The 255,048-nt window shown below is 41.4% G+C and overlaps 3 protein-coding genes across 13 annotated transcripts; 1 reads left to right on the top strand and 2 right to left on the bottom strand.

Moving 5' to 3' along the window:
- Nucleotides 1-3,264: 3,264 nt before the first annotated feature.
- On the bottom strand, nt 3,265-59,532 carry CPSF3 (cleavage and polyadenylation specific factor 3). 2 transcript variants are annotated; one of them, XM_039531026.1, is made up of 19 exons: nt 59,368-59,532; nt 50,502-50,565; nt 48,974-49,071; nt 45,341-45,469; nt 37,123-37,300; nt 35,228-35,317; nt 33,050-33,200; nt 25,144-25,319; nt 23,583-23,741; nt 22,676-22,822; nt 21,412-21,564; nt 19,064-19,172; nt 17,592-17,690; nt 15,471-15,565; nt 14,572-14,659; nt 7,650-7,719; nt 7,263-7,305; nt 6,002-6,098; nt 3,265-3,700 (listed from the first exon to the last, which is right to left on the bottom strand). In XM_039531026.1, exons 1-19 carry the CDS (start codon nt 59,436-59,438, stop codon nt 3,693-3,695), a joined length of 2,025 nt encoding a protein of 674 aa, XP_039386960.1. In that variant the 5' UTR covers nt 59,439-59,532; the 3' UTR covers nt 3,265-3,692. The 2 variants fall into 2 exon arrangements, with proteins under 2 accessions (XP_039386960.1, XP_039386959.1); XM_039531025.1 differs by lacking the exon at nt 7,263-7,305 and having other exon boundaries at nt 59,368-59,531.
- Nucleotides 59,533-59,552: 20 nt separating this feature from the next.
- Nucleotides 59,553-72,749, top strand: ITGB1BP1 (integrin subunit beta 1 binding protein 1). 2 transcript variants are annotated; one of them, XM_039531027.1, is made up of 8 exons: nt 59,553-59,696; nt 60,090-60,188; nt 63,602-63,703; nt 65,864-65,942; nt 67,710-67,846; nt 68,923-69,015; nt 70,917-71,066; nt 72,267-72,749. In XM_039531027.1, exons 3-8 carry the CDS (start codon nt 63,632-63,634, stop codon nt 72,336-72,338), a joined length of 603 nt encoding a protein of 200 aa, XP_039386961.1. In that variant the 5' UTR covers nt 59,553-59,696; nt 60,090-60,188; nt 63,602-63,631; the 3' UTR covers nt 72,339-72,749. The 2 variants fall into 2 exon arrangements, with proteins under 2 accessions (XP_039386961.1, XP_039386962.1); XM_039531028.1 differs by having other exon boundaries at nt 59,575-59,722.
- Nucleotides 72,750-77,933: 5,184 nt separating this feature from the next.
- On the bottom strand, nt 77,934-253,269 carry ASAP2 (ArfGAP with SH3 domain, ankyrin repeat and PH domain 2). Of its 9 annotated transcripts, none has more exons than XM_039531998.1 (28): nt 252,940-253,268; nt 222,288-222,360; nt 214,173-214,318; nt 192,903-192,977; nt 190,453-190,502; nt 176,004-176,133; nt 169,869-169,954; nt 168,245-168,320; nt 167,647-167,733; nt 158,032-158,135; nt 157,851-157,920; nt 143,551-143,638; nt 139,592-139,640; nt 139,314-139,480; nt 136,558-136,691; nt 135,794-135,888; nt 124,556-124,745; nt 122,417-122,502; nt 122,099-122,214; nt 119,018-119,085; nt 118,370-118,483; nt 104,763-105,018; nt 101,258-101,419; nt 99,712-99,880; nt 98,899-98,966; nt 97,246-97,352; nt 83,745-83,867; nt 77,934-80,568 (listed from the first exon to the last, which is right to left on the bottom strand). In XM_039531998.1, exons 1-28 carry the CDS (start codon nt 253,063-253,065, stop codon nt 80,494-80,496), a joined length of 3,090 nt encoding a protein of 1,029 aa, XP_039387932.1. In that variant the 5' UTR covers nt 253,066-253,268; the 3' UTR covers nt 77,934-80,493. The 9 variants fall into 9 exon arrangements, with proteins under 9 accessions (XP_039387932.1, XP_039387936.1, XP_039387938.1 ...); XM_039532002.1 differs by having other exon boundaries at nt 253,118-253,267; XM_039532004.1 differs by lacking the exon at nt 252,940-253,268 and adding an exon at nt 249,804-249,827.
- Nucleotides 253,270-255,048: the final 1,779 nt, after the last annotated feature.

Below are 255,048 nucleotides of genomic sequence, written 5' to 3'. Positions count from 1 at the left end.
TTGTCCTTGTTGAACCTCATCAGGTTTCTTTTGGCCCAGGTCATCAGGTCTAGTCCCCTCCAACTGACACCGTACCATGTAAACCTCGACCAGGGTGACCAGATGTCCCTGACAGGTGTTTGTCTAAAAATCCTCCAATAAGGGATATGCCACAACCTCCCTTGGAAACCTATTGCAGAGATTAACTACCCTTACAGTTAGAAAGCTTTTCCTAATAGCCAACCTAAATCTCTGTTCCTGTAGGTTAAGCCCATGATTTCTTGTCCTACCTTCAGTAAGCTTGGAGAACAATTGATCACTACCCTCTTTATAACAGTATTTAACATACTTGAAGAGACAGTGATCCACTTGAGACCTCACCAGTGCTAAGTAGTACAGGACAGTTACCTGCAGAGTCTTACATACGACAATCCTGTTAATTAACTCACCGCACATGGTATTGGCCTTTTTTGCACCTTCATCACATTGTTGACATGTTCAATTTGTGATCCACTATAACACCCACATCCTTTTCAACAATACTGCTGCCTAGTCAGACAGTCTCCATTTTTTAGTGTGCATTTGATTTTTTCTTCCTAAATGTAGTACTTTGCAGTTGTCTTTCTGAATTTCATCTTGTTGAATTCAGAGCAGTTCTCTAATTTGTCAAAGTCTTTTTAATTCTAATCCTGTCCTGGAACATGCTTTCAACCCTTCCCAGTTTGGTGTCCTCTGCCACTTTTATAAGTATATTCTCCACCCTATTATCCAAGTCATTAGTGAAAATATTGAACAGTACTTTGCGCATTCAGCCCAATTCTGATAGCAAAAATACACACATTGATACATTATTTTGAACAGCAGTGTACATTGAGGCCATGCAGCCACCCTGTGCCTCCTTATGCTTCTGTGCAAAGGCATAATGGAGGGCTCAGCCATAACCCTCCTTCAGTTCCTTCTTATTAGTGCCCATGACAGCAAGAATGAATCTGGTACATGTCAAACCAGCTATCTGTCTCTTGGCTGCAAACTCAACTTTTATAAATAGTTTAAGATATACTTCTTTGCCTTTACCCTTCTGTCTTTGATTAATTCTGTAATTTGGCTGTTTAGGAAAAAAACAGGAGTGAGGCACCAGCCACCATAGCAGACTAAATCTAAGGGTTTAAGCCCTGCACAAGCTGCGATCTGATAGCCATAGCAGATACCTTTTCCTGCTGGGGGAGAGCCACATCCCTGATGAGTGCTTGTGCAAATCCTTTTTGTTGAGGGCTCACAAATGTAGGGATGCACAGTTGAAACAACATATATTCACCTATACAGACAAGGTTCTTGATATTCAGATTCTAAGGCCTGCAGGAACTGTTGTGACATCTACTTCGATCTCCTGTATTATACAGATTATAGAAAGACCCCAGAATTTGCCAGATTCAAACAGTGACTCAAACTCAGGCAAAGTATCACTTAATCTTTCCGTGCCTACCACTAAAAATAACCTGTTTAATGCAATGAGTTGGTAGGAAGTTGCTTAGTTATATCCCCAGACTATTTTGGATCTCAGCTGTTTATTTTTATTAAAAGTCCTTTGCTATGGGAGAGGAAATAAAGTATCTCTTCTCGGAAAATCCTAAGAGAGTCTTAGAAATGACCACAATTTGCAGGAAATGTTACTACTTGAAGATTGAGACATGTTTTTCCAATGTGGCAGAAGCAGCTGTGCTAAGCACCAGGAAGCATTCCATGAACCAGTTTGAAAACCAATATGTACTGAACTACTTAAACAAATGATTAAATACAAAAGGACAATTTCAGATACTTTAGACCATTTTTAATTTCTTTTGTTCATGAAAACTGCATTCTACCCAGAGATGATTCTCCTCTTTTCCACTGAATAAACTGTGATTTCCTCTTGAAGTTTTTATGAAACAAACCGGCATGACTCAAACTCTTGTATTTGCTGCTTAAGATAGAAGTGTTATTCATGCAGTCAACACAGCTCTTGGGAATAATTAACTTTTTGCTCACTTTGCAGTAGCCAAACAATATTACCACTGTAACAAAGGCTATATTAAAAAAATTCTCCATGACTTTAATACTACAGTGATGGGCACTACAGAAAAATTATAGATAGTAAAAAAGAGTGTAAAAATAGATTAGAGGATATTTCCCACAAGATTATAAACATTTTAACGCAAAACAGATGTTGCATCTGTAACCTTTGACAGCATCATTTTAAAAACAAGAACATTTCACAGGTTTTCTTTTAAAAAAAAAAAGCTAACTGCATTTATCAGTATTTCTTTATGAATAATTTTTATCCTTATATAATTAGTTGGTGACAACCAATCATTTTGAGAGAGACGCTAACACACAAATGTTCTTTGCTGATATTACTACTGAGAATTATCTGATGCCACTTTAACCAACTCTGAAAAAAAAAAAAAGTTTCTTGTGAATGATGCAAAGATACCTTTATATTCTTCTGTTAGGAACCCCACACTTTCCCTGAACATTTTTCAGTGTGATTTAAAAATACAGACTTAAAAATCACATTTCTATAGGAATTTTGTTCCCCTACTTTAGGCCTCCAGTCCCACAATTCACTGTGCAGAGATAGAACTCTACATCTACAGTTATACTGACTTGAACGAGGCTCTGTGCTGGCACACTGGTGTGCCCACATGCAGCGAACTAGGCCAATATTAACACCTGAGACTACTGTAATGGATAGTGATAGGCTAAAATGATCTCTCTCATAGTTAGTTTGTATATTTGACAGCCTCTTCCTTATAGTCAGTTTCATTGTTTCCACCATGTAGTCTTCTAGGCTCTAATTCTGCTAAGCACTTAAGCATGGACTTAACCCACAAATCTATCAGACTCAAGTACATACTGTACTTAAGTGCTTTACTGAATTGAGGCCTAAAGGCCTGACTTGTAGAAGTTCCAGGTAACCACACAGCTCCAGCTGAAATCGACAGGGGCTGTGGATGCTCAACACTTCTGAAAATCAAGCCCTTAGTTATCCTTGGTTTGTGTGGAATCTATTGTGATTTCTCATATTAGTTCAGAAAACATTTACTATTCAGATCTTCACCTTACTTTCTCATTTTAAGAGTAAGTGATAACAGTACAGATGACTGCAAGAGGTGTGTTTATCAGTCACTATACTATTACCATAAAAAACAGCAAGAAAAAATAAAAAGACAACTCTGTATAAAATCTTAATATAGCGGAGCAGAAAACCCAACTCCTCCTCCAACAAGTCGGCACACCTTGAAAATATAAGATTCCTCCCATTTATTTTTTATCATCATTTTAGGTTGTCTATTACATCATATCAGGGTAAGAAATTTCTCCTCTTATGTGCATATGTCCCATTAATGGGTTCATATGTACATATATTCACTCATTATGTACATTACACAAAATGGAGTTGCTATAACAGATTGCCCATCTGTTATTTGTAATGACAACTAAGCAGTTTTGTGGTCAGGAAATAAGTACATATGGCTTGCTAAAGGCAAGTTTTATTTATTTTTTTATGAAAATGGTGAAAATGAATCAAGTATTAAAAAGATTGTTCTTGTGTTTCCTATATATATACTGGTCAGTCAGGTCAATGGACTGGGCTGAGGGCATCATAGAGTCTCTGTGCAGCCAACTCCACCATTTCCCGAAGGGATTCATCATCTTCATTTCCTGGCTCACATTCAGCTGTCTGAAAGAAGAGATGTGTGTAATCAAGGAGTCAGAATCAAACAGCCCTGTAAATTTACCTTTTTTTAAAAAAATTGTAAGTAAAGCCAATTAGGAGAAGAAATAGTAGATAACAGTCTAAGCAGCAATAAAAAATTTCCAACAGTGGCGAAGCAAATTGTAAGGAAAATTATCAAGAGATTTCAGCTGCATTGCAGTCTTTTAAGCAGCTTGGCTACACATAAGATAGTTCAGCAAAAGATTTACATCAGTCTTGCTGAGAAACAACAAAACTAGATAAAAGTTTGTGCTTGATTAGTCATTAATTTTGGAATTACTGAATAGTAAGTCTAGCTTTGTGAACTAGATTTGGTTCAAAATCAAGTCTGAGTCCATCAAGTGGCACCCCAAATGTAATCTGTGACCTCATCTGCACTGTACTAAGTTATTTTAGGTAGAAGCTTAGAACCAATATTGAGTGCCAATCAACAGCTCTGCTGTAAATAATTCAATTTTAACTCACTCATAGTCACCTGGGCATTCAGAAAATAAAGTTTATTTCAAAATAAAATCCACTGCCTCTTTTACTCATTAAAGCAATTCATTTTTTTATTGAGAGGCAAAACATCTATGTATACTTGAAACTTGCCAATTCATCCAGCTAGAGAAGCCCATTGACAGCAGTAGCTCTTTGACTCATGTAACTAACAAACAAATGGCAGCAAACAAGGATTTATATTTTTGGTGGGTCTTGTGGCTCTTTTAGTCTGAAAGACCCTATTTACTCCCTTCTACTCTTAACTTGTCTCCTTTCTGCACAGGCACCCCTGCCAGGAGATCAAACAAAAGCTCCACCTTAAAAGCAGATGAAAATGATGCTTGGATGATCACTCTTCTGCAGCAAAGTATAACCTTAAGCCAAAACCCATCTCCTGAGCAACATTCCTGTGCTCCACTAAGCCAAGATGCAAAAACCAAATGCTATGATCCATTGTGCACAAATCTGAACCCAACCCTACATAACATTTAGTGTTTTGTTTTTTTAAATCCCTGCTTTTTAAAATAGAAGCTTTTGGCAATTATCCATTTCTTTATGGTTTCTTAGTGCCTTAGTGTTGATTAAGGTGAATCACTCAGGCACTTTTAGTTCAAGAAGAAAGGAGAGACTATGTAGAGTATATAACTATACTGGCAAATCCTCCTAGTGTAGCTGTAACTTATACTAGCAAAAGAGTGCTTTGGCTGGCGTAGCTTATACTGGTTCAGTGCATGAAATAAGATATAATGTCAAAAGGACTTTTATGCCAACATAACGGTGTCGACACTAGGGCTTTTGCCAATATAGAAATGTTTGGGGTGGGGGGAGGGGAAGCGGGGGAATCACATCTCTCACCAACATTATTATATTGACAAAAGTTTCTAGAGTACACCTGGCCTGATACAATGCCACTGAAGTCAGTGGTGTGTACACCAGTATAAATTATATAAAATACAATATTTAAATATATTTTGATTAAGCAGTAAAAGTTTCTCTCTAGGCTTCTGGTACTTTTGTCTCTTCCCTCTTCCACATGGTCTAAACAATCTGGGGCAGGAACCATCTTTTTGTTCTGTGTTTGTACATCACCTAGTACAATGGGGTCCTAATCCACGTTGGGGGACCACTAGATTACAATACTGGAGCATATTAACCATTTATTTCACCACCACATTGTTCTAAACATCAGGTGTACATCATCTTCCTAAAACCAAGTTTCAATACATTTCAGCTTTACTCCTTAATCTAACTGATAAATAGACAAGATATTTCACTCTCTCTGTGGGCATCGCAGATTTTGGATTTAGTTACTCAAGGATCAAGATGGACAAATCTGATTTGCTTGGCACATTTTCTACTGGATGATTGTTTGCCTTTATTCAGACTGGAGACTATATTTTAAGAGTCTAAAAGTTCTAAATCAGTAAGTTGTATCAGTTATTCTATCTCTACCATCCCTACTCTGTTTTTATACATTTTTATTTAATTTCAATTTTACTTATAGCAAGTACGGTTGCTACAAAGAAAAAAATATTGAAAGTTTCTTTCTCAAAAGCAGAAGAATCAGATGTTAGTTTTTTCCCTGAAAGATTTCTGAATAGGATTAATCTGTTGTGATGCTGCATATCAAAACATGTCCCATAGCAAGTGGTAGACAATATTCATGGGAACATTACCATTACACATCAGACTTTAGAGCTCCATGAGATAGATATTTTGTCTTTTTTTGCCTATTCGCTCCTATAGCACAATTCAAATAATATCAATGAATTTAACTGTACATACCCGTGTGTCCAAGGAAATATTTGCAGTCTTTCCATCCACTGTGACACTTAGAACAGAGCCATCTTTTGCAGTAACACAGTCCTCTCCAAACATGTCCCTAAAATAAAGGCCTATAATTGTAAAAACATAGCTAAATAGCAAACTAGTTTTTCTTTTTCTTTTAATTATCTTTGGATTCCAGGCAGATTCTGTTAGCATAGTATCTGGTTTCAGTCACTGACTGGGTTACTTAACTTTAAAATTATAGATGACAAATACTGACCTCAATTATTAAAGTGGATATTTCAACAACTTTAAGGATTTTACTGAAAAAAATCTGTTAGTAAGTAAGGGCCAAAAGTCCCACTGACTTCAGCAAGTGCAGCTTCCCCTTCTCCCCTCCCCCAGCTTCTATGGAACAGGGAACAAATGTCAAGGCAAGTCTACCTAAAATATAGATATTACAGGATTTCAGAATATAGTATGTTAGTAAGAAGTGACTGTGATGGATATTGCAATTCCATGCAATATCTTTGGGGACCATATTGCATCACTGTGGGCCAAGTATTGTATGCAACTCCAGTGGGGGGGGGGGTCATCACAGCTCCTTCAGGAACCAAAACCAGTGGGGGGGGGGAGGGTTAAGGTGAATTACTCAAGTTGTAAATACCCCCCAAATGGTCCCACCCCCCTGGAGAGTCTTGCATATACTGGTTCACAATAGGTTTCCCAGAGACCAACAGGCAAAGAAAGAGCTTTTCACAGAAAAAGGCTGCATTTAAACTGACCAAGGCCTTCTTGCAGATCCAGCAAACAGACAGGACCTTCTGTCCAAAGAGGCCCCAACACTTGCAAAAGGGTTGGAAAGACTGATGGGTGACTTCTGGTAAGTTTTTAGCATGTGTATAGGAACTTTTATTGTTTTGATAGGTTTTCTCTAATGTTTGTAGCTTAAGAATAAACATGCTAACTCAGAAAGAGCCATGTGTTAATTTGTAACTGTTGGCAATACACTGTTCATAGCCCTCAGAAAGCCCAGGAACTGGCCTTTAGGCAGACTGGCTTGCTGGGGATCTCAATGTCAAGCAGTGCACTGTGGAGCCTTAAACCCCAGTCAGAAGGGAGTAGGACAAGTGTCCCCCTGCCCAGAGACCAGCAACAGCAGGAGACGTGAAATCTGTCTGGGCAGTCCTGAAATGAACCACCGAACGGGGAATATAGGTGCAGCTACCCTGAAACTGTGACAGTGATGGCTTGATTTTCAGGGGTTCTGAGTACCTACAGCTCTCACTGAAGTCAATGGGAAGTACAGATCCTCAGCATCTCTAAAACAAATAAATATCATGGTTCAAAAAATTTAAATGATAAGAAAAAAAAACCCTGAAACAGTCTGTCAGGATATTGCAGGATTTATTACCCTTTATCCTTTGGTTTACTCAATTATTGAGATTCACAGAAATGAAACTGATATAAATCTCTGCAGCCTTTTTGAATTACAGTACATGCAAACAACGAAATGGACAAAATGTAGGAGAGAACTGTGTTTCTTTATAAGCCATATATTTGGTGGCCATATATATTATGCTAAAATCACCACATTTGTAAGGCAAACAAATAATATTTCTAACTGACCATTTTCAGTTATTATTAATATGACAAGCCAACTTACTGAAGCATGATCTCCATCCTTTTGCTAAATGCATCCATATCTACTTTTTTGGCAATCTTATGCACTGCAGCTGAAAAAAATTAAGAAGTCAGCATTAGGTTTTCATTGACATTTGCTTGTGTTGTATTTTCCTCTTGCAAATGTCTGCCATTACAATATAGTTAATTTACAAGTCATAGTTCCTAAAAGTCTGCATAGTTTTCTTTATGGAAATTTATAATTGAAAACAAAAATGTTTCATGAAATACTAAGAAAAAAGTTGCATTTTAAAGGAACAGCTTAAAGATCATATTTGAAACAAGTTCCTTTACTTCTGTTACTAAATCCATCAGGCTATTCAAACAGTAAGGGTATGTCTACAGTACGAAATTAGGTCGAATTTATAGAAGTCGGTTTTTTAGAAATCGATTTTATACAGTTGATTGTGCGTGTCCCCACACAAAATGCTCTAAGTGCATTAAGTCGGTGCACTGAGTTCACAGTACCGAGGCTAGCATCGACTTCCGGAGTGTTGAACTGTGGGTAGCTGTGAGTAGCTATCCCACAGTTCCCGCAGTCTCCACTGCCCATTGGAATTCTGGGTTGAGATTCCAATGTCTGATGGGGAAAAAACAGTGTCGTGGGTGGTTCTGGGTACATGTCGTCAGGCCGCCCTCTCCCTCCCTCTGTGAAACCAACGGCAGACAATGGTTTCGTGCATTTTTTCCTGCATTACCTGAGCAGACGCCATACCATGGCAAGCATGGAGCCCGCTCAGCTCACCGTCAATCTCCTGGGTGCTTGCAGACGTGGGACTGCATTGCTACACAGCAGCAGCTCATTGCCTTTTGGCAGCAGACGGTGCATTACGATTGGTAGCCATCGTCGTCATACTCCTGGGTGTTCTTTTAGCTGATCTTGGTGAAGTCAGTCAGGGGCGCCTGGGCAGACATGGGAGTGACTCAGCCAGGTCATTCCCATTTTCTGCTGAGCACCCAGGAGATAACGATGGCTAGCAGTCATACTGTGCCGTTTTTTTGCGAGCAGCCAGGAGATGATGATGGGTAGCAATCGTAATGCAGCATCTTCTGCCAAGCACCCAGGAGATGACGATGGCTAGCAGTCATACTGCACTGTCTGCTGCCAGCCTAAGATGTAAAAGATAGATGGAGTTGATCAAAACAAGAAATTGACCCAATTTGTTTTGTGAAATTAACGGCCTGCTAACCCAGGGTTTTGAGTTCAATCCTGGAGAGACCATTCTGTGTGACAGTTGTTTGTGTTTCTCCTTGATGCAAAGCCACCCCTTTTGTTGATTTTAATTCCCTGTAAGCCATGTCGTCATTCGCCCCTCCCTCCATCAGAGCAACGGCAGACAATTGTTTCGCGCCTTTTTTCAGCACAGAACCAGAAGCTGCAAAAGCAAAACCAGGCGAGGAAGCAACAGCAGCGCGGTGACAAGAGTGATGAGGACATAGACATGGACATAGACATAGACATCTCACAAAGTACAGGCCAGGCAATGTGCCCCGAGAATGTGCACATCATGCTGATGAGCTCTGCATGGTCACCTGTGCTGATCCGCTCGCCACACTGGCCCAACAGGAAATGAAATTCAAAAGTTCACGGGCCTTTTCCTGTCTACCTGGCCAGTGCATCTGAGTTGAGAGCGCTGTCCAGAGCGGTCACAATGGAGCACTCTGGCATAGCTCCCGGAGGCTAATACCGTAGAATTGCATCCACACTACCCCAATTTCGACCCATCAAGGCTGCTTTCAGTGCTACTCCCCTCGTCGGAGGTGGAGTAAAGAAATCGATTTAAAGAGCCCTTTAAGTGGAAAAAAAGGGCTTCTTTGTGTGGATGGGTCTAGGCTTAAATTGAGGTAACGCTGCTAAATTCGACCTAAAATCGTAGTGTAGACCAGGCCTGAGAGTTTTACAAGTCTAATTTTTACTTATTTCTATTTACTTTTCACTATTTATACTGTTTGTTTACTTTTTACATTTCATTCAGTTGGGTAATGGCAACAGTTTCATTTCTGTTTATAATCTGCTTTGCTTTCTGGTTTCATAAATTAGGACAATACTTCACTCTTTTAAATGGCAAAAATGTCTTTAATGCAGTTAAGATTGCCCTTCCAGTATCTTACTAACTGCAACAAAATTCAAACTTGTGAAAACCAGGAAATACAGAGTTAACCACTGGGAATTATCTGCATGTAATCCAGCTGCATTCACTGTGTTAGGTGTAGTTACATTGAATGATAGAGGAATTAGTTGGAACAGCTTGAAAAGAGTTGTGATTGTGGTCTGAAGCAATCTGTGGGACTGTGCCCCACTGGGAGTGTATATGAGCCCCTCTCTCTCCTTGACCCATGTGTGTGTGTGTGTGTGTGTGTGTGTGTGTGTGTATGTGTGTGATCAAAGGAAAGAAGTGAGCGTATGCCTTGACAGATCCAGTATGTATATTTCAACAGTGTTGTGTAGGCTGTGCCATGGGGATTGTCAGCAGTTAAGTGGAAGATGAGTGTGGTCTGTGAGTTTAATGAAGAGTAAATGAACGTGTAGCATTAGATGACATTGGTGCATAAGGTGATAGGTTTGTAAAAGGAGCTGGAGGGGTTGTAAAAGTTAGCAGATGGGGTTTCCTTTCTGGGGCACAGGAAGCTCCTGTGCAGTACAGTGCAAATGCAGAGTGCAAGTATGTTTTAAGGTTGTAATGGGGCATTGCTCAATGAGGGCAATGTTAAGAGTGTGGGCTTTTAGTTTAAGTCTGTATTTCCTAGTTTTCACAAGTCTGGGTTTTGCTGAACTTGATGTTCTGGAAGACCGCGAGCTACCACGGGGCAACCTTTACTGTGTGCCGATGAAGTTTTTGCCATTAATTAATTTTGCTAGTAACTTCCCTTTTTAAAAAAAAAACCAGAAAGAGGAATGTTGTTGGCCGGACTTAGTGGTGATTTAGGCAGTTGTAATTATCACGTAGATTTGCAATTCAGAGGTTACGGTGGTCAGGAAATAATACCACCACCTAACTTTTATACAGCGCTTTTCATCGGTAGATTTTCAGAAGAGAAACATTATGATCTGCATTGCACGGATGGAGAAAGTGAGGCAAAGAGCAGTAAAGTGTCTTGGCCAAAGTAATCCCACAGGCCAATGGCAGAGCCAAGAACAGAGTCTAGGTTTTTTGAGTCCCAGTCCACTGTTGTCTCCACCAGGGTGCATGGTTGCTTTGTGATTCCTACATGTTCCTCCCCCTCCCCACTTTGTTGTAGCGGAATGGGGATAATGGTTGTTGAAACATTGGGAGTGTGTAGTTGCTAGCGGGGCTGGTGAGAGAAATCTCAGACATGGTTTATGTCCCAAGTACTTGGCAGCTTTATTACATGGCGATTCTAGGAACTTTAAGCATGTGAGGAAGGGTTGTATGTGTGTGTGTTTTCACCCATAATCCCCCGCAACATGTAGCAAGTTCCCTGCCTCCACCATTTCCAGTTCACCCTCACTGACGTCTAGAAGTAGATCGGCAAGAAGGTGAGCAATGCCAGTCATAGTGTGGGGAGCATCAACCCCATGCTGGAGAGTAGCGCCAAGGAGACCGGGAGGAGGGTCTGGTCGACCAACAATGAGATTGGGACACCAAGGGGTGAGAGTGGGACCTGCCTTGGGATCCTCCATGCAGTGGTGACCATTGTTTCTTCTCCAGCAACTGGCGGTGCTCCCCCACCCGCTGAGGGGCCTTAACGGTGGGCTTGGCCTCTTGGGGAGCCGAAGACAACATAGGGGCAGGTGGAGACATGTGCTCTCTCTGCGTCTGGGCTTGGGATGACGATGGTGCAGGCAGGGTTGCGAGTCCCATACTGCTCCCAGGAGTCAGTGGCAGACCTTTAAAGGGGCTAAGAGCCCCAGCCATGGAGGCATGCTCACATGGCTCCAGAGAAGGCTGGCGGGCAGGCCCAGGTCCCTTGCTGGATGAACTCTGGGCCTTCTTGTTCGGTGCTGGAGAGTGCTTCTTAGCCCTCATTTTCGGTTCAGGTGACGGTGAACGGTGTCGGGAAGAGGCCAGTGCCGACAGCGCACTGCGCACGGAGGCAGAGGCACTCAATGCAGCCTGCCTAGAAGGCTTGGAAGCCAGGTGGAGGGCGGACTCCATCAGGAGAGCCATGAGGCGAATCTCTCTCTCCTTTTGGGTGCAAGACCGAAAGTTCCTGCAGATCCGGCAACGCTCCTTAATGTGTGACTCCCCCAAGCACTTAAGGCAGCTGTTATGGGAGTCACTCACAGGCATAGCCTGCTGCCGTCGCAGCAGGGCTTAAACCCAGGAGCCCGGGGCATGCCCCGCTCTGGGGCAAAGTCCCCACTGGGACCCTGACTATTAACTAACACTTAAGAACTCCTTAATAACTTCTTAATACTATCAACAATGTACAAGAGGCCCGAAGGCACGAAGTCCAAGGGAAGAAAACTGCTAGCTCTTGTCAAGCAAGCAAGGCGCTCCGACTGACACCACCGGTGGTAAGAAGGAACTGAGAGGACATGGGCCAGCAGTGCCTGATATACCATGGCATGAGCGTGGCACTCAAGAGGGTGCCACAGCTGGCCTCACAGGTACCGCTAAGGCAAAAAATCTCTGATGGCGACGCATGTGGGCGCACGCACACCTAGAATGGAATCAACATGAACAAGCACTCAAAGAAAAACCTGGCCTTGCACATCCAAAAGTTTTGCAGTCACTGCTCATCATTCCAAGCCTCCATTAGGAGGCGATCCCACCAGTCAGTGCTTGTTTCTTGGGCCCAGAAGTGGCACTCCACCATCTGCAGCTGCTCTACAAATGCCATCAACAACCTGGAATTGGTTCTTTGCTATGTCCCACAGCAATCTGTCTTCCAGGAAATCATCATGCTCCCGGCTGATTCAGTTCTTCTTATGGCTCTGCAAATAGCAGAGGATCATGGATCCTGTGCTTGCAATGCTCAGGACAATAGAGCAGAGCTATGCAGCTTCCATGCTTCTGCCAGAGTAGGCAGACAGCGAGGACTGCACGGGTTTGTGAGATTTTTAAACAAGGCGTGAAAATTATGGGATATATAGATGAAATTATGGGATGGAGACACTTGCACTCTGGGAAGTTATCCCCTTGCTCCTAGTCACCCCTGTGTGACTTGTTTTTGCCCCACCATGCATTGCCAAAACTTCCCAAAAAACAGTGCACTGGATGGTGGTGGGTTGCACACTGGGATACCTACCCATGGTGCACCACACTGCGCATTGGCACAAGAACTCCTGGTGAGTACACACAGCACCAACACAAGGAGCTAAGTATGCACTTGCACAAGCAATATACTAACCACGGCAGCTTTCTGCAGACATAACTTGTGTCGACCAAAGTGTGTAGTGTAGATATAGCTTAGAAGTGCTTGTGAATGCCTAACTGGAGAACCAAACTGACTAATGAGATTGTGATTTGATTTCCTCTAAGGGGCTAGTAGGTGGCATGCCCGCTGTTGGGGTAACTCTCTTAAGTGTCTGAGACCCCAGTGTGATGATTGCAACCCTACCTGTGCAAAAAAAAATATTGATAAAACATGTAATCTTTAAGAAAAGCTGTTTCTTTTCCAAAGGAGGCAGTGTGCTGTTTCTAGGGAACTCCCTGGTCAAATAGCCAGAAATTTGGGTAAGTATAACCGAACCCCACACCTCTATGAGGCACACCAAATGTCAAGGCAATCCAAGTAATCATACAGATGTTAGAGCACTTAGAATCAAACTTCAAACGAAAGCTTGTTTTAACCTTAACTATAGCAGTGCTGGCACACCACTATAATAGGCTGCAAGTACAGCAGGGAATGCTTAAGGTAAAACAGAATAGCATCTATTATTTTAAAAAACAAAACAAAACCTACACATAGGTTGTAAATATTATGTTTTGTAAATTTCCTCCTTCCCCAAGAACCAAAATTTTGGTCCAAATTACGTGACCATGTCCAAAATTGGGGACCAGATCCTGCTCTCAGATACACACACAGCTCTCATCAATTTTCATAGATAAGCAAGAGCATATGAAGGCAGAATTTGGTTTGGCCCTTAATGTGAAGAAGAATGCATGTGTTCCAAGCATAAAGGTACGTATTGGCAAAGAGTATATGGTACAGACCACAGAGGATATGAGAACTTTTAGACTATTTTTTCCGAAGTTCATTACTGTTATTTATCCAACTTTAAATTTCTACTACCATCATGAGGCACAGTCCCCATAAATGTTCATCCTCTTGGAGTGTCACACTGTTCTTCATACTTTCTACTAACTGAAAACAACTTCACCAGTACATTTCAATCCATCATGCAGCTCCGTTCCAGTTCATTAAGACAATAAAATACAGGTTCATATATGAACTAGTCATAAGACACCACCATTAGTCCCAGCAAAGTTGCTTTGTTATTTGAGCAAATCAGCAACCTCACAACCAGCATCTGATACAATAATTCTGTTATGACCTAGTAATGCTATTTGGTTACTGATGTCAATGGGTATATATCTAAAACTAGGCAAAATACAAACACTACTAAACAGGACTTTCAAATGAGAGGCTAAAATAAATATTTAGATGTGGTACCATGAATCACTTACAGTGTTAAATTTGGCTCTCTTTTAACTTTGTACATGTAAACCACTTCATCTGTTCTATAATAATATGGCTGTAATTTTTCCATGTATAAATGCACAAGTTGCCATTTACATATAAAAGAATCCAATTAACCAACAATACAAATCAAATCAGTTTTGTTTTTAAACAGCAAGTCTGTTTGCTCATTAATAAGCGTTTTGCTTCATAATGAAAATAAATGTATCATAATGTAAAAAGTCTGCTAAGATTCTCAACAGCAGAGATGCTAAGGAGTATGCTACAATTAAATACACACAAATTAAATGTAATACCTTTCTGTATTTTGGGATTTGACTGAACTTCCAGGATCACTGTTGTTACAGTGTCTGCATACATATCATTTGCAGGATTTGCCACCCACTGAAAAATAATAATAATTAATAATAATACTCTGGCAATAACATAATCTGGACAGAATGAATAATACAAAATACAAATGTCATAACAGCCATGAAATTCTCTTGACTCTATATTCTGATTTGTGCTGAAGAGGCTAACTTCCCTAGCCTTGGATACATTTTGCACTATATTAATTTTAAAATAAATGTAACTTTGTGAATTGAAAATGGAGTCACCTAGAAGTTCTCCATTCCCCACCATGACACATTCTCAAATTCCAGAGGCTCCTTCTCCTTTGTTTTCACTCTCTTTGGACACACTAGAGGGACTACTATCAAATGATCTGAGACGCTTCTTCAGGAAATGAACAGAGTCTTGGCATTATATTCAACTACTATTTGCCAGGGAGAATATGGCACTGGGTCTGAAATTTGGACCAGTATAGAATTGCTCTATTCTTTTTAAAGCATTTCTACAGTGCTAGTTAATGACTAGCACTGATAGGCAAGTGCCTCCTCAGAAAAGTGTTAGTAAAGTTTCTCCCTAATACTAGTGGCAAGAACGGTGATGCTTACACATCAAACCTCCTGGGGTATCTAACTGCAGTGAAGAAGTGAAATAAACATTTTAAAAGGTTAAATAAAATGACACATATCAGAGTAAGATGACCAATGAAGGAAACTTTACCAGTGACCTTATATCTTTAACTTGATACCCAGCACAAATAACTTAATGATCCCTCATTTAACTCAGCACCAAAGCCACTGTCGGTGATATTGATTTCTACAAAACAGGGAATGGAATATTTTTTTCTCCCCCTTTTCACACTTACCTCAAGTACCACCATGCCAGGTTCCTGGATCACAGTAATATTTTTGAAAACCTTCAAGGCTGGCTTTTGCTGGATTTCGATTTCCTCTACATCACCTACAATGTGGCAAAAATTGCTTAATGAGAGTAAATTACATAGCAAAAAAAAGTTGTTATAAAACAGAGTACCTATATTTGCACAGGAAAATACATCTGTGTGGGCTATATATATGCAATCCATTTCTTCCCCCTCAAATACATACTCCTCCATGCATTCCATGACACTGTTTGGCTTTTTAGTGTGTAATACTGGCCATATTAGCTGTTCTAGTTGATATGGTTTAACAGTACAGTGCATTAACTAAAGCACACCAGTAGAAAAAAGCAGTATTCTTTAACCTGTTCTTTCCCTATTCTAGCCCGAGGCCCTTCTCCCTTGTTGTTAATATTAATTGTGTTAAGTATCTGGTCACAATTAACCTTGTTAGTGAAGACTGCTAGAAAGATGCTAGATCTCACAAATACTAAGTTTTATAACCTGTCTAGAAAACAACACATTGTAAAAATATTTTCTTGTGTAAAAAGTAATGTATGGAATTGTAAAGTAACCAAGCAAATAGTAAAGTGGCCTGGAGAGCCTCAGAATTAAATTAATGTAAATCATGCAGTCAGATACAACAAATGAAGGTTGAGATTGTCAAAGTCGTCTAGGGGATTTAGATACATCTTCCATTATTTTAATTTAAATATTTACAATTAAATAAACAACCTAAGTCTTCTAAAAAGAAATTAGACTTTAAGGTTGACTGATTCTTTTCTCAAGAGGAAACTAAGTAAATGGTGAGGTATATGACTATCATTTTTAGCCCATCCCAGTGGATGTACAATACACTTACTAAGATACCAAGGAAGAAAAAAAATTGATTTTCTTTGCCCTTGTTTTATACCCATTTCTCATTCTGGAGTAAGTGTCTCAGCAAACAGCATCCAAAAGGCAGGACTTAAAATTTGCTCACTGTTTCACTGACAATTTGGGAAGGTGTGCTTCCTGTTTTGGTTAATCACTTCTTTCCCAAATACTTTTGAACCCCAGGATCAAATTCCTTAAGCTTTTATACATATGTTGTCTACAAAGTTAAAGAAAAAAAGCACTAGAAATACAGACAAACAAATCCATATAGTTGGATGGTGGGCCAGTGCTTGTTGCACCTCTGAAGCCAGGAGAGGGAGAGTTGTAGCAATTGGGAGGCAGGGGAAACTGACCACCAGTTTCAGGCAGGCTTGTACTTGGCATGGCTCAGATGTGCCTCTGCTGCCATTACCTGTGTTACTGTGGTTACATTACTATTTATACTCATGCTAGCTCATGGCACACTAGTAGGGGAATCACACTACTGGCTTGCAGTGTAGACACAGCCTTGGAGACGACTTCTAGCAGCGAGAGAAGGATGCTTCAGTCAGCATGTCTAAGCTATTGCCTCTGCTAAAACTACTAACGGGATGATAATTGTGGTGGCACTTATTGTGAGAAAGACATTTAACTACTAGAAACCAACTGAAGACCAGAATAATTTTAACACAGGTAACTGAATACCAGTTGGATATTTTTCAGTTACTGACAAATGAATTGGATTTTGACCAACAACCTGCAGGTGAAAGTTGTTGAAGTTTAAATCTGGCTAGGGATTTTAGGAATCCCATATTTTCCCCATGCTCATTGTTTTACATTATACACCTCTACCTCAATATAACGCTGTCCTGGGGAGCCAAAAAATCTTACCGTGTTATAGGTGAAACCGCGTTATATTGAACTTGCTTTGATCTGCTGGAGTGCGCAGCTCCGCTCCCCCCGGAGCGCTGCTTTACCGCGTTATATCCGAATTTCTGTTATATCAGAGTAGCGGTGCATACACAGGAGAATCCCACAAAGATCCCCCACTTGTGCCCCTATGGTGGCTCTGGCAAGGCCAGTGAGAATCTAACGAAGCTTGTGAAAATTTGCAACAAATTATTAATAGCCTAGTTAGTAAGAGGACAGCAGAATTTACCACTCAGATTTCCCCAAGAAATAGAATTAAAACAAAACAAAAACCTTTAAAGAAATGACAATAGATGTTGAACATCTCTTTTCAAATACACACACCTGTCAGTTTCTGTAGCTGGTAATAAAGCAGATTGAAAGGACCAGAATATGGAATGGCTTGTGTCTGTGTTACAGTGCTCATAGCCAAATCAGTGTAATCTGAAGGAATTAAAAAAAGAAAAGGAAGTTAGTCCTTTAAAAGATATTTTCTAAAAAATAGATTTTTCAGTGCTGAGAAATGGTGGTTATTGTTGATTCCAAAAGTTTACATACAGTTGGTAGAAAACAGAAAAACAAAACAAACAACCCAGTTGTAGTTTACAAGAAGAAGATCGGGTCTGTAATTAAGGCATGGGCAAGGCCCTGTATTTTATGTGGCACATTAGATGTAAATTATGCAGCAGGGATGCACTGTCTCCCACAAGTCCCCTTGTCCTCACTGTCCTATTCGATCAACTTATTGTTCCTTGTATTATTTATTTTGAGAATACATTTAATTCAAATCATGCTTTCTGCACATTTTAAGTTTTCAATTTGCTGCACATTTTTGTACTGAAAACGAATAAATGCATTTTAGAAGCTGTCATGGGAAAGCTTGCTTCGACAACTGGCCAGGGCCCACCTCCACCATCTATGGTATTTTTGGCACCCACACAGGATTGGGAGGTGGTTTTGTTTTTTGGTACCAGGAAGGGAATGCATTTTTTTCTCTCCTCGTTTTTGGGCAAGGACAGAGGAAGGGTTTGAATTCCTTGTTTCTCACTCCAGCAACCAACGATAGCAACTAATTGCCCTACTGCCCCGCCTTAATATCTGCCCCAAATCCAACAATGACAAGTAAGCACAGTAGTTTGATGTTTCTGCTAATGCGATCAGCTTTGAAATTGTTGAAGGTGACAGACTTCACCCACTGAAATGAACGGAGCAGTTAACTTCGTAGGTCTCAACCTCATTTCAGACTTTCTGCAAATTCAGGTTTGAGAAGTTGTTCTGAAAGCTGTAATTGTTTGTTGTTGATTCTATTTATGCACCATTCCTTGCATCATACCAAACCCAAACTTCACAATGTTGTCCAGTTATACACAATGAAAACTCAGATGTGTGGCAGGGCAAGTGGTGCATAGGTTAAGGCCATACAAAAAAAAATAAAAATGCTGGTCTTCAATACATAGATTCAGTCCAAGGCTTAAGGTTACCATCTGCCATTGCAGGAGGGAAAGGAAAATAGTGGCAGAAAGCTTGCAAATGCCAGGGTTCTTTACCCATAAACCCTCTCTATCCGTTTGAATGGTCTCTGACAGGTATTTCATATTACAAACATTCCTGTACTGCTGTAAATAACCCATATCAAGCAACTTTCCCCCACACTTAGCCTAAATAAAAGTTTAAAAATTGATGCCAGCCAATTACTGATCACACAGAAATTGTAGAAACATAATGAATCAAATATAAGGTCCTATACATCTTTTGCCTTTAAAACAGGAAACTCAGCTTAGTTACTGAACACATGACGGTATGTCATCTTCACTTACTGGAGAGGTCACATGGAGAAAGGATGTGATAGTTAAAGTTTCTTTTAACCAGGATCCCTGAAACTCGCTGTCCTTGCTCTGGCTTTTTATCTGCTAAAAACCCCATCACCTGTCAAAAAGAGAAAAATCAAAATTGTTACTGAGAAAACTGAAGCTGTGGTGGATGGAGGTTAACTCTACAGATGAAATGCAGGCTCCTTTTTAAGCAACTGAAGATGATATCACCACTGGAAGCTCACAACATGGCCAAGGATATATAGAGAGTAATCTTTGATAGCAAGCACATTTCAAAGGCACAACACAACAGAGAGATTTGGATAATAGAATGACATTCAAATCTTGTGACATATTTCATTTACAACAGCTGTCATATAGAACATACACGCATGGTCTACTTAACACACAAGTGATGAGAAGTATATATATGGTCAACTGATTCCCATAAAGAATCAGAGCTGCAGACTTTCTAGTTTCTCAGCCAAAGCAAGTGACATCATAAGTACTATCAGCGCATTTTTCATCTCCTTTGTTTATGGTGTTTGGTGTCACTAGCTGGCAGAACAACAAGGAAGCCTGTGGATCAGATTTCTCCGGCTCTTACTATGGTATTTTTATTACAATTCAACACCAATTACATCTTAAACAGCAGCCATATATGCTTTTCCACTTCTGAAATCTTACAAACAAGCTTCTGACTTTTGGCATAACCCTTGCAGGTAACTATTATGTCCTCCAAGAACAGCACAATGTGTATTATGATGCAAGTTTTAGGACTGTACCTGCTAGAAAGGGATGCTGGGAATTCATAGATACAGAAGTCCAGAGATTACCTTCACTATTATAGATTCTCTGTACAAACTAATGTACATTATATGTCATTTACCTTTATTTTCTTTCTATATTTTCCTAATTTAGATTGTAAGCTCTTCAACGACAAAAACCTTACCTTTCAAAAAAACATCTCTAAAGTGCTGTTTGAGTGCAGGGGTTTGTATAAATATCTACTACCAAAAAAATAATAATATACCTAGAATCATACAGATAATCTTTAAGTAGACATATTCAATGAGGATTATTTCCAGAAGAGCATGCATACAAATAATGTATGTGTGCATATTGACTATACTCTATATACTCCACCCACCTCTGAGTCTAGAAATACTTGGTCAACCAGGCTGGAAGAGGTCAACTGATCCTGCCCCATGGGAGTCTATGTGATTTTTGCCATTGATTTTGTTGGGAGTAGGATCAGATGCTTAATGAATACCATTTACTCATTTTTCAAAAACTCCTTCTTTAAATCTTTATGTAACATTTAAAAAAAAATGAAAGGCTGTATTCAGCAGAGAGAAAGTTGGTTATATAACAATTTTGGACAAACTATCAAAACAGTGTCCACAATAGATTTTTTTGGGGGGATAAATGAAAAATGCTATTGATGAATACATTTTTCTATCTGTACCACTGTAAGGTCACTTGTGCACAGTTGCTCTCAGCTAGTCCAATATTCAGAGCTTTTATTGCAAGATTTAACACTGCATCAAATAAAGTTGTCATTTGTCATAACTCCCTTCATTCTGCAAGAGAGTCTAGAACACTGGAGATTCATTAACTGTCAAGAATACCTACTATATCCAAATTTAAATCTTTGTTTTTCAAGAAAGATCTTTAGGTAAAATATATTATCTTTGGATTCTCTTTGTAGTTTCACTATCATGTTCCAAAAAGCAGAAAAAGTAACCAGTGCATATAGTATCTTCTGCTGGATAATCCCATTTTTAACCTGTGTCATCCCATCCCTAAAGTATCTAGAGATGGGAGACACTCAAGAGCGTTAATTTTAAGAGAGTGTCTGAATGGAGTCAGCAAGTGTTATTTAATCCAGCCAAAATATATAGTGGTTTATTTTTTATCTCTCTCTTTTTCTGTAATTTTTATATTACACACACACAGTCTTTTTGAGGTGCGTGGGATTTTACCAATGGTTTCCTAAATTGCAAATGAAATTTGTTACATCATTCATTCCATAAATGTCAGTGACCTGACACTACAGAAATTAGTGTACTATTCTTTGTTAAGAGATTATCTAGGGCTGCTGTCCTGGAACACGTTCCATATGGAATGAGATCAAGAGACTGAAAGCATTGACAGACTTGTCTGTATCAGCACAGACCTTGGCAGACTGAAAAAAAATAGTGTTTACACTATGTCCCTCTCATAGTATACTGAAGTCGTCCAGAAACACAATCTGAAATTGATTAAAAGCAGGCATATTCTTGAAGGAAAAACATAACCCTCATCAAAGAGGAAAATGCTGTGCTATGGTTAAGAAAACATCAATCATATACCTTGGCAAGTTTTTCTCCTCTGAAGTTTAATGTCACAGCCTCAGTATTCCTAGGATTGTGAACTTCTATGTGAACTTCATCGTTATCCTCATATTCTCGTATCAATGCTGCTTTCAATCTGGCCATTTCGTTCTGCTCACCATGCACTAAAATCTACAAGAGACAGTTTCACAATTAACAAGGGGTATGCTCTCAAAACAGGTGCACTTTATTAAATAAATTATCCAAGAAAGTTGCTGCTTTCCTGTGCATCATGTTTAAAAAATATATACAATTGTCTTGGGCAACCAATATTGGTAATGTCAACTGTACTACACTGTGGTCAGTTCCACATTTGCCTTTGTATTCTATCCAGTACAGTTTGCATTATAAAGGTGCTTAGATACCACGATGAGTCCAGGTACAAAAATCTACACAGATTTTACTTATTTTACTACATGGACTAGCTGCTAGTATTTTGTTATGAAAAAGGAATGTATATAGTTCTTCTGTTTAACTAGAAAAGTCACAGTTAGCCATGTTTATATACATTTGCATGCAACGCACATGTATGCATATATATTCATGAATTGTTCATGAATTTAAACTTAAAGCTTCATTAACATTAATAAGCTTAAAAATATCTCTGAAATGTTCAGCTTTCTTTTCCTCTGCTTCTCCCTTTCTTGAAAGGAGCTGCTGGCACAGATATTCCTTTTCTCTCGATTTGAGGTTCCAAATTCCACTCCTCATTTTCACAGCACCCTATAACTCTGTCCCTGCTCTCATCTCCTCCTGCTCCCAGTGCTTTGCTCAAGCTTCTCTGACTGTTCCTCTTGTCTTCATTGGCATCTCTACACCTCCTTTCGCATCGCTCTGGTCACTTGGAACAAACTCCATCGCAAATAATTTTTACTAAATAACCTCCTGCTTATTCTTCCAAAATACCTGGAAACCCACCTATTCCATGATTCACTTTGGCAACAGTGACCAGATGCCACTTTGTATTTGTTCTGTAGTGTATCTTATAAGTAGCCACATACATAGAACTTAACTGCCGCAACATGGTATAGAGTAACCTCATCTCAGGGAAGTCACCACAACACATCCACAGCAGTGCTGCAAATGAACCAGGTATTTAAATTTTGCTGGTGTAGCATGGTGAGAAGTATTTTGCCTACCTTTGAAGCAGCAAGGACTGGGCACTGCCAGAGGCACTATACTAGATTTGATGAACCAATGACACAAACTATATTCCTAAGAAATAATGAACATGCACACTAACCACATGCGGAGGTTTCAGTGCCCTGATAAACTCGCTGGTTTGTTGGTAATCCGTGTGAGCAGAGAAAGAAATGTAGTCTACAGACATCTTCAGTGGGAGCTTCTGCCCTGACATAGTTGTGATCTCTTCAGGTTCAGACATTATGTGCTGTCACAAAAGAAAAGTACTCCTTTCAATAAACAAGGTATTTGAAAAATCTTCTACAGAATATCCAGTTTTTCACTTTCAGAACCAGAAAAATAACTATCTGCAGTTGGTTTAAGTGGTAAATATTTGAACAAATATACATTATAAAACATATATACATTATACACACCAGTCATTAAAAAATTAAACACATACTTGCATCCTGTCCTTGCACAGAACATTTAGGACTTAACTTGGCCCTCATACATATGACCATAACTCTCACTGAAATCAATACAAGGTATGTGTATCTATCTCTGATTGCAGAATTGGATTCTGAGGTCCTTTCCTGATTGCAACTTCAAAGCAAGTGAAAGTGCTAGGTATCCCAATCTGATCTCTGATGTAAATGGGAGTTCAGTCATTGACTCCAGTGGGATCAGGATAAGGGCAAAAAATTGAAAGACCACGTGGGAGGAGTGAAGGGGAGAAGTATGTTAATCACACTTTCTTGGGACAAGCTACCTGCTAATTTTTTAATAGTATATGGAAAGATTTTTTCATTTAAGAATAGACTGTTACTGAAAATTATCATCTGCAATTTTACTGGACATTTCATTTGTTTTTGCAGGGTACAATTGGCTTTGGTTGTATTCAGTCATCCATACATGACAACAATCTTATTGTTTAACAAGTTCAAATAAATAATCCAACCAGGGATCGCTCCTTTTAATGTAACATATAAACTAACTACCATGGCAGTCAAATGGTAATAACTCACCTTGGCAAGTGTTCCTTCAACACAGTACCCTGCTATTATTACTCCATTTCTCTTATCAGTACACCAGCTCTCAAACAATTCTCTGGATAAGCCACTCTGCATCATACCTGGGGAAGCCATAACAACACTGGGGCCAATGTCATCAAAGTGATCCATACTCTACAGAACAAAAAGCAAGAACATCAGTTCGTATAGTTGGTTAAAATAAATAGAGCCTGACTGCATCCCCTGATCCACATGCAAAAAGGGACCTATGTGGAAAGATCACACTTCATCCTCATGGAAGTCACCTCTTTGGCAGAGTTCCTCCCACCTTTTCCCACAAAGGACATTTTGTGGATCTCTTCAAGAAGAAAGAGTAAGGGAATGCTTCCCACCCCACCAAACTTAAGCATATCAGGTAGACAGATGAGATAGCCTCAGTACAACTACTGATATTACTGTATGAAATAACTAATTTATATATTTGAATATTTTAAATTACAGAAGTATGGTTAGCACTGCCTTATTTATTTATTTCAGATACACTCCAAAGAAAGCCTTATATTAGGCAAGAGTATGATTTTATATTTGTTCCAGAAATTAAACTTAAATCCTCCATAAACTTTCAGTTAAAGTACCTGTTCTAAGGTCAGACAAGTATAGCAATGGCCCCACCACCCAAAGAGTACTCCTGGGGGAATTCTGCGCCACTGTGCAGAATTCATGTCCGCTGCAAATTTCTTTGCTTCCCCGCAGAAAAATGACTTTCTGATGTGGAAGCAAACGGAAGTCATAAGAGTGGTCATGCAACCCTCCCCAGCAGTATGTTTCAGGTGCCCAGGGCAGCCATCAGAGAGGTAAATCACTGTGGGGCAAGGGGCAGGACTGGGAAAGACCTGGCTGGTGGCTCCTACCCTGTGCCAGGCTAAGCTGTTAGTCCTGGCTGGGGAGGACGGGACTTCCTCTTCCTCTGCACGGCATCCGGCATCAGACCCACCCCCAGATTTCTCCCCTGGCTGTAGGACAATCTGCAAACTCCCCACCACCACCACCCCCCCTGTGCTTCCCACATCCTTCGCTCCACAGCTGCCGGGGGAGGGATCCCTGTACAGGGAGCTAACTCCCCCATCTGCCCAACCCTGGTGCAGCCACAATTTGCAGAATTTTAAAATATTGTGAGCAGAACTTTTTTTTTTTTTTTTTTTTTGGTGCAGAATGCCCTCAGGAGTTAAATAGGAGCGATCACAGTGAAGTATAATGTTAGTCAGTGGGCATGCACTCAAGAGGTTAGCCAGAAAACCCTATAGGGAAGCCATACTTAGGATTTCTGTGGAAATTAAACAGCATAGGTTGGATGTGCATAACCCATCCAGCATTACAGAATGGAGTTTAAAATAACAAAGATATCATTAATAGGAGAAAGAAGATTTATACTGAAAGATTCAGTTATACAATTCTAAATCAATCAATGGCTTAAATTCCTAGGAAAGTACACCTACACACTAGTTAAACCTCATGTAAATGCAAAGTATTTGATACATCTTACTTCTGACATGAAACACCCTTTATTTACACTCACCTTCAGATTACTAATGTGTTTGAAAACAAATGGATTGTTGATGTTGATTTGCTTGCGGATCTTGTCATTCATAGCATTTACATATGTCTGATACACTGCCATGCATTTCTTTGCCAAAGAGGAGGCATAGTATATTGGGATGTCATGGAGTTCAGGGTGATTCTGCCAGTATTCATCTAGAGGAACATTTTACAAGGCATATATATATTAGCAGCTTCCAAACATGAATTTTTCAGAATCAACATTATTTTATGAAGCCAGGTTTTCAAATATTTCCAGTGCTGTTAGAGACAGGAAATCAAAGTAATAAGAAATGTCAACATGCCTCTTTTAACCTTGGCTATTTGGGGAAGGGGAGAGAACAAACCTGAAAAAGAGTAAAGGTAAAACAAATCACTAGACAAAAAAGTCAAATCTCAGTTTTTCTCAGTAGAAGACCAGTCAGACTCCATATAACCACCAATTTTCAACCACCGCCTATAAATATGTATGATGTTACAGAGCATTCAATTCACTTTTATAACAACACTGTTTAAAGAGAAATGAGTTTGAGTGCATTACTGCTAATCAACAGGCTGGCATATCTATGTCAAATGTTAATTATAAAAAAATTATAACTAGCAACAAAATCTGTAGAGTCTTGTTAGTGAGACTTCACGATATCACCATTAAAAGTTCTTCAAGCCAAATTCACAGATGCACAGAGTTTACAGCCAGAAGGGACATTAGATCATCTATCCTAACCTCCTGTATACCACAGGCCATTAAAATTTCACCCACTTTCCCTGAGCCCCAATTCTGCCCTAAGTTTCACCCGTGCAACTCTAACCCACGAGCCTAAGAGGGAGATATCTCTTAAAGAGATATATGGGGTGGGGGTGTGGAGTGGATAGGAGTGAGTTGTGTCTGGGTCACTGTTGCTAGCAGAGTTGCACTCCACATCCAGATGTTTCTGGAATTGGGTGTGGTAGTTTTTGGGTTTGCTCCAATACGTTCCTTGTTGCTGTGGTCAGCCTTGATGAGGGTAAGCCGGGGCTGCTGCTTTGCAAAAGGCCATGTGAACCATGTGGGTTGAGAAGCTAAGCCCAGGGGCAGAAAGCAGGCTGTTTTCCCTAATTCTGAAGCATTTTGCAGCAGGTTAGTGAGTGATATTGTTAACCCTCCAACAGGGAACCATGGGCAGGGTTAATTATAGAAAGGGAAAATTGGGAGGAAAAATTAATTTAATTTAATTGTATACTTTGAATGTTGTTTGATTTTAACCAAACTGTTTTAGTTAAATTGTCTCAACTAGTATGATTGACCACCTTTTCTTTAAATGTGGAGAAAGTATCATTTATATTTTACTATTCTTAGTTTTGTATTTTCTTGTAACTGTTTTTTTTTTTTTTTAAATCTATGTACTTAACTGAGTGATTGATTAATCAGTTAGCTGACTGGCTAACAGTGATTTCAGAAGAGGAAGAGTCTGCCTGGATTCCAACTGAAATTCCTACAAGCAAGTGGAGGGAAGATGTTGCTTTTGCCTCAGCAGACTATAGATTGGTGATCAAAGCCTCTGAGACTCAAGTGAACTCAACCTAAGCTTTTGGGAACTCTGAGTTCCTTCTCACTGTGTTTCTGTGGGGACTGACCTGTTTAGATTTAATTTGTTTTCTTTATTTATGTTTATGTAAAACTGTGAAGATAATATATGTGAATTATAAAATAGCCATGTCATGCTGTAAACATAAAGTTATTTATTACTATTAATTATGTTTCTTTATCATAACATTTATAAAGTTGGTACCTAATTAAGTTAATCCCTTTTGTTCTTTTTTGGGACTTGAATGTGGGGAGGTTGACCCTGTGCATCCTTGCTGAAAATCCTTAGAGACTGAATTCTGGGTCTCCAGCTGCATTTCTATGGGAGTTGAGTTTTTTTAGGCACTGAAGAAGGACAATGAAGCGAGCTCTACCCACCCAAAGGTTACACAACTATTGCCTTCCAATAGGTTTGAACAGGCATAAATATTGGAACTTATTGAACAGTTCTATTCAAGATGTATAATAGATTGCAGCTCACTCTCTCTTAGCTGTTTCTTTTGGAAGACTAACAGAAGTAGTAAAAACCCAACCTACCAAAAAACAAAAAGACCCCCCCTCAAAAAAAACCCCAATAAAACCTCCACTCATTTGGTTACTTGATAGCAGCAGCCATGACTCCCCCCACCCAAAAAACGTACATGAAGCTGGTCTGTTGAGTAACGGGTATCACTTGGAGTGGAACCCTACTTTAAAAGTTAGGATTCCAAGAAAAGCATTGATTGTAATGTAGAACAGTGGTTCTCAACCAGGGGTCCGGGGCCCAGGTTTCAGGGGGGTCCCCAAGTAGGGCCAGGATTAGACTCGCTGGACCCCAGGGCAAAAGCCAAAGCCCCACCACACAGGGCTGAAGTCCAGGGCCCTGATCCTCGCCGCCCGAGGCTGAAGCCAAACTTAGCTTTGCAGGGGCCCCAGACAATTGCCCTGCTTGCTACCCCTTAATGCCAGCTATGGCTTTTATATGGAGAAAACCAGCTGCTGTGGCACAGGTGGGCCATGGAGTTTTTATTGCATGTTGGGGGGTCTCAGAAAGAAAAAGGTTGAGAACCCCTGTTGTAGAACATAACAGGCTATTCACAAAGAAAAATTTGGCCCAGGCACTTTCAACAGGTGGCATATTCCCTCATCCCCCTCACTCAACAACGAGCTAAGAAACTTTTTAGAGCACTGAGAAGTGTTCTTGGTGCTTTTACTATGCAGTTTGTACTGAGACACCTATTTAGGTTAAGGCCTTTTGTTTGTGTGTGTGTGTGTGTGTTTGACTGAAACAGTTATACTGGTACAACCTTTAGTGTAGATGCAGTTACACTGGTATAAATCTGCTTTAAACCAGTACAGCTTATGCAGGAATAGCTATACTAGCATAAAGGACCTTTATATTCATATAATTGCACCCATGCTGGGGGACAGGGTGTGCTGGGGGGAGTTGTGAAACTTTTCTTTGTAGACAAGGCCTCACAGAAGAAGTCCGACAAACTCCCTGCCATGAAACACTCACAATTTAAAATGTTAGGTTCAAAACAGCAAATAAAGATAACCCCCCCCCCCCCAAAAAAAAAAGGGTGGGAAGGAAGGGGTTTGGTTGGACAAGAGTTACAATATGATCTCACAGTTGCAGCATATGCCTATCCTGATAGTGGTGGGTTTTTTGTTTGTTTGTTGGTTTGTTTTTAAAGTATAGTAATTCACTTCTTGTAAGACGTTTATGAGCATAAGAAGAACTGAGGGCCTAAATTAGATCAGGAAAACAAATGGAGAGGCCTAGAGATGTAGGCCTAGAGATATCTGTGCAATTGCATTTTCTACACAGTTAGGCACCCCTTTGTGTGTCTAATTTTAGTTGATGTATTTTCTTTTTCCCCCCTCTTTTTTAAGAGGCACACTAATGTCACAGGAAATAGAGAACAAAGAACTACAAATTAATGATTATATTAGATTTTTAAAATTTATATTTTAAATATCCTTTGTTACAACTCCCCCCCAAACACGACCAACTGTAACAAAATATATAAATAATGGAATTGTAGAATATAGAAAAATATAACTCATACCTAATGTACACCCATAGGCCTGAACTTCCAGTCTACACTTACGCAGATCAATAACTTCTTCTGAGAATAAGCACCAGATTTAAATGCTGAGCTGAGTTAAAATGGGCAGCAGGTTTAAAATAAATAAAAGAAAGTTCTTCTTCATACTGTGCACAGTCAACGTGTGCAACTCCTTGCCTGAGGAGGTTGTGAAGGCTAGGACTATAACAGGGTTTAAAAGAGAACTAGATAAATTCATGGAGGTTCAGTCCATTAATGGCTATTAGCCAGGACGGGTAAGGAATGGTGTCCCTAGCCTGTTTGTCAGAGAGTGGAGATGGATGGCAGGAGAGAGATCACTTGATCATTACCTGTTAGGTTCACTCCCTCTGGGGCACCTGGCATTGGCCACTGTCAGCAGACAGGATACTGGGCTGGATGGACCTTTGGTCTGACCCAGTATGGCCGTTCTTATGTTCTGACTCCAAGAGACACCATCACGTATGTCAACAGGATTATCCACTTGTCTTAGGGTATGTGCAATGTGTCTCAGGTGGCACGTGACCAGGATTCATCACTGAATTTGGTCCAGTGGATGGGACATTAGCTTCCCCGGCTTGGGCCAGGTACTGATGGGAAATGCGATGTGAACATTGATCCATGCCCCCTGATCATCCACTGTGTGATCTCATACTCCTATTTTATAGCTTCTCCCAACGTGAGCTCTGACTGGCTCAGTTTGCAAATTATGAATATGTATGACTCCACCCTCCATGGAAACTTACTCTCCTACTCATGCAAAATCACTGATCTGCCCAGTAACTACCAGCCCTTACTTCTGGATGGTTCTTGGCACTTTAAGTAAATGGCCTTGCTGTCTCCTTGCATGTGTACACAGGCAGAGATAGAAACAGAAATCAATTAACATCTGAACTGCCTCCCCCTGACTCTCTGAACAACTAAAATACTGCAGTGCAAAAGGCATGTGGGTATCCTGAGCAGAAGTCCAGGATTCTTGTTAGTTCTTTTGTTTTTCTGGACATGGGTGGGGGAATTATGTAACAAGGGAGAAGGAGCAGAAAGTGCAACCAGAAAGGAGCAACACTGGTTTCAAAGCAGGTTTCTGAGAAGAAGGGACAGCATTCTTCAGACTGTAGCCTCTAGTGTTTCAACATCTGAGTACCGGAGGAAAAAAACAAAACTGCCATGGCTGCAGGCTATAGAAGAAATTCCTGTACCTCAAGGTAAAAAACATGCCAAATGGAAATAGTGCAACAAGGAGACGCAAGGCCTGGCTGTCAGAATGAAACATTATCAAAAATGCTCCTCAGAAGGCCATGACTTTGAAAATGATATAGACATGTCTGAACAATTTGGATCAACTGGTTATTAAACTTATTTCTGCACCATTCTTATGGACTGTTTATCATGTTTTACTATGCTAGCAACTGATAACAGATTATGGTCATACATTTGTGTTTTGGTTGAGTAACTGATGAATTTCAAAATATTTGTGTTCAAAATATTAATTGGTACTGTATCTTATTTTGTTGTGGGTGCATTTATCAGTCACATTTTTACAGTTACTGCCAGATTTCTGAAATGATTTTTTATTGCTTAATATAATCAAATATCCTAGGTGAAAATTTCTTGATTAAAAGTGAAGTTTCATTATGCATTTAATAAATGTTAACATTTTAAAAGTATTTTTCAAGCTGTTTGGTATATTGCTAGATATAAGCATTTAAACAGCTTTAGATAATTCTTATGATTTATTAATTATATTCCCTATAAAAGGTTTAGAATAAATCAGACCATTTAAACAGTGTGCAAACAGCTGGAGTAGGAAGACTCTCACTTAATCTCATTTGCTTTAAAGCACTACACTGAGTAATGCTCAGCGAGAGACTTTTTTTTACCATTTTGTTTCAGGCTCCAGCTTAGACATAGGGGTTATGAACATCCATCATCTGCAATGTCTACAACTTTGAATACTTCAGACAGTATTACCTGTATCAAAAGAAAGACTTTCCTCATCATCCAGTAAAACCATGGATGAGTTTGTAATTAGGAACAGCAGATTCCAGCAAGACTCCATCGATGAAAATACCGCTCAGTTAATTTACTCAACAAATTCAACCTTTCATCTTGTTCAGAGCAAATATTTCATTTGCATGATTCAATCATTATGACCAGGCTACACTTCATCCGGCAGAGCAGACATCGCTGGAAGGTTGCTGGATACAGTGTGTGAGTGGGAACTTGAACAATGTGCAAAAAACATTGGTGGGAAATTCATTATTTTTAGTCTTGATGGGTAGAACAATGTATACAATGATCCAGTAGCATGTGCTTGTGTGACAACAGAAGGTGGAGAGGCACAAAAGAAGTCTGTCTTGCAGGAACAACTGATACAAACGGAAATGCCCATACAGCAGAACACATACAAAGAAGCAGCAGTAAAAGCTATATCAAAATTCAAGTGTCAGATATGTAGCTTTACCACTGCAAGTGCAGCAAAGATGAGAAGAAACCTAGAAGATAATGAAGGGAACCTGAAATTTATAACATACGGGTCAGTGTTCATTTGATGCATCTTTTAGCCAAAGACTTAAGTACAACTCCAGGAATAAAGGAGAATGCTATTGAAACTGCAAAATACTTCTGTAACAACCGCTTTGCTTCAGCTTCACTGAATAGAAAAGGAGGATCCAAATTTAATCGTCCCCCAAGATGTATGATGGAATTCAGCGGTTGACTGTTTTGAGCAATTTATTATGAACTGGCCTATTCTGATGATAATTTGTGAAGAAAATTGTGACAGAATCGATGGAACAGCCAAGTAGTCACCATTGGACTAAAGAGAAATGTAGCAGATATGCTGAATATATTGAAGCCTATTTCCATAGCCTTGGACAAATTGCAGAACGATTGCTATAATACTGCGATGCTGCTGAAATTTGGAAAGAACTTCAAGAGACACTGCAGAAAGAAATACCAACCACAAAGTTAAATTGCAGGCAGTAAAGAAGCAGATGGATCAAGCATTTACTCCTCATTTTCTTGCCAATATTCTCAAACCCAACGTACCAGGTAGAAGATGCTGCTGCTATAACACGGGCATCTAATAATCACCCATCAATCATGCCACCCACAATAAATTTCAGAAATGGAGGTGAATCATTCAAGCATAACATGTTTGCTGATGATGTTTGTAAGAAAGTAACAGAACTGAATTGGTGGAACTCTCTAGCTAAGCTCCTGGAACCAGAATTTGTTGAAGTGCTAAACCAGTATCTGACAACAGTAATCACTTCTGTAGGCACAGAAAGAACATTTTCTTAATCTGAATTAATTCATTCAAAGTTGAGAAACTGATTGGGAGTTAAATAAAAGCAGGAAAGTTGTCTCCCTCTTCTAGTCTATGAATAAAAACAAGAAGGGACGGGATCCGATCTAAAAGCCTAAGTAACTTAAGTGACTTGTCTCATTTTTAAGGGACATAGATGAGTAGGAAGTTAAGCGCCAGTCATTTGCATTTAGGCATATTTGAAAAATTTCCCAGGCTGTTCTGAAATAATCAGTTTAGTTCATTGGCTACAGAATCCCTCTCTTTCTTTAATAAGTCATTAGTTGTAAATGTGAAATATGTCTTGATATGAGAAATTCATGTATCCAATACATCATAGGTTGTTTTGTTTAATACAAATACATTTTATATGCTCTTGTGTGTTTAATTAAATTCTAATTACAATCCTAATGCAGTTTGACACAGATCATGAGCAAAAGGCTAGTTATCTAGTAAATGAGCAATACATCATTCACAATTTTCTAACATACTAAAAATATACAATTAATAAGAATCAGAAAATATTAAACTATATATTTGCTAAAGTAATGATATAGTATGCAATTATTTGTAGTAAAACGATGTCCCAAATCTTGTGTAAATCTTGTGATTTAGTTGTAAATCAGCATGCTTTAATGGTTATATCAACGAATGAGAAAGCACCTTTCTTTAGGCACTAACTGAAGTACAAATGGAAAAGTTGATTAAAATCAGTTATTTAAATCCAGGCTTTCCACTTGGTGATTAAAGTCACTGATTTAAGTCATCTTGATTTAAATCAAGTAACCCTGGGATTTTCAAGTGATTAGCTCACTGCAAAGGTGTTGAAAAATTTGTTTAAATAAATACATACATACAAACTGATTGTATATAAAAGGACAGCCATTACAAAATTTCCACTGTATTTTCCTCCTTCAGTGTTAAATGATGTGAAGATACATACCTAAGATCAAAAGCAGCTCCTGAGCTCGACCCAAGGCAAAGACGGGAATAAGACCTCTACCTCCTCTGTTTACAATATCATGAACAGTGTTACAGAATCTTGCTTCTCGCTCTTCCCTTTTTTCATGAATATGGGTACCATAGGTGGATTCCTATGTAGTAAAGTACATACAGAGCTATTATTAAAACAATGGTGAAGCGCGGCCACTGGGAGCTGCGGAGCACTGTGCCTGCAGATGGTCAACGTCTCATGGCCTGCATTCAGATTACCCTGATGGGCCGCATGTGGGCCGCAGGCTGCCCACCACTGTATTATACTCTTCTCTGAAGTCAACAAGAAAATGCTGACCAGAATATTGAGGTTATCTTATTGAAACAGAACTTCTATTTACAGTTAAATCTTCCATCCTACTGTAAATGCATCACATACATGACCCTCACTTGACTTTGCTCAAGACATGAATTGTAGGGAGAACAAATGCACTGAATTAAAAATAAACCAACTAGAAAACTGCTGTGAAAACAGAGGCTGTTTGTAAGGACAGACTCTGGCAGCAGAGAGAAGACTAGCATTTTGATACTTTTCTCAGGGTTGTTTTTTAAATGCTGCTTTTCCTAAACCAGAAATGCTCACCCAAATGTGTAAAACAAATACACAGGCATTGTCGAATCTCAGAGACAAAACTACAACAGCAGAAGAACCTGACTTGGTAGCCAGAGCTGGACTTTGGTGCACTGAGGTGACCCATTCTCCCTTTCTTTAAAGCCTTGTCTGCATTGGGGATTTGCCTTGATTTCAGCCATTTGTGGCCAGCCACCAATGCAGCTTCACCAGTGCAAATCCCTAGTGTAGACAGGCAAGCTGCTCTTTACCCTGCCTGAAACTAAGATAAGCTCCACCAGCACAAACTAGGGGTTGTAAGAATACAGCTACACCAGTGGCTGAAATCAGGGCAAATCCACAGTCTAGACAAGGTCTCAATCTGGAGCCTTAAGGAATTTCTTCAGCAGAAAGGCAGCTCATAACACTCTAACAAAGTCATGGTCCATTTTGATCAATTTCATAGCCAGAGGGTTGTAAAATTGGTCAATTTTACGTTTACAGTTGTTTACATCTGAAATTTCAGTGTTATAATTGTGGGGTTCCCAACCCAAAAGGTACCTGGAAGTGGGTGTGAACTCCTCCCCTCTCTTTCCCCGCCCCAGAGCTGCCATACAAGTGAAGGACAAGTCCTGTCCCGCCTCCAGCCCAGCAGGTACTCACAGCCAGAAGCCCTCTGGCTGGGGCGCTTCCAGGAGCAGGGAGAGATCGTACCCACCTCCACAAGTTTCCTCCAGCTGCAGGAACCTCCAGATCTGGGCAAGGAGCTTCCTGCAGCAGGGGGAGGCACTTGGAGGTGGGTCTGATCTCCCTCTCCCTCTCAGCTGCCATGCAAGAAAAAGATAAGTCCTGTCCTCAGCCCTGCAAGACTCACAGCTAGGAGCCCTCTGGTTGGGGCGCTCCCAGCAGCAAGGGGGAGATCAGATTTTATAGGGAAGGGCTTATTTCACAGTCCTTGACACATTTTTCACAGCTGTGAAATTGGTAGGGCCCTAACTATAAACTGTCGACAGAATCTAAATGTAATCCCAAAGGAAAAGTACCGGATTCCACTCTTTTCTTTGAATCAATACTGAACCAATGCAACATTATGCTGGTAGGAGACACTATGATGCTGGAGATGCTCTCTTGCAGAAATATAAAAACAAGGTCTTGACTATGTGTATTCATTAAAGGTCTCTCAACACGTCTTGCAAGAGAAGGAGTATTAATCTGTGTTCTGCCCAAATTCCCTGCTGTTGTGGTTGGAATGACTTCCTTCTTGTGCTACTCCTGTTCTAGCAGGTTTCTGGGCACGCCTCTGGGACAAAGTTGGGGCTTATACAGGTTAGAAAAGTGACACAGAGCTTTGGACAGTGCTTTGAGACTGGCCTGGAACACACTATACAGAAGTTATTATATGCTAAATACTATATTGATTTCCCCTGCAGCCTGGTTGTAAGGGACACACAATGCACATTGCTAAAGTTATGTCACCATCAAGCTTCTACCTTTATTTTGACACTCACTTCAGATCTTAGTAATTCCTTCTAGACACTCTCAACTACTAATTTAAATAAATCACAGTGTGAAACTTACAATGATAAGAATATCAGGTTTAATATTAGGAATCTCAGCTGCCATCAAGTGTCTGTCTTCCTGTCTTGAGAAATCACCTGTATATAAAAGCTGTGACAGAGAAAGAAAAATAATAGCCCTGTAATTAGACAGAATGACTAAGTCAGCAAAAATATATTAACAATGTGTTTTGTAGAGGAAAAGTTTAATATTTTAGTAAAGCTAATTTCATGGATTTATAATAAAAGGTTCAAATGTTTTGAATGTATTGAAGACTGCTTTGATAAATACATTGTGCTTATATGTTTTATTATGAACACAATAAACAAATCCTAATTGCAATGACTGAAAGATTTCAAGCAGTATATATAAGCAGCTATAAACATAAGTATCAACATTTTTGTAGTTCTTCCTTTCTGTTACAAAAATGACATTTTTAGAGTTTTGCACCAGTACATAAGCCATTAAGAACTTAAAAAACTCAAGAGCTTCCATTTGAGAATATCAGCATAATGAACAACCCTCAAAAGGAACTATTTTAATTAGCTTATGTTGTACTAAAGACTGGTATTTCCACATTATTACTTTAAACTGAGAAAACTGCACACTTATTTTTAAAGGAAAACCCATAATTTATAATGCTTTCTGTAAGGTCTTTATCCAGCTCTCCAATACATTGGTCCCTCTCAGATCAATTCCTAACTGCATAGTGAAGGGCAAATTGAGCCCCAAACAGAGTGAATTACAGGATTTTCACTTCATAACTTCAACATGCTGTATCCTACACTCACTCATTTGAAGAGAATTTAAATACAAATCATGCTAAAAAGCTTGAATAAGAACACAGATGACCAGCAGATCATGGAAAAGATAAATGGTCTGTGTAGCTTGCTATCCTGTAGCCTATACCACATGCTTCAAGAGAAAGCACAGAACATAATGCATATAAAAAATAATAATTTGAGCAATACACACAACAGAGAAGAAGAAAGAAAGTTTCTTTCTTCAAGACCAGAGAAGACTCTTCTCTTCTCTCATCATATTTATTTTTAGTAGTCTCTTCATATATATTCTATACTTTCTTTCTCCTGAATCTTGCTAGCTATTTTTTCACTTTTTCATAATGTAAACTGTATCTTAATAGGGAAATTACCTTGTGGATCACCATTTTCCCATTTGCAACTACACAAAACATTTCCTCTCCCATTTGTGATCACTTCTTAGTGTGCCTGTGGATATTTTAGAAATTGCTTATAGGGAGGAAGATTAGTTTTCCTGTCCAGATACTGAACTGGGACTCACAAATCTGTGTTTGACATGTGATTTGGCCACAGACTTGTTGTATAACCTTGGACAAATTATTTAATTTTTCTGTGCTTCAGCTCCCTCTACATAAAAAATGGGAAAAAGAATATTTCCCTACCTCACAAGGTTGTTGTGCAGATTAATTAATTAATGTGAGGCACTATAGTACTATGGTGATGGAGGCTAGTTAAGTGCCTAGATAGACAGACAGATATGGGAAAGTAAAGTATTTCTGGATTAAGCTGCCTTTTAATGCAATTTAACTACTGGATGCCAGGACAGCTAGCAACAGGTGACCAGACAGCTCTCAGCAGACCAGTGTGGTAATCTCTGTGCTAAGTCATTCCAAGCTTAGACCACATACTTAAAACTCACCTCTTCCACGAAGGCCACATATACTATCTCACTTAAATAAAACTGCTGTCACTCACCAGCTATAACTGATTAAAAATAATGCTTCAAGACAAAGCCTCGTTCTGGGTCTTCCAGTGTGCTTGGTTTGGAGTTTCTTGCCTATTTTCATATTTTGAGCTCGGAACTCATTACCAATGCTTAAAAACTAATAAGAAGTTTTTTTGACAAGGGGTTACTGCTCTATACTAAAAAAATACCTTCACACCAGCTATTTCAATCATAAACATGGCTGCTCCCAGGACATGGCCCGCATGGTAACACCAGAACTTGATTCCTGCCACCTCTTTTACTTCATGAAAGTTGATGGTTTCAATTTTGTCCATGCTTTCTTCCAGATCTGTCTCCGTGTACAGCATGTCATCTGCTGAAATATTGCTGTATAAAAATAAAATGGCCAAGTATCAGCTAGTTTCACAGGTTTACTTTACAGAATAATTACAGATGTGCTCCTTTGATAGATTTTTTGTAAAAGCAGCAAAGAGTCTTGTGGCACCTTATAGACTAACAGACATTTGGGAGCGTGAGCTTTCGTGGGTGAATACCCACTTCGTCGGGTATTCACCCACGATGCATGCATCCGACGAAGTGGGTATTCACCCACGAAAGCTCATGCTCCCAAACGTCTGTTAGTCTATAAGGTGCCACAAGACTCTCTGCTGCTTTTACAGATCCAGACTAACGCGGCTACCCCTCTGATATTTGATAGATTTTGTAACTCAAGATCCCCATTCAAAATTGCAGATTCCTTCCAAATTAAATATTGAACCAGCTAGAGCCATGGTTTCTAACACTATTTCCCTAACCAGTATGAACAGGTAATATATTCAGAAAGGCCACATTAGACTACCTTTTTCATGCAAGGCAGTGTCTTGTACTACCAGCACAATGGGTTCCCAATGGGCACTACTTTAATACAAATAATAAAAATATAACTTATAGCTTGCTTTAGTAACCAGATCAAAACACAGTTCTCACACACACAAAAACAGCCTGTCTATGACTGTTAGCAAAAACTACACGTAATGATAGCTATATCTATCTTACATCTGATCCCAGTGTGGGGAGGGGTACCACGTACTGCTTACCTAAATCTATGTGGAGGATAGTTAGCATACATTAATTATGGTGCATTTCCCAGATTCAGATTCTGTCATTCATGTAAATACCATAGTACAATATTAGTCTTATGATTCATAATACATTGTATGCAGCGTAGTTGTAGCCCTGTCAGTCCCAGGATATTAGAGACCGGGTGGATGAGGAAATATCTTTTATTGGACCAACCTCTGTTGGAGAGAAAGACAAGAGCTCTTCTAAAGGGCTGGGAAAGGTTCTCCAAGCTTCACAGCTAAATGCAAGATGGAACAGATTGTTTAGCCTATGTGGTTAGTGTTTTAGACTCTCTTCCTACTACAGTTAGCTCACATTCCAAGGCACCATTCTAAGGCTGTGTCTACGCTACTGCAGTAAGTCTACCTACGCTACGCAATTCCAGCACGTGAATAACGTAGCTGGAGTCTACATAACTTAGGTCGAGTTACCATGGGGTCTACACCGTGGGGGCTCCCGTCGACTCACCTTACTCTTTTTGTCAGGGGTAGAGTACAGGGGTCGACTGGAGAGCGATCTGCAGTCGATTTGGCGGGGCTTTATTAGACATGCTAAATCGATCGCTGGTGGATTGATCTCAGAGTTCGATCCCTGCTGTAGTGTAGACCTGCCCTAAGACAGAGTGGCTCATTAGCAATTCTGCAGTCATAAAATAAAGAGGAGGGGGCTAGTGGGTTACAGGTTGTTGCAATAAACCATAAATCCAGTGTCTCTATTCAGTCCACGATTTTTAGTGTCTAGCAGAGTTATGAATTTAAGCTCGCAGCCTAGTCTTCTGAAAGTGTTGTGCAGGTTTCCTTTGAGGATTAGGAGTGATAGAGACACTATATCTGACCTCTCACCAAGAGAAGATATAAGATATTACCTCATCCACCTTCTCTCTCATAATACACTGGTCCATTAAGCTTTTTTTCCCTAACTGACCTTTTGTGTTTTAAAATTAAAGTATCTGGTGAAATTGTAAAATGTACAATTAATATTTGTTGAACTCCCAAATTATGCTCAGGGCTGTTAACATCATAAAAAAAAGATGGTTCCTCTCCCAAGATACACAAGAATAATGAAGAAAGGAGGAACAAATATATGCACGTAACCAAGCAGCCTAGTGTCTCCCACAATCCTGGACATCAGGGCTGCTCTCCTCTGTCTGCAACTTCATGGAGGCAGATCAGCATTTTGGCACCACACACTGGCCACATCCTCTTTGCTCCCACTTGCCACCAGTTTCTCTGCCTCTATGGCAGCAGACAGTGGTGGTCGCTATTGCTCCCGCTCTTTTTCAGTTTGAGCTGTTTCGGCCCAGTTTTTGAGCAGTGGAGAGCAACGTGCTCCCTCTCCGACATTCGTCCTCCTCCCTCAGGGATTTAATTCTCTCTGAGCCTCTGCTGTAGCATCACCTTGCCCAACTCCTCTGCCCCTTGAAGGCATGGTAGAGCAGCCAAGAAAACATAAGATTAGATCCAAGCAGTGTTCTATTTGTGAATCTCCTAGTTTGGGCAGATAGTGAGTTGTGCACAGCTTGCATCCAGCCAACCGGTCCTGGGGCTGCAAGTCAAACAGGCAGGTGGAGTCCCCTACCCACCTAGGAAGTCACAACTCCAATGGGGAAAGAATGGACCAGGAACCCCAGTGTAGAGCAGGGAGAGGCTTCAAAAAGCGATGAGGACCCCAACAACTTGACTCAGGGCATCGAGGCAGGTGAGTGGTCCGGCTCTGAATGTGAACAGGATGGGTGGAAAATGCAGCGAAGTTTTTTCTCCCCTGAGAAATTTCAAGCTATGTGCAACAAGGTTGTTTCCATGATTCAAATCCAACCTCAGCAGGCTCTTGAGAGTGAGCCTCAAAGTAAATAGGTCCCCTCAAAATCTACCCCTGAGGTGGTGATACCCCTTCACTCCTAAGGAAGTGATTAGGGATGAGTGGAACAAGTCTTATAAGGGCAAGTGCATTAACAAGAGCAACTTCAGGCTCCATAACATTCAAGAACCAAAAGGGATCTATTGCTGATACCGAAGGCTGACCCGCCACAGAGTCCCTCGCCAGGGATATGTTTTTTCTCTTAGAGGGGGAGTTCTATACTAAGGACGCCACAGACAGAAAGATCGAGGCTACTCTCAAAATGATTTTGAAGACTCCTCCACCACCATCCGAGTGTCTCTGGCAGTTCCCTGCTTTGCAGGAGCATCTTTCCTAGCTGGAAGATCTCCAAACCCTTTGGTTCAATTTTAAAGAAAGTCTCCCTAGCAACAGCTTTTGTAGCTGATGCCTCAATAGATGCAATGGGGTTCTCAGCCTGAGCCATGGCTTTCAGTGTAACTAGATGCCACCTAGGGCTCTGTCCCTGGAAGGTGCACACTCACTCTAGGTAGGTTCTATGCTTGGCGAAGTTGACAGGCTCCCTCATTTTTGGAGAAAGGCTGGAGAAGGAGGTGGCTGACAGTGCAGCAAAATCTCACCCTACCCCACTAAGTGCTCTAAGGAGAGAGTACATTAATCAGCTTTCAGACACATGCACTCCTTTTGCTCTTTGTAACAGTGAAGGGACAACCACATCGGTACCAGCAAAGAGACAACAGATTCTCCAAAGGAAAGAACAGTAGAATCGAGATCCATTGGCCCCCCACCCATCCAAGCCACTTTATGACCAAGATTGTGTAGGCCTCCGTCCAGAACTGAAGCTAGGGGACAAAATTTCACATTTCCTAGAGGAATGGCTCATCGACCACAGAAAGATGAGTCAGGAAGATAGTGAGCCAGGGGTATTCCCTCAAGCTGTGGGCTCCGGTCCAATGATTCTTCATCCAATCACCCAATTCCAACAATGCAGGAAAACACAATCTGATCAAGAATGAAATGTCTCATCTTCTGGCTATGGCAGTGTTAGAATAAATGTTCTTCAGGTTCTACTTGGGACACAGAGGCCCAATGGTGTCAACATACAAAGGGTTCTTTATAAGCAACTCTCATCTCAGACCAGACAAACTCACTACACCTAATAAAATGAGCATATGGTATTTATCTATGAAAAGTAGCATGTAAGATCTCTCCTGAAAGCTTGTAATTTATCAGTACTCATAATCATTGCAAGATTTGTGCAAGTGTAATATTTAAGGAAAATTATACCTTACAGTCTTGGAACAAAAGTTAGTCACCAGGAATCATATATCTCGGTGCTGGCCAATTCAAGTATGAGGGAGTTTTCACCTCTCCCTGATCAGCCAGTGATGAAATACAAGGTTTAATTGTCTACCCTTAGAATAGTCAATGGAAAACTATCAAAGACAACTTCAAACAATCAAAGCCATTTGGAAGTAAAAAGGAACATTATAAACAGTCAGGGGTTCTCCCTGTCTTTGAATAAAGACTGTATATTCAGTAAATCAGGCCTCCTCCTGGTGCATGGCTTCCTCATCAATGCCGAGAAAAGTTCCCTGGTTCCGTCCACCAGAATAAACCACCTAGTGGCAGAAATAGCCACCATGATAGCAAGGATCTACCCATTATTAGAAGGGTTTCAGAAAATCCAGGAATTATCATCTTGCTCCAGAGCCACAGGAGATCGATCACAGAATTATACTGCCAACTGCTAGGATTCCAGATCTTGTGCATAGGGATCACTTCCTGGGCACAGTCACAGACCAGACATCTTTTCAAGCCTTTATATTAAGGGTCTGGGACAAAGGAAAGTTCAAGTACAGGTACCGACACAGGTGTTCAATTCCTTACACTGGTGGTCAGTCCATAATAAGAAGTCCATCCGCTGTCCAGAACCTTAAGTTCTCACAACAGATGCCAGCCTGGAGGGCTTGGGAACTCACCTAGAGACCCAACATCCCAGGGCCTTGGAAATCAGGAGGAAAAGCCTCACAGGTTAAACTTTCTAGAACTGAGAGTGATCAAGCTAGCTCTGCGAAGGTTCCAGCTCACCCTAAGGAGGACCCAGGTACTGGTTCAGTCAGATACCATGACTACAGACACATATCTAAAGGGGGAACCAGAATCCTTTCTAAGGTATATTCCTCCTTCCACACTTTAAGAGATCATACTTCCTTAGTTTTGTCCAAAACCACAACACCCAACTGAAAAGGCCTGGCACTCCTTATATGTTATAAGACCATTGAAAAAATCTCTCAAGAGTACAGAATTTACAAGAAGATCAGGCTCCCTTTTCACGTCCTTCCACCCAAAGTGCTAGGAACTCAGAGCTTCCAAATCCTCCATCATTAGGTTGATTAGACTATGTATTGTGGAAGCCTACATCCAGGTTCCCATCCTGGAACAGATCAAGGACCAGGCTACAAACCCCTTAGTGGCGTCTTAGGCAGAAGAAACTGTTACTTACAGTAACTGTAGTTATTTGAGATGTCATGCAGATGTGTATTTCACTTCACTGTGCACGCTCCCAGGGTACTGGAGCCAGAGAGTTTTACCTAGCAGTACCCGAAGCGGTGGCGTTCGTGCCTCGTGGCCATAGCCTGTCCCCTGGCTATATGAGGCAGTGCCTGTCCTGACCTTCCCCCCCGCCCGTCCCCCGAGTTCCTTTGCACTGAATATCCAGAGACTAGACTCCAATGCAGAAGGGATAGAGGGTGGTTGTGACGGGTTGGGTCACAGAGACGCTCTTGGGACTGCCACCTGATGTACTGAGACTACCTCTGAACCCCTTTTCCCTGGCAGCTTGGGACTTCCAAACCCTGCCTTGTTGAGCCAGACATGCCAGTCTGCTCCAACACAGACCCAGGGTCTGAACCATGTCCCCCCATAACTGCAGACTTAACTGAAAATGGCTTAGAAAGTGCTCCTGTCTCTAGCACCCAGATACCCAGTTCCCAATGGGATCCAAATCCCAAATAAATTCATTTTACTCTGTATAAAGCCTATGCAGGGTAAACTCACAAATTTTCCACCCTCTATAACACTGATAGAGAGATATGCACAGTTGTTTGCTCTCCCAGGAACTACTTACTTACTCTGGGTTAATTTATAAGCAAAAAGTGATTTTATTAAATATAAAAAGTAGGATTTAAGTGGTTCCAAGTAATAACAGACCGAACAAAGTTACCAAGCAAAATAAAACAAAACATGCAAGTCTAAGCCTAATACAATTGCAAACTGAATACTGATAAAATCTCACCCTCAGAGATGTTCCAATAAGCTTCTTTCACAGACTGGACTCCATCCTAGTCTGGGCCCAATCCTTTCCCCTGGTACAGTTCTTGTTAGCTCAGTGGTAGCTAGGGAATTTCTCATGACTGCCACCCCCTTTGTTCTGTTCCACCCCCTTTTACAGCTTTGGCACAAGGTGGGAATCTTTTGTCTCTCTGGGTCCCTACCCCTTCTTCTAAATGGAAAAGCGCCAGGTTTAAGATGGATTCCAGTACCAGGTGACATGGTCACACGTCCTGTGAGACCTCAAGCCTTCATTCTTCCCAGCCTGACTGACAGGAAGCCTTGCAAGTAAATGGAGCCATCTAGTCAATGTCTTGGTTAACGGGAGCCATCAAGATTCCAAAACACCATTAATGGCCCATACTTTGGATAATTACAATAAGACCTCAGAGTTAAATTTCATATTTCTAGTTTCAGATACAAGAATGATACATTTATACAAATAGGATGACCACACTCAGTAGATTATAAGCTTTGTAATGATACTTTACAAGAGACCTTTTGCATGAAGCATATTCCAGTTACATTATATTCACACTCATTAGCACATTTTCATAAAATCATATGGAGAGCAACGTCACAGTGGTTTTGTGGAATACATATCTGCATCACATCTCGAAGAACTACAGTTATAGTAAGTAAGAGTTTCTTCTTCGTTGAGTAGATACAGGCATGTATTCCACTCAGGTGACTCACAAGCTGTACCCACAGGAGGAGGAGCTCAGAGTCTATTAGATAAGGATTGCAGGACCACTTCCCCAAAGTTTGTATCTCTTTCACATAATTCCTGCCACCAAGACATAAATCCAAAATTTTTAAAGCTGCTATATTACCTCCTTCAGGCAAGAAGCTGCTTAAGGCTTTCTGCAAACAAATACTTTGCTTCCACAGACTGCCCTACTACATCCACTTAACATGCTTATGTATGCAAAGCACCCTAAAATTTTGCATACTGGTCAGGGACACAATCTCATCTCTATTAATGTTTACTTTTGACTTTATATAATAACTATTACAGTAATGCAAAGGGACAATTACTGTTTGAACTTTCAGGGAATGGATGCCTTTGGAAGAGAGCAAAAATAAACTATAGACCAGGATTTCTCAAACAGGGGTCACCGCTTCTGTAGGGAAAGCCCCTGACGGGCCAGGCCGGTGTGTTTACCTGCCCCTTCTGCAGGTCTGGCCGATCGCGGCTCCCACTGGCCGCGGTTCGCTGTTCCGGGCCAATGGAAGTTCCTGGAAGTGGCGGCCAGTATGTCCCTCAGCCCGCACCGCTTCCAGCATCTCCCATTGGCCCGGAGCAGCGATCTGCAGCCAGTGGGAGCCGCGATTGGCCGGACCTGCGGACGAGGCAAGTAAACACACCGGCCCGGCCCGCCAGGGGCTTTCCCTACAGAAGCGGCGACCCCTATTTGAGAAACCCTGATATAGACTTACCTACTAATAAACTCACCCAACACACAGTTCAGGCAATATATGTTTGTGGAATGGGAGTTAGACCAAAAGGAACTATCCTATATACTTGAACACAATACCAATATATTTGAACAATTATACATTTGAAATGTATAATTTAATATCATAAATATAATGCCACGTTCACTGTTAAACTATGAAAGCAGTCAAAAGGTTCAAATTTGGACCAAAAAAGTCGAGGTTTTATATAAACCATCTCATAAGACCAAAGGAAATGTTTCCATAAACTTGTGTTTCCACTGGAATTTTACACAATTTGATTTTTGTGGGTTTTTTTTAAAAATAAACAAATAAACAAAATTCCCCTTTCATGTTTGCAGCCCAAACAGTCAAACCCAGAAATTAACTTCCATTATCAGAGCTTCAGGAAATGCAAAAAATAAACATGACAAATAATTAAAAGTAAATTAAATGTATTTCCCTCATTTTTAATGCTCTAAATTAAATGTTATTAGTAACCTAAGTAAGTGAACTTTTAAAGAAATTTACATATGATTATTAAACTGACAGTGGTCTTTTAAAAATATAAGATATAACAAACTGCATTCAAAGCCCCCCCCCAAGTCATTGCATCATTTCCCACACACTTCCCCCACTGGACAGACAGGAGCAATAATTCAGGAGGGAGTTATAAAAACAACCAGTGTGTCCACTTACCTAACCTTGACATAATCTGAAAGAAGCCACCTGTAAATAGCTTTTGTAGCATGAGTCATAAATGTTCTTCCTTTGAAGCTGGTCTTCTGCAGAAACCATGGTAAAGCGCCACAGTGATCCAAATGGAAACTTAAAACAGACAAATGAATACAGTTAATAATCAGTATCACATAATACAAATCACAGAGCCATAGAAATGTAGGTTTGGGAGGGACCTTGGGAGGTCATGAAGTCCAGCCCCCTACACTGAGGCAGGACCAAGTAAAGCTAGACCATCCCTGAGAGGTGTTTGTCTAACCTGTTCTTAAAAGCCTCCAATAATGGGGATTCCACAACCATCCTTGGAAGCCTATTCCAGAACTTAACTACTCATACAGTTATAATTTTTTCCCTACTATCTAACCTAACTCTCCCTTGATGCAGATTAAAGTGGTTACTTTTTGTCCTACCTTCATAGGTATGGAGAACAATTGATCACACTTCTTTTTATAACAGCACTTAATATATTTGAAGACTATTATCAGATTCTCCCCTCCCCCAGTCTTCTTCTCTCAAGACTAAAGATGTCCGTTTTTTTAAATCTTTCCTCGTAGCTCAGGTTTGCTAAATCTTTTATCATTTTTGTTGCTCTCCTCTGGACTCTTTCCAGTTTGTCCACATCTTTCCGAAAGTATGATGCCCAGAATTGGACACAGTGCTCCCAGTTGAGGCCTCACAAGTGCCGAGTACAGTGGGACAATTATCTTCCATCTCTAACACGCAACACTCCTTTTAAATATACCCTCCGAATAATAATAGTCTTTTTCACAATTGCATCACTCCTGTTAAATTTCTGATCCCCTGTAATTCCTGAGATCCTTTTCAGCAGTACTACTCCCTAGCCAGTTATTCCCAATTTGGGGTTTTGCATTTGATTTTTTTCTCCTAAGTGTAGTACTCTGCACTTGTCTTTACTGAATTTCATCTTGTTGATTTCAGACCAATCCTCCATTTTGTCAAGGTCGTTTTCAATACTAATCCTGCCCTCTAGAGTGCTTGCGACCCCTCACAGCTTGGTGTCATCTGAAAATTTTATAAGCATACTCTCCATTGTCCAAGTCGTGAAATATTGACTAGTACTGGATTCAGGACTGACCCCCCATTAGATGCAACATCTCAGTTTGACAGCGAACCATTGATACCTACTCTGAGTAGGATTTCAACCATCTTTTTTAAATGCTAAACCATTCACTGATTTACTATATTAATGCAATGTTACATAAATCAGGAAACACGGGAATTAGGGTTTCATCAGCAACGTTAACTGGGTTGCATTATGCATTCTGTATATTCTAAGATATTAAGATTGATACATTAAAATGCAATAGAGAAAAGTTAACTTTTGCATTTTAACATCCTCATTTCTTGATAAATTTTACCTATAGAACCTTACAATTAGTTTTTTTGCATTTAAAGAAAAAGGACTGATAATGGGAGGGAAGAGAATGAACATCACACACAGAGAAAGGATGACAGAATAAAGCTAACAGCAGTGGCCCCAAAGTTGGCACATGGGCCACCACAGATTAGAAGTGAACCACTAAAATGTGTTTTTAGTAGTATACACCGCTATCCTACTATAACGCGACCCGATATAACACGGGTTCGCATATAGTCTGGTAGCAGCGGGGCTCCAGCGGCACTTTAAAGGGTCCAGGGCTCCGTCTGCTGCGGGGAGCCCAGGGCCCTTTAAATCACTGCTGGAGCCCTGCCGCCACTACCCCAGGGGTGCGGCAGCGGGGCTCGCTGGCGATTTAAAGGGCCTGAGGCTCCCCACGGCCGGAGCCCTGGGCTCTTTAAACCACCGCTGCAGCCCTGCCACCGCGACCCCGATATAACGGTGTTTCACTTATAATGTGGTAGGGATTTTTGGCTCCCCACAACCACGTTATATCTGGGTAGCGGTGTACTAGATAACAATTTGGTCACTCCTACTAATGATACTAATTTTAAAACAGTGGTTTTGCGATAAAGGTGCAACAAGTGCATTTTAATATATATATTTATAATTGGAGATATACCAATCTCCTAGAACTGGAAGGAACCTCAAAAGGTCATTGAGTCCAGCTCCCTGCCTTCACTAGCAGGACCAAGTACTGATTTTTGCCCCAGATCCCTAAGTGGCCCCCTGGAGGATTGAACTCATAACCCTGGGTTTAGCAGGCCAATGCTCAAACCACTGAGCCATCCCTCCCCACAGTTGCTGTACATAAAGTATCTGAGTGAATGCCTCTGTAACCCCTGTATCAGCATTTCTCAAACTCTGATCTGCGGGGCACTGGTGGTCCATGGAGAGCTAACTGGTCACACAGGCCTGACTATCCTTGTTTCCAGGTGATAAGTCATATTATCAGCCCAATCTAACACCCTTTTAAGTCAATGAGTGTCTTCTCAACTCCTGATCCAACTCCCATTAAAGACAGCTAAAAATACAGTAAATACTTTCTAATATTTCTTTTACACATAAACAATTGCTGAAGTTGACACAGTGATGTTAAGTGATCACGAAAGGGAGGGGAGGGTGGCCACGAGGTTACAATGGGCATGGAGGAGGGCCATGACATTAAGAAGTAGTTTTGTAGCCTACAGGTATTTGCTAGGTGAGCCATAGATATAAGTTAAGGCAATAAACCAATAAGCTTGCAAGCCTCACGGCCTGTAAAATAATAATTTAGATAAATTAATTAAGGCATAAGGCCCAAAAAGCCTTAGCATAAGTAGCTAACCAAGAGTAACCCTAGATCATAAAATATCATAAGATGGAATGCTGTAATGACTAAACTGCTGATAGGTAATCACAGGATGCTAGTTTATACCACCCTGGAATATTTTTAGTTAGGACATCAGTAGATGTCTGACCACAAGAATGCCATGGTAAGTAATTGACATATATGCTAATAAGCTTGATGTAAAAGGATTAATAATCTATAGAGAAGGGCACCCTAATATTAGTAGGGAGAGGAACTACAAATAAGGAAAAGAGACTGAAACCCCTAATGAACATGCATTAAGCATAGTGGTCTCAATATAACACATCATAAAAGCTGTATCCCGGCCTGTGTACCTGGGGAGATGCCAGAATGACAACCACTGATGATGGTGAGGGGAAAGATGAGGATGATAACTAACACTTTACGTTGTTTTGCAAGAGATGGTGTAAGCCTATGGATGCTCAGCTCATTTTGTATTATCTCTACCTGCTTTGCTGGGTTGGAGTGTTTGTGAAGTTACTAATTGTATTAATAAAACTATTATAAATATAGTGCGATTTCCTAAGTGTGAGTGTTGTAACTGTGCACGTCAAGGCTCCCAACTGAATACTAATTCTGATAATACTGGGTCTGATATTAGGACAAGCACCAGCCAAATTTCAGACTGCTAATTGGGGAAACTAAATCAATAATATAATCAATATGCAATCAACAGATTAGGCAACAGTTCACACTACACAAATATTGGGAACTACTGTCCTTTCATCACACCAATAGCGTCTGGATGACATCTGCCCCCAATCTTTCGCAAAAGTTGGAAGTTAACAAGGCTTAGAGCAAGAACTCAAAGCAAGCATTAATTCTTGTTCTAAATACAACTTACTGACTGATTAAGAGGAGATCAATCTCAGCAGGATCTATCAAGTCAATGTAAGGTAGGGCATCCATTCCTTCTAGGCCAGGGTGGATTCCACAATCAAGCTGAAAAGTGATGACAAACAATTAAAACTCCTACTAAAAACCTATAAAAATGAATAAGCACACACAAATTTATGGCAGTTACAAGTGAATGTCATGCGGGAAAAATTCATTTTGCTTATTCACAGTTTTTGACACATTGTGATATATTAGACTCCAAGCTAGACCTTAGGGCAGGGGTGGGCAAACTTTTTGGCCTGAGGGTCTGGGTACGGTAATTGTATGGCAGGCCATGAATGCTCACGAAATTGGGGGTTGGGGTGCGGGAGGGGGTGAGGGCTCTGGGGTGGGGCCAGAAATGAGGAGTTCAGGGTGTGGAAGGGGGCTCCAGACTAGGGCAGGGGGTTGGGTGTGGGGAGGGAGGGGGTGAGGGCTCCAACTGGGGGTGTGGGCTCTGTGGTGGGGCTGGGGCTGTAGGGAGGTGTTCTGGGATGGTACCGAGGGGCTCAGGGAGCAGGAAGGGGATCAGTGCTAGGGCAGGGGGTTGGGGTGCAGGCTCTGGGCAGTGCTTACCTCAAGCAGCTCCCGGAAGAAGTGGCATGTCCCCCCTCCGGCTCCTACGTGGAGGCGTAGCCAGGCAGTTCTGTGTGCTGCCCCGTCCTCAGGCGCTGCCCCTGTAGCTCCCACTGGCCAAAGTTCCTGGCCAATGGGAGCTGCGGGGGTGGGCGCTTGGGACAGGGGAAGCATGCAGAGTCCCCTGGCTGCCCCTATGTGTAGGTGCCGGAGCAGGGACATTCTGCTGCTTCTGGGAGCAGCGTAGAGCCATGGCACGCACAGAGCGGGGCAAGCCCCAGACCCTGCTCCCTGGCAGGAGCTCGAGGGCTGGATTAAAATGTCTGAAGGGCCGGATGTGGCCCAAGGGCCGTAGTTTGCCCACCCCTGCTCTAGGGTAACTGTGTAGGTGACTTATCTTCAGTGGAAAACTGAATGCCTTTTGAGAGACTATTTTTCAGACCTGAGCCTTTGCATGTGCTATTCTGTACCTACACGACCCTCTAGCCACACTTTTCCAATAGTAACAGTTGACAGCATAGGTGAACAGCCTTTCACGTGTAGATTCCATCACCTGAGCACACAGGCATTAATGCTGGAAAAGTAAACAGAGCATCTGTGCATACACACACAACTGTGTGAACAAAGTAAAGGTTAGGCTCAGACACCACTGAAAACTAGATCGTGAGCATATCACCTACACTTATACATAAATAGATATCCAAATTTTCTCTCAGGATTTATACACATATTTTATTACTAAATTAAAATCTCATATAATACATCACATCCTCTAGGTAACGTTGCTCTTGGGAACCAGAGACTTTGCCTGTTTAGGGAAAGGCTGACATCCATACCAGACTTTTGTGAGGAACTTGGATTTAACAAACAATAGCTTTTTACAACAGACCCTCATAATTCAAGTATTTACAAATAATTACCATTATTTTTCTTCCTTTAAACTCCAGAATAATGCATGATCTTCCTACTTCTTGCCCAGCACCTCTGTGAAAGGAAATCCATGACAAAGTTAGCAAAAACAAAAAACCACCCACCGTATCTAAACACAGTTAACTACATCTCTGTTTTAAGTGCATTTAGATGCCTATGTGCAGAACTCATCATTCTAACAATCCGACTGTTTAACAATCCGACTGTTGAATGGCAGGCCACTCGCTATTTAAACTAACTGAACAGTGAAATTTCATTCAATGAAACTGAGATCCTGTCCATGACTAAAGCACAGAAAACCTAAATTTGGGAAAGGACTGGTATCTTTTCTCTAGGATGGCAAATGAATGCTTGTTGCAGACATGGGCTAAAGCAATCTAAATGCTTACAGCAAACTTACCCCTGAAATACTTTGATAACTTGAGGGTGCTTCCCATTTATAACAACTGTATCCTAGGTTGAATGAATTTAAGGTATCAGAGACTATTAGCCCAGCACAGAATTATTTCAGAGTTAACAGGAAATGCCCTCAGGTTATTATACTGATTTCTTTTATTAGACACAAAATTGTCAGCGAAAGGAGAAAAAACACAAAAAGCAAAACCAATTGTTAAACTACTGAAAGGTACACTGTTTTTAAATAATTAAGCTCTTTTTGCCTTTCCTTTCACCATCTCTTTTCCCCACTGCCATTCAGTTTCTTCCCTACAGATAAGTAAGGTGCTTGTCCTCAGTAATTGCAATAGGTTTTTATGTTAGGGAAGGAAAGATGGGATTCCCCAAATATAAAAAAGCCAATGAACACTCATATACATGGCCATTATTCTAGAAACAGGTGTCTCAGGGATCTGTACAAAAGAAAGGGGGTAAAAATCAGAAGGAAGGAGGAAAATGAATCAAGGGATTTAAACTATGTTTTAAAGCCACTTTCCCTTTCAGTGGAATGTCAGCCCTCATCTCCTTGCTTTTGGTGTGCTGTTCTTCCCCACACACACCCTTTAGATTCACATGTACAAGGAGATTTTCTGTTTCTGTCAGAAAAGTGAAGAACAGAGGTGGTATATTTGTTGATGACAAGCAACTTGAAAATTCTGAATAGGAAGCCAACCCAAAGACAGGGATTACAATAGCCCAAGTAGACTCACATGTTTTGCATACTCACAGCAAGGAAAATAAGAAAGAACTTGTGCAATTATGCAAATACCAGTACTCTGATTGGCTAATGGTTGTCAGTCAAAGATTTTCATACTGCATTGTACAAATCTCACACCCAAAACAAAATCTTGGCCTTAATATAGAGGTATCTGGCTAAAAATTAGTGGTCTGTGATATCCAGGCCATACTAAATGATCTCCTCTGGCCTTAAACTCTATGAAAACATAGTACAGGGAACTGCATAATTTGGGGGGAATTAAACATTAAGTATCCACAGCTATGAAGCCTCCCTGCATTCTGATGGGCTGAGACATTCCATTTCAGTACTGTATAATGTAACCTGTACTAATATATCAGCCCTTGACACAGGCTTACTCTAGTAAAGAGCAATTTAAAATTTTGAAATGCTTGATATTGTGGTAATAGGTGCCTTTGAAAATTCCAAGATAAAGGGCTCTCTGTGTTAGTAATACTTCCCCTTTTCCCACATAGCTACGATTTTACTTCCCTAAGGATGTGCAATGCTTTCAACTGTGAGAAAAAAGGACTGGGCTGAGAACATTTGTTTTGAAAGCTAACTCATTTCCAAAATATTTTTTTTCACCACACTGGCAAATACACACCCTTTAATCATTCATATACTTTGTTCTGATAAACGAGTACAGATAGTTTGGGTCATTTAGCAGTGGCATAACTTATCTACTCTCAAGTTCATCTTTGCAATTTGGTGGCATAGGTCAAGCCTCCAGAGCATACAAATTGATAGATGCCAAGTAAGAAGAGAGAAACTGATAAAGAAAGATCAAGCTTCTCAGAGGGTGATGCAACAAAGAGCGCAGCTCCTTATGCGCCACTAAATTCAGCACAATCATGCGAAAACAGTACTGTTGAGTCTGAACTTTTGATGAACTTAAACTTAACCCAGATTTGATGTCTCTGTCTGAAACTTTTAATCAAAGCTCTGACCTGCGAACTACTCATGACACCCCCCCTCCCCTTAAGTAGCCATCTCCCCTTTTGTCTTTTTAAATTTACATTTTAACCTGTTTTATCCTGTAGAATCTTGATTGATTATGCATGACCATTATGATCTGTTAATCACTTTGTTTACTTCTGTGTATAAATATTGATGCTCAACCCTAATAAACTTGCCACACTTACTCCGAAGCCTTTAAGCTAAGGCTAGTGTGAGCCCGTTGATCAACGAAGTGTTGTCTGGTCTCTGACAGATTGTGAGCCCCATACCAACTCCGCACGAACTCGGGTGCTGGAGAGGTGAGTAAGGACTTGCTTTTTACCTAACAGTACCATGTAGGAGTGGGGAACCTACCCTCTGCTCCTTCCCTACTGTTACTTCAGCCCAAACTCCCTTGCTACGAAAGGCCATTGAAGTTATGGTATTTTGCAGCTTTCAGCACTCAGTGCTGAGAGGCAGTTTTGAATTATCAAAGTTTTGAATTATTTATCTAACATTTTTTCTGTTTCTTCGTTTATTACTAAAGAAACTAAAATATCAGTATTAATGTCATCATTACAAATGGGGAGCCCAAACAAGTATACACTTGTTTCCTGATGTATCTAAAGTCATCCAGTTACACTCCTGTAGAAATCACTTCTCCAAAGGCAAGATTCAAAAAGGGATCTATATGGATAACAGGAGTACTCTATTTTGGAAGGGAGATCAAACCTCAGACTTCAGGGTTTAAGCCTCTTTCTAAGTGATCAGGGAAAGACCTAACATGTGGAGCAGATTATCCCAGATCTCTCTGCTGTACAGTTCTTACGCCTTCCTCTGACTGGCCTGCTGCTGGCCACTGTCAGAGACAGGACACTGGACTCAGTGAACCTTGGGTCTGTTCCACTGCAGTAATTCTTACGATTCTATGAGAAAGGTGTCACTGCTTTTCTTTTTTCCAGATTAGGGTAGGTTAACGTATTTGTACAATGCATTTTGTACAGAATATTTCTTGCATGACTGAGGGAGATTTGCTTTTAACTGCTCAATAGCCTCACCAGCTGCTTCAGATCCTTTGGTAGTTTCAGGAATTATAATTCTAAGTCAAAATATTTTTTTTTGTTAAATAAACTCATTACCCCTAGAACTCTATTCCCACATGACTTGTTTTGGATTCTTCTAAAGAAACTACCTTTTCTTTTCTAGCCTCACATGCCTTAGTATAACGTTTGCTGAAAGTCCGAGTTTTACTTCTTTCTTTTACCAATAATTAGCAGCTACCTGTATCTTCTGTCCTCTGAAATAAACAAAGTACCTTTCAGTGAGTGCGACTGAACAAAAGAGAGAGGGAAAGTGAAGTCATGTGATGTCTCTTAGCACCTGAGGGTTGTAATGGGAGCTCAGTGTGAATCCCTGACTCTTTGTTGAAACTCCAAGGGTGCCAACTGTGATAGTGTTTTGTGTGATGTGGATACCTATTCACGGGCAACTAGACTGAAACCACCAAACCTATTTCACACAGGCCAAGAAACAACCATCAGATGGTAACAGCTTCTGTTAAAGTTAAAAAGTTTGTAAATGTGTCCTGTTTAAATTTGTTTGCAGTCCTTTCAACTAGTTCACTTCCATTTAGGTCTTGTCTACACCAGTGGCTTGCAACCTTTCTAGGCTACTGTATCCCATTCAGAAGTCTGATTTGTTTTGCATACCGCCACGTTTCACCGCACTTAAAAACCACTTGCTTACAAAATCAGACATAAAAATACAAAAGTGTCACAGCACAGTACTACTGAAAAATTGCTTACATTCCCATTTTTTCCATATAGTTATAAAATAAATCAATTGGAATATAAATATTGTACTTACATTTCAGTGTATAATATATAGAGCAGTATAAACATTGCCTATCTGTATGAAATATTAGTTTGGACTGACTTCGATACTGCTTTTTATGTAGCCTGTTGTAAAACTAGGCAAATATCCAGATGAGTTGATGTATCAATTGGAAGACCTCTGACCCCGGGGTTGACAACCACTGGTCTACATTACAGAGTTTTGTCAATGCAAGTTACGCGGACGTACCACCACTGCTGTAATTAAACCACTGTTGCATGTCCACACTATGTTCATTGTGTGGTGGAGTGCATCCACAATAGCAGCTCTTGCATCGACAGAAAACAGAGCACTGTAGGTAGCTATCCCACTGTGCAACTGGCCGCAGGGTGCTTTGGGACGGGTTTGCAATGTCTCATGGGGGCAGGTGCAGTGTCACATTATAAGGGGTTTCTCAATCCAATAGTTCCATGGGTATTCTACTAGATTACCAGCTGCTTTTCAACTGCCCTGGTAACCTGCAACCCAGCCATCTGTCAGAAAGCACAGTTCCTTCACCGCTGTTCAGTATTGTGCTGTGCTCTATGAACACAAGGCTATAAGAGCAGCCCAACCGGGGGGGGGGGAGGAGCTATTTGGCTAAGGGATGCTTTGAAGGAGCATATTAACACTAAACTACAGTAATGTGTGTTGCTGTAGTGTGTTGAGCCTGGCATTGTTTGTTTGCACTATCTATGAACCTTGCAATGATTGCTGTGTGTGCCCGAAAAGTAACACATTTTAAATCACTTTTTAAAGTAGCACTTGGTAATATGACCAAAATGACATTGCTGAACACTAACACAAGACCACAGCAGTGGGGGGGGGGGGGGAAGGGGAAGGGGGTGAGTGTGTGAGAGAGCGAGTGTGTGTGTGTGTGTGTGTGTGTTAGGGGAGTGTGTATGTGTGAGAGAGACAGACTCTGTGCTGGGGGAGAGTGAGCGTGTCTGCACGCTGTCGCTAAGGCTATGTCTACATTAAGCACCTTTTAGTGACACAGCTCTGCTGCTACAGTCGTTCCACTAAAAGGCGCACAGCGCAGCTGTTGTTTGTTGGCAGGAGATTGCTCTCCCACCGACAAAAAACTTCCACCCACAATGAGCGGCGGTAGCTTTGTTGGCAGTCGAGCTCTCCTGCGACAAAGTGCTGTTCACACCGGTGCTTTTCATTGGCAAAACTTTTGTCGTTCAGGGGTGTGGCTTTTTTACACTTCTGAACAACAAAAGTTTTGTTGTTCAGGTTCCAGTGACAAAGCCCAAGTTCAGACAGCAGCCAGAAGCAACCAGTCTTGAGGCAGAAGCTGGTGCACAGACAGCTGGTGTCCCCGTCTCCCCACCCCATAGAAGACCAGTACACAGGTGGGGGGAGGTGGACACCCCGACATCAGCCCGCACCTCCCTCCCTGACTCTGCACAGCACAGCAGTCTTTCCCCCGCTGCCCCCTGCAGCAGCCCTCGCTGCCTGCCACTGTGGTTCTAGTCCCAGGGAAAGCAGGATACTGCATTAATGTTTTGAGTCCATGACTCTCTCAGAGTTCTCCCACAGCTTCCTCTCCCCACAGACCAAGCAGATCCACCCCCACCCCTGTAGTCCAGGCAGGAGTGTGTTTGCTGCCGGAAGCCAGGATCCTCAGCTGGACAGTAGCTATGTGAGCTCTCCATGCTGAGGAATTTCAAAACTTCCTAGGACTTTGAAAGGAATGGGGTGCATGCATGTGCAGCTGGATGCAGGGCAGCGGAGTTCAAAACGGTGAGCAGAGTGGTCACGGTGAGCATTGTGGGATACCTCCTGGAGGCCAGCTACAGCAACATAACAAATGCAGTGTCTACACTGATGCTCTGTTGCACTAACTTTGCTGCAAAAAGCACTGCGCCTCTCGTCGAGGTGGTTTTATTTTGTTGACAAAGCAGGAGAGTTTTGTCAGCAGGAGCAGCATTACAGTGTATAGACCTCCGCTGTTTTGTCGACCAAAGCTGCCTTTTGCCAACAAAACTTTGTAGTGTAAACAAGATCTTGGAGTGTATATATACATAGTTGGTGTTGAACTGCCGATCTACAAATGTTCTGGCACTGCTCACAGCAAAATGTAGAAAGCAAGCAAGCACCCAGGGGTGGGGAATCCCAGTGTTGGGAGGGAGGGAAGGAAAAGAAAGAAAGCAAGAAAGAAAGCTGTGCTTTATGAAAGTTTAAAAAAAAACAACCCACAAAGGGCTATTTCAAAACTAATCCATACTTGAATCTTATTACAAATCCATTGCACAGACCCATTAAACTTAAGTGGACAAGAATCTCACCAAGCTGATATTGAAGCCTTTTCCTTTAGTTATATCATTTCTTTTTTTATTCTCATATTTAATTTTATAACATATTGAAAACATTTTATGGAGCATCATAAAAAATATTATACTGACTAAATTATATGCAGGGGATGGCTTCTAAGTCTAAGCAACCAGTGCAAAACACTTAGGACTCCTTGCCACCAGTTTAAAATCCTGACACAAGTCTTTTATCTGAAACAGAAAGGATGCAATGCTAGGAAGACAATGGCACCTGGAGGTGCAGGAGTCTCCAAGGGAGCACTCAGGATCAGCCCCAAAGTGAATCCCACACAAGTTCATAGACTCAGACCATAAGGGACCATCATGATCAGAAGTTAGTGTGTGGGCTTTTTACAGGAGACCTTAAAAACAGTGGTGCTGTCTACACTACATGGACTTTAAAAAGAGTCATGGATTCTTTAAATGTGTGTCTGATACAACAGTCTTACTTACCTCAATCTCTCTTTTCCCCACCCTGCAACTGCTGGATGGCATGCTGTTTGCTTAGCTGCTGCCCTCACACACCAGTAATGGTTAAGACTATGTTTTAGTCATGGGTATTTTTAGTAAAAGTCATGGATAGATCACATGACCTGTCCATAATTTTTACTATATACCCCTGACTAGAACTTGGGGGGTGGGGGGGTGGCTTGGACAGGAGGCCTTGGGAGTGCCACAGATGCTGGAGGAGCCACAGGTACTGGGGGCATGGCCTGCAGGTGCTCGGGGAACAGGACACAATGTGGGGGGGCGTGGGTGCTAGGGAGGGGGGCACAGCTAGGGAAGCACCGCGGGTGCTCAAGGTGGGGGACTCGCAGCCCAGGGGGTGCTGGGGCAGGCTCTCTACCCAGCTCCTAGCTCCACATGCTGCCTCCACTCTACCCCAAGCTCCAGTTCTGCCACTCATTGGCTGGGAACTGTGGCCAATGGGAGCTGCGGGGGTGGTGCCTGCAGGCGAAGGCAGCACATGGTGCTAGGAGCTGGGGGGAGGGAGGTTCCTATCCCCCTTCCAGGAGCTCCCCCCAGGTAAGAACCACCCCACACCCCAATCCCCAGCCCTGAGACACGCCCCCATCCAAACTCCTGCTGTGGGGAGGACAAGGGGACCCAAGACTGCCCCAGCAGCAGTCAGTGTGACATGCCCAGGGGCTGCCCGAGCTGCTGCACACATCTGCAGAATCTGTGACTTCCGTGACAAACATGAGGCCTTAGTGATGGTTACATTTCAGTGGATCTGTGGAGTGAAATACCTGGGAGTCTAAGTTATGAAGGAGACACTGACACTAACAGACCAGGTGTCAGCTCATGCCAGAGCCCCAAGCCAATTCACTTGTGTATTAATATAGATCAGAGCGATTTTGTTAAAGAATGTACCTGTTGTTTAAACTTCATGAAAGCTAATGGAATGTTATTTGCATTGTTTTCACTTAGCTATATCCTGTTATAATGTAGTAGCAATCATTTACACTGCGTATACTTCTGTAACTAAATAACCCACCAAACAAGAAAGAAGCCTTGTGGAATGCAAATGAAGAATTTTATCAGAAAAGTGTTAATTTCAAAGCAAGTGGCCATTGTGTGTGATGACTGGAGGTCAAAGACTCAAAATGCATTCCTTACTTTTTGTCATCAAAGGAAAAGCTCCTGGGGGTAGTGACCCTGTCAGCTTGTTTTCTGTGAGAAGAAGCTTTAAGTATGTATTCAAGGAAAGATCTCATTTCTCTGGACTGTTTGGACTCTTACAGGGAAGCATACCAGATGCAAAGCAGAGATCCCCAGAGACAATATGGGAACCCCTGAAAAGACTTTGTAAACTGGCAGTTTACTGCATCACTGCCACCATTTGGAATTACAAACTGTGACTCATCTGTTAATATATTTTACCTATTTTAACCTCTCAATAACTCTCATTTCCTTTTCTTATCTAATAAACCTTTAGTTAGTTTACTATAAAATGGGCTACCAAACTAGTCCTTTGTGTAAGGTCTAGGAAATTAACTGAGCTGGAGTAAATGACTGGTGTCTTGGGACTGGAAGTAACCTAAACGTGATGTGATGTTTGGTGTAAGTAACCATTTTATCACTAAGTCCCATTTGTCTGGGTAGCAAGATAGACTGGAGAGTTTAAGAGGAATGTCTGTGATGCTATAGTAAGACTGGTAGAGTGATCCAGGAGTTCACATTTGTCACTGGCTTGGTGAAAACTAATTACAGAACATACGGGGGCGGGGGGGGGGGTCTACCGTCTGCCCCATTTTCTGGGGGTCACTCCAGACAGAGCAGACACATTAACACGACATTAATGCTGTGCCACAAACTTAAGGTTTGCGACACCATGTTAGTGCAGGTGATGTTTGAAGAGACTCCAGTGCCCCAGCCTCCCGCTGTCCCCCAAGCGCCCCAGCTCCCTCCTGTCGCTGCCCCAGCCCCCACCCGCGCCCCAGCTCCCTCCTGCAGCTCCCCCTCCCCGCCAGCGCCCCAGCCCCCTGCTACTCCCCTCCGCTGCCCCCCGTCCCTCAGCAGCGCCCTGCTGCTCCGCCGCCCGCTGTCACTCACAGGGGCCGGATGAGCAGCTGGTCGCTCTCCTCGGCCGGGATCATGGCCTCGGCTTTTCTCTTCGCCGACATCCCGGAAAGGGAGGAGCGAGCGCAGAGAGGCCGAACAACCGGCGCCCCGGCGGATCCCTCGCCAGCACCCGGCCTCGACTTCCGGTCCGTCCGCAAACACCTTCCGCCCCCGGCTTCCGGGGAGCCGGGCCGCCTACCCTCCCCGTCACGGCGCCTGCGCGCGGGCGGGGGCTGCAGAGGCGCGTTCCCGGGGCAGCGAGTGTGGAGGAGCCGTGCTGGGTCCCGGGCGGAAGGCGAGTCCCGAGCCCAGCCCCTGCGGTGAGGCGCGCGTGCCCTGCCTGCCGGTGCGGCCCCATCCTCGTTCCGGGGGCGCCGGGTCCCGAGGCGGGATGGGGATATGGGGACTTCAGTGTTGGGAGGTGCCTGGGCTGGAGGGGTCCATGGCGGGGTGGGGCTGGGGGGATCCCTGTGCTGGGACGTGCCTGGGGTGGAGGGGTCCCTGTGTTGGGGCGTGTCTGGGGTGGAGGGGTCCATGGCAGGACGGGGGCGGGGTTGGGCCAGTGTTGGGGCGTGTCTGGGGTGGAGGGGTCCATGGCAGGACGGGGGATCCCAGTGTTGGGGCGTGTCTGGGGTGGAGGGGTCTGTGGCAGGATGGGGGTGTGGGGACCCCAGCCCTGGAGTGTGAGTTCTCCATCTTTCTTGTTTCTTAAGGACCCAATCTGGAGTCAGATACCTTGACGGTGAGCACCATGTAAATACCTAGACAGATAGAAGTGACCGAAGCCCCTGATAGGCTCTCAGGTGCACCAGGTAAGTGCTGTTTGTGCTGTTGATAAGCAGGGCCTGAGGTTTTGTCTCTTTGGGCCAAATTCCAGCCACTCATATCCAGATTTGGCAAAATTTGGTATGTTTGTTTATAATTTCGATGGGTAGTGTTGATGTTTATTGTAAGCATTTTAAAGATTTTTTTATCAATTAAAATTTTGCACAAATTTGTGTTTTAAGGTGTCCCCCATTTTTATTTAAATTTTCAAATTTGGGGGGAAAATATGGGGGGGGTGTCAGACTATGGAGTTGTCAGTCAGTAATTAATGACAGTAGACATTGAGATTCAGAAAGTTAAAGCTTTACAACCATTGATATAAATTGTCAGCATCACATGTCAAAATATACAACCTAAATATCCTTAAATCAAACTCTAATAAGTTATCAAGTAGCATTTGTTTTACTTTGTAAATTTCAGTTATTGATGGAAATAGTTTTTGTCCATTTGTGTGTGTGGGCATGGTGAAACTGACATTTATCAACATTTACCAATAAAAATCTAGTCTTTCTATGCCTACTCATATCCTTCACTGTGGCTATTAAAATATTATCAAATTGGGTTGGATGTGCCAAGAACTGAAATGGTGCATGAGGTGCAGAGCTTTCTCTTTTCTGAACACTATGGTTGTTCACTAAGTAAGGCCCCTTAAACTTATTCTTGTTTTCACTATAAATATATCTATTATCAAAGATCAGAGATTCAGTGACAGTGAATAAGAATATTGGAAACAAGTGGCTACATGTAAAAGAAAATCATAGTTAAGTTTAGTCTCCAGAAAACCTAACAAGTTAACCTCCTGTCTAAGGAAATTTATCTCACACAAAGTTCTTTCCACTGTTTTCAATCAAGCCTCATTGAGACCCCTCTTTCATGAAGTAAAATTCACTGTCCATTTACTTCCTAAGTGAAGGATGACAGGGTGTCTTCTTTGTCCCCCAAATATATTAGAGCAAACCTTCAATATGCACCTCAAGATAGGGTTCTTACCTCCTCTTTGCTTCTACCTGATACTTCAACGATAGAAAAGTTTTTACAGTCCTCATTAGCATTCAGTTCAAACTGGTGAGAAGAGATCTATTGTCAGTTATACAATAGTAAATTTATATATAAGCAGCCAGCTAGATAAACATTTTTTATCTAAGGCCAGATTTACACTAAAAAGTTAACCTTGCTCAGGGGTGTGAAAAATGCACATCTTTTAGCGATGTAGTTAAGCCAACCTAACACCTGGTGTAGACAGCGCTAGATTTACGGAAAAATTCGTCTCTTGATTTAGCTACTACCTCTGGTCTGTAGCGAGTGGCTACACTGAGGCCTGGTCTACACTGAAAAATTACATTGGCATAATGATGGCTCTCAGGAGTGTGAAAAATCCACACCCCTGAGTGGCATAGTTAAACTGTCATTAAGTCCCCATGGAGACAGCACTAGGTCAATGGAAGAGTTCATCCATCAATCTAGGTACAGCCTCTTGGGGAGGGGGACCACCTACACCTGTGGGAGAATCCCTTCAGTCACTGAAGTGCTAAGCAGCGCAGATGTAGCCTTTTAACTGTAGGCAGGCCATGAAGTGCTACAAGATGTGCATTTATAGCAGGGGTGGCCAAACTTACCCTCCAAATCGCAGATGACAATCTTCAGAAGTTCGAGACTTGGGGCTTCAGCCCCGTGGGAGGCATCTGCTGGGGCTGAGGGTTTCAGCCCCACTCCTGCTGAAGCCCCAAGATCCTCCTCCCTGCTGGGCTGAATCCCTACCGCCCCACCTCTCCGCAAGGCAGAGGTTCCCATCTCTCCACCTTCAATCTGGTAGGTGGAGAACAGGGGGCGGGGGGTCTCCATGAGCCACACTTTAACTGTAAAAGACCTGCATGTCGCTGGCAAGCCACAGTTTGGCCACCCCTGCACTATAGGGCTTGGGGGTAGATGTAGCCTGACAGAAAACCCATTTTTCACCGTTGCTGGTGGTCAGTCCCTAGCTATCTTGTAATTTTCAGTGTGTATACAGAACTCCTTATGTAGCATCCACACATGATTTTTACAATATAGATGACTGTTGTGACACCACCTTGTATGTGAGACTTCATGTGATGCTCCTTGGTGAACTAGAATATGTAAGCCAGACCCAGGAGTTCCTTGTAACCCCTCTGCATCCCTTCTTTGTCCTTTGCCAGTTGCCACTAAGAGCTTCCCGGGTCACAGACAATCATTCTAAACTTACAGTTCGAGCCTAGTGATTCAGTTAGTTACAATCACTAAAGGGCATGGACCTGTCATTTTTACTTGTGGTAAAGTGCCCTGTGCCCTTCACATGCTATATAAATGACGACACTCATGTGCTCACATTAGTAGGACTGCATCCAAGTTTTCACCTTTTTTAATTTTGTTGCTCACAAACAAAGTGCGGTACAGGCTCAAGATCAAATATACTGGGCTGTTTGTTTAGAGGACCATTGGGAAATCAAATGGGGTTGCCTAAGCTTACTTAATGAAACTTGCACCTAAACTTTATCTTCCCTGATGCTGATTTTATTGGCAAACTGATTTTGATCTCTCTCTCTCCTCTACTCTTGATGACTTTGGAGATGTCTAGTCCTCCTCATCTGCCTGTTATTGCTTGCAAGTTCCCTTAACTTACTACAGTAAAGCCTAATTATATAGCATGTGAAGTAGGCCATGTTTCTGGTTCACGTAATGTGATGCTCCTTCTTTGGGGCCTATAATAGGTTCAGAGAGTGCTTTTCCCTAATTCTGTCCAAAGAAACAAGGTTTAACAACCCTTTACAGTACAGTTAACTTTCCCTGCCTCCCAGATGAAGAGATGTAGTTGGTGTTAGGTCAAAGATGGACAACAGTTCTGCTTCATAAGTTCTCAGTCAGCCTCATGTCTCTTTATAAAGTAAGTCCTTTGGTTCTCAAGCCTCAGGAGAAGCTTAAGAGGTTGAATATGAGACTCTAATAATGAAGACTGCCTCTGATTTTATGCTGCTGTACGGCTTCGGGCAAATCACTTAACCTCTCTTCCTGAATTTCCATATCTATAAGAATAGAAAGGATTTTAACTATGCTACTTTACATGTTCTGTTAATTAGTTACCTCACAAGGCTGTTGTAAGAATCAATTTTCTAATGTGTGTAAAGTAGGAAAGTTAAAATCCTTCCTTTTCTTATAGATAGGGAAATTCAGGAAGAGAGGTTAAGTGATTTGCCCGAAGCCATACACAAGTGGCACAGTCATAAGAAATAGATTCATGCTCCCAGTCCCATCCTCAGAATCATTAGTCTAGTGGTCCCCCACCATTCTCCACTTTGCACACAAAGCCCACCATGTTTTCTGGCAGGGACTCCTCCTCTTAATGGTGTAATGTGACAGGTTTTATTTTTAATTCTCCTTCCTTTAGCATTTTCTTTGATCCAATTATGGTGAAAAAATGTTCAGAAAAGGGAAAAAACGACACAGCAGCAGCAGCTCCCAAAGCAGTGAAATCAGTACTAAAAGCAAGGTAAGCTGAATTGGGAGTATAGTATGTTTGTGGGACAGTTTCATTTGCTATGAACTAAGTTTGCAGAGAGCTTGGGAACTGGCACTCCTAGCGCTTCCAGTCTCCTTGACAGGTAGCCAGGTGTACAGGATTGTTTCTGATGGGATGGAGTCAAAAATCAAACCATCTCCGTGAAATGTTTTAATTTAAATAAATTGGCAAATTGACAAAAATGTTACATTTCTCTGACCAGCTCTAATCAGAAACCCTTACTGGAATTAAAGTGTTATCAGGTACAGGTTAAGGTATGTTATTCCTAAAGAACTCACCCTCTTCCCCCCCCCCTTTTTTTTCTGACTTTCAAGAGGGACGTTTATACTCCCTAACTGAAATTAATTCCTCCTATTCTTTAAAAGGAGAGAGACGCCAATGTAGAAGCATTACTGTTTCAGAACTAGAATGCAGCTGCATAAAGACAAATCAGTGTTTTAATTAGAGATGACAGGTCAGTCAGCTGACTGATACAGTATTTATACATGTTGAACTTATGTTGCCCTTTTAATAATAATTGTAAATTTGGGCAATAGATTAAATTATCAAAGTCTTAGGGAGATTTTCATTCTAAAGAAGAAAAGTCTTTTCGATTGTCAGAGTCCATCTGAATTTCTTTTATGGAATATTTGATCTTTTTTGACCAATAAATTAACATTCCAAGTCAAATGATGAATTAAGGGGATTTTAGGTTGTAAATCCCTCAGAGTTTGGACTGGGTCTTTATTTGTCATGTACAGCATCAAGCACACTGATGCTTAATAAGTAGCAAATGTTGATAGCTGACTGCCTTGCTGTGGCTGGTTTATTAGAGTCTTTATATGATCATGTTTGCAGAAATAAACATCTTGTTTGCTTTTTTTTTGTCTGTGAAATCACACAATATCAGAATTAGTTTTCGGTTGTAAGTAGCATGCTGTCCTTCCATCATACAAGCGTAAATCCCATTGATGTTGAGTTAGGAGTCTAGTTAGAGACTACTTTGACCATGAGAACACGAGAAAGGAGTTGAACATTACAAAAAGCAGTAAGGATATTTTTTTTGTACAAGTATTAGTTACTTAGGTTCAGAGGAGAGCCATGAGAATGACTAAGGATTGGAAAACATGTCATAGTGAAAGACTCAAGGAGCTCAGTCTGTTTATCTTAAAGAGAGAAAGTTAAGGGCTGATCTGATCACTGTTTGTACATTTTGTTTTTGTGAACAAAAATTTGATAATTGGGTCTTCAATCTAGTTGACCAAGATATAACAAGTTCCAGTGGCTGGAAGTTGAAGCTAGACAAAGCCAGACTGGGAAAAATGTACAAATTCTTAATAGTGAGGGTAATTAGCTATTGGAATAAATTTACCAGGATTGTAGATTTTCAAACACTGGAAGTTTTAAAATCAAGATTGGATATTTTTGTAAAGGAAACACTCTAGTTCAAACAGGAATTATTTGAGAGAATTTCCATAGTCTGTGTTACACAGGTGGTCATTTTAGATGATCGCAGTGGTTCCTTCTTGAAAGAGTCATAAATTATAAGGCCAGAACCTCTAAGCTAGCCGTTAAAAGTGAGAATGAGCTTGATTCTTTAGAACAAGCTAGCCAAATAAAAAAAAACTTCTCTTTATTTTATACAATATTTCTTTCCTATCTTAAAGCATAAGTCCTCCGATAGCTGGTGAATGATGACTTAAATCTTGTAGGGTTTCTGACGTGGTTGGCATTTTTTAATGTAAATCTCATTGCAAAAAGGTCATGTTAGTGAGAAACATGCACTTGTCAGTTTCCTAAAGGTTAAGCTATTCAGTGGACGTAACTTTTTAAAGTTCATTTTCTCTGCTTTCTTCCATCTCTCCTCTCCCTGTTTCAAAAACGTTTGAAAGCTTTTGAGAGACCCTTGTACAGTTTACATTGGTGTAAATAAGTCAGACTGATACTCTTTCAAGTTTTATTATACTAATCCTTTCGAGAAGTATGACTTTTTTGATCATGTTTCACTTGATCTAATTTCTTTTAAATAGCGCCAGACCATAGAAGTTAGAAGATTATAATGTAGTATGTAGGGGCAGAAAATCTGAAGATAAATTAACATTTTCAGTAATTAACTGGCATTTTTATATATTTTTTTTCCCCTATAACTAGTCTGTTGACTCCAGTCTTGGTGGACTTTCCAGATCTAGTACTGTGGCTAGTCTAGATACAGACTCCACTAAAAGTTCAGGTATGTAACCAGTGCTGAGACAGACTTGCTTGAAGATGGATTAATTTTATAAAATGTGGGATTGCGTGTAAGAGTTGGGAGAAAGGAAGAGGTGAGAAAATGTAAGTTCACACTGTGTGAATGATGCTTTACACACATACATATAGTCAGTTGAGGGCAAACCTATTAGATGGCCCACTTACTAGCACATGAGCTGCTGCAGTCTAGAGTAGAAAGTGATCTTTGGGACTAGAAATGCCAAGAAGGTATACAGAAGTTCAGAGGGAGGTGTAGCAGGACTGTGGAAGGCAAAGGAGGGGAAGGAAACAGGTGCAACGGTAGGGATCGGTTTGAAACAACAGGGTATTGTAGCAGAGCCTCGTGGTTCCTGCCTCTGTTCTGGTCCACAAACTATTCAGAGACCCTTGTGCTGGTCCAACACCTTGTGCAGTTTACAAATGGAGTCTCACCAGCTTCCTAACATATACAGCTCCTATAACAAGCAGAGGAAAGCAATCTCTCTCTCCCCTTACTGCCTGCTTCCCCCTTTCCATTTCCGTCCTGTGTAGGGTGACCAGATGTCCCGATTTTATAGGGACAGTCCTGATATTTGGGGCTTTGTCTTGTAAAGGTGCCTATTATCTCCCACTCCGTCCCGATTATTCACGCGTGCGGTCTGGTCACCCTAGTCCTGTGTCTATTTGTGGGCTCTGGCTAATGGCTTAATTATCCTTTCTGCCCTGCCCCCCAACACAAATTAGACACAGCTCTGTTCAGTCAACTCCATTTGGCCTCGCTTGATTGGAGCTGCTGTGACCAAAGTGCTGACTCAGCCTTTCTGGCCTAGCACTTGGTCACAGGGGTGTATGCTACATGGATGCGTTGTTGAGAGGAAAGAAGTTTCAGGCTTAGATCCTATGAGATCTAAGAGCATTTTCATAGACTTCCTGGGCTTTGAATAAAGCCCTCAGCCCAGAGAACTGGCTTCTCATTGTGATTCAGTGATTATGCATATCATGAAGAAAGTGGAAATACTTAGTGCTATAATGTGATGCTATAATACCAAAAAGAACATTCACCTCTCTGAAGGCAAAATAGTAATTCTGTGTCCAATGTGTTCCCCAGAGTCTGCATCTACATATGCCACAGTAAAAAGCTGGCTGTGTCCACACTGCAGTGTGTGACTATATCTATCTGTCAGTGAAAGGCTCTGGCAGAGAGAAGGCAGCAGGGAAAGGGTTCTGCAACTCCCTGCTGCCAGAGACTTTCACTGTAATTGGTTTCACTTTATAGTTCTTGTGTGTTCCAGCTAAATGCTCCACTCTCGGGTCTCAACATGGCTGGGGGATGTATAAATCCAAACAAAAATTCTTGTTTTGTAAGCTATGGTTAGCTCTTGTACATTTAAAAAAAAATCTTGGGTTTAAGTTGCCCAACTTTTCTGTTAGAGTAGACCATACTTTACAATAGACTGATGTCATCATATTTCTCTGTACCAAAGACCGTTCTGTGGTAGCACACTAAAAAGAATCATCCCATCAAAAGTTAAGGAAAGATGAGGTTAGTATACTATGAACTAAACAACACAAGAGTGTTAGGTGTCTTTGCTACCCTTCTTGTTTCATAATTGTTTCAGTGGGGAGATCCAGTGTTTGAGCCAAGAGAGCAAAAGATTAGTCAAAATTCATAGATTAAAAAAGACCAAAGAGACTTTCCAGCGCCAAAGGAACAATAGACGTTACTGCTTAAGTAGAACAGTTATTTGACTTTACAGTTCTTTTGTTATAGGACAAAGCAACAGTAATTCAGATACCTGTGCAGAATTTAGAGTTAAATATGTTGGTGCCATTGAAAAATTGAAACTTGATGAGAGCAAGAGTCTGGAGGGACCATTGGACTTGATAAATTACATAGATGTGGCACAGGTAAGTCTTTATAATGAGAGACAAAATATATACAAATACATCAAAACATTTTAAACCAATGTTTCTTCCTACTGTGTATTTATCATATGATCAGATAGATGTCTTATTTCTGAAGTGCCTTAAACTGTACAAATACTTTACTGTATTAAAACATGTATCCTTCGTGCTGAGAGCTCAACTGCCGCAAAGCTACCTCCTGGTTAGTAGTTGAAGGGTATACTTCAGAAAAACAAATTGCTACTGCAGGAAGCAGTGTTGTTGACGCAGAAGCCCGAGGCATGATTGAACAAATATCGTCAGGGGTTTGCTGGTGGCAGAAAGCTTCAGTTCCAGAGAGTCTGTCTAGCCCTTGTGGCAGTATCCATGAAAGAAGACTAATTATGCCAACATTTCTCAACAAACAGGAAATTTTCAGTTGAGGAATAAAAGTGAGATCCTGACCACTCATGGCCATTTATAATTCCATTGTGTTAAGCTAGAATCTAGCTCACCTCAGAGCTGTGCTGATCTTTGTAGTGTCAAAAGGAATAAAAACAAAAAAGCTTTTATTAAAAAATGGCGAGGGTTCCTTTGCAAGCTCAATACTTGAATTCCTAAATGCCAGTTTGTATTATAGAAATTAGATATTGCAAGTATAGCATACCTGCTGGTAGCACTCATAGCCATATACAAAAGTGTTCCTAACGTTGCACAAGCATTGCCAATAGCAGCATCAGTGCACCAAGATGTAGCAACTATCAACATTCCTCTGCCTGCACTCTTTGTCCCTGAAACAGTACACTGCTAGTGTAGCTGGGCCATAGAACACACACAAAGGAAGAGACTGTAAGAAACCTCATTCTCCATAAAAAGTTCCCTTCCCAATCCTGAATAACGAAAAGAAACGCAGTGTTCCCCATCGTATCAAGGAGTGTTTAAAGAAGAAAACTGCTTTGTGAGGAACAGCCCCATTAATGGTAATATTCCAGTAGTTTGAGATAAAATTAGAACAGAGAAAATGCAGGTTTTGTAATGAATATCTTCATTATTTATGCTCTTCTCTGTACACTTAACACTTTTTTTGTTTCCCTCTTAAGCAAGACGGAAAGTTACCTTTTGTTCCAGCTGAAGAAGAGTTCATTATGGGAGTTTCTAAGTACGGTATTAAAGTCTCAACATCTGATCAGTATGTAAGTGTGTCTCTTCTTAAAGGGCTTTATGTGGTGGAAGTTGGATGGTGGGCAACTCTGGAATAGGCATTTATCAGTGCCCTGATGAGTTTGCAGTTAAAGGACACTGGATGACCCAGTAATTATTTTCCATTTCAAAACTTCTGATATTCTGATCTGAGTAAGACTCCAGTTTTTGTTTTTAACCTGAAACAGAGGGACAGGAGGTTCTTGCCTTTCTAGCAAAACTGCCTCAGATCTTCTCTTCAGAATGTAGTCTGTACTCTCCTCCTCGTGCATGGGTGACTTGGGGTTCTTGGCCCTCTAGCCAAAGCAAGAGTCTTCTCCTTCAGGGGCAAGTGAGAATCCCAAACAAAAAAAACAAAAGTCTTTCACCCTCCCTGGGTTTAGTAATTTTTATCCTGCTGGTGGTTCTCTTGCCACCCTCTGGTAAAAGTCTCTAACCAAGGCTGATCCAGCAGATTCAATATTTTCTGGATTATAAATTTGATTCCTTCCCCCTCCCGCCTTTCCCCCCCACTAGGGTCTGTCTTAGTCTTCACTGGATAAGGTGGGTATGGAAGGGGGGGATGGTCTTCCACCCTCATAAATCCCATCTTTCGGCCCTAAACAAGAGCACATGTCCACTCCAGGCTTCAAGCTAACACTGACTCTTCATTATCCTGGTGTTCCTTATGCTTGCTCTCTCCCCTCCTCTTGTTCTAGCCTTAGTCCCATCTGTACGAGGTCAGCTCTGTGAGTCCTTCTGCTCCATTCTAGTCTCTCTTGAAGCAGTTCCTCAGAAATGCCACAGCTAACCCCCTCCTTTTTATGACATCCATCTATCTAGTTTTGGGTCTTCCAACCCTTCTCTTAAACTCTGAATGGGAGGGTAACACCCTGTTTCCTATATATTCTTCCCATCTTCATTTCACATGCCCAAGCCATGTAAACCTGGATTCCCTCAGATTTTCTGTCATTGGTACCATCTTTATACTTCCCCTAATTTGTTCTGTCCAAACATGATCCACCCTGGCAACTCCAAGCCTTCATCTTCATATTTACATTTCCATTGTATATAAGATCTGCTCCTGTTTCTTCCTCAGTGCCCAGCATTCAGAGCCATACAAAAGCACAGGCCTAATTACCATCTTGTAGCTTTTACTTTTCAATTTGATAGGCATTCTCCTGTTGCAGATCACTCTGCTCACTTCTCTCTGTTTAGTCCATGCCTTTCCTGCTCTGTTTATAAGTTCATTGCTGAGTTCATCAATATCCTGTAGTATAAAACCTAGGTACTCTATACCTTTTGTAGTTCTGACCCCCTAGACATGTCTCTTGTCTTCCTCCAAGATATCTTCAAATCTGCAGACTGTAGGCTGTTTTATTTCTGCGGCTTTTATGCCATTTGTTTCAAGTATGCATCTAAAAACTATTCTAGTTTAATAGTCTGAGTCTAAAGCTTCATCATCATTTATAGCAACCAAAAATGTTCTTAGATATGTAAGAATGGGATAGATGGGGACATTTTCCCTGTCCTGAACAGCTTCCACTCTAACTAAAACAACAAACAGCAGAGGGATACAAGATATTTCTTCCCCTGCCCCCCGTCAAATTTGTGCATTGTATCTTGGTCCAGTGCTAAACTGCTACTACTTTGGTTATTTGTTGTTTTTAATCTTTACCTATTGCCCTCTTTGAAGATTCAAAATGCTATGGGGGTAATCTAAGGAAATGTTACCAGGGACAATGGGAGGGTTTGTCTTCTGTAAAGAAGTGCACAGAGTGAGAGAGTGAGCATTCCGTTCTAAAGACTACTAAGGATTTTGTGAGAGGCAACTTGCGTAGTAGTGAAAGTATGCAGAAAATTTCAGTGTCTGTGCACCATTTTAGAATAACTTTAATTTGCCATATGGTTGTAGGACGTTTTACATAGACATGCTCTGTATTTAATTGTGCGGATGGTCTGCTACGATGATGGTCTGGGAGCAGGAAAGAGTTTATTGGCTTTGAAGACGACAGATGCAAGTTATGAAGAATACAGTCTCTGGGTGTATCAGTGTAATAGTCTGGTAAGAATTCATGTTTATGGTTCTTAATTTAGGTACCAATATATTCTGGTGTCTAACTTCATTACTTTCAAGCTTCATGCTTAGAACATGGTATTTTTAACAGCACAGAAACCCAGTGGTAACATTCTGCACTGTTGTATGGGACAGCCCACCTGTAGCACCTCTTGCATAATCACAGCCTTCTCGCAGCTGAAGGGTTAACTGGTTTCACAGAGAATAAATGGCTCCACATTTAAGGGGGGGAAATCATAAGATGTACTGGATTAACTTTGTTTGAGAATCACTACCTTTACTGCTCTAAAATTACAAAGGTATCATATGACCAGCCTTTTCCTTAGTTCTTTAGGTAGTATCCCTTGGAATATGCTATTCTCCCATCCTGATGGCTAATAGTTGTACTTCCTAAAAAATAAGTAAAAAAGGATGTACCGGCAACAAAGGGAGTTGTGCCCAGTTGTCTTCAACTGGTAAAACGTTGACTATAACATGAGAAACTTCTAGGCAAAAACCTATTTAAATCAGGGAAGCAATTATATTGTAGCAGATGATGCCCAATCTGCTGTGCTACTACGCCTGACCACCGGTAAAGATAGTGGTTAGAGAGCGCTCCACTTTGTACATGCAAATACAACAGCCTCTTTCCCTCTTCATGTTTGCTCTGTTCCTCCAGCAGGGCTATCGTATCAGTGGCACTATGCATTCAGTGCAGTGCATTCATTACCATTGGAGGAGCTGATCGCCTCCTGTGGTATATTAAGGAAAGCAGCAGATGAGAGAGTGCCAGAGCATCATGGTAGCATATGCTTTCTAGTCTCCATGCTACCAACTCTTCAGATGGTTTGGCAAAGGCATAAGGAAGCAAGTGGAGTAACTTTAGGATGCTGGTTACACCCTGTAAACATGGATAATACAAGACTAAAAATTGTCTTTTTTTCACACCTAAGTTAATTTAAAACAGATGTCTGCAGGCATAATTGCAAACAATAGAATTTAACACACAGCTCTCCTGTTTCAGTCTATATAAGCGCTGAAAAAATTATGTAGATCATGTTCTGCTTGAAGTTTAACAGATGATGTATTTCAGCAAAAACTCCCATGTAATAGCCAGAGCACTTAAGTAAATGCTAGTGAAAATATAACTGTCAATACATTATGCTTTTGAGCACGATTAACTGATTTTTATGGTGTTACACAACGCAGGAACAAGCACAAGCTATTTGCAAAGTGTTATCAACAGCCTTTGACTCAGTTTTAACATCAGAGAAGTCTTGAATTTCTGCAGCTGTGTGTCATGGTACAGTATAAGAACCCTTCATGCTGGAAGGAAGTACTGCTCCCCTTTGTGACTATAGGCACTGAGCAAGCATTTCAGAATGGAATGGGGTGAGCCTTTAACTGCGTGAAGAAGGATCATTAACACTGTGCAAAAGGAGAACAATAGAACTTTGTAAATAGGACAGAAGTTATTTTGATATTTACCCTGGTAACAATTGGAAACCCACAGCCCAACCAAGACTTGCCTGAAGAAGTCATTGCAGAGTATCGCTGATTTTACATTTCAATTCATATAAAACCATGAACAGTTAATTTTATACTGCACATGAAGTTTGTACCAAATAGTGTTTTGTACATGAATGTAAATATTGCAGGACTGCAAAATAAAAGTTGGACACTTTCCTCAAATACTGTTTATGAAACTGTCAAAGTATTGAGGGCATCTTTGTTTACATAGCATAGGTGAGAACACACAACAGCAGTAGTCAAATGGGAATGTGCAAATGCTTATGATACTTGACTTATCTGCATATAGACTCATAGACTTTAAGGTCAGAAGGAACCATTATGATCATCTAGTCTGACCTCCTGCACAATGCATGCCACAGAATCTCACCCACCCACTCCTGTAACAAACCCCTAACCTATGAGTTATTGAAGTCCTCAAATTGTGGGTTGAAGACCTCCAGCAAGTGACCCATGCCCTGCTGCAGAGGAAGGCGAAAAACCTCCAGGGCCTCTGCCAATCTGCCCTGGAGGAAAATTCCTTCCCGACCCCAAATATGGCGATCAGTTAAACCCTGAGCATGTAGGCAAGACTCACCAGCCAGCACCCAGCAAAGAATTCTCTTTAGTAACTCAGATCCCATCCCATCACAGACCACTGGGCATACTTACCTGCTGATAATCAAAGATCAGTTGCCAAATTAATTGCCAAAATTAGGCTATCCCATCATACCATCCCCTCCATAAACTTATCAAGCTTAGTCTTAAAAACAGATATGTCTTTTGCCCCCACTACTCCCCTTGGAAAGCTGTTCCTATATCAGAGGTTGTATGTTGCTGTGGATTACACTGGGGACTTATTTCACGTTACAGTAAGTCTGCATGCCATCTTGATTTGTCATGTGGGGCTGTGTCAAAAGCATTACTTTCTCATAAGCAAATTAGAGAAATATAGTCTAGATGAAATTCCTGTAAAGTTGGTGCAAAACCATATTCAGAGTAGTTGTCTGTCAAACTGGGAGGCTGTGACGCAAAAGATTGAGATGCTCTAATCTGTTTTTAAGCACAGCACTGAAAACATTGCTTTGCCACCATTAACTGAAAATAAGGGAAAAACTGAAATCAAATTAACAGATTGGTAAAGAAAAATAAATAGGGTGGCAACAGTAGTTCTTAACATTAAGATGCATAAGTTAACAGTTGCATACATATTGAATAGATGAGCTAATTGTTTATAGTATAAAAGTTTGGTAATTTGGTGTGTGTAGAATGTTAGCACACAGCCAAGGAGAGGGAATTGGCCGTTTAAGCAGTTTGGTCTACCACTAGTATGTTGGTAGGCAGATGTGGACTGAGGTTAAGAAAAGGTCACTCCAATACTGCACGTAGGGGTCAGTCAGGCATGCTCAATCCAAAACTTGTGTGGGTCACCAGACCATAATACTAAAACTAGTTGTGTAACAGCTTTGATAGACTAATCACAACTGCTAAATCTGTCAAAGTATGAACCAAAGAGGGTTTAAAGGTGATTGGCAAATAGAGTATGCTAATAACAGGATTGGGAAACAAGCAATCTGAAAGGGTCTAATGCAGAGGTGGGTGAACTATGGTCTGAGGGCCACATCTGGCTGACCAGATGTTTTAATCCAGCCCTTGAGTTCCTGCCAGGAAGTGGGGCCTGGGGCTTGCCCCACTCTGGCACTCCAGCTGAGGAGTGGGGTCAGGGTCTTGTTCCACTCGGCACAGCTCCTGGAAGCAGCAGTACATCCCCCCCCTCTGGCTCCTATGTGTAGGGGCAGCCAGGGGACTCTGCGTGCTGTCCCCGGAGTTCCCATTGGCCAGGAACCACAGCCAATGGAGGCTTCAGGGGTGGTGCCTGCAGACAGGGCAGCATGCAGAGCCGCCTGGCGACACCTCCATGTAGGAGCCGGAGCGGGGACATGCTGCTGTTTCTGGGAGCCACTATCAACCTCTCATCCCTAGTCCCACCCCAGAGCCCACATCCCCAGCCGGAGGCCTCCTGCACCCCAACCCCCAACTGAATGAGCTTTTATGGCCCACCATACAATTTCCAGACCCAGATGTGGCCCTCAGGCCAAAAGGTTTCCTCACCCCTGGTCTAGTGGCTGGTAAAAATGAATAAAAGGCAGACAGTCAGCAGGCGAGAGTCAGTTGGTCGGTCTGTTGAGAATACTAGGAGCAGGAGAAGGAAGCAGAAGTAGCAGTAGCAGCAGCCGGGACGCTGGGACAGAGCAGAAAAGGATCCTGACAGAGCAGAGGAAGAGAAGACTACGGAGAGTAAGCATGCTACCTATAGTGTAAGATATAGAATAGAAATAGAATTAATGAGTCTGTCCATTATAATAAAGGTCTGTGTCATGAATGTTACATTGTTCTGTATGTATAAGGTTTAAGATTGCAGTCAGTAACTGCAAGCAACTTAAATCACTGCATGCAGAATGCAGCCGCTTAGTATTGCTCTCACTATATGTTTATGGTTTGGGTACTTTTAACCTGTGCTTAAGGGATTTAAGTTTGTTTTGATTTTTGTTTAGATCAATCTTCCCTGATTATTTAGTGTAACTAATTGTAAGAAAATACCTTGTTTTGAAAGCATATTGCCTGGGTGTCTGTCCAAGGGTAAAACAGATCTAGTCTTCTGGGGAATTTCCTGAAGAGCATAGGGAGATCCTTGGTAAACCCTGGCAATTCTACTAGGGCAGGCCCCTTCCTTTCACTTTGCAGGAACAGATTAATAGGTTAACGTGGGGAACCCAGAAGCCAGCAATAGGAGAGCTATTCTGGGATCCCAGAGTCTGTTCTTGGGGTAACAGGTGAACATAGTGGGGGATCTGTTCTGGGTCTCGTATTTTTCAACATTTCCATTAATGACTTTGATAAAGGAGTGGAGAGTGCTCAGAAAATTTGCAGATGACACACAAGCAAGGCAAGGTTGTAAGCACTTTGGAGGACAGGATTAGAATTCAAAATGACCTGGAGAACTGGCCTAACAAACATCAAAAAGATGAAATTCAATAAAAACCAGTGCAAAGTACTTCATTAGGAAGGACAAAATCAAATGCACACCTAGAAATCAGGGAATAATTGGGTAGGTAATAGTACCGCTGAAGAGGATTTGGAGGTTATAAAGAATCACTAATTGAATGAGCAAATAATGTGATGCATTGTCATAGGGTTCACTCACCGCTGGTGGTGCTTCCTCCTGGCCATCCTGGGGATTAGCTCCAGCCAGGCATTGCGCCCTCCTCTGGTGGTGTCTCTCCTATTCCTCTCTTACTCCAAGACCTTTAGCCTCTTCTTTGTGACTTGGCCTTCTGGCCAGGGCACTACATGGTTCCCCTTTCCAGGGAGGAGTGTAAAAAAGTCTTTCCTGGAGAAAATCATCCCAGGCACTCTCCTCAGTGGCTGGTAGCAGAACCTGGGCCTGTACTCAAGGCTCCACTCAGGAGTCCTGCAGTTAGCAGCCAAGGCCTGCACTGCTATTTCTTGCTGCAATTCCTCTGAGCCTTCTCCTAACTTCCCTCATCTGGGTTTACCAGTCTCCCAACTACCTCCTCCTACAGAGCAACTGTGGGCTATCCTCAGTAGGCCCAACACACGTCCCTCCTCCCAAGGAGTGACTGCAGCCTGCCTTCTTGCAGCCCCCATCTGTGCTCAACTCCTGGGCTTTATACATGCCCCCCACCCTGTTCCTGCCCAGCTGGGCCTCATTTAATAAACCCCTGCACCCTAGCTTTTCCTCCAGGTGCAGCCTGGGGAGTTAATTGGCCCACCTCACCAACTTAACTGCTTCCAATCCTGTATGGGGTGAGCACCCTATTACAGGCATATTAATAGGAATGTAGTATGTAAGGCTACGATTTAATCACGGGTATTTATAATAAAAATTTAGTAAAAGTCATGGACAGCTCATGGGCAAGAAACAAAAAATTCATGGCCCCATGACCTGTCCATGACAGATTAAATTTTGTATTTATGGTATGATGGCAAGTGGGTGCTGCCAGGGGAGTCCTGGGGGCCCAGTGGCTGGGGAGAAGCTCTGGGGGATCTGCTGCTGGGGGGAGCAGGTGTGAAGCCCTGGGGTGCCAGCAGCTGCTCTGGCCACCCTGGGACCACTGCTAGGAGACTGAGCTGCAGCAGCTCCCACCACCCCTGGGGACAGCTGTTCATGCGGTCCCCGGGGCCAGCTGCATTGGCCACTGCCTGGGCAATCCCTGGGGCCAGCTACCCATAGCCACCAGAGCCAGGGCTACTCCAGAAGTGGCTGGTGCAAGTGACTGCAGAGCTGCTCCCGTAGCTGATGTGGCTGTCCCCAGGGCTGCCTGAGCAGCTAGCCCCGGGGTCAGCCACACGGGCTGCTGCAGAAGTCACGGAGCCCATGTCATACGTAAGAGAAAGGAGATAATTGTCGTGCTGGCCTCAGCTAAAGGACTGTCCAGTTCTGGGTGCCACATGAACAATCTGGAGAGGGTCTAGGTCAGTGGTTTTCAACCATTTTTCATTTGCAGACCTCAAAAATATTTCAAATGGAGATGCAGACCCCTTTGGAAATTGAACCTGTAGTCTGCAGACCCCTACCATTGAAGTCTTAGATTGACTGAACAGATAGATGTTGCACATGCTCAGCCCTGCATTTGACTCAGTGAGAGAAAGGGCGCTAAACTGTGGGTTTCTATGGTAACAACAACACTGTCAGGTTTTGACCAATAGGTGGAGGTATTCACATACTTTAGTTCATCAGAAAAATGGAATGCCTTTTTTGGGATCTGAAACTTTATTTTCAGTCACCTCTCATTGACCGCTTAGAGTCTACAGACCCCCAGGGGTCCATATACCAGTGGTTTTCAACCTGTGGCCTAGAGAGCTTCAAAAAATAAGTCAAGTTTTCTAAACAGTCTATGTGGAAAGATTTAAAAAATTGAGCATGTTTATCCTGAGAAACTAAGAGTGAGGAGGGGCTTGTTAAGTCTTCATATATGCTCAGGGCTGTTATAAAGAGGATAGCGATCAATTAGTCTTTAGGTCCACTGAATCTTAATCTGCAGCATGGGTAGTTAAGCACTGGACTAGGCTTTCAAGGGAGGTTGTGGAATCCACCTCATAGGAAGTTTTTAAGAACACGTTGGACAGACAGCAGCAGGGATGGTCTAGGTTTACTTGGTCCTGCTCAGCTCAGAGATCTGGACCTGATGACTTCTGATGGTCCCTTCCAGCCCTAAATATCTGATTATAAGTGCAAGTACAAACAAACCTCAAATCAGCAAACAATTCTGGAGCGGCTATCATTTTACATTTTTGAAACAAACATTGCTTAAATTCACAAAATCAAATAAGGGAAATTGTCAGTTGATTTTAAAAGTAGTTTTATTTTTCCAGTCATTTGACTGGTTAATGAGAGTCAATTTATTAATCATGCTCTAATTATAAATCACTGCATCCAGGACATCGAAAATAAGAGTTGATTTAGGTTATACAATATATACAGTTGCTCTGCAACCAACAAAATCAAACAACTGAATTGAATATTATACATCTCAAATACCATTCTAAGCTGCATTTTAAACATCAACTGCTCCTTTTAAAAACAATTAACAGCAACCTACTAATCTGCCTAGTAACAGATTTTTGAATCATGATCTCTTGAAGTCAGCTTTGATGAAAAAGGGCATGAAACATGCCAAAATCTTGGAGCTAAAATTAAGTAACTTTTTAATTATAAATATATATCTACAGTCTGTTCAGAATCTCTTCTGCAATTTTCTTCTCCCAAAAGGAGCAAACATTGAGAGAGCAAACTGTTGAAACAAATTTTAGTCACAATTTCTTCATTGGACGGTAAGATCTTCGTTACCAGCACCACAGTGCCATTAAATTATATTCTGAAATATTACTTGTTTCCCCTCAAATGTACCAATTAACATGATTAAGTTTTGAAAGTTTGCACACTTTCTAGTGTAGCTGAAGTTAAATTTGCATCAATGTTTATATAGGATGTAATTGATGCCAGATAATCAAGACTGACTGCAGGCTGTTATAGATGCTACAAGATTTTGTGTTTAAAAATACTGTACATAGAAGTGAACTGTGCAAAATAATATGCCCATTTCCTTTCTAGACTCTACCCAAGGAATAGAAACATACAAAATAGTGTCTCAAAAAAACAAACTGAACCTATCAGTAAGTGAATAAAACTGTAGTGCTAAACTATTACTAATATCACATATTTTACTGGGAACTTTGAAAATGCAGACTAATTAGCTTCAAAACTTGCAACAAAGTATCCTGAAACATTCCAGTTTGTTCCATTTATAATGCAGCAACAGCTTCTCGAAGAAATGACAGGTTGTCTATCAATTGTACCATTTTAAGAAAGGTGATGTAAAGGTGAGATCAACAGCTTTACTGTTCCAGCATTAATGCCACATAATTTTTCTCAATATAAACATTGCATTGGCCTTTTTCATTCCTGTTACAACACTGAGGCCAACAGACACCATTTGTCAGGAATTCAAAGTTCTCTTGATAAATCTAGAGATACACTAGTCACAAAACGTGATCAAAGCCAATGTGACCTAGACATTGATTTCTAATCCTATGCTATCAGTTTTTTCCTGTAGCATAAACAAAAGAACCAGTACGATATCACAATATATAAACATCAAGATGACATTGGATCTCTATTGATGTTTTGCTTTATTCCATCAATCAACTGGGAATTATCAATGTCTTTTGTTCACAAAATAGTAAACAAGTTTAACAGTGTAGCTACCATAGATGTGGGTATATTATATAAATACAGAGTGAGTTAGCAAACTAGTATTTAATTATTTGCAAGGTAGTGGCACACTTTAAAAAAAATTGTATGGAATAGGACATAACTGATGCATACTTGTGAGTTTTCAGATATTTATCCTTATCCAGTCATTTAAATGTTCCACTAAAGATATTCTTTGTGTATGAAGAGGTCACTGTGATCAAGAAAATTCACGAATACAAAAAGTCTAAACACCATACGGAAACAGTTTTAAGAAAGGCTCTGCAATCCATCATCCTTACAGAGTTTTAAGTAAATTTCAGGAAGTGCAGTTTTCATATCCTTGAGTTAATTTAGTAACTCAGTAATATTGCTAGGAGGTTTAATTAATTAGCAGTAGTCACATTAAATATGACTGAAAATGGATGTAACATACAGAAATGACATTTCAAAACAGGTTACATATACATGCAGCATAAGAGAAACAGTCTCAAACTCAGAAAATTAGCTAACAGAGTTCAGACAGCTTTAAGCAAATATCTACATTAAATCTGAAAGAAATAAGTCTCCTTTAGTGGTGAACTGAAAAGCGTTTTAGCTTTACCTGTCAAGGCACCCAAGTTCAGAGGTCAAGATTTCTTCTGCTGCAAGTGTTGAGGTCCTTGATTAGCACATAAAGTGCTGAATACTTGCAATTCAGAAGTACACAGCTCGTAGGGTTGGGCTCTAAAACTTAAAACAGAAGGAGCTAGCAGAATTCACTGCCTTTTTCTAAGTGTTAGGGATTTCCTTGACTCTGGGGACACAGAATCCTGAACTATGCCAGGTTGAAAGAAGGGAACTGAATCTTCAACTAATTTATTGTAAGTTATTTAATGGGCACATTCACATAGTTTGACTCCTGAACAGGTTTTTTTTAATGCTTTTCATTTCACCTTGAAAAAGATAATATAATTGGAATGATATTTTTTAAACTAATTGTTGATGAAGAGTTACACAGAAAAAAATCTGTTTAAATTCCAAAGCGAGAACTGTGGTAATAATAGGCCAGCTAAAGTACATAGGACTCAGGAAATGTTCTGGCTGGAACAAAGCAAAACAGATTTCTACAACAGCTGGAAATTAGAAATTTCTCTGCTTGTCAGTAGCAATTTAGTCGACAATAAAGTGCACAAATGATACTGGGAAAGCTCCTTTACGATTCGGTTCCCCATCGATGTGGCCAATCTAGAAAAGACATGCAATATGTTTTCTCAAGTTAATAAAAATAACTTCTCAAAAGAGCATTACAGTATTCACATCAAAGTTACTCACTAGCAATAGTCATGTTCCTCTCTTCCCCAGTTTAAGCACTTACACTAGAAGGAAGAACCTATTTTCTAGTGGTAGATGAATGCTGATGACTGCTGTGCTCCGGAGGATCCTATGTCTATAGGTCAGGACAAGCCACTATATCCCTCAGTTCTTGCATTTTATTTTGAATAAAGGAAAGAAAAGAAATAGCACAAAAGGGTTTGCTGCCCTGAGGCAGAGGAAATTTTTAATGGTAATATTTCAGGCAAGTGTGTAAAGTTCCCAAATCTGGATGGTGTCACCACTGTACTAGGCAGTATACAAACATACAATTAGAGGTGGGTGAATAATGGAATATTTTTTTAATTGCTTGCAATTCTGAAAAATCAAAAATAATTTTAGGTTGAACTGAAAATGAAATTTTTCAGCAAATCAAAAAGTAAGAAAACTTTCTAGCTGAGTCCAAACAAAATGTTTAGTTTCAACCTGACTAATTATTTCATTTTGATTTCAGGCATTTTTACAAGAGCAAAGGACTAGATTCACAAGACACTGAGTGGAGGAGAACACACTCTCCATCAGGGGTCAGCAACCTTTGGCATCCGGCCCGTCAGGGTAAAGCCGCTGGCGGGCCAAGCCGGTTTGTTTATCTGGAGCGTCCGCAGACACAGAGCCCTGCAGCTCCCAATGGCCATGGTTCGCCGTTCCTGGCCAATGGGAGCTGCGGGAAGCAGCACAGACCGAGGGACGTGCTAGTCAGTGCTTCCCGCAGCTCCTATTGGCTGGGAACAGCAAACCACAGCTAGTGAGAGTGGCAGGGCTCCGTGCCTGCGGATGCGCCAGATAAACAAACTGGCCTGGCCCACCAGTGGCTTTACCCTGACGGGCCAGATGCCAAAGGTTACCGACCCCTGCTCTCCATTATAACCCTGAGCCTAGCGGTTAGCGTACCCACCCAGAATGTGGGAGACCCAGGTTCAATTACCCCTCTGCATGATGTGGGGCAGTTATTTGAACAGGGGTCTCCCAAATTACTGGAGACCCTATCCCTAGCCACAGGGATAGTCTATAGGATATTCTGGGATGAGTGTTTTTCAATCTGTCCTGTTGAAACTATTCCACTGTGTATAAATAAATAGCAACTGGAGCAAGGACTTCAATGAAGGTTTCCCACCAACTAGGTGAGTGCCTTAATCACCAGACTAGAGAGTCATTCTCACTCTCCTATGCACATGAAGTGCCTCACTGGGAGAACCTGATGAGAAATAAACAGGTGAAGAATCAAAAAGAAATAGCCTGTTCTTAGAAATCAGCACCTTTCTACTGAATGTGGTGCCACCATGCTGCAGGGAACATGCGAGGCCTGGGCTCTCCATATAGTCAGTAGAATAGCTCTTCCCCAGACAATCAGAAAGGTGTAAGGAAGGCTTGAGCTTTCATACAAACTGCATTTGGTCTTACATGAGGTTTTTGGAGCGTTCAAAGCATTACTATCAGTTTTGCTATGGTGATTTTGACATCTAACAATATAAAAAGAAGTAAGGTGAATGATTTCACCGGTAACTGTCCTATTTAAACAGAAAACCTGATTTAGCTCAGCAGATTCTGGAAAAATACATGGCTAAGATATATTTCCTATCAGCTAGAAAACTAACCACTAGTTTTGAGAGGAAATCTAAAAATTGATGGAGTTACTTTAACTGCAGCTCTCAGTGGTGGAAGCGAACAGCGGAAGTTCTCCTAACCTTACTGATGTTAGTCACTCAGAGCAATAAAAGCAATCCGGAGTGAGCTCTTGAGGTGTGTCTACACTGCAATTAAACACCCACAGCTGGCCTGCCTCAGCTGACTCGGGCTCAGGCTCACATTAAAAGGCTGTTTAATTTCGGTACAGGCTTTTGGGGAAAGGGTTGCAGATGGCTCCAGCCTGAACCCAAATGACTACACTGCAATTAAACAGTCCCTTAACCTGAGCCCTGCAAGCCCAAGTCACCTGACAAAGGCCAGCCATGGTTCTTTAATTGCAGTGTAGACATACCCTTGGGATCCAAAGCACAATGTGTAGCAGAGTGCCACTTGCTCTCTCCTTCACATCTTTCAGAAAATAATGAATTAGCAGATTTCCAAATAGCTCCAACACTCCCTAGGATTACCCAAATCCTGAACAGCAGCTCCCCCTCATATCACACATTCTCCAGCTGACGCAGAGTCATCCAGAGTTTTTGGTCTGTGAGGGAGGCTAAAAACTAAATTGGGGTGGCATTTACCCTAGATTTATTTATTTAAAGACACAGGATCCTCCAGGATAAAAAGGGGATAGTGGAGAACAGTGAGATATTCAGAAAAGTCCGTTAGATAATATAGGTAAAGAAAACCCATATTTGAATGCCTTTTAGGGGACAGAGGGAGTCTTCCAGGTTACATTCATTTTAAAAAGGACAGGTGGGTAGGTTATATAATCTTTCATATGCATGTGTGTAAAGTACAGATTTTATAAATATGAAAGATGTTACATCAACTGATGGTACTTTCCAGAGACAACCTTTCATGGCACCTTATAAAATACTCCATAACACTGTCCTCTTAGGTCAAAGCGACAGGGAGGATCAAGAAATCCCTGTAGGATCAAATTGGCCATGCACCATGTTGGCTAAAGCATAGGCAATGCATGTCTGAAAAATGCAAATAGATCTCTATGAAAGAAGACACCCTATTCCATTCTTTAAAAATGCAGAGAACTTTTTAGGAGCTATTGTCTGAGCCCTAGACCTTTTGCTCTCAATCAAATCAGTAGATCTGGAGGCAGAGGGAGGGGATGACAGAATAAGCAGTGGGGGGGGGAGGGGGAGGGAGGGAGAAGAGCAGTGTAATTCATCCAAGCGAGGAGTCTGTAAAACCAGATCTCAAAAGATGGGCAACAAGCAGCTGGCCAGCCAAAAGATGGAGAACTATACGCCAACTTCTCTAGGGGATTAGTCAGTTAGTCTGGGTAGAGCTGCGGGCATTTCAATTCCTATCAACTCTATGGTATACTTGCATTTTGTGTCACCAATGTACTCTGAAAGTGTGCGCATACTTTGAATAAAAGATGTGCAAGTGAAAATACTCACCCACCACTCCTGATCTTCCTCCCCATCTACTACAATGATATCTCCCTCTGAAAAGGTTAGTTCATCTGGATTATCTGCTACACAGTTGTAAATGGCTTTTACTCTCTTCGGTTTAGTTTTTGACTGCAATACAAAAATATGTATGTACAAGTAATGAAACATGACAAAAGATAAGCAATGCATTTGTAGCCATGTTGGTCCCAGCCAGGATATTAGAGAGACAAAGTGGGTGAGGTAGTATATTTTATTGGACCAGCTTCTGTTGGTGACATATACAGCTTTCAAGTCACACAGAGCTCTTCTTCAGGTCTAGGGTCAGGTCTCCCAAATCTGAAGAAGAGCTCTGTGTGGCTCAAAAGCTTGTCTCTCTCACCAACAGAAGCTGGTTCAATAGAAGATATTACCTCACCAACCGTGTCTCTCTAAAAGATAAGCAACACAGACTGGGAACTGAATTTTTCTCTCTGAGTGAGTTAAGTTACCTTTAATTGTTACCCTTTGCAAGCAGCAGCTCAGATAGCTCTTTGAATTATATATACTCTTTCCTAGGCCTGGGTTAATGCTCCACAATGCAGTTCAGAGCCATTATGCAATCTCACCAGCAGGTGGCAAAGTCCTACACATTAGTGATACTTAGCAGTAGAGCTTAATTAATTCTTTATATCTTCAAAGTATTGTATAAACATGAAAACTAACCCTCCAAACCCCCAAGAGGCAAGGACTTGTGTATTCTGCAGATGAGGTGTTACCAGGGTCCTAGTGGGGAGCCAGCTGTGGTCACTCAATTAGGGTGAACTGCAAAGAATGGGGCAGCCAAACTCCAAAAAGCTGGTGGATATTCCAATATTTAGATTTACCAAGCCAGCATAAAACAGCTTCTTTATTACCTTACTGGTTACTCAGAAGTTCAAACAACATGGTTCCCTTAAAGTGTCCCAGCACACATGGCTGATCACGGACAATTGCTTGGAGATTGGGGTAGCTCCCTTCATAGGCAAGTCACAGACACAGGAACATTTCCTTCACTGTCACAATTCTCCACCCTGGAAACAAGTAAGTTGTAGGGATACTCATTTTCCATTAACCTTGCCTTCCCAAACTGCTGATTAGACAAAGCCATCAGCTCAGAAGGTAACCTATGTTCATCTAAACTTCCTTTGCCTTTCCTTCCTTTAACAGATAAACTGCTGTTTTCCACAAACAGTGTCTTATTACACTGAGCTACTTTAAGCACATCACTTTTACCTGTGTCAGGCTTACTTTCCCAAGCTTTACTAACCAACAATTTATCACTCACCGAGAATGTAACCATTCTTTCCTCAGTTAGGGCATTAAGCTGATAACCAACTTTAATTTGCTCTAGAGAAACATCTTCCTGAGCCTTATCTAATGCCAGATTCACTTCTGAGATACCAGACACTCTGAATTTTTTTCCACATATGCACTTCTTTGCACAAACAGCCATTTTCCTCAAACATTTGGAGCAACCCTCTATAGGCAAATCCTTGCCCCTAGCGTAGACAGTTTCAGGATTATTTCTTCCCTGTGACTGGTTTATGTCAACCTGACTGAACAAAGCTTTAATATCATCCCCAATCAAAAGATCCTTAGGCAATAACTTCCTTACACCAGCTGTAACTTCATCTTTAACACCATTCCATTCAAGATGGATTCTGGTTAAAGGCACACTTACAGTAAACTCAAGGATTACAATATTCACACTCTTATTTGGTTAATAATCTTCCTCTTTGACAAGATCTGCTTTAACAAGAGTGATGTTAGAAGCTGTAATTTGCCCTAAACAGCTTTTACCATTGACTTTTATATTCTCTGCACAAGTTATGGGGTTACCTTCACCTGAGCTCACAGTAAAAGCATTTACATAAAAGGTGTCAGTGTTGGGGTAAATTTGGTTACACACAGACAATTGCTTAGAGTCAAACAACATATCGACATTGTTACAAACGGGATAGATTCTATTCCCATCTTTGCTGTTGAGAGGAGCTGGCTTTTCAGGATGATAGTTACTGTTGTTCCTTTATTCTTCTGAGTTGGAGCTTAAGTCTGTCCACTTTTGCCTTAGCTTCTAGTTCCTGAAATCGAATACACTGTTCTACAGCCAAAATGCTTCTGAAATAAATGTTGTCAAACTTTACTAATTCTGGGTCACTGAGAACGAAAATGATGCTTAAAATTGTTGATTGGCTCTAGTTTTCAAGATATGCTATTGGGTCAGTATATATGACCCTTGACTTGGGAATAGCGGAGGATAAGTGAGTTATAAAGGGAAGGGATTTCAATTTAAACCAGAAATGACTAAAATACATCTTTGACTGGATCTATGAATAAATCTATGACTGGGTTTGGACAGTACTAGTTTTTTAGGCAAAACAATGAATGATGCAATCTGAAGCTGGTATTGCGTCATACATGATATGAATTGCATCATGTTATTCCTAGAAGTCATGGATGATGCAATCATAACGAAGCTTACATCACTCTGCTGAACAAATTGCCCTATATCAGCTCTAGAAATCATACAGTGTTGTGCTCTCTTATTTGTCAGTGTTTGATTTTGCAAAGGGACACATTTCTGTTTAGCCAAAGTAAGCAGAGATGCCTCGTACTTGTGTGAACAGTGCAGATAACTTCTGCTATGTTTGTGGTGAAGTGACTTTTGCATCACAAAAGCGCAGTATAACCACTGTGGTTAAGAAAGCCTATCACCTTTATTTTGGCTGCAAAATTGGAGATCAGGACAAGAGGTGGGCCCCACACATATGCTGCAACACTTGTGCAACAAATCTTTGCCAGTGGTTGAACAGGAAAGGGAAATCTATGCCTTTTGCAGTGCCAATGATTTGGAGAGAGCCAACAGATCATACCAGCAATTGTTACTTCTGCATGGTGCCTCCAGTTTGGAAAGGTGTGTCAAAGAAGAAAAAGTGGACTGTGCATTATCCAAACATTCCATCAGCTATACGCCCAGTACCCCATGGAGAAGGACTGCCGGTTCCTGATGCACCAGAATCATTCTCACTTGAGTCAGACGAGGAAGAGGAAGAGGATGAAACTTCTGGTCCTGAACCATCAATGTCACAGGACCCACATTTTCTCCTATCCTCCTCCTCTGAACCACACCTCATAACACAAGGTGAACTGAATGACCTTGGCAGGGATTTGGAACTACCCAAGAGTAAGGCAGAGCTGTTGGGCTCCAGACTACAGCAGTGGAATCTCCTGGCAGGTGAAGTTAGGGTTTCCATGTTCTGTGACCGTCAAAAGGATCTTGTGTCATTCTTCTTCATGGAAGGTGATCTTGTAGCCTGCAACAACATCGATGGTGTGATGGCAGCCCTCAACATCGTTCACGATCCAGATGAGTGGAGACTGTTGATTGATTCATCGAAGACGAGTCTTAAAGCTGTTTTACTGCATAATGGCAATGTTTTGCCATCAATTCCAGTTGGTCATGCAGTCCATATGAAGGAAACCTATGACAACATGAAACAACTTTTGAGGTGCATAAACTATGACCAACATCAGTGGCAGCTTTGTGGCGATTTGAAGGTTGTTGCTCTCTTGCTTGGTCTGCAGACTGGATACACAAAGTACTGCTGTTTTCTCTGCGAATGGGATAGTCGTGCAAGAGATTCCCACTACATCAAGAAAGATTGGCCACTCCGACAGTCATTGGAGCCTGGGAGGAAAAGTGTTCAGCATCCACCACTTGTTGAATCAAGGAAGATTTTGTTACCACCCTTACACATCAAGCTGGGTCTGATGAAGAACTTTGTCAAGGCCATTGACAAAACACAAGCAGCTTTCAAGTACCTCTGTGGAAAATTTCCAAGGTTAAGTGAAGCTAAGATAAAGGAAGGTGTCTTTGTTGGTCCTCAGATTCATGAACTTCTTCAAGATGATGCATTTGACCATGCACTGCGTGGCAAGGAAAAGACGGCATGGAAAGCCTTCCAGTTAGTGGCAATAAATTTTCTCAGAAACAACAAGGCAGACAACTACAGGTTGTTGGTGGAAAACCTCCTCAAGGCATACAAAAGCCTTGGTTGCAACATGTCACTAAAGATACATTTTTTGCACTCTCATCTAGATTTTTTTCCACCGAACTGCGGAGCAGTGAGCGATGAGCACGGCGAGTGATTTCACCAGGACATTGCAACAATGGAGAAACGCTATCAGGGCAAATGGAGCCCATCAATGCTTGCAGACTATTGCTGGACAGTGACAAGAGATGCTCCATTTAATGAATACAAGAGACAAGCCAAGAAGCGCCGAGTAGAAACTGAATAGGACTAAACTATGTACATAATAGTTTTTTGCCTTTTGTTTCATAATAAATTTTATTTATATAACCCTTTTGCTGATTTTTAAAGTGTTACATAAACAGGACAGGTGAAATATTATCCACCATGTAAAGCAACCATAAACACATGAAAAGACCTAGGTTTACAATTTATGATTAAAACTCTACTATCTACACAATATACATAGACATCAAATGTAAAAACTTAAATATCTTAGAAACAGTAGCCAATCAGTTGTTTTAATTGTCACATTTGAATTCAGCACATCAAAATACATAATAAATAGCACATTTTATCTCTGAAGCAGACGACTTCTCAAAAATTGTAGACCAGAGATACATGCCAGTTTTTGTTCATGTTCAAAACACAGGCGTTCTCTTTCAGCAGCTTCTCCTTTCACATCAGCTATTTTTTACCTTTGTTCAAGTTCTAGCTGCTGGTTTCTCACTGCAAGAATTTTCGCAAGGTCCGCTTCCTTATCACTGGCAATTAACAGATTTTTCAGTTCCTGCTCTGGGGCCTTTTGCTTAAAATACAACCCTCTCTGTAAGCACAATTCTTCCAGGCTTTTTCTGTTCAGGATCTTGATCATGGGTCACTCACTGTAACTGATTTTTAACCCTTAAACTCTCCAATATCAAAATTAAATAGTGACAAGCATGTGGTTCTGATCCAAAAACCCAATCAGAGAATCATAGATTTTAAGGTCAGAAGGGACCATTATGATCATGTAGTCTGACCTCCTGCACAATGCAGGCCACAGAATCTCACCCACCCACTCCTGTATCAAACCTGTGTCTGAGCCACTGAAGTCCTCAAATCATGGTTTAAAGACTTCAAGGTGCAGAGAGCCTTCCAGCAAGTGACCCATGCCCAAGGCTGCAGAGGAAGGCAAAAAACCCCCAGGGCCTCTGCCAATCTGCCCTGGAGGAAAATTCCTTCCCGACCCCAAATATGGCGATCAGCTAAACCCTGAGCATGTGGGCAAGACTCACCAGCCAGACACCCAGGAAAGAATTCTCTGTAGTAACTCAGATCCCAACCCATCTAACATCCCATCACAGACCACTGGGCATACTTACCGCTAGCAAAGATGAATTAATTGCCAAAATTAGGCTATCCCATTATACCATCCCCTCCATAAACTTACCAAGGTTAGTCTTGAAGCCAGATATGTCATTTGCCCCCACTACTCCCCTTGGAAGGCTGTTCCAGAACTTCATTCCTCTGATGGTTAGAAACCTTCATCTAATTTCAAGTCTAAACTTCCTGATAGCCAGTTTATATCCATTTGTTCTTGTGTACACATTGGTACTGAGTTTAAATAATTCCTCTCCCTCCCTGGTATTTATTCCTCTGATATATTTATAGAGAGCAATCATATCTCCCCTCAGCCTTCTTTTGGTTAGGCTAAACAAGCCAAGCTCTTTTGAGTCTCCTTTCATATGACAGGTTTTCCATTCCTTGGATCATCCTAGTAGCCCTTCTCTGAACCAGTTCGAGTTTGAATTCATCCTCCTTAAACATGGGAGACCAGAACTGCACACAGTATTCCAGATGAGGTCTCACCAGTGCCTTGTATAACGGTACTAACACCTCCTTATCTCTACTGGAAATACCTTGCCTGATGCATCCCAAGACCGCATTAGCGGCTCATAGCCATCCTGTGATAAACCAATACTCCGAGGTCCTTCTCCTCCTCTGTTACTTCCAACTGATGCCTCCCCAGCTTATAACAATAGTTCTTGTTATTAATCCCTAAATGCATGACCTTTCACTTTTCACTATTAAATTTCATCCTATTAAATAAAAAATAAAAATAAATATATGGAGATATACCTATCTCATAGAACTGGAAGGGTCCCTGAAAGGTCATCAAGTCCAGCCCCCTGCCTTCACTAGCAGGATCAAGTACTGATTTTGCCCCAGATCTTAAGTGGCCCCCTCAAAGACTGAACTCACAACCCTGGGTTTAGCAGGCCAATGCTCAAACCACTGAGCTATCCCTCCCCCCTTATTACTATTACTCCAGTTTACAAGGTCATCCAGATTTTCCTGTATGATATCCCAGTCCTTCTCTGTATTGGCAATACCTCAGCTTTGTGTCATCCGCAAACTTTATTAGCACATTCCCACTTTTTGTGCCAAGGTCAGTAATAAAAAGATTAAATAAGATTGGTCCCAAAATCGATCCCTGAGGAACTCCACTAGAAACCTCCCTCCAGCCTGACAATTCACCTTTCAGTACAACCCACTGTAGTCTCCCCTTTAACTAGTTCCTTAGCCACCTTTCAATTTTCATATTGATCTCCATCTTTTCCAATTTAGCTAATAATTCCCCGCGTGGAACTGTATCAAATGCCTTACTGAAATCGAGGTAAATTAGATCCACTGCATTTCCTTTGTCTAAAAAATCTGTTACCTTCTCAAAAGAAGGAGATCAGGTTGATTTGGCACAATCTACCTTTTGTAAAACCATGTTGTATTTTGTCCCAATACCATTGACCTCAATGTCCTTGACTACTTTTTCCTTCAACATTTTTTCCAAGACCTTGCATATTACAGATGTCAAACTGACAGGCCTGTAGTTGCCCAGATCACATTTTTCCCCTTTCTTAAAGATAGGAACTATGTTAGCAATTCTCCAGTCATACGGTACAACCCTTGAGTTTACAGATTCATTAAAAATTCTTGCCCATATATTCTTGGATGAAGATTATCTGGGCCCCCTGATTTCGTCCCATTAAGTTGTTCGAGTTTGGCTTCTACCTCGGATGTGGTAATATCTACCTCCATATCCTCATTCCCATTTGTCATCCTACCATTATCCCTAAGCTCCTCATTAGCCTCATTAAAGACTGAGGCAAAGTATTTGTTTAGATATTGGGCCATGCCGAGAGTATCCTTAACCTCCACTCCATCCTCAGTGTTTAGCAGTCCCTCTTCTTCTTTCTTTGTTTTCTTCTTATTTATATGGCTATAGAACCTTTTACTATTGGTTTTAATTCCCTTTGCAATGTCCAACTCTACATGGCTTTTGGCCTTTCTAACTTTATCACTACATGTTCTGACCTCAGTAAAGGTAGCTTTCCTTGCTGATCACTCCCATCTTCCATTCCTTGTAGGCTTTCTGCTTTTTCTTAATCACCTCTCTGAGATGCTTGCTCATCCAGGTTGGTCTACAATTCCTGCCTATGAATTTTTTCCCCTTTCTTGGGATGCAGGCTTCTGATAGTTTCTGCAACTTTGACTTGAAGTAATTCCAGGCTTCCTCCACTCTAGATCCCCAAGTTCTTCAGTCCATTTCCTAACTACATTTCCTTAATTCTTTAAAGTTAGCCCTTTTGAAATAAAAAACCCTAGTCCCAGATCTATTTTTGTTTATCCTTCCATTTAGAGTAAACTGAATTAGCTCATGATCGCTCAAACCAAGGTTGTCCCCTACAACCATTTCTTCTATGAGGTCCTCACTACTCACCAAAACCAAATCTAAAATGGCATCCCCTCTTGTTGGTTCAGCAACTACGTGGTGAAGGAATCCATCAGCTATCACATCCAGGAAAATCTGAGCCCTATTATTATTACTAGCACTTGTCCTCCAGTCTCTATCTGAGAAGTTAAAGTCTCCCATGATCACACAATTCCAATTAGTATTTACTTCATTAAAAACATTAAAAAGGTCTCTATCCATATCCAAATCCAATCCGGGTGGTCTATAGCACACCCCAAGCACTAGCGCAGGACCCACCAAGGTAGAAGAGGGACTTTGTCACACCAGATAATATATTCAGGGTGTACTAGCATAACTGGGACCCCAGTTTTGTGACTCAAGCTTCCCCTGATGAAGCTTAAGCAGATCTGAGATGACAGAATCAGGACCCAAGGATCTTTTATACAATTTCATGTCCTCTTTGGCAAGTTGGGATTTCCTCACGGAACAAAAGGTAATTAGGATGACTCTGAAGGAGCTCCATCAACAGTACTTAGCTATACAAATTAACATAAGGCCATTTGCTTGTTCCTTCACCATTCACATGGAATAAGATGAATTTCACATTTCAAAGAGAGATGAATACCAAGATATCCTGTGTTTACAATTCATTTAAATGCTACGCTGTTCTTTTGATCTCTGAATGATTAGAATACAGTATAGACAGGGACTGTTGATTACATTGTCGACCCTACTCATACATATGTAAATACACAAAAACACAAACATTATCTGCCCACATGTCTTTTGAGGGTTATTTATTTTGCAGGATGTTAAACCCTTTCTAACAATGCATCACATGGGGCAATCACCCCCTGCCTAACACTTTACAGTGACTCTGGCAGTGCCAGAAAGAAAAGGCTGGGCACAGCCTGACTTCACTTTCTTGCTTGTCCCACTAGATCAGGTCTCACTCTTTCTGGATCATGACCCACAAAATGTCTGAAAAGTCCCCCTGCATACCACCATAACCACAGAGAGAGACAAGGTGGGTCCGACTTCTGCTGGTGGAAAGAACAAGCTTTTGAACTTCACAGAGCTTTTATTCTGATCTGGGGAAGGTGACCAGAGTGTCTGAACTAAATATAAGTTGGGACAGATTGTTAATCGTAAGGGGTTGGCACAGGATACCACTTAAAATGAAGTGGTCAACAACAACACTGTAAACAACCATAATCACAATGCTCCGAGGACTGTGGGATATGGCTCATGGGATGGTTTATCAGGGGTTGGGAGCTGGGAAGGGAACACCAGTGCTGCTTTGCAGTGGAGTTTTTCTGTGGAAATTGCTTCTCCCCACCACCAAAGCACCACTTTCCTGGCTTGGAACTGAGCTCCTAGCCGGTGGTGGAGAGCTCTAGGATTGAGTGCTTAGTTGGAGGGGAAGAAGCAGGAAGATAGTAATATAAGGAGGAGAGGGAGGGAGGAGGCTGCAGTCCCCCAGACCCCCGCAAGCTCTCCTTACATTCCAGTGACATAAGTATTTTGCTGAACTCCCAGCTGACAGGGTGCAACCCAATGGGTCCCCGCTTGTGATCCACTTCATACTCCTGGAGGGATTCTGCACCAAAAAAATAAAAATTCTGCAAATTTTATTTGTCAAAATAACACAACAAACACACCAGTTTCAATTGTTTGGGTAAGTTATTTAAACTATAATACAGAAAAAAAGTCAAAATAACTATTCAGCATTTTCTAAAAACACATGGAAGTTAAGTTACAAATAGTTGGTAATTAATACTCTGCATTCCAGTAATAAGCCTGGATTTTCATGTAAATTACATTACAGAACACCAAACAGCAAAAAAAAAAAAAAAAAGGAAATGTAGGGATGTCAAGCGATTATTTTTTTTAATTGCATGATGAATTGCAATTAATTTTTTAATTGTGATTAAGCATGCAATTAATTAATTGCACTGTTAATAATAGAATACCATTTAAATATATTAGATGTTTTCCATATTTTCAAATATATTTATTTAAATTACAACACAGAATACAAAGTGTACAGTGTTCACCTTATATTTATTTTTCATTACTAATATCTGCATTGTAAAAAAAGAAAATCGTATTTTTCAGTTCACCTAATACAAGTACTGTAGTGAAATCTCTTTATCATGAAAGTTGAACTTACAAATGTAGAATTATTTACAAAAAATAACGGCATTCAAACAGCATGAATGTTTAGCATATCTGACACTTAAATACCTTGCAATGCTGGCTACAGAAGTCCCATGCAAATGCCTTTTCTCACTTTCTGGTGACATTATAAATAAAAAGTGGGCAGCATTATCTCCCATAAATGTAAACAAACTTGTGCAGCCAATTGCTAAGACAAACACTAAGTAGGACTGAGTGGACTTGTAGGCTCTAAAGTTTTGCATTGTTTTGGTTTTGAGTGCAGTTATGTAAAAAAAATAAAATCTACATTTGTAAGTTGCACTTTCACAATAACGAGATAGCACTACAGTACTTTTATTAGGTGAACTGGGGAACTAAGAACCTTCAGGAAAAAGTGCAATATACCTCAAGTATACTTTTAAGTGTATAAAACACATGTAGAAAAAAAACAGTTTAAAAAAAGTTTTCCATCCAAACCCAGAAAGCTATAGGACAGATGCACTTCACAAAAATAACCAAAGATTTTTCTATGTACCCTAGAAGTTTGATTATATAATCAGGAGAGGTGCCCCAAGCACGTGCCCTACCTGCTGGCTGGTCTCCATGATCTTTTGGCAGAGGGGACACCCAACAGAGAAGCAGAAGTGGATGGAGCGATTTAGCAAAAGTGCGTTAGCCAAACTGATCTCGCTAAAGCTTCAATTAAGGTACTTTTAGCTCCATCACATTGGCAAAGATCACACTTTTCTCTGGCCTCCATTTCTATTGCCCAGTTTTCCCTTTCCACTCTGTCCTGGATCATCAGAAAAATACCCTGCCAGCTTCCCCAGGTATGCAAACTTCACTTTGCTGAAGTTATCTGGAAATTCTGATATTTTATTCAGATATGTACAATTAAAACTAAACCCTGGGTGCAAAACAGATTGTCCCCTAGTACCTACTTGGCAAAGTAATTTCATTTATATTGAAAGCAATTCTGTTCTACAACATAACAAGGAAGGAACAAGATAGAGGATAGAAACAACCCTATTTTACTCAAAGCCCAGGGTAATCAGCTGTTTAAACATGACAAAAGAATGATGAATTAATGACACCAGTGGTTTCACACCTGAACCATACATAAAACTCACGGTCATGTTGTTATGGTCCAGCAGCTCAACAGAGCAAAGATGAAGAGAATGAAACCAATCAGGACAGTTATTTCATCTCAAATTACCCAGAAAAGTCCAACATATCCATATATTCAGAGAGGCAGTGTGGCCTAGTGAACAGAGCAATGGACTGTGTCCCCAGAGACTCACACATTCTATTCCTGGCTCTGCTATTGGCCTGTTGGGTGACCTTGGGAAAGTCACTTCACTTTTCTGTACCTCAGCTTCCCCATCTGCAAACTGGGGCTAATGATCCTGACCTCCTTTGTAAAGTGCTTTGAGACCCACTGATGGACAACAATATCTCCGAGCTAGGTATTGCTAATTTGTCAGAGAGAAGGGATGGAAAGAGAAGAGGGACATTACTAATTGTGGTGTGTGAAAAATACTCGAGGTCTCTATTATTTCAGCAGGCCTGCACGCTTGTCAGACACAGAAAAATACAGATCCCACCCTGAAACACCTCTCTAAGTCTGATTCAGATAAATTACATATATTTTTAACTTATTATTATTGTTAGTTGTTTGTATTATAGAAGGGCCTAGGGGCCCTATAGGAGAGCAGGGCTCCCTTGTGTCAGGTGTGCCAGACACACACACACGCGCGTGCGCACACGCACAGTCAGAAACACCCCTTGCCTGGAGAACTCACAATCTAAACAGACAAGACTGACAAACGGTGGCAGGGGAAAGACAGGCACAGAGAGAGGATGCGGCTTTCCACGGTCACACAGCAGGGCAGTAGCCAAATCAGGAACAGTCCAGGTCTCCTGACTCCCAGCTGAGTGTCCTATCCAATGGACCATGCTGTCTCCACAACTAAGGCCAGGTCTACACTTAGAAGCTTACAGTGGCACAGCTGTACAGATACAGTGCTGCTGTAAGAGTACTTGTGTAGCTGCATTGTGCCATACGAGAAAGCTCTCCCGTTGACATAAAAACAGCTCAATGAGTGGCAGCAGCTATGTCAACGGGAAAGCATCTTCCGCTGACATAGCGCTGTACACGAGCGCTTATGCCAGCAAAAATTATGTCAGTCAAGGTGTGTTTTTCCCCAAACGAGAAAAGTTTTGTCGATAAGTGCTCGTGTTGACACGGCCTAAGTTTCAAAAGAATTAAGTGAGAGACAGATCTAAATGTAAATGTTTCCATTTACTTCCCCCTTGAAGCCCCAATATTTTTTAGCTCAGCTAGAAGTATTGCTTTGTGAAAGGTACAGTCAGGGAAGTATGTGTTGCTGATATAATGGAAGGTATAACCAGACATCTTTTACTAAATGATTCCAAATGAGGATACTGATGAAACAAAACCACAAAATCATTATGGCTTCTTCATAATTTTCTTACTCAGCAAAAAAGAAACCTTCAACTTTTTTTATTTTTATACCCTGCACCTTACTACCGCATTAGTATTAGGCAAACCTGAGAACAGAAAGAATTAAGAAAGAAAATCTTTGCTGATGATAATATCTCTAGCAATGCAGTCTATTTAGAGAATATACAGACAGTGGAAACTGTTGGTGACAATTATACAGCACATACTGATGAAACAGGTTAATAGGTCAGAAGTTCAACAATGGAGAATTTCAGACCCAGTATCACACAGGAATAAGGACTCAAGAGTGGGGATCTTCTGTATAGTAATTTACTTATCCTTGAACAGATATTACTGTAATTGGGGAATGTGTGGGTTAAATAAGGTGATGTAACACTTTGCAAGTAAGGATCAATAGATCTATGGTTATGACAGTAGCTTAGCTGATCTGCAGAGGGAAGTACCACCCTTTTCATTACCAATCCTAATACATGAATAAAATACATTAACACTAATACATATGTTAATATCAAATGTTCCAGGGCTGCAGAATGGTACCATTTGACCTACCTATGTCAGATGTTATTAATACATCTGCTTGCCAATGCAAAAATAAATGCATCACCCATTTTTTTAATGTTGCTTACTTCACTACCTACTTCACTGAGGTTTAAGAACTAAATGATGTGTGTGATAACAGTGTTATTGCTGTTCAACTCTCAGGCTCACCAGCGTTTAAGTCATCAGTTCACTGTACTTTATAGATTTTGCATGTGTCATGTGTCAGATACTGGCAAATAATTTCTACTTCTGTGTCTATGGCTATATATACTCATTCCTGTAAAATTTCAGGAAATGTAGGGTATTTTTAAAGTATCTATTACAAAATGTATGCATGTTTAATAAAATACAATGGCTTGGTCTTATTGATAGTTCAGTTTTACACACTGTTTTTTTGACAAAATACTTGGGGGGGGGGGCAGGAACTGTTACACCAAACTCTCCACTATCACACTGTCAAATCCCACCCCCCCGCTTTTTTTTTTTTTTTTTTTTTTTTTTTTTTAAATAGAAGACTCACCTAGATTTTTTCCTACTTACCATTTGTGACTTCCTTGGCATTGGTGCTGGTGGTTGGATCTGTGTTGATGTGCTCGCTGTAGGACCAGTTTGTGTTACAGAAGCCTCAGATACAGAGGAGGATTCTCCTTTTGTTAAAAGTAAGTAAAACAATTTAAAGTGGGGACTATGTTTTAAAAGAAGTAAGTTATAAATATACGATGATAGCTATACACTTAAAAACAGTTCATTCTTGTTATTGGAGTATGCAAATTATACTTTTTCCTTCAGGTTTTCCACTCATGGTGGTTCTCCCTAAATTCTCCCCAAACATCTCCCTGGTGTTGAAGACAGTTATTTAAGAGCTTCAATACTTCCGTGATGGAAACTAGAGAAAACCCAAGATAGGAGAGAGGGATAATCAGGCTGAGCAAGATGCTTCTCCATTTCCTTACACAGAGTCATAGGACTGGAAGGGACCTCAGTAGGTCAGCTAATCCAGTCCCCTGCACTCAAGACAGGATACATAACAACTAAACCATTCCTGATGGGTGATTGTCTAACCTGTTCTTAAAAACCTCCAATGACACAGATTCCACAGCCTCCTGAGGCAATTTGTTCCAGTGTTTAACTACCCTGGAAGTTACAAAGTTTTTCCTAATATCCAACCTAAACCTCCCTTGCTTCAATTTAAGCCCATTGCTTCTTGTCCTAGCCTCAGAGGTTAACAAGAACCATTTTCCACCCTCCTGTTTATAACAACCTTTATGTACTTGAAAACTGTTATGTCCCCTCTTCAGTCTTCTCTTCTCCAGACTAAACAAACCTGGAGAAGAGAAGACTGGGAGGAGGGGAGAAGGGGAGAAGACGACAAGATAACAGTTTTAGCTTTAATCAGATGCTGCATCCCTTAATGTGCCCAAGGACAGGACTCCAGACCTCCACACAGGGCCAAGAGAAGAACTCCTATGGCCTTCTGTGAGACACATGAATAGAGAGTAAAAGGATATCAGAGAACTTTCCTTAGCTCTGCAGAGAGGTCAAGGACAAGTACAGAGGAATTATAGTGAAAACCAATGCACGGACGTACAGATTTATAAAAATGGTGGAAAGGGAAACTGAGACCAAGAAATTCCATGATTACCACACAAAGAAAACCACGCAAACTTTTGGGCATATTATATATATAGAGATCATATTAACAAACAACCGGGGAAACTGACAAAAGCCTTGATTCTGCAAGGTACCATGAAGGGATCCACCCCGGCAGGACCCGATTGACATCAACAGGACCCAGAGATCTGTTTATGCATGGCAGCTCCCAGGATCAGAGCCTTAATTACTTTAGAAGAGAAACAGTAAAAATCCTCCTCCTTCGAGGAGGATTAAGTTACTGCAAACTAAGGCTACTTCACTCTTGTTTGAGAGCATCCACACAGGAGTTAACATGCTTTACCGTATGCACATTGATGTCATAACTTCAGTTGATTCACTTTAACTTTCCTGAGTGTCCCCATATAGACTGGCTAGTGTTGTCAAATACACAAAGAACAGCACCAAACTAACTAAAACGCTTTCTCCCCACTCTAACCTATTTCAGTTACAGTGATCTTAGAAGTTTTAACAGTAGGTTTAAAAATAATTCAAAAATAAATGTAACTTTTAAATCATGAGGCCTCTTTATACTATAGTTACCAGACTGTTGCTGAGATCCTGGTCCTCTAGGCTGCCCTTTGTTAGTTATACCAGATGACTTGTCAATCCTATTCAGAAGAAAATTAAGCATTCATAAACCAGAACTTTCAAGTGTGTAGATATCTAATAAAATAAATTTAAACAATTTTAAATGGGTAGGTAATGTATAACTCTTACCAGGACTTCTAACATATTCATAGAAATGCAACTACTTATGTTGTTGTAAAAACTACTTTACCTACGTATTTGCAAATAAGCAACTAGCCCATTCATAGATCCTATTTGATCAATAAATGTAGTGCAAAAGATCAATACAAATTCAGCTGTAACGTTTTGTAAATGAGGTTATTGTCCTTTCATAAATTCTGAGGTTTCATCTAATGTTACTTTTAAAGTTCTTGCGCAACAAAATGCAATAGCTCCCCTAATGTTACCTCTTTTTATTATTATTATTATTATTATATCAAAATTAGAACCAACTGGACCCTTGTTGCTTCCAGCTGCCACCAAGACTAAACATTATGTAAATATCAAGTCTATCAAACAAGTTTAATAAGTCTTGGTCATTAGAATTCCTACATTGTTTCAGTCTTAATACTGACATTCTTGCTATCTGTTCCATAAATATTTCTTCTCCGTTTATGTATCATATAAGACAGTGAACGGCATTAAGTGCCTGCTGTCACTGGCTGAAGATTCGTCTGCCTGTTTTATAGCTTTCATGGTACATACAAGTGCAATTCCTTTAAAAATCTAAGATCATTGAATAAGCTGAAGTGTTTTATGAATTAAATACTAAAAACAACAAATTACCCAGTAGCAGGCTTCTTTTGAGAGATTCTACTAGGAGGTTGTGGTGGCAGAGGAGGTGGTATAGGTTTAGATTGAGGAACAGCTGGTGGTTGTTTTGACTGCTGGTTTAAAGCTTCTATAACACTGGCTGTCTTTGCAACTGGAGGTGGTGGTGCTGGAAAGAGTATATCTATAAAAAAAGGCAAAGTAGAGAGTGCAATGGAATTAAACTTTTATTGAATGCATTATTCTTAGAATCTCAACCACCAATTTCTATCTTACATGATTACTAATTATAATTATAGTTTACTAATGGTAGCAATCCTCCCCTTGCACCAACATGAAAATGAAAACATTGGGGGGGCTCATGATGAGGGAGGGAGCACCACCTCCACCCCTTGACTCACCTCAGCAGGCCACCCAGCCTTGCACGTGTATTTTTATGTCTGGGGTGGGATGGGAGGAGGGCGGGGGGGGGGGGGAACCAAAAACTGTAACTCAAATCGGGGGGCTAAGCTCAAAAAGTTTGAAAACCACTGGTTTAAAGCGAACAGAAGGCAAACATTGGCAGTGCCCCAGTCTTTTCTCAAAACTTTTGGTCTTTGGTGATCCCAATAAATGTTTTGGTTCTGAATTGTTCTTGGTCAAGCCCCACTTCACAAAGCACTTAAGCACATGCAAAGGACGTGCTTAAGCCTCACTGAAGTCACTGAGTCTTAAATGTGCTTTGCTAGCTAGTGATGGATTTAAACATATGCTTAAATGCTTTGCTGAATCAGAGCCTTAGAGTTTATGTTTTATGGAAATTTTGTTGAATAATATTCTGTGAGAAGTTCTATAAAGAGGAATTTCTCCTTGACTGGACATCAATCACAACATGATTTTAGAAGAAATGTTTAGAATTAAGTTAGGTAATTAAAGATCTTTCTCGTCAGAGAGACAAGATGGGTGAGGTAACATCTTTGGACCAGCTTCCGTTGGTGAGAGAGACATGGTCTTCTTCAGCTCTGGCTAAGCTTGAAAGTTTGTCTCTCTCACCAACAGAAGCTGATCCAATAAAAGGTATTACCTCACCTACCTTGTGTCTCTAATATACAGGGGCCAACGCGGCTATAACGCTGCATTTTTCTCTTCAGATCAGTTCAACCAGAGCATGGCAGAATATTACACTATCTCAGACCTAAGTTTTCAAGTTGTCATTTGTATTCCTAAAGCTAGGAAAAATTAAGAGCATCATGCAGGTAACACATTATAAGTACTGCCTCTGTGTAATACTTCTGTTATACAACTCATTAACATTAGAGAAATATAATTAAAACCCTACATAAACAAATTGAGAAATCCCTTAAACACTGGAAATAGAAGGAATTCCCTGCTAAATCACACTGCAGCAACCAATCCCCACTGCTCTATTGGAGGAGACTATTCATACAAATTGCTGGAGGGCGGACAACAGGCCAAAACTATAATTGCCAAAAGAGGAAGCATGAGTTGTGAAAATGGAAAAATAAGACCAACCATGATTAGATGCAGCAGAAGAGAAAAACAGGGGAAAGTGAAAACATACTTGTAGATGTTACACGCAATGGCGGCACAGGAGGATGAATAGCTGGTGGATCTGATGAAGATCTCTGTCTGCTTATATTTTCCACTCCTAATGAATTTGTCTTCCACATTGTATTAAATGAAGAAGTTGCCTGAACACCACTCCCAAGAATTGAAGGGTGAACTAAAAAAAACCAGGAAAATACTGTATAAAAATTATTTGCTGACTATGTGTGGGAAACGTGCTAATAGTCACACCTGTATTTTATTTTAAATGGTGTGCCTGTATACTGTATAAATTGAAGAAACCACCATCATCTTGTAAGCGTACAAGAGAATAAATCATATCTGACTGAAAACAATAAAACAAGTTTCAGGTAAAAGTATTCTTAACTACGTAAGTGCTTGTTTCACGTCAACATTTCAAAATGTGTCAGGTTAATCCATTTCACAGCTTATGAATTTGAGGATGATTAAGCCTTGGCAAAGGCAAAAGCTTCTCAACAAGAAATCAAAAGGTGAGTCCTATGAAAAAAATCACTAACCCGACAGCTGCCTCCAGACAATAAAAGAAAGGGACATAACAAACATGTAAGAGTCTAAGAGCATGCTGACTCAACAGGTAATGTCAGTTCTGACCTGGTCAGGGCTTCATCCAAACTAGGACCACCAACTGTAGCACTTACATGGCATTGCTTTTGTATTTAGAAATGGTTCCTAATTTACTCTATTCTAAGGCTAAAATGCTGTCTCCCTGTTTCACTAAAGCACACTGTAAGCGATCCTTTATAGCAAACATTGTGTTAGTACCATATAATTGTATGCCTACGCAGAGAGCATGATCACCATATTAAGGAAAGATTAAAAACAGTTAGAAATAAGCATTAATTTGCATGGAGAGAAGATACAAAGGGATCAGAAGATTTAAAGAGCATTCTAAAATTAAGAGGATAATAATAATAAAGGCAGCTAAAAAGAGGCTAAGATCAGTGATATCATAATGTTCAATTGGGAAAATGAAAGAGGCTAATGAAATGAACTGCTAGAGTAAAATATACCAACAAATAAATCTTTTTAAGCCAGGAGGCATATTTTCCTGGCATGAGCAGCATTGCATGGGTGCCAAGTTATAAGGGGTGGATGGGAGAAAAATGGTAAATTAATGTTTTGGAAGTGTGCCATTTAATCAGAAGGCAATGGGTGAAATAGTACATTTGCTCAGGCTTAAAATTTAGTCAAAGGGCAAAACAATAATTTTATTTATTCAGTCAATATAGAATAATATCCTCAGCTGGGTTCCCTCTTTCCAAAATGTCTTAACAGCCTTTTTTTAAAAAAACAACACACACACACACACACACGAAATCATGCTAATCATTTTGTATTCTCACTTAATTTCCACCAAAAAATAATACTTTATGCACATTTTTATGCTTGCACCCTTTTATGCTAGCTCATTGTATTGTAGATTTGTAATTTGCCACACCAGAAAACACGAACGGTACATCAAGTCCTAGATCCTAACTTCAGCCATGACGTGATGCTTCCAAGGAGGATGAAAAAAACCATTCACATATCTAGTCAGTTGTGCAGTGCTCTACTTTATGCTGTCTTATTGTTCATTTAGTTGTCAATAAAGTCAAACCTGAGTCAAGTATTCACTCTACACAAGGTGTGTGGACTATGTTATAGGATAGGTAAGAAAGTCTATCCATATACAAAGTCTGAGATATTTTAGTATAGAAGGCTGTATGTATAATACTTTTGGCATTCAGGAAAGATGCCAGATTGCTGATGGCATTAGAAACTGAAATCCTTATCCAGGAAACTATCACACTATAAGGACTGGCTGTGCAAGTTTCTCCAGGCTTTCCCATCTGCTTGACCGGGAGGGATTGTATCTAAAGGTAAGAGTCTTGACTGTAATGGAAGTTTTTGTTATGTGAGCATTTGGCCCTTATCAACAGAAGTGAGACCTACTGATTTCACATAGGCCTTTGAACAGAGGATAATGAGCAGAGATCCTAGTTTTCTGTTATTTAAAAAAACCAACATTCCCCAATAAAAAAAACAAAAACAAAAATCACCTTTTTCCACAATTAAAATGAAATGCTGAACTTTAGTTTCCCTAGCCACAATATATATAGGCATCAGTCGAATGTAATGTTTTATTTATATATTTACAACTTTTAAGCAAGTTCGAAGCCTCCAGTGCTGTCAATCATTATACTAAAATAAATATCTAGAATTGCAACTTGTATTGCTTAAATATACTAAATACTTCTATGTCTGTAGTCTAGATTTCAGAAAATGGTGTGTGTTTTTTAATGCACAAGAACGCTGGAATGATCCAGTCACATTGCACTGTTTCTTTACTGTTGTCGATGGCCCTGCTGTTTCAGTCCCATGTTTTCATTTATTTTCATTCAGTTTATGTTTAGCGCTTTCCCTGTGTTCAACTGTTTGCCTCCAAATGTAATCTCCAGCCTTGCTGCCTACAGTACAGAATAGCACATCACCATCAACGTGAAATTTGTCCATGCGAAACTCAGTGACACTGTCTTTAGGGGTGATTTTTAAAGTTTTCAGCATCTTCTCATAACTTTAATTACTCACATCTGGAGGCTGAAGTGAAATTTGAGATGCATTAAAACATGAACCCCTATATGCCATTGTAAACTCTATGCACTGGAAGCAGTTTACTGGAGTATGTTTAGCTATGTAAATTTAAAGCACACTAAAAAAATCAACCACAAGCAGGAGAGGTTGTGAACACTGAATAAGTGACACTGATACTATAGTAAAATTTAGTTGTTAGTTAATATATGTTTTATTTTTTCACAAAATGGCAAAATGCAAATTCCATGTTTTTCCATGGCAAACGGATTTCTAGGATCCCTGATAATGAGTAATGGGAGTTATGTTTTGGTCAGTTACCAATCCTGTAAAACTCCTACTTCTCCAAATTGTGTATGTATCTTATATTTCACTTTTTATTTTATTTCCAAACTTTCTAGCACAGATTTAAGAAGTGTCTCTAATGTTATCATTGTTTATCTTTCTTCATACTCTCTTTGGCCCCTTTTAAAGAGAAGCATTTCCACAACAGCTAGATGGTTATGGTAGTTCAGTTCAAATCAGACTGACACATCTTTAGGAAATAAAAGTTTTAAAAGTTGGAGCACAAACTAAAAGCAGTTGATAAAGTTGATCATCTGGGCTGTTACTCATTTCTTATAACTAGCTTGAACTTTATTGATTTTATTTATACATGTATTATTGTCACACATATTCTGTATACCTGAACGTATGTAATTCAGAATATGTTTTCCTTCACTAGCCCGTACAATGTAAATCAAATTCAGAATACGTTGTGCAGATTCACTTCAAGTTTAAAAAAACAAAATCAGTAAATAGTTCCAATACCTACCTGTGCAAAGTAACTGTAAAACAAATCTTCAAAATGTAAGAAAAAAAATGTTATGATCCCATTTCTTCTAAAACACTATATTTTCCAGCGTTAGTACCTTTGCCAATATTCCTTGGAGGTAGGGGAGGTGCACTTGTAGTAACAGGTACTGCAGGTTGAATGGGAGGTGGACTGCCACTAAGTATTGCTCCATAGGTTTCATTCTGTAATATACTAGGCATAAAACTTCTTTGTTTATCCTTAGCAATATTTGCTGCATCTCTTGCCAAAGATGCTACATTAGGCTGAAGTTGATTTGATCCCAGCTGATAGAAACTGACAGGCCTGTCCTCTCTCCGATTAGGACTGGGTTGCTAAAACCAAACCGAAACAAAAATACACATGGATATTACATTAGTTATGTTAACATATTCAGCAAAATATAAAAATATATTGAAAAATATACCCAACACTTGCTAGCCAGAGGACTATGCCTACTAACTCTTGAAAAGTATCATACCTGTGTTGCTGCCACTGCTGCCACCACTCCTGACCACACCTCCCCTTAAAGCCACATTTCCTTCATATAATTTAAAAGAAAAAAAATGGTTGTGTACCATTTATTGGATATGTATTTAATTGTAAAAAATGGTATAAATCAATTTGCTATGTAATTATATTTTTAAATGTAGCTTCCTACTTCTCTCTTGCGCCTTCTTTCCTTTCTTGGCTTCAATTACTTTTCCCCCTCATTTCTATAACAGATCATGGTGCATCTTTCATTGCATTTTCCCTAGTGTCTATTTATTATCATCATCATCATCATCACCAGCATCAATGAGATGTATTATGGCAGCACTGAGAGGTCCCAAATGAGACTCAGCTCCCATGTGCTAGGCACTGCACAAATACATAATAAAAGATAGTTCCTGTCCCAAAGCACTTACAATTAGGGATGTCAAGCGATTAATTGCGATTAATTACGCAATTAATTGCACTGTTAAACAATAATAGAATACCATTATTTAAATATTTGATATTTTCTACAGTTTCAAATATATTTATTTCAATTAAAACACAGACTACAAAGTGTACAGTGCTCATTTTATGTTTAATTTTTATTACAACCTATCACAAGAACTGTAGTGCAATCTCTTTATAATGAAAGTTGAACTTACAAATATAGAATAATGTACAAAATATAACTGCATTCAAAAATAAAAATGTAAAACTTTAGAACCTACAAGTCCACTCAGTCCTATTTCAGCCAGTCGCTCAGACAAACAAGTTTGGTTACAATTTGCAGGAGATAATGCTGCCTACACCTTGTTTACAATGTCACGTGAAAGTGAGAACAGGCTTCCACATGGCACTGTTGTAGCCGGCATCACAAAATATTTACGTGCCAGATGCGCTAAAGACTCATATGTCCCTTCATGCTTCAGCCAGCATTCCAGAAGATGTGTGTCCATGCTGATGACTGGTTCTGCTCGATAACAATCCAAAGCAGAGCAGACCAACGCATGTTCATTTTCATCATCTGAGTCAGAGGCCACTAGCAAAAGATTGATTTTCTTTTTTGGTGGTTCGGGTTCTGTAGTTTCCGCATCAGAGTGTTGCTCTTTTAAGACACCTGAAAGCATTCTCCACACCTCATCCCTCTCAGATTTTGGAAGACACTTCAGATTCTTAAACCTTGGGTCGAGTGCTGCAGCTATCTTTAGAAATCTTACATTGGTACTTTCTTTGCGTTTTGTCAAATCTGCTGTGAAAATGATCTTAAAATGAACATGTGCTGGGTCATCATCCAAGACTGCTATGACATGCAATACGTGGCACAATGTGGGTAAAACAGAACAGAATACATACAATTCTCTCCTAAGGAGTTGTCATAAACAGATAGTTAAGGGTTAAGGGCTCTTTTACCTGTAAAGGGTTAACATACAGTACCTGATGACCACCTGACCGAAGGACCAATCAGAGATAAGATTTTTTCAAATCTCTGTGGAGGGAAGCTTTTGTCTGTGTTTCTTTTTTTGTCTGGGGAACTCTTTTGAATCTAAAAGAGACCAGTCATGTCTCCAAGTTCTCCTGGAGTAGTTTCTACTAATTAATAGTGAGTATTAATTAGAAAGGCGAATTAGTCTTATGATTTGATTTCTATATTTGCAATTGTGTGTTTGCTAAAGGAAATTCTTTATTCCTGTTTGCTGTTACTTTGCTTTCACTGAGAAAGAAAGGGGGAGAGGGGATTCTCTCCAGAGATTGATAAGGTTATACCCTATGAGTGTCCAGCTTGGGCTCATAGAGTTTCTGTATTTTCTTTTTGTTCTCTTAATAAATTCTTTTCTTTTCTTTGGACTTGGTTAATTCCTTCTTCTGTGGAAATTCAGGGGAAGGTGAGGGGGGAAGAGACAGTTCCTCCTGGGTTTGATTCAAGCAGTTTGAATCAGGTATCTCTCTCCTAGGAAAAGGGAGGGGGGAGGAAGCAGGGGGAATGGTTTGTTTCTCCTGGGTGTAAGAACTCCATGGATTTGGGGCTCTTGGAATCCCCTAGGATTTTGGGGAAGAACTGTGTCTCAATCCACATTTCCTGATTGAGTGGTGGCAGCTTACTAGATCTAAACTAGGATTTTAGTTTAGAGGGAAACCAAGTCAGGTCCCCACATTGGAGCCCAACAGTTCCAAGTGGGGGTGAGACCTTTGACATGGTGGCATGCGGGTCCTCACCTTGAAACCCCCCAGTTTCAAGTGAGGGTAGACCCATGACAGGAGTTCAGTCACAAATTTAATTAACGCATCATCAGCATGGAAGCATGCCCTCTGGAATGGAGGCCAAAGCATGAAAGGGCATAGGAATGTTTAGCATGGCTTGCAATGCCAGCTACAAAAGTGCCATGCGAACGCCTGTTCTCACTTTCAGGTGACATTGTAAATAAGCAGCCGTCAGCAGTTCCACCCCGGAAATGTAAACAAACTCGTTTGTCTTAGCAATTGGCTGAACAAGAAGTAGGACTGAGTGGACTTGTAGGCTCCAAAGTTTTACATTGGTTTGTTTTTGAGTGCAGTTATGTAACAACAACAAAAAATCTAAATTTGTAAGTTACAATTTCACGATAAAGCAATTGCACAACAGTACTTGTATGAGGTGAATTAAAAATAGTATCTCGTTTTTATCATTTTTACTGTGTAAATATTTGTAATAAAAATAATAATATAAAGTGAGCACTGTACACTTTGTATTCTGACTTGTAACAGAAATCAATATATTTGAAAATGTAGAAAAATATCCAAAAATATTTACTAAATTTCAATTGGTATTCTATTGCTTAACAGTGCGATTAATCACAATTATTTTGTTTACTCAGTTATTTTCTTTTTTAGTTAATCGCATGAGTTCACTGCGATTATTCAACAGCCCTAGTTACAATCTAAACAGACAAGACAAAGAAAGAGTAGGAGGGGACACCCAAACATTGAGGGAAGAAAAGACTTCCTCAAGATCATACAGCAGGTTATTGTAGAGCCAGTAAAAGAACAAAGGTCTCCGAAGTTCCAGTCCAATGTCCTGACGATGCCATGTCTACTGTTTCTTTCCTTTTTTTCATTCTTTCACCTTGCAGCCCCTTATTATATCTTTCTCTTTCCCTACATTGCTCTCTCTAACCTCTTTCCTTTCTTCTCCCCACTTCTCCCACGAAAATCCTTCTCCCTCCGTCTCTCCTCCTTCCCTCAACACCGTTCTTCTCTTTTCTAACGTATGCATCAATCTCTCTCTTGCCCAGATCCATCACCTCTCATGTGTGGTTTAGAAATTTTATCCAATACCTAATAGCTACACCTGTACCCCGATATAACGCGACCCAATATAACACGAATTCGGATATAATGCAGTAAAGCAGCGCTCCGGGAGGGTGGGGCTGCGTGCTCCAGCGGATCAAAGCAAGTTCAATATAACGCGGTTTCACCTATAACACGGTAAGATTTTTTGGCTCCCGAGGACAGCGTTATATCGGGGTAGAGGTGTACTTGCCAGAAACTTATGTTAGCTGAAGGGTCCCACTGACCAGGGGCAACACCTAGATGAAAAGCTATTGCCTAACTCCATAAGCTGCTGGGATATGGGAGAGTGCTGGGATTCCTACCAGTGTGCTCTCCCTCTGCCCTATCTTTTATATCAGGCCTGTTGTATTAATTTAGATGGAATATATGGGCTAATTGTGTTACCAAAACCCAGTTACTATTCAACATTAAACAGTTTTAAACACAGACCAGGGTTTGGTATACAGAGACCTCAGCCTACTTAGTACCACGGTAAATACACCATTAAAATCCTTTTAACCTTTTATTAAAGATACAGAAGAAAAAGAAAAGCAATTAACTATTTTGAAACAATGTATTAAATAAGGCTTTCATTTTAACAAAATCCCTTTTTCCCTTTCCCTTTAGCTGGTACGAGTCTTTAGAAGGAAAAAACCCTAATGCAATCCTAATGAAAGATGGTCTTAACTGTCCTTTTGTGGAAAAGAGAAGAAGAAGTTAGTAGAGATGGACTGGAGCTGTTGTCACTGTTGTTAAAGTCTGATCCTGTTTCCTAGAAGACCAAACAAAACAAACACACAAGAGGGGAGAGAAAACAGCAAAGATAGAAAATGCAGCTTCAATCTCTGGGGTTGACTTTCATTTGCAGCCTCACTGCTGGAAAGATACAGGCAGAGCCCACAGTCTTATCAGATATCAGAGGGGTAGCCGTGTTAGTCTGGATCTGTAAAAGCAGCAAAGAATCCTGTGGCACCTTATAGACTAACAGACGTTTTGCAGCATGAGCTTTCGTGGGTGAATACCCACTTGCATCCGACGAAGGATTCTTTGCTGCTTTTACAGTCTTATCAGACACTCAGAGACCTGGCAAACCTCTACCAACATCTGGCTGTTTTGGGCATTGCTTTTAGTTGCCTCTTTAGTCACAGGCTTACAGCAGTGTTGTAAAGTATTCAGTCTTGGCCAGCAAAGTCAGACACTTATTAGACAGAAAGAAAATGGAGATTGATAGGAAAGAAAAGAAAGAAGATAGGGAAGGAAAAGGACACATTGGTGGGGTGGCTAGGTGGATAATGGAGACACAGTCTCACATCCCAGGTGGTGTTTGGAATTCAGAAAGAGCTGGTGGAGATGGTGATGTTATCTGGTCAGGACACCTTTCAGGATTGGGATGAAGCAGGTCTGGAATTCAAGGAGATGGTAGGGGAGGCAGCCATGATGGTGAAGCTTGCTCCAATAGCCAATTTTTTCCCTAAAGTATCTGACCTTAAGGACCCCAAAAGGGAGTTATATGTGGAATAGCCTGGTCCTCTAATTATTTTGTCCACCAATTAGGCCTCATTCCCAACTCATCAGTTTTGGTTCACTGATTTCTGATTCCACACTCTTCTTGTTTACCAAATATGATCATAACACAGTACTTGAGTTATACCAGGTGGCTTTTTAATTTGGACAAGTTCAGTTTGTCTGTCTGTCTCCCTTACGCATCTTTTCCCATCAACATATGTTGTTATAGGTTACTGTGACCTTTTATAAACTTACACTCGCTTTTCACAGTTGAACTCACAATCAGAGTAAATTTGTAGGCCCAAATATCACCACAGGCCCCAAGTAGTAATTATCCAGTAAGCTTAACGCTCCCCAGCTCCTAATGGCTATAGAAAAGGCAAAGGGACATTTTGTCTCCCTATTTGCCACCTGGCTGCTGTGAGGGTTTAAGAGGAGAATCTACCCTTCATCTAACCTTTGTTTTCAAGGCCTCCTTCCCACCAAACAGGTCCAGTATTTGCCTGCTATTCATATTTTTACCCTGCATCTGCAAAGTAAAATTAAGCAGGGTTCTGCACAAACACAGTGATATTTACAAGAGTTTGTAAACACTTTGCACTCTGCTACCTCTCAGGGAGAGCTATGAGGAGGCTTGGAAGAAGCAATGAATTGGTCGGTCTGTCTGCAGAATCAGTGAAAGTATTGCACTGATTTATAGACTTTCCACATGTGGAAAGTTGTCTTTCCAATCGTTAAGAGCCAGAAAATTATCTTTTTGAAAATAAAGTTTATATAATAGCTAATGACACTTCTTCAAGAAAGCTAAGTACTCTCTATGAATGGATCTTTCAAGCCCTGCCTATCAGAACTTTTATTTTAAAAACCTCATTTCAATTCATAAGAATTCTGCCTGAAAACATAAGTTGACTTCAGGCTGCTATAATTTATTTGTCACAATACAAGACAGCTGTGTACACCAAGTCTTAAATTTAAATTGAATTTCAAATAAAAGATTATCATCATGACAATGCACTTGCTAAAGGCTACAAAAGTTTCTTGATTTGCAGATTTGTACCTATGTGATCAAATGTTGTACTAGAAATGACGGAATGTTCAGATGTCTATGCTGCTCTGGGATAACCACTATTCTAATAATGACAAGATACCTCATTGTGAGCAGTTCGGACAAAAGATTAGAGATTTACGAAGTGGAGCAGCGTAGTTCCTTACTGATGTTTACGTGCACAAGGTTTCTTCCACTTCAAACAAAGGTGAAACTCAAAAGGTACAAACTCCTTTGTTTAAAAAATGCTTCTAGAATACACATACTCTTTAAAAGTACCAGAAGAGAGCTCATTCCACTCCCCACATTCTTATGCAAAATATCACTCAGGCCTATGTAAAAATCTTACTCTACCTTTTAATCATACAATCATTAAAGATGAACAAGCATAATCACTGCAGCATTAATAACCAAACTCTCACAAAGGAAGAATAATACTTTGCCCAATAGCCCATGAATGTACCCAGCAGGGTAACTCCCTTCAATAATAAGAATCCTCAGATTTGGACTAGTAAAGCATTCTGGTCCATAAGAATACAGGGTAACATTTTCAAACGTGCCTAAAGGACTTAGGGACTTGGGGCAAATTAGGTATCCTACTGCTAACTGTCAAACCACAGCATCCCAACTGGTTAAAAATAAGTTATCAAAATGACATGGATGACAGTCAATTATAGGTTTCAGAGTAGCAGCCGTGTTAGTCTGTATCCGCAAAAAGAACAGGAGTACTTGTGGCACCTTAGAGACTAACAAATTTATTTCAGCCTGAGCTTTCGTGAGCTACAGCTCAGTTCTTCGGATGCATAGAATAGAACACACAGACAGGAGATATTTATACATACAGAGAACATAAAAACGTGGAAGTATGCACACCAACAGGAAGAGTCTAATCAATTTTGAGATGAGCTATCATCAGCAGGAGAAAAAAAAAACTTCTGAAGTGATAATTAAGATGACCCATAGAAGGTCAATTATACTAATTCACACCTTCATTTATAATATGAAAGCCTCTCTCCTTCTGTTACTTTAGAATCACTTGTTATAACAAACTTCTACCCTTCAAAATAATTAAGCAATCAATTTGCAAACATCTAGAAGATAATAAGGTGATAAGTAACAGTCAGCATGCAATTGTCAAGAACAAATCCTGTCAAAACAATCTCTTAGCTTTTTTTTTTTTTTTTTGGACAGGATAACAAGCCTTGTGGATAGTGGGGAAACAGTAGACCTGGTATATCTTGCCTTTAGTAAAGTTTTTGATACAGTTTCACATGACCTTCTCATAAACAAACTAGGGAAAGGCAATCTAGATGGAGCTACTATAAGGTGGGTGCAAAACTGGTTAGAAAACCATTCCCAGACACTAGTTATCAGTGGTTCAGTCATGCCAGAAGGGCATAATGAGTGGGGTCCCACAGGGATCAGTTCTGGGTCCAGTTCTGTTCAATATCTTCATCAATGATTTAGATAATGGCATAGAGTACACTTATAAAGTTGTGGATGATACCAAGCTGGGAGGAGTTGCAAGTGCTTTGGAGGACAGGATTAAAATTCAAAATGATCTGGACAAACTGGAGAAATGGTCTGAAGTAAAATGCAAAGTCCTCCATTTAGGAAAGAACAATCAGTTGCACACATACAAAACAGAAAATGACTGCCTAGGGAGGAGCACTGCAGAAAGGGATCTGGGGGGTCATAGTGGACCACAAGCCAAATGAATCAACAGTGTAACACTGTTGCAAAAAAAGTGAATATATCATTCTGGGATGTATTATCAGGAGTGTTGTAAGCAAGACATGAGAAGTAATTCTTCCGTTATACTCTGTGCTGATTAGGCCTCACCTGGAGTATTGTGTCCAGTTCTGGGAGCCACATTTCAGGAAAGATGTGGACAAATTGGAGAAAGTTCAGAGAAGAGCAACAAAAATGATCAAAGTTCTAGAAAAAATGACCTATGAGGGAAGAGTGAAAAAAAATGGATTTGTTTAGTCTAGAAAAGAGAAGACTGAGAGGGGACATGATAACAGTTTTCAAGTACATAAAAGGTTGTTACAAAGAGGAGGCAGAAAAATTGTTCTTAACCTCTAAGGATAGGACAAGAAGCAATAGGCTTCAATTGCAGCAAGGGAGGTTTAGGTTGGACATTAAGAAACATTTCCTAATTGTCAGGGTGGTTAAGCATTGGAATAAATTGCCTAGGGAGGTTGTGGAATCTCCATCATTGGAGATTTTTAAGAGCAGGTTAGACAAACACCTGTCAGGAATTGTCTAGATAATACTTAGTCCTGCCAAGAGTGCAGGGGACTGGACTAGATGACTCTCGAGGTCCCTTCCAGTCCAATGACTCTATGAAAAGCCTAAATTTCAGAAGTGACCCATCCTAACAAAAAATTACAAAAACTTTTAAAACGTCTTTACGAATAAAAAGAGGGGCCAGGGAAAAAAAGACACAGACAAAAGCCCTCCATCTGACAGCTGACATTTATAAACAGAACTCTAATGTGACCTGAGGCAAACTCAAACGCACCAACAATCAACAGTGAATTCCATGTAACTCACAAATGATAACCACAGACTAATAGTCCTTAATTTTCTTTCAGAAGTCCCTGTAGTATAAGCCTAGTGAAGTACCAGTTTTATTACTTTAGCCTCACTGCTGAGGAGCAAATTACTTCTTTAAAGAGATGAAGCTGAGAAGCTGACCAAAACAAAGTGCAGATGTCAGAGAACTGAAAAAGGTGCTGAGCACAGCAGGAAAGCAGAACAAAACAAAAACAAGGTACAGAGCATAACCAAAATGCATGGATACAACAGACAAGAAGATCTAAAGTGTTTAACAACATAATGGAGCTGGCTGGAAGAAAGGTTTATAGCAGGAAAAGGATAGTCTACACAGCAATATGGCTATTATAGCTAATGCTACATAATAAGGACAAAATCTTATCAGGATCCAATGAAGAGTTGCAGCAAATGGCCTATGAACCCCAATCTTTTGCAAAGGACTCCATCACTGAAGACAGTCAAGCAGAAACTGAAGGGAAGGAAGTCGCATTTATACTTTGCAGGGGCTGGCACACAACAGTCAGTAGGGGACCTGGTTCATGCTTTATGCCATTAATGTTGCTGTCAAAGGTCAAAAAAATCAGAAGCACTAGAAAAGTTTCATCTCTCCTGCACTAAGGAGATAAGACCCAAGAATAAGAATTCTGCACAGACAGTATTCCCAACAGAAGTGATATTCCAGTGAAGGAGACATTTATTTCAGAATGACAGGGCAAGGACCATTCAGCTAATCCAACAATTTGATTGCTGAGACATTCCTTAAAGGTGACAAGCAAAGGAAAACAACAGGCTTATACCCTTTTCCCTTTCTTTATGATGTATAAATGGGTGTGAAAAGTTTTGGTTTAAGGTTGTTTTTTTAATTTATTTTTAATTTTGGAAATATAGGTCCTATTTAAGCTGGAAGACTATATAATGACTGGAAAACTAATGAAATGGTGATATTGAAAGAGCTGAACTAATGAAAGTTTAGCTACCAGGAGGGGGCAGGATTTCTAGTCAGAAACTTCTAAGGTAAAACATAGCTGGGGGGGGCGGAGAGGAGGGAGAGACTTTAAAAATATACTTAACTTAAAAGCCTTTCAGGCCTTCTTTATACATCAGAAAGAAGCAAAAGAGGGCATAAACCCATTTTTTAAAAATCCTTTGCAGATCACTTTTAATGCTTCTCAATTTTTTTTTAAATAAAATGAGGGTGGGCCACACTCTTCAATGCTGTGGGCTGGATGCTAATTTTGGGCCAACTGCATGGGACAAATACAGAAATATAATTCCAGTTTCTAGAATCAGATCATTTATTTAGGTTTCAGATTTAGTCATTGAGACATGAATGGTGTTAAGTAGTAATAAAATTAAATACACGTCAGAGAATAGCTCACTCTTAGTGAAAACACTGAGGAAAACGTTTTTCTTGCATGAATATCTCAATTCAACATCAATATTCATTGCTGCAAGTCAGAGACAGCAGCAGAGGATGTCGCTCTCCGGCTTATTGCAAAGTTTTGACTTGACGTTTCATTGCTGAGAATGTGCTTTTGCAAATGTATGTGCTTCCAAACATTGAACACAACTTCAACACAAACTCTAATTTTAACAGATTTCCCACAAAGTGCCTCATTGTTTATGATGAAGTGGAGAGTAAGACATTCAAATCCATTTTGTCTCAGCAAACCTACTAATCCACCTTTACTGCTGGTCATTGCTTTGGCACCATCTGTGACTATGCACAAGCACACTTGGAAACTGCCATATTTTCTCACAGCAGAAGCAAGTACCTTGTAAATCTCCACCTGCTTTGTACTACACTTGAGTCAAACTAATTCCAGTATCTTCTCAAGCACAGAGAAATCCTCATCAATAGTTCAGATGAAAATTAATAGTGGGCTGAGGTCACTGGTATCAATGCTCTCATCTAGAGCTAAGAACGTACATTTTTCAGCAGCTGTCTTGAGTTTTCAGGACATATTATTGTTCATGTCATTTACCCTCCTTGCTACAGTTTGGTGAGACAGTGACACTCAAAATCCTTTTCCATTTTTCCATCCTCAGATGCATGAGCCATCTGGATTGCACACCTTTTTTTACCACATGACCATCCCTAAAAGGCTTTTTACATCTCACTAGCTCAGGGTTTCTCAAACAGGGGTCACCCCTCGTGTAGGGAAAGCCCCCGGCGGGCCGGGCCGGTGTGTTTACCTGCCCCGTCTGCAGGTCCAGCCAATCGTGGCTCCCACTGGCCATGGATCACTGCTCTGGGCCACGGGGGACTTACTGGCTGCCGCTTCCAACAGCTCCCATTGGCTTGGAGCAGCGATCCGCGGCCAGTGGGAGCCGCGATCGGCCGGAGCTGCGGACAGGGCAGGTAAACACACCAGCCCGGCCCGCCAGGGGCTTTCCCTACACAAGCGGCAACCCCTGTTTGAGAAACCCTGCATTAGCTCCAGGAAGACCTCATAAGATGTAGTCAGACTTGCGGGTCATGCAGTTGAAGATTTCATCAGTATGTGTCTCTGCTTTGAAGTTTGTTTGTTTTTTCCAAGTCCTTAACATGAGTGATACAAGACTCTTCAGTGTACCTCTCGCATTTGGTCTTACATAGCATGCTGTAATGTTGGGTGATATACTCCTTCCACACAACTATCACTACCAACTACACAAGACTCTGTGGTTGTCCATTACTTCCAACGAACAAGTCATCTTGTTTAAATCCACTTAGTGTCAAATGCTCTATTCTCCACATTGACTTTTCTTTTCCTAATGCAGCAATTGCACTTACTTGTTCCCTTGCACTTGGATTACCTTTGCACCACTTTTTAATGTGCTGTGTTTAAAATTAATGGACCACACAGCACAACAAACACAACAGGCAGATATGCTTTGGTTGTCGACCAAAGAGAAATGGTCCTTTGTCTTTGCTACATCTCAGAAAAAAACACATTAAGGCAGGGTGCCACCAGAGATCTTTCAAATAGTTCGCACACCCCTCCCACTCCTGACTCAAGATGTGTGCGCTGGTCTTCTATGGCCGTGGGCACCTGAATCTAGCCATAGCTCAGACAGAAGCAAAAACTCCTCGTGGCCTGTGAGTCTTGTACCAGCCCTTGGCAGAGAAGGCCCTGTCTGTCCTTTTAAGGTTACGTGTACACACACACACACCCCTATTCTCTCTCCCATTTCACCTCGCACATGACCTCTCAGACTGGACAAACTTGTGCTCAATGAGAGAGCTGGGAATTACTCAGGACAGATCAGGATTAGTCTGGTCATGTAGTTCATTCAGCTGTTTAATTTGTGTCCACTGGGAAGGAAGAAATTCAAGAATATGGCAGCTGCATTAGAGAGAGAGAAACCAAGCAGTCCACCACATAGTGCTGTCAGATACACAGGACACGGGGCTTTAAGTATGGGGATTGGAGGGAGAGCAGAGTCCAGGGCTGGTTAGGGTTGTTCCTGTTAATAAAGACTACTCCACACCACACTGATTGCAAGAGATGGCACTGATCTTCAATCGGTACATTCCCACTCTTGCAGTGACATGCTTGCATGTGCCCGAGACCCATTCTACAAAATGGCATCCTCCATGCATCATGACCTCACACTTATGGGGCATACAAGGCCGTGACGCATGGAGGACACTATTTTGTAGAGTAGGTCTCAGGCACATGCAGCATTTCACTGCAATGTTCTAGATCTGCCACACATTCTAGGCAGCTGCTACTGGACACATTTGGGGGCTAGACTGAATAATCCCACAAGGCTGAATCCAGCTCATGGGCTGCCATCTGGACTACCCATATAAGTGACTAAGTCTCATTGTCTAATGTGACAGATACTTTACGAGCTTCAGTCCCAGTAACTCCTAAGGGTCAGATATGAAAAGGCATTTAGGCATCTAAAGATGCAGATCAGAACCTAGAGGAATTTTCAAAAGCACATGGGTACTTAACTCCCATTGAAATCAATGGATGCTAGGCACCTACATGCTTCTGAAATCAATGGGTGTATAGACCCTAGTCACTTTTGAAAAATCTCATCAGGCAACAATCTGCATTTTTAGGCATCTAAATACCCTTAACATTTTGGCCCTAAGTTCCATTTTGAAATGAGACTTAGTCACTCAGATACTTCTGAAAATTTTTACGCTAAAATCATCAATACCACCAGCTCAGAATATGGAAAGGAAAATATGCATTTTACAGAGAGGATTCAGAGCTAAGGCCCCAATCCTGCAAAAAACAATGGACATGCTTAACTTAATGCACAGCATTAATCGCACTGAAGTGAAGCCCATGCATAACTCTTTGCAAAACCAGAGCCATTGAGCTCAGACATTTTATACGTATGTGAAGATTCTATAATGAATCACTATCTTTTGAAGGCACCTTTCCTATCTTTGATGTTAGCTTCTGCTATGCGTCCCATAAATACAAAAACTCTTGATTTACTGAAACAAACTGTATTGTGTTCTGCACTAGCTGACTATCACTAAAATACCAGCTTTGGGAAGAGGAGGAGTCACCACATGCCTCAATTTCCCTCCTTTTCATCACAAAGGCACCATCTGATCACGACAAACTAAATTGTTTTGTAAATCAAACCAACAGAAAAAGGCAGACAAACTATAATTCAAGAAATCATTTGGAAACAAAACCACCGATTTTCATTATGGAATTTCATTTGCATTATTCCGCACCCTTACCTGTAAAAACAATGTAACATTTTATCTAAAGCATACAAATATTTTTAAAAGACACGTTTGTAAAGTTAAATGTACAGTGTCAGGCACAAACCTGCAACTTTTCATCCACATCATCATCACTTTCATCCAGATCTTCATGGAGTAACCGCCATTCATATTCTACATGAACATGAGAATTAAATCTTCCCGATAATGCTTGGGTAAGCTAAGGAAACACAATAGTCTGTTAGTGACAATGCCATGTGCAGTAGTTCTGAACAGTTAAAATAGAACTTCCTTGAACAGATGTAAAAATCAGTATATTTTTTTCTTTTAAAGTGCAAAGATTATGTCTTTTAAAACAGAGTTTAGTGCTTCAGAAAGTTATTGGACAGGCAAGCTTGAAGACTGAAATCTGGTTATCCACAGAGCAAATAAACCAGATGCAGCTTGGCCTTCCACTACCCAACAATGCTATGGAGTGAGAGGGTAACTCAGGCCTTATTTGCTTCAATTATTGGCTTCTCTGTTGAGACTCCCAAACAAATAAGTTAACTATTATGGCAGTTTTTGATATGTGGACACCTATCAAAGAGGTACTGGACTGATTTCATCAGTTCGTTTCTTATAGGCCACTGAACAGATGCTGATGGTATTTGCGTGCTGCAAATACTCACTGAATACCCACTATGAACTACTAAATGTTCAGAAATAATTCTATTTATAAAAACAAAATCATATTGGAAGATGCAAAACTTACCAACTCTTCACAGTGTGTATGTTTTAAACGTTTAGCTATATCAAGCGGTGTCTCTCCAGCTTCATTGGCTACAATTCAGTGAGAAGAGAAAGTCACACTGCTATGTGTAATAGGTGACATGAGCACATTATTAAACATGAGGTAAACCTATACTTATGTAAGCACAGAATCACAGAAATATAGGGCGGGAAGGGACTCAAGGCAGGACCAAGTATATCCAGAATATCTCTGGCAGATGTTTGTCTAACCTAGTCTTAAAAACCTCCAATGATGGGGACTCCACAACCTCCCTGGAAGCCTATTCCAGTACTGTATTTAACCACCTTTATAATTAGAAAGATTTTCCTAGTATCTAACCTAACTCTTCCTTGATGCATATTAAGACCATTACGGCTTGTCCTACCTTCAATGAAATGGACAGCAATTGATCTCTGTCATCTTTATAATTGCACTTACATATTTGAAGAGTATTATCAGGTCTCCCCCTCAGTCTTCTTTCCTCAAGGCTAACCATTTCCCAGTGTTTTTAACCTTTCCTCATTAGGTCAGATTTTCTAAACCTTTTATTGCTCTCCTCTGAACTCACTCCAGTTTGTCCACATCTTTCTTAAAGTGTGGCACCCAGAACTAGACACAGTACTCCAGCTGAGGCCTCACCAGTGCCAAACAGAGTAGGAAAATAAGCCCCTATATCTTGTGCCTGTTAATTGATCCCAGAATGATATTAGATTTTTTTCACAAGAAATGAACTGAACTAAGCTGAATAAATGAGCCAAACTAAGTTATTCTAAAACTGATCGTCTTCCCTCATGTTAAGTTCCCCACAGCAGCATCTAGCTGGCTGCTGCTCATTGTGATAACTTAATATAAGAAGCACATTAAGTTATTACTGCTCCCAGAAATCCCACTATGTAGCCTGCTTACAGGCCAGTTAAACAGAGGTATTTTTAGCTATATGGTGTGGTTTCAAAAATTGTTTAAAAACACTAGTTTATGCCCTTTGTTTCAGGGAGGATACTTTTTTTTTAAATAAAAAATTGGATTTTTAAATTCAGATTGGATTTTTTAATTCTGGTATTTAAATTATAATAAATTTAATGTAAACTTGTTTAAAATGAAATCTGCATTTAATACAAAATATGTTAAAGCCTACATTTATTATAATTTAGTTAGAAATGTGAAACATGGTTTGATACAGGAAGTTTATGTATACAAAACTCTTAAGGTTTTTTTAATACAAATACACTTTATATGTATACACTTTATACACACTTTTGTGTGTGTTTAATTAAATTCCAGTTACCATCCTAATGCAGTTTGACACAAATCATGAGCAACAAGTTAATCTAGTAAATAAGCGATATTTCATTCGCCATTATCTAACATACTAAAAAAGTACAATTAATAAGAATCTGAAATATTAAGCTATTATGACACAGAGGCCCAGTGATGGTTCACTACTCTGTGTCAGCAGCTCTTGTCAGGCCTGACATACTCAACACACTCTTATAATCTGTATCTAAAAGGCGGCATGTACTACATCAATGGAAAACTAATAACTCCCTGGTCATTAATATTCTTGCATGATGTATATATGGGGTGTGTTCAAAGAGTTATGGATATGTGCTAGAATTATGTTCTTAAAATGTGTTTGACAATCAGTGCATAAGCCCAGTCTGTCCTAGACAATGGAATGTGTATTTGCTTGGCTGGCCAGCCTGGTCATCAGGCAGAGAAAAGGAAGGTGTATTTACATGATAGTTTTGTTTACCTTTTAAGCTAAACCAGTGAGGGTTATCCTGAGACTGAACTCAACAGAGAATTAACATGGCTCCTGCATCTCAGAAAGATACAGGAGACCAAATCCCCAGGAGGCCTTCTTGACTTGTAGGACAAAGAAAATTCCTTTGGGAATATAAGGGACAGAGAGAGACTCCATCTTTATCCTACATCTAAGATGACAAAGGAACCAAACATTTTGTGCTCTGTGTTGAGGCCTGGCCACTGGGTCTGGTCAGGCACGCCAGACAAAGAATGATGAGAAAACTACATTGGGCATAGTATATATCGTGTTAAGTTAGGTTTTAGCCATTAGAAAATGTATTTTTACTTTTGTTTGTTTGTAATCTGTCCAATCCTTTCTACTTGGTATCACTTAACCTATTGTCCTTCTATTAATACACTTGTTTTATTTTTACTATAATCCAATTCAGTGCTGTGTTTGAACTGAAATAATTGTTGAAATTAAAGTAATATGCTGTACTTTTGTCTCTTTAAAGGAGCAACAAACCTTATTACTCTCCTCAGTGTTCCAGGAGAGGGCTGGACACTTCATGGCAGATGGTTTGGGGGAAATTTGGGACTGGCGGTGCCTTGTGGTCACCCTGCAATTACCAAGGCTGGTGGAGACCAGGGTGGAGCTGCTGTGTTTTAGAAAGGCTGCTGGTATTAGACCACTGAACCAACCCTGCTAAGGACACAGACACTCAGGGAACTACATGCTTGTCAGCTGGATGCTGGTGTCTGGGCTGTGAGCCACAGCAGAGCATTTCAGGCACCCAGGATTACAGGGCAGGTGGCAACACAACCTCTCACTGGTCTGGGTTGAACCTCAAAGTGTTATTGCTATACAATTGCTTAAATAAATATATATAGTTATAGTGTACCATCCTAGGAGGCAAAAGGGTGTACCAAAATTAGAGTAAAGGCTCTATTTAGTTGCAAAACAACATGTTTTAACAGTTATATCAACCAGTGAGACTGCATCTTCCTTTAGATAATGGAAATAGAAATGGAAAAGTTGATTAAAATCGATGATCTAACTCAAGGCTTTCCACCTGATGATTTAAATCGCAAATTTTAATCAATCCACTCTGCTTTGTTTAAACTTGAATTTTTAAAAAAAATCAATATTTTAATCATTTCTAAAAGAATTGAGATATTATACAGTGGAACATGTTACACAATAGAAGGGGGAAATGCAGACGCATTGCTAATCTTCATTTATCAGTGCTACACTTTTCTCAGAGACCATTTGCAAGAGTAGCAAATATTGAAACGGAGTACACATTATCCTTTTACCTATTTCAATAGAAGCCTTCCCTCTCAGCAGCAGTTTGAGGCACTCAACGTTGTCAGTCAAACAGCAGTAATGCAAAGCTGTGCTACCCTTATATGTTTGCTTGTCAAGGTTGCCGCTGTTGGGGAAAAAAGTTGTTTCAAATTAATTTCCTAGCCACATGCTAATAAAGTTATCTTCCCACAAACACTGGAGCAACTAGATTTTCAAAAGACAGAATTAAAGTTTATGAATCAAATTCGCCCCCACTGTAACTCTACGTGAAGTACTATTTCATATAGCTCAAACAGTTGCGTTTTAATAATTAATTATACACTTACCTATTCTGCACTAAAAAGTCAACTATGTGAAGTGAAGTTCGATCAACTGATCTAACTGCAAGGTGAAGTGCTGTTTCATCTTGCTCCTAAATTTAAAAAACACAAATGTGTTTCTTTTGACTATCAGCTCACAAGAATCTTTAGGGAAAACATCTCACATTATACATTGCACAAATTTTACACTGTAACAGTGCTACCCCTCGATACTGATTTCTGCCTGCCTCATAAAAAAAATTAATTAATTAAATAAATAAATAAATAAAAATCACATTTTCCCTACAAGTCTGAATGTAATACTCTTCTCCAGACCTTTAGAGTTTAGAATATGTCAGAAAATATTGGGCTTGATTCTCCTTCCACCCCAGTTTTACACTGATGTAACTTCATAAGCATCAACAGAATGGTTTATGCTGGGATCAGTGAGTTGGAAATCTGGACCACTGTCTCCAACTCCTGGTCTTGCTTATGAATGCTCTTTTCTACAGCAAACTTTACAAGCACTCCATAGTACAGAGAATCTTTTTTCTTACATGTCTGGCTGACGCGTCTTGCTCACATGCTCAGTGTTAAACTGCCTGCCAAATTTGGGGCCAGGAAGGAATTTTTCCAAAGGTCACATTGGCAAGGACCTTGGGAGGTTTTTTTGTCTTCCTAGACAGCCTGGATCATTTGCTAGGATCATCTGGGCACACCCCACCAAATCAATTCTCTGCCATTGCAAGAACCTCGGGCATTAGTGGCATCTTGGTCTCTCCTGTTCTCAGGCCGTGGCACATAACAGTTTAGTCTCCTGAAGACTGAAATGCTTTAGTCCAACTGAGCTTAATAAAAAGAGTTATCTGAGTGACATTTAATGCCCTGTAATATACAGAGGGTCGGACTAGATGATCTAATGTTACATTCTGACATTCAAATTAAATCTATTATAAGAATCTAAAATCAAGTGAAAATGGCAAAAGGCGGCATTTACCACTTCTGGCCTTTATACCACTGTGTATGCAATTCTTTTAACTCTATAACCAGGCTTAGTTAACACTACGCCAAGCTGCCAACTCCATAAAACCTAGAAGAGTTAATGTATTTACAGGAATCGCAGACCTGCTGTGGGAAAATCCAGCTGTAGTTTTAAAAGCTATGGCCCCAGTTCATCCACCCCCTCTTCAGCAAGGCACTTAAAAGTCTCATTGAAGATACTGGGACTTAAGCATGTGCATAAATGCTTTGCTGAATTGAGTCCTAAAGGGTGAATTAATTCTAGATATGGGCTTTTAGAAAGGGGGATGCTTGCAGAGTTCAATATCCAGAAAGGCTGTCCAGCTGACTGTTCAAATTTAAAACTAAATTAAAACAAAACTAAAAATACAAACAAACTGAAGTCCCTCACAGCTGTATAAAACACTTGGAGAATTCTTCCTAGTAACAATAAAGGAATCTATTTTTGAGCCTGAAATCTAGTTATCCCTTTCTTATCAAACTGGAAAGCTCTGATTTATATATAAACATATAAACAGAATTACAAATGTGTTTTGAGAAAGCTTGAAGTTATCAAGCCCAAAAAGAGAGGGGTTTTTTTTTGTTGTTGTTTTTTTTATGTTCATGTTCTTCAATGTGGCTTTTCAGTCAATTAGTAAGCAACATTAGCACTACAGGCTACTTTCTGAACAGTCCAATTATTAGATCTCTTCCTAAGCAGATTACAAGAACAACAAATGTGGAAGACCAAATATTCCCAGAAAAACTGATTTTCAATTCTAATAATGAATGAAACTCTACTAGTACGTCAATCAGATGAATCCAAATGTTAAATTTTCAATATCCTTACATATGCTGTGTTGAAAGATATTCTTGTGTAGAAACTTTCTCCCCTCCCTCCCCAAAGACAAATAAAACTGATTTAAACAAAACAGAAAACAGACTTGAGTTGTTTTTAAACAGTGCATTTTAAATCATGAAAATAAATTAGAGTGATTTTACTTTTGGGGTTTAATTCATTTACTCTATTCTTTTGCTATTACAAAACATGTTATAATAGCAAGGACTTATATGAGTTACTCAAAAATTATTAGTTGTCACTTTCGTTAATAAAAACATGCTGCATCTCTTATTAAAATGCTGGATAGGAAAATTTGCCACTCTTACATGTCCATTGGCTAGTGGAATTTTTTCAGTCAGATCCACACCATCAGTATATACTTGAACCAATCCAAAAATGTCTCTTGCTTTGACTGCTTCACAGAGGCTATGCAGTTTAGCTGCATTGTCAACATGTTTCTTCCGTGCATATTTTCTCTCAATATACTTGGCAGTAATATAATCTTTTCTTGCATTCCTGAAATTGAATATAATTTACTTTTAAAACTTTTAACAGTATCTCTACAGACACACATACATAAGCAGGCAAAAATATTTTAAACAATCTCTAATCTGGGGAAGGGTTGTTTCACATTAATTTTGATAGTCCCCTACTCTCACAAACGTATGTATGACATGCAGTTTGTTTTATTCATCCAGTGTAAAAAACAACTATAGTAGAACCTCAAAGATATGAACACCAGATTGACCGGTCAACCGGACCATGTGAAACCAGAAGTAACCAATCAGGTAGCAGCAAACACTCCCCCTCCCCCCGCCACCTGCCCCCCCTAGCAAATATTGTACTGTGCCTGTATTGCATTTTAAAGATAAACACATCTGGGCTGCCTGTCCCCACCTCACCCCCACGCACAGGGCAGCCCCTTACAGCTAGCTAGGGGGTGAATACACTGGGTCTGCCAGCCCAAGGCAGCCGGAGCCAGCAGAGCAGGAGACTGGGAGGGGGATGTGTTTTTACCCCCAGGAGGGGGACATACTATTTTCTCACACACAGACACATGCACGCGCACACACACCGCCTAGAGGGGGACAAGCTTGCAAGCTCATGCCAGCGATGAGTAGGACACTCAGCTGCTGCTGGAGCCTGACCTGGAGTGTCAGCTGCTGGAGTCTGAACTGAGCTTTGTTCAGCGTTATGAAAATTTCAGAGTTACGGACAACCTCCATTCCTGAGGTGTCCATAACTCTGAGGTTCTACTGTATTAAAGTTATGATGAACTGAACATCCAATATCCTCAGTGATATAGAAAAACACTGAGACATTTGGCAACAATTCTGTCTCTTCTAAAACCCTGATGTGAAATTGCACTCATGATTATACCAGATTTATGCTTGAGAGTCATCTCAAAGCTTCATATGCTGACACTACCCCTATGTAACATGCACTGAGATAGCTTGTTGTTTATACTAGTTGCTTGTGCGGGGGGTACAAGAAACCTTCCTTACACCCCTGCACATACTACCCAGACCTTGGATCCAGATTGATAACAGTAAGCAGGTTCTGTATGCCCACTACTTCCCATAACCAGAACATAAAGGCAGGGAATGGGTGGAGCCTTGGAGCTGTTGGTATGCATGCTGACCAATATTGTCACACTGGTTACCTGTACTTCCCTATCTGTTACTTCTTGTCTTATACTTAGATTGTAAGCTCCTTGGGGCAGGGATCATCTTTTTGTTCTCTGTTTGTATAGAGCTTAGCACAACAGAGTCGGGTCATACTTAGGGCTTCTAGGTGTTACAGCAGGGGTCGGCAACCTTTCCGAAGTGGTGTGCCGAGTCTTCATTTATTCACTCTAATTTAAGGTTTTGCGTGCTGGTAATACATTTTAATGTTTTTTAGAGGGTCTCTCTCTATAAGCCTATAATATGTAACTAAACTATTATTGTATGTAAAGTAAATAATGTTTTCAAAATGTTTAAGAAGCTTCATTTAAAATTAAATTAAAATGCAGAGCCCCCCAGACTGGTGGCCAGGACCTGGCAGCGTGAGTGCCACTGAAAATCAGTTCGTGTGCCGCCTTCGGCACGCGTGCCGTAGGTTGCCTACCCCTGTGTTACAGTAATTCAAATCATAATAACTAATAGAAGACATGAGTTAGAGCATGTTGTTGCTGCTATGTGCCCAAATTACTACCCCCTCTCCCCACCAGAGAAAGGTAGGAGAAGGGAGTGAATTGTATCTGTGACACAGGGCCAGAAAGTGTTACACAGTTAGCTGGCTAATTGACCCAGATTCAACCTTTAGAGACATATTAAAGGATATGTAAATGGTAATTAGAGCCATTTCATGTTACAGAGACTAATGTGTTGAAATGCAAACCTGTACTGTTAGAGAATTAGAGGTAAAACGAATTCTATGTGTTTTCATATATATTCCCTGTTAGATGTTAACCATGTAAACAGATGGTTCCTTTCTGTTTCTATATCTATTAAGTCAGAGATCAAAAGGGAATATTAACACGTAGATGAAAAAAACGGTTACCTACCTTTTTGTAACTGTTGTTCTTCAAGATATGTTGTTCATGTCCATTCCACATTAGGGTGTATGCATGCCGCGTGCACGTGTGTCGGAAACTTTTCCCTTAGCGGCTCCCGTCGGGGCCCCTGCCTGAGCGGCGCCACTGCACCGTGCATATATACCCCCGCTGGCCCAACCCCCTCCAGTTCCTTCTTGCTGGCGACTCCGACAGAGGGGTAGGAGGGCGGGTGGTGGAATGGACATGAACAACACATCTCGAAGAACAACAGTTACAAAAAGGTAGGTAACCATTTCTTCTTCTTCGACTGCTTGTTCATGTCCATTCCACATTAGGTGAATCACAAGCTTAGCTTCGGAGGATGGTAGGAGTCACAGAGCAATTGATCGGAAGACCGCCCCGCCAACCACCACATCCTCTCGGACCTGCTGGTCGACTGCATAGTGGGTCGTAAAGGTATGCGCTGACAACCAGGTGGCTGCTCTGCAGATCTCCTGGACCAGGACCTGTGCCAGAAAAGCCGCTGAAGCTGCTTGCACCCTGGTCGAATGGGACATGACCGCCGGGGCCGGAACACCTGCGAGGTCATAACATGCCCGAATGCAGTCTGTAGTTCAGGAGGAGATCCGCTGCATGGATTTACGAAAGGGTTTGGTGCGCTCCAAGTAGAACACCAACGCCCAACAGACATCCAGGGAGTGCAGACTGCGGTGACTCGCGTCCGCACGGGGTTTGGGAAAAAACACCAGCAGACAAATGTCCTGGCCCAGATGGAATTGTGAGACCACCTTTGGGAGGAACTTGGGGTGTGGGCAGAGCTGCCCCTTGTCTTTATGAAATACTGTATATGGCGGCTCCGAAGTGAGTGCTCTCAGCTCAGATACCCTTCTGGCCAAGGTAATGGTCACCAGGTATGCCACCTTCCAGGAAAGCTGGAGGAGGGAGCAGGTGGCATGTGGCTCGAACGGGGGCCCCATGAGCTTAGAAAGGACAAAGTTGAGATTCCATGGAGGGACTGGGGGGCGTGAGTAAGGGAACACCCTCTCCAGTCCTTTAAGGAACCGCTCCACCATTGGGTGGGAGAACACCGAGCCCCCTGAAAACCCCGGGTGGAAGGCGGAGATGGCTGCCATATGCACTCTGATCAAGGATGTGGCCAGCTCCTGCTGCTTGAGGTGCAGTAAGTACTCTAGAATGGTAGGCACCAGAGCCTGGCATGGCTGAACCTATTGGGGCCCACACCAGCATGAGAACCTCTTCCACTTGGCCAGGTAAGTCACCCTGGTAGAGGGCTTCCTACTACCAAGCAGAACCTGCTGCACAGGGAGGGTGCACTCGCCCTCCAAAGCGTTCAGTCACAGAGCTTCCGTGCTGTCAGATGCAGTGATTGCAGGTCAGGGTGGAGGAGCCGCCCTGTGTGATGAGATCCCGGTGTAGGGTCAGGGCTACCGGGGCTTCAACTGACAGCTCCAGGAGTGTGGTGAACCAGTGCTGGCAGGGCCAGGCTGGGGCGATGAGGATAACTGCCCCCACAACCCCGTCCCTGCGCACCTTGAGCAGGACCTTGTGCACCAGAGAAAGCGGGGATCACGAACACGTCTGCTATTGAGCCCGGGCTGCGGCCCTGGAATGAGAAGAATTGCGGGCACTGGGTGTTGCCCCGGCAGCAAACAGGTCTACCTGGGGAAACCCCCACTTGCGGAAGAGCGAATACATGACATCCGCTCTGCGCGTCCACTCGTGCATGCGGTACGACCTGCTGAGGTGGTCCGCCAGTTTGTTCCATACCCCCAGGAGATGTGACACCTTGAGGTGAATGGCATGGGCTCTGCAAAAGTTCCAGAGGAGGAGAGCCTCGTGGCAGAGCGGCGAGGAACGGGCTCCACCCTGCTTGTTTATGTAAAACATGGCGGTCGTCTTGTCTGTCCGAACTGTGTCACTGTGACCACTCAAAGTAGTGTGAAAAGTCTGGCAGGCTAAACAAACTGCCCTGAGTTCCTTCACACTGATATAGCGCGACTGCGACCACAAGCCCTGAGTCCTGAGGTCTCCTAGGTGAGCTCCCCATCTAAGGTCTGACACGTCCGTCACAAGTGTCAGGTCTGGCTGTTGTGCAGCAAAGGGGCTGCTTTCACAAACCACGGTCTGGGACAGCCACCACCGCAGGGAGTCTAACACGTCCTCCAGGGCTGTCACTACCAAGTCCAGGGGGTCCCTGCCTGGGCGGTATACACGGGCGAGCCAAGCCTGCAGTGTCCTGAGTTTCAGTCTGGCATGCTTGACCACATGTGTGCATGCTGCCATGTGGCCCGGCAGCATCTGGCCGTTGTAGTGGGAAACTGGCACAGGGAGTTCACTGCTTGCTGGATGGCCAGGAATCGTGATACTCGGAGGCTCGCCTTTGCCTGTACTGCATCTAGGACCGCCCCTGTGAATTCCACTATCTGCGTTGGAATGAGGGTGGACTTGGGGGTGTTGACCAGGAGCCCCAGTGTGCGGAATAGTCTCAGGGCCACTTGCACGTGGGACCGAACCTCCAGTCGTCGAGGTATGGGTAAACTCAAACCCTCTGCCTCAGTAAGAAGGCTGTCACCACCGCCATGCATTTTGTGAACACCTGTGGTGCCACAGCTAGGCCAAACAGGAGAACTGTGAACTGGTAATGTTCTTGGTTCACAATGAGGCACAGGAATCAGCGATGTGCTGAGGGGATGGTGATATGAAAGTACGCATCCTTCATGTCGAGGGCAGCGTACCAGTTCCCTGGATCCAGGGAAGGGATGATGGTGCCCAGAGAGACCATGTGGAACCGGGCCTTGACCAGGAACTTGTTGAGCCCTCGCAGGTCCAGAATGGGTCAAAGGCCTCCTTTGGCCTTGGGAATGAGGAAGTAGAATCCTTTCCCTCTTAAGTCCTTCAGTACCAACTCTACTGACTCCCGCCTCTAGGAGCTTGCAAACCTCCTTTTCCGGGAGGTGCTCATGAGAAGGGTCCCTGAAGAGGGACGGGGAAGAGGAGTGGGGGATAGGCAGGAAGGAGAACTGCAGCCTGTAACCACTTTGCACCATGTGTAACATCCAGTGGTCCGACATAGTACTGGCCAAGCACAGGAGAAGCGGGACAGGCAATCCAGGAAGCAAGGGGATGGATCCGGTGATTGGTCCAGTACGCTGTCCTGGTTTAGGGCCAGGCTGAGACTTATGCTGGCCGTGGCTCCAGCCTGGCCTATTGGAGCTATTGTTATCATCATTACGCTGCCTGCTGTTATCCCCATTTCGCCTGTGGTAGGGCTCCTGCCTAGGACGAGGTTGGTAGCAATGCTGAGGAGGCGGCTGCGGATTGAAGGGCTTTCTTTGGGTCGCCTGGGTGTGCATACCCAGCGACTTCAGTGTGGCCCCTGAGTCCTTGAGGCTATGCAGCTTTGCGTCCATCTGGTCCGAAAAGAGCCCAGACCCTTCAAAGGGGAGGTCCTGGAACGAGTTCTGGACCTCAGGCGACAGACCTGACTCCTGCAGCCATGTCGAGTGTTGCATGACCATGCCAGATGCGATTGTCCTGGCCGCCGCGTCCGCCGAATCCAAGGAGGCCTGGAGAGAGGTCTTCACTACGGCCTTGCCTTCTCCACCAACGCCGTAAACTCCTGTTGGGAACCCTGTGGGAGGCTGTCTTTAAACTTCCCCACTGCCGCCCAGGAGCTGAAGTTATGCCTGCTGAGGATGGCCTGTTGGTTAGCAATCCTCAACTGGAGGCCCCCTGAGGAATACACCTTCCTGCCAAACAGGTCCAGGCGCTTCGCTTCCTGGGCCTTAGGGGCTGGGGTCTGCTGCCCATGGCGCTCTTTCTCGTTTACCGCCGAGATTACCAGGGAACATGGGCTTGGGTGGCAAACCAAGAAGTCGTACCCCTTTGACAGGGCGAAGTACTTGAATTCCACACCTTTGGCTGTTGGAGCGCTGGAGGCCAGGGTCTGCCATACAGTCTTATAGTTCGACTGTATGGTCTTAATAAGCGGAAGTGCTATTCCGGCTGGACTCTATTGGCTCACGATGTCCACCATGGGGTCCTCCTGCTCAACCGTCTCCTTGGCCTGCAACCCCAAGTTATGAGCAACCCCAAGTTACGCAGCAGCTCTTGGTGGGCTCTGTGGTCTATTGGCGGAGGTCCTGATACCGCTGTGCCTGCCACCGCTTCATCCAGGGATGACGATGTCAGCAGCTGCTCCACTTCCTCCTGCTAGTTCCCTTGGTCCCCCTCCCCCGAAGGAGCGGCATCCAGCTCAGGCCTGGACAGCTGACCCTGGGGCGGCACCGGACTCGGTGCCGGTTTCTCCGGTTTCTCGCTCGGCGATGGTGCAGGCAGTCTGGATGCCGTGGCTTCCCGCACGGAGGGGCATCAGTGTGGGGACCGGGACTGGTGCACCGAGTAGCTGGCCCTGGAGGGAGCCCCTGGCCGCTGGTGGTAGGCCCAGGGGGTCCAGAAGAGCCAGTGTCCCAGTGGACCCCACTGGGGTTGCCACCCATCCTGGTGATCTCTGCTGTCCAGTGCCCAGTGCGGGTAACTGTATCGGCCCGAGTCGGCGCCAGACTCTGGTGTGGCCTTTGCGCTCGGCATCACCAATGCATTCAACCTATGCTGGCAGGAGATCAACGAGCGGCTTCTCGCCGATCAGGACCGGTACCACTGCTCGTGGGACCTGGACCGGTGTCGATGCTTCCAAGACCTGGACTGGTGACTTCTGGATGCCTTTGGCAATGGTCAGCTCACCTTCTCTTGGTGCCAGTCTCTGGAGGGTGCCAGAGAGCGTCGGGTCCCTTGCACTAACCCCGTGCGCTGACTCGTCTCCGGTACCGAGGCTTCCCTCTGTGTCAGGGGTAACTGAGAGTCCGCAGACTTCACACTCGACCGGGACCAACGCCAGGAGTGATGCTGAGACAGTGACCTTGAATGGCGCACCATTGCTGGCTTTCCCATCGACGGCACCTTGGGCCCGGGTGCTGCAGGCTTCTCCCTGATCGGGAGGGGGCTCACTGACAACCTGATGAGGTCCTTTGCCACCTCAAAGGTGCCAGGCATGGAGGGCTGATCCATTACTCCCTCGAGCCAGTTGTCCTCACTGAGTTCACTTAGGACTGGACTCAGAGGAACTTGTGGTGCTGGTGCCACCGGTGCCGACACAATGTCCATCCCACTCTTTCCGGTGCCCGGGCCCTTAGATGGCGCCGGTCTCCTTTGTGGGGAATATCCGCGCCCTTCTTTTGGCTTGGCCTTGGGCCGCACTGGGGAGGATGAGCGGTGCCAGGGCCTACTTTTCTCTGGGGCCGATGGCTTGCGGTGCTTGCCCGGCACCGGGTCTCTTGACAGCTCTGGGGCACTCCGCACTGAGGAGGCTGCAGCGCTGCCTCCATCAAGAACTGCTTCAAGCGAAAGTCTCTCTCTTTCTTTGTTCTAGGCTTAAACGCCTTGCTAATCTTACACCTCTCTCTTTAGTGTGCTTTCCCTAAGCAACGTAGACAGGAGCCGTGGGGGTCAATAACCAGCATAAGCTTGCAGCACGTGGCGCAAGCCTTAAACCCGTGGGCCTGCACCCCGCCCCCACAGCCCGGGGCGGGTGCTGGAAGCCTCCAAGCACCTAATCTATTAAGTATCCACACAACAGAATGCTAATGAAATGATAGGAGCTAAGTACTCTAAAGCTAAGGGATTGCTTCTCGTAGGAGAGCAAGAGGTTGTTCCAACGCAACCACAGACAGTAAGAAGGAACTAGAGGGGGTCAGGCCAGCGGGGGTATATATTCCTGGCGCAGTGGCGCCACTCAGGTGGGGGCCCTGCCAGCCCAACAGGTACCACTAAGGGAAAAGTTTCCAATGCTCGTGCTCGCAGCGCACATACACCCTAATGTGGAATGGACATGAACAAGCACTCGAAGAAGAATTGCATGTAATAATGTCATTGTCTATATTTCTCTCTGAAGTTTGTAGTAACCTGTCTATAAATTGCTTAATTGATAATTATCTTATGCTGATGAATGCAACTAGTTACCTGTGTATACACAGGAAATAGGTAATTCTACTTCAAAGACACTATTCTTCACCCAAGGAACTCTTGCTGTCAAGAGACTATCAGAGCTTGCCAGAAAACTATAAAAAACTCTTGGGACCTGATCCTTTCATGTCAGATCTGCTTAAGCTTTATCAGGGGAAGTTTGAGCCGAAAGACTGAGGTCTCCAGTTCCATTCTGAATCACCCTGATAGACCATAGGTACGGTCCAATGTCCACTAATTCTGAAAGAACTCTTTGCAATTCTAAAGCTCACCATCTCTACTATGAAAATGACCTAAGAACTCCATTCATGTCTGTATGTAAAATGATCTTTTAACCAATACTCACTCTCATTTTTTAAAAAATTTTAGTTTAGTTGATAAGAATTGTGTAGGATCTGAAACATTCATTAACCTGGAGGGTAACGTGTCTGATCCTTTGGGACTGATAGAACTATTTGTATAATGACCAAGATTTCAGTAATCCTCATCATATTTGACTTGGCTATCCGTGAGGAAGCCCAAGGCTGGGTTGCTTTAAGGGAATTGTGTTTTTGGCTTCCGGGTAACCAGTAAGGTATTGCAGAAGCTGTTTTGTTGCTGGCTTGGTGAATCTAAAGTATGAGAAATAACAACCAGTTTTGGTGATTGTCTGCCCCATTCTTTGCACTTTGCCCTAACTGAGCAATCTCAGCGTGCCCCATCTGGGACCCTGGGCAAATTGAGGGAATTGTATCTCTCAGAGGTATAATTCCTTACCTGTTGTGGTCTTGAGGTGGTGCAGATATATACTACCCTATGCATAGAGAGCTTGTGCCAAAGCCACAATTTAGGCCTTAGATAGTATACTAATGGGTGTATCAAAATTGATAGATTAGACAATTCAGAGTAGATATACAGGATGGAGTCACTGAAAATGAAGGTAATTATTCCTTCAGCATTTGGAAACTGTCTACTCTTTCTTTTTCTTCTACTTTAAGTTAGTCTATGAATATATTGTATAATTTAATATCTAAATGAAGAGGTCAGTATTACAACATTACCAGCTCCTAACAAGACATCTAAAGAACAGAGAATGTGATATTAAAATACTTAGTCAAATACAAATGAAAACTGCACCAAATTTAAAACACTTCTATGCTTCTACTCTATTGTTTTACATTATTACGTTTGAAGTTAATTGTTTTTAAAATCTGCTGTTAAGAATTATTTAATGTATGATCTGTAACAGATTACCGAAAGAGCGATGGCAATCAGAGCAAGTATGCTTTGTTCAAAGCTTGTTCTCCTGGTTTTAATTTTTTCATTATCTATCAGGCTGTCAAAGGAGCAGGAAGCTTGTATGCTTCAAAAATCCTCTCTTGTCCTTCTTAGATTTTCATTTTGTTTAACCCTTCCCCTTTCTTTCACAGTGCTTAGCCATTCAGATTTATTTGAGCGTTCCTCACAATGTTATTTGTAGTACAACTGTTGAATGCACATTCTTAACTGTTGGTGGGTAACAATTTAAATTAGAATTCAGATGTAAAGTCAGATTCATATGAAGTGTTTTGTTAGAAGTTGCTTTTAATTAAACAGATTGTTTTATCTGGGCCACCCACCTAAAAAGATTATCTGGCATTTTTGCATACTGTTATTGTGCACATATCCCAGGAGATTTAGTTGGGCAGATGAGCTGTATCACACAGATTAATTTCCTATCCTTTAAACAGATGACAGTGCAAATGCTTTTCATAGACATGAATCATTAATATGAAAAAACAGCTTTGTTTTTTTATTTGTTTTCTGTTAAATTGCACCTTCCTTACAGCACCAAACTAAAAAAAAAATGGTGGGCAACAGAGAAGAGCCAGATGGCTAGTGTTCCCTGATATGATACTGCTGAGCTAGGGCAGCTTCTGACTCTCAGGGAGCTCACTTCACCTTGGGACAATTTTTTTCTCTCTCAGTTCATGCAGTAGGGAAAGGGAGGGGGTGAAGCTGGGACTTTCAGACCCTGATTCTGCGAGGTACTAAGTAAAGTCATTGGGTACTGAAGGTGCTCAGTGACTCTCAGCAGGCTTCAGAGTAGCAGCTGTGTTCGTCTGTATCCGCAAAAAGAACAGGAGTACTTGTGGCACCTTAGAGACTAAAATTTATTTGAGCATAAGCTTTCGTGGACTACAGCCCACTTCTTCGGATGCATAGAATGGAACATATATTGAAGAGTTATATATACACATACAGAGAGCATGAAAAGGTGGGAGTTGTCTTACCAACTCTGAGAGGCCAATTAAGTAAGAGAAAAAACTTTTGAAGTGATAATCAAGATGGTTTGATATGAGAATCAAACTGTCTGTACCGGGCTATCTTGATTATCACTTCAAAAGTTTTTTCTCTTACTTAATTGGCCTCTCAGAGTTGGTAAGACAACTCCCACCTTTTCATGGGTGTGTGTGTGTGTGTGTGTGTGTGTGTGTGTGTGTGTGTGTGTGTGTCCCCTCAATATATGTTCCATTCTATGCATCCGAAGAAGTGGGCTGTAGCCCATTAAAGCTTATGCTCAAATAAATTTGTTAGTCTCTAAAGTGCCACAAGTACTCCTGTTCTTTTCTCAGCAGGCTGTTCTTCATTTTAGTGTCTTTTTGTATTTAACAGTGTAGGAGATAACATGGGCTTCAATCCTTGGTCTCCTACTATAGCCATGCCCTGGGGACTTCAACATCCCCATCAGTCAGTGTGAGTTTGTCCCATAACTCGTAAGGTATAATGGAGGGACTCAGTAACACATAACCTTCACTACTGCAGAATCAGAGGTAGGGGGAAATGAGGTGAACATATACTTTACTGATCATTAAGGCACCAGAAAAAGGTTTACATTTGTGGTGAAAATCGAACCAACAGTCACCCAACATGAAGTGCAAAAACACGGTAAGCAGCACAGAAGACATTCCTGATGCCAATTTAAATACTTTCTGTTTTCAACAAGTAATGGATCTATACTTACATATCGCTGCTTGGATTAGGTTTGACTGTCTCATCAGCTGGCAGACAAAATTCCATAATCTCATTAAAACCAGCATTCCCAATATTCTTGGCAAGCTGTTAAAAATAAATACCTACGTTTCAAACAGATATGTTCAGTAACTAGCCATAAGCACTGTGTAGTCAGAGAACAAGATAAATGGAAATCAGGATTCGGGGGTTTTAGTCCTAGTTCTGCGACTGACTGTTTGACCTTGAACAAGTTATATGGGTCTCAGTTTACCCATCTCTAAAACCAAGACAATACCTTCCTTTCCCTCAAGAGTTGTCTTCACGATTAAGTACCTGATCCAAAGCCCACTGAAGTTAACTTCAATGGATTTTCTTGACATTTAAAAAACACTTTGAAATTCTCTGCTGAAAGATTCAATGTAAGGTAAGAGGTAAACAGTGGAGAAGTACCTGAATTCCTCACATGAAAGGCACTATTTAAGTGCCATATAGTTGTATTCTTTTTAAAAGGAACTTACTGTAAAGACAGCCCTGTTAAGCACCAAAAACAATCACTCTTTTATTAATACAAATTCTAATACCAGACAAATCGTTTCTTCAGTAATACAATGTTTTCCAGTGAACTTTAATTTGAGAAAGGAACATTTCTTGCTTGTATTTTTCAAGAGGTAACTTCAAAGTCTGAAAGAATATAATTCAAATGACAAAAATATACAGGGAGTGGAACTCGCTCACTATTTTCCTACGATTTTATAAATTAATAAAAATATTTACCAAAAGTTCAGATGTTCCCAGCACATCTAATGTGAGTGACTGCATTCTGGAGTAGTGAACACCAAGTTCTCTATGGATTCCTGAACATTCAATGCAAGTCAGAATTCCCAGATTTGTTGAAAGCCAGGTAGGATCTGAAGCAAAGAAAAAAGAAAAAAAAAAGCATAGAACTAAAGTTTGGTTAGGTAATGATTGCACTGTAAAGATTAATAATATGGAAATGAAGTCAAAATGTGAGCTTTAGATGTTAAATTCCTTAGGAAGGGGTCTGTGTCCATCTCTGTGGCCCCTTAATGGAATTGCTCTTATGTATACAGTTACTCATGTGCCTCAGTCTTTGCAGGATTGGGGGCTGTATTTGTACAGTAGCTAACATTATGCGACAAAACTCCAGATTAGGGCCTGAGGCTGCTATTGTAATATAAGTAATAATAATACCTAGCTTATGTGATACAGCATGGCCAGAGGGCAGCAGGAGAGTGTTACAAGGGAGCCTTATTCCCTGTAAGGGGAAGAAAGTTTGCTATAGATTAACTAGAGCACCAGAAGCCAATTAGAGCACCTGAAGCCAGTCACATGATAAAAACTCCTGCTTCAATCAGACAGTGTGGGAGCTGGAGCAGAAAGGATTGGTATTGGAGCAGAGAACAGTTTGAAGGAGTTGGAGCAGAGAACAGTTTGAAGAGAAAGCAGAGGAAAGTTTGGAGAAGTGCTGCGGTGGGCTAAGAAGTCCAAGACCCTAGGAAAGGGGCACCTGGCTTGTGCAGAGGGAGGGCAGGAAGCCCCCCCACAAGCTGAAGGGCAGGAGAGGGAAGTAGCCCAGGGGAAGGAACCGCCAGTTCAAGTGGTTCACCACTATCCTCAGGGCCCCTGGGCTGGGACCTGGAGTAGAGGGCGGGCCCAGGTCCCTCCCTCTCCACTCCCCTCCTCAAAGACTAGTGGGGCAATTAATATTCCAATTCAGGGGCAAGAAATGGTGCCCTGAACCCCCCCCAAAGAACAGAAAGTGTGAGACCCATCATAATAGTGCCGGCAATTTGCCACACTGCCCATTTTTGTTTTCTGGAGTATATATTTTAGTCTAAGGGCAACAGCAGTAACATGAAAATAAATACTTCACCATGACACAAAGGATCCTCAAGAAAACATTTCAGAGACATTAAGGAATCTCTCTCTACCTAATACTCATCTCTTCACAACATTCTCCCTTTCTTCTTTTCCCTACACTTCAAATGAAAATCATTCATTTTTTAATATCTAAACAGTTCTGTAACTCTAACAATGTTTGACCCCAGCTCCACTGAACTAGCCCTTTCAGAGGCAGAAGGACTGACTCTTCTCATACTAGTTTGTAGCGGGGTGGTCATCCCGCTCCACTTAGAAAGGGGTTAAAGGCAGCCAAGCAAGGCTGGTTGGGTAAACAGCCACCAGGGTGGCCACACCCAATTAGGGTCCAGCTGACCCTGATAAAAGGTCAGGCTGAGGGAGTAAGAGACTCTTGCTCCAGCTGAGGAGCAGAGAGGACCAGGCTGCCTGGGAGAGTAAGCAGGGTATCTGAGACAGGGCAGGGCTGGGAAAAGGCAGGCAGAGCTGGGACGCTCTGGCCTGGTGAGTTCCCAGGCTGAGGCCTTGCTAAAGGCCAGGGGAGGTACTAGGGCAGCAGGGAAGCATCTGGGACTAGAAAGGCAGCAGGTCCAAACCCTTTGCCGATGATGAGTGGCCTCTTCAGACTGCAGTTTGCCCCTGAGGGAAGGGGCTAGATAAGGACTGGCAGTGTGTCACTGAAGTGAGATGGGCTTAGGGGATTGGGGTTTCCTGGGGAGGGGAGACCCAGAGTGTGGGGGCACTGCTGTGGGGCTGCACCACAAAGTAAGGGGCACCAGGGTCTGGGAGGGACAGAGGGCCTGAAGTGCTCAGTGATGGAGATCAGGAGAAAGCAGGCACCAGTAGGAAGACACCGGCCAACAGGAGGCGCTCCGAGGCTGGAACTGAGCTAATTCCCGGATGACCAGCAGGAGGCACGGCAGCAACACAGTTATACACCAAACTAACTAATTAATTGAGTTACTACTGATTCAGATCAGTGAAACGAAAAGAACAAGAAGATCTGGTGTTTTCAGCTAAAGTGACAGTCACTAAAGGAAGTAGTGCTTCTGAGCTATGTCATATAGAAGAAAGTGGGAACAGCAGGAATTAAAAACTGTTTAAAAAGGATTACAACAGAATTTCACTGATCAACAATATCAATCAAGAGGGAAAATTACACACTGCAAAGCACAGTGAAGCAGGTGCACTGTTTTCAAATGAGCGTACAGTCTCAGAATCATTCTCTGGCCAGTTCTCAAAGCCAAGCAGAACAATTAAAAAATAAATATTAACAAAAATTATTAACAGAATGTATGTAATATCTTAGTATGACTTCCAGTTTTACCAAATTTACAGTAAAATTTAAATTATATAATGGAGGGCTCAACGATAATATATGATATTGTAATTACTGCATCAAAAGTAACATTAGCCTCGCTAATTATCAGAATCTATAGGAGAAAGGCAAAAAGCTTTTTTTAAACTGACAATAGGATATAGCAAATCCATCTTAATGAACTTCTACAATTACGTTGTTAGCATATTCTGCTAGATGGGTAATTGAATTCAAGAGAAAAGGGAATAATATCAGTCAACAGCTTAAACACTCTTAATAGAAATATAATTTTACCAATTAGAAATGCACTGAAAGAATACTTTAAATTAGTCACCTTGTGCTCCACAGTCACAACACACATCATTTCCTGTCATCCTCTGAACCTCAGATATAATTTCTTTTGTCAGTTCTTGGACAATATTATTTTCTCCTGTGTTATCATCACCTTTGAATGCATTATTTAAAGCTTCTTCTTTGCTGTTCTGTAGCACAGATGTCCATCTAAAAACAATAGCAATATTTTGCTGTTCAAAATGTTATAGGCATCTAAAGTTTAATGAAACTTAACAGTAGAATAGCAACACCAGAAACAAAAGTAGTGAAGTAACTCACATTTGACACTCTTGTTCATCTTCTGCTTGAAAGTGATAGGTTCTGTCATCTGCATAACAATATATATTGAATACTGAATATAGAGATATGGTCTCAGAAATGCTATAATTTGCTTATAATTGACTATTGACCTCTCTTTTCTCACCATTGGAAAGGCGGTAATTGGGTGGGGAAAGGCGGTAATTGGGTGGGGGAAAAAAATCACATTTAGGTGACATTCACCGCTGTGTGGAGGTCTTAAGTGGTTCAACAGACCTTCTGGATAGGGGTGAATTTTACCGATATTATGTATATTAGACATTTACATCTTTGTTTAGAAGCCATCCTCACTGCGCCTTCATATTGTAGTTTTTAAAATAGCTGCTGTCTTCCTTTAGAAACTGACTTCATCATGTAGAAGTTGTGCCTTTACCATACAAGCCACAGGATAAAATAACAACTTTTGCAAAGAAGATAAGTGAAGACAAGTCCATGGGGGAACAAATAAAAAAAGCCAAACAATTTTTTTTTGTAAGTCATCTGAGCACATAAAAAGAATCTGAAAATTTTGTGAGTGAGTTTTCCTGCCTTGGTAACTCAAAAATGGCCTAATGGACTTTTATTAAAGTTTTCAGGCACACACACAAAAAAGTTCACCTCTGCGCTAAGAGCAGATATTAGGAATTTCAACCAAATGGCAATTTTTTTTTTAAAATCTGATATGAAGGACTTTCCTCTGCTTCAATAACTATAACATCATTACCATAATTCTATAATAACAAATTTACAATTGACTAAGTCTTTGGAAAAGAAATAAAAATTTTAAAGAGTTAAGTAATACAGAATATAGAATTAATGCAAACAAAAAAAAACAGCTAAAGGAGAAGAATTATGTAAGTAAAGCAAGAAACAGAAAAAAAGAGGGTTTCATCTATCATTTACATGAGTTGCAAAGTCATCAAGGCAGTGAGATAAGGAAAAAGCTGTTCCAGCTGAGAGAAACTGTAGAGAAGGCTCTCATGCCAAGAATGGTGAGACTGTGTGAAGGGACAGAAAGGAAGCCAGTACCTAGTGAGAAACGGGGTAGAGAGGTGCTGGATTTTAAAAGTAGTCTGGAGCAAGTCTGCAGAGGGTTTTAACACAAAAGAGGGCATTTTTTTGTAACTGAATCCTAATATAAAAAGAAACAGTGGAATGATTGGGGGAAATTATGAGGTGATTACTCTTCTCTGTACATGGGATAAGGTCCACAGCAATATTCTGCATATGCTGATAAAGTGGGACTTGGGAATCCACAGAGAAGGGAGGTGCAACAGATATGGTGAAGATGAAAGTATAAATGATGACATCAATAGTTGAGCAGAGGCAGTGGTAAAGAAGTGGTGACAGGCAGTTTTGCAAGCAAATTATATAGAGACAAAATTCAGGATCAAGGATGTTGCCAAAATTATGGAGGGTGGATACCAATTGAAGAAGGGAAAAAGGAGATGGAATTACATTTGAGGTTATGCCTCTTCCCCAAGATAAGCACTTCGGCACATTTGCTTTTTTACTTAAAAAGACAAAATAAGGAAGATTGAATTTAAAATTCCAAATCTTTTGTTTTTCTTTTTTAAAAAATTGGAAGAAAAAAAATCAACAAGCCGGTGCTATGTTCGATAAGTGTTGTTGAAACCCACTGCCAACGGGCAAATACAGCTTTGGAAAGAGAATGGAAAATAAAGAAACTATAAGAGGCAGAGTAGAAGGAAAGAAAAGAGAAAGACATAGGAGCAAAGGTGTGGAAGGGTGCAGTGCTTATTGAAGAGTGAAGCAAATCATCATTATAATTCATAACTTGTACACCAAAACAAATAACGATACAAGGTAAAAATTTCTGAAGTGCTTTCATGATTTAAGAAATTAAGCCTCAATGAAAGTCAATGGGACTTAGGCTCCTAAATGCTAAAGTCACTTTTGAAAATGGGACTAGGCTCCAAAGTCACATAGGCACTTCTGGAAATTTTACCCCTTGATGCCACAATTTAGTTAAATATTAAGGTAAAAAAATGTGTGTCTTTTTTGATAAAATTTTTAATGTTAGCAAACAAAGTCCCTTATCTTGCAATTAATTCTGTGTGAGTAGAACTCTGAGCCCAGGTCTACACTAGCGGGGGGGTCAACCTAAGATACACCGACTTTAGCTACACTATTTGCATAGCTGAAGTTGTGTATCTTAGGTCGACTTACCTGGCCATGAGGACGGCGGCAAGTCGACCGCTGCCGCTCCCCCATCGACTCCACTTCCGCCTCTCGCGAGCTGGTGTTCTGGAGTCAACGGGGAGCGCAATCAGGGATCGATTTTATCGCGTCTACACTAGACACGATAAATCAACCCCCCGATAGATCGATCACTACCCGCCAATCTGGCAGGTAGTGAAAACCTGCCTTAAGTCCCTGCAAAACCCCAGTGACTTGAAATCAGTGGAATTCTTCAGAGAAACAGGAATCTACTCAGATGACTAAATTGCAGAATTAGGGTCTACCCCATGTATGTAGCTAGGTCTAGACTGATTATTTGTAAAGTAGTTAAACATGACTCTTTTATTCAAAATCTTAAAAATAGGGGTAGAGGACACACACTGGTATAAAATAATCCAGGTTTCCAAAAGCAAAAAAAGATAATTGTGTAATTATATTTTATCAGGTAACAACTGGTTTAAAAACAAAATAAAAATACCAGAAGTTATTAAGGTGCACCTTCTTGTGGAGGAGTTAACAGCTTTGGTTACTGGTAAACAGGATAGTTATTAAAAAAAAAAAAGAGAGACCCTGGCCTTGAATTATTCAAGTGTAACACTGTACAGATTACAATATATTTTTATTTTAAGGAAGTCAACAGAGATACTGGCCTACAAGATTTAGTCTTAATATATCTGAAAAGTTACATCCATTCTAGGTATAAAAGTTGGAACTCTACAGTGGATCAGTCCATTATGTCAGCCACTCCATTTGGAACAAGTGCGTCTATTTTTAGTTTCCTCCTCCCCCGCCACACGCCCCCATCCTGGAAAAAGGTTTTACTATGTTATGGTTCATTCTTTGTTACGTTTCTATAAAAACAGAAAATGAACATTTCAATGGGATAAAGCTGAATATGAAAGCCATATTTTTGCTGGTGTAAATAGATACAGGTCCATTGATTTCAATAGCATTTCCCCCACTTAAACATGCAGAAAATGTGGTCCACTATGTACATTTGAGACATTAATGATAGGTAACAAAGGAAAAAATGGTAAGTTTCACCCATTTTATAGTATACATGTACATATTCTTGTAATATGTACTGCATGCATTTTATTAACTTAATAAAAAACATAAAAATGTTCAAATACTCAAACAAAAGAAAAAACTCCACTATTCAATTACATTTAATCCTAGTATAAGTTTTATAATACAAATCTTTAATGTTCATATTTTGTATCTTTAATTTGGGCATTTTACAATTAAGCAATATCAATCAATCAAAATCAAATCAATTTTTAGGAAAAGTATTTTTCATTGCTTTTTCTGTGATTATTAACGAAACTAATACACTTATAATTTAATAAAGAAATTTTCTGTCACAGCTCTAAGTCTTTTGTTTGAGTCTGTATTGAACTAATTACTCTGCAATTAGGACATCATAACTGATCTTGGAAACACTGTAGTTGTTACTACTTCAGCACTGTGACCCCACTGAAGGATGATGTAAGATAATGTGAAATGAAGGAACAAGCCCATGTTTAAAAATGAATAGTTTTGCAAATGAACAAGTTTAGTAAGAAACATTATGAGAAAGAGATGAAAGGCAAAGAGTTTTAAAGAGGGAATGTCATAACGGTAACATATTGCACATACATTAAACTAATATTTTAAATGAGATACATTTTCTGAAATAATCTTTGAACCTTGGATGTTTACTAGAGGTAAAGACCTAAGGAACTAAACAACAAACCTACGTGATATGAGGTCAAAACATTTTTTCTCCTCTGGGTTTGTTTTCACTTGGCAAGTTAACAGATTGAGTTTTGCAGGAGGTCGGTTAGCCTATTTAAAGATAAAAAACACACAAAGTAATGTCCCTTAGTAAGATGCATATGGATTAAGAATTTGCTTGTCTGTAGGTAGAATCTGCCTGCAGCTAAGCATACTATTCTATTGCAAGACATCTGAGTATGACCACAAAGTTTCCAAAACTGGCTAGCACCCATATCTTTGGGGTATCAGACAAGAGCAGGGCAAGGAATACTTTAATTTATATTTTTTTCTGGTTCCCGAGTACGTAACCTAGACTCCCATACCTATTGACACAATGGGTGTAATTAGGTGTAGGGTGAAAGTGAAGGGAGTCTAACTGTAAAGGATGGGTCTAGTACCATTTTATAAATCATCTCTTTGGTTAACTTACCGTAATAATTGTCTGAAGGGAACAGACATAACAAAGGCAATAGCTGCCTTGATCATTACAATATTTCTAATCAAATGAAATAATTTCCATTCTAGTAATATTTCCATTACTACTTCTAGCAGGCAGGAGGGAAGGAAAGTGTGGCTCTATTATTATTATTACTATAGTTCCTTTAGAAAAACAAGTAATTGTCTCATCTCCCGTATATTATAAAGCCACACTGCTGGAGAATAAACAGTTCACTACAGAACTCTCTAAAAATAAGCATATACTCTTCTTTTTCTTTTCTTTCCTTTTTTTTGGGCGGGGGGAGGGGGGAGGGAAGAGGGGAGGATGAGCTACCAAAGACATCCTAAAAGCAAGACAATCAAAATAGTATGTAGTCCCAAGATTCAGCACTTCCAGACAGGGATCCTCTTTCCCATTATCAATTTCTTTTTGAATAAAAGTGGCATGTTTCATTAAATGTAAAATCTAACAATAGGTCTTCCTAAAAAAAATGTAAAAGGGCAATGGAGATGTCAAAATATTCATCAACTTTCTCCCCAAAATAGCTCCCCCTCCCTCCAGTGTATGAGGATACCATCTTGATGGCTGAAATACAGGAATCACACACATCACTACAAACAAAAACTATCTATACACTTTCCTAGAGCAATTAAATCAGAAATCAAATTAAATGAGGGCAGTTATTGCTTCTGTGGACCAAAATTAGTTTAAATAATCTGGTAAAGAAATTTGAAAAGGACAGAATAATGCATAACATAGATCGAAAAGAACTTAACAGGTCACAACAATAAGCATGGTTATCAGTTTAACCTACCAATCTGATACAAGAAAATAAGGCTTTACAATATACAAACAAATTTTTATAAAACCAAGCTGGTATGAGGATATTATTTACTTATAACTGGAGGTTCTTTGAGATGGGTGGTCCCTATCTGTATTCCACTGTGGGTTATGCATGCATACTGCAGCAGAGAAATGTGAAGAGAGCCCCATGTGGCCGCTTTACAGATGTCCAGGAGCGGTACCTTCTGAAGAGATGCCACAGTTGTTGCTTACCCTTGGGTGGAATGAGATCTTACCCCATGGGGAGTAGTGAGGGTGAAGGAGGTTCGATAGCTGATGGAACAGAATGCAGCCAGAGATCCACTTGGAGATTCTCTGCATAGAGAGGACATGCCCTCTGACTCTGCTATACCAATGAATAGTCTCGGGTACTTCCCAACTGATTTGTTCTCTGCAGGTAAAAAGCATGCAGTTTTGGGAAAAACACAGAAAAGTGAACTGATTGGTTAAGGTGAAATTCCAAAACTACTCAGAGGTGAATTTGGGGAGTAGATGCAAAGAAACCATATCCTTATGGAATATAATGTACAGAGGATCTGCCATTATTGTTCCAAATTCGCCAAGCCTTCTAGCTGAGATGATGGCTACAAGAAAAGCAACCTTCATGAAAAGGAGACACATGAAGCAAGAAACTAAAGGTTCAAAGTGGGGACATGTGAGTACTGAAAGAACAGTGTTTAAGTCCCACTGGGGAGTAGGCTTCTGAATAGGTGGGAAAGTTATTAACCTTTCCAGAATCTATTTGTCTGTGGATGTGCGAAGATCAAGTAGTCCTAAGAAAGTGGATCATATGCACTGATCGCAGCCAAGTGGACTCGGAAGGAACTGATGGACAAACCCGATATCCTCAAAGATAGGATATGGTACAAGATGAGGAATATGTGCAGTTTCTGGGAGAATGCCGCTTTGATGGGCCCAAGAAGAAAAGCACTTCCACTTAATTAGGTTACGTTTTCTAGTAGAGTCCTTTTTACTATTAAAGAGGATTTCTCATATGGCTGTGGAACATGAACGTTCTAAGGATGATGCCCATCCAAATACCAAGACCTGAGGTGGAGTGGACGCAGCTCAGGTTGCCTCATCTTGCCGTTCCACTGGGTCAGGGGCTTGGGAAATGTTGGGACGATGATTGGTGGTTGAGATGACATGCGTAGGAGGTTGGGAAACCAGAAGGGCCCAGGATCAGGGTGACCCCTTCTCTGTCCTGACAGATTTTGCGTAGAACTCATGGCAGGAGCGGTAGCAGAGGGAAGGCATAACTGAGGTGGTTTGACCAAGGAAGAAACAGAGCATCACCCTGGGAGTTGTGACGAAGAGCTCCTCTGGAGCAATATGTGGTGCATTTTCTGTTTTCTTGAGAGGTGAACAGATCCCTGGTTGGGGTCCCCCCAAGAATGAAAATATTGGACAGTACCAAGTCATGGACCTCCCACTCATGGTTGACTGTAAAATGTCTGCTATGGGAATTTGCAAGCGGACTTTGCTTTCCCGGAAGGTAGGTTGCTGATAGGGTGATTTGATTGCTGATGCATCAATTCCAGAGGCTGACTGCTTCTGCACACAGGGAGGCGGATCTCACTCCACCCAGCTTGCTGATGTAGAAGACAGTCTTAATGTTGTCTGACATTTATAAGGACATGCTGAGCGCAGATGAATGGAAGAAAAGACTCACATGCCTTCTGGACTGCTACTGATGTGCATCCTGAACTCTCGAGACTTCCAGGTATCTTGTGCGGTGTGGCTGTTCATGTGGGCTCCCCAATCTCATAGGGATGCATCTGTAATAATGGTCCTGTCTGGAGAGGAAGGGTGAAAGGGTACGCCCACGCATACCTGATGAGGATTTGTCGACCACAGCAAAGGAGACATGATATTGATTACAGCCACGTCTGAAGGCAACAAAGGTGGAGTCTTCAAAATGGGGTGATGTAGGTGCATGAGGCCATATGACCTAGGAGACACATATAGGACTTGACCTGTATTTCAGCGTTGTTTGTGAGGTGAGCTATGATTTGTTCATGGCCTGGAACCTGTCCTGGGCAGGAACTCTCTTGCAGTGACAGAATTCAAGTTTGCCTTGATGAAGTTCAAAGACTGGGGGGAAGGAGGAGAGACCAACCCAACACATTTTCCCGTGTTTATGCTGACTCCCAGCAAGCTGATGCATAGACTTCCTGGCGGGACTTGGTGCCAGTTGTTGAGGAAGTGGAAGATAATGAGACTACAATGTCTCACGTGGGCTGCTACTACCAAGAATATCTTGGTAAAGACTCTGGGGAGAGTCTATTCCGAAAAGGAGTACTCTGTACTGAAAATAGTCGGAACCCACCATGAAGCTGAGGAAGCGTCTGTGGACAGGATAAATGTCTATGTGAAAGTAAGCATCCTTCATAAAAAGAGCTGTAAATCACATGAGCAACAAAGAATCCTGTGGCACCTTTATACAGCGTTTTGCAGTTTTGCAGCAGCACTTTTGGATGGAATACCCTTCTTTCTTCGCAGAAGAGACTTGCCACCAAGAAAGTGATTGTGCAAAAACGCTGCAAGCGTCTGTCTGTTATACTCTGCCACTTGTTGCTTTTACAGATCCAGACTAACACGGCTACCCCTCTGATACGTAAATCACATGGTCTTTCCTAAAGATGGGATTATAGCTGCCAATGTGACCATGCAAAATCTGAGTCTGTGAATGAAGTGGTTCAGATGGCGGAGGTCAAGGATTGATCTCCAACCGCCCTTCTTTTTGGGTACCAGCAAGTAAGTCAAGTAAAACCTTCTGCCCTGGTACTGAGAAGGGATATGTTCTATTGCTCCTTGCTACACCTCTTGTTTGAGAATACTCTCATGACAGAGGTCCCTGAAGTGGGCAGAGAGGGTTTTTTTTGGAGGAGGTAGGGATGCAAACTCTATCATCTAGCCAGAATGGATGACATTCAGCACCCACTTGTCCGTTGTTTTTCAACACCTGGAGTGCAATAAGAGTGCTAGCCAACCCACACATGGCGCGTGGGGCTCATGAGGTGTTGGACTTAGTGTTTCGTGACTCTTGAGTTCCCACAAAAAATAACGTGGAGACGGAGGCTGAGAATGATATGCAGAACCTGTTGCAGAGGGTGTAGGGAAGCAGGACTTTTGAACCCTCTGTCTCTTATGTAGTGGCTCATATGGTCTCTGATGGAAAAACTGCTGAGCCATATGTCTAGATCTAGACCAATGGGCTGTGAAACTTCCTCTTAGGGGCAAGCGTGTATATACCAAGCAAGCGGAGGGTAGCCCTAGAATCCTTCATGGTATGGAGGGACTCATCTGTCTTCTGGTTGAAAAGGTGTGATTCATCAAAGGGGAGGTCCTTGATGGTATTCTGGACCTTGTTATGCAACCCCATGGAGACATGATTCCCTGTGGATAATGGCAGTAGCTACAGCTCTAGAGGAAATATCAGCGGCATCAATTACAGATTGGAGAGTGGTCCTGGCTATGAGTTTGCCTTCGTCTATCAGAAAACAAGGTCTGTCCTGCTGTGGAAGGCTGTCAATAAACTCCTCAAACTTGGCGTAGATCAGGAAATTGTATTTAACTATTAGCGCCTGGTAACTGGCTATCCTGAAATGGAGGCTGGATAATGAGAAGACTTTTCTTTCCAGCAGATCCAGGCGTTTGCCCTCTATCAGCAAAAGTAGACCAAAGATGTTACTCTCTAGTGCTTTCAGAAGCGGACCTGATGACCAGTGTGTTGGGAGTGGGGTGAGGGGAAAAAAAACAAAAAAACCCACAGATGTGTGCATACCCCAGGCACAGTTGCCAGCATTTTTCCCTTAGTGGTATCCGTCAGATCGGCTCTAGTGCCCCTGAGTACCGCCTGCTCATAGCGCCGGTATAAGGGGCCTTGCCAACTCCACATCCCTTCAGTATCTTCTTACCAACCACTCTGAGAGAAGGGATGCCGGGTAGGCCTTGGAATGGATATATGCAACACATCTCGAAGAACAGTTGCAGAAAGGTTAATAACCAATTTTTCTTCAAGTGCATGCACATGTCCATTCCGATGTAGGTGACTCTCAAGCAGTTGCACAGCACGTGGGCTTAGAGTTCAAGGACAGGCTGACTGCAACACCATGCGGCCAAAGTAGGCCTCATCTCTTGTTGGGTAATGGCATAATGTGACGAGTACATGTGCATGGAGGACCAGGTTGCTGTCCTGCAGATATCTTAAATAAGAAGTTGAGCAAGGAGAGCAGCCTAAGAGGCTTGAGATCTTGTGGAGTGAGCAGTCAGGTTAGGTGGAAGAGGGACTCCCGCAAGGTTGTACCATGCCCAAATACACAAAGTGATCCAAGACAAAATCCTCTGAGCAGAGATGGGGAGCTCCTTCATTCTCTCAGCTATTGCTATGTTACTAGCGGCTCGAAGGGCAGGACCGTCAGCTTTGACGGGACAAGATTTAAGTCCCAAGGAGTGATTGGTTCCTTTATCTGAGGGAACACCCTCTCCAGGCCTTTGAGGAAACGAATTACCACTTTGTGCAAAATAATCGACCTGGCCACCAGGTGGACCTTGATTGAAGAAAGGGTCAAACATTGTTTCAAGAGTAGAAGGTACTCCAAAACAAGCTGCAATAAGCACTGCGTAGGCAGAACCCCACATCCGGAAGACCAGATGGAGAATCATTTCCAATTTGCCAGGTAAATTTCCCTGGTGGAGAGTTTTCTATTGCCTAGTAGGACTCTACTCTGCGCAAGCTTGCTCTTCAGGATTCAGCCATGAAGGTTCCAGGCTGTCAGATGAAGAGAGCTGAGGTTCAGGTGCCACAGCTGACCATGATCCTGGGTGATCAGGTCCAGTTTCAGTGGGAGTCGGACGTGGGGGTCTAATGAAAGGCTGAAGAGAGTGGGCAACAAGTGTGGTATGGGCCACGCTGGGGCTATAAGAATGACCCGTGCTTAGTCCTGCTTGATCTTCAACAGAACCTTGTGAATTAGTGGAATGGGGGGGAAGATGTAGTATACGTAAGTTGTCCATGTCAACAGGAAGGTGTCCGTAAGAGACCCGTGGCTGTGGCCCCTCAGGGAGCAAAACTGATGGCAATTCCTGTTGTCACGGGTACCAATCAGGTCTATAAGGGGAGTCCCCCATCTCTGGAAGATGTCTTTTGTGATGTCCGGACTAAGGGACCACCCGTGTGAGTGGAGAAGGACCTGCTGAGGTGATCCACCAGCTATTCTGTTGAATTCATATGCATGGAGGATGTCTAAGAGTTTGTGCTGGGAGTCCTGGATCTCCTCAAAAGGAATCTGAAGCTCTTCAGCAACTCTGTGGAGAAAGTCCTGGAACTGCCTGAAATCATCAGGGAGCTGAAGGGGAAAGGGACATAGGAATCACTGCTTCATCCAGAGCGTAATATTCCTCCTCCTCTGTTGGATCCAGGGGCAGATCTGACTCCCTGGAAGATCAGATTAACTCTTCAAGGGAGTACTGGTCCCAAGGCCCCCCAGTATGGCCATTAGGAGGGTTGATAAGTGGTCAGAGGGGCCCCTATGGCATGGGGTACCAGCAGCTTTCTTGTTGTGCCTCTGGGATTTAGGATATCCTAAATCCACATGGGCCAAGCTGATGGGCTTGCTTACAGCTGAATCCAACTTCTTTGAAGTGGATTTCCAGGAAGACTTAGGCCTGGTCTACACTATGCGTTTAAACCGAATTTAGCAGCGTTAAATCGAATTAACCTTGCACCCGAATTAACCTTGCACCAATATAACGAAGCCCTTTATATCGATCTAAAGAGCTCTTAAAACCAATTTCTGTACTCCTCCCCGACGAGAGGAGTAGCGCGGAAATCGGTATTGCCATGTCGGATTAGGGTTAGTGTGGCCGCAATTCGACAGTATTGGCCTCCGGGCGGTATCCCACAGTGCACCATTGTGACCGTTCTGGAAAGCAATCTGAACTCGGATGCACTGGCCAGGTACACAGGAAAAGCCCCGCGAACTTTTGAATTTCATTTCTTGTTTGCCCAGCGTGGAGCTCTGATCAGCATGGGTGGCGATGCAGTCCCAAATCCAAAAAGAGCTCCAGCATGGACCGTAGGGGAGATACTGGATCTGATCACTGTATGGGGTGACAAATCTGTTCTATCAGAGCTCCATTACAGAAGACAAAATGCCAAAGCATTTGAAAACATCTCCAGGCTATGACAGACAGAGGCCACAGCAGGGGCTCAGCACAGTGCTGCGTGACAAGCGTAACAGAAAGCCAAAGAATCAAATGGAGGGAGGGAGGGACGGACTGAGGTCTCCAGCTATCCCACAGTTCCCGCAGTCTCCAAAAAGCATTTGCTTCTTGCCTGAGCTCCCAATGCCTGAAAGGTCAAAAACATTTTCCCGGGTGTTTCAGGGTATATGTCATCAATTTACCCCTCCCCCCCAAAAGAAAAGGGAAAAAAATCGTTTCTTGCCTTTTTTCAATGTCACCCTATGTCTACTGCATGCTGCTGGTAGACGGGGTGCTGCAGCGCTGAACAGCAGCATCCCCTCCCCTCCCCAGTGGCAGACGGTGCAAAATGACTGATATCCGTCCTCATCATCATCCCGTGAGTGCCCCTGGCTGGCCTCGGTGAGGTTGGCCGGGGGCACCTGGGCAAAAATGGGAATGACTCCCTGTTATTCCTGGCAGACGGTAAAGAAGGATTGAAAACCGTCCTCATCATAGCAACTGGAGGCTGAGCGCCTCCCCCGCTCCCCCCTTTAATGTCTAATGAAGATTCTGTACTGCCTGGACTATCATAGCAGCGGGAGGCTGCCTCCCCCTCATTTTCATCTCACTAAAAAGTCAGTGTTTCTTATTCCTGCATTCTTTATTACTTCATCACACAAATGGGGGGATAACTGCCATGGTAGCCCAGGAGGAGTGTGGGAGGAAGGAAGCAACAGGTGGAGTTGTTGCAGGGGGCACCCCCTAGAATGGCATGCAGCTCATCATTCCTGTGAGATATCTGGGGCTCTGACCCGGAGCGGCTGTGCTCTCTGGTTCTCTAGTAGACTTGACCCATATTCTAGACAGGACTGACTATTTTTAGACAAAACATAAAGAAGGGAATGACCTGGGGAGTCATTCCCAGTTTTGTCCATACACCTCTGGCCGACCTCAGCAAGGCCAGCCAGGAGCACCCATGACAGCAGCAGACGGTACAAAAGGATTGATAACCGTCATCGCCAATTTCCAATTGCAGACGGTGATATAGGGCTGGTAACCGCCTCTGCTACCTTGCAAAGGCGAATGAATGCTGCTGTGTAGCACTGCGGTACCGCGTCTGTCAGCAGCATCCAGTACACATACGGTGACAGTGATAAAAGGCTAAACGGGCTCCATGGTTGCCATGCTATGGCATCTGCCAGGGCAATCCAGGGAAAAAGGGCGTGAAATGATTGTCTGCCGTTGCTTTCACAGAGGAAGGATTGAGTGACGACATATACCCAGAATCACCCGTGACACTGTTTTTGCCCCATCATGCATTGGGATCTCAACCCAGAATTCCAATGGGCGGAGGAGACTGCAGGAACTATGGGATAGCTACCCACAGTGCAACGCTCTGGAAATCGATGCTAGCCTCGGTACATGGACGCACACCGCCGAATTAATGTGCTTAGTGTGGCCGCGTGCACTCGACTTTATACAATCTGTTTTAAAAAAACGGTTTCTGTAACATCGGAATAATCCTGTAGTGTAGACATACCCTTAGTCTCATGCTTATGAGAGTGCTTCCTGGCTTCCTGAGCAGACCCCATTGTTGGGGTAGATCCTTCCACACTAGAATCTAACTTCACAGCAGGAGGCGCACTGCTTGCTGAATCAGGCTGATGTGCTTGGGGGGAGTCCCCAGGCTGGATCCGATTGAGACCTCATGGCTTTCTCCATGGTGTATTTGTGGAGATAAACTTCATGCCTTTCTTGGGTACAGCTGGGGAATGACTGGCAGATACCGCACCTTGCCACAATATGGCTTCCCCAAAGCAGTACAGACAGTGCTGGTGGTCGTCGCTCACTGAGAAGGATCACGGACAGGAAGCACAGGGTTTGAAGCCCAGAGTCCTAAGCATAGCCCAGTACCCAAACAGGGTATGGAGGGGAGGGAGGTTCCCTATGGAAGTCTAATCTAACACTAATAGGTCTATAAAATACTAACCTGTAAAAACTATTAAAACTGTTATAACTATTTGTAAACTAGACAATTCTTATTTTATAGAATGAAGCCGAAGTTGTGGACACTGTAGGTTCCAACCTGGACCATGTGGCAGTGAGAAGGAACTGGAGAGGCGGTCAGTACACCCACTCTTCATTCCCTCAGGCAGAGTCACAAAGTGAGCCAGGGCACATGTGTGGACCAATGGACACTACTTTCAAATGCTTTGGCTCCAGATGCACGGTGCACATGCATAACCCCGAGTGGAATACAACAGGGACTATCATGCAAAGAAGAAATAGTGTTATGTTACTGGATTACAAGAGAATCCCTAAAAAAGTAGACCTGACTTGACTTATTGTCACCAATCAGTTTACAAGAATACACTTAAACAAGGAGGAAGAACAAATCAATAGAGAAAGAGCAAACACATTCTCTTGCAATAAAATAAATAAAATGATGGAACTGTCAGAAAAGTGATATTGACATCATCGGAGCTGAGGAAGGATAAAGATAAAATAGTGAAAGGAATACAATAACAAGGGAAATAAGAGTTATCCAAGAATTTTTTTTCCCCAGATTTAAGTTCCTCTACACAAGCCTGGTATCCGTGAAGAATATTATATATTAAAAAGAAGGGGTAGAATCTGCACTCTTCTATTCAACAAACCTGAGAGCCTCGCACAATGGAAAGCCATGTGTGTCTTGGGACAATGAAGTTACAGAATGTTTACAGGAAAAAGTAAAGCAAACTGTACCCTCAGAAGTCTTGGATGCAAACAGAATATTTTTGTTTAGAAGGCAATGAAAAGTTATATATTTCACAGAAATTTCAATTTTCATTATTTTAGTTTACTAGATACAAACATTGTTTCAAACTAGAATTAAGCAAGCGAATAACTTCTTGCCAACATGAACTTGGGTCTATTTTCTTGGCGCGCTCTCTCTCTCTCTCTAATGTTCATAACATTCAGATTTCTTGATTTTGGCTTGTTAAACATTTTGATGCAACAAACTCTCTCAACAAGATGACTGACTGGAATGGAGACTTGAAATAGAGCAACTAATTTGCTAAATGTTTTATGTTTTGATTTCCAAGTCACCAGCCAGAATTATTTTATACCATGCTAGTATAGCTTGCTGTATTTACCAAATATTTTAAAATTTAAAAGTACTTTAAAAAAAATCCAAAATTTGTTGGAATCACAAGATATGTATTGGACTCAGAGTCTAAAGCATATTCAGGATTAATCTCATTTCCGGTGGGATGTGACACCTGAAGTCCTAGAAGTACCAAACCTAGATGTCTTCTGCACAGATTTTCCAATTTAGTTTGAAGACATCTGGGCCTGTCCTCTTCAGGTCTTTGTACCCAGTTTGGGAGTACTCTCCCAATCCTTTCTATCAGCATTTGGGTATCTAGAAAAGTAGCTGCAACCACTTTTTAAACACTTCAATCCTAATTTTGGAAACACTGACATTTCAAAACATCTTTAAATTGAGATTAGTCCATTCCACTGAATAAGTCAACATCAGTATTGATACCAAAACCATATTAGCATTTAAGTGCACACCCACCATTTCAACACCTAAAAGCAATTTCTCACCAATCGGACGCCTCATATCACAGAATTTTCACACCACAAAATGGTTTGTTTAAGTATCTTACAGTTACTATCACCAGCTCATCTCCACCACTGCAACAATAACGGTAACTTTGGTTTAGACAAGGTTCAACCACCTGTTGGTGTTTCAATCATATCATCTAAATCTACTCTAAGGAAAGTTGGATGACATTCTGGTTAGAACACAGGTAGCTGCCTGGATTTCATGTGTAACTGTACAGTTATAGCAGTAGTTTGGGTTTTCTGAACCTTTTCACAGTACCTGCTTCACTCCTCAGATATTTTAAGGTTACCACTGTACCCTCCCGACATCCAATTAATCCAATACAATTCATCATCCAATAAAATGAAAGATGGAAACTCCCACTCCTTCAACATTAATTAATGCTGACACTTAATCAATTATAGCCTTATCTCCCTACCCCTTAAAGGAATAAATTGTATCCACGACACTTTAAGCCTTGTCAGGCTCAGGCAGCAAAAAGGGTGATTTCTGGAATGAAACATCCAGGTCTCTCACATAACACTGAAGAATTCTAGGTTGGTTCATATAGAAACTATGTAAATGATTTTTAAATGGGGCAAGAGCAGAAGGCCATTAACTAAACTATCATTAATCAGCTGATTTTATCATTTAGTACATTGCTATAGTAATAAGAAGGGCCTGAGAGCCAAACTGTTAAATCTTCTCTTCCTCTTTAAGACGTATACTGTTAGGGACTGAAGGGATTTCTAGGTTCTAAGGGTAGAACTGGCAAATTTGGATGTCTGCTGGGATGATTTATTGCCATTTCAAGCAGAATAAAACCAAACTAACTGTTAATCCTGAGCCAGCCATGGGGAACATGAACCCGCTATCTCTTCTGGCTATTAACTGTGTTGCTAGAGAAGGCAAGGTTACATTAATTTCCAAGAATAAAGGAAAGAAAGCATTAATTACTAAAGCATCTCCCTTTGTTTTCTTTTGCAAAAGTCTGGCAGATTCCTGCTTAGGCTTTTTGTACACAATCAACTTCAGGTTTCTTGAAAACAGAAAGGTCTCATTCATAACTCTTTGATCCAAGAACCACTCATAAATTGCTAGTTACATGGCTCAATCTGTTTCTGTCATTGTGTTTTTCATCCCTGCATGTTACATTGCAACCAGGAAGGTGTCAACAGACAATCCCAATTGCTGATATAACACAAGAGAGATGACTCTGTTCTTCTTCAGCACTGAATTAGTAAATCGCTATCTTGCAACCTGCCTGTATGATTGCTAATTTCCTGAGACTTCAGATTGCTAATAATCTAGTACATTTAGGACAATGAAAGTTTGTGCATATGTATCATGCGCGTATACACACACACTCCCCATCACACAAGAAAATATTTACTCTTACAGGTAAATGATTGATAGAGCGAAAAATCCTCCATCATTGTCAGCGAACAGCTGACAAGCAATAACATATAAAGTATATGGAGTCATATCATGGCATCAGCTACTGCCTCAAGATGGTTGCTTCAGAAACTGAGAAAAGCTTAGAAAACACTCCTCACTTAAATCCATGCAAGGCCACATGACTAAAAAGAATGGAGATCCCTGAACGAAAGAAACATAGGGTTAGAAGGGACTGCAAGTGTCATCTAGTCTAACCCCCTGCCAAAATTCAGGACTTTTTGGATCCCTTCCAGTTTCTCTACATCCTTTCTATACATTGGTGTCCAAAACTGGACACACTACTCCAGCTGAGCCCTAACCAGCGCTGAATAAAGCAGTACTATCATCTCCCATGACTTGCATGCTATGCCTCTATTAATGCAACCTAAAATTGCATTTGTTTTTGTTTTTTTGCAAGAGAATTACATTTCTGGCTCATGTTGAGGTTGTGATCTATCACAACTCCCAGATCCTTTTCAGCAGTGCTGCTGCCAAGCCAGTTTCCCCCCATTCTTTATTTGTTTTGGTTTTTCTTCGCTAAGTGTAGCGCCTCATATTTGTCTTTGCTGAATTTCATTTTGTTGTCTGTAGCCCAGTTCTCCAATTTATTGAGAGCCCTCTTAATTTTACCTCTGTCCTCCAAAGCATTGGCAACTCCCCCTAGCTTTGTGTATTCTGCAAACTTGATCAATATGCTCTCTAGACTTGGATGTAGGTAATTAGTAAAGACGTTAAATAACACTGGACCCAGAACAGATCCCTGTGGAACCCCACTTGAGACCTCCCTCCAATCCGACATAATTCCATTAATAGTTACTCTTTGTTTGTGGTTGTTCAATCAATTATGTATCCACTTAATGATAGTTCTGTCGAGTCCGCACTTCTTAGCAGACTTAGCAGAATGTCATGTGGGACTGTGTCAAAAGCCTTGCTGAAGTCCAGGTATATTATGTCCACCACCATATTCCCCCTATCCACCAAATCAGCTACCCTGTTAAAGAAGGAAATCAAGCTGGTTTGGCATGATTTGTTCTTGGTAAATCCATGCTGGCTGCTAGTGATTACCCCTTCAGCCTTCAGGTATTCGCAAATTCAATGTTTTACACATTGCTCTAGTGCAGTAGCTTTCCAGGTATCGTTCTCTGGCTCCTCCTTTTTAAAGACGGGCACTACATTATCCTTTCACCAGGCTTCCGAGGCCTTTCCTGTCATCTGCGAGTTTGTAACTATTATTGAATATTATTATTAGAGAAAAGTACTTGCAACTTGCATATTTAATAAAGACAAGCATATCTGACAGCTAAATTTTCTGGGAGATGGTTCATTCTTATGAATAGCTGGAAATTGAGATCATAATCAAATTTTACACAAAGATACATGAACCCTAAGAAGCATTTATTCTTTCAAAACAACAATATTGATTGTAAAAGATATACTGGATAATCTAAGAAGCGACCCCCAATGTACCTTTTCACTGTATATTTACAGTGGCCTTGCAAAATTCTATGTGCCTATTTACCCAAGAACAAAAAAAACAATGAAACAACATGTATTTTACTTTCCTATCAGCAAAATAAAGGGCAAATGGTAAGATTTTGTGGTTGGATTGTTAAATTCTCATGGCAATTTTGCAAGGCTGCCATAAAAAGATAAAGCCATCTAATTCAAGATGCTGCATGAGGAATCTAACTAATTCCGAACTATAAATATACAACAACATAGTTTGTTTTGTATTAGCAACCAAATACATGCATAAAATACTATAAACAAATACTTACTGTACCATGGGAAATTGTAAGGAAACCATTTTTAACTGAGCATTTCCTTTTCTGCCATACTTTTCTGATTCTGGTTTTAAAAAAAAGACAAAGTGACTCAAGTTTATGTATAATTAGTATTAAAATTACATAGGCTCACAGGACTGCAGTTTTTTTCCAGTAATTGTCTAATGATACACACCCATCACTTTTCTTATATAGGCTACCATTTCTTTCAGTGCCATGCTCTTTGTTTCCTTGAGGCTGATGTAAACTGTAAGCTGTACTCTGACGGATTTGAGAATCCTAAAGGATAGGAAAAAAAGCATTAAAGTTTGCTAATCCAAGACAGTCCAAATGAAGTAAATATTTTTGCCCAAATTAGAGAATAGCGTGAGCAGGTTCGTTTTTCCTGCCAGATGGAACAAAGGGAATTTAAAAAGCAGCCGGTATCATTACCCACTTCTGCTACAGTGCAGAAGGGATTCCACAGAAAAAAGAATGCAGCCTTAGTCTCAGGCTTCAGCTGCATTAACTTTTCAGTCGATTCCCCACCAGACTGGTAAGGGAAGAGCATGTGTTGCACAACCCCAGGCTGTCTATGTGCACATTCCCACCTCCTTAGAAAGCTCTCTGCAGGTGACTTCTTACTTATTTTTTATTTGGCTTCACCAACACTTAGGTTCCTTTTAACCTAAATCATAAACAACAGGCTTTCCAATCTGTGCAAAAATTCCTATGTGTAAACCATCAAAGAACACTGTTATCTGTAGGCCCAACTGCACCTTCTCATGGAAAAGCTCATAGGAGAAAAAAGGTTCCTTCATGGAGTCTGTTCCACATTGCCCAGCTTGGGTGCCCAGATGGCACAAATCCATGGAAACCTTGACATTCCACTGGAAACATGCTTCAAGAGGCTTCCTCCCCCCCCTCTCCCCCCACCCACTACTGCTAGAGCTCAGAAGAGACTCCACTGGGAGCACGGCTGTTTCACGAATCAGGAACATTTGGACTTAAAAAGCACAACCTGCATGATTCCAAAGGGGCACTGCTTTCTACTAGTTCCTCAATTTTAGTAGCACCAGGGCACGTATCCCAATTAGTAGAAATATGCAAAAGTGATTCTTAAATCTTGTTGCAACCAAACCACAGTGAATTTTTAGTTGATTCTGGACCTTCAGCTCTGAACAAAGTAGATTCCTGGCAAGGATAGCAAGGATCATACCCTTTTTTTACTCCCCTTCGGAAAAAATATGCAACAATGAGGTTGGCTCATGCCATATCAACAATAGTCCGACAGCATGGATTTGCCTATCCATAAAAAAAAGCTCTCCTGTCTACCATTACAGTAAGCAATACATGGTGGAGGATTAAAGCATGGGAGGAAAAATGGAGAAGTGAAGCTCACCTAAATGAATCTCTGAGAATACCTAAGCATAAACCTGTTAAAAAGAATAAATTGAACATCTAAGAAATAAGCCTGTTAATTTAATAAACCCCTCATTTACCAAAGAGGTGACATAGCATGTCTCAAATGTATATACATTAAATACAGTGCTCCAAAGATTATGAATTTAGGAGGAGATCACTGTTTTATTTTTATTTTTTTAATTAGGATTATTTTTGTATAGATGTGTTTATGCCAGACTATTTTATGCAGAACTATTTGTCTTGGCATATCCAACTGCCATGCATAAAAGTGGAGCAGGGTTATGGGTTTTTTCCTCCCCCATAATTTTTTTCCCCACTAGTAATCAAAGACTAGTGTACAAAGGTGTATCTAGCTACCCAGGTATCCCAGCTGTCAAATGACAGCAAGCATGTGTCTGTCCCATGTGTCTCTGAGCTATCTGAGCTGTACCTTAGACATTGGCTCTTCAGTCTTACACTGATTTTTTGATACTTGGCCAGGAACAAATACATCAAGTCACAAACTTATCAGCAAATTTTTTTTTAAAAGATCTCGTGTAGTTTAAAAATAATAATCCAAAGTCATCCGCACACTGCTATTTATCTTTAGCTGTTTAACACTGAACGTGCCATAATGCGCTCTTAGTGGTAGCGTTAATATATTCCATGCTATTTCTTTTAGGAACTAAGAATCTATTATTTAAGTGTTATCTTTGTACTCAACTACTGTATATAAAAAGTGAAAACCACTGACTTTAACTAACTCTGTGGGCAGTTCTACATTCTCTGCCTTGCTCAGGATTCATTGTTCCTCCTACCTGTCTTGCAACTTCCCTCCCATTGCTTTGCCCTGTCCTGAGTGCGGAAATGCTACTCTGAGAAGTTTAGAGGCACTGAAGGAGTTTAGTTTCAGCATTGTAGAGCTTTAGCTCTCCCAGAAGCTGAAGCTCCCAGTTGTCCAACCTCCCCGATTATTTTAAGGTTTCAGATGACCTCCAAGGCCAACAGGTAACTGGGGTTTCCATGTACTTAGTATTTTGCTGCTTCTTTTTGTGGAGTACTGTCTATTCCTTTCATCTGTTTACACCCAGTTTTATGTTTTGCCAAATCGGGAACCCAATAACACAACTTTACTGTTTTCCTCAGCTAAAGAAAAAGCCACTTTAGATCACGTATATTTCTACACGTGCATTAGTACTAACAGACTATTTTAAAAACATAAGGAAAGTAAGACTAGGGGATGGGACACAGAGCTTGTTAAAATGTGGTCCAAGTCAATAGGGCCCAAAATTGTTACTATCTGATGGTTGTTCAGAGGCCTGTGACAACTAAGTTCATGGTCTCAGTCTAGTTCCTACTGGACTAGATTCCGTATGACAAATCACCAATATAATTAGCATCTTTCTGGCGAGTCTCAGCATGCTTTCTCCATATGCAGAGCCCCTACTCTTTTAGCTTTGCTTTGCATATTCAGATGTACAGGGGTACAGATCATAGATGGCACTGCAGGACCAGACCCAGTGACCTCATCAGAAGGGCATGATGTACACCAGCACTGGGAGGAAATGGGGAGTTCACTAGAGGATACAAGCCAAATATAAAAAGGGGATATTGTCTTTTTTAAACATATGGCTTTTATCACAAAAAAGATCAGGACCTTTAAAAGCATGCATGACTCTGAAATTGTACCTTGTCCCCTTCAGCTCTGAAGAGCAGATATGTGCAGAAGTAAGTGAGTCATTTTATAACCACATATTTACAGTGAGTCACTTCTCTGACCATAACCACACTTTAGAGGAAGTAATTTATAGTGTTACAAAGACTTTCTTCTAAACCAAGCTGAACAGCATAGCAAACAAGTGACAGGCATTTTATTTGTAAGTGGAACAGTAAAAACATTGTCCTGTAGGAGTGTTCTGTGCCAACGGGAGAAACATGCTAGGATAATCCCATCTTCAATTTAAAAAGTCAGTCTGAATGCAATACCACCAGAAAATAATTTGTATAATAAAATGGTGGAGAACACAAATTACAACTAGCCTGCTATGCATCTTTAGTGCAAAGTTTTATTTTTAATTTATAACTATATTTCAAGAGACTTGAGAAGGGATTATTTTTATAAACACAAAGCAGTGCTGTGTTAACATGAAAGAGATGATTAACTGCATTTATATTATCAATCTATTTCCATACACCAAAAAAGCCCAAGAAAGGTCACTGTTATCTCAAGCAACTGACCTGTCTACAGCTGTGACTGACAGTGGGGTTTCAGCTAGTTACATCAATATATACACATTGCCTGTGAGTCAAATATGTCAGTCAATTTAGACTCTTCGATTCACTTCTGACTACAACACAAAGCTCTGCTCCTCTCTTTCTGTGTTTTCTAGCATCACTCCTACTGGAGCCTTTGAGAGTTCACACCCTCTATTCTATAATTCCTTATATTCTCCAAAGAATCCCTCAAGCTTCCCTGCCTGCAGGAACCTCTTACAGCCAGCCCTTCTGAATTCATATATGGCACAGCTACCATAATCAATGGAGATTAAAAATTTATCCTACCTAGCACTGGCCTAGATAGGCCAGATTCCAGGAGAACTAGAGAGGGGTCCTTAGCTTACTGAACTCAATAAATACTACATTACAGTTACCTTCAAACCTAACTTTTTAAGAAGTGAATGAATATAAAGTAATAAATTCATAGATTCCAAGGCCAGAAGGGACCATTGTGACCATCTAGTCTGACCTCCTCTATAACACAGAGAGAACTTCCCCAAAATAATTCCTAAACACTTTTAGAAAAAAACACCCAATCTTGATTTTAAAATTGTCAATGATGGAGAATCCACCACAACCCTTACTAAATTGTTCCAGTGGTTACTCTTACCATTAAGAATTTACACCTTATTTCCCATCTGAATTTGTCTATTCCACTTGCAGCCACTGGATCATACGAAATCTCTCTCTGCTATACCGAAGAGCCCATTCTTAAACATTTATTCCCTTTGCAGATACTTTATGGTTTGTAATCAAGTTACCCCCTTAACCCTTCTCTATGTTATGCTAATAGATTGAGCTCCTTGAGTCTATAAGGCAAGTTTTCTAATCCTTTAATCATTCTCATGGCTCTTCTCTGAACCCTCTCCCATTTATCAACATCCTTCTTGAATTGTGTGCACCAGAACTGGACAAAGTATTTCAGCAGTAGTTACATCGGTGCCAAATGTAGAGGTAAAGTAACCTCTCTACTCCTACTCAAGATTCCTGTTTATGCATCCCAGGATTGCATTAATTCTTTTGGCCACAGCATCACGCTGGGAGCTCATGTTCAGCTGATTAACCACTAGGACCCCCAAATTTTTTCCAGTCACTGCCTCCTAGGATAGAGTCTCCCATCCTGTAAGTATGGCCTACGTTCTTTTTTCCTAGATGTATACAATTAGCCATATTAAAACACAACACAAGAACTATAAGTCATCAAATGAAATTAATAGGCAGCAGGTTTAAAACAAACAAAAGGAAGGATTTCTTCACACAACGCACAGACAACCTGCGGAACTCTTTGCCAGAGGATGTTGTAAAGGCCATAAAAGGGTTCAAAAAAAGAACTAGATAAATTCATGGAAGATAGGTCCATCAATGGCTATTAGCCAGGATGGCCAGGAATGGTGACCCTACCCTCGGTTTGCCAGAAGCGAGAAATGGGTGACAGGAGATGGATCACTTGATGATTACCTTATCTGTTCATTCCCTATGAAGCACTTGGCATAAGCCACTGTTGGAAGACAGGATACTGGGCTAGATGGACCTTTGGTCTGACCCAGTATGGCCCTTCTTACGTTCTGTATGTTCTTATATATTGTGTGCTTGCACCCAGTTCACCAAACAATCCAAATCGCTCTATATCATCTATCTGTCCTCTTCATTATTTACTGTTCCCTCACTTTTTGTGTCATAGGCAAAATTTATCATTGATGATTTTATGTTTCTTTCCAGGTCACTGATAAAGATGTTGAGTAGAGAGGGACAAGCATTGAGACCTTTGGGACCTCACTGGAAACACACCCACTTGATTATTCCCCATGTACAACTACATTTTGAGACTTATTAGTTAGCCTTACCGATTTAATGTGTTCCATGTTAATTTTATATCAGTCTAGTAAATGAATTACTGGTTTCCACTCACTAGAATCCTATAGCTATGTTGTAGTCTTGTTGCTTGCTAGTTTTACTGTTAACCCTTTATAAGCAGAAGAGTCAACAAAGTCAAGAGAAACCAAGAAGTCATTGCACCTCAAGGTTAATATCTGAACTTATATGTATTCTACAATTTGAAAACACATTTAACATTTTAAAAAAATAAAACTAACAAGCAAAGTAAACACACACAAGCGGAATTCATTTTCAGTGACTAATTGAAAGGAAGTTGTGCTGCAAATCAAGTTTGAGGAAGTTGCATGTAAGGAAAATGATGCACACAGTCACAACAACAGATGTTCACTGTGAATGTACGCAAAAACATAATAGGGACAATATACAACATTTCCATTAGTTCATTCATTAAATGGGTTAAACACACACACACACACCCCTCTTATGTAGGCCAAATCAAGCAACCGGATTTGATTTCCAACAAAAAGAAAGAATAGTCAGTTTTGAAATCTGATTTGCACTAATACATTTTTCTTTCCCCGTTAAAAACCTAATATATTTTTGAGCAATTCAAAGAACACAAAGGAAAATGGAAACAACTTTTGCATACAGACAAAACAAAAAATTTTCCAGGAAAAATCCAGTTTCTTGAAATCCATATGGAATTCATGCAACGTACTATTTATAAAAAACATTGAAACACTTACTCTCCTAGACTTCGGTCACAAAAGGTAAATGCATTTTAGGAGGGGAAAAAAAAATCAGTTACAGTACAAGAAATTACATTGTAATGAATTAGACTGAACAACAGTTTGTTGTTACTATCAAAACTGACTCATTTTCCAGTGCTTAATGTTTTTCAAATAATTATATTACTTTTAATATCCTGCAGGAAAGTAAGCATGTCTATGCATAACACAAATTAGCAAAATAAAAGAATCATGCATTGTGAAATTAGCAGAACATTTTGTTTTAAAGCTATTTTTTCACGTGTACTTTTAAACCTGACAAAATACTTAACAACATAGTCCCCAAAAAATTGTACTGGTATCACTGCCTTATTACTACTTCTAAGAACATACAAGTTTGTATTTATTTTTTTCAGTTTATAACAGTGTGCTCATCACATGCACTGGGAACATTAATACACATACTAACAAGCACAAAAAAGACACAAACTTAGAGAAACCACCTCCTGAATAGCAAATAGCAAATTCCAGAGCCAAGGTACTCTCTGTCTCCACTAACAGACTACTTGCCCCCAGCTCCCCAGAACTTAAATCTGAGGACTGTTAGCAAGTGTCCTCCAGTAAGTCACAAATATCAGGCTAGTATAGGGACCTAAACCATGTGGAATTTTATACATTAAGGTTAACATCTGAAACTGCACTTCGAAACAAACTGGTATTGTCTATGGCAGGGGTTCTCAAACTGGGGGTCAGGACCCCACAGGGGGTCACGAGGTTATTACATGGGGGGTCGTGAGCTGTCAGCCTCCACCCCAAACCTCACTTTGCCTCCAGCATTTATAATGGTGTTAAATATAAAAAAGTGTTTTTAATTTATAAGAGGGGTCGCACTCGGAGGCTTGCTGTGTGAAAGGGGTCACAAGCACAATAGTTTGAGAACCACTAGTCTATGGAACAGAGGTATAATGGGCACAACCCAAGTAGAACAGACACCATATAGTAAAGGAAGCAGGTATATTACATATTAGATGAGGTTTTCAAAGTGGTCTTAAAGAATAGCACAAAGTATAACACACAGTGATGGATTTGGAAGTAAAAATAGCTGTGCTTGACTAGTGAGGAAGGCCGCTCAGACTAATGATGAAAAAAAGCATTCAGCTACTACTGCCACCTTGGAGCCCGGCCATGGTGCAAGGATCCGGAAGGACCTCAGAACAAAAGGCAGACATAGCCCCTTCAAAGAGTTAATAAATATCTTCTCCAACCTGCAAGCACCACCTCTTTCTTGTTTGGACTGAGCTTCAGTGAACTCTTAGCCAAGAGAGTTCTACCTTGGCCAGGGGTGGAAAGTAGAGTTACCCAGCCCATCTATGTCTAATGGAAAAGAAGCTTACACCTGTGAGCCACTACAGTTCAAAGTGTCTTACCTTCTTCACCAATGGCAGCCTCGGATATACTTTAAATGAGAGATGACTGCAGAAAACTGTAGAACCCCAAATAGGAAAGCCCTCTGGACAAATGAGAAACTTTTTTTCTTAGAGCTCTCCAAGAGCTGAGCAATACAAACTTAACACCATTCACCCTTGCATATCAGTAGTATCTCACAGAAAACAGTATCCAAGACTGCTGAATGGTTTATAAGCATGACTCATAGATTCTAAGGCCAAAAGGGACAATTTTTATCATCTAGTCCGACTTCCTGCATAGCACAGGCCATAGAACTTCCTCAAATGAATATGTTTGAACTAGAGCATATCTTTTAGAAAAATGTCCAATCTAGATTTAAAAAATTCCGAGTGATGGAACATCTACTACAATCCTTGGTAAACTGTTCCAATGATTAATTAATAGTCATTCGGCCATGACTAGAACAAGAAGCAGCACAGCATCTGTACTAAGCCCAAATGTAAAGCCAGACTGAAAGAGGTCAAGGAAGATACTAGTTATTCCACAACAACCTCCTCAAAAATCTCTCCCCAAAAGAGAAGCTGAGACAGGCAAAAATGCTATACTTGTCATTTTATTTATGGACCTGTGACAGATAGGGTAATTTTCTGCATATCCTTGGAAGACCTTATTGAATTAAGTTTACGTATCTTTGGGGTCCACTGTTTTAAATGAATTGTTTATGTATGATTGTGTTGTATTCCATGGGGGGGCTGCCACAGCTCCGTCAGGAACTAAAAACAGTAGGTGCTGATTAAGGCAAATCAGCCAGGTTGTATGCCCCTCTCCTGGGTGCGTTTGCATATACTAGTCCAAACTAGATCCTCCAGAGACCAACAGACAAAGAAAGGACTTTGGGATAAATAGTTGGAATTAACATGGATTTAGGGCCTCCTTTCTGATCCTCCAAATGTACAGGACCATCCAGTCAAGGGGGCCACAATTCTTCAGGAATGACACCTTCCGGAGCCCGGAACTGGGGTGATCTTTGTTCAGCTTTTTAGCATATGTGTAGGTTCCTTCACTGTTTTTAAGACGTTTTCTCTGTAATGTTTTCACTTAAAGAATAAATGTGCTTGCTTAGAAAGAGCTGCATGGTAACTTATAACTGCGGGCAATTATGCCTGGCATACCAAAGTACAGACATTCACCTGCTTAGGCAGTCTGGCTTGCTGGAATATCACAGTGCAGGCAGGGAGGTGTGCAGCCTTGAAAAACCCTGGTCAGGAGGGAGAGAGACAGCGGTCTCTGCCCATGAGAGGTGATGGCTGAGGAGCCAGGAGCCTACAATGGGTGTCCTTGGTGGACTACAGAGAGGGGTATAGGTGCAGTTGCCCTGAACTATGACAGATCCAACAACTACTAGAAAGAAGAAAAGTGCCACTTTGTCTAAACAAGGGAAACCAATGATGATCTCAGCCAGTGGTAAACCCAATATTCCAGGCTAGATTATAATCAGCCACAAGAGGCATGGGTCCAAACCATAGGTTGCAGGCTGAAGTGCCCTCAGTATGTTTAGAACCTGACTGAGAAATCCTGGTTAAAACTCAGAAGATTGCATTTGTACTAATCAGATGAATAATTTAATTGATGGAACAGTTTAAGTGACTCAACATACTGACATCTTTGAGAGGTGAGGTATTGCAGCAGAACTTCCAGCTCCATTGTTACTGTTGTAAATGAGGCATTTGGGGGTTTGGATTTATGTTAGTTAAAAATAATGTTACTGGTATTTGAGACTACATTTACTAGATAAGCTCTTTACTGCCTGGGTCTTATTGATATCAAAGTGCTTTCATTCTCAGTTTGAGAAAGAACCATTCACCTACAGTTCATGGCACTGCCCAAACTACTCAAGTGTTTTACAATACTAGAAAGAGACAAGCAGCGAAGTCCTTTTGCAAACTCTCACTAAAAGTCTGTAAGGATTCCTTCCTTTAAAAAAAATTGCCAGAAGCACTTAACATCAGCATCAAGACAAAGATTAATAAGTTAACCAAAAACAATGAATAGATTTATATTGCTGGTATAAATAACTGTTTGTACTTCAAATACTAACATTAAATTAGAATTGTATTTACAATGGGTATTTCAAAAGTTAAATCACCTTATATGCTCACCTCTTTCTGCTCAACTTGGAGTGCTGATTTTAAAATATCTCTAAGATGTATTAGTTGTTTCCTTTCCTCATCCTGTGCTTGTTTAATCTAGAGTACAGACATGACAGAGGTTAAAAATTAATGTGTTACTATTTATATTAACACAGTTCTTTACAGCTTGTTGCTTAACTGGTTCAGATTTCCTGACAAACGATCAACAAGAATGAAAATACAAGAGAGAAACGATAAGTTCCTTTACCCATATGCCTACAAAAAACTTGACAATGGTTTGGCTGCTGGTGTGCTGAGACCACTGCCTACCATGCTAACTCTCTGTTTACTTGTACTCCCCTGTGTGTCTGTCTCCATCTGCTTTTGTCTTATATTTTGACTGTAGTTCTTCGGGACAGAGACTGTCTTTTTGTTCTATGTTCGTACTGCACCTACCACAATATGGTCTTGGTCCATGACTAGTACTTCTACACACTATAGCAATACAAACAACAACAACAGTTTTATAATCTACTCAAAGCTCTACTCAATAAGTCTGAATAAAAAGGATTAGATTTCTTTAACAAACACAAAATTTGAAAAAGCAATAAGCCAGACTGCTACTTACTGTGTGAAGATCAGTTGAGAGTGTTTCAATTGAAGGCTTGAGACTTTCAACTGCTTTCAGTCCATCTTGGAAGAAACTTAAAAAAAAAAAACAGAAAGAAAATAGTATTGTTAGAATTTAGTATTTTTTTCTTTCCTGTTAAAAAACAAACACTTTACTGAAAAAAGAGACATGGTAGAAGCTGGTAAATGTATATACACACAGACTCCATATACATCGAGGTCATAGCCATGCAACAAATTATGAAAATTCAACAAACTGCAAGGCCACAGGATACATTCATTTCATGCACTTTGGACCAATTCACCTGCAATCTGCCCACTAATCCATCTTCTTGCAAACTCATTCTAACATTCCAGCTCTCTGAACACCTTAAAAAAACCCTGACATCAATTTAAAATCAACCTGCTCAAAAAGTTTTCGTCTTTCTCACCAAAAATATGCAATCTCTTCCCCGGCACCCCACCCCATACACACCCTAGTTTTAGAATACCGATGGTTCTTCTGCACATAAAAACATGACGACTTTTAATGTCCAATGTCTCAGGATCTGATGGGAGCTTCCCATAGAAAGGAAGATCCCTCAGCTTCTCAAAGGGACCCAAGCAATCAATCACTTCTCAAATGCTTGGCAATAAGTATGTGTGGCCTGAATATGCATGTGCACCGACAGTTCGAATAACTATGATCGTGTTCCCTTATCCCATCTACTCCAGTACTTTTTAATTAAATAAAAACCATTCTGAACATTTTTAACATTTTCATGATTAAAAAATACAGCACCCACACAGTTTGTTTACATTAAATATTACTCTGCAGTGTTTGCAACACAAATATAGCAGCATTATGAACCACATGGGAAAAATATTATTTTCATTGCCCAAGCTCAATGAAATGCATAAAGTTGATGAATGACAAAGATTATCAACAATGAAAGTGATTTTTGAGTCTCACTAGTAGTACAGCAAAGAAAATTTACTTTTATACAACCTGATGGATGTTTATGGATCTAAACAGGTTGATAATGTCGTTCACACTTCAGAATAATGAGTTTATTGCTACATTATCAATCTGTCAAAAACAAATAGAGTAAAACAAGTCCTAGTATTTTGCAGTCTAATGAGAGCTTCTGAGTTTCTCGTTATTGAAGTTCTCCATTCAGCTAGAAATAAAGTAAAGCCATTCTTTCAACACACCTTTACACTATTGCTTACCCAATGTATTTTTAGAGAGAATAGAACTGACTTTGCTCATTGATAGATACACTCAGAAAGATTTCAAAGCCAGCAGGCCAATCTGTCTCGCTCCCTTCCACGGACAGATTACTGAACACGACAAACGATCATGTGGTGATTATGTGTTGCAGATGACAACATGCCACAATATTAGCTCAATCTAACACCTCATTTCATATTAAGTAATATAGCAACAAACCAGTAATTGATCTATTAGACCAAATCAATATGTCAAAAGTCTGCAGTGAAATGTGTTCAGCTGAGTCTTAGATCTATTTTGAAGACACAGAAAAATATTTTTGGAAAAGTTATTGCCGCTACCAGTTTCCATGAAAATGCAAAATATTGTAATTATAGAATCTTTTGAAACAAAGAAACATAAAACTTACTTGCACTGTGCATGAAAATACTTGATCAAGTTCTGCAGCAAGTCAACTCCTTTTTTAATCTTGATTTCATTGACTTTCAGAAGGTACTGTTAAAACAGTAATTCACAGAAGTAAAATTAATGAAATATCAATTACTTTTTCATATTTTGTGATTTATAGGAATGGTAATTTCAAAATTATTTTCAATTATATTTCAACAAGCTTTAACAACCACAGCAGATTTTGAAAAGCTGAAAAAAAATTGACCATGTGGAAGAGAGACCTCAGGGCATCAACCAAACTTCAAACAACTGGTGTCAATGCCGAGTCTTAATATCCAATTCAGATACTTGTCTGTTGCTAACTCAAACCCTTGCCCTTTAACTCTTGAGGCCTACTAAAAGTCAGATCACAGGAAGCATGAGGGAGACCTGGAGGGCCTTCAGGAAATCATCCTGTAACCAAACAGTCGCATCTAGATGCACATTCACAGTCAAGCCAACCATGGTGCAAGCCCAAGATACATCTATCTGGCAATAAACATGTTTGTATGCCAGAAAGGGGGGGAGGGATAGCTCAGTGGTTTGAGCATTGGCCTGCTAAACCCACGGTTAAGAGTTCAATCCTTGAGGGAGCCACTTAGGGATCTGGGGCAAAAATCAGTACTTGGTCCAGCTAGTGAAGGCAGGGGGCTGGACTCAATGACCTTCCAAGGTCCCTTCCAGTTCTAGGAGATAGATATATCTCCAATTATTATTATAAGGGATTTTCAGTATTGCCAACCCTAATCACAAATCATGAAATGGGGGATGAGGGGGAACACAGATTTTCATCCATCTTCTGATTTTTGCATTCCCCTGTCCAGCTGCATCATGTCTGTGACAATTTCAGCATTGCCAGCTCTCACAAAGTTATAGTGAGCATGGTGATGTAGAATCCTGTGGGAGGAGCACTTACTAGAGACTCAACCAAGATCAGTGGCCCATTGTGCTGGGCTCTTTACAAACACATAATAAGAGATGGTACCTGCCCTGAAGAGCTTGCAGTTTAGTGCAAAGGATGGTGGTGAGTCTGTGGTGTGGGAGCTGGAACTATGACTCCCTAAAGTCACCTCATGGAGGGGCCACCAAACATCCATTAAATGAAAATAACTTTTAATCTCTGCTGAGTAGGGCAGACTTCAAACTGGTGACCTACAAGTGAAAGGTTCTCTCACATTAACAACGCCCCGAAGCACAAGGCTTGCTTATTGGACAGATACATTTAACTAATCAAATTCTGACTTTCTGAAGGCAGAGTCTTCCACTCTCTGGACACACAGGCAAAATCTCCTACACTTTTGCTTAGTCTCAAACACACTAAGGGTATGTCTACACTACCCCCCAGATCAGCAGGCAGCGATCAATCCTGCGAGGGTCAATTTATCGCATCTAGTCTAGGCGGAGTTGATGGGGGAGTGGCAGCAGCCGACTCACTGCGGTGAAAACACCACGGTAAATCGATCTAAGTACGTCAACTTCAGCTACATTAGTCACATAGCTGAAGTTGCGTAACTCAGATCGATATCCCCCCCCCGCCTCCCTCCCAGTGTAGACTAGGCCTAAGTCTGCAGTACCTATTCTTAACTGGACAGTTCTCATTAACCAAATATAAATAAAAATGCAACAGTAAAATGAATATTTAAAAGTGAATTCAGATGTTGTGCTGGTATGTTTTGTAACATAAAATCATTCTAGCGATTATTCCAGGATCCTTATGTTAAAATTAATATATATGTATTTTTCCTCAACACCCACGTTATCAGCATGGTTTGCCCCTGAAGGGTATGCTTGTGTTCATTTTGGATAAAATGTGGTTTACAGGGTGCTTATGCATAGGGAAGCATGCAGTGGCTCACCAGCCTAGGAACATTCTGGAGAAGGCCACGGGGAGGGGTGTGAGCTCAGCATGTGGAATGGAGAACTATAAGCATGTGATAAACAAACCCATATATGGAAAGGTTAACTCTGATTGGTTAGAGGTTCATGTTATGTAACTTGTTATGTAAATGCCATGTGCTATAAAATAGCAAGGGGAAGGGCTCCTTGCTGGAGGGACTCTGCCTGATTTTTGTACCAGGGGCTTTCCTTGTGCACATATTGAATAAAGCCTTGTTGAACTGAATTGAATTGCATTGCATTGAATCGCATCGCATCGAATCGAAGTCCCTTGATTCTACCCAGCATCAGACTCACTGGGAACCACAAAATCCCAATACCCCCATAGCCTTCAAACCCAACTCAGCTACAGGATTAACTAGTAGGGGAAAGCACACTGTTTTCCTTTACATAGATCAGCTCCTCCAGGGAAGCACAACATATACATTGTCAGTGGGTTACACAAGTGTTTGAAAGACAGCAGAAAAACACTGGTCACCATCAGGATTCTTTGTTTCTATTCCTGGCTCTGGGAGCAGATTGAGGTCTAGTGGTTACAGACAGCATAGCCAAATGTAAAAATAACCCTGTCTGGGTCATCTGTGGGGGTGAAACGCAGGATCTTTGGATGTTAAAACATGAGCCTCTACCTCTTGAGCTAAAGAGCCACGGGTGAATCCTGGCCCCACTGAAGTCAAGATCCTAAATCTCTTAACATGGAAACAGTAGCAACACAGGACTAGTAGGGACCTCCTAAATCACTGAACCCAATCCTCTCTGCCCACAGGCAACTGCATTCATAAACATATCAGTAGCAGTCACAAATCTTTACATGTAATCTAGCAGCTACAGTATGACACAGATCTACACTGTTATACATAAGCACCTAAACCATGGGTGGGTAAACTACAGCCCGTGGGCTGGATCTGGCTCTTCAGGGCTTTGGATCCAGCCCACGGGATTACCACCCCAATGGCGCCGCAGGCCTGCGCTACTCCCATTGACCGGAAATGGGAGTACCGCAGCCAGTGGGAGCTTCGGGGGAAGGACCCACAGGCAAGGGCAGCGCACAAAGACGTCTGCCCTCCCTTCCCCGAGCAGCGGCAGGGATGTGGTGCCAGCTGCTTCGAGAGTGGCGTGGGGCCAGGGCGAGCGGGCAGGCAGGCAGCCTGCCCTGGCACACACCGCTGCCACCCCGGAGCCCACATCCCAAACCCCTCCTGTACCCCGCTCCCAATACCCTGCCCTGAGCCCCCCCAACCCTCTGCCCTGAGCCCCCTGCCATACCCTGCACCCCTTCTGCACGACAACCCCCTACCCTGAGCCCCCTCCTGCATCCCCCTGCACTCTAACCCCCTTCTCTGAGCCTCCTCATACACCCCACACCCCTCCTCTGCCCCAACCCCTTGCCCTGAGCCCCTTCCTGCGCACTGCACCCCCTCCCACACCCCGCACTCCCTCCCGCAGCCCTACACATTCATGGCCGTTCATGCAATTTCCCCACCCAGATGTGGCCCTCAGGCCAAAAAGTTTGCCCACCCCTGACCTAACCTGACATGTTCCTTCTAAAAGGTGTGGCAGAGTGGATGACAAAACTCTATTATCTCAGAATGCTAGGTTCTATTCCTAGCTCTGACTGAAGTGACCTTTTGCAAGTTCTTAGTTATCTTCTCTGTGAAACTGGCAAATGATAGTTATTCCCACAAGTTATGAAACCTTGACTCAAAATAAGGGTTATGAAGGGCACAGAAATATCAACCGCATTCAGTAGATGAGCTAGAACCAAAAACTCATAGTCTCTGGGCTTGCAGTTTAATACACCTTCCTCTAAGCCTTAAGGCATTTTAGGAAGGGGAAGGGGTATCGCTCTCATTTTGCTTCTCCAAAATCATGTGAAAGCTGCAGCTTTTCAAATCATCGTGAGCTTCTGTAAAGTAAGGGTCAAATCATGTCACCCATAATAAATTTGTGAGAACTGGCGATGCTGAACTTTACAACCACACATAGAGCACTTCTTGTAACAGCTGAGCTGCTGCTTCTCTGACACTTTTTTTTTTTTTTTTTTAAGAAAAGACTGGGAAGGAAGCAACTCAAGGGAAGCAAGAGATGCACACTCACAAAATGCAGTGCTTCATTATAGAAAAATAAGGATTTTATTGCACAACAAAGAAAACAAGCTATAATAAGGGCTGCAGAAATTCTGTAAGAATTTTTGAAGTATCACTAAAATTAAACTGAAATGCCACAACTGAAAAATATATTATATCTTGCAAAATGAAAGCTTCAAAGTGGTATAGGTTTATTTAATTTATTTCTTCTTCCTTACCTATGCAAGGTCATGAACCATGGAACGTTATTGTCTACAGGATATGGTTATGGAATATATTTAATCCTTTCTGTATGACTGAATACTCAAGCACAGCCTTCAGTGCTTCATTTTATTGTGCTTGTTCAAATGAAGCATTGAACCGATGAAAGCATCCAACCAGCTTCATACAAAATACTTTCAGCTTTTTTAAAGTGAAGAGATTCAACAAAGCTCAAAAGCCCCAAACTTGATCTCATCTAAACCATCCTTTTTTCTTAAAATTTTTCACTGTTGTAGCAACATCAGGAACATTATCCTATACAGCAGGTTCTTATGCTGTGCTCATCTTCACAGTATTTGAGCTTCTCCTACATAGAACTGGTGAGGGCTTAAGGAAAGTGGAAAGCAGCAAATTTTTCAAGTGGGATTTTCAAAGTTGTCCTGAGGCAGAGGGAGGGGGAAAACTGCGACATCAGCCCCCGCCTCCCTCCCTGGGCTCTCTGCACAACACTCTCTCTCACACACACACACCCCTCTGCGTTAAAGTGCATGAGCATTCCACAATAATGGTTTGCTTTGTATCCCGGAGCAGATCAGCACAGCACGCAATGGCTGTCAGAAACCATGCTGTGAAAGGGGAGGGGCACATGTCTCCAGGGCAAAGCTATCACTTGAGGCATTATGGGACAGCTCCGGAGGCCAATTACAGCGCAGAAAGCAATCAAGTGTCTACACTGGCAATAGAGCGCTGGAGCCTCTGCACAAATAACCTTATGACTCTCATCGAGGTATGTTTTTTTGCAGCGCTGCAACTGAGGAGTTACTGCGCACAAAGTGGCTTGGTAGTGCGTACACGTCTGCAGTTTGAGCACTAAAAGCTGCTTTACTATACAGAAACTTGCCAGTGTATACAACCCCTTAGATTCGGTATAGGAGTACAGGGCTTTTCTAATGAATCGCCACAGTCACACCAGCATGTGGAATCAATTAGCTCCAACCAACACTAGAATCTAGAGCACGTGGCTTGCGAGCCGCATGCAGCTCTTTTACAATTATAGTTCGACTCGCAGAGTCCCCCACATCCCCTCCTTCTCTACCTACCAGACTGGGGGAGGGGGAGCTCAGGACCTCTGCCTTGCAGCAAGTTGGTGAGATAGGGGCTTCTGACCAGTGGGGAAGGGGGGTCTCGGGACTTCAGCCCCACAGGGCACACCTTCTGGGGCTCAGGGCTTCAGCAGGAATGGGGCTGAAGCCCCAAGCCCCGGCAGGTGCCTCCTGTGGGGCAGAAGCCCCGAGCCCCGGCAGACGCACCTAGGCTCTCAAACTTCTGAATATAGTCATATGCGGCTCGGAAGGACAGTTTTGTCCACTCCTGACCTAGAATATCTCAATAGAAGAGGATCAATTTTCTAAGCAGGTCTTAAAGTCTGGCTCCCTGTAACATGAAACCAAAAAGGGTGGGAGCAGTACATCAAATGGTTCACAATTACAAACAATCATTGTTACATTATTACTATCATAATGAAGAATCTGAAAGGCAAAGTCCATTACTAATGGCTGTTTGTTTTTCAATACCAACCCAATGATGTGGAACTGAGATTTTCATATTACACCACTGCAATAGATAGCAGCCTAAACCCTAAATAACTTGTGGTGTAGTAGTAGTGTGAAGACTATTTAATTTCATCTGTGAATAATGTATTGAATGAGACATGGGTGATTCTATAATTTATTAGTACATGAAATAGCAGAGAATGTAGATTCCTTGTTGAAGTTAGTGTGGCAGGGTGAAGAAGTTTAATATCCTGAGTCTAATAAAAACCTTCAAGTTTTCTTTGAATGCAACAGTTGTCATAATGCAGAATCTATCTTTTCTCAAATTTCCTTTTTAAGAATATTAATGGAACAATTGTATTCTATGTTAAACCTTACCTCACACATCTGAAGCTGGAAGAACCGTCTTTCTTTCTCCATTTCTTCTGCAATTTCAGCTCCACTTATTTCTGTACGGATCATTCCATGTAGCTTAGCATGCTCCTTTTTTTCTTTCTCTATTTTCGTACTACGTGGAAAAAAACAGCTAAATCAAGTACACTACAATGGACCCTTGTAGTCCTGCAAATTTTAGATTACTTCCAATTTCTATTTCATTTTAAATTTGATAGCGACCAAGAAACAGCCAATGACTTGTTGTGATAGAAGTCTAATCCAATCGTGCTACCATGAGTGACTGACACAGGAACTAAAAAAAAAAAAAGTGGTAGGAAGATACAGTGTTATCTCGTTGAGAGAAAAGACACATTTATGATTCAAATTAATGCATAATCCCAATTGACTAATTGTGTCACTAGATTTTAAGAGTTTCCCTTGTCAGCATGGCTTCCTCTCTGTGTGCAGGGTTCCCAAAGCACAGCTGCCATCTCTTCTGCTGCTGAGCCAGCTGGCACCGGGGATGCCGGCCAGCTGGCTGTGTTGCAGATTTTAAAGTCTGCTAAGCCAAGTGCCTTGATCCTCTGAAGGTTTCTGCCAGTTTTCTGAAACCTATGTGTAATATGGGTTCTACTATATTGGAGCAAGAATTACAGTATTTTCTCATGACATGGTTTTAACATTACTCTAAATGGAGAACCTGAACTTAGTGTAAAATGACTTGCATGTGTTTAGAATTTCCAATCATCAATAAGCTCTGTACTTGCATCTTCTCTCAAGAGAATGATTAAGCGTCTCATCTTGAGTCCCAAGCAGCCAGGGGATATACCAGAATTAATCTTTCCATCAACCTTGCCACTAAGAAATGTTCTGGAACACAAACATTTAATCCCTACTACACCCTCCCTTTTGGTAAATCAAATAAAACAAATTCCTTGCAATTTTCCAGTATCCCTGGACATATACAGCTAGCACAGGGGTAAGCAACCTATGGCACGTGTGCCGAAGGCAGCACACAAGCTGATTTTCAGTGGCACTCACACTGCCTGGGTCCTGGCTACCGGTCCAGGGAGATCTGCATTTTAATTTAATTTTAAATTAAGCTTCTGAAACATTTTAAAAACCTTATTTACTTTACACACAACAATAGTTTAGTTATATATTATAGACTTATAGAAAGAGACCTTCTAAAAACATTAAAATGTATTAATGGCACACTAAACCTTAAATTAGAGTGAATAAATGAAGACTCAGCACACCACTTCTGAAAGGTTGCTGACCCCTGAGCTAGCATTTTGCAGACTTTCAGCCTATGAAGTTTTCCAGGAATGAAGGGATATCCTAAGAAAAACTCCTCCCTCTTTCACAGAGATTCATAGATTTCAAGGTCTGAAGGAACCATTGTAAAATATAAAAGACACAGCAATTTTTACTCCTCCCACTACAGACACATTTGAATGCATGACTTCTAGCTTCAGAAGGGGGAGCCATTCCCCTAAGCCACCAGGCCATCTATCCTCTCCAGAGGATATACATCCTACACAATCATTTACATGAATCAAAAGCTAACTCCAGAACTTTTCTGGAGCCAGACAGAGCCTTGATACTGAATGCATAAGTGAAAAGCTCCATGAAACTTCAAGGAGACAAAAATCAGACAGGTTAAGGTCATGGATAGGAATGATCCCATACAGGCATCAGAGGAAGAAATTAGAGGGGTGCCAAGGAAAAGTCTGCATTCCTGTCTCATTATGGTTACATAGCAGTCACAGAGCTTATCTCTAGGACCAGTGCTTTTAAGCTTTTGCTGGATGATATGTTCAGTGTAAAACACCAGAACCAGATGATGTGGAAGTAAACCAACAAAATGAAGACTCCATCATTTTAAGTGCTAAAAATACCAGCATCTCAAATGGTTATTGCCTATGTAATGAGAAAAAGGGAATAATATCAGCAATAGTACAAACTGATCTACCCAAAGAAACCATATGCCAGGCACAAAGGATTAACCAGGCACCAGTTATGAGGAACAAGGGGAAAGGATTTAAGCAAAGAATTCACAGAAGATAGTGAAATCAGCTCTTGTTTCTTTTTTGGCACTGTAGGCAGAGTAGCCTGCCCATACACAAGCTGCTGCCAACAAGGGAAACTAGATGGGTGGGTTTCAAAACTTCAAACATGAGAGCAAGTATCCAAAAAACGTTTTTAAATCTCTCAATTTCAACAGTAGCCCATGGAAAATAATGAGAGAACTGAATTAATTGAAATGTGATCAGGTCTACATCAACAACTCCTGGCATCTGGTTTGCTCACTGAGTACAAATTTGAACCTAGGTTTTCCAAGAAGATCTATTATACGAAACTACCAGGCAATGAAGCAATTACATTTTAGAAAGAAACACAAGGGTAATAACCCCAAAACACAACAGAAAAACTATTGAATGCCATTACAAAATATTTTGTAGTTCGTTCTAGTTTATTCAGATACAGGGAGGGGAAACCTTACACACACAAAAAACCCAAACTTTACACAGTGTCAATCAACTGACCATAACAAAGAGGCAGGTGTTTGCACAGCTACCATGCTGACACCTTCTGCACATGCACATGTAGACATTTGCACTTAGTTTAAAATCAACACACTGCAACCCATTCAGGGAGCAGCAGGGTAAGACTAATCTAAAATGAGTACAGATCTGCACAGCAGACAAGAAAAGAACAACTCTGTATGAAAGGGCAAGATGAAGGCCTATAATGAAAAAGTAGCTATGTAGATATGTCTTATCCAGTTTTCACAGTATGTCACTATTAATTGTATTTTTTTTCCCTAGTTTCAGAGTCAAAGTTAGATAATTAGATAACTAGGACTTCTAATACTCTTGAAAAGTTTATTTTGCCTTTTAGAGCTCAAATATGAGAAAAAGCAGGTCGCTACTTAAAGGATTTTACATAGAAAAATCACTATTTCAAAGGAGTTAATTGTTCTTTTGTTCTGACACTGACATGGATATGAATTTATGAAAAACTAGAGGAGATAAGCTATTGCAACAAAAATGGACATCCATTCTAACTTCTAAAGACCACATTTTTATTACTTTTGTAATAGAGTTGAAGATACACTATCACTTGTATTTCAAAGGCTATTTCCTTTTTATAAAACTCATGTTATACCTTTCCATCACTGACAGGTCCCCATCAATCCAGTCTCACATTTCAGTCTGACTCTCCAACATCTCCTCTTGTATGACTTGCTCTTTACTTAAAAGTTCAAAATGCTTCTTCCTCTCCTTGTATTTTCTATCACTATTGACACCACCACTATCCAAACCCACAGTCTATAAGTCATCTTCAGCCTGTCCCTCTCTTGTCCTGCACATATAAGTGGTCATGTCCAAATCTTTCCCCTTCTTCCTCAATAATATTCAAAGATCTATGCAGTCGTATTTCCCATTTTAAGAACAGGGACTCTCACTCAAAATGGAAGAAATGTTTAGCGTGACCACTGTACAATACTGGAAATAGAAACCTTTAACTAACCTTTTACTGTAACTGTTGCTCTTCAGGATGTGTTACACATGTTCCACTGTAGATGCGTGCCCGCCCATTTGTCAGATTTTTCCCTCAGTGGTACCCGTCGGAGCAACCCGAGTGCCCTCTGCTACCCCATGCTACTGCACGCAGGTATAAATGGCACAGCTGGCCCTGGCACCCATCAGTTCCTTCCTACTGCTTAGATTCCAATAGAGAGGGGAAGGATGATGGATCATGGAATGAACATGTGCAACATATCTAGAAGAACAACGATCACGGAAAAATATTAGTAACTTTTTTCTTTGTGTGATTGCATGTGTCCATTCCACTGTAGGTCTCACAAGCAGTACAAACTGGAGGTTGGCTTGGAGTCTACTGGAATAGGGAACAGAGGATTACCCATCCAAACCGGGCATCGTCTCTGAATTGCTGAGAGATGGCATAGTGAGAGGCAAACGTATGGCAAGGTTGCCATCTTGCAAATGTCCAAGATGGGAAAGGCTGCAGAAGCTACCTGTTTGACTCTGCCAAAACTCTTCTCCGGGACGTCACATCTGTCAGCTGGTAGCATAATCGAAAACAAGTGGATATTCAAGAAGAGACTGTTTGGATGGACGCTGGACAGGCTTTCATTCTGTCTGCAATTGCGATGAACAGTTCCACCAAAGACCTAAATGGTTAGTCCGGTTCAGATAAAAAGCCAAAGCTCTTCTACCACCTAGAGTGTAGAGCTTTTTTTCATCTTTATGGGTATGAGGCTTTGGAAAGAAGATCGGTAAATAGATTGCTTGGTTAATGTGAAACCTGGAAACCTCTTCAGTAAGAAACTTCAGGTGAGAGCAAAAGTAAAACTCTCTCTCTACAGAAGACTATACAGGGAGATGATGATACTAGAGCTCGCAATTCCCCCACTCTCCTGGCTAAGGTAATGGCAACTAAATAGCCACTTTCACTAAAAGGTGTAGCAGGGAACAGGTCACCCGTGGCTCAAAGGGAGGACCTATCAGCTTTGCTAAAACTAGATTCAAGTTCCACGCACTGACAGGGTCCTGTACCTGTGGATATAATCTGTTGAGACCTTTCAAAAATCTGACAGACACAGGATGGTAGAAGAGTGAGCAGTTGTAAGCAGGAGGGTGGAAAGCCAACACAGCCATCAGGTGTACTTTGATGGAACTAACAGTTAACTACTGTTGTTTCAGGAACAAGAGATTGTTCAATATATGCTGGATAACAGTCCGGGCCATGAAAATGCCTTTTTGCCAGGAGCAGATGGAGAATCTTTTCCATTTAAACAGGTAAATACCCCTAGTCAAAGGCTTTCTACTATTCAGAAGCACTTCCTGTACTCCCTTAAAAATAAACCACTTCCAACTATATCAGCCATGAAGCATCCAGACAATCAGGTTGAAGGCCTTCAGGTTGGGATGTAGAAGGTGGCCATGGTCCTGAGAGACTATGTCTGTGTCTAGCAGGAGTGACAGTGGAGATCTGACCAATAAGGCTACTAAAGCTGAAAATCAGTACTGCTGGGGCCATGCTGGAGCTATGAGTATAAGGTGATCCTGGTCTTGTTTGATTTTGGGGAGGAGCGGAACCAGAGGGGAGGCATATAGCAGGCCATTTGATCATGATAATAGGAAAGCATTTGTCAAAGAACCCAGGCTATAACCCAGCTTGGGAACAAAAGTGATTACATGTTCTGTTGGCCTCTGTTGCTTCTGTGGGAGTTCCCCAGAGCTGGAAAATTCATCTGGCAATATCTGGACAAAGCGATCAGTCATGGTGAATGATAAATAACCTGCTTAGGTGGCCTGCCAGAACATTCTGCATCCCTGGAAGGTGGATCCAAGTGATGTGTGGAAATCACCAAGGAGAATTGCTTCTTGGCACAACTGCATTGACTGGGCTTCTTCTTGCTTATTTACATAAAACCTGGCTGCTCTATTGTCTGTTAGCACCAACAAATTATTTTGTTCAATGTGTGGAAGAAACACTATACAAGCCAAATGGACGGCTCACAATTTCCTTACATTTATATGTAGCTTTAGATCCTAGGCAGACCAAAGAGCTTGTGTCAGCAGCACACCCAAGTGATTCCCCCCAATCTAGTTCCAATGCATCTGTAACTAAGGTGAGCATCTGTTCTGGAGCAGCAAAGCGAAGTCCAACACAAACACTGGAGGGTTCCGTTCACCAGTCCAGACAGGACAAGACCTGATTTGGTACTTGGACCACCATGTCCATATGATGAGAGTTTGGTGACTACACCAGTACTAACCAACCTTGTAACTTTCTGAAGTGCAGTCTGGCAGTACTGCACTAGGTAAGTACTGTGTTTTATATGATGTCTGGAATGTGCCTGTGACATTGGAGCACTACCATAATACAAATCAACAAGTAAACACTACACACTACAGCAAGTCTATGGTGCAAGAGCTGATACATTAATATCTAATACACCACAACAGGGCTGATCAAACTGACATGTGTGGGTGAGATTTGGCTCACCACTTTGTTAAATATGGTCTGCCTGCTGGAAGTCTGAGCAGTTTTTCTCACACATGCATTCCTTCTCCATATGCTCCCTCTGCATGTCTGCTGTTAGTGTGTAAGCACGTGGGAGAAGCAATGAGAGTGTAAGGAGGGAAAAAACACAAAGAAATCAAAAACAAAAAAGGAGCCTATGCTCCACACTAACCAGGTCTAGCCAAACAGCCATAATTTGACCAGTTCCACTGTCATGTATTAGAGGTATCATGAGCCCAGAAGAACACTGAACTCAGGGCCTGGCAGGTAAGAAAAAGGAACTGGTTTTAAATAATTTACATTTAAAAAAAATACTTGCAATTTATAAGGTTACATGAGAAGTTTCCTAATGACACAGTCTGAAGATAGTGGGTTTTTTAAACCAGTAATTATTGGTCTTTAAGAGTGTAATCTATACATATACAAGTGTGCTTCTTGCTAGGAGCGAGGATTCACAATGTAATGGAGAGACTGCGAGACTCATCAAGCCCTCGGATCGCTACCCCTTCCTGCTTCTCCATGTGGGAACCAATGATGCTGCTAAGAATGACCTTGAGCGGATCACCGCAAACTATGTGGCTCTGGGAAGAAAGATAAAAGAGTTTGAGGCGCAAGTAGTGTTCTCATCCATCCTCCCTATAGAAGGAAAAGGCCCGGGTAGAGACCGTTGAATCGTGCAAGTCAATGAATGGCTACGCAGGTGGTGTTGGAGAGAAGGCTTTCAATTCTTTGACCATGGGATGGTGTTCCAAGAAAAAGGAGTGCTAGGCAGAGACAGGCTCCACTTAACGAAGAGCGGGAAGAGCATCTTCGCAAGCAGGCTGGCTAACCTAGTGAGGACGGCTTTAAACTACGTTCACCGGGGGAAGGAGACCAAAGCCCTGAGGTAAGTGGGGAAGTGGGATGCCGGGAGGAAGCACAAGCAGGAGAGCGCAAGAGGGGAGGACTCCTGCCTCATACTGAGAAAGCAAGATGATCAGTGAGTTATCTTAAGTGCCTATACACAAATGCAAGAAGCCTGGGAAACAAGCAGGGAGAACTGGAAGTCCTGGCACAGTCAAGGAATTATTATGTGATTGGAATAACAGAGGCCTGGTGGGATAAATCACATGACTGGAGCACTGTTATGGATGGATATAAACTGTTCAGGAAGGACAGGCAGGGCAGAAAAGGTGGAGGAGTTGCACTGTATGTAAGAGGGCAGTATGACTGCTCAGAGCTCCAGTATGAAACTGCAGAAAAACCCGAGTGTCTCTGGATTAAGTTTAGAAGTGTGAGCAACAAAGGTCATGTTATGGTCGGAGTCTGCTATAGACCACCAGACCAGAGGGATGAGGTGGACAAGGCTTTCTTCCAGCAACTAACAGAAGTTACTAGATCACAGGCCCTGGTTCTCATGGGGGACTTCAATCACCCCAATATCTGCTGGGAGAGCAATACAGCGATGCACAGACAATCCAGGAAGTTTTTGGAAAGCGTAGGGGACAATTTCCTGGTGCAAGTGCTGGAGGAACCACCTAGGGGCAGAGCTCTTCTTGACCTGCTGCTCACAAACAGGGAAGAATTAGTAGGGGAAGCAAAAGCAGATGGGAACCTGGGAGGCAGTAACCATGACATGGTCAAGTTCAGGATCCTGACACAAGGAAGAAAGGAGAGCAGCAAAATACGGACCCTGGACCTCAGAAAAGCAGACTTTGACTCCCTCAGGGAACTGATGGACAGGATCCCCTGGGAGAATAACATGAGGGGGAAAGGAGGAGTCCAGGAGAGCTGGCTCTATTTTAAAGAATCCTTTATTGAGGTTGCAGGAACAAACCATCCCGATGTGTAGAAAACAGTAAATATGGCAGGCGACCAGCTTGGCTTAACATTGAAACCCTTGCTGATCTTAAACACAAAAAAGAAGCTTACAAGAAGTGGAAGATTGGACAAATGACCAGAGAGGAGTATAAAAATATTGCTCAGGCATGCAGGAGTGAAATCAGGAAGGCCAAATCACACTTGGAGTTGCAGCTAGCAAGAGAAGTTAAGAGTAACAAGGTGGTTTTCTTCAGGTATGTTAGCAACAAGAAGGTGGTCAAGGAAAGTGTGGGCCCCTTACTGAATGAGGGAGGCAACCTAGTGACAGAGGATGTGGAAAAAGCTAATGTACTCAATGCTTCTTTTGCCTCTGTCTTCACGAACAAGGTCAGCTCCCAGACTACTGCACTGGGAAGCACAGCATGGAGAGGAGGTGACCAGCCCTCTGTGGAGAAAGAAGTGGTTCAGAACTATTTAGAAAAGCTGGACGAGCACAAGTCCATGGGGCCTGATGCGTTGCATCCGAGGGTGCTAAAGGAGTTAGCAGATGTGATTGCAGAGCCATTGGCCATTATCTCTGAAAACTCATGGCGATCGGGGGAGGTCCTGGATGACTGGAAAAAGGCTAATGTAGTGCCCATCTTTAAAAAGGGGAAGGAGGAGGATCCAGGGAACTACAGGCCAGTCAGCCTCACCTCAGTCCCTGGAAAAAATCATGGAGCAGGTCCTCAAAGAATCAATTCTGATACACATAGAGGAGAGGAAAGTGATCAGGAACAGTCAGCATGGATTCACCAAGGGAAAGTCATGCCTGATTAACCTAATTGCCTTCTATGATGAGATAACTGGCTCTGTGGATGAGGGGAAAAGCAGTGGACATGTTATTCCTTGACTTCAGCAAAGCTTTTAATATGCTCTCCCACAGTATTCTTGCCGGCAAGTTAAAGAAGTATGGGCTGGATGAATGGACTATAAGGTGGACAGAAAGCTGGCTAGATTGTCGGGCTCAACAGTTAGTGATCAATGGCTCCATGTCTAGTTGGCAGCCGGTATCAAGCAGAATGTCCCAAGGGTTGGTCCTGGGGCCAGTTTTGTTCAATATCTTCATTAATAATCTGGAGGATGGCGTGGACTACACCCTCAGCAAGTTTACAGATGACACTGAGCTGGGAGGAGTGATAGATACGCTGGAGGATAGGGATAGGATACACAGGGACCTAGACAAATTAGAGGACTGGGCCAAAAGAAATCTGATGAGGTTTAACAAGGACAAGCGCAGAATCCTACACTTAGGACAGAAGAATCCCATGTACTGCTACAGAATATGGACTGAATGGATAGAGAGCAGTTCTGCAGAAAAGGACCTAGAGGTTACAGTGGACAAGAAGCTGGATATGAGTCAACAGTGTGCCCTTGTTGCCAAGAAGGCTAATGGCATTTTGGGCTGTATAAGTAGGGGCACTGCCAGCAGATCAAGGGATGTGATCATTCCCCTCTATTTGGCATTGGTGAGGCCTCATCTGGAGTACTGTGTCCAGTTTTGGGCCCCACACTACAAGAAGGATGTGGAAAAACTGGAAAGAGTCCAGCAGAGGGCAACAAAAATTATTAAGGAGCTGGAGCACATGACTTATGAGGAGCGGCTGAGGGAACTGGGATTGTTTAGTCTGAAGAAGAGAAGATTGAGGGGGGATTTGATAGCTGCTTTCAACTACCAGAAAGGGGGTTCCAAAGAGGATGGATCTAGACTGTTATCAGTGGTAGCAGATGACAGAACAAGGAGTAATGGTCTCAAGTTGCAGTGGGGGAGGTTTAGGTTGGATATTAGGAAAAACTTTTTCACTAGGGGGGTGGTGAAGCACTGGAATGGGGTACCTAGGGAGGTAGTGGAATCTCCTTCCTTAGAGGTTTTTAAGGTCAGGCTTGACAAAGCCCTGGCTGGGATGATTTAGTTGGGGATTGGTCCTGCTTTGAGCAGGAGGTTGGACCAGATGACCTCCTGAGGTACCTTCCAACCCTGAGATTCTATGATTCTATGATTCATATTAAAATTGTTGGGAATGGCACCTCCTGGATGTAGAATCTTCTAGAAAGCAGTGTCTATTGGGGCCACTTGCCCCTCCTTATTGCTCCCCTTGTGAAGAACACAAGGGTATAAAAGGGAGGAGGAGTTCCAATTGCCTTTCAGTTCCTTCCCCAATTTTGGAATTCTTTAGCTGAGACGCCAAAAGAGGTGGGAAAAATGTGTGTATACATGTGAAGAATATGTAGAGATGACACACTTGAAGAACAATCTCCTTCTTTTATATGTCTCTGCGTATTCCCACTTGTGGGAGATTAATGTTTAGCACAGCACACTAGGAAGGTAGGCTGAGGATTTATAGGTGAACAAGAACTTCAAAACTGCCCAAACAGGCAAATCAAGAAAGTATTAGAAGAGTCCACAATTTCGCTCTCTACCAGATCAGACCTCACTGAGGGACAAATCTTTGTTTCAAGGACGTACAGAGCTTCAAGTAGCAGCTCTGTAAATCTACGAAAACTGCTGCTTTTGAATTAGCTGAATACCTACCAATATAGTCAGAAGAATGAACACCTGGGAAGACAAAAGGGTGTAAGAGCTAGCTAAGATATTTGTGCAGTTGTACAAGAACACAGTTCGAAGAATTTGCCTGTACATAGTTTCCCTTCCCCCCTTCGGCAAATCAGTCTTTGGTCTAAGGGAGAGAATCTTGTAGACCAAACACAGTTTTCAACTCCAGAATCCTACAGCATTCACAAGCCTAGAAATGGCTGGAGAACACGGTGCAGATCCCAAGCCACCACCTGGAAATATTAATTTAGATGGAAAGGGAGAAGAGAAAGGAATTCCCTTACAAGCATGTGTTATCTTCACCTTCTGTATCTTGAAGGAGCTGAGACATAAGTGGCTCAGGTATAAGTAGTGCCAAGATGGGATAGTTGTAATCAGTCTTAAGGAGGCCACAGATGTAACCTGGATAAAGGTATATCACAGTTACAGTGTAAAAGGAACCTGTCTGTGGACCAAAGTCTAGATACAGACACAAATGCATGAATGCCCTGATGTCTGAAACAATCATGTGAGTATAGCAAAAACACTGTGCTGCTTAAATAGGAAATAATCTTGTGGATACCCCTCATTAGTTGGGCTAATAATACAGGGTTGGAGCTAGTCCTGTAGAAAGAGGCAATATGATACCAATGTCACTATGTAGATAACAATTTTCATGTGCTGAGCGACCAAGGAATAGCACTACAAACCAACAATTCCGAGCAACCAGTGTTTTCAATCTCACTTGATAATCCCAAATTTACAAGCTGAAGTGCTTTCACACAGGGCATTGTCACTACCTGCAGATTCAAGCTCAGGTAAATTTACAAAAACATGAAAACACTTTTGAGCTGCACCTGAAACAAATAGCCTGTAATGTTCAAACTGAGGAGGAAAATCCAAAGTCTTTCTGGCACTGCAGTAGAATAAGCTCCAGAACTAAAGCATCAGAAACGTGGCATCAGATGGCCCAATTCAACCTGAACTGAGTCCTTTGCTACCAAGGCAGTGTGGTCCCAGCAGCGGCTGCCAATTTTTTTTTTTATTATTATTGATGTATTTATTTGTTTTAAACTGTTGCTCCTTGAAGCTTGGGGGATATCAACATATAATTGATTGTACATAAATAGGACAAGCATTCAGATACAGTGATCCACCATCACAATATTAGAGTGGACTTTAGAGAAGCTTTTTATAGCCTGTCTTCCAAAACAAAGCATTGAAAATAAAATTTGAAACCTAGATGTCTCTAGGCAGTAACAGCCTTGGACAGTTTCAAAATCAGGCCATCAGCACCAGCTTTGAGGTCTGAGTCACTTTTAGAACCAGTAAGTGTTGTGACACTGAAGGAGACATAACAGGCACTGGAGCTACCTCAGTCTCAGTATGGGAAAAGTTTTTTCAAGATTTCAGAACCAGGGATGTCTTGGCACTCAAGAACACCTTGTTTAGGGAACACAGCTGAAGAATTTCGTAGCTGACTAAGGCCATTCTGGGTCCTCCTCAGAACTGTCAGCCTGAAAATTTGTCAGTTCTACTGATTTCATCTGGAGGGACTCCCACAAAAGGAATGCCTAGAGCCTCAGTCAACTATGACTGAGGACTCTGGGAGTAAACCACCATCTCTGAACAGTTTAACATGTAACTACGCATCTGACAACTGGAGAAACTCTGGGGCACAATGCCAACATTTAGGGATCAGGAGACTACGGTGCCACCTATAAAAACCAAAATCAATGATGCCAGGTTCTCAGAAACAGTCTCAGTCCATCTGTGAACCACTTATGTTAGACAGTGTCACAGCATCAGATTCTCCTGATCCTGTGTTGCTGGATATTCAATATTGGACTGCTCAGTATAGAGTTGATGGTGCCAGAAAATCAAGGGTGCTGGATATTTGGACTCAAACTCAGCTACCCATGACAAATCAGGCAACCTTAGTGATGCTGAAATAAGGTATAACACCTCTTTAATAAGTGGCATGTCAGAGAAGTCAGTTGTGCTGGCACCGGACTTGGGCAAATCCACCAACCTCGGTATCATTGATACTAGGCACTAAATCACTTTAACAAATGGTTTACCCACGATAACAGAGGTGGAGTCTAGGCACCGAGTTATGTTGACTCAGATGGATCTTATGGCCATTTCAGTTGGATACACGACGTCAACTAAGGTTGACTTTAGTGTCACTTATACTCAGCACCATGCCACGTCAAGAAACTGGCTCACCGGAGTAAATTGTGCCAGATCCACGGCACTTGACTCAGTTGACCCAAAAGGATCTGGGGACCTAACTCCAGTTATACCAGGGGTAGGCTACCTATGGCACGCGTGCCGAAGGCGGCACGCAAGCTGATTTTCAGTGGCACTCACACTGCCCGGGTCCTGGCCACCAGTCCGGAGGGCTCTGCATTTTAATTTAATTTTAAATTAAGCTTCTTAAACATTTAAAAAACCTTATTTACTTTACATAGTAAAGTAATAGTTTAGTTATATATTATAGACTTATAAAAAGAGACCTTCTAAAAATGTTAAAAATGTATTACTGGCACATGGAACCTTAAATTAGAGTGAAGAAATGAAGACTCGGCACACCACTTCTGAAAGATTGCCGACCCCTGAGTTATACTGATTCTGATCCACTTCAAGCACATGGTATACCTGCCAACAGTATCAAAATCTTGGCACCAGATTCCGACAACACAGACAGTAGTGGGAATGATACTACCGTGGACAACATGCAGTGTAAATGTAGCCACATCGGTCCCAGAATATTAGAGAGACTAGGTGGGTAGGGTAACACATTTACTGGACCAACTTTTGTTGGTGAGAGAGAGAGAGAAGTTTTCAACCCAGACAGAGCTCTGTGTGGCTTGAAAGCTTGACTCTCTCACCAACAGAAGTTGGTCCAAAAAAAGATATTACTTCACCAACCCTATCTCTCTATTTCATCAAGTGGGTCCATAGCGCTGGATAATAGCCACTGGATGGATCTGGGGGTGCCCATAGTGTTGGAATCTCAGCACTGAACAAGGTCAACCTCAATGTCATATCAGCATTGATAGAATGTCAGCACCAAATGACGTCACCCCAAAGGGGTCCAGAAACCACAGTGCCAAGTCAACTGCCAGAATTTCAGTGCCAGGACCAGTCAGGTAAGAAAGGGAGAAGGACATAATTAAGCCAGGCACAGAGCCACTTGGGCTAGCGGATGTCCAGAGTTGATGCTGGACTTACATATTTCCAGATTTAGTTGACTGGGCCTGTGAAGTCCTGTCCCACCCCACAATAATCAGTAGGGGCTCAAGAGGCATCCTTCCCACTTCTCTGGACTGCTCAGACTCAGCCATGCCAGACTCACACCTTCTTTGTTATTCTAAGTAAATAAACTGTATGAAATGACTAACAATCAAACTAACTAAACTGAAAATGGTCCATGAAAAGGCAGAAGGAGGCAGGAAAATAAAAAATGACAAATGCTAAGGACACTATATGCAATCCAAATTCACTGCACCTTTAGTAGTTTAAGAAGGAATTAAAGGGAGGTTGGGGCCACTTGCTCTTTTATACCCTCAGAACCCTTCACCAGGGGAGGGAGAAAGGGGGCAAGTGGACCCCAGTGGACATTGTTCTCTAGAAGATTCCACAGCTCAACACCCGGAGGTGCTCAAAGAACAGTACCTCTCCCCATATGCAGTGAAGGGGGTAATAAAGGTGGACTGGTTATGATTGCTTTCTAATGGGAACATTATTAAGCACACAAGCTTACCAAAAATGGAACACATTTTTTAACCATCATTGCCATAGCACAATAAATGACAATTAACTTAATTCATAAGTTATATTATCAACTACAGAATTCTAAAACAATTTTTCCATAGATTAGTATTGTGCACATGCCTTGAAAGAAATTATGCTCAGGATCTCAGGTGGGGCTAGAGGTGTTACAATAACATAAACCACCACCACCTCTACATTTCAAATTATGCTCTACACTTTTATTAAAAAGGAAATACATACACTTTTGTTTCATAGTCCTTCCAAGCCTTATCAAAAGGTTTTTTCAGATCCTGTCAACATAGGAAAAAGACATTAAACATGGCTAAGTATTTGCTTCAAAAACACAGTAGATCTAATCACCCAGGCCCAGCCACTGTTGTGGGTGCTCAGTACAGGACTGACAGGGAACAAGGAGCCCTTCCTTTCCCCCTCCCCCTTTGTGAAGCTCACATAAGAGCTGGGCAAAAAGAGATCAGGTGTGTGTAAGGACTGCTTCCTAACTACTACGCCAGGAGCGCATAGCTGCATGCAGAACAGATTATGGTGCAGCCTTCAAAAATAACAAAACAAAAAAAACCACCAGCATGTGACAGTGTGCATGCTCTCCCTGCATAGCTCAGAAAGGCATCTGGCCTCTAAAACTTCCCTTGAGGCAATTCAGCTCTGCACCACCTGAAAGTCTTTTGCCTAAATGGTACAATCAAGTCTTTAGTGGGAATAGGATTGGGCCCTATTGGCCCAAATCCTGCATCCTAACTCAGATGCAGAATTTCCCTGGACTTCAAGAAGAGCAAACTAGAGGATTTGGCTCTGAGCACAAGATAACTTGGATAAGTGCTTATTTTTACAAGGCATTCAATTGTTTTATTAGCATCTAATTTGCTCGATGATCATGATTATTACATGATTAGAGAGATCAGCCCATTATAGATCAAACCACACACTTCCTTAAAACAATTATTTATGAATTCCATATTCATAATTATTCACTTAAGCATCAGACCAAGGCGACAGCATTGTAAAGACTGAGGGCCCAGTCCTCCAAATACTTAGCATCAATGACACTACTCATATGAGTAATGCTACTCCCTTGCATAAACATTTGGAGGACTGCTTAGGAAACCATCAGCATAGCACTTTCAAACCATTAAAGAACAAAGACAATACTTTCTTTTTTACTCTGCTGCATTTCTACTTCCTCCTTTTTTACCTGTTTATAACATTAACAGAACCAACGTATACAGCAGAGTGCATTGTAATAAACTGATTTTGCACTTGAACAAACACCAAATCAAAGGTGAGGCATGAAAAAGCAATGTACTGCTTTGTACAGTGTGCTGCTATGCACGGTATCCTAAACTATATGAATCCTGTGTCTCATTTGTTTGTGCAGGTTAGTCGTGAAAATAAAAATCAAATTATTTCATCTTATTAAACATACCCAAATATTACACTGAAATGGAATGGTCTCAGGCAGTCAAGAATACAGGGATACAAGAAAGTCTCTTGTCCCCACATTAACGCCTTGATTCTGCAGCATGCTTAACTTTATGTACTGTGAGTAGTTCCATTGTCAGCTGGATCAACTACACACAATGCATAAGGTTAAAACACTTGCTAAGTCTTTGAAGGATTGGGACCTCAGATCTCTTTCTCAATTCAGTTATGAAAGAAGGAAAACAAAAATATGCTGCAGTTATTGACTTGTTGTGCAGGAACGAGTTAGAAAGAGGTAAAAGGGGGAGGAAAAGCTGAGATAACTAGAAGGAGGATAAAGGGTCTGACCATTTTTGTCTATTTTTTTAAAAAGAAGCATTGTACCTTTCTGCAGTTTACAGCCTATTTTATAGGATTTTTGTTCTGTTTTTTCCCCCTTTAATTTAAAAATTTCAGAACAATTCCTTCCAGTTGCTTCCTCACTGTTCACTAATAACCAGTCCCTAAGCTAAAAAAAAACAAACTCCTAGGCCATTGGCTTAGAAATTTGTTACAAAAAACGCATCAGCATTAGGGTTCTAAGTTTATTCAACTCAGGACACAGTTATTACCTCAGGCAGGACACATCCAGACGATATTATTATAACATTTTTCAGCTACTGGTTTAAATTCTATATTTATTCATGCTAAACAAAAAGTTTCACCTACTCAAGTGTAAAGCTCCAAATAAATTTACAATGCTATATAATGTTAATAGTAATCCTTTTAAATTAAACACAAGTTCTTAAGCATCTCTCTCCACGTATTTTATCTGAGCTCTATACAATCCTTGCAGTCTTCTACCACAGCTTCAAGATTATTACACCTTCTGAAGGAACTCTGTCCTTTGGTTTTGTAGTTAACTACACACTATACTATAGCTAAGCCACAAGGGCAAAGAAGTAACTCAGTTCACAGCTGATGTCAAGGGCATCCCTTAGTTACCGGGTAGTGAAGTAGTATACTAGCATATGGGGGTAGCTATGTTAGTCTGTATCCACAAAAACAACAAGGAGTCCAGTGGCACCTTAAAGACTAACAGATTTATTTGGGCATAAGCTTTTGTGGGTAAAAAAACCTCACTTCTTCAGATGCATGGAGTGAAATACATACTAGCATATGTATTTTTTCAACTAAAATTAAATTGGTACGTTAGCCATGTAGATTTGTACCAAAAATAACTTTATAAAAACAGAAATAAATGATTACCATACCCCTTTTACTCCTTTTAGGTCTCCCTTAAGCAAACTGTCCAATGGAAAAGTGATTATGTTGTTCATATTCTGAATCTGTAACAAAAATTTAAGTTACTCTTTAGTTAAAGATTTTTAACATACTATAACGAAAAATGTACATTCTTTGGCTTCACTCAAATATTTGAAAAGTTTTAATTTCTCTTCCTAATACTGTTTAGTAAGTATTTATTAGTACAACCAACAATCAAAGATACATGCAATATGACTGAACCTTAGAACGCATATCTGTGAACACTACCAAACATACAAAGTATCTGTAGATGGAATGGCAGTAAGCACAACATCCAGTAGAGATTGCAAAATGAGTCCATTAATTTCTGCACTATCTGCTTTTTGTCTGTTTAAATTATAATAATATATTTTTTCTACATTTAATATATTTCAGCCTATTATTGCTAATCATCTATTTTCCAATCTCTTAAACCACATCAGTATAGACTTATGTGTATGCTTAACTTTAAGTACAGGAGCAGTCCTACTGAAGTCAATGGAACTACTTAACACACATAATCAAACATACATATCAAATCTTTGCAGGACCAAGACCTTACAGATTATCAATTTAACATGAGAAACTGTCACCCTTACTCATGTTGATTAGTGCCTTATGCTGCAGTATCCCAGCAATATAAATAGGAATTACTAACAGAGTAAGGTACTATCCTACATAAAGGAGGCAGAATCTAGCCCTTTGAAGATTGCTGTTTCATATATAATATACGTAACATGCATTCTTAAAGGGGTAGGTTTTCAAGGAAGTATGCAGGAACAATTTATTTTTAAACAGAAAAAATATTAATTTTGGAAAAGGTACTAAAGATTTTATGATGATGCAACATTTAAGAATAAGCAAAATATCACAGGGGGAAAAAAACATTTCATTTAGAAAGAAAGGAGAAAAGACAGCACAATTTTGGATTTAAATACCATGCCTTTAGCCACATTCACATAACATTTTGATTAAACAAAATAACTAAAGCAAGAAATAATGCTGTATGACTGTGGGTAGCAGATACCAGTAAACCTCTATGAAGTGTTTCATCTCATCATATGATTCAGGCACAATGTTCAAGCTGTGGGCATTATGTTAAATTTTTAACTTAATACAAATATACACATTGCATTGAGAGTAAGAGATGGTGTAACAGAACTGCATCAATGAGAAAGATTAATTTATGTTAACATATGAAGAATTTTTTAAAGGAAGATTTCCCCACCCCATCCTCCACCCACAGAAACCAGGAAACACACAGAAATGTGTACAATGGGTGGGATTTTCAAAAGTGCTCAGTGTATACAAAGAACTTTATATCACCTAGTATCAAATCCTACAGTCACTTAAGCAGTGCTAACAATCTCTCAAAAGAGTCCCACCTAGTTTTCTGCAGCCAGAAAGAGGAAGATACAAATAGGAACCTCAAGAAAGGAGTCTGAAGCAGTATAATTGCAGAGAAGGGATTCATTTCCAGCCCAGAACAGTACATATCAAGAGTTACCATCTATCTAATGGCTCTTTGGTGGCTTAAGTGAAATGATCTCAGTGGTCCCAATACTGTCCTCAGAGGGCAGCTATGCATGTAAAATAAAAAAAAAAAAAAAAAAAAAAAAACCATCATCATCGACACACTTGGCACTTACTGAGATAAGCCTCAGAAGAGAGGCCAAAGAGTAATTAGGCCTGAAGATCTGACTATACCCTCAAGCCTAAAGATGGTTTATTCGCCGGGCGGGGGAGGGGGATGAGGAAATGAGGTACATTGGTGGCAGCACATACATTTTCACTTGACCAATCACATTGCATCTTTTCTGTGGCTCAAGGTCATTTAGTCTCAATGACTCAGAAGAGCTCTCTTTTTATGTGAATTAATTTCACATGAAAAATAAAAATTGGTAGCAGTAATGTTTTTACATGGATTAGGGACATGGTGCTGAAAATGATTTGTCTGCTCCACATTAACTGCTAAGGCATGGTTAGCATTCCATCATCTACACATCAACATAATTGTGTTCAAACATGACGAAAGGGGAGGCTACTTACCTGTAAACTGGATGTCCTTGAACATGTGTGGTCCCTATCTATGTTCCACTGAGGCCTGGTCTACACTACGCGTTTAAACCGATTTTAGCAGCATTAAACCGATTTAACGCTGCACCCGTCCACACAACGAGGCCCTTTATATCGATATAAAGGGCTCTTTAAACCGGTTTCTGTACTCCTCCCCGACGAGAGGAGTAGCGCTGAAATCGGTATTACCATATCGGATGTGCATAGTGTGGCCGCAAATCGACGGTATTGACCTCCAGGCGGTATCCCACAGTGCACCATTGTGACTGCTCTGGACAGCAATCTGAACTCGGATGCACTGGCCAGGTAGACAGGAAAAGCCCCGCGAACTTTTGAATTTCATTTCCTGTTTGCCCAGCGTGGAGCTCTGATTAGCACGGGTGGCGATGCAGTCTCAAATCCAAAAAACAGCTCCAGCATGGACCGTATGGCAGATACTGGATCTGATCGCTGTATGGGGAGGCAAATCTGTTCCATCACAGCTCCGTTACAGAAGACGAAATGACAAAGCACTTGACAAAATCTCCAGAGGCCACAGCAGGGACTCAGCACAGTGCTGCGTGACAAGCGTAACGGAAAGCCAAAGAATCAAATGGATGCTCATGGAGGGAGGGAGGGGTACTGAGGACTCCAGCTATCCCACAGTCCCCGCAGTCTCCGAAAAGCATTTGCATTCTTGGCTGGGCTCCAAGTGCCTGAAGGGTCAAAAACATTTTCCCGGGTGTTTCAGGGTGTATGTCGTCAATTTACACCCTTCACCCCCCTCCCCGAAAGAAAAGGGAAAAAAATAGTTTCTTGCCTTTTTTCAATGTCACCCTATGTCTACTGCATGCTGCTGGTATACGGGGTGCTGGAGAGCTAAACAGCAGCATCCTCTCCCCTCTCCCCGGTGGCAGATGGTACAGTACAGTAGGACTGGTATCCGTTCTTGTCATCAGCCCGTGAGTGCTCCTGGCTGGCCTCAGGTGAGGCTGGCCGGGGGCACCTGGGTAAAAATAGGAATGACTCCCGGTCATTCCCAGTAGATGATACAGAACGGCTGGTAACCGTCCTCATCATAGCAACTGGGGGCTGAGCTTCATCAGCCCCCGCCCTTCATGTGTAAAGAAAAGCTTCTGTACTGCCTGGACTATCATAGCAGCTGGAGGCTGCCTTCCCCTCATTTTATCTCACTAACAAGTCACTGTTTCTTATTCCTGCATTCTTTATTACTTCATGACACAAATGGGGGGGACACTGCCACTGTAGCCCAGGAAGGTTGGGGAAGGAGGGAAGCAACGGGTGGGGTTGTTGCAGGGGCACCCCCCATGAATGGCATGCAGCTCATCATTTCTGCGGGGTCTGACACGGAGCAGCTGTGCTCTCTGGTTCTCTGATACACTGGTTCTCTAATACACTAGCCCCATATTCTAGGCAGGACTGATTCTATTTTTAGATACCATAAAGGAGGGATTGACTCGGGGAGTCATTCCCATTTTTGTCTTTGCGCCCCCGGCCGACCTCAGCCAGGGGCACCTATGACAACAGCAGACAGTACAGAACGACAGATAACCATCATCTCATTGCCAATTTACAATGGCAGCAGACGGTACAGAACAACTGATAACCGTCTCTGCTATCATGCAAAAGCAAATGAATGCTGCTGTGTAGCGCTGCTGTATCGCCTCTGTCAGTGGCATCCAGTACACATACGGTGACAGTGACAAAAGGCAAAACAGGCTCCATGGTTGCCATGCTATGCGATCTGCCAGGGCAATCCAGGAAAAAGGGCGTGAAATGATTGTCTGCCGTTGCTTTCCCGGAGGAAGGAATGACTGACGACATTTACCCAGAACCACCCACGACAATGATTTTTGCCCCATCAGGCACTGGGATCTCAACCCAGAATTCCAAGGGGCGGGGGAGACTGCGGGAACTATGGGATAGCTATGGAATAGCTATCCACAGTGCAACGCTCCAGAAATTGACTCTAGCCTCGGACCATGGATGCACAACGCCGAATTAATGTGCTTAGTGTGCCCACGTGCACTCGACTTTATACAATCTGTTTTACAAAACCGGGTTATGTAAAATCGGAATAATCCCGTAGTGTAGACGTACCCTCAGAGTTATACATGCACACCATGTTCAGAGCTGGAGAATTTGAAAGTTGCGTCCATTGGTCCAACTGCCTCTCCAGTTCCTTCTCCACCATGAATCAGATAAGATCGAAAGCAGAAGGGAGGGAGAGCAGGTAGTGGAATACAGATTAGGATCACACATATTGAACAATTTCCAGTTACAGGTAAGTAACCTCCCATTCTTCTTTGAGAGATGGTCCCTACTGTATTACACTTCAGGCGACTGACAAAAAGTACTTAAGTAGGATGAGGGTGCGAGCATATAGATGGTAAGGCTGAGCAGAGTACCACAATCCCAAATGTGGCATCAGCAGAAGAGTCCTGGCACCAGGGCATATCTGGCAAATGCATGAATGAAGCCTCATGTGGCTGCTTTACAGATACCCAGAAGTACCTCCTGAAGAGATGCCACAGTTGTTGCTTGCTCTCTGGTGGAATGACTCTTATACAACGGCAGATGGGAGAGGAGGTTCGACAGCTGATAGAGTAGATTGCAAACACAGATCCATTTGGAGATTCTCTGGGTGGAGATGACGTGCCCTCTGACTCTTTCTACTATGATGATGAACAGTCTCAGGGATTTTCTGATGGGTTTTGTTCCCTGAAGGTAGAAGGCCAAAGCCTGCCAAATGTCGAGGGAGTGGAATCTTCATTCCTCTGTGGAAGCATGTGGTTTTGGGAAGAAGAGCACACAGGTTAATCAATTGGTTATGGTCAAATTACAAAACTAGTTGGGGCTGAATTTGAGATGTAGACACAAAGAAACCTTATCCTTATAGAACATAGTGAACAGAGGATCTGCCATCATTGCTCCAAGTTTGCCAACCTCTTTAGCTGGGATGATGGTTACAAGGAAAGCAACCTTCATGGAAAGATGAGATTTGAAGCAAGAAACTAAAAGGATCAAAGGCTGGGAGGCGGGGGGCTTTGTGAGTACTGAGAGAACAAAGTTTAGGTCGCACTGGGGAGTCGGCTTCTGAATATGAGGAACCATTCTTATTAGGCCTTTCCACTCCAGAATTTATTGGTCTGAGGATGTGAAAAGATTGAGTAGCCCTGAGAAGGTGGATGGTATGAACTGATTGCCACCAAGTGGACTCAAAAGGAGCTGACGGACAAACCTGGTGTCTTCAAAGATAGGACCCAGTCCAAGATGAGAAGCATATTTGTATTTCTAGGGAATGCCACTTTGATAGGCCCAAGAAAAGCACTTCCAATTAATTAGGTAACATTTTCTAGCAGAGTCCTTTCTGCTATTACAGAGGATGTCTCATATGACTATGGAGCATGAATGTTCTAAGGATGATGCCCCATCCAAATACCAAACCCTGAGGTGGAGAGAACATGGATTGGGGTGCCTCATCTTCCCATTCCACTGGGTCGGGGGCTCGGAAAATGTTGGGAAGATGATTGGTGGTCGAGATGACATGCGTAGGAGGTTGAGAAAAAGACGGTTACTCATCTTTGTAACTGTTGTTCTTCGAGATGTGCTGCTCATATCCATTCCAATTATATGTGTGCGCGCCGCGTGCACAATCGTCGGAAGATTTTTACCCTAGGAACACTCGGTGGGTCGGCTGAGGCACCCCCTGGAGTGGCACCCTTTGACTGGCACATAATACTTCTCCGCTCTTTGGGGGGCAGAAGCGCAATGGGCCTAACTGGCTCCAGTATGGCTTCATTAATGGGAAGAGTTATACTATTGCGTCCAGATAAATGGAGGATGTCTAAGAGTTTGTGTAGGGAGTCCTGGATCTCCTCAAGAGGAATCTGAAACTCTCCAGCAACAGTGTGGAAAAGGTCCTGGAACTGCCTGAAGCCATCAGTAGGGGAGAGGGAAGGAGAAGAGAGGAGGACATGTAGGAGTCACTGCTTCGTCTGGGGATGAAGATGGCAATCTTGCTGTCCCTGGTGGAACTGCCGGATCCGTAGCATCATGTTCCTCTTCTGTTGGCTCTGGAGGCAGATCTGAGCCTCCCCTTAAGAGGGGAGGCAAAAGGTGACTTTGTGGTATATTGGATAGACTCTGCAGCGAGGTTCTGCCTCAAGGCCCACAGTAGAGCCAATGGAGGAGTCAATAGCTGGTCACGAGTGCCCCCATGGCATGGGGTACCAGAAGCTCTGAGTCACAGGAGGTTGGTCCCAAAGTGGCGCAGGTCTTTTGGGTGGTGGAGGACACATAGGGTAGGGGGAGAAAGATTCATCGGGTGGTTCACAATCTCACAATGAAAAGAAGGCTGATTCCAGTTCCAGTGGCGGTACCAAATGTGCTGTTGGAGGGGAGATGTATTCTGCAGCTGGGACAAGTGATTCCCTTGGAGGTGATATTATCTCCTTGGAGACAGATGGAGGAGGGGATTCCAGAACTGGGAAAGTGAAAATGTCCCATGGGATGGCAATGGATTCATCTCTCTCGTGTAAGAGGGGTTCTGCTTACCAAGCCATCAGACCCAGCAAGGAGGATGGTATTTGAAGTTGACAGAACTCGGTCCATTACCAATGGAACCCATTTTGGGGCTTTCTTGTTGTGCCTCTGAGATTTAGGACAGCTTAAGTCCTTCTGGGCTGAGTGGATGGTCTTGCTTACAGTCAAATCCAGCCTCATTGAAGTAGATTTACAGGAAGACTTCATCTCATGCTTATGAGAGTGCTTTCTGATGAGACACCCCTCCACCCCGTGAAGATAGATTCTCCCACAACAGAATTGGACTTTGCAGCTGGATGCGCACTGCTTCTTGAATCATGCACATGTAATGTGGGGGCGGGGGAGGAGAGTCCCCGGCCTGGGTCCAATTGGAACCTCATAGCCTTCTTCATGAGGCATTTGTGGAGACAAAGTTCCTGCCTTTATTGGGCACGCTGGGGAACAATCAGCAGATACCACACCTCGCTGCGACATGCGCTTCCCCAATCCTCGCTGATTGAGAAGGATCGCGGGCAGGAAGCACAGAGTTTGAAGCCTGGTGTCCTGGCTATAGTTTGGTACCCGAACGGAATACGGGGCGTATGTGGGGGGCGGGAGGGGAAGGAGTCGCCTTGGGAGCCTAATCTAACACTAATAGATGTATGAATCACTAAAGTTTAAAAGCTATTAAAACTGTTAAAGCTATTTACAAACTAGATAATTCTTATTTTGTAGAATGAAGCCAAAGCTGTGGACACTGAAGGTTCTGACTCAGACCAAGTGGCAGTGAGAAGGCACTAGACAGGCGGTTGGTCCGCTCCACCCTTTATCCCCTTAGACGAAGGCACGAGGTAAGCCAGGGTATACGTGCATACCAATGGACAATACTTTCAAATTCTCCAGCTCCAGACATACAGTGTGCATGCATAACTCACAGGGGAATACAATAAGGACTATCACTTGAACAATTCTGCAACCCAGACAAACCCTTAAGGGATAAATGGAGAAATGTAATGAACACGAACCCCAGATACAGCTGAAGACTTCACAAGGAAAAAAAGACACAGAAAGGCTACGAGAGAAATCACATATTTTTGTTAGGATTTTATTCTATGAAATATCATCATCATCATCCTACATCTAACCTAGCAAGCTATGCTTTCATAGTCTAAACCAGTGGTCACCAACTGGTCGATCGTGATCAACTGGACAATCCTGGAGGATCTCCCAGTTGATCGCAATCTCTGGCTGCGCAGCACGGCTGCCACTAAGACAGGCTCCCTGCCTGCCCCAGCCCCACTCCGCTCCTGGAAGTGGCCAGCACGGCCCCATGGTTGGGCGGCAGGGGTCTCCCTCCACACGTTGCTCCTGCCTGTAAGCACTGCCCCCACTGCTCCCATTGGCCAGCTCCCATTGACCAGGAATGGGGAGCTGTGGCCAATGGGAACTGCAGGAGCGGTGCTTGCAGAGATGGGCAGCACACAGAGCCACATGCCGCCTGCCCCCCCCCGCCCCCAGGGGCTACAGGGCCGCGTTGGTGCTTTCCAGAAGTGGCGTGGAGCTGAGGTAGGCAGGGAGCTTGCCTTAGTGGCAGCCACGTGGTGCCACCAACCGGGATCCGCTGGAAGTAAGTGCTGCCCGGCGGGAGGCTGCACCCCAGCCCCTGGCCCTAAGCCCCCTCCTGAAGCTAGCACCCCATCCCCCTCCTACACCCTGAACCTCAGCCCTGAGCCCCCTCCCAGAGCCAGCACCCCATCCCTCCTCCTGCCCCCTCCCAGAGCCAGCACCTGTACCTCCTCCTGTATCCCAACACCCTGCCCCAGCCCCAACCCCAGAGCCAACCTCGTATCCCCTCCTGCACCCCAACCCCTGCTCCAGCCCCCTCCCAGAGGTAGCACTCTGTACCCCCTCCTGCACCCAAACTCCCTCCCAGAGCCCACATCCCCTCCTGCACCCCAACCCCCTGCCCCAGGCTCAGCCCAGAGCCCCCTACAAGATTCACCTTCTCACTACTGTATTCTTCAGTGAATCAGAACAGAAAACTCTTGGCAGAAACCAACATTTAAACAAAGAGCACAACAGAACACTGACTGTCCTTCAAAACAGTTCTGACTGCTTTCATGAGCAGTGCATAGGTCCAATGGATGTTGTGAAAGTAGAATGAATTATATTACAAAAATAGATAGGATTAAAGAAATGCTGTCTGTATAGGGATCCCAGGATCTGGCATCAGGAATCTGGTCAGGTAATTATATCTGTGTTTTGTCCGGACTGAGGACTGTCCTGTCTCTGTGTCTATCCGTCCTCTCTGTGGAGTGTTTGAGTCGAGGCAGTCCCGCCCGGGCCTTTTTGTGTGTGGCACTGAAATTTCTTCTTGTGTGATTGGTGTAAAGTCCTCCTGTATGGTAACCAGACGCCTAAGTCGGGCAGAAAAGATTCAAATGATAAGTTAAAATCAATAGACAGCCACCCACGCCCCCAGCTCAGGAACAACCGTCACCAGATTTCACTCGCACAGAGCTCCTTTCAATTGTAAAAGGCTTTTCCAAAGCCCGGGAAAATCCTACCAAATTTGCAGAGGAATTTTTGTTAGTATGTGACACCTATGAACCCTCTGAGGCAGACCTCAGACACTGGTCCTGATACTGATTACCGAAAAAAGTGTAAAAGCGAGCTAAAAATCTATTTGAAGCCATCCTCAGGTATGGACTCCTAAAACCAACTGGATGGTCATAAATGGCTAACTGACATTTTTCTGCAACATTCTGGTATACAACAGCCAGACAGAAATGGACAGGCGCGCCTGGGTGCGCGCTTGTTAATGGCCCTACCTGCTATTGGCAATATGCTAAAACGAATAAGTGTTGGGTGGGAGACTGAAACCATGGACAAATTGCAAACAGTGGCAGAGCATTGCCAACGACTTTAAAGGGAAAGGAGGAACAATCAGCTCAACAGTTAATGGCCCTGCAAATACAGCATTATTCAGGTTATGGGGATGTTTGTAATTACTGTAAACAGCCGGACAGCCTTACTTTGTCTCACAGCAATGATGGGATGAAATTTTACTCTTTACTACCACTCACCCTACGGGTGAGTGTGTGTTAACTATCAATGATCTTTCTCTCCTCCTTTTTTTGATGATAGAGCTTCCTCTCTCTGCAGTTACTACTACTGCTGCCTGCGTTCCCCCTCGCCGAAAAACTGTGTCCGCTGTGGGCATTACGGGAGTCCTTGGTGGGATCTGTTATGTAAGCTTGGCTGCACCATATACTGTCTCCCTTCCACTCCAGTCCACTCTCAAACCCCCCCCCCCGCTTTCTCAATACCCTTTAAACCCTGAGGCAGAGGCTGGCATTGTATCCTCCCAGTTCGAAAAGCTGATGGCAAATCATGGCGATTTGTTCAGGACCTCGAGCCATTAATCGTATTGTCATACCCCGCCTTTCCTGTTGTCCCAAACCCAGCAACAATTCTGGCTTCTATCCCACCAGCTGCAACTCATTTTACTGTCGTTGATTTGTGCTCTGCTTTCTTTTCTGTTCCGGTTCACCCTGACCCAGTACCTCTTTTTTTTTTTCTTACAAGGGACAGCAATATACATGCAAAACTGATTCTTTAGTGCTCCTTACTGCCTTAGCAAACAAAGGTCACAAGGCTTCTGCTCTAAACTACAGCTCTGTCAAGCCTCTGTCACATACCTTGGTTTTCTCCTCTCCCAGGGTTCCTATGCTCTCTCCCACCCGTGTCCAGGCTATCCTTAGCTAGCCCCGACCCCTGCCCCCACGCCAGGTCGAAAATTTTTGGGCATGCAGGAACTCACTCTCTCTCTGCCCCTATCCCATGCCATGGCCCCTGAAGCAGACTCTGCAGGCTGCCAGACTATTCAGTTCTTATCAGGTGCACGGAGAAAAGAACCGCCCAGTAGCTTTACAGCGTACACCAGCACCCTCTCTCCGCTCGCCTTACCCGTTGTTCTCAGTTAAATGCCCACTCTCTCTTCCTTGTCTAATGATGGTGATCCCCATGACTGTCTTGCAACTGTGTCTGCAGTCACTGTCCCGCGCCTGACCTTTCCGATGTCCCTCTCCCTAACATACGTGTGTGTTGTCACTCTCTGAAACCCTGAAGCTGCACCTTCTTCTGTGACTCAGCACAAGTTGCTGAAATTAGTCCCCTCACCCGTGCCTGCTTTTTGGCGGAGGGGACCTCTGCCACCATTTCTGCCCTAGCTATTGTTAAGTTGCCTGCCTGGGCAGATGGCAGCAGATACTGTTGTAGTAGTAATTAACATTTGATGCTGCTAAACTAAATGCTGCCTGCCATAGAACCTCCCCAGATGCATTACCCTCACCCCTACCAGATTCTGCCCCAGAAGCCGAAAAAGACTCCTGGTCTCCTTTTGGCGTCGCCTACTGGTGCTTTGTGGCTCCCTTTTCGGAAAGGAGGGGTGGTCTCTGTATAAGGGGGTGGGATGGGGGCCCCATTTCAGCTCTTTGCAGCCCGCCACTGTGCCGCCTGTACCACTGTCAAAAAGCCACAATATTGTAAAACTGTAAAAGTGGCGTTTATTTTCTGGTTGGATTGAAGCTTTCCCTTCGCAAAGGGCTGATTCACTGTCTGTCTAAAAATGTGTGTTAAATCATATTATGCCTGCCAAGGAATTCCTGCCACTCTGTCTACCACCCACAAAGCAGGTGTGGGAAAGGCTAATGAAACTTAAGAATAGAGAAAAAGCTAAGATTTGTTGCCTCCACAGGGTTAAGCTGCCAGCAGCTTTTACCAGCAGCCCTTATGGAAATGCGATCCACTCCATCCCAAAGACATAAACTGAGTCCCTTGAAATTGTTATGGGGGCCCTATGCGAGCTGTGGCTACCATTACGCAAGTAATGCAAGCTGTAAGTCATCATCAGGTACTGCTTACTACCCAGACGGCTGTTAATACATGTTCGCAGTGTAAGAAGACACCTCCAACCAATCATCACCTCAGACTGCGCAGAGTCAATTTTGACTCCAGAAGAAGACGCAGAGGAACAGCAAGCAGAGACAAAACAAAAGCAAGGCCCACCAAAAGAAGCAGTAGTGAGCCTAGCCCTTGCCTCCAACACACACTGGGTGGCGCCTGTTCCTCGGCTGCTGGTGTCTTAAGGTCTGTCACTGGTTGGGTGTGTAATGGGACAGGAACCTGGGATCAAACAGAAAATAATACAATCTTTCAATGCCATACAAACACTTCATTTGTAGACACCTATGTAATAAATGGATGATACTGCATTACCAGCTAACTGGTCAGGTATCTGTTATCAAGATGCCATTGGCGTTCCCTTATCCCACTTGGGGAGTAATACACCATGCAAAACAGGTGGCCCTTCAAAACCGTCAGGCATTGGACATAGTGCTGGCGGCCAAAGGAGGGACCTGTGCACTCATTGGAAAAGAATGTTGTGTGTATATAGAACAAATCGCATATCTTCCCCATGAAGAGCCGTTTCTCTTGGAAGTGGCTAAGCAACCTGTTCAATTTAACTATCCTGTTTGGAATCCTAGTGATTTTTGTATGTTTTCAGTTAATCTCCTGTTGTATCCAAAATTGTATAAAATATGCCACCCAGGTGACTGCCCCAAAACAGAGTACTAATATGATGATTTTAAATATTGCTGATGAACAAAAAGATAAAGAAATTGTGAAAGTAGAATGAATTATATTACAAAAATAGATAGGATTAAAGAAATGCTGTCTGTACCTTAAAACAGACATTAACATAAAACATTTAGGTGAATTTTGCTGTTTTACTCTTTTGTCCCTTTGTTTGATTTATCTGTATAAATAAGACTGTGTGGGCCTTGCATGGCCACTCACATTATCTGAGTGTTATTGGCGGAGCGCTTTGCTAATAAAAAACAGAGTGGTCTGACAAATTGTGAGTCTTGATTCTAACTTTGACAATGTAGAGGAGAGACTATATATGCAAGTATTTCTAGTTAAAGACTTTCAGATAAATTAAAAACTTTAAAATAGGGTTCTTTTTGAAAGTATTGATGTTGGACTTAATTGTATTCCTCCAATATTTTGTTTTTTAACTCGTTATATTTATATTATTTACTACTTGTTGTATCCTTTACATTCCTCTTCTACTTATTTTTGTAAAATAAATTTAAATGCATATTGGCTGGTAGAGGTGCAGTATTAAATGCATGCACTGTTTAGACCTAAAACAGATAAATCATGTTTGTTCATATCCATAAATCAAGAGGTGGAATGCAAGAGAAAAATCTTATAACAGAAACAGTAAAGAAAATTTAACAGCTTTTTAAAACAGTTTTATGTAAACGTATCTCCGTTTTAGCATAGTAAAGAAGCATTCCTTTGCTGCTCCTCCCAGTCTCGATCATCCTAAAATGTACACAAATGTATATAATCGCCCAACAGATGCCAGTATGTTGCCTCTACATTTTGATCTACAACTTTTTAAAAGTTGTTGGAAACAGAGACACACTGAGGTCTAGGAGTGCTTCAGAGATGTTGCAAGATCAGTTGCCCCTGGAGCCAGAGAAACAGTGGCAACTTCCACGTTTAAAAAAAAATAACTGATCTGGTTTCCACTTCTAAAACTGCTGCTTTGGCAGCCACACAATTTTCCCTTTGACAGCTTCCAACAAGATAAGACAACAGAGATAGGGTAGTAAATTAATGGAAAAGGCTGGTAGGGGGAGAAAAGGTGACAGGCGGGAGAATGTTTATTTTCACAAATACTCATCTGCCAGAAACCATACTAGATGTAATAGCCAAGCCAACATTTGCAAGGGAAAAAGGACTAAACTACCGTATATACTCATTCATAAGCCGATTTTTTTTTCCGGTAAAAAAGGGAAGCACCAGAGAAGGAGGTCGGCTTATGAACAGGTATAGAGAGGAAGAGGTGGGACACAGCCCCTCCCCCCATCAGAGGGAGCAAGGAGAGGCAGCACAGCCAGCAGGGAAGAGGCGGGGCCAGAGTCTCTCCGCTTCTGGCCACGCTGCTCTCCCCACAGCCTCCGAAGCAGCTGCAGCTATGGGGATGGCAGGCTGCAGCCGTGCTGCTCGGCCCCGCCACCTAGAGTGGGCTGCGGCTGTGCCACCCGGCCCAGCCCACTGGAACATGCTTGGCCACGCTGCCCAGCCTACCACAGCAGCTCCAGCCAGGCTAGAGACATCCTCCCCTAGCCCTCCCCAGATAAGGTGGGAAGGGATGGGATGGGGACAATGTTGTTGTTGTTGTTTTTTAAATTAAACAAAAGCACCTCCTAACCAAAAATGTCTAACTTTTTGCTGAAAAAACCATTTAGACACACAAATAGGGATACGCCAAATGTGCTTTTAAAATGTTTTAAATTTAATTGAAAATAAAAAATGTTTTATAATTGGAATCAAGGACTCTAAGTGTGCATTTTATGGTTACTAAACCACTTCTCTACTGTTTGTGTGTTGATAGCACTCAGCCATTGGTCTCTCACACACCAAAGCACATAGGTGTTCATTAATGACTGCTAGCTTAATTTACTACACCGCTTAAGTAACTTCCCTTTCACTAAAGATAAGCACTATTTGATTGAAAAATTTAAAATGGGTTTCCCAGCGTTGCAGGTTTTTAGCAGCACAAAGCCAATTAACATCAACAGGAAATGAACAACAATGAAATATTACACCACTGTCAAGATAAAATATAATGTGTGCCTGACCTTGGAATTTTTAAAAGTTATTAATTTTACAGTAAAAGAAAAAGCATTGAAGAAAATCAATGTAGATTAAAGTCTTTTATTTAAAAAAATAAATTTCACAGTACCTAACCAAGATTTCTCAAGGAATATAGGCATTACTATGTCAAAACAGACCAATTGCTTGCCACCTCTAGTACATTTTAGAACAGAGATCAGCAACCTTTGGCACGAGGCCTGTCAGGGAAAGCCACTAGCAGGCCGGGATGGTTTGTGCGCAGGTTTGGCCGGTTCACCGTTCCAGGCCAATGGGGGCTGCAGGAAGCGGTGTGGGACGATGGATGTGCTGGCCGCTGCTTCCCGCAGCCCCCATTGGCCTGCAATGGCAAACCACGGCCAGTGGAAGCTGCGATCGGCTGAACCTGCAGACGCTGCAGGTAAACAAACTATCCCAGCCCGCCAGTGGATTTTCCTGATGGGCTGCATGCCAAAGGTTGCTGATCCCTGTTTCAGAAGGTGCAAAAAACCCCTATGCACCTAAGTGAAATACTACGAGGAAAAATTTCTTCCTGACTAGAGCTATCAATTTATGCTCAAAAGCATGAGGATTACAATTCTTGACGTTAAGAGAAGAAAAAGCACTTTAAAGTAATCTAGTCCAACACCCTGGCCAATGGCCGATAGTTCCCTATAGTATATTTTCTAATATTTTGTCCAGTCAAAGTTTAAATGTCTTAACTTGCTCTCTATTATAAACCTCCTCCCCCAGAACACTCATCATTAATGATGTCCAGGTTTTTCCAAGTTGAATTTCATGTTAATTTCTGGTTCCTCTAGGAACTTTTGCATCATTTCTCTGTTTTCACTAGTGCTTGCAACTTCTTCAGTAAATTTTGTTGAGATGCTGAAAATAAAGATCAGTCATCACATTCACATACCTCACTTGACACCTTGACATGCTGCTCTTTCAAATAAAGAATAATGATGCACATTTTAAAAGCACCCATCAGTGTAGTGTCATATGATTCTTTAGCAAGTTCTCTCCCCACATATACCAGGAAGATCAGGAGTAATTCCATTTAAGTAAATGGAATTATGAATTTTTAACAGTGTGGAGAATCAGACCCAAACCTGCAAAGACTTACATACCTGCTTAACTTTACATATGTGAGCAGTCCCGTTGACATTAAGCAGACTACTCACCCCTGTAAAGCTATGCACATTTGCAAGTACAGGACCTGAACTTAAAAAAAAAAAAAGCTCTTTGTTTCAATATCTTGCAGGGCAGCAAGTGTCATAGGTTAATTATATACACTGTACAACAGCATTTCCTTTGATCAGTTTTGAACATGTTAACCTTTTAAATTCAATGAGTGCTCTCTTGCTTTTGTATTATGGAAAAGGTAAACAGGAGGACCTGGTTAGCCAAAATATGTAGCAAAAATACTGACCCTTACTTTTCTCCTTTGTAAAATAATAACCCTAGCATTTTTAAATTACTCCTCATATGGAAGCTTCTCCTCCCTTCCTCAACACTTTCTGTAAAGTGAAGATTTCAGATTCCAGTGCTTGTAATCCAGCAATTGTTATGAGCACTGAATTTATAAAGAGAAGCTAAATTAATAAACACACAACAGACTAAGGATGAAAAGGCCACTGGATACTTAGGAGGAGGGAGAGTATATTGAGGAATGGTGGTGGTGGGGGGGAAGAGTAGAGGGAGAGAGAGAAGAAAAACACAGCACAGAGTTGTTAAATAGCTACTTTAGAAACAAAGTAGAAGGTAGATACATGCACAAATCAGATCTTTTTTTCCAGGGAGAAACAGACAAAGGAGATATGCGATTATAGGGTTTTTTCCATGGCACAGTAAAAAGAATAGGATTAAAAGAAAAACTTGTAAAGAGTAGGCATGTTGGGTTGATTGGCCTTTTCCCTATCCTAATATTTCTGATTTTCAAACTCATACCATACCACCTGACACTTAATCATATAGGGAGTCCAAGTACTTAAAATTACAAGTGACTGTGTCAAAAACATCCCATACACAGACCTAACCACACCACTGATGCTACTATTCTAACCAAATGAATGCCAAACAAGCTATCAATGAAAAATACCACCAAGGAACAACACTGTTTATGCCAAGAAAAATAGTGTTCCTTTCTGAAAAATGCCTAGATTATCAGAATCAAAAGAAACATCAAGTGGACTTCTTAAAGACCATTTCTGACCTAGAGAAAGCTCAAGGAAACTTTATAGCAGTATACTGGAGTTACAATACAGAAGCCAGTAGATAGAGCTCTACTATGATTATCTGGGTTCTGTGCTGGAGAAAAAGGTGCACATCTGTAAGAAACTGATAAAAATCAATGTAGTGGAGAATGTAAAAAATTGATAATTTTAACGGAATAATGAATATTAATGTGCAATTCAGTCCCCCTCTAGAAACGCCACACAGCTTTTACAGCTAGTCTCCAAACATGAAAAACCAAAGCACCTGAAAATTGAGTTCTCCAAAAAATATAGTCTTATAGCTTCAGTAGCTATTTTAAAATGCACATACAACAGGAATCCAGCCAGATACATATGTAATTCATTTGCTCCCAATCAAAGCTATACCAAGGCCTGAAATTCAACTTGGCCACTCTATAGTTGAGTCGTAAGATACCAGAAACAGAGTTTCTGATGTGAGGAAGTGAAAGGTTTAAAAATCCAGATGCCAGATATGACCATGAAAAGATTAAAGTCATGATAGCAAAGTGTGTACTTTGGAAAACTTTCTACATCAAGTATCAGAGGGGTAGCAATGTAATATATGCCATCATATGCCAGCAATGCCCCTCTGCTATGTACATCGGCCAAACTGGACAGTCTCTAAGGAAAAGGATAAATGGACACAAATCAGACATTAGGAATGGCAATATACAAAAACCTGTAGGAGAACACTTCAACCTCCCTGGCCACACAATAGCAGATCTTAAGGTGGCCATCCTACAGCAAAAAAACTTTAGGACCAGACTTCAAAGAGAAACTGCTGAGCTCCAGTTCATCTGCAAATTTAACACCATCAGCTCAGGATTAAACAAAGACTGTGAATGGCTTGCCAATTACAGAACCAGTTTCTCCTCCCTTGGTTTTCACACCTCAACTGCTGGAACAGGGCCTCATCCTCCCTGATTGATCTAACCTCGTTATCTCTAGCTTGCTTCTTGCTTGCTTATATATACACCTGCCCCTGGAAATTTCCACTGCTTGCATCCGAAGAAGTGGGTATTCACCCACGAAAGCTCATGCTGCAAAACGTCTGTTAGTCTATAAGGTGCCACAGGATTCTTTGCTATTTCTACATCAAGTATCAGTGGTAGCCTTGTTAGTCTGTATCCACAAAAACAACGAGGAGTCCGATGGCATCTGAAGAAGTGGGTTTTTTACCCATGAAAATGTATGCCCAAATAAATCTGTTAGTCTTTAAGGTGCCACCGGTCTTCTCCATCAGAAGAGAAAAAGAATTAAAAGCTGTGAAAAGCAGACCATCTTTAAAGGAGATTCATACAACATGAAGGAACGATTTAAAGGAAATCTCTCCCTTTTTAATTCAAACATTTTAGAACTGCAGCCCCCAAAATGCAACCCAGATGTTAAGCTGACAGAACACAATAGCTCTCCAATAAAAAATCAAGACAATTCTAAATAAATGATAAGGTAAAGCTTAACACTAGATCTCACGTTACGCTAGTGTAAATAGCTTTGTCATCTGTTCCAGTCTGGGCACGTCCTCTCTCTCCCCCCGGAATATCGCTACTCATTCTGCTAGCACCTTTTCTGAAATCTTTTTAAAGTGCCTTATGGAACTAAAGAACGTAAGTGATTAAAAAGATGGCTTGCAGCAGCAGCTTATATGGCAAAAAACATAAAAATCTCTTTACATCTGAAATACAGTGGGTGCCAAGTTAATGTCAATACATTCGTTTTTGATGCAAAATGCTTCAAAATCTCTTTGTACTGTACATAATTCAGTGAGTGAGGAGACAGACTAAAAGGGTATTTTTCTGGGAGGGAAGAGGAACCATGTATGGGGGAAGGAGGTACTGAAAGGACTTCAATCTGACATTCCAAGTGTGTAAAACGTTCAGGTCAATATAGTTTACAACAGTATAAAGAAACATGAAATGTGCATTATGCACAGCTATGATGTTGTATTGTATAAATAAAACAGATATCAATAATTAAATAATAATAAAGAAGAATCCAAAGTCTCTTCAGAATACTACAACACTCCTTAGAGACAGTCCCTTGTAATCTCCACTGAGGGCTGGTCCACACTAAGAAGCGGGGTCGAACTAGGGTACGCAAATTCAGCTACGTGAAGTACCCTAGTTCGAACTACTCACCCGTCCAGACGCCACGGAATCGAAGTCCGCGGCTCCAAGGTCGACTCCGCCACCGCCTTTTGCAGTGGTGGAGTACCGGAGTCGACCGCAGTGCTTCCGGAGTTCGAACTATCACGTCCAGATTAGACTCGATAGTTCGAACTCCGAGAAGTCGAACTCACCGCGTCGACCCGGCTGGTAAGTGTAGACTAGCCCTTAGAAAACAACTTGTATCCAAGCAATTTGGAGATGATTTTCAAAGTAGGATACTTCCAGAAAGGTGAACAATTTATTCAAGCGGTATGAATTTCTGGCTGGAAAAATTAAAGAAATACTCTCCAAGAAGTTCATGTTTATAAATAAGCGATTTTCAAAAAACCTTAGAGTTTGTGTGTTTTTTCATGCTTGGACATTTAACAGTTTTTTGGGGGGAGAGTTTTAGCTTTCCCTGCTGGTATCTGATAACAATAGGTGTCCGTCCTTCAGTTCTCGTTTTGCAATCAGAAGGAAGCAAACAACTTTAAACCTCAGAAGGGTGGAGCACATCTGGAGAAAGAAAGGAGCTGTCCATTGGGATACATCCCTCATCAACCTGCAGTAGAGGTAGTGGGGAGAGAGGACCTACCTGCTGGAATCTGTTGAGTCTCCCCTGATATAAAATAACATCATGATAATGAGACATGAGGAGGAGCCACAAAGTTTCTGTATATGAGAAAGTATGTGGCACTCAGCCAGTAGGGAAAATTAGAACCATAAAATGAGAAGAAAGAAAGACGTGCATTTCTGATCTATATAAATTGAAGCAAGAAAAATAGACTGCGTACAGTGAGAAGCCAAAACAGAGCAACAAGTTTTAGAAACGCTGCTTTTGGTTTTGCTTAGAGGAAGATGAATCTGATTATGAAATTACTCGCCTACAGCCAAGTCTCATAATGACCTTAAAATAGTCTGATCAGGTCACACACAGTGTACAGATACTTCCTTTGTAAAGGAGACTCAGACCTTTGGATGAAAAGTAGTATATAAAAGCTACACTATTATTCTTATTATTACACATAACCCACACCATTCTGTAACTGTGGTAATTAATTCTCTTATTAATAACAGTAGTTACTTTTTTTTGTAAAATGTCCACATTTATTTGGCTTGAATTAAAAATTATCTTTAAAAAAAACAGATTCAGTTTCAGCTTCCCCACTGCTATTTTAATAAGAACATAAAAGCTGACTTTACTTTTTCAGTCAACATTGCTTGTGAAAACATTCATTGCTTAATACAGATAAAATAACTGAAACCCATGTTACAGATTACTATACTCAGCTGGAGAAACAGTTTACTCACCATACTGTGTTAAAATGAGATATAGTACAGTGTTTCTGTAGGCAGCGTAAGTGTACTCATTTAAATGGCCAATTCTGCCACCCTTACTCAAACTGAGTAGGTCTACTAATTTCAGCGAATACTCATATGCTAAGGGACTAACTCAACTTGAGTAAGGGTGGCAAAACTGGTCCCTAATCTCAGAATGTCATACCCCACATCTGGAGATATCCAAATTGAATGTGAAATATGTTTCAGTGCTAATACAGTCAGGGCTTCATTCCCTGTCTCACCAAGATCATGCTCAGTGAGGCAGGGAGGGGACACCATCAGGGAGCCAGTTATGGCCTGGAGGCTCCTCTAAATAACATCAGCTGGCAACAGTCACCAGAAGACCACTGCCAGCTGAGCACAGCTGAAGCACATCACACACTGGCCAATCCTTCTTCCTGTCCCCCGAGGAAGGTAGCATAAAAGTTAGCTCTAGCTGGCTCTATGAGAGCTTGGGACTCACCTATCCTAGGGGAATGCAGCCAGCTTTCATTCCCTGATTATGCCCTCTGAGTAACACAAAGCAAGCAGAGTGGGCAAAGAATCTGGCTCTTGCAATTTAAGTTTTTATATTCCCATGTTCACTCTGTGCATGTAGAACACATACAATATGGCCCTGATCTTGCAAGGCACAGAGTGCCCGCAACTCCTATTGTAACACTTGATGTGCTCAGCATTTGCAGAATTGAACCCTATACATTATTTATAATCTGCAGAGTATCAAAAATGGGGTAGGCTTTTTACATGCAAGTAAGAAAACCATCTGTTCTCCAAAAGCTTAACAATCCAATTACATAATGCAAAGGCAAGGTAAAAACAGAGTGAACAAGCAGTGGAACATAAGTCATTATTTGTTAGTTTAACAGTTTTAATAGCTTTCTTTGCTGTTGTCATTTAATAATAGGGATTATTTCCACTTCCTTGAGGAAAGCACTAAGATTCATAGGCTTCAAATAAGCATGTTTCAATTATGGATTTGAAGGAGGCAAAGGTGAAGATGTGGCATACTGGTTCAAGTCAAAGATTACAGACATTCTCAGGGAGGTCAGAAATACTGGTCTCCAAAACACTGAATTTTCTTCAACAGGAACAATTGTGGTTTTATTTGTGAACTAAATATACCTGAACCATCTATACGTATAATTCTTCCTAGCATAGTTCCAGTAATAACAATGTTTTATTCTAGACCATTTCTTACCAAATTTTTGAAGAGAGCAGTCAACTCCTTTGTAAACACAGAAAATTTTAAAAACGCTGTTCCCAAATCTGGATCATCCCTACAGACACAGTTGCCTCCAAATTTCTCCAATGCTTGAGTGTACTGTTCTTCGTTTTCCACATGAGCTTCAAAAGAGCAAACACAAAATTAACTCCAATAGCTACATGAACAAATTACTGAAAGTTACAACTGGCTAAAACAAAACTCCAGAACTTTCAGATGAACAATCTCTTTATTAACTTATTTAACATGTCAACTTGATGCATTCAAAATTAGTAAATACTTCTTTAAAAAAATCAAGTGTGTTACATTGTGCACCAAAATAATTCTTCAATGGTAAATTTAGTTTGTGTTCTTTGACTAAAAACACTGGCACGTGTCTTACTCTAAATCTGTAAAAAGCGCAATGATGTTCCCCACCCGAGAAATCCCATTCTGTTTCCTGGGAGATAAAAACCCTGGAAATAAAATTATCCCTTTGTGAACTTTCTGATTAATGAAATGAAGAACAAGACACATATTATGTGATTCACTTCACAAGCATGTTTATTCCTCAAACACTGAAGGTATACATATTATCCAAAACAGAAAGCTTGACATTGTTTAAATGAAACACAAGAACACACTAATTAAGGCCTGGTCTACACTGGGGGGGGTGTCGAACTAAGGTACGCAAGTTCAGCTACGCGAATAGCGTAGCTGAACTCGAACTACCTTAGTTCGAACTACTCACCCGTCCAGACGCCGCGGGATCGAAGTCCACGGCTCCCCTGTCGACTCCGCCACCGCCATTCGCGGTGGTGGAGTTCCGGAGTCGACGGGAACGCGTTCGGAGTTCGAACTATCGCGTCTAGATTAGACGCGATAGTTCGAACTCCGAGAAAAGTCGAACTCTACGCGTCGACCCGGCAGGTAAGTATAGACCTACCCTTAGTAACCAGTCTACTAACTGGTTAGGTATGTTACTTATCTGTGTCTAACACACACTTATTGGCTTTTTCAGTATTTAGCCTATTACAAAGTTTGAGCCTAACCTACCTGAATGTATTAAAAACATATTTAAGTGATGCTAAGTTGACTGGACAGAAGTGTACAACTTTTAAAAACTGAAGATTCTGAGCTGAACTATTCTATCACCTCCTTTTAAAATGATGAAGCTAGTAGTTTATTTTGTATGTATAAAATATAAAGTATGTTAAAGAACATTATTTAGGTTGCAAAGTCAAGCACTCTAAAATTAGGAAGCGCCTGATTACAGTTGCCACTGCAGCCTTAATTTTGCCCTCTTGTGCATCTATCCAGTATACTGAATGAGGAACAAGTCCTGTGGGAAAAACAATAAGCAGTCATGTAATTAAAGTGTGCAGCATAATGCATACATACAAGAGGGCTGGATTAAGGTCGCACAGACAACATTAATTCAGGCATTTCCTAACTTTCCAGTGCTTGAATTTGCAACCTTATTAACAAAACTACGTTATTTTGTATGCAATTGCCTTGTTTTTTTAAAAAGAGATAAAAATAAATTCTATTAAGTGTAACTGTACATATCCACCCAACATGCAACATCAGCAAGGTTTGAATCTTGTGCTGCAGTGCTGAAGGTTCAGACTTCTAACACTTAAGCAAAGTACATTAGCTGTCAGCAAGAGAAGGTCACTATCCAAGGGAGGGAGGAAAACAAGGCGCTGGCACTATGGATGGCTCCAGATGTATGGCTGGTTCTCTTTCTTCTCCTTCCCCATTCCCCTGGAAAGTGAGGGGCTTCTGCCCCATGTAGTGCCCCAGAATTAGGGATGCCAGGTCCCAAGAGCAGTGTGCTTTGGAGGAGAGGCTTCCCTCCTCTCTCCCCACTATAGATGCTCCCATGTGTTCCAAGTGCAGAATGTGGGGGGGGAGGGGGGGGAGGAGGGGTAGTGTAACAGCAGCATGAGCCTGGCCATAGAAAAGAAGGTTCATGTTCAGTTATTATTTGGGCATATTCCCAAAATTTCCCTAAGGAACACAAGCCACATTAGGAAAACAGCAATTTTAGTAGTTTATCTTGTAGCCAAACCCAAGCAGAATTTCATGGGACAAAGAAGAGACACATCTCTAGCCGAGGGCTTACTTCTCAAAAAAATGCAAAAGAATCTTATAATGGAAAGTGTTCAACAATTTAAAAAAATCCCACCCCCCCCAAAACATTCATCTTGAAGCAGATACCAGCATAGAAAATTTCACCCCAAACTGTTCAAATTTGGCCATTACAAGTAATTGAAAATGAGGTCTAATAATGGGAAGTGTTGGGCAACCTTAATAACAGATGGTGCTACCAGCCCCGCTTATAATAAATATTATATTCATTAGACTATATTCCTCTCCCATCACCGTTCATAAGTCATTCTTCATGAACAAGGAGCTCTTCACATCAGAGCTGTTTCTTTATAGGTGTCTGTACATTGCCTAGCACAACAGAGCCCTGATAATGATAAGAGGCTATGGTAATTTAAGTACTTGGCTGGGACTCTGGGTAGCCAAAATGGATCATGCTGTCACTTTCTTTTCTCTCTACTAATCAAGGACTTTTTATGCTGTGTACCAGACATCTCAAACCAGGGTGGATAAAAATTATTGATTTAAAAAAAAAAATCAGATTTTTTTTTTATTTAAATCAGATTTTTTTGATAAAATGCTTTTTGAGGAAAAAACCTACTTAAAGATAGTTTTAATTAAGATACATTATAGCTCAAAGATATCTCATCATGGAATAGGGATTATAAATTCTAATTCTATAGTATGAGGCAATATATTCATGTAATGTTTAAGAAAAGTTGTGTAAATGATTTCCAATAGTTCATGGATTAGGGACCCAATTTTATGAGGTTCCAGGGGCTTCTATATAGATTAAACTAAATAATCTTTCTGTCTACCTAATGGGACTCGGTGCTTACTCTAGAACAGGGGTCGGCAACCTTTCAGAAGTGGTGTGTCTTCATTTATTCACTCTGATTTAAGGTTAAGATTTAAGATTTAAGATTTTTTTTCCATTCCTCAAAAAAAAAAAAAAAAAAAGTGGAGGGATTGAAAGAAATTTATTGTAACACAACAGGGGGGGCAACCTTCAGAAGTGTGGTGTGAGAGTCTTCATTTATTCACTCTGATTTAAGGTTTCGCGTGCCAGTAATGCATTTTAACGTGTTTAGAAGATCTCTTTCTATAAGTCTATAATATATAATTAAACTATTGTTGTATGTAAAGTAAATAAGGTTTTTAAAATGTTTAAGAAGCTTCATTTAAAATTTAATTAAAATGCAGAGCCCCCCGAACCGGTGGCCAGGATCAGGCAGTATGAGTGCCACTGAAAATCAGCTCGTGTGCCGCCTTCGGCACGCGTGCCATAGGTTGCCTACCCCTGCTCTAGAAGATCCCATCAGAGATGTTTAATTTTGCAGTTCTCAAACTGTGGATTTGTGTCTCCAGAGAGAACATGCTTGTTAACAGCAAAAATGTTTTTAAATAAATAAATAATATAGAGAGGTGAGAAATAAGAGACCTCAACCCTACTGTCCCTCTGCAAATTTGTGTACCTATCTAAAAGTGCAAAGTTTCAAAAAGTACAATGAATAGAAGATTGTTGGGGGCAGAATAGATCTGGACAAGGAGAAGAATAAATGCAAGAAGGGAGGGACAGGCAGTAGAAACAAAAGTGAAACTGTTTGAGCAGCATATTCCAGAAGTCTTGAGGTCTTTCTGAGTGTAGCCTTCACTGATTTCAGATTTACCATACTATTCTATCGCTAGAAGGGAAAACCTATAATGGCAGCAGGCCATAAAAGAGACCCTGTTTGGGAATATTTTAATGAAGTACCTTTACCTGTTGGTAAGACAGGCATATGTGCAAAATGCAAACAGTGCAACAAAGAAATGCAAGGCCTGGTTGCCCAAATGAAACAACTGAGACATGTTCCTTCTCAGGAGGAAGCTGTGTTGAAGATGATGAAAGGAACATTTCTGAACATGCAGGATCCTCAGGATGGCAAACTTTTTTTTATTTCATACTACTTTTGCAAGGACTGTCTTCCTTCTGGACTATTCTTGAATTCTCATGTTTGAGCAAAAAAATAGTTGTTACTCTATCGTTTTAGATAGTACCTAGATAGTATCTATCATTTTAGATGCAGTTGTGATAAAATATAAATAGCTGAAATAGGCAGATCTTCCTTTTACAATTTTACCTTTTGAAGTTGTACAGAGTGTCAGTGAATGCAATGAAGCAGCGAAGAATCCTGTGGCACCTTATAGACTAACAGACGTTTTGCAGCATGAGCTTTCGTGGGTGAATACCCACTTCTTCGGATGCAAGAAGTGGGTATTGCAATGAGTAATACTAAATGAGCAGTGGGGTAATAATAATGAAATAACTGCATTGACTTATTTTGTTCAGGAGAATCCATCCTCAACATCCAGGATTCTGAAGACTATCCACCTTCAAGATCACCATCATTTTCTATAGTTTCAAAGTAATCTGCCAATGATAAGTGTTTCAGTCACATCATGTATGTCACATAGCCACAGTATATTACCTGTAGCAAAAAGAAAAAAAAATCTCCATCATCCAGAAACAACCATAGATAAGTTTGTGACAAGAACCAGCAGATTACAAAAAAAGAGGTAATTGATGAAAAAATTGCCTGGTTTGTTTATGCAACAAACTCTCCTTTCCGTATGATTGAGAACCCACACTTCATTAACGTGCTGCAGTCATTAAGACAGGATACATTCCACCCAACAGAGCAGATGTTGCAGGCAAATTGCTGGATAACGTGTATGAAAAAGAAATTGAGCAATGTGCAAAAGATCTAGAAGGTAAAATTGTTAACTTGAGTCTTGATGGGTGGAGCAATGTCCACAATGATCCTGTTGTATGTGCTTGTGTGACAACAGAAAAAGGGAATGTCTTCCTTACAAAAACAATTGATACGTCAGGAAATGCACACACAGCAGAATACTTACAAGGAGTAGCAGTAAAAGCTATAACAAACTGTGAAAAAAAAAATTCAAATGTCTAGTATGCAGCATGGTCACAGACAATACTGCAAATGTATCCAAGATGAGAAGAAATTATTTTGAAGAGAGTCCCAAGCTAATAGCACACGGTTGCAGTGCTCATTTGATGCACCTCCTAGCCAAAGACTTCAGTGGTCCAGAAATAAAGGCTAATGTTGTTGAAATTGCAAAATAGTTCCATAACAACTACTTCGCAGCAGCTGCTCTGAAAAAAAGAGGGAGGAACCAAGCTAACTCTCCCACAAGACGTGTGATGGAACTCAGTAGTGGACTGTTCGGAGCACTGTATCTAGAACTGGCCTAATCTGATGACAGTTTGTGAACAAAATCAAGAAAAAAATAGATGGCACCGTCACAGCCAAAGTTCTCAACATTGGGCTTAAGAGAAATGTTGAACACATGCTGAGTGCCCTGAAGCCTATTTCTGTAGCCTTGAACAAAATGCAGGGAAATTGCTGTTTTATTGCTGACACTGTTGAAATTTGGAAGGAACTGAGTGAGATCTTAAAAAGAGAAACATGCAATGACAGAGTTAAATTACAAGCATTTAAAAAAACCAAACGGGACAAGCACTATCTCCAGGTCATTTTCTTGCAAATATTCTCAATACTCGGTACCAGGGTCAAACCTTAACTGCTGAAGAAGAAGAGATGGCTATGACATGGACATCCAGCAAGCATCCCTCCATAATGCTAACTATAATAAACTTCAGAGCTAAGGATGAACCATTCAAGAAATATATGTTTGCTGATGATGTTTTAAAGAAAGTCACACAAGTGAACTGGTAGAAGTCACTTAAGCACTTGGATTCAGAGACTGTTGAAGTGATAATCTCACTTTTAACAGCAGTAGCTTCTTTTGCCAGCATAGAAAGAATATTTTCTTCCTTTGGAGTAATTCATTCCAAATTGAGAAATCATTTGGAACCTGAAAGAGCAGGAAAGCTTGTTTTTCTTTTCCAGATTATGAACAAACAGGAAAACAAAGGTGAAGATGACTCAGTTAGCTGCAGAAGCCAATATTTTAAGTTTCTGATAATGACCTGGCTGACACAGTCAATTTAATTTTTGGTTTCTTTAAAAAAAAAAAAATAATAATTCATTTAACTATTTTAGTTAAAAACAATTTTAACAAAAACAAACCTGATTTTAAAAAATGTGGATGTTTAACTAAATTCAAAAATTCATATGCTTGTTCTGTTAAAATATTATGTTTGCTATTGAAGAAAAAAATCCAGAATACATAACGTTGTTGTTTTAGTTAAATAAAACAATTTAAATGTCTTTCTGGTGATGTTCTCCTCCTATTACAGCATGGCAAGAAAATCCTTCAAATATTAATGATTAACGCTGTTGAATTGGAGATAGTTCACCTCCCAATGACTTCATAAATATCTGTTTCAATTACCTTTGGTAAATGAAATAACTAATCATTCATTTCCTGATATAGCTGTAAAACTAATCTGAAAAGTTTTCAAAATAAATCCCTTTAAAAATGTATAGTGTGTACCTGCTAAAAAATGAAACCTACATCTATCTCTGAGTTGTGAAGAATATGTATTAAGGTTTTAACAACCAACAAAAATGCACTTTTATGTTGAAATCCATGATTAAATCAAGTCTTCCTGACTAGTGACTTAAATCAATGTGGTTTAAATCATGGCTTAAATCAATTTGATTTGAATCAAATCCACCCTGTCATAAACACTACTGCTTTTATAACGCTGGCTGAGTGTCACCGAAGATGCTGAGGGTGGGGGTGCATTGTTCACTTTCTTTCGAAGAGTAGTTATCAACAGTTCGCTGTCAAACGGGGAGGACATATCTAGTGGGGTCACAAAGGGGTCTGTCCTGGACTGGTACTATTCAACATTTTCATTAATGACTTGGATAACACAGTGGAGAGTATGCTTATAGGATGACATTAAGCTGGCAAGGGTCACAAGCACTTTGGAGGATGAACTAGAATTCAAAAGGACCTTGACACACTGGAGAATTGGTTTGAAATCAACAAGACTAAAAAATTCAATAAAGACAAGTGCAAATTACTACCCTTAGGAAGAAGAAAAACAAATGCACAATTATAAAATGGGGACTAACTGGCTAGGCAGTAATACTGCAGGAAAGGAACTGGGGGTTATAGTGGAGCACAAATTGAATAGGAGGCAACAGTGGGATGCAGTTGCAAAAAAGTCTAATATTCTGCAGCGTATTAACAAAAGTGTAAGACAGAGACATCAAGTACTGTCCCGCTCTACTCAGCACTGCTGAGGCCTGAGCAGGAGTACTGTGTCCAGTTCTGGGCATCACATTTTAGGAAAGATGTGGAAAAATTGGAGGGAGTCCAGAGAGGAGCAATAAAAAGGATAAAAGACTTGGAAAACCTGACCTTTAAGGAAGGTTAAGAAAAACTGCGCATGTTTAGTCATGAGAAATGAAGACTGAGGGGATGGGTAACAGGTCAGACTAACACTTGTGAGGGATGGTCTAGGGGTAGACTTGATACTGCCTCAGCATGAGGTCTGGACTTGAGGTCCCTTCCAGCCCTATGTTTATATTATAAAGCTTATTAATTCATTTTGTTATGGCTGGCCACCCACCAAAAAATAGAAAATTCTCATCATCTGTCAAGGAAGATAAAAATACAAGTAAATATTTGTGTGTGCATTTTTTAAATAAATATATTCATATATCAAATTATTTTTATAAATATGTATATACAATGCACACACAAATATTTCTTTGTATTTTTATCTTCCTTGACAGGTGAAAAGATTTTTGTTTCATAGGTCACCAGCAATAGTGCAAAAGTTCATTGGCTTTGTTCTCATTCTGCAGTTCACATCAATTAGAGCTAAGAGGAAAAAAAATCCAAAACATTAAATAATCTAGTTCTCTCACTGCCAGGGCAGGATCACTGTCTAGAATACTGCTTGTATTAGAAGTTCCCAATTCAGTAAACAGATCATCAGTGTTTAAGCCTTCTTGCTTCAAATGCAAAGCAGTTTTCAGAGAAACTGACCATACAGAATTATAATGTACTTACCCAGCCCAGATACATTTATAGCTTTCACTGATTTCTTCATTTTATAAAGAACTGTTCGGTCAACATCGAGAGCCTAAAAATGAAAAATATGAATAAATATTAAATGCAAGTTACAAAACAACTCTTGGCTGAGTTATATATTGGGGAAAATGTTAATGTCCTACTCATTACCATCTTGGCCAACTATAATTTGTAATGATTAAATGAAAACTTTTTAAAAATCCATCAGCACCCTCTGTTTTGCTGCTCCTTGCCACAGAGACTTTTCCTTCCTTCCCTTTTCCGTTGGTGACCAACACCACAGTTAAGCCAGTTTCATCTAGTGTTACTATAAGTTTAATATTCCAAAAGAACTGAAAATGTTTACATCGTAAAGCTATTCTTCCTATGTTAAATCATTATTAAAGATGATGGAAACATTTTCAATATACCCTATACTTTGATGCTGATGAAGAACCAAACAACGTCATTTCTCTAGCAATAAGATTTAAAATGACAATTAATTTTGGTTTTCCAAGATAACTTAGTTTATTAATTGCACTTCTGACCACAGGAACTTTCTGACTGCTGAGCTGAACAAAAGAGAGCAAATATTTCAACAATACAATAACTTGGTCTTTCACTGTTTATTACTATACAAGGCTTTCACCATGACAACATAAAATTCACATTAAAATCATATTCACGATTCTCCAATACCTATAATAAATGTCTTTCAAAGGAAGAAACGAAGGCAGCAAACCTCCTGCCTGCAAAACTGAAGGTGAAATATAGTGAAAAAGTAAAGCCTGCAGTTTTTCTGGGATACAGAAGCAGAACTTGTGTTCATGAAAATGAAGCAAAACATGTTGAAAGTGCAGAGACTTGGGGTCTGGTTTTCAGAAGTGATTAAGTACTCACAGATATCACTGAAGAATAGTATTACAAACCACCTGTTTTATTATATATACACTCTTAAACCAAGATCAGGATACCATGAGATTTTCCACAAAAATATTGTGCCAAATTCATCCTGGCTTAAGTCAATTGACTAATGAAACTGCACCAATGAATGTGAATCGTTTTTATTTAATTTAAAAATCAAACACCACATATCAGCCAGTCTCTGAGGTCATTTCTAATTATTTATAAATACTGAGTATAGGAATGAAAATTAACAGTGATGTTCAAAAGGGAACTATTATGTGGGACTAGGATGACCAGATGTCCCGATTTTATAGGAACAGTCCCGATATTTGGGGCTTTGTCTTATATAGGTGCCTATTACTCCTAACCCCATCCCAATTTTTCACACTTGCTGTCTGGTCACCACATGTGGGACTCATTCAGCTCATGAAGTCAGGAAAAGTCTTTGAAGGTCAACAAACTTTGACTAGTGTTTGGTCAAAATCTAAGTGAAATCTTAACACCACACTGCTTGCTTAGTGCACACTCAGCAGTCATAATGAGTATATGCCCATTTTACAGGTTCTATACATCTAGGTATTTGTATCATTCTCCTTACAGTAGTAGGTAAACACTGAGGTTACGGACTGCCTATCTCCACATGCCTAGAGAACTTCAGTGAGTGAAACAAATTAAAATCATTCTGAGAAGACACTGTATTTGTTGATGTGGCTCTGCTACCACTCTCTTGGATAATCCAGTCCAAATCTACACAGCAGAATGAAAAATATGAATGCAGCCTGGATTCAGTATCCCATTTTCATTCCTCACCATCAAAAAATAAAAAGTTGGAGTATGGAATTGAAAGGATTTATGGCGTAACACAGGGGTCGGCAACCTTTCAGAAGTGGTGTGCCGAGTCTTCATTTATTCAATCTAATTTATGGTTTCGCGTGCCAGTAATATATTTTAACCTTTTTAGAAGGTCTCTTTCTATAAGTCTATAATATATAACTAAACTATTGTTGTATGTAAAGTAAATAAGGTTTCAAAATGTTTAAGAAGCTTCATTTAAAATTAAATTAAAATGCAGAGCCCCCCGGACCAGTGGCCAGGACCTGGGCAGTGTGAGTGCCACTGAAAAATCAGCTCGCGTGCCGCCTTCGGCACACGTGCCATAGGTTGCCTACCCCTGGCATAACATATACAGCACATCAGTGGTGCTTTATGTTTGTGTTTATCATATACACTTGAAATAAAAATACTGTTTTTAACAAGATGCATGCCAAACTGTCATGATAACATATATGTGTCATGTTTTGTCCTTTGAGGAATATGTATAATGTTTAGATTATGCTGAAACCCTGCTGGTTATGTATGCCAGACTGATTAACAGTGACTGCAAAAAAACAAAAACAAAAACCAAACACTATGCACATCAAACACAGCAATTCAGTCACCTTTACAATACTTTCCTTACTATTTTTGGTCTTTTTGTTTGTTTGTTTGTTTAACTACTGCCCCTAGGCCTGATTCACCACTACTTTACTCCAGTGATTTCAGAGGAATTATTCTAATGTAAAACAAACAACATGTTGATGAATCAGGCCCTTTATCATTTTAAATGGGAGCTTGTATTTGTTTATCTTTTCTTATGTTAAGAATATTAGCTCTCTTTCTTTATTTAGTATGGTTCTTCCTATACTCTCTTCCTCCTAGCTGCACAGTTTTCAGCACATGCTAATCATTTTATAGAAAGCTCCAGCTTTTTTGTACATTTCAACTTCAATTCTGTATTTCTATTTTTTAAAATATGCACAGGCTACATCTACACACATACATACATGCACCAACATGCTCTCAATTTTCCTTTCATTCAATTTCTCTTTGGACTCCTCCAACACTGTCAGAAACAATGAAACTTAAAATGGCTTCTGATGTTACATCCTCTGGCATTCATGTTCACTAATTTAAAATGCTAAATCAATTATTTGAACAGGAAGAAAGGTAGCTATATAGTTTTTATGACAGGGTCCTTTTATTCTCATAACTGATGTGTCTTGTTTTGAATCGTGTATTAAAATTTCACTATTGCAAGGTTGTTTATTTTACAATTTATTTATTTTAGCACAAATCTTCTAAGCTGGTCAAATAAATTATTTTCTTGCTCCCAGCCAGCTTCTGTAAATGAGCACTTCTACTTGCCTCTTGCTAGAAATAACTGCACTAAATAGAACTCTGATTTTCTATTAAAAAAAAAAAATCAGTAAATATACCGCATATTAATTTACAACAAATATTGCTAGTTCTACAGCAATACAATTGCTGCACTAATCACAGAAATTCCAGGTTAAAAAGAGACCTTCTTGTCCATCCTCCTGCCAATGCAGAAGATTTCCGTATACTTAAGAAATAAAGTCTTGAGCTCAATCTAGTTTTATATGACAAAGAATGGAGTTCAAACTACTAATAATGTGAGGCTACTTCCCAAACTAATTTATTTTTATTTCTGAACCTATTTAATGCTTCTTTAGTACATCTAGAGATCAGTGTTTTGAGAAACTTGCTGTCTATCAGCATATGTATTTCAGCACATGGTCATTCTGGTTTTATTTCTGTTCTTTTGAAATTCAACTTTTTCCATACTTAAATACTGTATTGGAGCAACAGTGTACAAAAAATAAACCAGGGAATTAATTATGTTCACACATATCATTTCACCTGATCAAGGTACTTTACTAATTTCAGTTAAGGGGACATCAATCTTTTAAAAAAAAAAAACACTTCTATGTGAAAATTGTTTTATTTACTAGTGGTATAAGAAACATCTGAGGGTATGTCTACACTGCTGCCTACTGATCTGGTGGGTAATCAATCCAGCGGGGATCGATTTATTGCATCTAGTCTAGACACGATAAATCAATCCCCGAGCGCTCTCCCGTCTACTCCTGTACTCCACCGCCACGAGAGGCACAGGCGGAGTCAACGGGGGAGCAGCAGCAGTCGACTCACCTCAGTGAAGACATCGTGGTAAATAGTTCTAAGTACGTCAACTTCAGCTACGTTATTCACGTAGCTGAAGTTGCGTAACTTAGATCGATTCCCTCCCCCACACATGCACACCCAGTGTAGACCAGGGCTAAGATTCAAGTTCCTGTAGCTGAAGGAGATTGGAAATTTTTTCCAGTTTGTTTACTTTGTGCATTTGACAGTTCTCTGTCTACTGAAGCTTCAATATTTCTTACTGCATGTTCAATTGGTCAGTTTCCCCCTTTGTTTGTGTGGGTCCTTCACACAGCAACAGGAGACAAAAGCCATTTAAAAAAAGAAAATATGATTGTAAAGCCACGCACAACTGGTAAGAGGAAGGTTTAGTATGTGAAACTATTTTTACTCTTTTTTAAACTGACTAGAATTCAAGTTGGTTATTGTTAATTAGCCACACCTAAAAGCAATACATCTCTACCCCGATATAAAGCCCCCACCCACGATATAACATGAATTCGGATATAACGCGGTAAAGCAGCGCTCTGTGGGGGGAGGGGCTGCACGCTACGGCAGATCAAATCAAGTTCGATATAACGCGGTTTCACCTATAACACAGTAAGATTTTTTTGGCTCCCGAGGACAGCGTTATATCGGGGTAGAGGTGTAGTTCCAAGAGCAACTATAGATCAGACACAATGCAAATATATTTTAGGACATGAATTTAACAGGGTATTGAGAAATTACGGTGTTACATATGTGCAAGGGGTTCCATAGGAACAATACATTGAGAATTTTAAACTGACAACTTACGAAACTCAAAACTGTAACATTTCACTGATGTAGTTTATGTGCTTTGAATATAAAACACAATCGATTCAGAGTACTATCACCAGCTTTAACAAGTTCAGCTTTACTGAATATGATTTAACAAAAGGAATTTCACCAATGAGTATATTGGAGAGAAAGAGGATTTTCTTTTTGTTAACCTAACTTATTTCAAAATGGACAGCCCTGTAAAAATATTTGGAGTCACTAAGACCATTGATTAGTGGGCAGTCCTTTTATCTTCACATTGGCAAACTAAATGGACATGGTTCCATAAGCCAATTTCCACGGTTAACCACTGCAATGCTTTCCAACGCTGAACAATAAGATGCACCATACTGTTTATCTTCCCACAGAGAAATCAGTCCTGGTTTTACTGATGCTGGCTGCAATGTTGCTCCACATCTGTTTTATAGATCATGGTCTATTAGGGCATTTACTCATAAAAAAGCCTGTATGGGTCTATTTCCTATTGTGTAGAAGGATTCAGAGCTGTTGGGAAACACAACACTCACAAATCAATTGATGCATCACAACTAAAGAATCTTGAAACTACCAACAATCTATATTTCTAGCGATCCTAAGGAAGCAATGGCAATTTAGCAATTCAAGTCTAAGTCACTTGAACTGGAATCCTCAAGCTGGGATCCCACTTGTGCAGTATATAAGAAAGTATCTATTTCAAATATATTAATAGATTCACAGATTCAAAAAGCCACAGGGGGCCACTGTGATCATCTAGTTTGACCTCCTGAATAACACAGGCCCCAAAAATAATTCCTATAAAATATTTTTTTTTTAGAAAGCATCAAATCTTGATTTAATAAATGTCATGGATGGAGAATTCGCCGTGACTCTAGGTTAATTATTCCAGTTGTTAATTACTCTCATCGTTAGGGATTTGTCCCTTATTTCCAGTCCAAATTTGTTTAGCTTCAATTTCCAGTCACTGGGTTATGTTATATCTTTCTCTGCAAGATTGAAGGCCCCATTATTAAATATTTGTTTCCCCATGTAGATACTTTAGACTAATCCAGTCATCCCCTAACCTTCTCTTTGTTAAACTAAATAGATTGAGTTCCATGAGTCTACCACTATAAGGCAGTGGTTCCCAAACTGGGGTTTGTGAACCCCTGGGGGTTCACGGGAAAAAATTCCCTAATGGCGGACAGAGCTGTCCCTAGGAATCCTGGGCAGCACAGGACCAGCAGCCTCCCGGAGCCCCTGGACTTCCAAGAACTAAGCAGATCAAAGAAAGCATGTCTATCACACTAAGAAGATTTAAACGTCAAGATTCCTTATAAGAAATGGAAAGCGAGGTGGATATTTTTTGCTGTTTTTAAAATTAAATAGGCAGCTAGTATTGTTTAAATTATTATGAAGAACAAGTTTAAGCTTTGTTGTAACGTGTGTTTGCCTGAACTGCTCAAGACCTGAATGCTTGTGTAAGAGGAACTCTTTGAGTTGGCTTCTTAGATACCTTCATGCTGTTTCACATCTGATACTTCTTGATGAAACATAGGAGCCTTGTATTATAACAAGCTTATTCAAAGTGATACAAGCTATGAAAGTGAGATCTTGGAACAGTGTTGCCGTTTTCACAATAATAAAAATAGTGTAATGATAAATAATAATAGTGTATAATCTGCATGTCATAAAAATAAATTTAATATTTCCAAGATCACTGCTTTTATAATTTATACGCAGGTAAAAGAGAAAAGGGGGGGCTTCGCAAGACTTGACATTTTGGTGAAAGGGGTTCACAGGTTGTTGAAGTTTGGGAACCATTGCTATAAGGCATGCTTTTTAAACCTTTAATCACTCCCATGTTCTTCTCTGAACCCTCTCCAATTTATCAACATCCTTCTTGAATTGTGGACACCAGAACTGGACACAATATTGCAGCAGCACTCGCACCAGTGTCAAATATAGAGGTAAAATAACCTCTCTACTCCACTCAAGGATTCCCCTATTTATACATTCCAGGTCACATTAGCTCTTTTGGCCCACAGCGTCACACTAGGAGCTCATGTTCAGCTGATTATCCGCCACGACCTCCAAAACTTTTTCAAAGTCTCTGCTTTCCAGGACAGCATCCCCTATCCTTAAGTGTGGCCAACATTTTTTTGTTCCTATACGTTTGCATTTAGCTGTATTAAAAACACATATTGTTAGCGTGCATCCATCTTACCAAGCATTCAAGATCGCTCTGAATCAATCACCTGTCTTCTTCATTGTTTACCATTCCCCCAGTTTGTATTATCTACAAAGTTGATCAGTGATGATTTCACGTTTCCTTCCAGGTCATTCATAAAGATGTTAAATAGCATAGAGCCAAGAACCGTGGGGCCCCACTTGAAACACACCTGCTCTATGATTCCCTGTTTACAATTACATTTTGAGACCTAGCCAGTTTTTAATCCATTTAATGTGTCATGTTACTTTTATATTGTTCTAGTTTTTTAAAATAAAATATAGTGCAGTACCAAGTCAAATGTCCTACAGAAGACTAAGTATTTTATCTAAGTATTTTACCAATCTTGTAATCTTATTAAAAAGTATCAAGGTAGCTTGACAGGATCTGTTTTCCATAAACCCATGCCGATTTCCATTACATTACCCTCCTCTAACTCTTCATTAATTAAGTCCCATATCAGCTGCTCCATTATCTTGCCTGGGATCAGTGTCAGGCTGACAGGCCTATATTTACCCAGGTCAGCCCATTTACCCGTTTTTAAAACTGGCACAACATTAGCTTTCTTCCAGTCTTCTGGAACTTCCCAGTGCTCCAAGACTTATTGAAAAAAATCAATATTACCTATCAAGCAAGCCTCTCAACCAGCTCTTTTAAAACTCTTGGAGGCAAGTTATCTGGACCCTCTGATTTAAAGACATCTAACTTTAGTAGCTTCTGTTTAACATCCCATAGAGGGACTAGTGGAATGTAAAGAGTTATCACCACCAAATGATGAGATTATATCATCTGTTTTTTCCTCAAATACAGAATAGAAACATTTATTAAACACGACTGCCCAGTTATTGATGATTTTACCATTTCCATCTAGCAATGGACCAATAACATGATCATGACTTTTCTTCCTACCATATTTTTTAAAATATCCATAAATAAAACGTATATCTACTCTAGGACTAATACAGACACAGATCCAAACAGTTACATCTTAAAACAAATACTACTCTGATTCTGAATTTTAATAATTGCCAGAAAAATCTGACCATTTTGGCAACTGTAGATCCTTTACGTACTTGACGGGTTCCAAGACATTTGGGTAAGTAAGGAACACACTGTCTGCTGCATATGGCTGAGCAAGAAAGGGGCAAACTTCCAGAAGGCAAATGGACACTGGCAAGGTATTAGGTGATCACTGGGAAGAATGAGCAGAATTAAATCTCTATAATTAGGGCTGGTCTTGTTTATAAAAAGGTCACTCAATAAAATAAATACTACTCAATAATAAGAGAGACTAAGTATTGAATATTCTTCAATACTCCTTCCAGGAAAACAAAATCTTCTTGCCCTCTTGATGAATACCTCTATGAGATAATGTGAACTCACTGCTGAATAGAAAATCTGTATACTTTTGTCTACCATTACTACTATTTATTATCTGTATTATCGTAGCATGTAGGGGCCCTAATCATAAACCAGGACCCTATTGTGCTAGGCACTGTACAAACACAGAACAAAGCTGTCCCTTTCCCCTAATGGCTTAAAATCTAAGTATAAGACAAGGCACAACAGATGGATACAGCCAGATGGGGGAGTACAAGTAAACCAGGCAACAGAAGCAGCTGTTAGGGAAAGGAATTTTGCCAACTATATAGTCAAAACACAGACAACCCAAATTCTTCGCAATGTAGCAATGTTGCAACTACTATAATTTCCAAAGAACACATGATAATGGAACATAGAAAACCCCAGAGTGAAAGATTTGGCAATTACTATTTGTCCAAGGAGGAATGTACTTTTTTAGTACCGGGATAACAGGAAATCTACTTGGTAAAAGAGGCAATCAGCAATTTCTGGTGTGCGCTGCCCCCGCTGCCCGCAGTGCCATCTCCGCAGCTCCCATTGGCTGGGAACCGCAGCCAATGGGAGCTGCGGGGCAGCGCCTCCGGGCACAGGCAGCGTGCACCACGCAGAGCTGTTTGGCCGCGCCTCCTTCTGAGGTAAGCACTGCCCAGCCAGAGCCTGCACCCCAACCCCCTACCCCAGGTCAGAACCCACTCCTGCACCCTAACTCCTTCCCAGACCCTGCACCCCCACCCACACCCGAACTCCCTGCCCCAGCCCTGAGCCCCCTTCTGCACCCAAACTCCCTCCCGGATCCCACACCCCAAACCCCCTCCTGCACTCCAAACCCCTACCCCAGCCCTGAGCCCCCTCCCGGAGCCTGCACCCCACACCCTAACCCCCTGCCTCAGCCCTGAGCCCATTCTCAGACTCCAAACACCTTGGCTCCAGCCCAGAGCACCTCCTGCACTCCAAACCCCTCATCCCCAGCTCCAGCCCAGAGCCTGCAGCCAGAGCCCTCACCCCCTTTCGCACCCCAAACCCTGCCCCAGTCCAGACCCCCTCCTGCACCCTGATCCCCTCATTCTGGCCCCAATCTCCCTCCCACACTCCAACACCCTGCCCCAGCCCAGTGAAAGGGAGGGAGGGGAGAGCGAGTGACTGGGGTGGGGGCTCAAGAGACGGGACTAGGCAGGGCAAGGGTGTTCGGTTTTGTGCAACTAGAAAAGTTGGCAACCCTCCTTCAAGCCTAAAACTGAATATTCCCCATCAACAATAGATCAGGGTTTACAACACATAACCAACACCCACTAGAGCAAGGCGGCCTACAAGCCAAGGTAAAAAATATCTATGATTATCTCCCTTGCCTGCCCCCTCTCCCATCCCCACACACACCTCAAGACCACGCTCCACAAAGTCACATCCCTTTAAAACAGTTGTGGACTTCATTTAGTTGAAGTATTTTGTCAATCAATTCTGTATTAAAATTCATTAAAAATGAAACTGATTACTTTGAATAGTCAAAAATACAGCACCAAGTTGGGGGGTATTGCCAATTCGGAAGAGGATCGGGATATTCTCCAGGGAGATTTAGATGACCTTGTAAACTGGAGTATTAGTAACAGGATGAAATTCAATAGTGAGAAGTGTAAGGTTATGCATTTAGGGATGACTAACAAGAACTTTAGTTATAAGCTGGGGACGCACCAGTTGGAAGTAACGGAGGAGGAGAAGGACCTAGGAGTCCTGGTTGATCGTAGGATGACTATGAGTAGGCAATGTGATGTGGCCGTTAAAAAAGCTAATGCGGTCTTGGGTTGCATTAGGCGAGGTATTTCTAGTAGGGATAAGGAGGTGCTAGTCCCGTTATATTGAGACCTCATTTGGAGTATTGTGTGCAGTTTTGGTCTCCCATGTTTAAGAAGGATGAATTCAAACTAGAACAGGTACAAAGAAGGGCCACTAGAATGATCCGAGGAATGGAAGGCCTTTCGTATGAAAGGAGACTTGAGGAGCTCAGTTTGTTTTCCTTAACCAAAAGAAGGATAAGAGGAGATATGATTACACTCTTTAAATATATCAGAGGATAAATACCAGGAAGGAGAGGAATTATTTCAGCTCAGTGCTAATGTGGACACGAGGACAAACGGATATAAATTGTCAGTCAGGAAATTCAGGCTTGAAATTAGACGGTTTCTAACCATCAGGGAGTGCAATTCTGGAACAGCCTACCGAGGGAAACAGTGGGGGCGAAGGACCTCCATGACTTTAAGATTAAGCTAGATAAGTTTATGGAGGAGATGGTATGATAGGATAACGGGCTTAGTCAATAGGTCAATTAAGTGCCACACTGGTAAATAGTACAATGGGTCAATGGTATGATATAACCTTTTCCAGAGGGTTTGGCTGGAGAGTCTTGCCCGCATGCTCGGGGTTCAGCTGACCGCCATATTTGGGGTCGGGAAGGAATTTTCCTCCAGGGAAGATTGGCAATGGCCCTGGAGGTTTTTCGCCTTCCTCCGAAGCATGGGGCAGGGGTCGCTTGCTAAGGAGTGGGTGGATCGGCTTATGTGGCCTGCATCTTGCAAGAGGTCAGACTAGATGATCATAATGGTCCCTTCTGATCTTGAATTCTATGATTCTATGATATATTCAACAATTTTTAATTGTTCTTTTAGTAACAGTTGCTGACTTGTATTTGACAAGCTACAGGGCTGGTCCATTATTACAATGTATTTATCAAATCAGTCTTCAAATGTTCAGATTTTGAAAATTGTTGGGTGAATTATTTGATCAAAGCCCCATGTACTACATTTTCTTTCCCTTCCTACACTTTTACTACACTCTCTTATCCATCAAAGAGCATGGGGTATATTTATCTGAGTTACCTCCCCTGTCTGATTCCAGCATCCCCTTTTCTCTCTCCTGACTTTTTTCCCCCCTATACTGTGTTCTCGTCTTCCTCTTAGGTACAGGCTCCCCCTTCTACTCCCAAAATCTCCCCCAGCACTTGACCACTGACCAATTGCTATGTACAAACAGGAATCAGCACCAAGGACAATGTTCTGCAGCCCTTACTCACTCATTCAAATAAAGTCTTGTTTACATGGTGAAATTCACTGGCATAGCTATTGCAGAATATTATATAATAAGCTATTAAACGTACTTCATTAGGATAAATTATTCTGAAATAAAAATGACTTATTCCAGACCAGAACGTCACCCAGAGAGCTATTCTTGAATAGGTATGATGGTCAATTTCCCTGTGGAAGCAAGGTTTAAGCCTCAGATCTGCATGTTTGAGACTCTCTCTCTCTCTCTCTCTCTCTACTGCCTCAGTTGCAGTCAGTAGAGAGAGACCGTGAAGCTTCATCCTGTTCATAATAAAAAGGGATGGAGCTGATGGCAGAGCTCTCTCTGCAAGGGCCCTTTCCACACGAATTCTCTCTCCCAAAGGTATAAAATTGTCTGTGTTCGTTCACCTTGTGGGCAAAATGCAAAGGCTATCTATTTTTGTGGCCCCGGTCTATCTGGCAGAAAAGTGTGGTTAGGGTTTAAAAGTTCTACTGGTCACATTAATGGTGACTACATCATGCAGGGTAGCAAGGGCTGTTCTGGAAAATTTGTTTTGTAACTCCTGTTATTTATGTTTTCAAAGATATGTCAAAGACAAACAGAGCTTTGGAGGGACACCCTTTGGTTTAAACCAGGGGTTCCTAAACTTGGTTCGCAGCTTGTTCAGGGTAAGCCCCTGGCGGGCCACAAGAAACTTTGTCTACCTGAGCATCCGCAGGTACGGCCACTCGCAGCTCCCAGTGGCCGCAGTGCACTGTTCCCGGCCAATGGGAGCCGTGGGAAGCGACGCGGGCCGGGCCACCACTTCCCGCAGCTTCCATTGGCCAGGAACGGTGAATTGTGGCCACTGGGAGCTGCAAGCGGCTGTACCTGCAGACCCTCAGGTAAACAAAGCGTCTCATGGCCTGCCACGGGCTTACCCTGAACAAGCCAGAAACCAAGTTTAGGAACCCCCAGTCTAAACTAAAGTTCCTATTATCCTGGAATCTAAATAATTAATTGAATACTTAGTAAGCAAATTTGTTTATCTGCTCCTTGCACCACCCCCTCCCCCTCAAAAAAATCCTTAGAAAATATAGCTGGTCATGAGATCACAAGGATCCCAAAAAGCATTCTCCCACATAGGGTTGATATTGGGCTGAAAAACTCAGAAGCCTTATACATAGGGTTAAATTGAAGCAATATAAAAGATGAACGATTCCACATGTACTGTTTAGGACTCCACTGAGCTGCACATTTGGAAAGTTTCACATCCCTATTTTGACTATTTTCTACACGTGAGACCACATGAAGCAACAACGCACCTGTGTAATTATTAACCTACGTGTTGTTGCCACGTTAGTCCCAGGATATGAGTAGGGTGACCAGATGGCAAGAATAAAGTATCGGGACACATGGGTTGGGGGGTGGGGGGAAAGAAGAGTCACAGGCTTACAGCCTCCACTGGAGTCATGAGGCAGAGCCCGAGGAAGCTGCAGGTCAGGGACACACGGCCCCAACAGCGGCCCCCGGCCACAGTCCTGCCACAAGCCAGTCAGGAGCACACTGCCCCGGCTCCAGCCCCTACTGCAAGCCGTGGGTCAGTGGAGGATACAGGGCCCCAGCTCCAGCCCTCAGCAAGGGGTGGGGAGGCCTCAGGGCTTAGGCAGGGGGTTGGGACGTGGGAGAGGGTTTATGATGCTGACTCCAGGAGGGAGTTTTGGTGAGGGAAGGCATGCAGGCTGGCACTTACCTCAGGCGGCTCCCCTGAAGCGGCGACATCTCCCTCTGGGTCCTAGGCAGAGGCATGGCCAGGTGGCTCTGCGCACTGCCTCACCCACAGGCACTGCCCCCACAACTCACATTAGCAGTGATTCCTGGCCAATGAGAGCTGTGAAGCCCGTGCTCATGAAGGGGGCAGCCCACAGAGTCCCCTGGCCATTCCTGCACCTAGGACCCAGAGGGAGATGTTGCCACTTCCAGGGAGCTGCACGGAGCCGGGCAGGGAGCCTGCCAGTCCCGTGCCAACCGGACGCCGCCACCTGGCAATCATACAATATCAGGATAAATGGCATCCCGATCATACATCGGTCGGGAAGTGGGACAAAGAGTTAAATATCAGGACATCTGGTCGCCCTACATATGAGACACACAAAGTGGGTGAGATAATATCTTTTGTTATTATTTTACTGTACCAATTTCTGCTGGGGAAAGAGACAAGCTTTCAGGCCTCTGAAGGAGAGAGAGCTGAATGTAGCTCGAAAGCTTGTCTCTTTCCCTCCAACAGAAGTTGGTCCAATAAAAGATATTACCTCACCCATCTTTTCTCTCTTATTATTAATTTACAGTAAGTTGTAATTTTATTATTGCTTTTACTTTGTATTTAACTACTTCATCTTTTTAAAGGGCAAAAGATGAGAATTGGTTTGAATACATGAAACTGCTGTTTGCTGCATTCATACCTCGCTCTCTCTCTCTCTCTCTCTCTCATGTGCACGCACACACCCACACCTAAGCATAAGTACATTATTGGCTCTTCTTAACAAATTAATCACTAAGCACACACCCTTTAGAAAACCACTTGCATCAAGAAAGGCAAATCAAGAGCCAGCAGTTTAAAAGTTACAAAGTCTTAGTCATTCCACGCAAGTCACTACACGATGCTATTGTGTCCTGAATGGAAAAGTAATGCATACACACACATTACTTGTTAAGCTTCCACCTTGCTCCCTTACAGAAAAAGGTGAGAAATGCAACTGCTATATTTATGCAAGGTAAAATAATAAACCATTTTGACAATTAAAACTTCTGAATACTTGTAAGAGAGACAGATGGAGAAACTGCTTTGAAATGAGCAGCCTCAACTTTCTCCCAAACATGCCAACTTATGTACATTACTCAGTTATCATACAGGCAGGATATAATCCATATTTTTCTCCTTCTTTCATAACTTCACCATCAAAATTACAGCAACCTCCTTCAAGATACGAGATGAGCTGATTTTAAGTATGGTTGTCATCAGCAACATAATAATTCTGGTGCATCTTACATTGTATAGTTTTCAAAAAGTTTATTTTTCCATAAAGCACTTATATCTCTTTGTTACCTTATGTTTCATTAGTTACTAAATTGTGTTAACAAATGCCAGAGAATATCAATATCAAGGTATATATATATATATATATATATATATATATATAATATTTAATTATTGAAGAAAATAATGTTCATAAAAACAAAATCCTTATCAAGCACAGAAAGTTCATAGAACTGTGGCAATAAAAAACAGCCTCAAATATTCAAGTAAAAATCATCATCATCATCATCTTGTCCACTCAGATTCTTTCCAGTCATCAATATGCAGCCTTTCCTCTTCACTGGCTTTCTGTTCACTTCTGGCTGCTGGGGATCACTTTTAAGCCAGTTCTATGAGACACCAAATCTCATCTCATATTTCAGCAGAGAAGTTAAGATTGGCTAACATGCTCTTACTTTTACTTCTTAAATGTGAATCCTGTCACTGATAGCAGGGCATTCTCAGTTCAGTGCTCTCTCGCTCTCTTTTTTTTTTTTTTAAAGCATTTAGCCCCTTTGGCACCCCATCATAGCCCAAGCCAACCAACCTATATGGAAAAAACATAGGGTCCCATTTATTGTTTAGGATTTGACTGACTTTTGTTTTGGGAATTATTAGTTAATATTTATTTGTTTATATAGCACCCACAAAGTCAGTCACTTAGCAGACATTCACAGTCCTTGAAATACACTAGGACTCATACTCCTTGATCCTAATCTTTATATTCAAACAAACATTTTATTTTGAGTAAGAATTAATTCAGTGGCACTGGAATCCATTTTTTAGTTACTCTCTACAAAAGACAAGCCACCAAAATGTCCTTGTTGCCATCTGCTTTTGAGTCTGCCAGAGACAGCCTTGACAGACCGTACACCATTTGTGTTTGTCCTATATTGCATTGTTCTTTATTACATCTGTTGTACTTCTCGAGGCCTGATGCAAAGCCCAAAGTCGTCAACAGGAGTCTTTCCTTTGATTTCACTGGACTCTTGACCACACCATTTGGCTCAAACACTGGTGTAACTGCATGAAGTCAATGAAGACTTTACCCTACCATGGAAGAATCTCATTCCAGTAGGCACCTTTTAGAGAATGCCTGAAGTTTTTTGGGGGAACAATAAGTTAATTATTTAAAACTATCTATTTAAATATGATTTTATGATAAAGTTAATCGCAGTCTATGTAACAAACTGTTCTTTGTAATTTGGAATATATGTATGGGATTTAGACAGTAAAGCTGACTGGAGCTAATTCCTTTATCTTATTAAGTGTGGAAGAACAAAACATATGTCACTTGTGGAATAGTTAAACTCCATCTGCATTGTGAGGGAGTTAGCTGTATTCAGCTCAACAAACACCATGACCATTTTTTACTGTAATACACTCAGTAAATTCTCCAAAAGGGCACAAAGTGTAGGTTGTTACTTCTGTTGTTTGTAGACAAAAGTTGACCTATAAACAAAGGAAGTAAGGTTACAAATTGATATTATACAATTCAGCTCCTGATATTTGACCATATCTACAGCTTATTTCTCATTATTCAAATAAGCAGGACATAACATCAATATGACTAACCATATACATCAATCAAATCAAGCTATTCTGTGCAGCCACATGTTTCTATCGCTGTTACCATCTAACTTTCTTCCCATTCCCTATTTTCTTTGTTAAATCCACCTCACATCTGGGCTTAAAAGCAGATAGCAAGAGATGTGCCCCTAACACAACTGGGTCTTGTGCCTGACTGAGGCCTCTGGGAGCTATTTTAACAGAAGTAAGTAATAGTAATCTGCACTAAGAGACATCTTCATCTGATGCTACCACACTGAAGGGAGACAACAAAAAGAACAGAAATTCCTTCATCATTATGCTAACTGGGGTATTTTTATCCTCCAGGCAAATAGGAGGATAAAATTTCAGGAAGTGAGGAAAAGAGCAAAAAGAGGAGACATTCTGCCAAACAGAACCTCTAACAAGTATTACTTAGAGAAAAGCTGAATCATCTGTCAGAAATTAGTATAAGCAGAGGTAAAGTAATTATTTAGATTTTTACCTTTCTTTTTAAAAACTACATCATCATCAGGTTAAACTGCTGGAATGGGGACGTGGTGATGGGTTAAGAAACATATGTCCTTACTTATTTTACCAGTAATAGATGAGATTTTTACAACTGAAAAAACTAAAAACCTCATTTTCCACTCAATGACCTGTTTGTTTACTTTTTCAACTTCATTCATCTTACAAAATAAAATGCTAGGTCTCATACTAGCTAAATAATGAATGTTTAAAAACAATTTTGGTCCAATGCTGTAAAATTTTACAACCTACTTCTATCATATATGGTAGTTACCAGACAGTATGCTATAGTTTTTATTCTATTCCGCACCTCCCTCCCCCGCCTCCATCATTAGTAGGACAGTGTTCCACTTCTGAAAAATTCTGAAATGGGCATTCAATATTAATACAAAAACACTTATATCAAATAATTAAATCCTTATGTTACAGCATTATTAATGGAAGATAAGCACTGTAGTCAGTATAAATTTAAGATTAGCTCAGCTTCTGGCAAATAAGTGTTTGATATATTTTAAGATCCTCATCTTCCTCCCTTGGCTACTATACAGGAAAAGGAATCTTGTTAATTTCACTCTGCTGATGCTTGGCCACGCTATGGCAGGTAGAAAAAGCACTGGAGCTCCCTGTGTACAAACCCAGGAAAGTAACACCACATTAATTCCCATTTGGAAGGGGGTGGGTTTTTTTTAAATGAAAGCATACAGAAAATTTTTCATACATGGCCACTGATTTTGGGTACCAAACTGGAGACTCCTTGCAGCATATTGTGTCTAGGTGGGCACCTAAAAACAGAAGCAATCAAAATCAGAGGCCACCCCTGAAAATGTTGGCCTGAAATTCTTGTGGAATGAACAGCTTTAAATACAGTGGAATTAAAGGTTTAAGGCAACCATGCTCCCCCGGAAAGCTTCCCACAGACCGTTACAGAATGGGCAAATGACTTTTTTAACCCCTGTAATTATTTGTATATTCTACAGCAACTCTGAAACCAGGTTGTCCATCTGCCATCCACTTGAGTGATAATTAATATCTACTACTATTACAAAATCAAATCTGTTTTTCCTGCAGTGCATCCTCAGGCAAGTCACTTAGCCTCTCTGTGCCTCAGTTTCCAACCAATAAAAAGGGAATAAACTACTTCCACACCTCACAGGAATGCTGTGAGGATAAATACATTATAGATTGTGTAGTGCTCATATGATGCCCATCAGTGCAGAATCTTAAGTACCTAAAATAGATATCTAAGATAGCTAGAAGGCACTGAACTACTTACACATTTAATATTAAAGCAATTGAGAATATAGATGAGGGAAGCATGTTGTCCACATTATGATATAATCAAGAACAATATGGTTAAACATTACAGTGACGCAAGCAAAACAAAATGCAGCTTACAGGATATTTAACAATTTCATTGCTTCTTTGATTCTAAACCAGTCCCTTCAGCATTGCTAATTTCAAGTCTGCCCAGAGCTCAAGGCATGGGAAAACTTCATTTTCAATTTTTATTGTTTTGTAACATACACCTACAATACTGTAAAGGAAAAATAAATTGATAAAATATATATTTCATATATGAATTGCAAAATTCTACATTGCATGCCTTGTAGCTGACAATGGAACAGGTTCTATGTAGCATGTGCTAAGGAAATTTCCACTCATATGCCTGTGTTCAAAAGGTAATTCTGTGTAATTGCAAGGGCTTAAAATGATTAGCAAATCCATTTGTTTCCTAAATAGCCTCCCTTAAAATAGATTAGAAATTTCACTAGAACTGTATTTTGTCAGAAAGTCTTCACTACCAACGGACATGAATTTATAGCACTAGAGAATAAGCCATACGAAAGTTCACTTAGCTTCAGGACTTCCTTATTTCACTCTATGCCATCTGAATGTACAACAAAGCTTTCAGGAACATAAAATTGATTTCTTCAATTATAATCATGTTTGCTGCTTTGAGGTATTCAAATACACACTTAACACAATGCTAGACATAATTATAGATTTCAGGCTGAAATTATACTGATAATCTGATCTTTACTCAGGGGTAAAAGAAGGTCCTATGAAGACTATGTGGTTTTATATAAAATATTTCAATTCCATCCCTAGACAACATGGTGGCTGAAAAACAGAGTTTCAGCCTTCACTCTTAACTCCTGCCTTTTTTGTTGGTTTAAACTTAGATACTACAATTGATAACATAACTGTGAAAGTTAACATGAAAATCCTTAACAGCTAAGAGATAGATTTGTAAAATTTGGCCACATAGCGCAAATATTCCATGGTAAAAACATTTTTGTGTATCTGAAAGAATCAATAAGTATGCACAAAGACACAGAATTTGAAAAATTTCCTCAGCACCTACTCACTTGAGGAGTGAGGGCCTCTCTACACTACAAAATTAGGTTACCACATTAAGTCAACCTGTAGCCACCTCAGTAATTAAATCCGCTGTTGGTCTCCACACTACCCTCCTGTAGCCAGTGGTGCACATCATTACCAGGAGTGCTTTCACTTACTAAAGTGGGGCACTGACAGCCACACAAGGCTCATAGCTGGAGCCCACCCACCCCAGGACTGACAGCAGAGCTGTGACCCCAGCAAGCAGCTCAATTTCACAGCAGGGAGACTACCAGAAGTGGAATTGACATTCTGGTCAGTTTCACAGCTGCTATTATTTCACATTTGGTCTCTGGCTCTGGCTATCAGCCAGCAAGAGGCTCAGAGCTGGAGACTCCCATTCCCCACACCAGATCTGTCAGCCCCATTTAGGGCTCACAGCTGGCGTCTCTAAGGCTGACAGCTAGAGCCAGAGACCAAATGTGAAATAATAGCAGCTGTGAAACTGACAAGAAAGTGCTGGTGGGGGAGTAATACTGTATGTGAAAGAAAACAGAGTCAAATGAAGTAAAAATCTTAAATGAACCAAACTGTACCATAGAATCTCTATGGATAGTAATTCCATGCTTAAATAATAAGAATATAGAGTAGAGATATACTACCAACCACCTGCCCAGGATGGTGATAGTGACTGAAATGCTCAGGGAGATATGAGAGACTATAAAAATAAAAAACTCAATAATAATGGGGGATTTCAACTATCCCCATATGACTGAGTACATGTCACCGCAGGATAGAATGCAGAGATAAAGTTTCTTGACACCTTAAATAACTGCTTCTTGGAGCAGCTAGTCCTGAAACCCACAAGAGGAAAGGCAATTCTTGATTTAGTCCTAAGAGGAGCACAGGATGAGGTCCAAGAGGTGAATATAACTGGGCCGCTTGGTAATAGTGACCATAATATAATTAAATTTAACATCCCTGTGGCGGGGAAAACACCACAGCAGCCCACCACAGTAGCATTTAATTTCAGAAAAGGGAACACACTAAAACGAGGACGTTAGTTAAACAGAAACTAAAAGGTACAGTGCAAAAAGTAAAATCCCCGCAAGCTGCATGGAAACTTTTTGAAGACACCATAATAGAGGCTCAACTTAAATGTATACTCCAAATTAAAAAACATAGTAAGAGAACCAAAAAAGTGCCACCGTGGCTAAACAACAAAGTTGAAGAAGCAGTGAGAGGCAAAAAGGCATCCTTTAAAAAGTGGAAGTTAAATCCTAGTGAAGAAAATAGAAAGGAGTATAAATCCTGGCAAATTAAGTGTAAAAATATAATTGGGAAGGCCAAAAAAGAATTTGAAGAACAGTTAGCCAAAGACTCAAAAAGTAATAGCAAAAAATGTTTAAGTACATCAGAAGCAGGAAGCCTGCTAAACAACCAGTGGGCCACTGGACAATCGAGATGCTACAGGAGCACTCCTGGATGATAAGGCCATTGCAGAGAAACTAAATGAATTCTTTGCATTGGTCTTCAGGACCGAGGATATGAGGGAGATTCTCAAACCTGAGCCGGTCTTTTTAGGTGACAAATCTGAGAAACTGTCCCAGATTGAGGTGTCATTAGAGGAAGTTTTAGAAGAAATTGATAAACTAAATAGTAAAAAGTCACCAGCACCATAGAATATCAGGAACCTCAGGAGGTCATCTAGTCCAACCCCCTGCTCAAAACAGGACCAATCCCCAGACAGATTTTTACCCCAGCTCCCTAAATGGCTCCTTCAAGGACTGAACTCACAACCCTGGGTGTAGCAGGCCAATGCTCAAACCACTGAGCTATCCCTCCTAGATTACTACATGCAATACCCACATTAATCATGATAATTAATGCTGCTAATGTTTCTACCATTTGGCACTCACAGAAGATCAAAACAGGTGCAACATCAATGACCTCAAACAAATGGCACCCATTAATTCCGAGGCAGAATTTGGTCCCTTGTATCAACCACTAAAAAGGCAAATGGGGAAAACTAGCAAATGAAGTACATCTAGATGTGTAGTAGGGGAAACTGTTGCAAGTGCACGATGGGGCCCTGATCTCCATCAGTGTCTGTGCAACACAAAGCACAGTTTATAGACTCTCAGGGCAGAAGGTAGAGGTGTATTTCAGATGAGGTCTCATCAGTGCCTTGTATAAGAGTACTAACCCTTTCATGTATAGCTCAGTGGTTTGAGCATTGGCCTGCTAAACCCAGGGTTGTGAGCTCAATCCTTGAGGGGGCCATTTAGGGATCTGTGGCAAAAATCTGTCAGGGGATTGGTCCTGCTTTGAGCAAGGGGTTAGACTAGATGATCTACTGAGGTCCCTTCCAATCCTAATATTCTATGATTCTAAGTGCACCTTCAGAGCACTTTTCATACTCTGTTTTTCTTTATGGTAACCCTGTCCATGTGCCACTCACATATGGCTCCCACCACACCCCATTTTTGCATTTTAGCATCTGTCCTCCTCTGCCTCCATTTCTCCATCCTTATTACCGACCGCTACATTTCCCACCAGCTCTATCTGCTCCTCTTTCTCCCCCATCTTCCCACTAGCCCAAATCTAGATGCCACATCCACGCCCTCCTCTGCCTACTTCTCCTCACCTCTGCCGACATGTGGCCCAATCCTGGCCCTCCCTCCATCCCCAATCTCCATCTCCCACACCTGTTCCTGCCACTATCTCCACCCCTCTCATATCCGCATTCCTAACCTCACACCCATCCTCCTCCTTCCCTGCTCCCTCCTACCCTTCTCTTGCTGGCTCTGGAATGCCCTCTCCATCTCTAAAAAGATCACAACCATCCAGGATTCAAACCTTGCTCTTTCCAGCTCTTGGCTCTCACAGAGATCTGGGTCCCTTTATCTGACACTGCTCCTATAACTGCCCTCTCTCACACTTCTCAAACTGGATCACACTGTGGTGTGGATATTGAACTTCTCTACTGTTCCTGAAGCTTCCAACCTCTCTCTCCCCCTGTGACAGAGTGCAGAGAGAGAGTACCTATCGAAAAGCTGGGAGACAGGCAGGCGCAAGCCTGCCTGCATCTGAAAGCCCCCACCCCCAGCCTAAGGGGAAGAGCTACTGGACCTGGGAATCAAACAATTACAGGGGAGCTAGTGGACGCCACCCAGATACATGAGCCAAGGGAGGAAGGGCAATAGGGCCCACAGTCGCAGAACATCCCCTTATTCAGCATCTTCCTCCTGGTGTTATAGATATTTACTTTGGCCAATGCCAGGAGGAGGTTGACGAAGTCTCATGACGTTGTGGGGTCATGGACGGAGTGTCCATGGATAAAGAGGTGTGGGGAAAAATGCAGCCAGAACCTTAAAAGAAGGTTCTGGAGGAATTGGAATTGAGCCTGTAAACAGTTCACTTAGTGCCCCCAAGAGAAGTTGATTGCAGGTAATTATATAATCAGGCTGGTGGGCTGGGCAGGATAAGAACTCAATTGGCCCCCCATCAGCCAAGGGCTGATAAAAGAGGCACAGAAAGGAAGTGCCAGGAGAAAGAAAGGAGGAGGAACAGGGCTAGCTGAGTCTAGTCATACAGCAGCCTCAGAGTAGGGAGACCTCTGTTCCCCTCAGGTTCTGCCAGGAGAGCCTAAAGCTCAGGAAATATTGTAAATAGGCGGGAGCTTGGGGGAAATGTGGTGATATTGGTGAAGGGGAACTGAAATAAAGTTTCACTGAGAGCACACTTGGTGGAGTCTGTGCCATTTCTGCAGGGTAGAGGACAGGGGCAGAGATGGACCCTGTTACACCCCCTCTTCCCACTCGTTCTCCTCTTTTGAAGAGCACTGCTTCAAATTTGTCTCTCCTCCTCCATGTTGCTGTCATCCACTGTTCATCCAACTCCACCCCATTGGCCTCTATCTTTGATTTCAATCTTGGCCCTCTCATCTCACATTCTCTCACACTCATCCACAGAAACTTCAATTTCCGTGCTGGTGACCCATCAGACTCCTTAGCAGCAAGTTTCCTCACTCATCTCTTCATTTCACCTGCAGCTTTGGTTCAACCCTCCCACTCACCAAAAGGGCCAATCTCTTAACTTTGGTCTCCATGGAGCATTGCTCTATTTTCTCTCTATAGCAAGTTTCCCTAACAACCACCTGGTCTCTTTCAGCATCACCCATCAGCTCCCCACCCCATCCCTACTCTCATATACCGGCATTCTACTTATCCATGACTTCAAGTCCATCAGTGTTGATGAGTTCTCGTGCTCACAACTCATTCCTCTCTTAACGTGGTTGTTGATTCTCTCCATGCTTCACTCTCCTCCACCTTTGTCTCTTTTGCCCCTCTCTTCCAGTGCAAGTTTTGCCCTATGAACCCTCTGCCCTGACTCATCCCCAACATCTGCTTCAGCTGCTTAATCTAGTGCTACAGAAAGTCTCTGGCAGAAGTTTTGTGACCAGGCTGCCTTCCTATTCTACAAATTCTCTCTCTCCTCCTCCAGTTCTGCCATCTTGCTAGCTAAATAACTCTACTACTCAAAGTAACTGAATCCCACACTCACAATCCGAGCCCCCTTTTCACCACTTTTGACTCACTCCTCAAACCCTCCTCTCCTCCTGCTTCAATTTCTCTCTGCGCCAAGGATCTCACCAATTATTTCCAAAATAAAACTGAAAATATATGACTTTTCCCCTTCCCTCAGCTTGCCTTCCTTCTCCTCTTGCCATCCTACAATCCTCTTCTTCTCTCCTCTCACCTCCCGCCACTTTCCCAGTGATCCCACCCCATCTCCTGATTTCCATCACACACACTCGCATCCACTTCCTTACTCTCTTTTTTTTTTAAACCTCTCACTCCCCCACAATTTGCCTCTTCAACCACTGCCCCATCTCTAAGATAATTCAACATGCTGTCTACAATCACTATCTGGAGTCTCTCTCTCCCAATTCCATCCTAGACCCTCTCCAATCCAGTTTTTGACCCTTAAACGCCACTGAAACCATTCTCACCTAGCCAAAGGTCAGAACCAGTACTCCATCCTTAACTTCCTTCACTTGTCAATCACCTCTGAAACAGTCAATTACGATCTTCTTCTTGAAACCTTGTTCTTACGTGGCTTCTGTGACTCTGTCCTCTCCTAGGTATCCCTACCTCCCTAACTGCTTCTTCAGCCATGTCCTTCAGAGGATCCTCCTAATCCCCCTCAAACCTGTGGAGGTTCCTCAAGGGCTCTGTCCTTGATCCCCATCTCTTCTCCCTCGACAACCTCATCCGTGGACAACCCCATGTGCAAACAGATTCAACTACCATCTCTGTACTGACAACTCACAGGTCTACTTCACTGCTCCAGACTGGTCTCCTGTACAAATTAATATCTCAGCCTGTCTCCCTGACATCTCCCTGTAAGTGTCTAGCCATCAGCTCCAGTGCAACATAGATTAAAAGCTGTGTTTTAGCTTTCCCAATCCCTCCTCACTACCACCTCTCTCAATTACTCTAGATAACACCATCAGCCTGTCTGTCACTCTGGCCTGCAACCTGGGCATCATCTTCGACTCATACTTCGTTTTAGGTCCTCACATCCAGGCCAAATGTTGCAGATTTTTTTTGCATAACATCTCTACAGATGTGGCCTTTCCTATCCATCTAAACAACTAAAACTCTCATCCAGACTCTCCTCATCTTGATTCTCAATTACAAAATCCTTTTCTCCAGCCTTGACAAAGGCAACCTTGCCCCACTCACATCTATTCAGAGTACTGCTACAAAGATCCTTTTTCTAGCTCATCACTTTGACCATGTCACCCCTCTCTTCACATCCCGACTGGCTCCCCCTTCTCTATCACATCAAACGCACGCTTTTTGTCTTCACTTTCAACTCTCATCCCCACCCCACCTATCATCCCTCACTCACTTTTGAGATGTCAACTCTTGTTGACTCATTATTTCCTTGGATTCACCCATCTGTTTGTATCCATCTGCTGTCTCCTGTCTTACACTTAGACTGTAAGCTTTTTGGGGCCGCAACTGACTTTTTGTTCTATGTTAATACAGTGCATAGCACAATGGAGTCCTTGTCAATGACTAGTGTTCCCATTAATACACCACTAGTAACAACATGGTAGGAAGAGAAAGAAGAGAAAAATGAAGATGAAGAATTAGACATCTGCTCATGTTAGTTGAAAACAAAAAATATATTGAGTCTAGAAAAGCTAATTCTGCCACTGAGAAGTAGCAAGAGAGATGGGGGAAGGGCTGAATCACGATGCAGCATGATTCTCTGGAAATAATACACCTCCCTACTTTTGGGGGGTTTTGGGAGGGGGGGATGAGATGGGGAGAGTCAGAGAGGGTAAGGTTGATAGTGGGGAGAGTTTAGTATCGCTGGTGGGACAATGTCCCACCAAAACAAGTTTCATAGTGAACCTAGATGACTTAAGTTTAACTGCCTAAAACATCCTCCACACTACAAAAGGTTTTCAGTCCATATTTAAGGGATAAAATTCTGTCCTCTGACACAGCTCCAGCTGAAGTCCTAGAATTTAGCCAGAAGACTTCATACACTACTCCAGCTTATTCCTTTGTGACCCCTTGCCCCCAAAATAAACACTGCTATTTGAAAACATATTCCTGTTTGTACCATGATGATTTTCCCCAGCAACGTCAGATGACAATGTCAGAGGTTTAACTCCAGAAGAGAAGCATTTATAAATATGATAAATTTATGAAGCTATATCCAGTAATAAGGGGAGAAAATGCACAAATATGTTTTGAAAGGAACAGCATAGTGTGCATGAATATATTTTTATTAAAAACTAAATATAAAAAAATGAAGGTTTTAAAATTTTCCACAATACATCAAGAAATACAAGTATTCTTATACTCTGGAAAGTAGTAGAAAATGGCTTCTTCTCACTCAGATTATTTATACAGGTTCCAAAAGTGTGTAGGCACTTCACAGAGATATAAAAAGACAGGTTTCCAGTCCCCGCTCCAAAGAGCTTACAAATACAAATAGACATCATAAAGATACTGCATGTGTATTCAGAGTCCTGTCTCTTTACTGACAAATTTGTACTGCTTTTTACTCATTAGTCATCCAAAGCTTCAATAGCTAAGAGAGAGCAACCTGAATTCTATTCCTTTTTGTGCATTACTGTTATTTACCAAGTTTCAGTCGGTTACACCGCTCCAAACCCACTGAAAGCAGTGGGGTTGCCATAGATCATACAATTCAGACATTAAAACTCAATTTTGGTCTGCAAAACCTGTATTTTATGGGATAACGAGGGGAAAAAAAACATATTGTGACTGAGAGCACCCAGGGTGAGGTTGCGGGGCTGGCAGTTATGGAATCATTGAGACACAATCATGGAATCTCCACAATGCCACTTTTAGACTAGAACCAAACTTTAAGAGGAAATGGTGGAGATAAGAAAAAAAATCAATATCCACACCACTATTTAATTTTAGTTCTGAGGCTAAACTAGATGTAGGGGCTTGATACAACCAGTCCCCCCTAAAACTCATTTCTTTAATTCATATAGTCATCAGCAATAACCCAACAAGAGATTTAAAGAAACAAAAATAAAATTAATTAAAATATTCTGTACTCTATGAAATAGGACATTCATATTGTAGATAAATCATGGCTTGTAATTCTGCCTTTTATGTAGTGTTTACCACACTAATTTCTCAGATTTTAAACTCCACGATCCAGGAATTTGCGTATGCATGCACACACAACCATAAGTTTTATTTTTTAAATAAAAATCCATGTAACTGATGTAACATTAGCCACATCACATTGTTAACTGCTTATGTGTTATGCTCCTTTTCTCTAGTTTGTTCTGTCTACTTGTTTTCTATAGGTTTTTTTTACTGTGCTCATCACACAGTATCCGAGCATCTTCCAGTTGTGCATTAAATGACGTAATTAACATCTACCATGTGTGGACTATTCTCTCATCTTCTCCCCAGGAGGAGAATTGCATGTGCGGTAGAGTATTTTGTTTTGGTAGGGTTTTGTTTGTTCGTTAGTGATATGCATGTTGCTACATGTTTATAAATTAAAGAAAGCAAGGTTGAAGAAGTACGCCTTGCACTTGGAGCTCTTTCTGCACTCATTTAGACTGAAAGCTTTCTGGAACACGGACTATCTACTGTTGTGTGTAAAGCCCCTAGCACAATGGGGCCCGGTTCTCACTTGGTCCCTAAGCACTATCATAATAAATATAATAAATAATAAAAAAATAAGTATTTGGTTCTTACAGATTTCAGTACCAGCCTTTGCTATACAACTTTTTCTTTAATCCATTCACAAAACACATACATGGATTCCAGCCATCACTAAATGAGTTTATGGAAAACAATTTCTAAAATTTTTCATGACCCCCATGATTAGTGGCATCTCACAGAATTCACTACAGTTGATGGGTCTTTTTTATTATTATTATTTAAGTCACAATGTAAAAAAGAAAGAAACACATGTTCTTAGCAAAAGCAATGGTAAAGTCAGGCTTTTGATACTCAATGTGCACAGCATTAAAAAGTCGTTTCACATTTGTAGGCCCTGCTACAATATGGGCATCTGGAACCTATACTAGAAATAGTAAGCTTACAAATGTTAATCTTTTTTTAAACTAGATTACTGATTCTGAACATCCCCTCCCCCAAACATATGACCCTGAGCTGAGCTAGCAGACACTAATTTGAAACTTGTTTAAACTTACTTATTACTACATATGCAAAGATTAGAAAGTATGATATAAAGTGCCTGATCCTCAGCAGTTCCGCACACTTGCAAATTGATTTCAATGGGAGCTACAGATGCTCAGCACCTCTCAGGACAGCATCCTAAGAATGAAAAAATTGCAGAAATGGTGGAATCATGTATCTTGTACAACAATACTGACATTTTTGCCTTTTCCCAGAACAGACCTTTCCTGATTCTCTTTCTACTAGCAGCAGCAAACACTGATCAGATTCTGGTACTCAAACAACACAGTACAAATAGTCCGGAAGGGAAGTAAAAAGGGGTGCAGGCTTTCAGTTTAATGATTTCTGCAAACTGTCCAGCATTTTTTCTGATCTACTCACTGGCAGAAGCTAGAAAACTGCTCCCACCTCACCTTCAAAAGACACTTTTAAAGGAAAGGCTCAGTCATTAATGAAGTTTAAAATCAGATAATTAGCAGATAAGGCTAAGATGGAACCACAACTATTCTACAACCCACCAATCTTATAAGTGTTCAGTTAGCAAACTAGTTCTTTTGTGTTCATTTATTAGCTATAATCCAAACACTACCCAGTAGTCTGAATAGTATTTCTTTTACCATCCCCCATTTCAAATACTACATTCTTAAACTTTACACAGGTACATAACCAGATTTCCTAGATTTTAGTACTATACTTTATGCTGTAATATAGTTAGCACATCACACGCTGAAAACATATATACTGAGGTTTCAAATCTGTGGTATCTGTGTTAGTGAAATCAGAATGCATTTGTCACATTTACTTTACCTTTACAACTATAAGCTTTACTAAGCGTTCTTTTGCATCAAGCTGATATACTAGCTTCTATCAAACCTCTAGAAAAAAGTGTTGTTTTCTCTATTAGGCAATGTATAGACAGCTTTTTACCAAAGCAACATCTTTAACCTGAAACACCAACAGACCACCAAGCATGAAGGATGTGAATATCAAAAAATTGACTATGAACCCAGATTTTATAGATTTAAACCTATGAATAATGTCCTTTAATTCTTAAGACCATTTAATTTTTTTTAAGGAGTACTCCATTTAATTAAATAATTTCAGGATCTCAGTAGGAACAACCTATTGCTGATATTTTGCCAAAATTGCTAAAGAAATTAATGACAGTGAATAAGCAGAGTGACTGCCAATACAAACTCTAATGCAGACTTGTAAAATTCTACTCACCGTGGGTAAGTATTTTTGACAGACCATAAAATATTGATTGTATTCATTATCATATAGAATAGGTGAGCACATTTTTTGCCTGAGCTAGTAAGTTTTCATGGCCATTTTGCCAGGTTTCTCTAAAAAAGATTTGTCACATACCTGCAACTTCTAAAGATGCAAATTGAGATATAACATACTGATCATGTTTCTTTGAAACCAACCAGCAATGTAACACTGGTCTGACCTCAAAACAAACAGCTGATAGCCAGATTAAATAAGACAGGAACCAAACACGTTCAAGTTTATATGTGCTGCATTCTCCTGATTGTAAATAACAGTGAAGTTTTCAAGAACATCGTTAGTTCATTCTCTTCAGACACCCCCCACCAAAATGAGTACATCAGGACAGCCAACTACACACGCTAAAGTCATGAATTTGGGGTGCCCGACACCTGAGATTGTCTTAAAAATCATGACTTTTTAAAAATAATATACGTTGGATTCTTTTTACTTGCCTTCTTATCTTTAAGGGTTCACATTTTCAAGTTTTTTTCCTGAACAAATGGGAAGGCTAGAAACTCACTCTTTAAAAAAAATACAGTTGAGATCCTCACATAATCATATAGTACCAAGAGATCTGGCTTTTAAAAATATATAAATAAAATATCATAAGACTTGTGATAAAATCAGGAGATCTGACGACACTACTTACAGTAACTTGCTTTAGACCTAAATAATTTCACTAACTGTTCATTTAGTCTTTAGTAAATTTTGGCAGAAAAAAAAGCCTTCACATTTATAAATATTCTGAAAAACACTGCCATCGATATTTAATTGCTAACCTTAAAATCTGCTTTAAAAGGTATAATTAAATACTGGCATTTAAGAGTAAGTTTGTGTGGAGGGCAAAATTACTTCAGGAGCAAAACAGTAATTCCTTCCATGCAGATTATTTTGAATTCAAAGTCAAGGGTTTAGGGACTGGCAAAACAGGAAAATCTTGAAAAAGGCATTTAAAGAACAAATGCTCTGTTTTGTTCACATATTTAAGATACTTATATAATTGATCGCTTGTGGCATTTTTTGTGGGGAGGGCCACTTCAAACCTAGTGATTCTCAAGATTTTTGTTTAAAAGTTTAATTGATTTTGAACATAAACATACTGCAAAATAAGCAAAACAAAACACACACAGTATATCAATTGATGGAACAAATTACTCTACATAGTAAACAAGATTATTTTGTTCACAAGTTAGTTCCGAGAGGCAGAAAGGCTTTACTTTGTTACACATAGGACAACAAGAGCCAGGATGGGTTCTAACTGTGCCCAGACCTCTCCCGAATCTCCTTTGAATGGAGAGCGAAAAAACTCCCTTCTCAGTTTTTACGGTCTCCCTCCGGCGAGGAAGGATTTTGCTAGAGGAATTTCAAATTTCTTTAACAAAAAACCTCCCTCCGTGAGACAGACACAGCTCCGCTCCCCAGGGGTGTAGCAACCCGCTGGGGGATGCAGCCAGACACACCCCGGGGCCCGGGAGGAGGGGGCGAAAGAGCGGTAAAAGGCCCTGGCAGGCTGAGGGGGGCACAGCCCCCTGGCCCCGGGAGTGTGGGGGACACAGCCACAGCCCCGCTGCCGAGGAAGGGGGCCGGGCCTCTGGGGGCCGGGGGAGAAAGAGCCCCAGCCCCTCTCCCCGCGCCGGCGGAGGGGAGCCGAGCCGAGCCGAGCCCAGCCCCTGGGAGCTGGAGGAAAGCAGCCCCAGCGCCCCGCCGGCGGAGGGAGGTTAAGCCCGGGCCAGCCCGGCGCTCTCCTCTCCGAGCGGCCGAAGGGCGCTTTCCCAGGCAGCGGCGAGCGCCTTGTTCCCCGCCGCGGCGGGCAGAGCGCGGCGCCAGGCCGGAGGGGCTCTGCAGCCCCTCCCCGCCCGAGCTGCCCCCGGCTCTCACCTCCTCGATGGCCGCCACCGTGTTCCGGCACTGGGCCATCCGCGTGGTGAAGTTGGAGGCGGTGGGCGACTTGTAATCCTCATTGGTCTCGGACACGAATTCCGACACGGAGATCTGGTCCGGCATGGCGGGGCGGGGCGGGGACGGGGGAGGAAAGGGGAGGGGGCACCCCGCTTACATTGCTCAGCAACCGGCGGCGGCGGCGGCAGCGCCCTGCTCACACCCCACCACCGTCTGGCGTGTGCGGTTCTCTCCTGCGTCCGCACAAGGAAATTCCCCGCAGCCGCACCCCTCCCTCCCGGTCACCCCCGGCGGGGGGGGCTGCTGCACGCCCCTCCCTGCCTCCCCCCGGCAGCACACAGACTGGGGAGGCCGCCACACGGTACCCCTCCCTCCGGCATCACGCGGGGGCGGCTGCTGCATGCTCCACCGCCCAGCCCCACCGCACAAACCTCTCTCCCCATCACACAGGCTGGGGGAGACTTGCTACACACCCCTTTGTAATCGCACACTGAGGGAGGTCATCACAAACCCATCCCCTCCCCATCACACAGTGGGGGGAAGCCTCTACACACCCATCCTCTCCCCCACATCACACTGGGGAAACTGCCACACACCCCCTCCCAATAACACATGAGGCAAGGCCACTGCACACACCTGTCCTCCCTAGGGTGACCAGATGTCCCGATTTTGGGGCCTTTTTCCTATATAGGCACCTATTACCCCCCACCCCATCCAGATTTTTTACACTTGTTATCTGGTCACCTCCCTCATCACACACTAGTGGAGGCCACTAAACACCCCTCCCTAGTCACATGCTGTGGGAGGCCACCACACAACTCTCCGCTCTGGCATCACACACTGGGAGAGACCACCATGCAACACTGCTCTTCCCCATCACACACTAGGAGGATTGGGGCCACCACACACCCATGATTTCCCAATTATAGGCTGTGGGGAGCTGCCATAGATCCCTACTCTCCCTGATCACACATACTGACAAAGGATAAAAAATAAAAATCATGCAATGAATTATACCTATAAATCTGAGATAAAAATATCTGTGTTAAAATGAAATCAGGCTGGGAGTACATGCATACAGTACATCAATAATGTAATGGTTAAATACATTACAACAATTTTGTAAATATCCCAGAAACAAGCACTACAAATCCAAGAAATTCACAGTTCAGGTTAAAGAAAGCTAAACATTAAGGTATGGAAATACAATTGACACCCACAGAACCTTAACTCGGCCTTGTATTGTTGCCATGAGGAAAAAGCATAAGCGAAAACTATTCTATCTTTAACAATCAGTTTAATCTAATCTAAGATCATGAAGGTTAAAATGCCTTAATCATAATTGTATGTTTATTGCATGGTGTCAGTAGGGTCAAAGAAATCAATAAATGCTAAATTTCTTAAGGGGCCTGTTTAAAAAAATAATTTTAACTCATAAACAAACATTTATTTGTAAATTCTTAGAAATTTCATTCTGCACTCAAAGAATGCATGTTGTAAATTGTGCAGAACAACTCACCTTTAACTATGGAGTCATAAAGAGCACTTCTGTAATACACTCAACTAGTAGACGGTTGTAAAAGGGCAGTTAGATGGGCATAAAGCTTGTGTGATAAAGTATGGAAATAGTACCTACAGCATAAATTAACTACATTTTTTTCAGTCCAAAGGCTCTCAGGGCTTTTCCCAGCCTATTAGCCCAGGGTTTCGGGTATGTTTCTGGAAGTCTGTGTTTTGTCCTATGATCTTCTCGCTCTTCCATTCATTTTTGTGTCATTATTACTGATTATTTATTAGTGTATTTTTAAAAGTCATCACAGGTGTCCAGAACATTAGACAGGCACTACTGTAGTTTGTAAAAAATCCAAGTAAATAAATGTGGGGCCAGTGGGGTATTACCTCTTTCTGAACCCATACCAACTTTTATTAGCAAAAGAGACAATAGAACTCAGACTATTTTTTCCTTTAACATAACGAGAAAGAGTCTTCAACAGCATATCCTATGCTGATGGTGGCAAAGCAGGTGATGGACTGTGACCACCCCTCTACCTATCTTTTTCTTTTTCCTTTCTCCCTTAGTCTTACTAA

Source organism: Mauremys reevesii, linkage group 3, assembly GCF_016161935.1.
Source record: "Mauremys reevesii isolate NIE-2019 linkage group 3, ASM1616193v1, whole genome shotgun sequence".
NCBI lineage: Eukaryota > Metazoa > Chordata > Testudines > Geoemydidae > Mauremys > Mauremys reevesii.
The sequence above is the reverse complement of the archived record's forward strand: the minus strand, read 5'-3'. Positions and strand labels throughout refer to the sequence as shown.

Excerpts from the sequence above, each read along its gene's own strand:
- CPSF3 (XM_039531025.1), bottom strand. The coding sequence starts at position 59,438 with ATGTCGGCGAAGAGAAAAGCCGAGGCCATGATCCCGGCCGAGGAGAGC. Across the intron at positions 21,565-22,675 it reads CACTGAAACCTCCGCATGTG|ATTTTAGTGCATGGTGAGCA; the intron begins GTTAGTGTGCAT and ends TGTCTCTTGTAG. Across the intron at positions 14,660-15,470 it reads CTGGCATGGTGGTACTTGAG|TGGGTGGCAAATCCTGCAAA; the intron begins GTAAGTGTGAAA and ends ATTATTTTTCAG.
- ITGB1BP1 (XM_039531027.1), top strand. The coding sequence starts at position 63,632 with ATGTTCAGAAAAGGGAAAAAACGACACAGCAGCAGCAGCTCCCAAAGC. Across the intron at positions 63,704-65,863 it reads AAATCAGTACTAAAAGCAAG|TCTGTTGACTCCAGTCTTGG; the intron begins GTAAGCTGAATT and ends CCCTATAACTAG. Across the intron at positions 65,943-67,709 it reads AGACTCCACTAAAAGTTCAG|GACAAAGCAACAGTAATTCA; the intron begins GTATGTAACCAG and ends CTTTTGTTATAG.
- ASAP2 (XM_039531998.1), bottom strand. The coding sequence starts at position 253,065 with ATGCCGGACCAGATCTCCGTGTCGGAATTCGTGTCCGAGACCAATGAG. Across the intron at positions 139,481-139,591 it reads GATGAACAAGAGTGTCAAAT|ATGGACATCTGTGCTACAGA; the intron begins GTGAGTTACTTC and ends TATTGTTTTTAG. Across the intron at positions 99,881-101,257 it reads ATTGCGTGTAACATCTACAA|ATATACTCTTTCCAGCACCA; the intron begins GTATGTTTTCAC and ends CTTTTTTTATAG.